The sequence below is a fragment of the Oncorhynchus masou genome, chromosome 2 (genome assembly GCF_036934945.1).
Source record: "Oncorhynchus masou masou isolate Uvic2021 chromosome 2, UVic_Omas_1.1, whole genome shotgun sequence".
NCBI lineage: Eukaryota > Metazoa > Chordata > Actinopteri > Salmoniformes > Salmonidae > Oncorhynchus > Oncorhynchus masou.
Genome location: NC_088213.1, coordinates 33,957,359 through 34,190,705, shown reverse-complemented (window position 1 = coordinate 34,190,705; position 233,347 = coordinate 33,957,359). Strand labels below are relative to the sequence as shown.

Genomic DNA, 233,347 nt, shown 5'->3' with positions numbered 1-233,347 from the left:
GTCTGCAAGTTCCTGCCACTGAAAAACAGCCCCACAGAATGATACTGCCACCACCATGCTTCACCGTAGGGATGTTGTCAGGTTTCCTCCAGACGTGACACTTGGCATTCAGATCAAATAGTTCAATATTGGTTTCATCAGACCAGAGATGCTTGTTTCTCATGGTCTGAGAGTCCTAACGTGCCTTTTGGCAAACTCCAAGCGGGCTGTCATGTGCCTCTTACTGAGGAGTGGCTTCTGTCTGGCCTCTCTACCATACAGGCCTGATTGGTGAAGTGCTGCAGAGAATGTTGTCCTTCTGGAAGATTCTCCCAACTCCACAGAGGAACTCTGGAGCTTTGTCAGAGTGAACATCGGGTTCTTGGTCACTGCCAAGTCCAAGGCCCTTCTCCCCTGATTGCTCAGTTTGGCCGGGCAGCCAGCTCCAAATTTATTCCATTTAAGAATCACGACGACCACTGTGTTCTTGGGGACATTCAATGCTGCAGACATTTTTTGTTACCCTTTTCCAGATCTGTGCCTCGACACAATCCTGTCTCAGAGCTCCTTCGGCCTCATTGCTTGGTTTTTGCTCTGACGTTGTAACGGCTTTCTTCCTGGGAAGTTGAGGCGGACCAAAACAGAGCGTGGTTAGGGTTAAACATATTTAATAAAGACGAATACCGAGAAAACAACTACAAATATACAAAACAATAAATGTGAAAAAAGTCCTGTGTGGTGAAACAAACACAGACACGGAAATAACCACCCACAAATCCCAACACAAAACAGGCTACCTAAATATGGTTCCCAATCATAGACAATGACTAACACCTGCCTCTGATTGAGAACCATATCAGGCCAAACATAGAAATAGACAAACCAGACACACAACATAGAATGCCCACCCAGCTCACGTCCTGAACAACACAAAAACAAGGAAAACACAAAAGAACTATGGTCAGAACGTGACAGACGTGCACTGTCAACTGTTAGATAGATCGATAGATGTGTGCCTTTCCAAATCATTTCCAATCAATTCAATTTACCACAGGTGGACTCCAATCAAGTTCAACTTGGACTCCGACCAATCAATGCCGCACGGCAATCGCTCATCCATATATTTATATGTACTGTACATATTCTAATTCATTCCTTTACACTTGTGTGTATAAGGTAGTTGTTTGTGAAATTGTTAGATTACTTGTTAGATATTACTGTATGGTCGGAACTAGAAGCACAAGCATTTCGCTACACTTGCATTAACATCTGATAACCGTGTGTATGTGACCAATAACATTTGATTTGAAGTTGTAGAAACCTCTCAAGGATGATCAGTGGAAACAGGATGCACCTGAGCTCAATTTCAAGCCTCATAGAAAAGGGTAAATAAGTTTTTTTTTTATTGTTTTTTAAAATTATATATACATTTGCAAAATATCAAAAAATCTTTTGTCATTATGGGGTATTGTGTATAGATTGATGAGGAAAGTGTTTTATTGAATCCATTTTAGAATAAGGCTGTAACGTAACAAAATGTAGAAAAAGTGAGGGGTCTGAGTACTTTCCGAATGTACTGTATGTACCAATCCCAGATTGCCCCTTTAAGACCTTTTTACCTTTCATAATAAATTGGTCCCCTCTCAAACCTCCTCTTCGCCTCCCCAACAGAGATGTTGTCTCTGGCTGACATGGCCTGGATAGTGGCCTGGGACAGTATTAAAAACAAATAATTAACCATTGTAACTTCATGAATGGATAAAGGGAAGTTTAAAGGAGTAAACAAGCATACATATGTTAAAATCCATGAAAGTGTCAGTAGATGGTAAGAGTTCACTGCCCATTATTTTGGCTACCATGGCTGGATGAAGAGATGTCAGTGACTTTGAAAGAGGGGCCTCAAAGGAGCTTAGGGGGTTAACGGTGTGTGTTTGTCTCAGTCACCAGATCACATCCCAATTGCAGACTTATTGGAGATTCTGGAGTGGCGCCTGAGACAGCGTTTTCCACCACCATCAACAAAACATTAAATTATGGAATTTCTAGAGGAAGATTGGTGTCACCTCCCTCCAATAGAGATCCAGTGTCACTGTAAATGATTTGCAATCAGTGTATCAATAAATCAATCAATTAATTTTCTTGCACTGGTAATTGCGTCCTTCTGAGCCGAGGAGTAGACATGAAAATAGAAGGAAATTACGTAGGAGTGGCCCAGTTTTACTGAGGGGCCAATTTAGCCAGAAGTTCTTTTAATGAGAGGCCAGACTCTCAGTCTCCAGCAGGACTCTACGACGGTGGCTACATTATGGAATTAGTCTATGAGCCAGACCCCCAAATTTGGTCTATCAGGCTCACTGGAGGCGACAATGTAGCCAGACCCCAAATTTGGTCTATCAGGCTCACTGGAGGCGACAATGTGTCCTAGTGAATTTAGAAAATGTGTGATAACTCCAATTGCTGCACTGCTTTCTCCAGTAATAACTATTTCTTTCATTCCTCAATCCCGTACAATTTTCCCATAGGGGTTTTACCCTATGACAGATAATGCTAATATACAAGTTATTGCTCACGTATAAGCTTTAATTATATATCATTGGAAAGATTCACAGCTATCCATCAGACACATTTTTGGAATGTTCAGGTCAACAGAAGTTTAACCTTTGACCTAGAGGGTACATATCAGAATTACCTGTATAAATTGCTTTTAAAAGGAAACCCTGACACATTTGAAATTTTGTTTGACAAGTGGTTCTGAAAGGTCCATTACCTTTCAAATGATATATAATATAACTAACTTTGAAAGCACTCGCTACAACTATTGTTTAATAATCACCCATATTATGCTATTGACATTAGAATTTTGGAAGCTTAGCCATATACTTTCATGTAGTGGGGCAACTATGTTTTTGAATTGTAACTTTCACACACATAGCTAGAACAGGGTTTTAATCAGATGTGTAGATGCAGGGCCATCAGAGGATTCAGGCATTAACCCCACAGGTTTTTTCTCTCTCAATATGACCGCCACATAACTCATTGGGGATCAATTTCACAAATCTACAAGATCTACAAATCTTTTCTAGCTGTGTACAGTATGTGCAATTTGGTGCCTCTATCACCAAAGTTACAATCCAAAAACATAGTTGGTCGAACATACCGAAAATCTGTCTGATGGATAACTGTAAATTGGAGCTTTCCAATGATATATGATTAAATGGTATACGTGACCAATAACTTGTTCTATACTGCCATGGTTTGTCAAAGGGTAAAATCCCTATGGGAAAATGTATGGAATGGAGGGATGAAGGAAAGCGTGATAACCGGAGAAAGCTCAAATTGCTGCACTGCTATCACACATTTTCCAACTCTAGGGACATAGACCTTTAAAGAAATCACTATGAGACATCACCCCCAGTGAGCCCGACCGATCCCCCGCCCTGGCTCATGGACTAGTATGCACAATCCACACAAAAGTGCATGCACGCACACACATGCCTTTTCAACTAATTGATGTGAAACTTATTGTTATCTAACTGCCAATTCTGTGCAAAATGATTACGCAATTCTTTCAAACACAGATCATGTCCCTTATCTTTAAACACACGATAAGGCCACACACATTCAGGCATCTGGGAATAACACATTTAATATGTTCTGTTATTATCTCAGTGCAATTATTGTAGCCTATCATGTTGACATGATGTAAGGCAACATGAGTTTAATCCCACAAACTCCTTGAAGTTTTTAAAATGTATCCAAATGGAAAATGCATTAATTCTCCATGGCCTGGATTCTCTTTAGTCAATTGGAAAATGTAGAGCAGGCCTATACTTTGGACCTAAGTTTATTTGCCTTTATCTGTGCACATAATTAGCTATATGTGTTTACGGTTTTACAGAGGTCAATTCTACTGTCACTAATTACCACATAGTACAGCTGGTCTAGAGCAATGCTTCCCAAACTCGGTCCTGGGGCCACCATGGGGGCACGTTTTGGTTTTTGCCCTACCACTACACAGCTGAATCAAATAACCAACTCATCATCAAGCTTTGATTATTTGAATCAGCTGAGTATTGTTAGGGAAAAATCCAAAACTTACACCCAGGGGGGCCCCAGAACTGAGTTTGGGAAGCGCTGGTCTAGAGTCCCATATACGCCAACATTCTTTCATTCGATTACATTTTCATACACAGTAGAAACAAGGGAGCTAAAACTGAATAAACACCAAATGACATGATACCGACTCACATGCAACTCCTAAAAAGAGACATGTTCTTATTAGTCAAAACAGACAGAAGACTTGTCGAGTTCACCACATGAACAAATGCATTTTCCTTTATAACTAAGGATGTCAAAAGTCCAGAAGAGTTGGACATGACTGTCAGGAGACAAGGCCACTGTCTGGGTCAGTGGTTGATTTAAAAGTCCTCTGACAGTTCACAGCAGTACCAATGTTAATCAACAAAATTATTGGCCCTGTAAAGTTTAATATGTGGTATAAATACAAAGAGTCTCTGTATTTTTGGACTTTTATAACTCTGATGGTCTTTATCTGGGTCTTTGGTTTGTTGCTGCCAAACCTGTATAAAGTTGATCTACACCTGCAAGCTGCAGTGTGTTACATCAATGGTAGCCTTCAGAGGCACCCATTATTACTGTTGACAAAGGGTCCTTCCCTGAGGACCTTATTGCAGACCATTCACTATATCCCTGTGGTCTGTTGGTTTGTACACAAGGATTATGTCCATTAGAACTTCACAAAGAAAGTGCAGTCAACCATAACAGGTCATTCTGTAATGTCAGGCCCCTTTAAAAGACAGCATGTCATCAGGCTGCCTGTAATAGTGCACAGGTGAAGGGGTGAAGATGGACAGCACTAATCTCTCTGTATTGCTCTTGATGGCTCTCATATTAAGGCTGTCTTGTGCGGAGGATGAGATGGCACCTCTATCCTGCCCAGAGTACCAAGAGGGTTTTGACGGCTCCTGTTATGAGTTTGTGGCTCTACCGCGTTCCTTCCTCAGTGGACGGGGCTTGTGTGAGCGGGGTGGTGGACACCTGGCCTTCATTCTAAATACTGATACACAGCAGTTCCTACAGAAGCACCTGCAGCCAGAGCAGGACTGGTGGCTGGGTTTAGCACCTGCCTCCCCAAACCTAACACTGGACTCTGCTGTTGCTGAAGGTAAGAGAGCAGCCCAGGCAACTAAAGTGGGCATTATTTGATGACACTAATGCATTAGATCCTTTGATCGTGCAAAGGATATCAAAGGGTGGGAGTAGAGTGTATTCATTTGAGCAGATATTGTACAGATAACCATTAAATTTCCACTGCTGTCTTCCAACCTAAGACTAAGATGCTGGGCTTGTTCACTCCCACATCAGCTGGCCTCTTGCTGGGAGATTTATAATGAATTAATCTCGCACGATTGCTAGGAGACCATGCCACATTTACATATATCCTTTTAGCAGCCAATGAGGTGCACCTGTCATTCAATAGGTTTTGCTGTCCAGTCCGTTGATTAAAGCAGTCTTTTTAATTATCCACACAAAGGACCAAACTTTATCACCTAATAGCGCTGTTTCCTTTCCTTCCTGCTTCTTTGCATATTTTTTTGCATAGTATTTATTAAATTAACTAGATAGTACACAGTAAGCATGTCAAGTTGAACAGATTGGACATCTAATATTGTGGGAAAATAATACTTTATTTCCTCTCCTTTGAAGAGCAGGTGTTCCTAATGTTTTGTACCCTTAGTGTATATAGATATGATACTTTCATTGGTGTTTGTGCTGTAAATCCTCAGGTCCTCTCTCCTGGCTTGATGGCTCTGATGTCAGCTACTCTAACTGGGTGAACGACCCTGATCCAGGGGCTGGCTGTGGTCACATACTGCGGAGCTCAGGGTTTCAGTGGGAGGCAACAAGCAACTGTAGCCAGGAGCTGCACTTCATCTGCCAATTTGGTTTGTATTTGATGCGTGTGTGTGTTTGTGAGGCAGAGAGCGAGGAGTGCAGCTGGATAGAACTGTTAATATTGTAAAACAAACACAGCTGCAGCAAAGGAGGGAAATGCACGAGAACAAAATTCCACTTGAGGAAGGAGCTATTGTATAATCAACATAAAAGATGTCTTTATCGCACAGTAGCCGAATAAAAGCAAAGCCACTGAATATAGCCAGAATATAGTGAAATCACATGCTTTGGTTGTAAAAACAATAGGAATAAATAGAAATACAAGGTAGTAAATATTGACCTTTGCATTTAACGTATTGCACTGTTTGTCCCCCTGAGCTAGTGTTTCATGCATGAATGGCAGACATTCAGAGTAGGCATTGTAATAAGGATCCTCTATCTAAACCATGTATACTGATACCCCTCCCATAAATGTAATGGCTTTTGTACAACTCAATTCTAAAAAGGAAGACAGCCTAATGAGGAAAACGATAATGACAATTTCATATAATTTACGTTGTTAGTAGCACTTTCTGTAGTGACAAAAACAGGCCTATAGTATATGCCCCTTATTATCTACACAGCTTATCCCACTCTGTTACAGTATGTACTATGTAAAGTGATTTTCCTCTCCCTCAGTATATAGGAAGCAGTGGTTGCTTTGTGGCCTTCAGACAGTACCTGTACTACATGCTTCTCTGCTTGATTCTAATCTCTCTCCCTCTTATCAGTTGGATTACACAACAACCAATCTTTAGTCGACCACTATGTGAAAAATGGCACAGCATCATCAGCCAATCAACTGTAGTTGTCCCTCAGGCATATTCTAATAATACAGCAACACACATGATAATATATTCAATTCAAATGCAGAATGCAATGTGATGCATTTCAAATTAAACTAAATAAAAATACCCAAGTAGGCCATTAACTTTGTTCTAGTTTGGTACATTTCAGTTCTTATATTTGAACACATTGGAAAGCTTGAGCAGAGACTAGCACCTAGCACACTCAGTCATATTCATCACCCAGCTGTGTCTCTGGTCCACAGTCCAGAAAAACATCACCATTCAGAAGCCCATCGGGGAGTTTGGCGTCATTAAGTGCTATAGCATGAACCAATCAACAGATGGTGCAAACTGCAAGGCCCTGTACGGAAGCCCCCTTCAAATCCAGGTAGAAGTAGAAGCTGGTAAGTAAAACCAACATGAGCCGAAATAAAAGTATCTGCTCTTACATTTCAGAGTACAAATCTTAGTAGAATGAAACAACTTTGCTATCTATAGGTACGAATGTGACCTACAAACTCCACAGTGGTGAGATGTTGGTGGCCAATTCATCAGCAGTCAGAGGAATCATCCCCCACAACATCACAGTGGGACCAGAGGTGGAGCAACATCTGGGCTCTGGCTGCCACCAGCTGACCCTGCATGCCTCTAACGGGGTCTCGGTCTGGGGCGTGTCCACTGAGCTGCAGGTGTGTCTGCTGGAGCCTGTGGAGGGCCTGCTGGGATCAGTGATGGCTGAGGAGGGGGAGTGTCCAGACTCAGACCTCTATGTTAGTGTTTCCCTAGACCGGGGAGTCCCGGTGCAGCTTCTCTTCCAGGTGTCTGGAGCCAACAACAGCATCTCTGAGACCAGAGACATGCAAAACAGCAGCATGCAGGTTTACAATATCTCAACCACTATCCAAGGTACCTAACCTATCTACTCAAACCGTCATCCAACAAACTTTACTCAGAGATTAAAACAGAGACTGATGAAGAGACATTTTTAAAAATGCTTTATAATACTTTTGTTTATATTATTCATATCAGCTGTTTTGTTACAGGATTTTTGCAAGTGAAAGTCAGGGCCTGGAATGTCTTCTCACACATGGATGTGGATGTGGGGAACACAACAGTTGTTTGTCACAACAGTTCAGACCTCAGGCAGAATGGCTATGCAAACACAGTATGTCAAAAAGCTAAGAATTACAAAAAAATTATATATTCCTCTTTAACCTTAAACAGGTAGCACCTTTTTCACTAATGTGAAGGTAATTATTTTCCTACAGTTTTTCTTCACATTTTTGTTTTCATCCCCAGACAGAAAAGCATATGAGAGTTCGCCGAGCTAATAACTTGAGAATCACTGCCATTCCAGAAACTGCCAGTCAAGACACTGAAAGCGTCAAACTTGAGGTAACTGGCTTAGGAGGACTATCTAAGGGAAAGCAGAGCCAATTTGAATGGGAATGCAGTAAGTACCAGTTAAGGCCTTGAAGCCACAGGGCTGTTGAAGAGAACCTCTCACCTCACCCTATTACAGTATAAAATGAAAAACAATGACTGTAAACTTTGTTTTATAACTTCCATTTTCCGTAACAATCTCAATCGTTTTCCCCCCCTCTGTTTACTCAGTGTTGTGTCTGTCATCTTTTTACAGCATGGCCTTATGGTGATGTTTTCTAACCATTTTCCCTTTCCAACTCCAATAGAAGAAGACTGTAAAGGGAAGTGCAATGATAAAACAGCAGACACGACTCGTTTGATTGAAAAAGACTGTCTTCCAAACCCATTTGAGTTTTTTGAATACACTTTTTCTGTGAAGAAATTGAGTGGCGATGGGAAATGGGTCGACTTGATGTCAACATCCCGATGCATCACGGTTACGCCAACAAACTTCGCCAACTTTAGAATTTGGTAATATGGGGAAACGCTTCAAATAGTGAAGTTAATATAATTAAACAAAGTCATGCTATTTTATTTCATGACATGATAACTTCCATCAGTGTCATTATAAAAACAGGCAATGACAATATTATAAAAATTGCTATTTAAATATCCTAGAAGCCTATTAATAATTCTAGTATCATCGTCATAATCATCCTCAGAGAAGTACAGGTAACTGCCAAAATAAAGGAAACACCAACATAAAGTGTCTTAATAGGGTGTTGGGCCACCAGAACGGTTTCAGTGCACCTTGCATAGATTCTACAAGTGCCTGGATCTCTGTTGGAGGGAGGTGACACTAAGCTTCCTCTAGAAATTCCATAATTTAGTGTTTTGTTGATGCTGGTGGAAAACGCTGTCTCATGCACCACTCCAGAATCTCCAATAAGTCTGCAATTGTGTTGCAATCTGGTGACTGAGACAAACACACACACACACACACACACACACACACACACACACACACACACACACACACACACACACACACACACACACACACACACACACACACACACACACACACACCTTAAACCCCCTATGCTCCTTTGAGAGCCCTCACCGACATCTCTTCATCCAGCCATGGAAGCCAAAATAATAATAATAATAGCTGGACATTTTTATACATGACCCTAAGTATGAGGGAATAATAATAATTGCGTAATTAACTCAGGAACAACACCTGTGTGGAAGGACCGGCTTTCAATATACTTTGTATCCCTCATTTAATCAAGTGTTTCCTTTCTTTTGGCAGTTACATGTATGTTGGACATCATAAAGGCTTTTGGACTGGCCTCCAGTGCAGGAGCTCCAATACAGAATGATACTAAATATCTGGAATGAATTGGGTTAGAAATTATTTAGCTTAAACTATAGACATATTTGTAATCCTTAAGTGTACAACAGGGTTATGACATTAGCATGTTAATAGACTGATTTAATTAAAATTCAGAAGTAAATTGGTCACATTTAACATGAGTTGCTCTCATGCCTATGGAGCATGCTGTAATTACACTAATAATAATGTTGCATTAAATGCCCAATAATTACATAATAATGTATGAATTGCTTTGTTATTACAAAGGTAAACTGTTTCTGGTACAACACTGTTTCTATTTCCATTTGTATGAAAACAATAACTGTTGAACTCCATTGCTATGTATTTACTATGTTACAAAATGTGAATTCAATGTTTTTAAGATCTATTTTATGCTAAAAACGTTCCCATATTCTTTCAGTTGCCAGGATAATTGTAATATAGTGGATGTAAAAAAAGATGTCAAATTCAAATTGGACTGTAACTCCAGTTGCCCAAAGGTAATTTGGCAAATTGAGGACCCAAAACCTTCAACAGTAAGTTTGAGATTCCTTTATTGTTGCATGCTGAATGCAATCATATGTTTTCTTGGTTTCAAATCAAATTTTATTTGTCACATACACGTGTTTAGAAGATGTTATTGTGGATGTAGTGAAATGCTTGTTTTCATGTGTGAATGAGTTTCGTTGGAGTGCATGAATCAATTTATTAACTAACCCGTGCTGTCTAATTTGGAGTTGACATATTCTAGATAAATAAAACAAGTTGATGCATAAACACATTATTTGTGGACTGCATGTGATGGACTATACAATAGCCAGAGTTCAGCGTACATGAGGACAACATTTTGAATTCTGTGGTTTTCTAGGGTGCCCTGCAAAACTGTTACAACAACGCAGGGAAAAAGCCACTTACGGAAAGAAAAGAACAAGATGGTCAGAAAGAGTACAAAGTGAGCCAAAACTACCTGAAAGAAGCTTCAGATAGGCTTCAGAATCTCCATGTGATAGTTTATGGTGAGTATCTATTCCTTGTATTCAATTCCAAAAACACTATAAGTACAGGCTAAAAGTTTGGTTAACTCAGTTGATAACAGGATGTCCTTCAGATAAGTTGAACTTGCATCAAACTGTTCTTTAGCATATCGACAGAAAAAAGTCAACAAATTGTCATATTTAGACATTTCCCGACTGATCAATTAGACATCCCCATTTTTGTTTGAGATATTTTTAGGAGCATAGTTGGGATTGATTCATCCTCAGAAAGTATGGACCTAATGTAACATGTTCACAAGTGGAAATAAGATAAATATCCCTTTATATCACCGTTCTTTAGATAAGGAAACTTTTGAATATGCCAGGTACACCATTCAGATACCTGGTGTTACGACTCCTGCACCTGCTGATACTACGCCACCTGTAACCTCTGCTCCGACTATCACCTTAAGTCCCCCTTCATGTCGTATTTACCCTCCGAATGGCACCGTTCTGGATCCTTTCAATATCACCTGTACAACACCTACATCCTGCACAAACGGCTGCCAATATTGTTTTAAAACTGACCACGGTGAGTATCCCTCTTTGCCAGTGTTGTATATTTCAGGAAACCTTCTCCCATCAAAGAAGTTTAGCACCAGACCCAGATTAAGATAAAAATGCCATATTGATTTCGTAAAAAAAAAAATCTATGTAATTAGATAGTTTTTCTTCTTTATCTTTCAGGTAAACATCTGCGCTGCAGTTCTGTAAATAAAGTAACATTACTCTTCCTACCTGTTGGGGAGATAAGCAGCAACTACATGCTGTCGGTAGAGGTGACTGTTACAGACTTGAACACAAAGACACGTGGAAGTACCACAATCAACACTGAGGTTTGTTATTACCAAACAAAATAAATAATAAATTATATAATTTCATGTATGGGCTCTGTCTTGCCTTTCATCTCCATAGTTCACATCCATTTAGTAATTGGAACACTCATTTAGTTGTTATCCCCAAGGTGCGGCCAGCCAAGTCCGGTACTCCAGTGCAGGAGCTCCAATCTGCAGTGGCGTGCACAGTGGCTAATCTAGGGCAGCAGGGGATGCTCTCTGGAGAGACCCTTGGACAGATGTTCAAGTCTGTGTCGGACATACTGAATAAAGGCTCCAGTGAGGAAAAGAATGACAGGATGAAGGTATAAGGAGTGTGTGTGTGGGGGGGATACTAAATTAATATGAACTTTAAGACAAAGATAGTGGTATGTTTTCGTTGAGTTTTGTGAGGTATCCTGATTGAATAATCCAGATGGAGATTGTGCAATTGGCGTACATGTAAAAGGTCCAGGTTAAGGGCTTTAAACATCATTCTTCAATGTTGGTGTGTCTCCTTAAGCTGCGAGAAGAGATGCTGATGAATATAACTGAAGCACTGGAGAACAGCTCCAGCAGCACTCCTCAGAAAGTGCAGCTGACGGCCAGAGCTGTGGCAGGACTCACCAAGAGGGGTGATGAGCTTAGTCCCGATGCTCAGGTACACTTGGATAGACCTAGCCCCCCATGGAAGCAGGGTAGCATGGAGTAATTCACACAAACACATAGGCCTATTGGTCAAAATGTGCCCAGAATAAAGACTTCATTTCAGATGGTCTATTTTTTCCAGCTTGAAGCTAGCTTCCTGGTGGCAAACCTCAGCTCTTCCCTCCTCTCCATGAACGTCAGTGAGCATGGTGGAGAAGAGGAGATGGTGCAGGCAGCTACACCAATTGTAGAGGCAGCCAGCAATATCCTGGATGTTTCCTCAAACGTGAGCACATATGTACCTTCACTTAGTCTAATGACAGTAATGAAGCATCCTTACTAAACAGTTTGTCTTTCACAGAGAGAAGTCTCTGATTTACTTCTCAAGGGCATGGACAATGTGCAGAGTGCACTGTTGAATTGGAAGAAGGTTGATGAAGCTCCTGTGATTGTCAACAGCTCTCAGATCACTGTGTTTGTGAACAGGTAAGAAGAATGTGGGCAGAGGACATAAGAAAAGGAACTGTAGTTTTAAAAAGCAAACGATTGTACCACATCAGACATATTTTAATTGCTGTTACTTTGCAATGTCTGCAAGACATTGCAACTGTTATATAGCCTCAATATTGAGTGACAGCATATCATGCCCTCTCAGAGTGTCAACAGAAACTATTCAGATGCAGTCTATAAGCAACCCAATAAGCTCCTCTGCAAGCTTTTCCTTCCCTCCCCTGGGTGCTGATGTCCTTTCTCCAGATGAACCAGTGGACGTGCGAGTAAGTGTGCATGTGGGGCTATCTACTGTATGTATGTATTATCATGAGTCAGTATGCATGAAAGGTATTTTCATTGTGAAGAGAGATATTTGTATTTTTGTACCTGTGAGTTTTGTTGATGAATAATTAGGTATGGTTTTTAAACCCTCTCTCTTTATTCACTATTTCCTATTTGTTACAGATGCTAAGTTTCAAGCAGAACCCATTTTCATGGAGCGAGGAGAACAACATTACCGGCACTGTGGGGTCTGTCTCCCTGACAAGAGGAAATGGTTCTGTCATCCCCATAGAGAACCTATCTGAGGAGATTGAGGTCAGAGTGCTGCAAACCCCTTCATATTCTATGTCATTTGAGAGTGTAACAACTCTACTGTTACCTTAATAATACCCTATTAAATTAAAGATATAAGATTGCAGATCCTGGATCAGATATCAGTGGCGAATGACATCCTGCTGTATATAATAAATGACATACCCATTATCTCTTCTTTGAAAAACATCATCTCTTCTTTGATGCTCAGATCTTCTTGCCAAGGCCTGAAGGAGGGCAAGCAAACAGCACAATACTGTACTTGGGAAACTACAGCACACTGATGGTCGACGTCCCTTCACCTGATGTAACACTGGTGCTGAAGATAAAGCCATCGAAGGACATAACCTTTCAACTGTTCCTGGGGTATAAAGACTACCCAAACGATAAACAATACATAGCCAAGACTCAGATGCCTCACCAGAGCAACACGCAAGGTGATGTACCTCCTGAACGTACATGAGTCACGTAGACATAACAATTGTGAAGCATGGTGAACGGATAACATTTCATGTTTAGAAACTGTGTGTGTGTGTTTTGGGTACAGAGGAGAAATACACCTGGGTCCTGAGTCCCAAAGATTTGACAGGAAAAGTTGGAGTGCATTACCTTGTTGTGAGGCCCATTGTGGAAGCAGGGGTTAAATCCGTCAATGCCACTGTGACTGTCACCTCCATTGCTGCTCAGTGCAAATATTGGAATGAAACCTTATCCACCTGGAGTGAAGATGGCTGCAGGGTGAGTTAAACAAGTACTACACAACACAACACCTTATAATAAAACAAAGGCACATTGCAGCATCCCTGCAATCCTTGACCAGGCCATAATGAAATACATAAACCAACTGTGATCTCCTTAGGTTGGTCCTTTAACCACGCTATTGGCCACCCAGTGCTTATGTACGCACTTGACCTTCTTCGGGAACTCTTTCTTCGTCATGCCCAACCTCGTAGACGTGTCACGTACGGCTGAGCTCTTTGGCACCTTCGCCCAAAATCCTGTGGTGGTGTGCTTCATTGGTTCCATCTTTGTTGCTTACGTGTTGGTGGTCATATGGGCGCGCAGGAAGGACATCCAGGACACAGCCAAGGTCTGACTTGAAAAACGACTGCTACCATTTTATCATCTTTGCTGTTGATGCAGAGTTTTACCTTCAAGTGTTACTTCTTATAGGTGAAGGTGACATTGTTAGAAGATAATGACCCATTAGCTGAATACCGTTACATGCTGAATATCAGCACTGGGCATCGGCGTGGTGCTTCCACCTCCTCTCAGGTCAGTACCAACATTTCCCACTGCTGCAGGACATCATATTCTGTTCTCTGATAAAACCACACTCAGTCACCCTGACCCTGTGTTGCTGCTGCAGGTTACTGTGACTCTTCTGGGCACAGAGGGAGAGAGTGAGCCACACCACCTCACTGACCCTGACAAGCCTGTGTTTGAGAGGGGTGCAGTGGATATGTTCCTGTTGACCACACCCTTCTCTCTGGGGGAGCTGCAGAGCATCAGGCTGTGGCACGACAACTCAGGGGGGCACCCAGCCTGGTAGGAAAGGGGGAGGAGGGGAAAAATCCATGACCAAAGTTGAACTTTGAAGTGAAGATGTAGGTCTAGTTGACAATAAGAGTTTTCTTGCAGGTACATAAACAAAGTTATGGTGCAAGATGTAGAGACAGGACAGAAGTGGCACTTCCTGTGTAACTCATGGCTGACCATAGATATGAGTGAGTGCACTCTGGATAAAGTTTTCCCTGTAGCCACGGAGATGGATTTGAAGAAATTCAGGTGAGAAGGAACTTGAATGCACCTTGGAATGGTAAAATATTAATAAAAATCTAATTGTCCATTATGGTACAAGCTTCCTATACCGTATATTTGGCAGCAATATGTTCTTCATGAGGACGGCAAAGGATTTCCGTGATGGCCACATCTGGTTTTCTGTGATCAGCCGGCCTCCAACAAGCACCTTCACATGTGTCCAGCGAGTCTCCTGCTGTTTCTCTCTGCTGCTGTGCACCATGCTGACCAGCATCATGTTCTGGGGCATCCCCACCGACCCCTCTGAGCAGACCATGGACCTCGGTATGGACGCCTGCACAGTATTGGTGGCATTTGGAAATGGTAGGTTTTCAGAACAATAACTCGTTCTTCTTTTTCTTTCTACTCCTGTAGGTCATATCGAGTTCACCTGGCAGCAGCTGATGATTGGTGTTCAGAGTTCAATCATAATGTTTCCAATTAATCTCCTCATTGTGAGTATCTTCAGAAACACCCGCCCCCGAGAGACGAAGCCTGGAAAGACCAAGGCAGAGGTGTCCAAGCAGAGGAAGACTGGCAGAGTGACTCCCTCACAGCCCTCCTCCCCACAGAGGGACAGAGAACTCACACCAGACACAGTCATCAAGGTAAACTATGTCAATATATTAATATTCCAATTGAAGCCAACAGTCCCTACCATAAAATCTAATTTTAGATACTGTATGTCAGCCATAATTTGTAAGTAGACAGTTGTAAGTTTGATCTCATCCTGGCTGTCTGTATTCTGTATTTTCTCCACATTAGCAAGGCTGTTAATGTACTGTATTCTCGCAGGACATAAAGAAGATTGCTCAGTCACTCTCCAAGGCTATGAAGAGCCCCATTCCACGCCTGGAGTTAGAGATGAAGTCTGGACCACAGACTGATATCAACACTCTGCTCTCTCTGGTGGAGGACATCATCCGGCAGCAGAACCGACCCAGTGGGGAGTTCTACACTGATGCCTCCAAGAAAGAGGGATCGCTCATTCTCTCACTAGGGGTAACCAATCTGCAAGGTACCTCCAGATCCTACAATGATCCTACAATGATGATCATCAGTATTGGTTGAAAATGTTCAACTCTGTCTGACCCATATATTTCCTATATCCCTCTGCTTTCAGAGACCAGCATGTGTGGGAGCCCTGAGAAGACTGGGGATGGGAGACAGAAAAGGAGCACCAACAGCCAGTATCTGTACAGGCAGCTACGCCATGTAGAGAAGGAGCTGAGCCTACTGGGACCTTCTCGCTTCCCCAACCCAGACAGCTACTGCCAGGCAGTGCAGCAGGTCCAGGGCATGAAGGGACTGCTAGAGTCTTCCAGCCTGGCAGGGGATGAGCTGGCTCAAAGTCCGGGCCAAGCTGAGAGTAGTGATGGGGACAGTGGCAGTAAAAAGTGCTGTCAAGACGGGCTGCCCTGGTGGTTTGTGTTCATTGGCTGGATTCTGGTGGTAGCCACCAGCGGAGTATCAGGATACTTCACCATGATGTATGGGTTGACCTATGGGAAGGACCGCTCTATAAGCTGGCTCATCTCCATGGTCGTGTCTTTCTTTCAGAGCCTCCTAATCATTCAGCCGCTGAAAGTGAGAAACATTAGATTAGAACTTTCTCATTTCATTTAAAATGCCCTGCAGCATGTATCTGTAATCTGGGTATAACTTTGTGGATTTCCTAACACAGGTGCTAGGTTTTGCAGCCTTCTTTGCTCTCGTTCTGAAGAAAGTTGATCAGGAGGAGTATGGGGATCCAAAAATTGAGGGGGCACTCAGAAACCCAGGTTCTTTGTTTTCCTTATTTACAGTTTTGGGGAAATTCTGTTTACTTGTACATTAGCTACACTTTTACAACATTAAGCCGTGTAAGATGACACAATCTGGTCCACAGATGACCCTGATGTAGTCTGGGCTGTCAGGAGGGATAGCACACGTAGCTTCTACCAGCCCCCGCCACCCACAGACGTCGAGAGGATGAGGAACAACATGATCAAGGAGCAGAAGGTTTTCGCCCTCATCAAAGAGATTCTCAGTAAGAGGAACCACTTTTTCGTTCACTGCACTGTCATTCACTGCACCTATTGGTTAACATACATGTCTAAGCCCTATGATTCTGTTGCAGCCTACATGGGGTTCATGTGGATGTTGCTCCTTGTGGCGTATGGTCAGCGGGACCCTAACGCTTACTTCCTGATTCAGCACATTCGGCAGAGCTTCAGCCAAGGGATCTCAGACAGCATGAGCCACGGAAATGTGTTCACCTGGGCAAATACCTCTCTTCTCAGCAACCTCTTCGGAGAGTACCCAGGTAGGATTCTCTAAAGAGGATGTTTATTTCTTTGAAAAACACGACGCTCCAAAATTTCCTAAATAAAGGTATTGATTAAATCCTGTGTCAACAAAAGCAAATGGTGTGTTAAAGGTTTCATCACAGATGGGAACTCCAAACTGGTTGGTAATGCCCGTCTTCGCCAGGTGAGGGTGCAGAAGAATTCCTGCCGAATCGCCCGCTCCATGCGCCAGGCTGTACCTGACTGCCATGCTCCATACTCATGGGAAGTGGAGGACATGGGCTCCTATGGGCCAGGCTGGAACCGCTCTGCGAGTGAAAACACCTCCAAGACCCTCCGCAGCCCCTGGCAGTACCAAACCCAGGCCCGACTCAGAGCTCAACCCATCTGGGGCAGTGTGGTTCTCTACAGGGGAGGGGGGTTTGTGGTGGACCTGGGCCCTGACTCACAGAATGCTAGCAGGTAAGCTCACGATTACCAATGCTTCAAATTGATCACAATTATCATGCCATAGCAAATGTATATAATGTTATATAATGGAGGTTGGTGCCCCGGTCCCCAAAGACTGTAGTCCGGCCCTGTGTATCGAAGGGTGTATTTTAATTATTCCATGTATTCTGTCCCTGCAGTACCCTTCAGTATCTGTTTGACAACACCTGGCTTGATATGTTCACCCGAGCAGTCTTTGTAGAGTTCACAGTGTACAATGCCAATGTCAACCTCTTCTGCATTGTCACACTCATGCTGGAGACCACAGCTGTAGGTGAGACAGTTGTTATATCACTCCATGAATACAGCATAAAGTAAGTATCAGATTGTCAGCACCTGTCTTATTCTCTCAGGAGCGTTCCAGTTTCGCAGTGAGCTGCAGAGTGTCCGACTATACCAGTCCACTGGTGGACTCCACATCTTTGTCATGGCCTCTGAGGTCATCTATTTCCTCTTTATCTTCTACTACATGTATGTTCAGGTAAGCCTTCATTTAAATACCTTTCTTATATGTAAAGCGTATAAAATCTGTGACACAATGGTCTAGTGCCATTGTTCTGGAATTCCTCCTCAGCCTGACTGTTCTCCTCTCCTCACAGGGAAAGCTGATGAAGCAGCAGAAGTGGGCTTACTTCAAGACAAAGTGGAACCTGCTGGAGCTCGCCATCATCCTCCTGAGCTGGAGTGCACTGTCTGTCTTCATTAAGAGGAGCCTGCTAGGGAACCGGGACATGGAGTACTACCACAACCATAAAGACCAGTGAGTTCACACTGGGTTGGTGTATCATGAGTTTCTGTTCTTCTTTCGCTAGTCTTTCATCCCTATTGTTGGTCCGTTGCTCCTGTGTGATGTTCAACTTCTCCGCTCTCTATCCAGGTTTGCCAGTTTCCATGAGACAGCCACAGCAGATGCAGTGCTGGGGTATCTGATTGCATTCCTGGTGCTACTGGCTACAGTCAAACTGTGGCACCTGATGAGGTTCAACCCCAAGCTACACATGATCACAGCCACACTGCAACGTGCCTGGACTGACATATCAGGCTTCATACTGGTCATCACCATTATGTTCCTGGCCTATTCTATGATTGTAAGGGTCTTCCTGGAAAACTTTTCATTCTCCAACTTTACTATTTGGCATTCTCTTGTAGCAATGCATCTGTATTCCAAATAAATTGCTTTTGTGATAAATGTCTCTTCAATTTAACTGAATCTTTCACAGCTGAGTTATGATTCATTGCGCTTTAACTCTAGCATGTGATCATTGTCTGCAGTCTAATCTGATGTATGGCTGGAAGCTATACTCATATAGGACTCTCCTGGATTCTGCTCTGACCATGGTCAGCTTGCAACTGGGCATCTTCAACTATGACGAGGTTAGTAAAGGAAAGCTCTCTAAATTACAGCTCTGGCCATGATGACAGGTCTTTGATTGGCATCTCCTTCCAATGCAGGTTCTTGATTACAACCCAGTGCTTGGAGCGTTCCTCATTGGCTCCTGCATTATATTCATGACCTTTGTGGTTCTGAACCTGTTCATCTCAGTCATCCTGGTGGCGTTCACTCAAGAGCAAATGCATCACAAGGTACTGTGCATCATAATCATATAATATTCCTTGTTTATATAACGGATGGGTCTAATCCTGAATGCTGATTGGTTAAAACCGCATTCCAGCTGATTCCACAAGTTACCACTGGCTAAATCTATGACGTATTTACTCTGTTCCATCTGACTGCACAATCCACTGTCTCATCAGCCCAGCCAAGCAATTTACAAACTTGATCTCCACTATAAAAAGCATCTAGACATTATCTCACATTTCTTTTAGACTGACAGTTCATTTTCAACAGCAGAGATTTGTATAAACCTTGCTGTCTGCATCTCCAACATTTTAAAAATTTTTCAATATTCAAATTATATCTCCAGCTGTTCCATAGTAATGAAGGAGTCGGGACGAGACAGAGAGGCAGGCTGCGTTTCTCATCCAGTCGAAATCATGAATCAGCTGCCGTCATTTTTATGGATAAATGCAAAGAAATGTCAGTTGAAAATAGTTTAAACAAAACTAAGTGCAGCTAGTTTGCAGTCTTTCCAGCTTCAGTTTGAAGTGATTAGCTGAGTTGTTGGCTAGCTCCTCTGAACAACAGTGTCCTGACAAGTGAACACATTTTCTATGCCAAGCGAAATCGTGCCTAATTAGCTCATTATGGGGATTAATCAAAATAAATATCACTAGAAAACAGTTTAAACAAATGCAAATGCAGTTACTTTGCTGTTATTCTGGCTGCACATTTTGTTGTGAATGTAAGTTACCCATTGTTGGCTAGCTAGCAAGCAAGGGATAAGAACGTTGCCAGCCAGTATGGCAATGGAACATTTAGAATGTATGACTGGGTCGCGTCCATAAATACAGAACAAAAAGACTGAACGACTAGCCGGCTGGGGTAGGATGAAATAGTATGAATAAATTAATCCAAATAACGTTTTTAATTAAAATAAGTCAATCATTATTTGAATATGTTGGTAACCCAAGTCAGTGTTTGGAGGACTGCCAATATATCCTCCAAACACCGGCTTCGAGGGCATTATCACTTAAATAATACAGTATCAACACCACCATTTAACAGTGGCCATTGGCTACTGTAGGTGGATCAATGTCAGACCAATCAGATTTGACTGATCTTTTTTTTACAGCCCTCAGAGGAGGAGGAGATAGTGGATCTGATGCTGATGAAGTTCTGCAGCTTGTTCGGGATCAAATATAACAAAGAAGAAAGTAACAGTCCCAAGGTGATTGCCAACCATGCCTCTGTTACTAAGAAAGAACCTTCCACTAAATCCTCAGAGATGCTTAGTTCTCAGTAAAGATCTGCCACTCTGTATGAATTGATATTGGAACTGCTTTCATTTATGTTGCTCAATAGGAGTATTAAAACATGTTTTATCAAGACTTTTGCACCACTTGTATGGTTGCTTGTAGCTGTTTAATCAAATCTAGCAATGTTCTAACCATATGTACATGAAATAATAATTCCTCTATCTAACAGTTCTGTTTTTTCAATATATTTAGTTCCAAAATAAATAAACAATATAAAGGGTGTTGAACCATAGCAAACTGTATTCTTTCATCATTATAATGGGTTGCATTAAGATCAGATAAAAGTCCTGAGATGACTGTTGTGGGCTGCGCAATTCATTCCGATCACTTTCCCTAGGATAAAGAACTACTACAGAAATGGTTTAGTGCAGTTTCTGTTTTTACTTGTAAGAGTTGGGTGCAGACCTGTTCAAATGCATGTGTATTTGAGTATTTGTTATATAAATACTGTTTTTCTTTGTATTTCAGTAGTTTCAAATACACATCCTGTATTTGAGTATTTTCAAATACACAGCCCAAAACAAGTTCCTTTATTTGAGTATTTGAATGGTTACAACTAAATTGTATTTTTAAGTATTTTTAAAATACTTGGGTTAAATGCATGAGAGTGTATTTTTATTTCAAGCAAAGTTTATCTGGATACTTATTTCAAAATGTATTGTAAAATAATAGAAAAATCTGGAAGTATTTTAACCCCAGTCTGATTGGGTGACAGAGTTATACATGCTTGGTTGACAGGCCATGTCGAAGTTAGGTGAAGTTGCCATCCTATATGCTAAAAATATAAATAAGCCACACAATGAAACAATGAAAACGAACACAGTTGGTTATAGGCTAAGCTAGCCGTAACATGCATAGATTAAGCAGAAATCTAGCTTTGCTTGACTGGCCCATAGTTGCATGGACAAACTGCAAGATTGGCTAGCTACTGTAGATAGCTACAACACAGGTGCTTTTCGCAATGCGGGTATATTTACATACACTAGTGTTGCTCCCTATTATATTGGGTTGCACAAAAACAGTTTGTGGGAAGCCAGAAGTAAATAAAAATTAAATTTCAACTTACTGTTCTGGTGTGCAGGATGGTTGGTCATTAAAGGGATACTTCAGGATTCTGGCAATGAGGCCCTTTATCTACTTTCCCCAGAGTCAGATGAACTCGTGGATACTTTTTTATTACTTACCTCAATTAGCCACCATTTTCCCTACATTTTCCCCCACGTCCCCAAGCATTTTGAGTTTCAGCCAACAAGCTTTAGCCTTTCTCCATTTGAGTGACAGCTAGCAAGATGCACACAAAGCAGAGCGAGAAAGAGCACTGATGAGGTGCACATATCTGCAAATATGCGATGTAGTATGCAATTTTCAGGAAACACTTTTGGCTCATGCGTGCTACTTTCAGAACTACTGGCTACAAAAGTACTGAATAATCTCTTTTGGATGGGAGGAATTTAAAACCAAATATCTAAACGAACATATTATTAAAAATACTTCCCAAAGGTGGGTCTATTTTAGGCCCACTTTCTCTCTACTTACCTCATGTCAAAATTAAATTCCCCTCTATTTTTAATTGTATACAGTGCCTTGCGAAAGTATTCGGCCCCCTTGAACTTTGCGACCTTTTGCCACATTTCAGGCTTCAAACATAAAGATATAAAACTGTATTTTTTTGTGAAGAATCAACAACAAGTGGGACACAATTATGAAGTGGAACGACTTTTATTGCATATTTCAAACTTTTTTAACAAATCAAAAACTGTGTCCCACTTGTTACTTTCGCAAGACACTGTATATATAAACATTTTCTAAAATTGAAAACAATGTCTACACAATTCGAAATGTTTCATGGCCACCAATGATTTAACATTTATATCAAAATTAACAAACCATTTCATGCATTAGTGCTTTGAATTTGTCCTCGGGTGTGGCATCATTATTCATGTAAATATAAATGTTCGCCTCCCCATTACATTTTGAGTAAAATGTACTTTTAATTTTACGCCTGCTGCCTTAATCCTTGGGTATGATAGCCATTGCTCAGGCTCACTCTCCGGAGTCAAACCCTGATTCCTCATTACCCGTGGTCACCATAGTGTGCACAGAAGAACCAATGGAAAGTTGATAGATCAGATATTATCATGAGACATCACTGCAACGACGGGCACTCTATCAGCTCAAGGTTATCTAGAGTCACAAAAAATGCCCTGGGTGCCAGAGAGGACCCCACATGGGTTTTGGGTTTGATAAATGCACAAATCCTCGAAAGTCAACGTTCGTTGGAATGTACAGATGTAGGATCTAATTTGATCACCCTGTTGCAGAACTTTCCTGCAATGCAGAACATTCAAAACATGTAGTGTAGGTTTGATAAGGCTTCTTAAGTTTGTAGTTTCCACACGATTCTCACTTACGAGAAATGTATCAACGTCTATCAAGAACGTCTATTAATTATAATCCACAAAGTAATTCACATTTCCTGTTGCAGTAGGATTATTTTCCTGCTGAAGCAAACTGGCTCAAATTAAGATCCTACATCTGTATTAGCTCTAGAATTGTCACAAATATCCAAGTAACTTTGGAGTGATCAAGAATCCATAACTGATGAGCTATTAGCAGTTTCATTGTACCTGACCTCCCTGGGGCCCGAAGCAAAATTCTGCTAAGGGGCCCTCCTACCTGACCCGTGAGCCATGTAAACCATTTACCATTGCCACACAGTCACACCTGACATCCCAGTGCTCCAACGACAATCCTCCCTCCTTTAAAACAGTTTGCTCCATCGGTCTAAGAATAACTAGACCTATACAGAACAGAATGAGGTATAAACAAACAATATTTATTGAATAGAGTATTTTCTATAGAATCTTAAGATAAGTGGATATTAACATTAACATAAATAAGAAATTGTAGAAAATATAAAATGTAGAAAATAATAAAATATAACACTGCAGCTATGGCTGCAGCTATATGTCTTAAAATAGTAAAATAAAACCTATACAGCTGTGTGATTAACTTTGGTTCCCTCTACAGCCTGGGCAATTTCAGTGTCAGCATGGGCACCAGTCAATCTGGACTGTCTGGAGGAAATTGAGAAATGTCACATAGTTAGTTAAGCAGTTAAGCAGTCATTTACACAAATGCACTTCTGTCACACAATGTGTGTAAACATTTGAATGTTTGAATTAAAATCTTACCATTAAAATATTCCTCTTCTGCACATTCTCGAGGCAAAATCATCAATGATGCCATCATAGGACATGTGTTTCCCCACGTCATGATTTATGCTCATGATGGCCAGACCACTCAAACATTCCTGTGACATGGAAGACCTCAGGTGGCTTTTGATTAGCTTACATTTTCAAAGTCTCCTCTCTTGCTGATGCTACTGTTACTGGTAGGGTGACTGCAATTCTTAGGGCTGTCCAAAGGTTAGGATAGAATTCATCCAGGTTCTCACAGAGAAAGGAAAGCAGCTCAAAGGCAGTCATCTTATCTGATAGCAGATCAGGTAAATTCTGAATCTCGTGTCCCAGATCCATTCCACTGATGTCACAGTCATCTCTGAAGGAGTGCTTTCAACTTCCATGCAGTGAGCCTTTAAAGATTCACTGGACAACTGAGAGGCAGTGCTGAAGGTCAGCAGCACTCCATATTTGGTTTTCACCTGGTTGATTGTTTCAAATCTCTCATCCATGGATGTCACAGCAGAGTCGACCACAATGTTGAAGAAGTTGACTTCAAGGTTTTTCAGTGCATCAGTCACTGGTTCATCAGGAGCCTCATAACTGAAATGCCTCCTGCTGTTTCTCAGTCTCTTCTCTTTCAGAACAGCCTCCACATTCATTTCTTCACAAATGCTTTTGGCTGTTGTCTGGGCCTCAGAGAATCCAGTTTCCCGGTATGTAATGAGGGAGGCCTTTGCATTTGAGATTAAATTCACTACGATATCCAACTGCATTGAGGAGGATTGGAGGAGCTTGTTCACCTTGTTTGTCATTGTCAGTATCTCACACCATACGACACAGCAAATCAAGAAACGGTAGGACCCAACTTCCTCTGCAAGTGCTTGTGCCTCCACTTTGGCCACAGGATCGTTGATCGTCTGTCTGGCTTCCAGTAATGCCTCCCGAACCTCAGAAGCCTGATACCTGATTGCATGAACACTTTGGAGCCTCCTCTCCCATCTTGTGTCACTCCATGACTTCACGGTTATGTTCACGTGTTTCTTCAAAACACTCCATCTTTGTGTGCCAACTGAAAAGAAGGTGAAGAGCTTTTGCACATGCCCAAAAAAAAACAACTGCATTCTTTGAAGATTTGGCAGCATCTGCAATGACAAGGTTTAGAGTAGGTGCTCCACATGGGATGAACACGGCTCTGGGATTTTCTTTTGAGCAGTGTGGCTTGTACTCCTTGGTGCTTGCGCTTCATGGCCCCATTTTCATAAGCTTGTCTTCTTCAATCTTCAAATGGAATCTTCAGCTCGTTCAGCTTATTTAAGATCACAGTGGACAGATTCGAGCCTGTTGTAACCTCAACATTCACAAAGCCGAGTAAGTGCTTCTTGATCTCTGGCTTTCCCTTTAAAGCCACGCTTCTCAGATTAATGGACATTTACTCCTGGTGACTCATGTCAGGTGTACAGTCCAAGATAATGGAGAAGTACTTTGAGTCTCTTACTTGAGTCACTATTGCTTCCAGAATCTTGTCACTCACAATCTGTATCAGCTCATTCTGTGTGCGCTTCCCAAGGTAATGTGCATGTGTCTCTCCATCTTTAATTTTGCTGAGATGATTTTCCATAACGGGGTCAAATTTTGCCAGTAATTCAACCCTTTTTAGGAAGTTTCCATTATCTGGTTGGAAGAGTTTGTCTGATGAACCCCTGAATGCTAGGTTTCTTTCAGCCGGAGACTGGGTGATGATACTTATTAAACATGTAAGAACATCCCACCATCTCTTTCTTTCAGCCTCCAAAATTGTCATTTGTATCTGGAAAAGAGTCAGACTTAGGAGCAGATCAAGTTCTCTCCACCTAATCATATTGTCTGTGTGTTCATGACTACCCTCATGGTGTTTCAGAATGGTGTTGATATTTAGACTTGCATGGCTTAATCTTTGAGCCAAAAATATGCTACTGGCAGGAAAAACCAGGTAGCCCCTAGAAACATTAAAGTTAACCTTGGTACACAGTGAGCAGGAGACCCGCTCGCACCCAGTGGGAGGCCTTGACCTACCCAGAGCAGCCAGCAGCAGCAGGCCATGTGACACAGTCCCCCTCAAAAACTAACCACATTTGGTTAGTAGAGAGCCTACTAAATATTTTCTACCCAACTTAAGCTGAGACCGAAGAATTGCTGGTATTAAATTCTAGATGCCATTGCCCGCCGCTGTGCCCTTGAGCAAGTCACTTAACCCCCCACAAATCAGCTCCTGGGCGACCTGTGTGGCATCCCCCCGCACCTTTCCCAAAAACCTGTATATGTACTGTACATACAGTGACTTCGGAAAGTATTCAGACCCTTTGACTTTTTCCACATTTTGTTACGTTACAGCCTTATTCTAAAATGTATTAAATGAATAAAAATACTAAAATAAAAATACCTACATAAGTATTTAAACCCTTTGCTATGAGACTTGAAATTGACCTCAGGTGCATCCTGTTTCCATTGATCAGCCTTAAGATGTTTCTACAACTTCATTGGAGTCCTCCTGTGGTAAATTCAATTGATTGGACATGATTTGGAAAGGCACAAACCTGTCTATATGAGTTCCCACAGTTGACAGTGCATGTCAGAGCAAAAACAAAGCCATGAGGTTGAAGGAATTGTCTGTAGACCAGGTAGCAAAAAATGTCTGCAGGAATTGAAGGTCCCCAAGAACACAGAGGCCTCCTTCATTCTGAAATGGAAGACGTTTGGAACCACCAAGACTTTTCCCTAGAGCTGGCCGCCCGGCCAAACTGAGCAGAGCTTGAGAGGATCTGGAGAGAAGAATGGGAGAAACTCCCCAAATACAGGTGTGCCAAGCTTGTAGCGTCTTACCCAAGAAGACTCGAGGCTGTAATTGCTGCCAAAGGTACTTTAACAAAGTACTGAGTAAAAAAAACAGTTTTTCCTATGTCATTATGGGGTATTGCGTGTAGATTAATGAGGGGAAAAAAACTATTTAATCAGGCTGTAACGTAACAAAATGTGGAAAAAGTCAAGGGGTTTGAATACTTTCCGAAGACAATGTATACAGGTTTTGGAGAGGTGCGGTGGGCTGCCACACTGTATATGTATGTGTATGTATGTGTGTCTTTAAGAGGGGTTGGGTTAAAAGGCGGAAGTAAAATTTCAGTTGGACCTTGTGTGCAATTGACCAATAAACTGATCTTAATAATAATCTATTGTTTTGGGGGCTATGGAGGGGGTGGAGAACGAAGTGCTCCTGATATGTACGCCACAGTCCCCCTCCAAAACTACACATATTTGGTTAGTAAAGACCCTACTGAGTGTTTTCCATCCCACTTTAGACAGGTAGTACAAGTGTCAGCACTTTATGATTTCGTTATTGAAAAAAACATATATTTTTTTTTAAACCATGTTATTTATTTGATTTCAAAAATACTTATTGCCTTTTCTTATTGCCACAATACAAGTGGTCATTTACTACATTGCAATATATTTTTTATCAGCTATTAAAAGTCTATATTATTACAATCTGTTGAAATGCAGGCTTTTATTTGATTAAGTTTTCCTCATTCCCCTACGAAAGGGACGTCAAAGTGACTGGAAGTATAGTACTGGGTTGAGAGTCGGGAACTCTAGAGAGTCTCCCGAGTGGCGCAGCGGTCCAAGGCACAGCATCTCAGGGCTAGAGGCATCACTACAGACACCCTGGTTTGAATCCAGGCTTTATCTCAACCGGCAATGATTAGGAGTCCCATAGCACAATTGGCCAGCATCGTCCAGGATTGGCCAGTAAAGGCCATAATTGTAAATAAGAATTTGTTCTTAACTGACTTGCATAATAAAATAGTTAATTGTGGCTCTAAAAAATAACAACGATTTTGATATATGATTTTAAGTCCTTGATATACTTTGAAAATGAAATTCTGTCTGTAAAAATGTTTTGATTTCTTATCATTTGAATAAGACAGGTTAGGGATTCTGCTAGGGTTGGAATAGTAGTTGGATATACAGTATAAAGGTCTCTCTCTAACCAGAGTAGCCTACTGGAGTCTATAGCACTACCGACTGGACACAATCATCATATACTGCGTGCAAGCTGCAATGGCTGCTCCATCATTGGCAGCCTTAAAGGAACAATAATACTCAGAGGCTGTTGACAGAGGGGCCAGAGGACCTTCTTACAGCCCATTCACCGTAGGCCTTTGCTCTGTTTGTTTGTGGGTGAAGGATAAATCGTCCAATGGGAACTCAGAAAGCCAGACTGCAAGGCGGACAGACCTTTGTTGGATGCAGAACAGATCATTCTGTGATGTTGAAGTTGTGGCAGGGAATTGTTGATGTCAGTCCCCTTTAAAGACAGCATGTCACCAGGCTGCCTGTATCAGTGCACATGTGAAGGGGTGAACATGGCCAGCACTAATCTCTCTGTATTGCTCTTGATGACTCTCCTCTTAAGCCTGTCTTTTGCTGAGGATGAGATAGCACCTCTAACCTGCCCAGAATACCAAGAGAGCATTGAAGTCTCCTGTTATGAGTTTCTGGGTCTACCATGTTCAAGTTCCTTCCTCAGTGCACAGGGCTGGTGTGAGCGGGGTGGTGGACACCTGGCCATTTTAAACGACGGAACCCAGCAGTTCCTACAGATGCACCTGCAGCCGGAGCAGGACTGGTGGCTGGGTCTGACACCCGCCTCCCCAAACCTAACACTGGACTTTGCTGCTGCTGAGGCGGTGATACAGCCTGACAGGATGCTCTCGATTGTGTATCTGTAAAAGTTTGTGAGTGCTTTTGGTGACAAGCCGAATTTCTTCAGCCTCCTGAGGTTGAAGAGGCGCTGCTGCGCCTTCTTCACCACGCTGTCTGTGTGGGTGGACCAATTCAGTTTGTCCTTGATGTGTACGCCGAGGATCTTAAAACTTACTACCCTCTCCACTACTGTCCCGTCGATGCGGATAGGGGTGTGCTCCCTCTGCTGTTTCTTGAAGTCCACGATCATCTCCTTTGTTTCGTTGATGTTGAGTGTGAGGTTATTTTCCTGACACCACACTCCGAAGACCCTCACCTCCTCCCTGTAGGCCGTCTCGTCGTTGTTGGTAATCAAGCCTACCACTGCAAACTTGATGATTGAGTTGGAGGTGTGCATGGCCATGCAGTCGTGGGTGGACAGGGAGTACAGGAGAGGTCTCAGAACGCACCCTTGTGGGGCCCCAGTGTTGAGGATCAGCGGGGTGGAGATGTTGTTACGTACCCTCACCACCTGGGTGCGGCCCGTCAGGAACGAAGTGCTCCTGATATACCCAGTTGCACAGGGTGGGGTCGAGAACCAGGGTCTCGAGCTTGATGATGAGTTTGGAGGCTACTATGGCGTTAAATGCTGAGCTGTAGTCGATGAACAGCATTCTCACATAGGTATTCCTCTAGTCCAGATGGGTTAGGGCAGTGTACAGTGTGGTTGCGATTGCGTCGTCTGTGGACCTATTGGGGTGGTAAGCAAATTGGAGTGGGTCTAGGGTGTCAGGTAGGGTGGAGGTGATAGGGTCCTTGACTAGTCTCTCAAATCACTTCATGATGACGGAAGTGAGTGCTACGGGGCGGTAGTTGTTTAGCTCAGTTACCTTAGCTTTCTTGGGAACAGGAACAATGGTGGCCCTCTTGAAGCATGTGGGAACAGCAGACTGGGATAGGGATTGATTGAATATGTCCGTAAACACACCAGGCAGCTGGTCTGTGCATGCTCTGAGGATGCGGCTGGGAATGCTGTCTGGGCCTGCAGCCCTGCGAGGGTTAACACGTTTAAATGTTTTACTCACGTCGGCTGCAGGGAAGAAGAGTCCACAGGTTTTGGTAGCGGGCCGTGTCAGTGGCACTGTATTGTCCTCAAAGCGAGCAAAGAAGTTGTTTAGTCTGTCTGGGAGCAAGACATCCTGGTCTGCGACAGGGCTGGTTTTCTTTTTGTAATCCGTGATTGACTGTAGACCCTGTCACATACCTCTTGTGTCTGAGCTGTTGAATTGCGACTCTACTTTGTCTCTATACTGACGCTTAGCTTGTTTGATTGCCTTGCGGAGGGAGTAGCTACACTGTTTCTTTTCGGTCATGTTTCCGGTCACCTTTCCCTGATTAAAATCAGTGGTTCGGCTTTCAGTTTCATGCAAATGCTGCCATCAATCCACGGTTTCTGGTTTGGGAATGTTCTAATAGTTGCTGTGGGTACGACATTGCCGATGCACTTGCTAATAAACTCGCTCACCGAATCAGCGTATTCATCAATGTTGTTATTTGACGCAATGCGGAACATATCCCAGTCCACGTGATCGGAGCAATCTTGAAGCGTGGAATCAGACTGGTCGGACCAGCGTTGAACAGACCTGAGCGCGGGAGCTTCCTGTTTAAGTGTCTGTCTATAGGCTGGAAGCAACAAAATGGAGTCGTGGTTAGTTTTTCCGAAAGGAGGGCGGGGGAGAGCTTTGTATGCGAGGTTCTAATATGCATCGCGGAATTTAGAATAACAATGATCCAGGGTTTTACCAGCCCTGGTTGCACAATCGATATGCTGATAGAATTTAAGGAGTCTTGTTTTCAGATTAGCCTTGTTAAAATCCCCAGCTACAATGAATGTAGCCTCAGGATATGTGGTTTCCAGCTTACATAGAGTCAATTGAAGTTCGTTCAGGGCCATCAATGTTTCTGCTTGGGGGGGAATATATGCAGCTGTGATTATAATCAGTGAGAGTAATAAAGCCTCTCTTGAAAAATCCAAACCTTGACCCAGAAAATATAGAAAACTATCTGCCTATATCGAATCGCCCATTCCTCTCAAAAAATGTTGAAAAAGCAACTCACTGCCTTCCTGAAGACAATCAATGTATACGAAACGCTTCAGTCTGGTTTTAGACAACATCATAGCACTGAGACTGCACTTGTGAAGGTGGTAAATGACCTTTTAATGGCGTCAGACCGAGGCTCTGCATCTCTCCTCATGCCCCTAGACCTTAGTACTGCTTTTGATACCATCGATCACCACATTCTTTTGGAGAGATTGGAAACCCAAATTGGTCTACACTGACAAGTTCTGGCCTGGTTTAGATCTTATCTGTCGGAAAGATATCAGTTTGTCTCTGTGGATGGTTTGTCTTCTGACAAATCAACTGTAAATTTCGGTGTTCCTCAAGGTTCAGTTTTAGGACCACTATTGTTTTCACTATATATTTTACCTCTTGGTGATGTCATTCGGAAACAAAATGTTAACTTTCACTGCTATGCGGATGACACACAGCTGTACATTTCGATGAAACATGGTGAAGCCCCAAAATTGCCTTCGCTGGAAGCCTGTTTCAGACATAAGGAAGTGGATGGCTGCAAATGTTCTACTTTTAAACTCAGACAAAACAGAGATGCTTGTTCTAGGTCCCAAGAAACAAAGAGATCTTTTGTTGAATCTGACAATTAATCTTGATGGTTGTACAGTCGTCTCAAATAAAACTGTGAAGGACCTTGGCGTTACTCTGGACCCTGATCTCTCTTTTGACAAACATATCAAGACTGTTTCAAGGACAGCTTTTTTCCATCTATGTAACATTGCAAAAATCAGAAACTTTGATGATGATGCAGAAAAATTAATCCATGCTTTCGTCACTTCTAGGTTAGACTACTGAAAGGCTCTACTTTCCGGCTTCCTGGATAAAGCACTAAATAAACTTCAGTTAGTGCTAGCCACCGCTGCTAGAATCTTGACTAGAACCAAACAATTGGATCATATTACTCCAGTGCTAGCCTCTCTAGACTGGCTTCCTGTTAGGGCAAGGGCTGATTTCAAGGTTTTACTGCTAACCTACAAAGCATTACATGGGCTTGCTCCTACCTATCTTTCCGATTTGGTCCTGCCGTACATACCTACACTTACGCTACGGTCACAAGACGCAGGCCTCCTAATGTCCCTAGAATTTCTAAGAAAACAGCTGGAGGCAGGGCTTTCTCCTATAGAGCTCCATTTTTATGCAATGGTCTGCCTACCCATGTGAGAGACGCAGACTCGGTCTCAACCTTAAAGTCTTTATTGAAGACACATCTCTTCAGTAGGTCCTGTGATTGAGTGTAGTCTGGCCCAGGAGTGTGAAGGTGAACGGAAAGGCACTGAAGCAGCTAACCGAAATTGCTGTCTCTGCCTGGCCGGTTCCCCTCTCTCCATTGGGATTTTCTGCCTTTAACCCTATTACAGGGGCTGAGTCATTGGCTTACTGGTGCTCTTCCATGCCGTCCCTAGGAGGGGTGCGTCACTTGAGTGGGTTGAGTCACTGATGTGATCTTCCTGTCTGGGTTGGCTCCCCCATTGGGTTGTGCCGTGGCAGAGATCTTTGTGGGCCTTTGTCTCAGGATGGTAAGTTGGTGGTTGAAGATATCCCTCTAGTGGTGAGGGGGCTGTGCTTTGGTAATGTGGGTGGGGTTATATCCTGCCTGTTTGGCCCTGTCCGGGTGTATCGTCGGATGGGGCCACAGTGTCTCCCGACTTCTCCTGTCTCAGCCTCTAGCATTTATGCTGCAGTAGTTTATGTGTTGTGGGGCTAGGGTCAGTCTGTTATATCTGGAGTATTTCTCCTGTCTTATCCAGTGCCATGTGTGAATTTAAGTATGCTCTCTCTAATTATTTTTATTTCTTTCTCTCTCTCGGAGGACCTGAGCCCTAGGACCATGCCTCAGGACTACCTGGCCTGATGACTCCTTGCTGTCCGCAGTCTACCTGGCCGTGCTGCTGCTCCAGTTTCAACTGTTCTGCTTGCGGCTATGGACCCCTGACCTGTTCACCGGACGTGCTACCTGTCCCAGACCTGCTGTTTTCAACTCTCTAGAGACAGCAGGAGCGGTAGAGATACTCTCAATGATCGGCTATGAAAAGCCAACTGACATTTACTCCTGAGGTGCTGACCTGTTGCACACTTAACAACCACTGTGATTATTATTTTTTGACCCTGCTGGTCATCTATTCACATTTGAGCATCTTGGCCATGTTCTGTTATAATCTCCACCCGGCACAGCCAGAAGAGGACTGGCCACCCCTCATAGCCTGGTTCCTCTCTAGGTTTCTTCCTAGGTTCTGGCCTTTCTAGGGAGTTTTTCCTAGCCACCGTGCTTCTACACCTGCATTGCTTGCTGTTTGGGGTTTTATGCTGGGTTTCTGTAAAGCACATTGAGATATCAGCTGATGTAAGAAGGGCTTTATAAATACATTTAATTTGATATATTTTCAGAGCACTTGGATTAGTGTATTATAATGATAATGTGGATGATGATCGTATTGATGATTTTGATGACAATTATGATGGAAAACTCTCCTCTTCTATTTCTTCACCTCTCATATCTCTATTTAATGTACATTATTTCCAGGAGACTGCCATGGGCTGCAGGCGTGCCAGGCCACAGCAGATATGGCCTCCTTTGGTGAACCATGCTCAGGGCTTGGAAGCTACCTGTCTGTGGAATACAACTGCAGAGATGGTCAGAACATTCTACCCCTGTCACTGTCTCTCCTTCCCTCCCTTCTACATTCCATTTAAATATCCAAATATGTTTTCAGCTAGTGAAGGACTCGATTTACAGTTTTTTCTAATGTTGTATTTCAACACATTATGAGTGGTGGCTAGCACACACAGTCACAATCTAACCGAGCCATGTCTGTGGTCCACAGGTCTCCACTTATTAATGAGCAAGTTGGCTGCTGTTTTTTGACAATGTCTCCATAACATTGAAGTGGCTTCTCCATCCATTCCAGGGCAACCTGACCTGCACTCTAAGTGCTGGAGATGGGCACAACATTGATCCTTATAGTCCAGAAGAGTAAGTAACTGAGTAATGTAAATCGCCCAACATCAAAGGCAAAAAGTCCCTAATTCACTAACAATTAATGGAATTTCCACTCTCACAGGTTGGAGAGCAGAGTGGTTCATAAATACACCTATCCTGGTATCTTCATGGGTCGGGTGGAGTGTACCACCAGTGAGTGGCATGTGACAGCTCAGAAAGCCATCACCATTCAGGAGCCCATCGGGGAGTTTGGCGTCATTAAGTGCTGTAGCATGAACCAATCAACAGATGGTGCAAACTGCAAGGCCCTGTACGGAAGCCCCCTTCAAATCCAGGTAGAAGTAGAAGCTGGTAAGTAAAACCAACATGAGTCGAAATAAAAGTATCTGGTCTTACATTTCAGAGTACAAATCTTAGTAGAATGAAACAACTTTGCTATCTATAGGTACGAATGTGACCAACAAACTCCACAGTGGTGAGATGTTGGTGGCCAATTCATCAGCAGTCAGAGGAATCATCCCCCACAACATCACAGTGGGACCAGAGGTGGAGCAACATCTGGGCTCTGGCTGCCACCAGCTGACCCTGCATGCCTCTAATGGGGTCTCGGTCTTGGGCGTGTCCACTGAGCTGCAGGTGTGTCTGCTGGAGCCTGTGGATGGCCTGCTGGGATCAGTGATGGCTGAGGAGGGGGAGTGTCCAGACTCAGACCTCTATGTTAGTGTCTCCCTAGACCGGGGAGTCCCGGTGCAGCTTCTCTTCCAGGTGTCTGGAGCCAACGACAGCATCTCTGAGACCAGAGACATGCAAAACAGCAGCATGCAGGTTTACAATATCTCAACCACTATCCAAGGTACCTACCCAAATACAATCAGAAACAATGACAGAAGATAGGAAAATATTAAACATTTCCTTGTTTATTTATATCAGCTGTTTTGTTACAGGAGCTTTGAAAGTGAAAGTCAGGGCCTGTAATGTCTTCTCACACATGGATGTGGCAGCAGTTTGTCACAATAAATCAGACTTTCAGACAGAGGAGCATAAAAGGCTTCCCTGTGGAAATCACTTCTGATCCAAAAAGTCCATCTGACTTCACTCAGTGTCACACTTGGGGTTACTGGTTTGAGTGGAGTACCCGGAATCAGTGAACCTGGGATACAACTTGAATGGGAATGCAGTAAGTACCAGGGCTGAGAACACTCACCTCTCATTTCAACTCATTAATAAGCTACAGTAACAAAGTCTGTCAAGACTATTTACATGGCTCACTTGTTCAAGTCTTATCTTCAAGGCTTGTGCCTGTTATAAATCCGAAATCCGTAGATTTTAGTTTTCAGTTCAGGCACAATCTTTCTATGAATAGAATTGTTCTTCTAAACTCACAAACTAAAAATGACAGTATTTCTCTGGTTTCTGGGTGACAGTATCGATTGTGTAGGACCTTTAATGTCCTTTCAGCACAGATGTTATACTCAAACCATGTTCCCCATTTATTCCAACAGATGAACAATGTAAATGCAGAGACACAACAAACCAGGAGACTCATGTGATTACAGCAGCCTGTCTTCCAGACCCATTTCTTTTTTATATATACAGTTTTACTGTGCAGAAGAAAAATGGGACCGGGGCTCGTGGCTAAAGCAGAGAAATGCATCACTGTTACTCCGCCAGAATTCACCGATGTTACCATAAGGTAAAACGAGGGAGGGAATAGCTCAATAGACAGATGTATAATCCTGAGTGACATTTTGTTTGTTAGGAGAAGTTTTATATTATCAAACTAAGAAGCTAATTGGCTGAATTGAATCAAATTCTAAGTTACAGTAATCTATGTCCCAGAAGATCTGTTGTATGATAAAAGCTAACCTTTATTCTTCTAGTTGTTCTAATTGTAACCCAGTGAACATAAACAACGGTGTAAGGCTAAAATTGGAGTGTACCACCACAATGAGTTGCCCAACAGTAGTTTGGCAGGTTGAGGACACAAGACCTTTGCAGTAAGTCTGAGACTCCTCTATTGAGCACACAGGCATATTTATGAATAGTGGTTTCAGTGCATGAATAGATAGAACTTCTGTTGTCTAATTTAAGATGAGATATACTTTATTAGTCCAGACGGAACTGTCTTCTGCTGTTAACCAACCCCTCCGACATGCACACAAACACACAGGTGTTTGAACACACACACACAAACACACATTCCTTTGTAATTTGTCACACGAGCATAATAAGTAACCGTAATCTATACATGTGAAGTTTGATTGTATAAAAGCTGTAGTCATTCTGTACGACGACAGTGTCAATGAAGGAAACAGATTTAATTTTGAGCTAATTTCTTCTCGGGAGACCTCAAACACTGCAACAAAAAAAGCAAAGACCACTGCTACACAGAATAGATGGTGGCAATGAATACATGGTGACAAGTGACAATCTGAAAAATGCACAGTCCAGATCTCTGAATCTCAATGTGATAGCGTATGGTAGGTATTCAATGATTTTAGAGTATGTGTTGTTATATGTACTTTAGTAACAGATAATAGTAGGATGAGCATCACTTATGTTGAACCTGACATCAGAATGTCAAATTAGCCAACTGTAATGTGGGCCAATGTGTTATAGATTAGGTAGTGTATCACTTGATCATCAATATTTTGAGTAAATACTGTATATCCAGACCAACATTTACAGAATTAATGAATTTATATTAATGTAACCTGTTCAACGTTTTTTGTAGCTAAGACGACATTTGGCGCTGTCAAGTACACCATTCAGATACCAGATGTTGCAACACCTGCACCTGTTGCCACTAACATATCGCCTGCTACTACCTTACCGGCTGCTACCACCATCCTACCGGCTGTTACTACTCGTCCAGCTGCTACTACCATACCAGTTCCTACAACCCCACTGGTAGCTACTACCCTACCGGCTGCTACCACCATATCGGCAACTACTACTGTAACTGTACCTGAAAGAACAGCCCCAACTACCATCACCAGCCTCCCTTCCTGTGTAATTTCCCCTCCGTCAGGCACAGTTCTAGATGCTTTCAATATCACCAGTGCAACAACCTCCTGCTCCACAGGCAAATGCCAACATTGTTTCAAAACTGACAAAGGGGAGTTGTCTGAAATCTGTCCACAATGTAGTCTATTTCAAGACACTTTCCCCGATCAAAGATGTTGAATAGTAGGAACGTAAATCAAAAAATGCAGTGCCCTTTATTCAGATGAAGCTTCATCCACTGTATGAAAATACTTGATATAATATTGATTTAAATTTCAGATAAATATTTGCGCTGCATTTTTGGAAATGAAGTCAAGTCAATCTTCTTACCTCTCGGGAACAACAGTTACAACTACAGTCTGTCTGTGGTGGTTACTCTAATAAATGGGCATAGAAAAACAAATGCCACAATCACCACTGAGGTTTGTCATCAAGTAAAAATCCTATCATCTGATTGTTGTCCACCAAGGTGTGGCCATCCAACTCCAGTTCCTCAGTGGAGAATCTGCAGTCTGTGGTTGAGAACACAGTCGCTCAGCTACAGCAGCAGGGGTTGCTCACTGGGGAGACCCTGGGACAGATGTTCAAGTCTGTGTCCGGCATTCTGAATAAGGGCAGTGAGGATCAGAAAGGTGTCAGGGAGGAGGTGAGAACAGGGTAATATGCTAAGGTCATAGGGAGCATGGGCTTTGATGCCAGGAATGTCTACGCCAGGGATGGGCAACCCGAGACCCGTTTTTGAAGTTCCGTGGATCAATTTCCAAAAACAAAGCCCCAATTATTATATTTTCTGTATAGCCTTTAAAGACTAATAATGAGCAGTTTATAAACTACTTATCAGGGTTGGATCCAGGCATGAGTGACATAAGCGGTCACTTAGGGCCCCTGGCTGTTAAGTCAGGGACCAGTCAAGACCGGGACCAGTAAAAACAATTGTACCACCAGGTGCAGGATCAAGTCTCGCTTAAGGCCCCCAAAAGACTAGGGCCGGCCCTCGCTACTGGTGTAATGCATTTAGTTAAGAGCCATAAGTAGTTTAACTTCAAAAATGTATTGAATGCAAAAATCGGTTGACTGCATGTGTGGCTATGGATGAGGGTACGCAGACCCGTGAGCCACTGCAGCTCCTATTGATGAGTTCACATTTTTTGTGCCCCCCACAACATCAAAGTTGCCCATCCCTGGTCTATGGACTCTGTGTATTGATGAAAATAAGACATTACACTAAACTAAAAGTTAAGATAAATTAGTATGAAGTTTAAGACAAAAGGAAGTGTGTCTTTAGATGTTTGTGAGGGATTCTGATTGATGTTGCAGCTGCGATAACAGATGCTGAGCACCATAACTGCAGTGCTGAAGAATGTCCCCAACAACATTCCTCAGGAAGCGTAAGTTTCAGCCAGAGCAGTGGCAGGGATCACCAAGCGGGGGGAAGAAGTCAATTCCGCTGCTCAGGTACACTTGGATATGGGAGCAAGAAAACATAATCTTTCCCAAACATGTATTACTGAAAGAGAGTGGAGATTTAGTTCCCAATGGTCGATGTTGGGCTGTGGATCTTTTCCAGCTAGAAGCTAGCCCCCTGGTGGCAGACCTCCGCTCTTCCCTCCTCTCCATGAACGTCAGTGAGCATGGTGGAGAAGAGATGGTGCAGGCAGCTACACCAATTGTAGAGGCAGCCAGCAATATCCTGGGATTCTCTTCAAATGCAAGCACACAGGTGATATACAGTATATAGCTTCACTGAGTTCCCTGATGACAGTAATGAACTATGGTTACTTTTCAGGACTACTGCATTTTGTTTGTCTTTCACGGAGAAAGGTCTCAAAGATTCTCATTAACAGCATGGACAATATGCAGAGTGCACTGTTAAATGGATTAAAGGTTGGTCAGGAGCCTGCCATTATCAAGAGCCCTGAGATGAGTGTGTAAGAGACAGAGCATTGGAGTGGAAACATTACAATAAAACAAGGCCTGTCACGTAAATGTAATTTGAGATATGTAATTTGTATTTAAAATACAATATCTCAAACACAAAATGCTACTGTTAAGTTGCCTCAATATTGAGTTACAGTATATTATGCACTCTCTGCTCTTAGGATGTCTCCAAATAGCATTCAGATGCAGTCTATAAACATCCCAGATAGCTCCTCTGCAAGCTTTTCCTTCCAACAGGACAACGACCCTAAGAACACAGCCTAGACAACGCAGGAGTGGCTTTGGGACAAGTTTCTGAATGTCCTTGAGTGGCCCAGTCAGAGACCAGACTTGAACCCGATCAAACATCTCTCAAGAGACCTGAAAATAGCTGTGAGGAGACGCTCCCCATCTAACCTATCTGGAGAGAAGGATGGGAGTCTGCATTGCACTGCTGGTTGATCTGATAACATGTTCTGGTAGCATGTCCAGAGATGCAATATTTACAGTATGTAGTTGCTAAAGTGAAATCATTGTTGTCAGTCAGCCAAAGGATAATCATATGATATATGGCTTAAACCAAATCTCTGAATTTATAACCAGATTAAAAACAGCTAGGATCCAGAACCTTATGTCACCTCTCACTTTACAAGAAACCAAAGACACCTGTTTGCCACGTTGAGAACCGGGATACTGCCTCTGGCAATTAAGGTTAGTAGGTTAAATGCAATAATTGAAGAAGAGCAGCGAGGGGAGATTCAGGGGAGGTTGAGAATTAACTGTACTTTACATTTACATTTTGATTTACATGATAATTTAAGAGTAACCGTGTTTGATAAAATGCAAAAACTGAAACCAGAAATTAGATATGAAGAGAAACTGGACTGCTTATCTAGAAAATAAGTGTTCCTGGTTACAAATGCTGTTTCCAAAGCATGGAAGATACATCAAGATAAACTACACTGAGTATACAAAACATTAAGAACCCCTGCTCTTTCCATGATATAGACTGACCAGGGGAATCCAGGTGAAAGCTATGATCCCTTATTGATGTCACTTGTTAAATCCACTTGAATCAGTGTAGATGAAGGGGAGGAGACAGGTTAATTAAATATGTTTTTTTTAAGCCTTGAAACAATTGAGACATTGTGCCATTCAGAGGGTGAATGGGCAAGACAAAATATTGTATTACCTTTGAAGGGGGTATGGTAGCAATGCTGCTGGGTTTTTCATGCTAAACAGTTTTCCGTGTGTTGCGCCTGGTGGTGTATGGTCAGCGGGACCCTAACGCTTGCTTCCTGACTCTGCACATTTGGCAGAGCTTCAGCCAAGGGATCTCAGACAGCATGAGCCACAGAGATGTGTTCACTGGTGCAAATACCTCTCTTCTCAGCAACCTCTTTGGAGACTACCTAGGTAGCATTCTCTAAAAAAATCATGTTTATTTCATAGAGAACATTAATTTATGAAAAGTTAAAGAGAAATTGTATAGGTGAAAGCGTGCTATCGTTTTATCTTTTGTTTATTTTTTGCATGCTGTGTTATAGGTTTCATCACATGTGGGAACTCCAAACTGGTTGGTAATGCCCATCTTTGCCAGGTGAGGGTGCAGAAGATGGGCATTAGGAGCGTTGACCAGGTCTCTCTTGGAAAAGAGATGTTATCTCAATGAGACAAACCTGTATAAATAAAAGGTAAATTTAAAAATATTTTTTTTAAATAAAAAATAACTCCTGCCAAATGGCTGTACCTGACTGCCATGCTCCATACTCATGGGAGGTGGAGGACATGGGCTCCTATGGGCCAGGCTGGAACCGCTCTGCGAGTGAAAACACCTCCAAGACCCTCCGCAGCCCCTGGCAGTACCAAACCCAGACCCGACTCAGAGCTCAACCCATCTGGGGCAGTGTGGTTCTCTACAGGGGAGGGGGGTCTGTGGAGGACCTGGGCCCTGACTCACAGAATGCTAGCAGGTAAATAAACATTTACAGTGCTTAATGTTTAAACCATCTTTGTGGTAGAGAAAGATGTTATTTTATTCATCCATGTATTCTGTCCCTGCAGTACCTTTCAGTTTCTGTTTGACCACACCTGGCTTGATATGTTCACCCGAGCAGTCTTTGTAGAGTTCACAGTGTACAATGCCAATGTCAACCTCTTCTGCATTGTCACACTCATGCTGGAGACCACAGCTGTAGGTGAGACAGTTGTTATATCACTCCATGAATACAGCATAAAGTAAGTATCAGATTGTCAGCACCTGTCTTATTCTCTCAGGAGCGTTCCAGTTTCGCAGTGAGCTGCAGAGTGTCCGACTATACCAGTCCACTGGTGGACTCCACATCTTTGTCATGGCCTCTGAGGTCATCTATTTCCTCTTTATCTTCTACCACATGAATGTTCAAGTAAACCTTTCTTTACACAGCTTTCTTATGCTGTTCTTTATTAGAATATAAAGGCAGTGATACAATGCTTCCGGAATTCCTCCTCAGCCTGACTGTTCTCCTCTCCTCACATGGAAAGCTGATGAAGCAGCAGAAGTGGGCTTACTTCAAGACAAAGTGGAACCTGCTGGAGCTCACCATCATCCTCCTGAGCTGGAGTGCACTGTCTGTCTTCATTAAGAGGAGCCTGCTAGGGAACCGGGACATGGAGTACTACCACAACCATAAAGACCAGTGAGTTCACACTGGGTTGGGGTATCATGGGTTTCTGTTCTTCTTTCGCTTGTCTTTTATCCCTATTGTTGGTCCGTTGCTCCTGTGTGATGTTCAACTTCTCCCCTCTCTATCCAGGTTTGCCAGTTTCCATGAGACAGCCACAGCAGATGCAGTGCTGGGGTATCTGATTGCATTCCTGGTGCTACTGGCTACAGTCAAACTGTGGCACCTGATGAGGTTCAAATCCAAGCTACACATGATCACAGCCACAGTGCAACGTGCCTGGACTGACATATCAGGCTTCATACTGGTCATCACTATTATGTTCCTGGCCTATTCTATCGCTGTAAGGGTCTTTCTGAAACACCTAACCTAGAAGTCATCCTCATTCTCTTCTTATGTGATGTTATGCTCGTGTATGATGGGTGTCCCCTCGTCTTGCAGTGTGAGTGTAAACTGTGATCATTTGTCTGCAGTCTAATCTGATGTATGGCTGGAAGCTATACTCATATAGGACTCTCCTGGATTCTGCTCTGACCATGGTCAGCTTGCAACTGGGCATCTTCAACTATGACGAGGTTAGTAAAGTAGGACAGCTCTACTAGACTCCCGATTATTGCTGTAGTCGTGATGGTAGCTTAGTGATTAAATTCGGTAACATCTCCTTCCAATCCAGGTTCTTGATTACAACCCGGTGCTTGGTATGTTCGTCGTCGGTTCCTTCATTATATTCATGAGCTTTGTGGTTCTGAACCTGTTCATCTCAGTCATCCTGGTGGCGTTCACTCAAGAGCTAATACATCACAAGGTACTGTGCATCAATCTTACACTATGTAAAATTAACATCAATATATCAGAATCAACAGGGACCAATATCTCAATACATTTTGACTGAGGCGGTCACTTGGCTATCCATTCTGAGCTCTGTTCACTGTTCCACAGCCCTCAGAGGAGAAGATAGTGGATTGGAGGCCGATGAAGCTCTGCAGCTTGCTTGGAATCAAAGTTAAGAAGGAAGACAGCGACAGCCCCAAGGAGGATGGCATGACTGCTTCAGCAACTAACAGAGGATTCTCCACTATATCCTCATAGATGATTACTTCTAAGTACTGGTGTACCACTGTATGTATTCACAGGGAGCTGTCATTTTCAGTTCTGTTATTTCATAGGAGCAGTGACGCATTTGTTGACTTGTTGCCTCTAGCTGTTTAGTTATCTAATATATCATGCATAAATGAGTCTATTTGTGCCGTTTTGTGATCTAAACACCTGTTCAACTGCTTCTTCTGTTACCTCACTTTTCTGTCACAAATGCACATATGTATGGTTATTATGGTAACATGTGAGGAGACAACAATGAGGAGGAGAGCAGGATATAAGATAATTACAATGTTGTATTAGTAACATGTTTGTTGTGAAATTAATAAAAATAGTTTTAAACCATAGCAAACTAGTATTTTGTCAACATTAACCAAATGGGCTGCGTAAGAATGAAAAATGATTAGACTTATGTGGAGTAGACAAACAAATGGCTAATTCCCTTCACTCTTTTAATCCATTCTGAAAATGAGAGGGCCTTAACAACAACAAGATAGTGTCTGACAGGTGGGAAGAACGAAAACAAAGTCAGTCTGTAGTCAGAAATGACCATTGCTTCCTCATTTCTTCTCCTTCTTCTTATCTTTCTTAGTGTCTCCCTTCTCTTTCTCCTTCTCTTTTTCCTTGTCCTCTTTTTTCTCTTTCTTGCTGTCATCTTTTTCCTGGCCTTCCTTCTTCTCTGCATCTCGGTTGGCGACCTTGTTGTTGATGAGGTTGTGAAGAGCAACCACAGACCGGATGAGTGAAGCCAGGTAAACCACCAGCATCTGGTCATTGGTCTTGAGGTAAAATGCCTTGATGAACTCTTGAAGGTTGACGTCAGGCAGCAGGTTGAAGACGTCCTGCAGCTGGTAGATGATCTGGTGGTTGATGGGCAGCTTACCTGCGGCAACTTTGTCCAAATACCCTTTGATATCCACTAACTTGCAGTTGAGGCCCTTTAGGCCATGCACCTGGTTGGTGATGCGTTGAGACAGGGTGCCAACTGTTGTGTCCTTGATGTCTCTGGATAGAGACACAAAAACATTTTATTTTAGTGACTTGCATGTTTTAAGTCAACCGGTTTCCCTTTTTGGTGGAAAAACTGGCCTTAAATTTTTATGGTAAGAATCAGACTTGGATTAAAATACTAGTTTTTCAATTACTTTCATATACATTTAAAGTACAGTTCCAGTCAACATTTTGGACACACCTACTCATTCAAAGGGTTTTTCTTTATGTTTTAATTTATTTTTATTTTTTTAATATATCAAAACTATGAAATAACCAAAAACATGTTAATCAAATCAAAATAGAATTGATTCTTCAAAGTAGCCACACTTTGCCCTGATGACAACTTTGCACACTTTTGGCATTCTCTCAACCAGCTTCCCCTGGAATGCTTTTCAAACAGTCTTGAGGGAGTTCCCACATATGCTGAGCACTTGTTGGCTGCTTTTCCTTCACTCTGCGGTCCAACTCATCCCAAACCATCTCAATTGGGTTGAGGTCTGGTGATTGTGGAGGCCAGGTCATCTGATGCAGCACTCCATCACTCTCCTTGGTCAAATACCCCTTACACAGCCTGGAGGTGTGTTTTGGGTCATTGTCACGTTATAAAACAAATGATAGTCCCACTAAGCCAAACCAGATGGGATGGCGTATCGTTGCAGAATGCTGTGGTAGCCATGCTGGTTAAGTGTACCTTGAATTCTAAATAAATCACAGACCATGTAACCAGCAAAGCACACCCACACCATTAAACCTCCTCCTCCATACTTCACGGTGTGAACCACACATGCGGAGATCCTCCGTTCACCTACTCTGTCTCACAAAGACACGCCGGTTGGAACCAAAAATCGTACATTTGGACTCATCAGACCAAAGGACAGGATTCCACCGGTCTAATTGCTTGTGTTTCTTGGCCCAAGCAAGTCTTCATCTTTTTGTTGTCCTTTAGTAGTGGTTCCTTTGCAGCAATTCAACCATGAAGGGCTGATTCACACAGTCTCCTCTGAACAGTTGATGTTGAGATGTGTCTGATACTTGAACTCTGTGAAGCATTTATTTGGGCTGCAATCGGAGGTACAGTTAATTCTAATTAATTTATCCTCTGCAGCAGAGGTAACTCTGGGTATTCCTTTCAGGTGGCGGTCCTCATGAGAGTCAATTTCATCATAGCACTTTTTGCGACTGCACTTGAAGAAACTTTCAAAGTTCTTGAAATTTTCCACATTGACTGACCTTCATGTCTTAAAGTAATGATGGACTGTCATTTCTTTTTGCTTATTTGAGCTGTTTCTTGACTTAATATGGACTTGGTCTTTTACAAATGGGGCTTGGTCTTTTACAAATGGGGCTTGGTCTTTTACAAATGGGGCTTGGTCTTTTACAAATGGGGCTTGGTCTTTTACAAATGGGGCTTGGTCTTTTACAAATGGGGCTTGGTCTTTTACAAATGGGGCTTGGTCTTTTACAAATGGGGCTTGGTCTTTTACAAATGGGGCTATCTTATGTATACCACCCCTACATTGTCACAACACAACTGATTGGCTCAAACGCATTAAGGATATACATTCCACAAATTAACAAGGCACACCTGTCAATTGAAATGCATTCCAGGTGACTACCTCATGAATCTGGTTTAGAGAATGCCAAGAGTGTGCAAAGCTGTCATCAAGGCAAAGGGTAGCTACTTTGAAGAATCTCAAATTGAAAATATATTTTGATATGATTAACACTTTTTTGCTTACTACATGATTCCATGTGTTATTTCATAGTTCTGATGTCTTCACTACTTTCTACAATGTAGAAAATAGTAAAAAAATAAAAAAAATAAAAAAATAAACTTGAATGAGTAGGTGTGTCCAAACTTTTGACTGGTACTGTACATATCCAGAAACATTTTATTTGAAAAGAATGTTGAATGTTTTAGTGCAGACTGAACAAAAATATAACCGCAACATGTAAACATTTTATACTCCCATGTTTCATAAGCTGATGTCAACGTTGTGAACAGAGTCCCCCATGGTGGTGGTTGGGTTATGGAATGTGCAGGCATAAGCTACGGACAACGAACACAATTGCAATTTATCGATTGCAATTTGAATGCAAAGAGATACTGTGTCGAGATCCTTAGGCCCATTCATCCACCACCTCATGTTTCAGCATGATAATGCACAGCCCCATGTCTCAAGGATCTGTACACAATTCCTGGAAGAGGAAAATGTCCCAGTTCTTCCATGACCTGCATACTCACTAGACATGTCACCCATTGAGCAAGATTGGGATGCTCTGGGATGCTCTGGATTGACATGTATAACAACGTGTTCCAGTTCCCACCAATATCCAGCAACTTCGCTGGAGGAATGGGAAGACATTCTACAGGCCACAATCAACAGCCTGATAAACTCTATGCGAAGGAGATGTGTCATGCGGGCAAATGGTGTTCACACCAGATAATGACTCGTTCTGATCCATGCCCATACTTTAAAGTTATCTGTGACCAACAGATACAGATCTGTATTCCCAGTTAGGTGAAATCCATAGATTAGGGCCTAATGAATTTATTTCAATTGACTGATTTATTTATATGAACTGTAACTCAGTAAAATCTTTGAAAGTGTTGCATGTTGTGATTATTTTTTTGTTCAGTATATTTAGAAATACAATTGGAAAGCATTTGAAAATACACTGACTCAAATACACACCCATGCACTTAACCCAGGTATTTGAAAATAGTATTTGAAAATGGTTTCTATTATTATTATTATTATTTTTTTTTTTTTTTTTTTACAAATAACCATTCAAAGTACTTGTTTTGGGCTGTGTATTTGAAAATACTCAAAACAGGGAGAAAAAAAGTATTTTCAGTACCAGATACTTAAATATACGTGTATTTGAACCCAGATCTGGTCTGAAAAAAATATGAGCAATAATACAAGAACGACAGTCATTTACATATTGAACTTCAAGACAAATGACAAGTACAAACACTTACCGGAGTAAATGCTCCACTCCCACTTCCTCTGCTTCTTCAGCACCAATCTCACTGGTGACATGTTCAAAAGTCTTGGACGTTGGAGTGCCATCCTAAAAACAAAAATAATGTTACAACCATTGGACCTTCTTCTCAAGTGAATTTGGCAGTTTTCCTCAACATTAAAGCTCAAAAGGCATCCATTGCTCCACAACATAAACTTTGATTTGTACAGAGACATTATTTCTAATCCTACAATTTTTAGATTTCACTAAGTGGTAGATGTAAAACTGACATGCAGCATAAAACTTTGTTGCAGAGGTAATAGAGAATTGTAGTTCCACTTTTACATTCATTCAATAATTCCCGTGTTAATAACATACATCATGCACTTCCTCCACAGATATGTAGGCCTCCGTTGGTAGACCCAGGTCTTTCGGTTTCACGTCAATGATGACTAAAACCTATAAACAACCAAAAAAATCAAATTAAAATCTTTGTACCATAATATGTTATCTCATATCAGTGACATCAGTAGTAATATGTAATTGCTAAGTAAAAAATTACATCAACATTTTGTATTCAATTCAACTAAAATGTTGTACTTATACTTACAGAATTAGTACAATATTGCTTCACGAGTTCATTGATGGCAATGTCATTCTTGTGTAGTTTGGGGCCCGTGTGATACCAACCAACTATTCTTTCCCTTGCTGAAACAATGGGAATATATGTTCAATCACTAAATCACATTGTAGAATATAATCTAGTGTTATTAAAATGCACACTAAGTTACAAAGAACTCGAGACTTACCATTGACTTTCTTGAACATGTTGTACATGTTCTCCAAATAGTCATGGTCCAGGAACCACACAGAATCATCCTTGTCATCCTCGTCAAATGGCACTGGAAGAAGGGGGGAATCAGCCAGGTCAACAAAAAAAACAGAGTGTAATCAAAGAATTGACCGTGGTTGTAGAAATAGGTTAGGAAACTCACCTGCAAAGCTGTTGGACACATCAAGAACCTTCTTATGCCATGAGCCGAGAAGTACACCCACAACCCTCTTCTGACTTCCAACTTTACCGATTCTGATCAAATACAGAACAAGAGTAGGCTGTTAGCTACAGACAGAATTTCTGAACCGCCTTTGTTGCACACATGTGACAGTGACATCTCTGACTAGAGAGCGCGGATGGAGCTAACGCGTTACAAGCTGGTTAACGTTAGCTAGCTACAATAGCTAGTACAGTGCATAAACGATGCACTATTCGTTGAGAAAACCTGCCATTTGTGTAATATGCGAACCTGTGTATCTAACGTTAGCTAGCTACTAGCTATACTGGATAGCATTAACTTAGGTGAATCGGAGTCTTCCGATGTGAATCAGCTAGTTAGCTATCGTTAGCTTGATTGCTCTAAGTTAATTTACTGTCGCTAGCTTGTCGTTTGCGTTAGTTAGCTAGCTAGCTAAACTTCACTGTTATTTGGGAAACAACAGTGAGTCCACATTTTTGAACAATCATCAACAACTGTCTAGCTCATTCGAATAATTTACCTGTTAAAATGATCCACCACACTCAGGAGCACCAAGGGATGGACAATCACTTTCTCAACAGCCAAATCCGGCATGTTTATGTGTGAATTAAATTAAATAGAAAATCTTTTCGCGATAGAGAACCACAACCACCGTCAGTGCACCACAATCCCACAATCCTTCGCGTAGGGTCATGTGACCAAAGAGCCAAAGGTATGGATTTATCAAAACAGCGCAAAAAAATGCTCCGTTTGGATTCGAACGTGCATTTTGTATAGATTTGAATACCCTTTAAAAAAATTGTTAGGCGAAATATCTTAAATTAATTTGTCAGGCTATTTTTTACTCGAACGAGTCCAGAATATACTTTGTGTAGAATCATTGCGAAGTTACAGTTCAAGCTTTTTAGTATGGATTCCTTCATGGGTTGGGCTGTCCCTGGTTTTAACACTAGAGGGCTGTAAAATGCAGAAATAACTCTTACACACTGTCCCATCCTGTCATAGTTTTATTCTAGCATGTAAGTGCTTTTGAATTTAGACATTTGACCTATTTTCAATGTTACTCGTGATGACCAGACAGACATGGATCTTGGTGGACAAATCAATCAATGAATTGTATCCTAATGTATTTTCCATCGTTATAGCTGTAGCTCTTAGAGTTGGGGCTTCACTTTATAGTGAACTCTCTTCTCGCATTTCTTCAGAGTTAATAATAATCAGCCCTTGGTAATTTCATTACCCTCATGCTCATCCAAGGTTAGTAGTATTTGCCACATGCTGTGTGCATGACATGCCTCACCCTGTGTGTGCTATCTAACTGCACATAATATTTAGAATTTTGGTTGTATGGTGTTTTCTATAAAGATTGATGAGACTTCTTGTGATGGAGGAGTTAGGGTAGTGCCTTATAAACGAATAATGAGCAGTTTATAAACTACTTATAACCCTCTGTATAAATCCTTAGGTTGTTAGGTTGCTACAAGCTGGGCAGGGAGATATTTTATCTCTGGCCTACTGTCTATTTTACTTGACATGTAGCCCACCTGTCAAACATTTTTTTTTTTATGAACTGAACAGAAAGTATTTGGAAGGGTGAGAGAGGCCTTATTATCAGCAAAATCATAGGGCCAATAAAAGCATTAAATCCCAAGGACACGGTCATAAACACTAAGGCCACAGGTCGTTTGAAGTTTGTTTTCTTTTTATAGAAAGAGTAATGAACTTGTGAATGTGAAACAACTGACAAAACATTTGCTGTTGATTAACTCAATGCACTGAGAAAGTAATGATCAATCACAGATGTAGACCATGGCATGTGAATGGCTATTTTAGGATGCATGTGGTGAGTGCAGTGGTGAGATTAGGTCTATGATTAGGTCTGCATTGTTCGGAATGGGCTCCTAAGTAAGCATTTAACTGTAAAGTCTACACGTGTTGTACTCTGCGCATGCGACCAATACAATTTGATTTGATGTTGGGATTTGTTCTGGCAGAAGTCAGAGTGTGCCATCCTCCCATCTTTACTTTAATGTCTATCTTCAAACCTGGAAACTTTCTAAAGGGTACATATGACGTGAATAACGAAAAAGTCTCACATAACTCACAAGATCTACAGTACAGTGCAGTACACCCATTGTTACAGTCATGCCCCAATCAACAAACAGGTTTCTACAATTACCTTGCTGCTGCGTTAACTTTGCTTTTGGCCATTGTTAGGATTTATAAGCATATCATTATTCATTCCACTCAAGAAGCTCATTGTGTTTTATAAGTGATTTAAAAAAAGAGTCTGTATATTTATTTAAACTGATAGTTAACATACTTAAACAGGTGGCATAAGTGAAAAACATGTAACTGTCAAATCCATAGAAACCTTCAAACGTTTATCAAATAGTATCTCACACTGAATCAAAATCTTCTTATTTCTGCTGATAGTTTGGCCTTATGAGATGCATATCATAGAACCATGATCCTTTCATTATACTCTAATATCCAACAACTGGTTCTGTGGAAAAAGGTTGAGGACTTTAATGTGTGATAAACTAGCACAGGTGACAAGCTGCAAATCCTTTTGCAAGTATAATGCATACCTCAACGGCCAACAGCTATGCTGTTACTTTTGAAAGTTGTAGGAGTTGCAGTGCCACAGTATTTGTTTACTCTTATAATATCACATATATGACATAACATGTCAGAAATGGCCAAAGTGATGAGCGGATGCACCTGCATGACTTATAGCCACTGTGCCAGAAAGAAAGAAAAGCTGTGACCAATCTCATCATGACCATTTGCTTGTGCATTATCCTATAACTACATTGACATTTGGGGGAGATCACCAAATGCAAGAATGACAATTATCCGATTGACTTTTCCTTTATTATTTGAGTAGGCCTAGTGCTATTACACTTTCAATTATGCAAATGTCAGACTAGTTGTAGGCCTACAATCATGTGACAGATTATTGTCCAGTGGCAACTGTCTTATCTTAGCTGACGGGTTTGCGTCATGGGGGGGGGGGCGGGGCTGAACAGAAAATAGACGAACTGAACACATTTGACAAACACGAACGTGGGAGGCAGAAAGAAGCGTGTTACACAGGCTAATAACCACTGGTTCAAGATAAACGTAGTCTATATGCCAAATAGCCTTTTGTTTGTTATCAGTATATTTATTTCCCATCAGTCTCAGAGAAATATTTATTTCTAGCTTGCTAGCTCAGCGACGTTCATATCTGAGGGCGTCCGATTTCCCCTCCTCTTCAGAGGCATTACGATGCCCTCTGATTTTATATCCCTACTCAGCGCGGATCTCGACCTGAATTCCCCCAAATCCCTATATTCCAAAGGTAATACATCTATTTTATGTTACACTGAGACTTTCATTTTTTTCTTGTCTGTGTTGTTTTAGTTCTTTTCGTTGATATACGCTGTTACTCTCGTACATGTGTGTTGTGAGAGCGACTGCCCTGGTTTATTTGGCCGCCCCGGTCGAGGTGAACGCCAGCGCTCCGCATCCATCTACGTCGCTTTGGCATTGCATCTAAACAGTAGATCTAAAGCCGATGCCGCGTTCAGAATAACTAGGAAATCTGAAATCGCCGACTTCAGTGCATTCAAGACAACTGGGAACTCGGAAAAAACGAGCTCTGACTGGGAAAAATTGGTTTGAATGGTCATCCATCACAGAATTCCAAATAAGAAACCCAGGCATCTTCCAAGAGCGCCGTCTTTCCGACCTGAAGATCACTGACGTCATGATTTGACCTGTTTTTTTTTCTCTCCAAATTTCCAGTTGTCTTGAAAGCATCATCAGTGTAACGTCACGCGTAAATCTGTTTTTATTTTAATTAGAGTATTTGCTCTAACACTAAAGCTAGTTTAATCCTGTTTGTTTCCTATATGTATGTGACTATTATGCAATATAAAAAAGGAAATACTTTGCCTTAAATCCTGTCAATGTCATGCACAATGCCACATGATACATTTACCCTTTTGACCCAGTGTATTATTTATCCTCCTTACAAAGGTGAGGACCTCTTTGGCAGGCATAGCAGATCTAAGCCTAATGTTTTGCATTCCTGCTGTCTAGAAAATATTAGTAGGAATTGGCCAAGTGATCTGTTGTGTATTAGATCCATGTGTAGATTATATAAGAAAATAAAATAGAAAGTTGCCTCTTAATAATAGGCTAGTCTTATGAATGTAAGAAAGTATTACATTTTTATACCATTCAATGTAGCTTTAAAAGTTGCTTACCTTGATGCAATGTCAACATGCTACTGTTGTTCGTCACAAGTCAACTAGGCTATTTATTCAGCTGGTAAATGACTCCACAAATTATTTATTTTATTTATTTAACATGTAATGATGTTATTAAAGTAATTTGTGTTTATGGTCCCATACCCTACACATATTTTTAGTGCTATCATGACTGTGAGAGGATAAAGGCTGCCTCATTGAGATCACAACACAAAAAGGGTTGATACCCTATGTTGAAAGCCATTAATACATTCTGTGGAAGTGTTTACCAACACTGCCAGCAGTAATTTAAATATTTAATGTTTAAACATAGTCATCAGTCAGATGATGACTTTAAAAAAGAGGCAGATACTAGAGTACAATATAGGCCTAGGCCCTATTTTGATGGTGTAGTTGTAGGTCCAAATAGATTATATTCACCATGGCCTAGTCCCACTGAACAACAACCAAGGGTGCACTGGTTGGCTGAACAGTTAGGGGTGTCTCCGCAGCAGCATGTCAGTCCTCTTGACTGATGCAACAGCCGAGCTGAACTGGGGTTGCTCGAGATCTGCAGCAAAGAGTAGAGTCACTGAGAGGAGTGGGTCGCTGCACAGTCAAATGTGAAAGTGTAGAATTTGAGATGTCTTTAAGTATCTCAGATGTATCTCACACTGTACTTGCTTAAAGGTCATGTGCTATTTGTGTGGCAAATTGACAACTGTTTCAGAGCGGCTTTTGTTTTTCCAAGGGTATGATGTTATGTTGGCAATACTCAGTGCCAGGTACACTGATTCATCCTCCAAATCTCTTTTCATATGGTTTCGCAATATGTCTCAATACAGCACTTCAACAACATATCTATAAGCCCTTTGACAAACAACGGTATTAAACATGTCCAATTTCACAGTGAAAGTCCATTGTACATCTCAATACATCTCAAATAGCCAGTGGACTTAGGCTAGCCTGTCTCTTTTTTTACTCCCTCAAATCCCCTACAAAGTAGAAAGTGTCGTCTTTATTAAAATCAGAACTTTTTTGTAACCCATTCCTGAAAACATGTTTTTAATTTCCTGAGTACTGCAGAGATATATAAAGTTGAAGTCAAAAGTTTACATACACCTTAGCGAATTTCAATTCAGGTTTTTCACAATTCCTGACATTTACTCCGAGTAAGAATTCCCTGTCTTTGGTCAGTTAGGATCACCACATTATTTTAAGAATGTGAAAAGTCAGAATAATAGTAGAGAGAATGATTTATTTCAGCTTTTATTTCTTTCATCACATTCCCAGCGGTTCAGAAGTTTACATACACTCAATTAGTATTGGTAGCATTGCCTTTAAATTGTTTAACTAGGGTCAAACATTTCGGGTAGCCTTCCATAAGCTTCCCACAATAAGTTGGGTGAATTTTGGCCCATTCCTCCTGACAGAGTTGGTATAACTGAGTCAGGTTTGTAAGCCTCCTTGCTCACACACGCTTTTTCAGTTCTGCCCACAAATCTTCAATAGGATTGAGGTCAGGGCTTTGTGATGGCCACTCCAATATCTTGACTTTGTTATCCTTAAGCCATTTTGCCACAACTTTGGAAGCAAGCTTAAGGTCATTGTCCATTTGGAAGACCCATTTGTAACCAAGCTTTAACTTCCTGACTGATGTCTTGAGATGTTGCTTCAATATATCCACATGATTTTCCTCCCACTTGATGCCATTTATTTTATGAAGTGCACCTGTCCCTCCTGCAGCAAAGCACCCACACAACATGATGCTGCCACCCCGTGCTTCACGGTTGGGATGGTGTTCTTCGGCTTGCAAGCATCCTCCTTTTTCCTGCAAACATAATGATGGTCATTATTAGAGGTCGACCGACTAATCGGAATGGTTGATTAATTAGGGCCGATTTCAAGTTTTCATAACAATCGGAAATCTATATAGAGATATATATATATATATATATATATATTTTTTACAACTTTATTTAACGAGGCAAGTCAGTTAAGAACATATTCTTATTTTCAATGACGGCCTAGGAACGGTGGGTTAACTGCCTTGTTCAGTGGCAGAACGACAGATTTCTACCTTGTCAGCTCAGGGATTCAATCTTGCAACCTTACAACCTTACGGTTAACTAGTCCAACGCTCTAACCACCTGCCTCATGATGAGCTTGCCTGTTAAGCGAATGCAGTAAGAAGCCAAGGTAAGTTGCTAGCTAGCATTAAACTTATAAAAAAAACAATTAATCAATCATAATCACTAGTTATAACTACACATGGTTGATGATATTACTAGTTTATCAAGCGTGTCCTGCGTTGCATATAATCGATGTGGTGCGCATTTGCGAAAAAGGACTGTTGTTGCTCCAATGTGTACCTACCCATAAATATCAGTGCCTTTCTTGAAATCAATACACAGAAGTATATATTTTTAAACCTGCATATTTAGCTAAAAGAAAGGTTAGCAAGCAATATTAATCAGGTGAAATTGTGTCACTTCTCTTGCGTTCATTGCACGCAGAGTCAGGGTATATGCAACAATTTGGGCCGCCTGGCTCATTGGGAACTAATTTTCCAGATTAAAAAAAAAAGTAAATTATTATGTTATTAAGTCTATGATTTGTTAGAGCAGTCTGACTGAGCGATGGTAGGCACCAGCTGGCTCATAAGCATTCATTCAAACAGCACTTTCGTGCATTTTGCCAGCAGCTCTTCACAATGCTTCAAGCATTGCGCAGTTTATGACTTCTAGCCTATCAACTCCCGAGATTAGGCTGGTGTAACCGATGTGAAATGGCTAGCTAGTTAGCGGGGTGCACGCTAATAGCGTTTCAAACGTCACTCGCTCTGAGACTTGGAGTAGTTGTTCCCCTTGCTCTGCATGGATAACGTTGCTTCGAGTGTGGCTGTTGTCGATGTGTTCCTGGTTTGAGCCCAGGTAGCGGCGAGGAGAGGGACGGAAGCTATACTGTTACACTGGCAATACTAAAGTGCCTAAAAGAACATCCAATAGTCAAAATCGTATAGAGAGAAATAGTCCTATAATTCCTATAATAACTACAACCTAAAACATCTTACCTGGGAATATTGAAGACTCATGTTAAAAGGAACCACCAGCTTTCATATGTTCTCATGTTCTGAGCAAGGAACTTAAACGTTAGCTTTCTTACATGGCACATATTGCACTTTTACTTTCTTCTCCAACACTTTGTTTTTGCATTATTTAAACAAAATTGAACATGTTTCATTATTTATTTGAGGCTAAATTTATTTTATTGATGTATTATATTAAGTTAAAATAAGTGTTCATTCAGTATTGTTGTAATTGCCATTATTACAAATACATTTAAAAAAACGGCCGATTAATCAGTATCGGCTTTTTTTTGGTCCTGCAATAATCGGTATCGGCGTTGAAAAATCATAAAAATCATAATCGCTCGACCTCTAGTCATTATGGCCAAACAGTTCTATTTTTGTTTCATCAGACCAGAGGACATTTCTCCAGAAAGTACAATCATTGTCCCCATGTGCAGTTACAAATCGTAGTCTGGCTTTTTATGGCGGTTTTGGAGCTGTGGCTTCTTCCTTGCTGAGCGGCCTTTCAGGTTCTGTCGATATAGGACTCGTTTTACTGTGGATATAGACACTTTTGTACCTGTTTCGTCCAGCATCTTCACAAGGTCCTTTGCTGTTGTTCTGGGATTGATTTGCACTTTTCTCACCAAAGTACGTTCATCTCTAGGAGACAGAACGCGTCTCCTTCCTGAGTGGTTTGACGGCTGCGTGGTCCCATGGTGTTTATACTTGCGTAGTATTGTTTGTACAGATGAACGTTGTACCATCAGGTGTTTGGAAATTGCTCCCAAGGATGAACCAGACTTGTGGAGGTCTACAATTTTGTTTCTGAGGTCTTGGCGGGTTTCTTTAGATTTTCCCATGATGTCAAGCAAAAAGGGACTGAGTTTGAAGGTAGGCCTTGAAATACATCTACAGGTACACCTGCAATTGACTCAAATAATGTAAATTAGCCTATCAGAAGCTTCTAAAGCTATGACATAATTTTCTGGATTTTATTTTCTGACTTCAGCTGTATATTCTGTTTGTAAATATACACACTTCTTTGGTTCCAAGTACAGGACCCCAGTAATCTCTGTGCAATTTAGTCTGAGAGAAATTCAACTTTTTACCTGCTATCTTCATCAACTGTATGGTAATTTCGGGTTTACCATGATTTTTCATCCAGTCAGTCCCGAGGGTGCATGTGAGTGTTCAACTTCAATCACAATGTTGGGCAAGTAGGGACTCTGCTGGTGTAGTGTTGCACCTGAGCCCTGAGTTCCTTAGCATTTTAGATGACTCTTCAGTCTTCATTGCCTACTTTCCAAGACAGATACTGTAGAATTTAAACGGCATGTTCCCTCAACTGAAAAGGGAGAAAAACAGTGGGTATATTTTTCTTGTGTCTTTGGTATGTTTGTGGTTTGCTGAAGGTATCCATAAGACTTTGACTCTGTTTTTCAACTGAATTCACAATAATCTGGCTAACCTAAAGTATAAAGGTCTGTGTTGACTTTCTGTCTGACCGTGCTGTTAATCCTCTACCTGGCTGGCTGCTGGCAGTGACCACACAGAGGCTGCATGCCCAGAGTAATCTCTGCACAAACGATCAGATTGTTTCTGTGGCTCAAATTTGCTGAGGGTAGCCTAAATGTCATAGGCCTAGCAGTGTTGGAGAGGTGGCAGAGTGAAGCCCAGAGGGTGTCAAAGAGCCACCCTTAATTAGTGTGGCATTAAATCCAGCAGAGTGAAGAAATGACTCAATCATCCTCTTGACTGATGTCAGGGACTTGTTCATAAATGTGTTAACTTGAGTTGGCCTGACTTGCGGTTGTAATGGACTGCCCCATGTCAGAATATGAAAATGATTCGGCTAGGCCTAGTTTCTTCACTGGAAGTCTGCTTCTTGAGGAGCTACAGATGGATATCATTACAGTGGGCTCACAGGGCTATCTATTTTTCTGTGTCACTACTTTTAAGGGTGGAATGAGTGACCGGGCATGTATGATTCTCTAGACAGGCAGGCTCCTTACATAATCATAATCCAAAAGATTTTGTGTGGGCTTAGAGGACGTTTATCCACTTTTGTAATAAGAAGGGAAAGTAGAGAATTTGAGGGAGAGAGAGATTCCTCAATTGCTGCCCTGTAAACGTTTTGAGAGGTTGAAAACACTCAAATTTAAATGAGACACTATGTTTCCAGTTTCTGTTTTTACTCAATGCTCATTGTTTACTGAGTTCTACAAGCATTGACATAACATAATGTCATGTGTCATTTTGCTGGACTAGAACAGGTATTCTGGGGTACGCTCAATGCCGTTGGGGGTACGCCAAATAAAAATGTGAATCGCATTTAAAATGTATTTATATAAAAAACAGTCCATTTATATTTTCCAACGGGGCTATACATTTGGGTGAGGTTTTTTTCTCGTCTGAGTAGCCTCGTTTCACTGCCAAAAATAAAATTAAACCATCTAGTGTTTAGAAAAATAACAACACACTGTCAAATACAGGTAACCTAGTCAAATAATTAACATCCAATCACATTAACCGTTACTCTCTCGTGGGAATTCCACTAACGGTCTGTATGTAGCTAAAAGTAGCTGCTGTTCATGTTGGTATCAGTACTGAACAAGAGAGCCTCATCGAAATTGCAACACAAGCCACTGCCAGATTACTGGTTTTGCAAATCACACTGTTAAGACACTGATGCCCTTTGCAATGACGTACCTATGTGAGAGTGGATTCTCGGCCCTCACTAGCATGAAAACTAAATACAGGCACAGACTGTGTGTGGAAAAGGATTTAAGACTGAGACTCTCTCCAATACAACCCAACATGGCAGAGTTGTGTGCATCGTTTCAAGGACAGCCTTCTCATTAACCTGTGGTGAGTTATTCACAATTTTCGATGAACAAATAAGGTTTTATATGTAAGATGGTTAAATAAAAAAGCAAAATTATTGATTATTATTATTTGTGCCCTGGTCCTATAAGAGCTCTGGTCCTATAAAAACTCACACTCATTCTTATGTTTAATAAATGTATCGTATAGTATGTGTGGCAGGCTTACAATGGTGTCAAAAAAAAACATTTGAGAGTGCGCTGACCCTGGTGCTAGAGGGGGTATGCAGCTGGAGGTTGAATGTTTGAAGGGGTACGGGACTATAAAAAGTTTGGGAACCACTGGACTAGAGCATGATATGACCCCATTGACACTGAAACCACTTGTATGACAACTAATCTCTTCATCTCCAATCCTCAACTATGATTTCTGAACCATCAATCAAGATAAGAGGCAGAGGATGATCGTTGTTTTCTTTAGGATTGTTTTCAGCAGTGGTGGCAAGGGTAAGGTGGGGGTGGGTACATTGTTACTATTCGTGCAATGACATGCTACCTGTTCCCATAGACTTTCAGTCATTGAGCCAACGACTATCCTTTTAAAAGCATGTCTTGGCAGAAATATCTATATATGTATCTACAGTGGGGAGATCAAGTATTTGATACACTGCCGATTTTGCAGATTTTCCTACTTACAAAGCATGTGGAGGTCTGTAATTTGTATGATTTTTTTAAAAGTAATTAATTAGCTTTTTATTGCATGACATAAGTATTTGATCACCTACCAACCAGTAAGAATTTCGTCTCTCAAAGACCTGTTAGTTTTTCTTTAAGAAGCCCTCCTGTTCTCCACTCATTACCTGTATTAACTGCACCTGTTTGAACTCGTTACCTGTTTAAAATAATCCTGTCCACACACTCAATCAAACAGACTCCAACCTCTCCACAATGGCCAAGACCAGACAGCTGTGTAAGGACATCAGGGAAAGAATTGTAGACCTGCACAAGGCTGGGATGGGCTACAGGACAATAGGCAAGCAGCTTGGTGAGAAGGCAACAACTGTTGGTGCAATTATTAGAAAATGGATGAAGTTCAAGATGACGGTCAATCACCCTCGGTCTGGGGTTCCATGCAAGATCTCACCTTGTGGGGCATCAATGATCATGAGGAAGGTGAGGGATCAACCCAGAACTACACGGCAGGACCTGGTCAATGACCTGAAGAGAGCTGGGACCACAGTCTCAAAGAAAACCATTAGTAACACACTACGCGTCATGGATTAAAATACTGCAGCGCACGCAAGGTTCCCCAGCTCAAGCCAGCGCATGTCCAGGCCCGTCTGAAGTTTGCCAATGACCATCTGGATGATCCAGAGGAGGAATGGGAGAAGATCATGCGGTCTGATGATACCAAAATAGAGCTTTTTGGTCTAAACTCCACTCGCTGTGTTTGGAGGAAGAAGAAGGATGAGTACAACCCCAAGAACATCATCCCAAACGTGAAGCATGGAGGTGGAAACATCATTCTTTGGGCATGCTTTTCTGCAAAGGGGACAGGACGACTGCACCGTATTGAGGGGAGGATGGATGGTTTGGCAATGTATTGTGAGATCTTGGCCAACAACCTCCTTCCCTCAGTAAGAGCATTGAAGATGGGTCTTAGCTGGGTCTTCCAGCATGACAACAACCCAAAACAACACACAGCCAGGGAAACTAAGTGGCTCCGTAAGAAGCCAGTCTCCAGACCTGAACCCAATATAAAATCTTTTGAGGGAGCTGAAAGTCCGTATTGCCCAGCGACAGCCCCAAAACCTGAAGGATCTGGAGAAGGTCTGTATGGAGGAGTGGGCCAAAATCCCTGCTGCAGTGTGTGCAAACCTGGTCAAGAACTACAAGAGACGTATGATCTCTGTAATTGCAAACAAAGGTTCCTGTATCAAATAATAAGTTCTGCTTTTATGATGTATCAAATACTTATGTCATGCAATAAAATGCAAATTACTTACTTAAAAATCATGCAATGTGATTTTCTGGATTTTTGTTTTAGATTCTGTCTCTCACAGTTGAAGTGTACCTATGATACAAATTGGAACACTTCAACTGTGAGGTTGGAATGTTGTTATATAAAATCAACAAAATACAATTTGTTAATTTGACAATCTGTTGAAATCACACAATGTATTACACTTCAGAATTGCTTTGGGGGCATACTTATTTCACTGTACAGCATTACCCATGTCATTGATCCACAATCCATCGGTATCAGTCTACTCTGTGACACGCAGAGAACATTAGCATCGTAGCTCTTATTGCAGGACTCTGAAACAACTGAATTGAGCTATTTCTGGTCAACCTACTATGTGTATTAAACATTATTCCAGAAGAAAAACAATACTGTGTGGATGTTTTGGAGTCAGATAACTCAGAGGAGGGTGTTGGGAAAATAATATATTGGGTATTGAGTAGACGGATACCTAATTTCATTGATCCCCAATCCTTAGGTAAAGCTGTACAGTGCAATATGAATGTCAATACACACAATAGGCTGACTGGGGAGGTGATTTCACAGTCCCGCGATAAGATCTACAACGCTAATATTTGTGTAAACTCTTAACAGTTGTTTTCTGTGGGTGTCACCGAGTAGACTGATACCCCATTTCATTGCTTCACATTCCAACCTTGTTTAACATTATCTAGTTTAAATATGGCATGATTCCAACAATTGTAAACTTCTGCATCACTTTCAAAGAGGTACTTTTATTTTGAAGGCAAACTGCAATTCTACTATTGTACCTAATTTTTTATTATGGCTAGCTTCACAACACAGCCCGTTCAGGTCGAGCCTCACTAGCCAGATGAAGCGAGCAGGCTGCTTATAACGTTAGCTGGCTAGCTATTTATTTTCATGAACTGAAGTTCAGTTTCAATAGGTGAACAACAAGTGGCTACCTATCTAATGCTTACTCACAAGGATTCCTAAATCATTGCTAAGAATAGTGAAAATTACTGCAGTTTCTACTGGTCATTGTTTTCAGGTTGGTTGTATTGGTGCTAACTCGTAGCGGTCGAGCATTTATTATTTTTTGTACTGCTTTGACAGTGCTATTTATAATCGCGGTGGCGCTTGGCTTGCACGTGCAAATTCAGCACTCACAACATTCTGTAATAGAACTGTGTTATTTGACGTGTCAAATGAAATGCTTATTTAATCGTCAAATAGTTTTATTGTCAAATCGTGTTGTTTGACGTGTATATTTTTTGACACGCTAAGACCCAAACGGCGTTCCATAGTCTGCAGCTGAAGTTGTATCAAAACATGAAACATTCACAGCTTACATGGAAGTTGGAGCAGGCTGCTGTTTATCTCATAGCTGCGTGAGGTTGTCGTCATACTGTACTTTTCTTTTCTGTCATTTACGGATCATATTGTGGTGTTTCCCGCGGCTCAGAGAGAGTTCCAGGGCCTCTGGGAGCAGCTCTCTGATGATGCAGTGAATCACATTACACTGCAAACACGGCTGTGGAGATGGAGCCAAGCATATGGCTGTGTCTCTGCTGTCTGAAAACATGGCAGAATGCCCTAGAGGTGAAACACTTCTATTTCTAGTACAGCTCTCCTATTACATCTGTTTTTAGTCAGAATTCACATAGTCTATATGTAGATGTAGGGGCAGTGAGGGCTGAGGTTGCATTTAATACATCTCAGTTGGGTTTTGTAATGTGATCCAGGTACAGTACCATAGACCTAAGAATATTTGAAACTATAGGATAAGAGCATACTTCGCTTGTCTTCGGGCTGTCAATTGCCACGGACCTCACAATATGCTATCACGATACTTAGTGCCAATGCGATTTCTATTGAGATTATCAAGATTTGCCTTGTCAAGTTGTAGAATTGTGATAACTTTGCAATGTGACAAGCATTTTAGGAGAAGGTATAACAACCATTAGAAGTGAAATGGAATTGGGAGATTACAAGGCAAGATATTTGAAATGGCCAGCCACACAATGAAACCTTTACTCCTGAACACTTACTTCATTGTTAAGTTAATTCGTTGGCCCAATTTACAAGCCCTGTGGTTTTGGTAAGCTTAAGAGCTCAGGCCTCGAGAGACTGGTCCCTGTCTTAATGAGTGTATTACACAGTGATGCTTTCCATCAGTATTGGTATCTTTGTCCTACTCTGGACAGATCTCCCTTTGGCAGAGGCCCTCTAGGTCTCTAAGCTGGCCCACCAGAGCCCATAGGATCAATCATTAACCATCACAAGGGGAGCGGGCTGCTTTGTGTGTAAACCTGTGCTTGCCCTCAATTAATATTGACTCTGCTATGTTAAACAAACTTGGTGGCATGCGCATAAAAATATTTGATTTCCTTGAATGCTAATATATTTATGATGATGAAAGATCAAAGACCTCAGAGGGACAACAAATTAATCCAGTTTTTGATTAGATTCTTGATAATAATTTGAAATGTTTGACTTTCTGATTGGAACAATGAGACAACAATACCAATCTCATCTCTCTTTTAAAACTGATGAACAAACATTCAGTCCCACACCTGTGCTTGCACTTCTACCACAAATCTGCAGGCATGGCATACACAGAGAAAGGATGGATTAGTGATCTCTCTTTTTAACCTTATGGATTATCATGGGTTTAGAGAGAAGCCGAAATCTAAAATAAATCAGCTATCCCACTCTTTTTCTGCTCCACACAATTGAATTTAGTCTAATCACAGCAGTTGATGGTGTCAGTTTCACACTACTACCCAGGCACACTTTGAAACATGCCCAGTATCCTTCTGATGATGATGTGCAGAATAATGGCCTAGGTTCTATTTTCTCAGACATGTCCTTAAGAAATAATCTCCTTGTTCACTGGATGGTTGCTTGTGTTTTTAGTCACGGTATTGAGAGGCTCGAAAGTTAATTTGTTTCTCTGGTTTTGTTACAAGACATACAGAAGGTGTTTTCCTCTCAAACATCATTTTGCCAGAGACCAGGTTATAATAAGCCATGCTGGGTATTATATGTCATGCCGGGTATAATACCAGTGTGCCAGCTGGGGGCCATACATTAGGTACAAGGGCCACAGAGGACCGTTACAGGGCCATCCGTGTCAGTGAGTTAGGCTATAAGGATCTACAGTGGGTTAGTTGGGGGCAAGTGTAAGGTAACAGTATATTTCTGCCAAAGTGGATGCTTGTCTCAATGTCTAGTAACACGCAGATAAATCCATTGGATTTGGTTTCCAAGAACCATCGAATGATTTTGTGTCTATAGGTGTAGGCTACTGCTTTAGGAACATTGTCATAACCTCGGCTAAATGTTTTAGTACTGTATATCAACTATGCCGATGTGAATCAGACTATCAATGAATGGATTGTTTTGTATCCAAAAACATTGGTATTTTTTCATTTGTCATAGGCAGAGGGAGGCCTACTTTAGGACTCTGACTGTAGGAGAGTTAAATTACCGTGTGGTCTGGACATTTCGAAATATGGCCGGTATTTTTCAGTCCATTTTCTTCTCCAGGATTAGCTTAATCCATAACTATTTTTAAAGAGTCGTGGTCATGTAAATTGCTGTGTACTTAAGGTAAAATGTATGTTCAATGACAAACTATAGCTTAGTCTCCAGTCTTTGTTATGGGTCTGGGTCGCTCTTTGTGGTGAATCCATCCAGTGGTTACCAAAATGCTTGGTTATTTCTGAGTAGCTCATTGTTTTTGTGCTTGTCTGGATATTAAAAGCTGTATGTCACCACCAACATGGAAGGAAATGGGTCGGCTTCACATCCACTGTGTTGACATGGCTGAGAGTGGTGATTCTTTCACTTGGTTCAAAGAGCCAATACAGATGACAGTTACGGGTGTAGGATCTTACTTTGATCTGTATTGACGCAGCAAACTAGTACTGCAGCAACAGGATTTGAGCGTTTAGTCTATGTTGCTTGCTTGGTGGTTAGGTTATTAGTTGGTCAAAATAAGGTTACATGAATCGTGGAATACTGTTAATATAACTGTGTGTAATTGCAGGTTTTCAGTGAATTTCTGTAAATCACAATCTGCATTTCCTGCTAGGCAGGAAAATTCTAAGCAACAAAAGAGTGATCAAATTAAAATCCTTCATCTGTATGTGAAAACAGCACGATTTCTGATAGATGATCAGTTGACCAAAAGCCTACTTTTTTTCACCCAATGTTATTGTTCAAAATATGTCTTGGGCCAACATGTTTAACAGGTTCCTAAATGCTTCTTATGCTCTCAGAGTATAATGTTGTAAATTAACAAGAGCTGTCAACACTAGCTGGGTTATTACAGCGGTGTATGCAAAAAAGTGAGCAGACTTGTTTTGAGAAATGACATTTGATCACACAGCCCACTCCCCCTCAACGCTAGCCTACGTCAAACCAGGCTGCACACTAAGGCTTCACTGATGGATCTTAAATCCATTTAATGACGCAAACTGGACAGCAGGGCTGTTTCTAGCTTTTTGGGGGCCCTAAGCGATATTTGTTTGGGGGGCTCCGCCACCTTGAAGGGCAAAACATATTTTAGCCCCACCCCCCCTCTTGGAGGTGGAGAGAGAGAAACTACAAGGTTTAGATTAGCTGGCTAGACTAATTTACCTAGCAATCTAAACTGTTAGTTGACATGGGCTTATTGACTGGCTGTCAATAACTGACATGACGAGGAATACATCCTTCCTTTTTGTTTGGGGGCCCCCTAAGCGGCCACTTGTGCCTAGTAACGACACTGCTTTCCCCATAACTTCATTTTAGAAACTCTCAGGGGTTAATGGTTAACACTAACCAAACCTCAGTAAAGAGGAGTAATAGGCCTCAGGTCAAAACATTACGTCTTCCAGTATTTACTGTGACCTTGTTTAGGCTCTAACCATCCTATGCATGAGCGGTTTAACCTCCTAGCACCCATAGCAACAGTCACTGGTAGTAACATCAACACTTGTCATTTCACCTTGCAGTGGTTATTATCCCTCTAGTTCTCGTATCAAATTGACGGATTTCTGACGGTATTGAGAGGCTTTCATTAATCAATGTTATTTTTTAATATGTACTTCTTTGGTTTAAAATGACTGCAGAACAATGTAGCCAGTGTCATAGGCACCCTGATCATAATTTGGCAAGGGAATACTAGTTCAGATGAGCGTGAAAAAATACGTAGAGCAAACGCCACAATAGTTGCAGGGCTACAATCTCTATAAAGCATGTCAAGAGGTTGGCAATACAACAAGGCCAGTTGGTTAAGGCCTACCTTTCTCAAAACATCAGTATTCCATAATGATCGACATACCAGACCCTGTTGTTGCATGGTTTGTATTAATACAATCACAGTCACTGCTGTGAATGAAGTGCCTCGCCACATTGAGTTTAAAAACACGACTTTTATCAGTACTGTTAAATGTCATTTGTGATTTAGTTAACATCAAGACTTGTCTCATGTGACTTTAATTGATTACATAGAGCTAGTATTTCAGAAACCCTGTTTTAGGAGCTACTGAAAGGATTCCCAGATCACTTGTCTGTTGGGGACAATTCAAGAATGACACAATTGTGCAGGAAGAATGACACATCGGGCAGTTGGTAGCCTAGCAGTTAGAGAGGCGAGCCAGCTACCGGAGGGTTGCCAGTTTGAGTCCCGGGTCTGAAGGGGGAAAAAATTGTCTGAAAGTGAGCCAGGCAATTGGATGGATGCTGGTATCCTAAGTAGAGGTCGACCAATTATGATTTTTCAACGCCGATACCCATTTATTGGAGGACCAAAAAAGCCGATACTGATTTAATCGGACAATTAAAAAATGTATATATTTTTGTAATAATGACAATTACAACAATACTGAATGAACACTTATTTTAACTTAATATAATACATCAATAAATTCAATTTAGCCTCAAATAAATAATGAAACAAGTTCAATTTGGTTTAAATAATGCAAAAACAAAGTGTTGGAGAAGAAAGTAAAAGTGTAATATGTGCTATGTAAGAAAGCTAACTTTTAAGTTCTTTGCTCAGAACATGAGAACATATGAAAGCTGGTGGTTCCTTTTAACATGAGTCTTCAATATTCCCAGGTAAGAAGTTTTAGGTTGTAGTTATTATTGGAATTATAGGACTATTTCCCTCTATACCATTTGTATTTCATATACCTTTGACTATTGGATGTTCTTATAGGCACTTTAGTATTGCCAGTGTAACAGTATAGCTTCCGTCCCTCTCCACGCTTCTCCCTGGGCTTGAACCAGGAACACATCGACAACAGCAACCCGCGAAGCAGCGTTACCCATGTGGAGCAAGGGAAACAACCACAGGCTCAGAGAGAGTGACGTTTGAAGCGCTATTAGCGCACGCTAACTAGCTAGCCATTTCACTTCGGTTACACCAGCCTCATCTCGGGAGTTGATAGGCTTGAAGTCATAAACAGCGCAATGCTTGACGCACAACGAAGAGCAGATGGCAAAACGCCCGAAAGTGCTGTTTGAATGAATGTTTGATCCTGCTTCTGCCTACCACCCCTCAGTCAGATACTTAGATACTTGTATGCTCAGTCAGATTATATGCAACGCAGGACACGCTAGATAATATCTAGTAATATCATCAACCATGTGTAGTTAACTAGTGATTATGATTGATTGTTTTTCATAAGATAAGTTTAATGCTAGCTAGCAACTTACCTTGGCTTACTGCATTCGCGTAACAGACAGTCTCCTTGTGGAGTGCAACAAGAGAGAGGCAGGTCGTTAATTTACTGGACTAGTTAACTGTAAGATTGTATCCCCGAGTTGACTAGGTGAAAATCTGTCGTTCTGCCCCTGAACGAGGCAGTTAACCCACCGTTCCTAGGCCGTCATTGAAAATAATAATGTGTTCTTAACTGACTTGCCTAGTTACATTTTATTTATTTTTTACCTTTTATTTTACTAGGCAAGTCAGTTAAGAACAAATTCTTATTTTCAATGACGGCCTAGGAACAGTGGGTTAACTGCCTGTTCAGGGGCAGAACGACAGATTTGTACCTTGTCAGCTCGGGATTTGAACTTGCAACCTTTCGGTTACTAGTCCAACGCTCTAACCACTAGGCTACCCTGCCGGCCCAATTGGTGTCTAAAAATACCGATTTACGATTGTTATGAAAACTTGAAATCGGCCCTAATTAATCGCCATTCCGATTAATCGGTCGACCTCTAATCCTAAATGCCATTGCCTGCCGTTGTCCCCTTGAGCAAGGCAGTTAACCTCACACAACAACTGCTCCACAGGCGCCCAGTGTGGCAACCCCTGCTCCAACCTGTGTGTGTGTTTTGGTGGGGTTGGTCTAAAGCAGAAGTCACATTTTGGTTAGACCTTCTGTACAATCGACAAATACAGTGATCATAATCTTGTGCCAAATTATCTGCACGTTCCCCAGTTGTAGCTTATCTTTGAAAATCAGAACTTGGCACTATTTGATTTCTGCTACTGCCAGTAACTATAAGGAAATACATGTAGGCTTTAGGTAGGCCTATGCACTTAACAGCATAGTCTCTGACCAAATAGGGCCTTAAATTGGGTGATACAAATGCCTAGTCTCAACACTGTCCCTTGGCTTTTGTCTCAGAGACAGATCCTGCTGTATTCAGTGATACCCTGTGCCCACAGTTGAACTCCGGTGGTTAGACTAATTCTCATGTTAGTATTTGATAAATCTCTTGTCGACAGATGCACGTAACATAACTGGTAGTAGCAGCTGTCGACAGAATGTATGATGCGACGGCTAAAGCCTGTTGCATGTTTCCAAATCGAAACATTTTGTGAATATTTTATGACAAAATTCTGTCAAGTTTTGGTGTTTGGTAGGGATTTATTAATCTATTTACGCGCACAAACATTTTTCTTGAGGCAAGTCGAAGTTCGGTAGCCGAAGTCTGCTCCCCTTCGTCAGTGATTGGTCAACAGTACTACTCCTAGTAGGAGTGGGAGCTAGGGACAGGGTTTTTCAATAGTGTTTGTTGTCATTGAATGAGAGACTCATTTTCATGCAAATTGTTTTACTTAAATACTCCAGTTAGATGGGAAATTGCACAACTAAGACCTCCTTTGCAAAAACGTCCAAATGAATTACACATTTCTTGATTTATCATAGACTAATTATTTTGAGGAAGTGTTACTGGGTATGTTGTTGCTACAGCATCTCAAGAGGGACAAACAATAATATTGCTGCTTTTTTAAGGGATCATGCGAGGCACAGATGTTCACTTTGCCTAGCCAAGTTCTGCTAGGAGCAAACCGAACCTAGTATGCAGGGGCCTTTACGAGGAGCTTACATGTACACACATGTTTTATCACTGGTCATTTGGGCAAATCACGATATAGCAGGTCCTCACATCTTTCAAATTTCAGAAGGGAAGAGATATCTGGCCTATAGACTTGCCACAAAACTGTCTGAGAGATTATTTTTAGAGAGGTGGAGAATTTTCTTATTGTCATTAGTAATTTTTCGAACACGTCCCCCTCCTATAACCTAATCGAGCATCTGACGCAATAATGCAAGGTTTTAGATCTGGATGTCTCAGGTTAGTGGTTTATTCAATTCTCTCTGGCCACAGGTGCTGTACCAGTGAGAGACGGGATAGGCTGGGAGTTTGGCTGTGGCGCCCTCTGCTCTCGCTGTGCCTCTCCCTCGTAGGAGACTGATTTGTGACATCTTTCTGTGAAAACCTGAAAGCGTCTCCGAGCTCTGATCCCTCTGATGTTTCTACCCAGAGCGAAATGCACACTTTTTTTTATTTCAACAAAGATGTTAAATATTTAGAAGGCTAAATCATAGCTGCCAGGAGCTTTTCCATTGGCAGATGAGAAGAGAAGGTCCGGTTTCAGTGTAGGCTTACAGCTCTGCTAGTCCCGCCTCAAAGAGCATGGCTCCTTATGTGGACTTTATGGCATGTCTGCCCCATTTGGATCCACCGCTAATGAGCATTGTTCATCAATCTTAACCAAAGGCAATAAAGCTTTTTCTGGTAGTTTTCAGATAACCCCTTGCTCTTTAGTGCTATTTAAAGTCCTGTTCCTGATTTGTGATTCTTGTTAATGCTTTCACTCCCTCCCTCTCTCCTCTTCTACCTCTCTCTCTGCTCCTGCAATTGCCACACCCAAACGTGCTCTGTGTCAGAGAGCTTGCCCAACGATAAATTATTATTTACAAGAGGTATGTCAAGGGCTTCGGCAACACTGTGACTTCAAGGGGGGTATAAATTGACAAACATTCCAGTGCACCATAACGGTTGTGTAATGTCAATTTCCTGTGTATTCATTCCCTTTTCCTGTCACCTGTTAGTTCCCAGGGAGGTATGGGCAGAAAGAATGGCACCTTTGGAGTGACTGTCTTATTTTTCCCTCCTAACATCCTGTCGTAAAAAAAAGAAGTTTTATTCAAGTAGCTTAGCTACCAGTCTTAAGTCTCAATAACTTGTAATTGGAAGCATAATAAGGTTCACTTTCACTGAAGTACAGGTAGTTAGTTATCACTTTACCTCAGCTGAACTGCCTCTTCGTCACAGCCTGATAAATTATGAAATGTTAGAAGGGTTTTGTTGAGTGGGAAAACCAGATGTCATCATCAGGTATGACGTTGCCCCACTGCCAAGCTCTGAACCAGATGGAACCTGTTTCTGGTTAGAGATAGGACTGATTACATTTTATCTCAGGGCCTCTGTCAGGATCTGCTTGATAGCATTGTATTCTGTTGAATAAATCTGTTGCAAAAAATACTACCTTTCTCTAAACTTATCTGGAACAGCATTCATTGTCCCTCCTAGTTTTGAATCCCCTCCAATACAGCCTTGGCAACAGAACAATTCTGCTGAACTAAATTATGTAGCTTAAAGTGAAGAGATGGTGCCGGAAGAAATGGCAGACGTTTTACAGGTGCCTAATCAATTGTGCTATTATGTGTTTTTTTTGCATGATATGTAACTTATTTTGTACATAATGTTTCTGCCACCGTATCTTACGGCAAAAAATAGTTTCTGGATATCAGGACAGCGATCACTCACCTCGGATTAGACAGATGTTTTCTTCAACAAGCAGGACGCACAGGATGTACTACAGACACCCAACAAGGCCAATATCCCCGTCATTGGCAGGAGAAACAGACCCAGGCATAGGGGACACAGGACGGGGTGCCTTGTCAGGATCCGCTGACGGTGAGTGGGAAGTCTGCCTTTACCATCAATATTACTTCCCAGCGTATAATCATTGGACAATAAATTAGACAAGATACGATCACGAATATCCTACCAACAGGACATCAAAAACTGTAATGTCTTATGTTTCACCGAATCGTGGCTGAATGACGACATTGATAACATTCAGCTGGTGGGGTATACGCTGCACCGGCTAGATAGAACAGCAAACTCCCGGTAAGACTAGGGGCTGCTTTCTGTGAATATTTGTAAACAACAGCTAGTTCACGAAATCTAAGGAAGTCTCTAGATTTTGCTCACCTGAAGTATAGTATCTCCTGATAAGATGTAGCCCATACTATTTGCCAAGAGAGTTTTCATATATTTTTTGTGGCTGTTTATTTACGACCACAGACTGATGCTGGCACTAAGACCGCGCTCAGTCAGTTGTATAAGGAAATAAGCTAACAGGAAAACGCCCACCCAGAGGCGACACTCCTAGTGGCTAGGGAATTTAATACAGGAAAACTGAAATCAGTCTTACCTAATTTCTATCAGCATGTTAAATGTGCAATCAGAGGGGAAAAAAACTCTAGACCACCTTTACACCACACAGAGACGCATACAAAGCTCTCCCTTGCCCCACATTTGGCAAATCTGACCATAATTCCATCCTCCTGATTCCTGCTTACAAGCAAAAACTAAAGCAGGAAGCACTAGTGACACCGTCAATAAAGAAGTGGTCAGATGACGAAGGTGCTAAGCTCCAGGACTGTTTTGCTAGCACAGACTGGAATATGTTCTGGGATTCCTCCGATGGCATTGAGGAGTACACATTAGTCACTGGCTTCATCAATAAGTGCATTGAATGTGTAGAATGTGGCAAAGCACCAATACAGGACTAAGATTGAATCATACTGCACTGGCTCTGACGCTCGTCGAATGTGGCAGGGCCTGCAAACTATTACAGACTACAAAGGGAAGCACAGCCGCGAGCTGCCCAGTGTCACGAGCTTAACAGATGAGCTAAATCACATCTATGCTCGTTTCGAGGCAAGCAACACTGAGGCATGCATGAGAGCATCTGCTGTTCTGGATGACTGTGTGATCACGCTCTCCGTAGCCGATATGAGTAAGACCTTTTTCAACAGGCGGAGCCAGACGAATTACCAGGACGGTTGCTCCGGGCATGTGCTGACCAACTGGGTCAGCACACCAATTGAGTCTGTAATGCCAACATGTTTCAAGCAGACCACCATAGTCCCTGTGCCCAAGAACACTTAAGGTAACTTGCCTAAATGACTACAGACCCGTAGCACTCACGTCCGTAGCCATGAAGTGCTTTGAAAGGCTGGTCATGGCTCACATTAACACAATTATCCCAGAAACCCTAGACCCACTCTAATTTGCATATCGCTCAAACAGATCCACAGATGATGCAAACTCTATTGCACTCAACACTGCCTTTTCTCACCTGGACAAAAGGATCACCTACGTGAGAATGCTATTCATTGACTACAGATCAGCGTTCAAAACCATAGTGCCCTTAAAGCTCATCACTAAGCTAAGGATCCTGGGACTAAACATCTCCCTCTGCAACTGGATCCTGGAATCCTGACAGGCTGCCCCCAGGTGGAAAGAGTAGATAACAACACATCTGCCACGTTGATCCTCAACACGGGGGCCCGTCATGGGTGCGTGCTCAGCCCCCTCCTGTACTCCTTGTTCACCCACGACTGCATGGCCAGGCACGACTCCAACACCACCATTTAAGTTTGCAGATGACACAACAGTGGTATCAGTGATCACTGACACCGACGAGACAGCCTATAGGGAGGAGGTCAGAGACCTGGCCGAGTGGTGCCAAAATAACAACCTATTGATAGTGGACTACAGGACAAGGAGGACGGAGCACGCCTCCATTCTCATCGACAGGGCTGTAGTGGAGCAGGTTGAGAGCTACAAGTTCCTTGGTGTCCACATCACCAGCAAACTATCATGGTCCAAACACACCAAGACTCTCGTGAAGAGGGCATGACAACACCTATTCTCCATCAGGAGACTGAAAAGATTTGTCATGGGTCCTCAGATCCTCAAAAGGCTCTACCGCTGCTCCATCGAGAGCATCCTGACTGGTTGCATCACTGCCTGGTACGGCAACTGCTCAGTCTCCGACCGCAAGTCACTACAGAGGGTTCAATACATCACTGGGGCTAAGCCGCCTGCCATCCAGGACCTCTATACTAGGCGGTGTCAGAGGAAGGCGCTAAAAATTGTCAGACTCCAGTCATAGACTGTTCTCTCAGCTTCCGCATGGCAAGCGGTAGCGGAGCGCCAAGTCTAGGACCAAAAGTCTTCTCAACAGCTTTTACCCCCAAGCCATAAGACCTGGACTATGCATTGTGTCCAGCCGTTGTTGGTTAAGGGCTTGTAAGTAAGCATTTCACTGTAAGGTACACCTGTTGTATTCGGTGCACGTGACAAATAAACTTTGATTTGATTTTAATTAAATGTTGTTCTTCTCGGGATAACACCCTTGCCTACAAACATTGTGAACTGAGTTGCCATCAATTATTTATTTGTGGTGGTGTTGGCTTGTACCATTGCTCTGATAATAATAGCCTCATTCTCCCATGGTTATTTCTAATTAATCAGCAGACATTCTAAAGCCTTAATTAGATTTTGTGCCAAATCCTCTTAGGTGATTAATATACTGTAGGTGTGGTCTTAGTATGGCTGGGAAAGGTGAGATTGAAGGACAAATTAGCACTGCAGCCAAGGCAAAGACCGCTCCAACCACACACAGTCCTCCATGCGGCACCATCATGGTCCAACTGAAGAGTTCAATCAGGATTGTGGTCAATGTGTACAGCAAGCCTATCTCATCATGGGTTAAATTATACAAATGGATAAATACACAGTTGGTTCTATTTTGGTTGTTCTGACTGCTGTTGCTGCAGTCCTTCATAGTGCTCTGCTCAGTAATAAGTAATAATGTTATTTTCTGGTTTGGCAATTTATTTTGTACTTTTTTCTAAATGCATCTATTACCTCCCTCCCCAACCCCCATGATGGGGGAGCCTCAAGGCCAAAACAACCCTTCCTAACATAAATTGCTAATGCCAAATATTTTATCAGCTTATTCTAACAGTCTTATCAGCAGAGTCAACATGCGCTCGTAGCAAAATCAAGAGCAAATCCACAAAGGTTCCAAATTTGGAGGCTTGTGACGCCGCAGGCTATTTTTAAGCATCTCACTAATAACTCTCCTGGGATTTATAGATGGATGGTAGGAGAGGGGTCTCTGTTTCTCAATGCTCTACAGAGCTGACTTTTGACGGTGAATTTCATGGGCTGCTGGGTAAATAGTTTGGAGTCTTTCATAGGTCTCATATGTCAACATGGCTGGTACTGATAGAGCCTCAACCACTAACCATTGTTCATCAATCATTCACTTGGGAAGAGATGCATTTTTCTCCTTCATATGATCCTGGGTAAATAGCAGGGTCGGGGCTATACCAGTATTGCGATACTTTTTCAATTACAAAAATGAAACCATGAAGCAGACTCTTTGGTCCTTTAAAAACCTGCTGTGTGTAAAATATTGTGTGCTATAGCTTGGAAAATAAATAATTGTGACTCTGGATGACAACATAATGGATATTTGTTTCCAACATTAGGGCTGTTTTTCTAAAGAAGTTAAATCCATTTTGTTTTGTTTCCTTGCCACGATACTAACGAGTATCGCGATAATGGTATCATCCTGGCCCTAGTAAATAGCATTGACCTTTTTTGTCTTTTAACCAAATCAAAATCAAATCAATTTGTATTTGTCACAGCAGGTATAGAAGGCCAGCATCCCGGAGTCGCCTCTTCACTGTTGATGTTGGGACTGGTGTTTTGCGGGTACTATTTAGTGAAGATGCCAGTTGAGGACTTGTGAGGCGTATGTTTCTCAAACTAGACACACTAATGTACTTGCCCTCTTGCTCAGTTGTGCACCGGGGCCTCCCACTCCTCTTTCTATTCTGGTTAGAGCCAGTTCGGCATTGTACGAGATCTTCAGTTTCTTGGCAATTTCTCGCATGGAATAGCCTTCATTTCTGAGAACAAGAAAGTTCTTTGTTTCTGGCCATTTTGAGCCTGTAATCGAACCCACAAATGCTGATGCTCCAGATACTCAACTATTCTAAAAAAAACTGTTTTATTGCTTCTTCATCAGAACAACAGTTTTGCAACAGAATTGCAAAAGGGTTTTCTAATGATCAATTAGCCTTTTGAAATTATAAACTTAGATTAGCTAACACAACGTGCCATTGGAACACAGGAGTGATGGTTGCTGATAATGGGCCTATGTAGATACAGTGCCTTGCGAAAGTATTCGGCCCCTTTGAACTTTGCGACCTTTTGCCACATTTCAGGCTTCAAACATAAAGATATAAAACTGTATTTTTTGTGAAGAATCAACAACAAGTGGGACACAATCATGAAGTGGAACTACATTTATTGGATATTTCAAACTTTTTTAACAAATCAAAAACTGAAAAATTGGGCGTGCAAAATTATTCAGCTCCCTTAAGTTAATACTTTGTAGCGCCACCTTTTGCTGCGATTACAGCTGTAAGTCGCTTGGGGTATGTCTCTATCAGTTTTGCACATCGAGAGACTGAAATTTTTTCCCATTCCTCCTTGCAAAACAGCTTGAGCTCAGTGAGGTTGGATGGAGAGCATTTGTGAACAGCAGTTTTCAGTTCTTTCCACAGATACTCGATTGGATTCAGGTCTGGACTTTGACTTGGCCATTCTAACACCTGGATATGTTTATTTTTGAACCATTCCATTGTAGATTTTCATCTGACTAGAGCACCTTCTTCCACATGTTTGGTGTGTCTCCCAGGTGGCTTGTGGCAAACTTTAAACGACACTTTTTATGGATATCTTTAAGAAATGGCTTTCTTCTTGCCACTCTTCCATAAAGGCCAGATTTGTGCAATATACGACTGATTGTTGTCCTATGGACAGAGTCTCCCACCTCAGCTGTCGATCTCTGCAGTTCATCCAGAGTGATCATGGGCTTCTTGGATGCATCTCTGATCAGTCTTCTCCTTGTATGAGCTGAAAGTTTAGAGGGACGGCCAGGTCTTGGTAGATTTGCAGTGGTCTGATACTCCTTCCATTTCGATATTATCACTTGCACAGTGCTCCTTGGGATGTTTAAAGCTTGGGAAATCTTTTTGTATCCAAATCCGGCTTTAAACTTCTTCACAACAGTATCTCGGACCTGCCTAATGTGTTCCTTGTTCTTCATGATGCTCTCTGCGCTTTTAACGGACCTCTGAGACTATCACAGTGCAGGTGCATTTATTACACACAGGTGGATTGTATTTATCATCATTAGTCATTTAGGTCAACATTGGATCATTCAGAGATCCTCACTGAACTTCTGGAGAGAGTTTGCTGCACTGAAAGTAAAGGGGCTGAATAATTTTGCACGCCCAATTTTTCAGTTTTTGATTTGTTAAAAAAGTTTGAAATATCCAATAAATGTCGTTCCACTTCATGATTGTGTCCCACTTGTTGTTGATTCTTCACAAAAAAATACAGTTTTATATCTTTATGTTTGAAGCCTGAAATGTGGCAAAAGGTCGCAAAGTTCAAGGGGGCCGAATACTTTCGCAAGGCACTGTATTCCATAAAAAAATCAGCCGTTTCCAGCTACAATAATCATTTACAACATTAACAATGTCTACACTGTAATTCTGATCAATTTGATGTTATTTTAATGGACAAGAAAAAGGTCTTCTTTCAAAAACAAGAACATTTCTAAGTGACCCAAAACTTTTGTGTGTGTGTGTTTGTGTTTACTTTTTATTGCTGTTTCATGTTAAAAATGTATTGCTCACCATGTGTCTTCTGCAGAGGGACAAGAGAGCCACGAGAAAACTAGTTTTGATCAGTCATGGAAATAAAAGTGCTGAAAACAAATTGGGTCCCTATTTAAAAAGAAGATGGAGAACACGCCGTGAGGGAAAAATACGAACTTTGGTGCAACTAGCACAAAAATAATATTGCGATATTGTCAAAACGAAACTATATATTGTCCAAAATCATATCCTGATATGTAACTGTATGGATTATTTATTTATTTTCGTCACTAGTCAGTGCAATTAATCTCTAAAGTGCAGATAGTCTCTGAGGCAAATGAACTCTAATTTCAGTGTTATATGGCTGGTTGTTTTTCTGATTGTCCTGTTTGGGAGGCTGAGAAGCTAAAAGCTCTGAGTGTACCCCTGGCTTGGTGATGTCATGCAGTGAGTGTACTTGTGCGTGCTGAGTGACCACAGGCCTCCTTGTTGCCTAAGCATGGTTTTCCCGCTGGCTGGAGACATGCCTATGTGGGCACACTAAGCTCATTGTGAAGCAGCGTCCTTGTGATAATGGGGGAGTGGGGGAATGGCAGTCCAGTGATTTGTGTCCTATGAATGAGACAGGCAGTAACAAGATAGATATTAGCAGATGGACCCTATTGTGACTGACAGACCACACCTGATGGTATGCAAGGCCTGGTTCAGTAAACCATCCCGTGTGTCTTTGTGGGTGTGTGCAGAGGGTTGGCTTGTGTAAATAGCTTGAATTCCACAGATTTCTGAAGTCTTTCTTTCATATTGTCTGTTCCTCCTCTCTGAAGCCACTGGTAAACACAGCACACACAGACCAGGATTACCATTAGCAAAAAGTGGCGCAGGACATTTGAACGGCAGCATGTTAATTTACTGGACATTTGAGAAATGTACCTGGTCCATATGCATTAGTTGCGTAACCTGATTATGGCGTCCACCCACGGTGCTCAGAGTAACCTGATTTATGGCATCCACCCATGGTGCTCAATCACCTGATTATGGCATCCACCCATGGTACGCAGAATGACAGAAATCACGTTTACATTATGGTAATTAATCTTAACAAAACTAGAGAACGACCGATAATCGGCCGAGCCGATATATTGGCCTTTTCTATTCTTTTCTATTCTATCGGCTATAGGTCCTTCTCTATCGTCTTTGCCAGCCACCACTCACCGCCTGAGCCACGAGCACTGCACAATTTAGAGGAATGTCTAGCTGGGGAAATCATCAACATCAAGCTAGCATATTCTCAAAGAGAAATGTGCAGTATTGAGAAATCGATTAATTGACAAAGTGACAAATCAAATTCCTGTTGTAAATATTAGTTTAGTTAGCAATTCGCTAATAATTACGCTTTTGTCGACATGTCCGGACATGCATGCAATAAGCAAGCTAGCTAAGCAGATAGCTATGTGATCTGTTAGCAAAGATGACGATAACTAACCCTTTTGTCTGTGGTGTTGGCTAGCTAGCTATTATTAGCTACTAATATCAGATAACATTAGCAGTTAATAGCCAACATAGCTAGCTATCTGGTTATCATATTGAACATGCACCAAGTTCGGGAACGAGCCAACTGATTTGCAGTGTAAGGTTAGCTATTTACTGGTGTGCCGATCTGACCATCCACAATCGTTCCCGTAAATTGACAATTTGATATTCGGGTAAGAGGACTGTCGTAATAGGGAAAGAAGGAAGTGTTTTAAAATGGCTAAATAGAGGTTGGCAATAGGTTTAGCTAGCTAAGAATCTTACTGCATGTTTATTGACCAAGAAATCTGTAGATCAGTGCGTGTATGTAGGTTCTCACTTCTCAAACTATGGGCAGATTCCAGCCTTTCAGACAGAATGTGCATTGTCGTTTAATAATTTTTTCCTTCCCTCGCTCTCCATGTTAGATATATTATGCACTTATATGGCTTTGTAGCAAATGTAATCACCATTAGCTAGTGCTCATAGTAGCAGAAAACGTCAACAAGTGATATGAGCGATGGAGAGAGATGTGAGGAGAAAGAGAAAGTGAAGTTACAGCCTTACTCTATCCAATCATAGCAGTAGGATCAAGTTACAATCCGCCCATTGAGTTATTTCAAATTTTGTCATAGCAGCTGAGTTGTTTAGAGTTGCTTCCTGACGGCAACAAAAAAATACAAATAAATTCCAGATCACAGAAAATGACTAAAAATACTAGTTTCATAAGAATCCATGATCGCAAATCATGACGTTATGTTGGACCCATTTGCATTGAATAGATTTTCTCTTATATTCTCAAACTAACAGCAGTGCCTATATGATGTCCTTTCATACAGGCGTGACATGCTGGAGTGATGCTGCTGTGCAAATATCGTTGATTAGTAGGCTAATATAAGTCCCAAATAGAAGGGAAACAGATTGTCATCTGTAGCACCATAGACTCCACTGATCAACCAAAACAAGCTCAATAACTCAATGCATGCACACATTCTTTTTGAATATGCATTCACATGTATTGTGAGTATTTTATTTATTTACTTCACCTTTATTTAACCAGGTAGGCAAGTTGAGAACAAATTCTCATTTACAATTGCGACCTGGCCAAGATAAAGCAAAGCAGTTCGACACATACAACGACCCAGAGTTACACATGGAGTAAAACAAACATACAGGCAATAATACAGTAGAAAAATAAGTCTATATACAATGTGAGCAAATGAGGTGAGATAAGGGAGGTAAAGGAAAACAAAGGCCATGGTGGCGAAGTAAATACAATATAGCAAGTAAAACACTGGAATGGTAGATTTGCAGTGGAAGAATGTGCAAAGTAGAGATATAAATAATGGGGTGCAAAGGAACAAAATAAATAAATACAGTAGGGGAAGAGGTAGTTGTTTGGGCTAAATTATAGATGGGCTATGTACAGGTGCAGTAATCTGTGAGCTGTTCTGACAGTTGGTGCTTAAAGCTAGTGAGGGAGATAAGTGTTTCCACTTTCAGAGATTTTTGTAGTTCGCTCCAGTCATTGGCAGTAGAGAACTGGAAGGAGAGGCGGCCAAAGGAATAATTGGTTTTGGGGGTGACCAGAGAGATATACCTGCTGGAGCGCGTGCTACAGGTGGGTGCTGCTATGGTGACCAGCAAGCTGAGATAAGGGGGGACTTTACCTAGCAGGGTCTTGTAGATGACCTGGAGCCAGTGGGTTTGGCGTTGAGTATGAAGTGAGGGCCAGCCAACGAGAGCGTACAGGTCGCAGTGGTGGGTAGTATATGGAGCTTTGGTGACAAAACGGATGGCACTGTGATAGACTGCATCCAATTTATTGAGTAGGGTATTGGAGGCTATTTTGTAAATGCCATCGCTGAAGTCGAGGATTGGTAGGATGGTCAGTTTTACAAGGGTATGTTTGGCAGCATGAGTGAAGGATGCTTTGTTGCGAAATAGGAAGCCAATTCTAGATCTAACTTTGGATTGGAGATGTTTGATGTGAGTCTGGAAGGAGAGTTTACAGTCTAACCAGACACCTAGGTATTTGTAGTTGTCCACATATTCTAAGTCAGCCGTCCAGAGTAGTGATGTTGGACAGGCGGGCAGGTGCAGGTAGCGATCGGTTGAAGAGCATGCATTTAGTTGTGTTTAAGAGCAATTGGAGGCCACAGAAGGAGAGTTGTATGGCATTGAAGCTCGCCCGGAGGGTTGTTAACACAGTGTCCAAATAAGGGCCAGAAATATACAGAATGGTGTTGTCTGTGTAGAGGTGGATCGGAGACTCTCACCAGCAGCAAGAGTGACATCATTGATGTATACAGAGAAGAGAGTCGGTCCAAGAATTGAACCCTGTGGCACCCCATAGAGACTGCCAGAGGCCCGGACAACAGACCCACCGATTTGACACACTGAACTCTATCAGAGAAGTAGTTGGTGAACCAGGCGAGGCAATCATTTGAGAAACCAAGGCTGTCGAGTCTGCCGGTGAGGATGTGGTGATTGACAGAGTCGAATGCCTTGGCCAGGTCAATGAATACGGCTGCACAGTATTGTTTCATATCGATGGTGGTTAAGATATCGTTTAGGACCTTGAGCGTGGCTGAGGTACACCCACGAAGAGCTCAGAAACCAGATTGCATAACAGAGAAGTTATGGTGGGTTTCGAAATGGTCGGTAATCTGTTTGTTGACTTGGCTTTCGAAGACCTTAGAAAGGCAGGATAGGATAGATATAGGTCTGTAGCAGTTTGGGTCTAGAGTGTCCCCCCCTTTGAAGAGGGGGGTGACCGCAGTTTCTTTCCAATCTTTGGGAATCTCAGACGACACGAGGTTGAACAGGCTGGTAATAGGGGTGTCAAAAAATTGGCAAATCATTTAGAAAGAAAGGGACCAGACTGTCTAGCACGGCTGATTTGTAGGGGTCCAGATTTTGCAGCTCTTTCAGAAGATCAGCTGACTGGATTTGGGAGAAGGAGAAATGGGGAAGACTTGGGCGAGTTGCTGTGGGGGGTACAGTGCTGTCGACCGGGGTAGGGGTAGCCAGGTGGACAGCATAGCCAGCCGTAGAAAAATGGTTATTGAAATTCTCAATTATAGTGGATTTATCGGTGGTGACAGTGTTTCCTATCTTCAGTGCAGTGGGCAGCTGGGAGGAGGTGTTCTTATTCTCCATGGACAATACAGTGTCCCAGAACTTTTTTGAGTTTGTGTTGCAGGAAGCAAATTTCTGCTTGAAAAAGCTAGCCTTGGCTTTTCTAACTGCCTGTGTATATTGGTTTCTAGCTTCCCTGAAAAGTTGCATATCATGGGGGCTGTTCGATGCTAATGCAGAACGCCATATGATGTTTTTGTGTTGGTTAAGGGCAGTCAGGTCTGAAGAAAACCAAGGGCTATATCTGTTCCTGGTTCTAAATTTCTTGAATGGGGCATACTTATTTAAGCATCCTCTACTGACGAGATGAGATCAATATCCTTCCAGGATACCCCGGCCAGGTCGATTAGAAAGGCCTGCTCGCTGAAGTGTTTCAGGAAGCTTTTGACAGTGATGAGTGGAGGTCGTTTGACCGCTGACCCATTACGGATGCAGGCAATGAGGCAGTGTAGGCCTATACCATCTTAATTTACCCAGTTTATTAAGAGATTTATCATTCAAATAAAATGTTAGTTTTTTAAAATTTGAATTAAGGCGTATGTGTACAATTTTTTTTCAATTGATGAATTATTGCATACATGGCTGTCTCTTGGAAATGTAATGATATTGAATATCGGCCTAAAATATCGGCCATAGTCCTCTAAAATTGGTATGGGCATTAGCCCTAAAAAATCCATGTTGGTCGTTCTCTAAACAGAACATGCAACTCAAAGATGCAACGGCATGCGTCCTTACCGAATTCAGTTTGAAGATGTTAGAATAACTGTCCACATTTACTGTTCCTCTGCCAACAAGACGAGTAATGAACAGCAAAATCACTAGCCTATGTCAATCTACTATCCTCCATAGTAGAAAGTTGACCTATTCTGTTGGTCAGCTCGTTGTTCTGTGTGAAAAAGAAATTCGAAACAGACTCTGGGACAGTTGTGGGAAAATAGATTCCATATTCATACAACCAGTACATTGAGGCTGATGCAACAGATCAGAACTTTTGGCTTAAAATTATGATTCGCAATTGAATTCCACAGTCGGCTCACTGTGACTGGCTAGTTTGTCCTGATGATGGTGGGTGTTGTTGCGTTGCGAGCCAGTCGGAAGTAGGCCTAATCTGATTCCAAGAGGTGGTCTCTAGTCAAAATGAGATTAGCTGGACAGAAACAGGCTGCAGGTCACGATCTCTGAGCCTTGCGTGACACCAACGGCTGCCCTTAATCCAGGACCTGGCTGCCTTTCACTTTTACAACAAACACAGCTGGAGAAAGAATAAAGAGTGAGAAGACCAAAGATGCATAGATGACACAGATCACATTCTGAGATGTGATATGGGACCTGATAAAGATAATGCACAGTCTATAAAACCAGACCTCTCAACCTTACCTTGTGATGCGTTTCACTCAATGGTTAACAAACCTCGGCTAGTTAGTTTCTTCCCCTGTCATACTGAATGGAATAAATGACAAACTAGGAAGCACATGGAAGGGAAATGATAAACATCCACTCTGTTAACCCCTCTGTCCATGCACTGCTCACTGCGTTGGTCTAAAATGGTCTTCTTTCATCTGTGCTAAGATATTGTTTGAGTGAGACGTTATGGCGCTGTAGTAATGATCAACCACACAGATATACACACACACACACGACCCAAACAATTTGACCAATGGCTCTTTGACTGGTTGTGTGGAAAGAAGCCTGCAGTAAAAGTTAATCTGCTCTAAACTAACCTCTACACTCCTTGTGACTCCTCCTAAACATTGTACTGCAACTGGGCTACAACTCAAATATTGCCACTCATTAAGTAATTTATTTGAGCTATTTTCCCCAACAACATTGTTCCAAGTGGAACATTGATTTGATTAATAGAGAACATTGAGAATCCTCAGTTTGTTATTTTTGATCAAATTCACCTTAGCTATTCCTACGAAACATCCGGCCAACCTCGGAGGAAGTTGACTGGAGGCTGAGGCTATGAGCCCCTGTGTTGTAAGTCACACATTGTGGTTGTTTTTTCTTTCAGGTGGTTGATTCATCTCTGTCTCTGTGTGAAGAGTAGATCTGCTCTGGGATTCAATTCCATGGAGAGCATTGTCATAAAACATTCATCAGTGGATGGCTTAGGTGACAGGACATGGCACTTGCCATGCATTAGGAAGTAGCTGAGAAGACCAGACCTGCTCAATTGGATTAATGAAGCCATTATGTTTTTTTTCTCAGGTAGTGAGAGATTGTGACTGGGCTGAGGATGGTTTAATTTGCATTTGGTTTCTAGTGTTCAGGTACCCTAGATGGAGATATGAATGTTCCTTTGGTTATGCACAGATAGAGACCTCAGTTCAGCTGTGTGGTGGGTCAGTGCATTGGGAACCTGTTCTTTTTTTTTGCAATGTCCTTGTTGGAGGTGTGCTGGTGACCACGTCTATAATGATATCAGTAGTCCATGTGGTCCTTACACTTGTATTTGGGCAGCAGGCACAACAGCAAGAGATGAGGGTTGATGACGGTACGGTGGCACTGGTAATTTGTAAGCCAACTGTGCTCTGATTGGGCTTGCCCCCTAGATGTCAACACATGGAGAACGTGAACATTTACATTAATCCCTGACACCAGAGCTGGTGACCCCTCATTTTGTTCTCCACCACCCCTCCAGCTTTCCTGGAGAGAGTGAGAGGGGACAGATTTGCTGTTGGGTGATACCGTGGAAGCATTTTATTACTCCATCCCTTAGTTGTCAGGCGCATTTGAATCATGCCGCTGTTAGGTTGGCCAAATTGAGACTGAAGGACATTGCAACGGTTGTGATTGTCATAGTTGTCTTTGGGAAAACCTTTTTTGTTGTAGATTGAGTGGACTCTTGCTGATATATAGGTTACTGTTGGGTGTGAGGATCACAGTGGACAGGTTAGGCTAGGTCTACTTATCAAAAGTTTTGTTTCGTTTTACTGATTTTGGTTGACATTTATGTGGTGAATACTTTTAGCACCTCTTTGTCGCAACAATTTCAACATGTTTCAGCCACACATCAGATGGCAACATCTTCCTTCCGGTTGAACAAATCTGAGACGACACTTTTGACGTCATCAGTCAACATTCACTCAAGATCGTGTCTCAGTATCAATGTTTTACAAAGTAGGTGGGCCGTATGTGACTTGTGCTTCAATGGTTTGTATTGGTTTGCCTTTAGGAGTGTATTTTGCGAAGATGTTGACTTCTCCCTCTGGGCTCATACCAGAGTAGCACCTGATTTGAATAGAAAATTGATGGCTGCCCAGACAGCTTTAGATGTCAAGGGAGGCCGTGGGTGGTGTTTAAAGATTTAACAGATTTTTTAAACACATGGGTTACCGTTGCTTACTGAGATGATCCTGCAGTATTTACAGTAACTCTGGCAGTTGTAGAATTGGCCACCTGTAAATGGTAGGCTAACTTCTTTATCTGGGCGTTTTGTATGTCTGTTTTTCTCCTCATTTTCTCATGAGAAGAGACAACTCTCTTATGGAAAGTGCCCCCATGTTCCCTGTTGCTATGGTGTCAGTGGCAGCCCTCGTAGGCTTGGTTGTAAACATATCAGGACTGTTGTAAATAGCTCACTGTCTCTTCATTTAGTGTTGTCCCACCATAATGCCAGCCCTCTTTATCCTTCCTTGTCTCTTCAAGTGTTGTTTCTCCCCCTGCCCTGTCTCTTCATTTAGGTTGTCACATCCTAGATGTGCTGTGTTGTCCCACCATGTGAAGGTAAGTCTATTCTTTTATCCTTCCTTGTCTCTTCATTTAGTGTTGTCCCACCATAATGTAGCCTAGCCACCCTGCACCTTTATCCTTCCTTGTCTCTTCATTTAGTGTTGTCCCACCATAATGTATCCTAGCCACCCTGCACCTTTATCCTTCCTTGTCTCTTCATTTAGTGTTGTCCCACCATAATGTAGCCTAGCCACCCTGCACCTTTATCCTTCCTTGTCTCTTCATTTAGTGTTGTCCCACCATAATGTATCCTAGCCACCCTGCACCTTTATCCTTCCTTGTCTCTTCATTTAGTGTTGTCCCACCATAATGTATCCTTCCTTGTCTCTTCAGCCACCCTGCACCTTTATCCTTCCTTGTCTCTTCATTTAGTGTTGTCCCACCATAATGTTGTCCCAGCCTAGCCACCCTGCACCTTTATCCTTCCTTGTCTCTTCATTTAGTGTTGTCCCACCATAATGTAGCCTAGCCACCCTGCACCTTTATCCTTCCTTGTCTCTTCATTTAGTGTTGTCCCACCATAATGTATCCTAGCCACCCTGCACCTTTATCCTTCCTTGTCTCTTCATTTAGTGTTGTCCCACCATAATGTAGCCTAGCCACCCTGCACCTTTATCCTTCCTTGTCTCTTCATTTAGTGTTGTCCCACCATAATGTAGCCTAGCCACCCTGCACCTTTATCCTACTTTGGCTGTTTGTGTTTTTCTCAATGGCCTCCATTTCTATTTGACAAGCTTCCAATGACAATGCAACCAACCTGTTGAACAAGCTGATAGAAAAAGGTCGGTGAACACCGTAACAAGACAAGTGGTGGGAGGGGAGGGGGACAGAAGGGGTGTTAACAGTCATTCAGCCAAAAACACAGTGCCACGCCCCAGGTGCTAGGGCTAGTGAGAGCAAGCAGCAGGAATGTGAGGGAAATGAATGGGAGTGTAAGTCCTGCCTTTCCCATGGTGAGTGGTCTCTCTTTACACTTTTACTTCGACATAGAGTTGTGCAGTCAAAACTGAACACAAGCGTGGCACATGCTATGGGAACGATGTTTAACTGTGTGGACGTTTTGAGATCAACTTTGCCTGGATTTGCCTCGAAAGAAGGTGAATCTTTGAACAGTAGGCTGCATGTGGCCGATCATAGGCTTGGCAGAGTTAGGCTAAATAAAGTGTACCTGTATCTTAATTATAATTTAAACCCTATCATCAATGCATGTATAGTAACCGCATTCTTTCTTTGAGAAATGGGATGGTAGCATCTTCCCTTCATTCATTTTCGTTTCGAAGCAGATCAAATAAAATAATTGGCATCTTAAATCCAGTTTTGGAACTGAACTGGTTCACTTTCTGAACTCTGTCAGAATAGGAGAGGAAATGAAGTTATCCTCATTTTCAGTCTGACTTGATCAAGTTCACAGAACAGCAAAACAGGGTGTAAGAATATAGAGCGTGTTAGAATGGAGGCAACACATGGTGTCAAGTCGATATGTTTATTTAGCCAGTTAATGATATTGACCCTTGTTTTTCTTTTCCCCATGCGAAAGGAAAATCGTGTTTAGCGATGTGAAAAGAAAGCACTGTGCTCTGTTTGCGAGGGAGGAAACTATGCAGCAGAATAGGAATTTTCACTCTTTATAAAGTCCTGGGACTGTGGAAACACTAAAACAGGCCAGCCACTGATTCGAGAGCAGAGTACATATTTTCTGTCTGTGCGGTCTGCATTCTGTTTACTGGAAGGGCCCCGTGCAGAGTGCACATGTTCCCGACTGGTAGAGGGACTGGTAAACGGAGCGGCAGACTCAGAGGATTGGAGAGAAAGTGTGTGTGTTTCTTCATGCCTTTTCTGAAGGGGTTACCTAACGTAGAAGCATTAATCCACACCAGATCTGCTTGTGCTGCTCCAACGTGAAGCTTGGGCGAGGAGGCGGCAGAGATTGTCATTTTCAGGCCCCTCTGTGTGGGAAACTGTGTGTTCATCCAGAATGAGCAGTGCTGTGGGACTCCCGAGGCCTGTTGGCTGGTTTTCACTGCTTGCTTCCCAGGTTCGTCTGTAGTAGACAGCCAGCGGTAACAATGGGAGGGTTAAGTATCTGACACACACACCAAACCCCGGGACTCAGCTGCAAGTAATTAAAGCTGGCAGTTGGCAGAGAGTCAGGCGACTGTAATGGCCGCTGTTAGTTCATACCATAATATTTGGAAGATGAATAGGGTCTGGTAGTAAACGTGTTGTCATGTTGTTGACCTAAGGCTTTCTAGCTCCCCTCCCTCTGTCCCGTTCGCCCTGAGGGGGGAGTCCGAGGGAGAAAGGCCCTCTGTCAGTCCTGCTCTCTCTACTGTAATAAGTTCTGAAACGCTACTTATTGACATGCCAGGGCATTTGCTGTGACCTGCATAGTCTTGTTTTATCCCTGAGGTGTTACCATCTCAGGTTTGGAAGTAAAAGATGGTTTCCTTCTCAGAGAACCCTCAGCAGGCCATTCATTTGATTCTACTTTGATATGATTGCATGGATTTATTCAGATCTGGTGTTGCAATCTCAATCAAAGTGAAAAGTAGCTTATTGAGCTTTTTGTCTTGTAAAATATAAAAAGGATCCGCAGGGGCTTTACTAGGACACAAAATGCAATCGATTCAAATGATAATTGGGATAGGGAATTTGATGCTAAGTAGGACTTGTTTGTTTAGGCTGACATTGGCCCTATAGTCCCACTACGAGATATGAAGGTCTGAGGACTGGGGTGGTGAAAGAAAATTCAACTTTTCAATTCACATTACATCCTTGCTTTACCTTTTGTTGTGGCTGGCAACACCACATTCTTTGTCCACAGCTCAAATTTAACATAAATATCACAGTAGCCACTAGCCAGTAGGCACAAACTATTCAACATTGACATACTTTTCTTCTAAAACATATTACATTGTTGAATAATGCAACCAAACCATATTACACTCTTGAATAATACAACAATTCACAAACACGTATGTGCAGAAAATGAAAGGGTTTATTTCTCGTCTATAGGCTACACTCGTTACATTTTAGCTTCAAGACAAAAGCACAGAGTTGCTATAACGGCATGTTTTCATCAAGTAAATTTAGGCTATCAAAGCTGTTTTATATGGAAGCCCATAACTGCCACAAAAAAAAGAATGCTTCATGATTTGTCAAAGTGCACAATTAGTCTGATCTGCAGTCTGATCAACTGGGGTCTACTGATAACAACTACAGCTGCAGGTAGCCTAGAGAAGCCTATGCGATCTGATCCCATCTGCGCCTGGCCAGGGGAAATGTAACATGTTTTTATAGCCTACGCTATGTATTTATAGGAGGGATGTAACGATTCACTCGATTTTCAGATGTTTAACGTCGGTCCGCAAACCTCAAAAAGATCCAAATGTAGCATGCATCCGTCAGAAAATCGATTCTAACATTGCGAATCGCCGGTTCAAATGTGTTTTTATGACAACTGATGTGTCCTCATTCACTGTCGAACTAGCCATATAACTGTGTTGACAGTCATTGATCTACAAGTCATTTTGCCAAACAAGCCCAGGGATTATCAGGAACCTAGTCAAACTGCACACTGTGCCCAGCTTTGCGTTCTGACCAACGCCAGTTATGCTCCCTGTCCCTGCAGGATCATGTACATCTGTGCGGCACCTTCAGCATTCAAATGCTAAAAGGCCTTGCACGATATTGGGCTTTATTATTTGAGTGACAACACGTGTAATTTGCTCAATTGTTATCAATGTGCTTCCAATAGATGTTTCAATTGTTCAGGTTCACTATCAGCAGTAGTTTTGCTTTAATTGATCAGTGCACGCTGAGTGTACAAAACATTAAGAACACCTGCTCTTTCCGTCACATAGACTGACCCAGGTGAAAGCTATGATCCCTTATTGATGTCACCTGTTAAATCCACTTCAATCAGTATAGAGAAGGGGAGGAGACAGGTTAAAGAAAGACTTAAACAGGGTATGGTAGTAGATGCCAGGCATGCCGGTTTGAGTGTGTCAAGAACTGTGTGTCAAGAACTGAAGCGCTGCTGGGTTTTCACACTCAACAGATTCCTGTGTGTATCAATGTTCTACCAACCGAAGGACGTCCAGCCAACTTGACCCAACTTTGGGACGCATTGGAGTCAACATGGGCCAGCATCCCTGTGGAACGCTTTCGACACTGTAGAGTCCATGCCCTGACAAATTGAGTCTGTTCTGACGGCAAAAGGGGTGCAACTCAATATTAGGAAGGTGTTCCTAATGTTTTGTACACTCAGTGTATGTGGTAATTAGATATACAGGGTAAAGGGTAAATTTCATAACAAGGAATCACTTTTGGGAGGTGCTCGGCATTACTAACACAGGAAGAGAATAGAAGCTCGCTAAACAGTTGTGCTATATATTCATTAGGTATGTCATAGCTAATTTGTTAATGATAAATATTGATACATTACTTGCTCAAACTTAATCTGCAAAAATGACAAGTTAATTAATAGGTGATGGGGATTTCAAAGTGGGGAGACAAGAAACATAAAGCTACATTGCCCCCCTAATCTGGTGGTAGATGCCTAGTCACCCTTATGGCTCAGATCAGGTGCCTACACAGTACACACCATAGACATACATCACTTACAGACAGACTGGCAGATCCTGGCTCAGCGAGGCCCAACTCATGAGCTTCATCAGCAACAGGTTTTTAATTTAGAATGGAAAATGTGTCACGTCTTGGTCATTGTATTTTGTGTTTTCGTTATATATTTGTTCAGGCCAGGGTGTGACATGGGTTTATTGTGTTGTCGTATTGTTTTTTTTGTAGGCATTGGGATTGTGGTTGATTAGGGGTGTGTCTAGTTTAGACTTGGCTGCCTGAGGCGGTTCTCAATCAGAGTCAGGTGATTCTTGTTGTCTCTGATGGGGAACCGTATTTAGGTAGCCTGGGTTTCACTTTGTATTTCGTGGGTGATTGTTCCTGTCTCTGTGTAGTGTTCACCAGATAGGCTGTAATTAGTTTTCACGTTCCGTTTGTTGTTTTGTATTTATTTAAGTTATTTCATGTATCGCTATCTTCTATATTAAAGACATGAGTAACCACCACGCTGCATTTCGGTCCGACTCTCTTTCAACAAACAAAGAACACCTTTACAGAATCACCCACCACACACGGACCGAGCGGCGTGGTAACAGGCAGCGACAGCAGGAGCAGCGAAGGGAGGACGTTATGGACAGCAGAAGTATGGCGTATACGACGTGGGAGGAAATAGACAGGTGTGCGGTCGACCCAGAGAGAGTGCCGAAGCCCGCCTGGGATTCGCTGGAGCAGTGCGAAGAGGGCTATAGGAGAATGGAGTTGGAGAGGCAATCACGACGGCGCAGAGGAAAGCCCGTGAGTCAGCCCCAAAATATTATTGGGGGGGGGGGGCTCAGAGGGAGAGTGGCTGAGTCAGGAGACAGACCTGAGCCAACTCTCCTTGTTAATCGTGAGGAGCAGCGATCGAAGGACTTCTGGACTTGGGAGGAGATATTAGACGGAAAAGGACCCTGGGCTCAGCCTGGAGAATATCGCCGTCCCAAGGAAGAACTGGAGGCGGAAAAGCGGAGAGGCGCTGGTATGAGGAGGCAGCACGGCGACGCGGATGGAAGCCTGAGAGTCAGCCCCAAAAATTTATTGGGGGGGGCTTACAGGGAGTATGGCTATGCCAGGTAGGAGACCTGCGCAAACTCCCTGTGCTTACCGGGGGGCTAGAGAGACCGGGCAGGCACCGTGTTATGCTATGGAGCGCACGGTGTTTCCAGTGCGGGTGCATAGCCCGGTGCGGTTCATACCAGCCCTTCGTATTGGCCGGGCTAGAGTGGGCATCGAGCCAGGTAAGGTTGGGCAGGCTCGGTGCTCAAGAGCTCCAGTGCGCCTGCACGGTCCGGTCTATCCAGAGCCACCTCCACACACCAGTCCTCCGGTAGCAGCTCCCCGCACCAGGCTTCCTGTGCGTGTCCTCGATCCAGTACCACCAGTTCCAGTACCACGCACCAGGCCTTCAGTGCGCCTTGCCTGTTCAGCGCATCCAGCGCTTTCCCCCTCTCCTGCGCTGTCGGAGTCTCCCGCCTGTTCAGCGCTTCTAGAGCCTTCCTCCTCTACAGCGCTGCCGGAGCCTCCTGCCTGTTCGGAGCAGCCTGAGCTGCCAGTCTGCATGGAGCAGCCTGAGCTGCCAGTCTGCATGGAGCAGCCAGAGCTGCCAGTCTGCATGGAGCAGCCAGAGCTGCCAGTCTGCATGGAGCAGCCAGAGCTGCCAGTCTGTATGGAGCAGCCAGAGCTGCCAGTCTGCATGGAGCTGCCAGTCTGCAAGGAGCTGCCAGTCTGCATGGAGCAGCCAGAGCTGTCAGTCTGCAAGAAGCCGCCAGAGCTGTCAATCTGCATGGAGCAGCCAGTGCCGCCAGTCAGCATGGAGCAGCCAGAGCCGTCAGTCAGCATGAAGCAGCCAGAACCGTCAGTCTGCCAGGATCCGCCAGACTCTTCCAGATCTGCCAGTCAGCCAGACCCTTCCAGATCTGCCAGTCAGCCAGACTCTTCCAGATCTGCCAGTCAGCCAGACTCTTCCAGATCTGCCAGTCAGCCAGACTCTTCCAGATCTGCCAGACTCTTCCAGATCTGCCAGACTCTTCCAGATCTGCCAGACTCTTCCAGATCTGCCAGACTCTTCCAGATCTGCCAGACTCTTCCAGATCTGCCCGACTCTTCCAGATCCGCCAGACTCTTCCAGATCTGCCCGACTCTTCCAGATCTGCCCGACTCTTCCAGATCCGCCAGTCGGCCAGACTCTTCCAGATCCGCCAGTCGGCCAGACTCTTCCAGATCCGCCAGTCGGCCAGACTCTTCCAGATCCGCCAGTCGGCCAGACTCTTCCAGATCCGCCAGTCGGCCAGGATCTGCCGGATTCAACTGCCTGGCTGGGCTTCCTCTCAGTGCTGGGCTTCCTCTGTCCCGAGCTGCCCCTCTGTCCCAAGCTGCCCCTCTGTCCCGAGCTGCCCCTCTGTCCCGAGCTGCCCTTCTGTCTCGAGCTGCCCCTCAGTCCAGTGGGGTTCTGGGTGAGGACTACTAGGCCATGGTCGGCGGCGAGGGTGGATTATCCCAGGACGCGTAGGGGAGGAACTATGACATTAATGGAGTGGGGTCCACGTCCCGAGCCGGAACCGCCACCATGGACGGACGCCCACCCGGACCCTCCCTATGGTTTTGAGGTGCGTCCGGGAGTCCGCACCTTAGGGGGGGGTTCTGTCACGCCTTGGTCATTGTATTTTGTGTTTTCGTTATATATTTGTTCAGGCCAGGGTGTGACATGGGTTTATTGTGTTGTCGTATTGGGGTTTTTGTAGGCATTGGGATTGTGGTTGATTAGGGGTGTGTCTAGTTTAGGCTTGGCTGCCTGAGGCGGTTCTCAATCAGAGTCAGGTGATTCTTGTTGTCTCTGATGGGGAACCGTATTTAGGTAGCCTGGGTTTCACTTTGTATTTCGTGGGTGATTGTTCCTGTCTCTGTGTAGTGTTCACCAGATAGGCTGTAATTAGTTTTCACGTTCCGTTTGTTGTTTTGTATTTATTTAAGTTATTTCATGTATCGCTATCTTCTATATTAAAGACATGAGTAACCACCACGCTGCATTTCGGTCCGACTCTCTTTCAACAAACGAAGAACGCCGTTACAAAATGAATGTGTTTATGCAACAAATGTTACTGCATCTCAAACCGTCAATTTGTTCTCTACTCAAACTAAAACGTATCGTTCATGTATTGTATCGGAGCCCATGTATCTAAATACACATTAAATCGTTGTGAAAGGGAAAGATGCACATTCCCAATTTATAGCCTAAAATGGGCCCATTTATTTGTGTTCTAAGAAAATATGAATGTGATTTATAGTCAATGTGGTTTATAGTCACACTTCGGGTAGCGAGGCTACCTAGTCCTTTTTAATCCAAAGTTGGAATGAATCCATCAACACAATAGTAATGACTTGCTGTATGAGCAACCCTGCATACAGTGAGCTCAGCCTTGTTTGTTTTTATCCAATCGCAGTTGTCTCTGAATCTGTGTGAAGGGTTGTAATGTTGTTTAGTTTTTACATATGACTAGATTTTTTACAGTGATTTATTACTATGTCATATGCTTCAAATAGGGTCCGGATTTGGTTAGGTTAGCCTACTACCAGATCAGGAAAAGCTCTAGGCCCCAGGAAAACCATTGCCCCCCACCCCACCACCACTCTGGGACCTGTGGTCTCTGAAATCACCACACAATGTTACAAATAACACATTTGTATGATCAACATTTGACATGTTTTAGGTGGTGGGGATGGGCTTCCATAGTTTTACATGGCTCAGGTAAAAACTGCTCTTGTATTGCCATTAATACTGTAGGAGTGTTGGCTCAATGAGACAATTCTGTTCGCACTGCCCTGCTTCAAGGGGAGGCAACTGTCGTGTCATGCGCTTCCTCCGAAGGTAACAGTTGAGACATAGAAAGTAAGCAAGTTTACATTTGAGTAATATGTGTAGCCAATGGTATGTTAGGAAAAGTCTAGTAAGTGTGAAGAGGCTCCATCTGCAGAACCATTATAGTCCTATTGAATGGAGGGAGTTGGAAGGTGTGAATGTGCTGGTCGTCATCACAAGTAGTGTAGCGCTTGAAGTCACCTCCCTCCACACCCGCCTTCCTCCAGTCCTCCTCAGCCCCTTTGGTTTTCAGTGTGGTGCTCATCAGCATACTAAACATGGCTCGGGGGGCATTGTGCTCTTGTTCCTCTAAATAGCTCCCTGCCATTTTTCAGGGAGGGTGCCGAGCGAGACGTCCAAGGCCCCTGGCACAGACACGTGGGGATGGGGGTTGGTTGGTGGTGGGGGCACCAGGCAGCAGCTCATAGGCCAGGCTGTGGAGACATGGCAGGAATCTGGACTGGGGCTGTATTTATCACTATGCTCTTGTTGTTATAGTACATTTATAAACTGCTAGGTCATTTTCCAGAGTGATGGCCAGGCAGGACAATGCTCTGGGCCTGGTACAGGGTCAGTGTCAACCGCCAAAGGCATGCTGTACCATGTTTACGAAGGTTATTGTCTTTCCCTGTTGAAATGTTTTCTTGATGTCTATAAGGAGAGCCTATGAGTATAGCCTATAAGTGAAAGGCATTTTACAATTTTGAGAATTGACCATCTTCCTCACATTTTGAAAAGGAGGAGCTGTAACTTTGCTGTATTTAAACTTGTCTTTTAGAATTCTGAAAGAGCTTCATGTACAGTAAATCTGCTGACTTCTTTGCAAGCTCTCTCATACTGTGAGATTACGAACAGCCTTTCAAGTGGGACTCGACTCCCCTCCCGAATCCTCCCTCTCTCATTTCTCTTCTCTCTCTACACAGAATCAGTGTATGACCTTCTCCCCAAAGAGCTGCAGCTGCCATCCTCCACTCAGCAAAACCCAGCAGCAGCCATGAGCCAGAAGAGTGGTGGAGAGGCGGTTCCTTCTCCCTCAGCTCCCCTTGACTCAGGTAAGCCCCTCCTCCTCTACCCCCTCTTCTCTTCTGCCTCCATGGTAACAGTGAGCAGTGCTGGTAATGGTTCCATCCTGTTTCCTGGAGTCAACCCTTCTTTAGGCTACCTGCAAGATCACTTCCAACTACATTAGGGTTAGGCAGCACACAGTCTGTAACTGTAGGCTTACACCTGCATGTAGAGAGTACAGCCAATAGGCAAGGAGCAGCTGCTGAAGACCGGAGTTATGAGGCCTTATTGCCCTCTCCCTTGGGCGTCCTGTGGCCCTCAGCAAACATACTGCACGCAATGCCAGCCAGCCATCCCTGGGCCCTGGGGGCTTGCTCACGTCTCTGAAGACTGTGAACAGTTCTAACTGTGAGTGATGGGAACGACCTGTTCCTGTTTTTTTGTTTTGGTGTGCATTATCCCCTGGGTTTTACACAGAGATAATTATTGCAGACATGCGGAACTATGAGTACCTTTTATATCATGATCTGTTGCTGGTTGCTATAAACCTCACAGCTCAGATGTAATCAGCTCCAGCTGCAGCCCCTTTTTAGAATCCCTATCAGAGGGCTAGACTGAAAATGAGCTGTCGTAAAGCATTGCCTTGTTTTGTGCTGAAACAATGATTCTATACAGGGACTGTAGGATCCAAACATCTCTTTATGACATAGGCCTACAGGTTGCAAGCAGATCAGAAAGGCCTCTATTAATCTGCTTTAGAGTAGACATTTTTAAAGGTTTTCCCATCAGGGCGTAGGGACTGTAACACACAATCAGAGAGGGCATTCTTGCTCTCCATAGAAATCCAACTTCATGATCCTAGCTCAACAATTGGCTATAAAGATTGCACTGTTTTCAGTGGTTGGGTTATGCCAAAACAAAGTCATGCCTATAGTCCTTGCTGGGAACACTGTGCCTTGCAGTTGGAGTCTAAGGAAACTCTTCATTCCATGCCGTTGGAGGACACCCCTGATCCTTTCGGGGCACACAAGACCTACAGTCCCCATCTTCTTGGGCTGTCTGAATGATCTTCAATACGGCAGTCTGTCTTTTTGGGGTCCACTAAATCATGAAAAGCTAAATGTACCCCATTAATTGACAATTGCAATTGGCTCTCAGTCTGTTATTGTACATTTGTGAAGATAAATGTTATAAAAATGCAAACCATCTCTCTTTGGGACAAGTCAGAAGCTGGGTACAAAACCATTTCGGTACTGCTCACAAAATCATTGTTTGAGATCCAAAAATGTGAAGTAATTCAGTGATCTCTCTTTGCAAAATTCCAGAAATATCACTAACTGTTTACTTATGTGTTTTGCAGCTTTTTTGCTTAACCAGTTACTGCCACACCATTAGTTCAAGTAGTATCTTCTGACACCATGCATCAGTCTGTGTAAGGCTAAATAGTACATCTAGTACACTACAGTACTTCCACATAAGGAATCCAGAAAATCACTGAAACTAGTGGTTGCAACTGTAGGCCTAAATGTTAATTAACCCAATATCATATTCAAAGCAGGAGGAAAAAATATAAAACAAAACACCTTTTTCTGGTTAAATTTGTCACAACCTGAACGTTCAAAATGCAATTCACTTTAGCTCTTTTTACTCTGCCCTTACCAAAGTGCCCCGGTTTAGAGTGAGTTTCAGTAGAACCAGAAGTCTGTTGCCTTCGGACATCAGTGCTTCAATGCAGCCAATGCAGCCCTCAGACAAGGCGGGACAAACTGGCTGTAGCTGGAGGAAGGTGAAGTATTTTTCAGTTTACATGAAATTTAATTTGGGACTGTAGATTTTACTGCAAATTGGCCTTACTTCTTCTGGCTATCTCTTCTTTTCACTTTTTTTGTGAACTTTATTTTGTACCCCAAATCTTTGGAATCAAGTATTGAAAAAATACTTTGACATTTAAAATGTAGGTTTCTATTGGTTCTCTGTCAAATGAGGACAACTCTTTAATTTTAGGCTGTCCAGCAGTTCAGGTTATTATTTTTTTGGTCACACCAGACAATTTTGCCCATCGCTTTGGCTCTTTGTTCAAGTAGTTTCTCCCTCCCCATATCCCTGCACAGCCTTCCTCCACTTGCCACCATATAGCTCTCTGCTGAAGCATCTCTGCCCTGGCCTTTTTACATCTTTACTGTTCTGTGCTGTTACTGTACTTTACAAGGCGGGTGGGTGCATGCTGGCTGTGATATTACCCTACTCCCATCACCCATCCGTGGCCTGCCCTGCTACTTTCTATAGCTTGGCCTGGCTGTCACCACATCCCTGATGCCAGTGTGCTTACTGTTTAGCTCTATGTGGCTGCACACTTCCATGTTCCTGTTCCTATCCCTGTTCTTATCCCTGTCCTGCCACCCCTGCCTGTAACCTTAAGGCTTCATTGCGTTTGTCCTGTTTGTCCCCTCCCCTGACCACTCTTCTTTGAGATATGGCTGAATGGAGATGCAGCATCACTACAGGTTGACTTCAGCTGTTGTGTAGGAATGTTGGCTGTTTCTAGTCAACTCTGGCCATACAAAATTCATATTGCTTTTACTTTGCTGATTAGCTCTCCCTTCTTTTCAACTTGATGTAACATTTTATTGATTTCCATCTAGAAGTCGGAAATGGGCATGAATTATTTGTTGTCCGAGGTCAACTTTCTTCCTTGCCTTTCAGTCAGTCTATATAGTACTAATGCCAGTCCATTTAAGGGAGGTCATTTCAAGTAGTGCCCTTCACAAGAGAGTCTGTTTTTCCGTTTTAAGAGTCTTTTTATAGGTGAACACCCATTAGAGAGGGATGTTATTATGTGACTTTTTCCCATAATTTCATTCAGTTCATCTTTAGGAATGCTTGTTCTGTTCAGACCTTACCATCCCAGCCACTCCGTCTCCTGCTTCCTCCCACCCATGCTAAAGGGTCCGAGTTTGCTTGTGCCAACTTAGCTTCTGCATGAGTTTAAAGTGGAAATGCATTTTATTTTACAAGCTCCAAAATGACACTCAGCCTGTACATTGAACAGCACCTGATCAATATCAGAATCCACACACCTCAGCAATATATTGACAAGTGAACATACTCCACAAAGCCTTTGAAATGTTGTTCTTTTCTTTGTTTCAATAATATTCAGCAAATGCACAAAGTTAATAGCTTTTTTGTTGATTGGATATAAGTTGTTTTGCTATTAATGAACTTAACTTGCATTTTAGCCCCAGAGGCATCGTGGTGGGTTGTGTGGCTGTCTTTCTATCAGTAGTGAAGACATTTAGTTCCAAGGGCTCTTAACCCATCAAAATTCACCCAGGGTGTTGAGTAGGTCCGTCTAAACTTTTAGACTTCTTATTATTTTCATTTACTGCATTTACAGTTTTTTTGTATTGTGTTGCAACTGAGTTTTTGATGTCAGTTTTGTTTCTTTAATTCTGCATTTAAATGGTAGTGGAACACAGTGTGGAGTTAAAGGGACATTTAACAAAATATATATCTACTTCATATTCATCATCTCCAGCACCACACCAACATCGACATATGCAAAGATTTTGCATTTCTGTGTTTTGTAGTAAAACATATCAAGATATGGTTTTCCAATGACATCAACCAATTGGTAGATGATGTCTACAAATGTGTCAATTGTACAATGCACAGCGATGATGTCATTGGAAACACTTATCTTTTTTTTTTTTTTTACTACAAAACATAGAAACTCACCATTTTCGCATTTGTTGATGTTGGGGTGGTGCTGGAGATGATGAATATCACGTTGGGGTAAAAAAGGTTTCCTTTAAGGGTAACAAAAAGCAGAACTTTGGCTTGAAGGAACATGCAATGGTCCCATAGATGGAGGCATGGGTCTTCGGTAATGCGTTTACAATAAGAGCAAATGTTCTATGTTTATTTGAAAATGTATTAAGTCTATGCTGTAATACACCTTGAATCCTATTGCCTCCATCTGCTGGTGCTGTGCAATAATCACATTGGTTATAAGAGCATGGTGATTTGCAGCCACTTTCAGCATTTTTTGTGAAGTGGAAATTGGTAGGGTTTGTGGAAAGAATAGCCTACATATATTGAATGATACTACTGGTACTACTATTTTATGGCCAAACCAAATAGTTTCAGTGCCTTCAGAAAGTATTCATACCCCTTGACTTATTACACATTTTGTTGTGTTAAAGCCTGAGTTCAAAATGTATAAAATCATTTTTTTCTCTCAACCATCTACACACAATACCACATATTGACAAAATGAAAACATGTATTTAAACATTTTAGCAAATTTATTGAAAATGAAATACAGAAATATTACATTTACATAAGTATTCACACCTCTGAGTCAACTTTCTAGAAACACCTTTGGCAGCGATTAAAGCTGTGAGTCTTTCTGGGTAAGTCTCTAAGAACTTTCAACACCTGAATTGTGCAACATTTGACAAATGTTTTATTATTATCAATTATTTTATATCTTCTTTTTTTAAAGCACTGTCAAATTGGTTGTTGATCATTGCAAGACAACTATTTTCAGGTCTTGCCATAGATTTTCAAGTAGATTTAAGTAAAAACTCTGCCACTTGGGAACATTCACTGTCTTCTTGTTAAGCAACTCCAGTGTAGATTTGGCTTTGTGTTTTCGACTATTGTCTTGCTGGAATGTGAATGAATCTCCCAGTGTCTGATGGAAAGCAGACTGAACCAGGTTTCCCTTTAGGATTTTGCCTATGCTTAGCTCCATTCCATTCTATTTTTTTATCCTGAACCCCCCAGTCCTTAATGATTACAAGCATACCCATAACATGATGTCACCACTATGCTAAAATATGGAGAGTGGTACTCAGTAATACTCAGTATGATTTCACTCAGTATTTGCACATTTGCACAGCTTTTCCTCCTACATTAGCTGCAGTGAAATGTCTCCACACATCAGATAGTGCCCGTGGCATTTTCCTGTTAAGATTAGAAAAAAATGAGTAAAAAAAACAAATACAATTCTATGTACAGATAAATAGTTAAGCAGTTAGATTAAACAACTCCTTTGTAAGATAAATGTTTTTAAATTAAACATGTATGGAAACAGGTGAATTAACAATCCTCAGTTAGCAGGCACAAGCAAGCTAAAACCCACATGGTAGCAAAAACTAACTAGCAGAAATTAACAAGTTAAAAATGATTTAAACACACTTTTCTGTAGGCTACTATTTACTAGTTCACAAAAAAATAATGTATGTCACATAAAATCAATTCACCTGACCCTTTGCAACCCTAATTGTGGCGTAACTACAATGTTGTTGATCATCCTCAGGTTTTGCCTATCACAGCCATTAAACTCTTTAACTGTTTAAATGTCACCATTGGCCTCATGGTGAAATCCCTTAGCAGTTTCCTTACTTTCCGACAACTGAGTTAGGAAGGGCACCTGTAACTCTGTGGTGACTGGGTGTATTGAAACACCATCCAAAGTGTAATTAATAACTTCACCATGCTCAAAGGGATATTCAATGTCTGCTTTTTTAAATACTTTTTTCCCTTCTTTGCGAGCATTGGAAAACCTCCCTGGTCTTTATGGTTGAATCTGTGTTTGAAATTCACTGCTCGACTGAGTGACCTTATGTAATTGTACATATTCAAAAATCATGTTTAACACTATTATTGCACACAGAGTGAGTCCATGCAACTTATTATGTGACTTGTTAAGCACATTTTTCCCTCTGAAGTTATTTAGGCTTGCCATAACAAAGAGGTTGAATAATTATCGACTCAAGGGATTTTTTTTTTTTGTAAAAATATGAAAAAAATAATTCCACTTTGACCTTATGGGGTATCGTGTGTAGGTCAGTGACAAATCTCAGGTAAGCGATTTTAAATTCAGGCTGTAACACAACAAAATGTAGAAAATATCTACCATGTGAATACTTTCTGAAGGCACTATATAAAATGTGTTCATAATATACACCATTTTATGTATGAAGTTTTCTAGCTTCAACCTATCTGTACTTTGTTCCTCTGTGTGTCTCTGTACCAAACCTCCTCAGAGTAATTATGCATGAAGCCTTCAACCTTTTGTCCTCAATCTCCCTTTGACTATTGAATTGCAATGCATTTCGTTAACCATAGTATTATGCACAAACGGAGCAGGTGATGACTCAAAATTCAAACAAGAAACTAATCCTGAGTCAGCCATTTTGGTGGTTATAGCTGTTCTATTGGCCAGCTGTCTTTTTCTTTTAGAATGGATGGGCTCCTATTGAACAGGATGTCTTCATTAGCACCTGTGGCTCAGCATTTCAAGGTTATCAGATGTACTGTGCTGTTTGCAGGTATAATAGTTTGTCAAGATCAAAAGGTTTAAAACCAGGCAATGCTTAACGAGGGCCAGTTTCCTGGACCGAGATTAAGCCTACTCCTGGATTAAAAAGAATCTCCAATGAAAGTGCTTTTTAGTCCAGAAATAGACTTAACTTGACGTGATGATGACCAAAGACACATTAGGCTTTAAAGAGGCTAAACAACAACGGGTTAAAAGGTGTCTGTGATAACTGCCTCTTCCTGTGGCCAGGTGCCTTTCTCCTTTGATAAATCAGACTTCCTGATTTGAAATGATTTATACCCTGAATAAAGAGATGCAGCAGTGCTCTCCTCCGTCTTCCCCATAGGTGTCTCTGGGTTTTCTCTTCTTTAAGACCTGGCTACATTTTAAACAAACAATCAGCCAGCCTTGCTTGTTTAAACTAGAAGGCTAATGGGGGTGTGGTAGAGGGAGAGACGGAGAGGGAGATTCTATCCAACAGTTCAACTGCTCCACAGCACAGGCCAAAAACAGAGGGATTTCATTCTCTCCCGCAGCGTTTGCTGTCCTGCTGTTTATTACACGGTTGTCTTTATTTTCATTACACTCAAAGCAGGGCAACTCATTTTTAGATGAGACAAAAATAAATTTCCTCCCTCCTCTGGACAGACAGCAGGACATAAAAGGGCAGTTGTTTGAAATGTGTACACAACTCACGGATGGGACCATTTACTCAGGCATATTTGCCAATGTACAGTAGTCTACAGAAAGCTTTTAGGCCATATAAATAAGTCAGGAGGGAGCAGAGTAAGAGCTGTGAACCTTTACCAAGCTGGAGGGGTTTACTGGACTGGGTTTCTTTGAGGCCTTTGTTTCTCCAGTTTCTGTGAGTGTTTTTAAGAGTGTGGTGAGAGGGCGCTCAAAGTGGCTGCAAATCATTCACTGTGGTTCCAATCTTAGGAGGGCCTGTATGTTTCTCATGTTTGTTACGCTTCCTAAAATCTGCATGAACAGCACATCATGAAATGTGTTTCAAAGGAAAGCTTCATATTTAGATTTTCTACTTGACATCATTTTGTAATGAACTAATCCATCAGCATTTCAAAACCACTGTTCTGTTAATTATTGTTTTTAAACTGATTTTCATTTAAAATGACATGATTGTGAAAATGGAACTAGTTATTTTGCAACCTAGGATCTGCATGTGGGGTCTGTGGGAGGAAGATTACAGCTGCCATGGGGAACAAATTGCTGTCTTGCTGGATCCCAATCTAACTAAAATGATTCCTGTCTCTTGAATAAAAAAATATAATCTATTGGATAAAATAGCTGCTCCCAACCATCTGCAATCAGGTGGAAATTGTTTGTCTGTTTGCTAGATTGTATGGATTTCTGCAAACAGAAGCAATGTGTTGTATGTTTTGAAAGCATTCTTGTTCATCAGAGCATAAATGGATGTATGGCTTTATACATTTCTTCTGTTTATCATGGCAACTCTACAATAAGTTCAATCAGTTTAGCCACTAAAATTAATTAGAGAAAAATAAAAACCTATTAAAGCTAAATTGTGCTCCATATTGTGGCATGGTTCCTACATATGAGTCCATTTGGAATGGGCAAAGTGAGCGAGTTTGTGGGTGGAATGTAAAGTGACTGGAATTTCTTCATAGACAATGCACCACATTGGCTTGTACTGAGTCATAGATATCTGGAATTCTTCCAATTACCAACAAAAAGCTATCTTATTTTTCAGTCATAAGCACTGTAGTTACCTTTTTTGAATGAAGTGTAACCTAGTTGCACCGCTTTTTATTTTGTATTTGTTTTTATTAACATGTTGAATTCACAGTATCGATTAAGGTTTTACAAATTAGGATAGCTTGTCTGCCTGTCCTCTCACTCCTCTCCTTTCTCCTGCAGCAGTCTTCAGGATTTCACCTCCATGCTCAGACCTTATCCCAGGGCTAGCCTCTCCTCTCCCTTTCTCCTGCAGCAGTCTTCAGGATTTCACCTCCATGCTCAGACCTTATCCCAGGGCTAGCCTCTCCTCTCCCTTTCTCCTGCAGCAGTCTTCAGCATTTCACCTCCATGCTCAGACCTTATCCCAGGGCTTATCCTCTCCTTTCTCCTGCAGCAGTCTTCAGGATTTCACCTCCATGCTCAGACCTTAGCCCAGGGCTAGCCTCTCCTCTCCTTTCTCCTGCAGCAGTCTTCAGCATTTCACCTCCATGCTCAGACCTTATCCCAGGGCTAGCCTCTCCTCTCCTTTCTCCTGCAGCAGTCTTCAGGATTTCACCTCCATGCTCAGACCTTATCCCAGGGCTAGCCTCTCCTCTCCCTTTCTCCTGCAGCAGTCTTCAGGATTTCACCTCCATGCTCAGACCTTAGCCCAGGGCTAGCCTCTCCTCTCCCTTTCTCCTGCAGCAGACTTCAGGATTTCACCTCCATGCTCAGACCTTATCCCAGGGCTAGCCTCTCCTCTCCCTTTCTCCTGCAGCAGTCTTCAGGATTTCACCTCCATGCTCAGACCTTAGCCCAGGGCTAAGCCCTTAGGCCACCAAGGCTTCCATTTCGTCCATCATATCATCTCTAGTATACTGTCAAGTATTGCGTGTTTGTAATGCTTTGGATTTCTTACCATGGGGGTGTCATGAGCTTTCTCCAACTCCATGTTTTTGTTGCCCTTTTATGCCAGGGACAAGCCCTACACTAACCAAACAATCCAGTTTGTTTTCACAAAAGTGGAAGATGACAATCTACCATGCAGCATCTGCCATTTCACTTGCTTGAAGCTGCACTCTACTGTACCCTGCATTGAGGACCTGATAACTAGGAATGCTTTTGAAATGTATTTAACATTTGCTGCCATTTTTCAACCCTCGCTAAGGTTTCCTAAGGTGTTTTTAGGAGGACTTTCAGAAAAACATATTGATCAGGAATAGAATGAGACCCTTGAATGACTGTTCCATTTTCACAAATACGTTTTGTTCAACGTAGTTTTTGTTTATTTTTAAATTACATTTGAATGTTCAGCTCTTATTGCTCATTCGCTGTCTCGTTTTTATTCCAGGAAGTTCCCTCTGAAGCAGGGAGTGTCTGCATATAAAATGGTCTGCAGTTCTCTGCTTCATAGGTCAGAAGCTTGTTTATCTTGTCTCTGTGGCTACGCTCAGTCCCAACTAAATTGTTTGAACCTGTATGAGAAAAAGCTCCATTTGGCACGCATCATCTTACACACCAGATAATCTTCATTTTCATTTGAACATCCCTCTACATGTAGATTTCCCAGTTAATTTCTGTTTATGGCAAATGCTATTCAAAATCAAGTCCCAGTGTCACTGAAAGATGGCGAGAGAATTGGATTACTGCACGTACTGGGGAACTATTTTTTTGCAGATTGAATTAGAAACTCTCAAAGTATCCATTTCAGATAATTAGAAATACATGTCAGTAGATTCATGACTTTTTAATTTACATCATGTCCTGTAATCGGACTCTTTCTCACTTTTTTTTTTTTTTTTGTCAGAACACGTGTACACACATACTCACCTACACACACTCACTCATCATGATGCAATAAAAGAAAAGTGAAAATTATAATTGGATGATCAAAGAAAGCAAAAAAAAAAACGAGAAAACAATCATGCACAAATTTCGCTGCTTGAATGGGACTGCTAGCCAATGCTGGTTGGGATGCCTTTATTTACTGTCCAATTGTATACACTGTAGATGCCACCAACGTCTCCTCTTCTATGACCATGGGAGGCCCTCGCAGTGCTTTTCCCACCTCTTCCAGCTCCACCATGCACTCCACTACTTCAGCCATCGACCAGACCTCTGCTCACACCAGCATCGCCGCTCCAGACGAAGGTGTAAGTAGCAGAGCGGTGGCCGAGATGCTTGGAGCCGAGGGCGGGACTGGCAACAGTGGGAGTGCTGGTGGCGGCAGGGCTGGCGGCGAGAAAGGAGGAGGGGCAGGATCCCTAGGTGGAGGAGGAAGAGGGGGGGCATCCCAGGAGGCCCAGCAGCATCAGCAGATGACCCCCTCCAAGAGGCGGACGGTGCTGAACATCTCGCCTCCGCCCGAGGACCTGTTTGACGACAGCCGCATGTCCTGCCAGGAGGATCAGCTCCAGGACTCCGAGCAGAGCAACAGCATCTGGATGGATGACTCCGCCTCCAACTTCAGCATCGTCAGCTCCAGCTCCTACAACGACAACACAGAGGTGCCCCGGAAGTCCCGCAAGCGCACCCCCCGCCAGCGACCCGGGCCCAAGCCTGCCTCGGCCGAGGAGGCCAGCATGGACGTGTTTGATGCAGACAGTGCCAAAGGGCCTCACTTTGTGCTCTCACAGCTGGGCTCAGACAGCAAGGCCTGTACCAAAGGAAGGTGGGTGCCCCTGGATCTCTTTTACAGTGAAATTAGCCCATGTGGAAATCTATCTAGCCTACCATTTACTTCCTTTTAGTCTGCAGAGGTAACTTTCCTGTTATTTTACATCTTTGAGATGGCTCTATGGACTTGGTTAAGTTTCAGTTCTCAGTTTGAATCTTGTCTGGAGCACAGAATGGAAATACATTAAGAAAAGTTAAATATCAGAAAAAGTGATTAATTAATTGAAAAACACTGATAGGCTTGTAAATGGCCACTGCTAATTTCAACTACTATTGAATGGACATCTCAACAGAACTGTTCATTCTTTATCTTACCTGATTTTGAAGAGGCTTATCTAAATTTGCTCCATACTTATTCCCATTGTTAAGAGGTGTAAAACCACTATACCACAAGCGGAAATCATACCAAACCACTGGCTGAACATTTGTCTGTGCTTGAAGAAGAGCTGGCAGATCAGAGGCTAGGGAGGGGCAGGATACCACCGCACCAACAATGGTCAGCCATGGTGAATCACACTGAGCCTCTTTAAAAAGCGCTGAGAAAGCAGAGCAGATTAAATATACCGATAAATCTGAATTCCCTAAGAGGTTCTGATGGACCCTGCTTAGTAGTGGGCCTCCAAACTCTGCATTGCTCACTAGTGTCACTGGGAAACCATGGCAGCTATTTGGGGATCCCTCACTCGTCCCCTGCTGCTCTCTAGTTCCAAATACCCACCATTGCTCCACCATAGACACATACTGACACTCTCTCTCACTCTCACACACACAGAGATATTTGCTGGTGGGGTCACAGCTTGGCTGGAACTTTGATAGTAAGTGGATGGTCTCCAAGTCCTGTCAAGTTATCTTTCACTGAGAGGAAGCTTGGTGCCAACAGTGGAGCTGATCTTCCCTCCCCTTACATAAACGAACACAAGGTGGAGCGGAGAGGAGGCGTGGGGGGTGATGGTTGCTGCCACTGTCACCCAACGCCAGGTTGTGTGGCCCTCAGTCCCCATTGATTACAAGGACACAGGCAGGGTTAGGGTTAGCAGGGGACAGTGCTGTGAATGAGTAAAAGGAAACAATCCCCTGCATTAAATATAAGCAAGCGTATTGTAGTCAATGTTAGTGTTGCATGTTTCAATGTAGGTTGTTTAGGACTTGTTGGGCTTACACAGTACCTAACCAGTCTGTCTTGCAGTTCGGCAGATGGCTCCCAAACAACCCATCAGAAAGGTGGGACCCTAGCGAGCCAGTTCCCTCAGAAGAGTGAGGGCAAGGAGCTGAAGATCCTGGTCCAGCCTGAGACCCAGCACAGAGCCCGCTACCTGACTGAGGGCAGCAGGGGGTCAGTGAAGGACCGCACTCAGCAGGGCTTCCCCACCTTAAAGGTACGCCTTAAACCAGCATCAGGACCAGGCTGTGGCCTCTAGGGCTTTTTGTGGACGGTCAGTGCCCCATACACGGGTCACTGTTTTGACTCTGCCCCTTTATCTGTTCATCAAACGCCACCATCAACCTGCTCCATACTCATTGTTACAGAACACCTCTACATTGGGTTAACATGCTTAAATCAGCCTGTGACAGTCACGGAATCACTATGGAGAAACTTGTGTAAGAAGTGATGCAATGTATCAACCCCAAGGTATTTTCTTTTTATGAAATAAGGTTTTCTAGCTAGATGTTCCACCTTGGAAGGCAGCACTCGGGTGGTAGAGCATGGCGCTTGCGACGCCAGGATAGTGGGTTGCATTCCCAGAAATGAATGACTAAATTGCTTTGGATAAATGTGCCTGCTAAATACAATGTATTATATAACCTACATAAAAACAACAGATTTTCCTGTCCCCCGAGAAAAGAGGTAACTAATCACTATTCTCTTGGAAGTGATTACAACGGCAAATCGTGACTTCATTTGCATTTCTTTGTCATATCTCTGTATCAACAATGCTATTCACAATGTATTGCATATTTCAGATGTTTTACTCTCAAAGTAGACAGCAAAACAGGCAGTTGTGCAGGGACAGTTGTGTTGTCATGGAATTATCATCTTGCTAAGCAGAATGCTGACACTGTCTTTCACTTGTTCACTTTTGTACGTTATTTCACCTGCACCCTTTTGGCTCTTGTGAAAACTATCACTTGTACAATACATTGAACGCTCAATTCTCTAGTGACTTATGAAAATAGGTAGAGTTGACTTTGGCGCAGCTGTGTTATTTTATGATCTGAGTGTTCTTTGTTTCCTTCTTGTCCTCAGCTGGAGGGTGTGAATGAGGCAGTGGTGCTGCAGGTGTTTGTGGGTAATGACGCTGGGCGTGTAAAGCCACATGGGTTCTACCAGGCCTGCAGGGTGACGGGGCGCAACACCACAGCCTGCAAGGAGGTGGACATCGAGGGCACCACTGTCATTGAAGTGTCCCTGGACCCCAGCAATAATATGACCCTGGCGTATGTATCTGCTTATTGCCATGGCTGTTGCAATTCTGTAAAATCACACATACTGGAGACTGTTCCTCTTAGTAGACCTCCAATGGGAGTGTGTTGGGGGCTGTTGCAGCCGCTGGGGCCTTGGTCAGCAGGCCTGCCTTCCAGTCTAATAGCTGTGATGTGTGTGTGTGTGTGTCTCTGCAGGGTGGACTGCGTGGGGATCCTGAAGCTGCGTAACGCTGATGTGGAAGCTCGTATCGGGGTGGCCGGCTCCAAAAAGAAGAGCACGCGTGCCAGGCTGGTGTTTCGGGTCAACATCCCCAGGTCGGACGGCTCGGTGCTCACGTTACAGACACCGTCGTCCCCCATCCTGTGCAGTGAGTGGTTTTAGGTTATTTGTAGCATTTGCTCACCGGAGTTCTCTCGGGAACTCTGTTGAGCCGAGAGGTGACGCACGTCACCAGGGGATTAGGGGGAGGGATAATAAGTTCATTCAGGGGGTTGGTGGACAGGAGGAAACTGAAGAGGAGCTTGGGGCAGGACAAGGACAAGGATGTCAAAAATGAAGTCTCCATTGGGAGCCGTTACTGTCAAAATTCGACTGGATAGCCTTATGAGCATTTGTAATATAGGTTTGTTTTATTGTTTTCATCTCGTTTTTAAGTTTCAAGCTGAAGACTTGGACACTTTGAAGAGTGGATTCAGTCTAGAAGTTCCATTTCTAATGTGTTATGTATGCTTAGCAGATAATTTTCTAATTCAAGTACATTTTCAGAGACCATGTATATAGACTCTCTTCAACTTCACGTGTTCCTCCCGTTGTGGGCATAGGGTGTGGCTGTGAGTGGCAAAAACAGGAAAGACTGCTCTGGGGTATAAGAAATTCTATTTGTCGGTGGTTTTAGAAGCAGAACTCCAAAAAAAACGAGGGAGAGAAAGAAAGGGGGAAGAAAGAGGTGTGGACTTCTATTGTTTACAATGCCAGAGTGCAATCCGTCCAAGCGAAAATCTGGCCAGAAAATATCAAATCTAAATCTCCAGTGGCGTCTGTCTGTCTGTGTGTGTTGTGCTGTGGAGTGGAGTGGGGTGGGGTGGAGTGGAGTGGAGTGGAGTGGTGAGGAAGGCCTGGGGAGGGAGGAGGAGTGGGAGGAGTCAGCTTGTTGTTTATAGAAACTTGGGCATTTCTATTTGCCTGTGAGAAAGGGGGACTGCAAAGACAGAGTCAAGTTTACCTATATTCCAGTTATTTTACAGTCTGGTTAAGGATCATATACTGTAAAATAACAATCACATGCACCCCATTTTTTTTAAACGCTAGCTCAGCTCACATTTTTCCTGGCAAAGCAATTAAGCACAATTACTATTTCACAAGATTACACGTGTACCTTCCAAGAAATCACAAGGCACTCTTGAGCAATTGGTTTAAGCTTTTCTGTCTGCTTCCCCTGGTTCCTCTGAGAAGGCCAGCAGTTCTGTACTTGTGACAGAATATTAGTTAAAGAAGCTAGGTCAAGCAGAACTCAGAGCCTGACGGTCTGTTGGTGTCCTGTCTACAGCCCAGCCTGCAGGGGTGCCTGAGATTCTGAAGAAGTCCCTCCATAGTTGCTCGGCGAGGGGGGATGAGGAGGTCTTCATCATTGGGAAGAACTTCCTCAAGGACACCAAGGTCATATTCCAGGAAAATGTGTCAGGTAGGCAGGCCTACACAACCTGTTATTGTCTGAAATCCATGTCCTTACAGTATATGAATAATGAATAACATTTATATTTATTCTTTGACCTGCCATACTAATGAAACCGTTCATTGTTTTCCCCCTAAGATGAGAAGTCTTGGAAGGCAGAGGCTGAAATTGACATGGAGCTGTTTCACCAGGTAAATAAGATTGTTCTCTGCTTATTGTGGTCCTAGAATGATTCATGCTAATGATTTAACGGGGTGATTAGATAACGACGGCCATTTGGGATTTGTAGGTTCAGATGTAATCATCTTAAATTGCTAATCACGCAGGGAGGTGAATGGCCTCATTGTTTTGTCACCTAATTACTGTGAGCCACGGTGGTAAGTGTGTCTCAACAGTCCTGCATAAACCTTTGCCCTTGGGAGCCAGAGGGTCAGAGCTTCGTTAGCTAAGCCTCAATCAGTTGTCTGAGCCCTGAGGTGTTAAATGTCTTTCACATGTTATTCACAATTTGTAACCAGGCAAACTATGTAAATTACCGCCACACCTTTTACTAGTCAGCAACATTAGAACGGTGATGCGTGTTTGAACTAGTTAGTGACGTACGGAGTCTCCAGTTCATCGTCTGTGCCAGGATGATGTCTGTTGTGGCTCTGTCTCTCTTTCAACTCTACATTGTGCTGACATCGCTTGATAATTTAATCAAAGTCATTTTGCGTTTACACATGTTTTAGACGGGATGTTGACACGTTTATCACAAGACTTGATGTATGTAATTATAAGACTGGGGCTACTGTACATTACTGTACATTTTTGTTTGCTTATGTCTTATGCGTTTCCCCTCAGAATCACTTGATTGTGAAGGTTCCTCCATACCAGAACCCAGCCATCGTGTCTGCGGTGTGTGTGGGGATCTACGTGGTGACCAATGCTGGCCGATCCCACGACGTGCAGCCTTTTACATACACTCCCGAACCAGGTCTGTGATAAGTCCATGAACAAATCTTATTTTTTACACCTCCTGTGCCACATTAGGACCAAAACAACATTTCCTCAGAGCATGTCTTCAGCCAGTGTAAATTACAACCATTACTCTACCACCACTACTGGATTAGGTGGATATATCCTCTAGCCTGCTCTAAATTTACCATTTCAGTCCTTGGTACAGGAAGTCATGTCCACTAGAGAACAGGGGTATTTGTCTCCTCCTTTTTCTCTCACTTCACTTCCAGTCGTTAAAACGTCCTTTGGGCACTGTGGCACGAACTATCAATGAGCGAGCAGGAAGTGACAGAGAAAGGAACTAAAACAATGAAACAAAACATGGAAGTGTAGATGATCCATCTAAAAAAATACCCTTCTAAATACAGTATGTACTAAACATGATACCGCCCCATACTGCCCAATAGGGCAGCGCCCCATACCAAACAGTCAAGTCATACAGATCTATTCCTTATTGCTTTTCACTCTATACAGTAACATTTCATATACAAAAATTGAATATGAAAACCTGACATGCAGACGATGGAGAATGAGACTGGGTATGAAGAATAAGTTCATCTGATTTGCATGTCCATAACTCAACCTACTTATCTGTGTACGTCTCAGTGGACATATCTGTGAAGAAAGAAGTTCCATCTCCAGGCAAGCCCTGCTCTTTTGATCAACGGATGAAAGGTATAGTATATCTCTACCATGCTGTATTGTGTGTTCTTGTTTGTAATGCATAAGTGTGTGTGTGTGTGGGGGGGGTCAATATACTCCTGTATCTTGGCTTTCAGTATGACAAAATTTTAACATTGTCATTCACGCACCTACAGTAATTGATGGTGCCTTGATGCCCCCAATGTTGCCTCTTGTGAAGAGAGAAGAGGTCACTCCAATGGAGGTCTCCAGCAACCTCCCTTCTGCTGGCATTTTCAAGGTAAAAGCTCTATAAATGCATTACCAGCCTTGGCTGTGATAACGCCTCATTAAATGGTAGAATCATATCCATATGAACCATATCGATCTTTCTCCCAATATATATAAAAAACTAGCAGGTGTCATCTGTTTTTTGTATTCTCAGCGAACCCCCGATGTCATGTGTTCGGTCCAGCAGACGCTGGACATGAGTTCCAACCTTCCCCCCAACAACAGCCCGTTCTCCAACTCCTTGCCGCGGTCTGCCAGTGACCCTGATGAATCCCAAACAGCAGTCTTCAACAGTGCAGAGGCCCTGAGCACCATACAGAAGCAGGACATCGCTCCCACCAACTCCTTCCCCGTGCCTGCAGACTCTCTACTCCAACCTGGGCCTCAGCAGTTCCTCCTGGAGCCCAGAGAGGGGCTGGGGCAGGACAGGGCCGGCAACAACGCTGGGGCGGTAGGGAGGCTCAGTCAACAAGTGGAGGCCCCTCAACCTGCCCCCCAGCAGCACCAGCTGCCCATATTCCCCCCAGACGAGGTGGCCCAACTGGAACAAGCAGTGAGACAACTGCAGGCCAAAGGGTACTGCAGCCAGCAGCAACAGCGACAACAGCAACAGATTCAGCAGCAACAAATTCAGCAACAACAGCAGCAACAAATTCAGCAACAACAGCAGCAACAAATTCAGCAACAACAGCAGCAACAAATTCAGCAACAGCAACTACAGCAACAACAGATTCAACATCAACAAATTCAGCAACAACAGCAAATTCAACAGCAACAAATTCAACAGCAACAAATTCAACACCAGCAGCAGCAACAGCAAGTGTTGGAGAACCTGCAGCAGCAGCTGTTTCAGTCACAGATGCCCATGCAATGTGGCATATTCCAAGGCGGTTCTCGAGGTGAGAACACTGAACAGCAGGGTTCCCAGCAGGGCATGGTGCAGAACCATGGTTCCCTCTTTCAGCAGGCCCAACAGCAGCAGCAGCAACAACAACAGAAACAGCAGCAGCAAGCAGCACTCTTTCAGCAAGCCAATGAGATCCTCTCCATTCAGACCAACTTCCTCCATCAGACCCCTTCTCATCCCTCTCCACCCCTCTTTCATAACCCCAGCCCCCTGACTGAGGCACAGGACCCACAGGGGGCGCTGTTCCACACTCAGAAGGCCTCTCCCACCCAGGAGCAGGTCCAGGCAACCCTCTTCCAGAACACCCTGACAGTGTTGAGTAGGACCAGCCTCTCCCCAGAGCAGCCCCCCTCTCCCGCCAACCTGTTCCTCCCCCAGAGTACCCTGCCCGGGCAGCTCTCCGCTAGCGGTAGCCAGCAGCAGCAGCTGGCCTTCCTCAGTGCCCTGCAGACCTCTGCCACTGAGCCTCAGTCAGTGTTCCAGGCTCAGACCCAGCTTTCCCCCATCCAGCAGGGAACCCCCATGGAGCAGCAGCAGCCATCCCAGCCTCAGCCCCAGCCTCAGCCACCTCAGCAGAACTCCATGTTTCAGAACATCTCCCCTCATCCACCTGCAAACACTCTCTCTCAGACCCAGCAGCAGCAGGCCAGTCTACTGTTTTGCAGCAACCCCCTCTCCACTCCAGAGCAGGCCCCCAGTCTGCTGTTCAGTGGCCAGGGCCAGATGCCCCCCATGAGCAGCAGCAGCCTGAACTCTCAGGAGCCCCAAAACCCCTCCATGCTGTTCTCTCAGGCCAGCATGGTGACAGTTAGCCAGCAGGAATCCTCTGAGCCCATGGCCTTCCAGGACCAGAGCCAGGTGGTGGGGAACCCCTCAGAGCCTCGCCAGCAGGGCCTGTTCCAAGAGCAGCAGCCCATGCAACTGATCACCAGCTCCAACAACGGCCCAGAGCAGCCCGTCTCCCTCTTCATGCCCCAATCCAACATGGCTGCCCTGCAGGGTTGCATGGCTGCCCAGGAGCTCCCGCAGACGGGCATCTTCAGCAGCCAGAATGGGGTGGCAGGCCTGCAGACCACCACCTCCTCCCCTGTGCAGCAGCCAGGGTCTCTGTTCCAGACAGCAGTCAGTGGGACCCTCAACCAGCCCAGCGAGGTCCAGCAGCCAGGCCTCTTCCTCTTTGGGATTCAGAATGGTAAGGATTCATGATTAAGATTTCTGTTCTTTTATCAAATGTCAGCTTTTTTAATATGCTCCAGAAAACAGTATGCCATTGTTTGGTTTTCGATAACATTTAACATTTCATGTGGCATGTAGTCAGTGACTACCCCTTTCTTCCCCATACAGAGTGTGGCCAGCTGATAACCTCTCCTGGAACCACTCTGTCTGATCAGATCATTGCCATCAGTCAGTCTGGTCAGAACCAGAGAGAGAGCGAGGCCCAGATCCAGTCACTGCTCAACCAGTCCATGTCTGAGTCAGGGAGCATGCAGAGCAGCATGACCGCCTCCCAGAACATGGAGAAGATAGATGACCTGCTTGTTAGCCTGCAGGAGCAGGGCAACAACCTCACTCGCTCCTACTAGGCCTACTATAGGTTTTAGGTGCTCATCTCTATATAAACATTTTAAAAGTTTGGTTTGCCAATGTGTTTAAAACGGTTGTACTTTTGTTGTTCAGTTTAAACGTTTTGATGGTATCTCAGAAAGCAGGATGAACCATTTTGAAATTTGAATCACTGACTACTGTTTACATGCTCCTATGTCTTTAAACATGTAATTGCCCCTCCCTTTAGGAGCCCCGAAGGCCCCCAGTGTGGACCCCCATTACAGACTGCAGAAGACCCCAGTGTGGACCCCCATTACAGACTGCAGAAGACCCCAGTGTGGACCCCCATTACAGACTGCAGAAGACCCCAGTGTGGACCCCCATTACAGACTGCAGAAGACCCCAGTGTGGACCCCCATTACAGATGGCAGAAGAATGGAAACAAATTCAACAGTGGGCTCCTGTCCAAACTCCAAGTTACATGTAAGCCTCAGCGGCCTTCTTCTCCAAGGACAGTCTTCATGTGTAGATGCTCCACAGTGGCGCCGAGCGGGGTACCAGTCCGCCACTGCGTCTAAACCTGGACCTCAAAATAGGACATAGGTTGTAGTCACCCCATAACTGCAGTGTGGTCAATGTATCTCACAGCTAGTCGCCTCCAGCTGTTATTGAAACATGACACTTTGAAATGTTTGGCTAACTCATCAGTTCTCAGAGCAGCACTTTGTGGTGTGGTTTTATAAGGATGGTGGTGGAAGCTCGCGCAGCATTCTGTCTTCTCCAGGACCAGAATGTGGGCTCACAATTGTTTATAACGCATTGTTGTCCTTTTTATACGATATTAAAAGTATTTTAGGAAATAGCAAAAGAAGATATACAATTTGTGAAAAACAAACCTTTGTAAGATATTTTGACATGAATTCGTTCAGCACTTTACGATGCTTTCCTTTAGTGACCATTTACTCATTAAGTTGGCCCATGCATTCACTCGTCAGCTATTTATCTCTCCTGCTGTTTACTGGATGTACAGCTCGACTACTTTATTACTCCTGCATGTGTGTTGAGTTATGGCTTTAGTTTTTATTGCTCCTTTCATGAAACACCCGTTTATCTTATTGGCAGCCATCTTCCTATCCTGAGAATAACTCCAACTATTTTAGTATTACACCATGGATTTCTTTCCCTGATTAGACTCTGGAGTACGAGAGATGCTCTAGATTAGGGTCAATGTGGATCAAGAAAAAATACAATAATTCAGCCTTTAAATCATTCATTTCCAGTCTACATAATTCAATAATAGGCCTACAGTTTGAATAAATCATAACCATATATGCGTACCATATACCAGTGCGCACGGTTGTCTGATTGATGTAATTAAAGAGTATATTGTTATTTGTATCATTCTATGGCAAGTGTAGATAATGTGTTGTTTTGTAGTGATGTCTCCATGGCAGATGTTTGTATTAGCTCACGTCTGGCACGCACGAACTAGACTTATCTATAGATCAGAGAGGAGTTTTCCGTATGTTTGTCTTACTGTAAAACAGCAACTCTCTTGCCTACAGTGGGCCACCCCAGGACCTGAGTCAAGGCCTCAAGTCACAGCCTCCTTTTTCGTCTTCATGAATGGCCAGTTTCATGGCTCTTATTGATTGGTGTGTTCATATTTGTCGTTTGAGACTAGCCATGTTTTGACATGGAGAAAATGGTGAAAGTGACTGGAGCAGTTATTTGTTTTGCCTTGACCATGAATGGTGGTTTGTAGTTGGATTGTTCGTGTCAGGTGTGATATACAGATGTAGGATCTTAATTTGATCACTCTTTTGTTGCTGAGAATTTTCCTGCACCGCAAGAAATACAAACTTGTAGTTTTTCTTATATATATATATTGTACTTTTTACCCCCAATTGGATATCACGAAATTGGTAGTTGGTCTTGTACCATCGCTGCAACTCCTGTACGAACTCGGGAGAGGTGAAGGTCGAGAGCCATGCGTCCTCTGAAACTTGACCCTGCCAAGCCGCACTGCTTCTTGACACACTGCTCGCTTGACCCGGAAGCCAGCCGCACCAATGTGTCGGAGGACACACTGTACAGCTGGCGACCAAAGTGAGCGTGCATGCGCCCGGCCCGCCACAAGGAGTCGCTAGAGCGCGATGGGACAAGGACATTGTGCGCCACATCATGGTTATTCCCAGTCATGGCCAGCTGTGACACAGCCTGGGATCGAACCCGGGTCTGTAGTGACACCTCAAGTGCTGCAGTGCTTCACCTCTCGGAAGGCATGTGTATTTAAGTTTTGAAAAGGTTTCTAAAGTTTGTATTTTCGACTTTGAAATTTCAGACTTGATTTACCCTAATGAAAAATGCATCAACCCCTACAAAAATGTCCATTAATTATAATCCACAGAATAATTCACATTTCCTTTTGCTGCAGGATTATTTTTCTGCTGTAGCAAACTGGTTCAATATAAGATCCCACACCTGTACTGCTGCCAAACTGGTTTGTGCTTTTATTCTCTACATGTGAGTATTGGGCTGAAGTGGAGCCAACAGTAAGATTGTGTCTTGTTTTTAGTCTGAATCTGAGTATACGCATGAACAAGGGGCTGGTCTCTGATAACAACAAGAACAGCTTAGTTGAGTGTCTCCATCTTTCTCTCTTATTGTTGTTGTCTGTTAGTGTGTGTTCTTAACATCATTACCTTTTATTCACTTTAAAAACAAGAAGATTTTTAAAATGTAGAGTATTTAAACTATTTTTAGTAATGTGATTGGTGGGGCCCCATATTCCCCATCCCAGAGCTTGAGCTGTGTTCTTTTAGATATTTAAAGGGACCCTACTCATGAAGAATGAACCGTTAAGTTGCTTTAGAGAAAAGAGCTGTCTGTGATTGGCTTTCTTCAACTCTTGTGAAAAACTAGTACTTTTGTTTCCAATAGTCATGAGTATTTATGTGAATTTTTTATAAGATTTACAAATATTTTATCATATCTTTTTTACTGGTGTAGTTCTAATACATCTTTTCAGAAATCATATCTAATTTATTTGTTGTTTTTTTTGTCTTAGATATTGTGTCCCACAATCATCTTTGTCCTACAAATGACTTGATGTACAAGTTTGGTTCTGATTTAACTCCGTAATTGTATTAATATTAGTTATGTGGTTTTGGCCCTTCCCCACCTGTTGAAACTGTAACTGGCAGTGTTCTTGTGTGACATATCTGTCAGTGAAGCTTATCTTCTCCTTCTGAGGACAGGGATACAACTTTATGGTTGAGGGAGTTCAAATGTACCATGTACACTACGAGTCACATGTACTTTCCTGTGCATTGTTTTCCTCCTTAGATAGATTTCTGTTCATATGCCAGGTTGAGATCAATTGTACAGTATGTTTGTCCAAAGCTGATAGTTTAAGTCAAACCCTTGTGATATAATTTGTGAAACATTGAACATGTACTGTCACATCTACAGCTTATTTCACCTCTTGAATAAGGAAAGAGCAGGAAGTTATTGGACAACTATGCCAGTTATAAAGCCATACAGACAGGTAAAACAGCATCTATTAAATATTTGTTAATAGGGTTTACAAAAAACTCCAAACGCAGAATGTGTTTGTTACCTCAACCCGAGCAGGTTGCTAATCAGGCCACCTTACTCAACATTGGACCAATTACAATGATAAAGTACATTCTTTATATATAGTATACATACAATATTTTGGCAGCAGCGTGTTAATGTTTTGTTATGAATACACAATAAGCATATTGAGGGGGAAAAAATACCTATTTTCAAATGTAACCAATGAATATCCCAAATAGTTTGAGCTTTGACAAAAGAGGCTATTTGGTTCTGAGGCTACATGTTTTACATTGATGACGACATGAGTCTTTGTAATTGAGTGGCGCTATACGTTATTGTGCCGGTTAAGGTTCCATTTACTGAAGACCTAAAAATGAACTACTTTTCCTACTCAACCAATGACTACAGAAATGCAGAGGTCACCTTGAGTTATATTTTTACCATATTTGCACCCAGACTAACCAATGATTTATGACATCACAGTGTACAGCAAATATATTTTAGAAGTATTGCTCAGTACATTGGATGATATACTTGTGCCTTGACAAACTTTTATAGTAGAGACCAGATTTATCTTGTACCAGTGTTGCCTGATTTATTCACCGCTGAGACAATATTGTCAGTGGTTATTAGCCCATGATAACTAGTATCTTGCAAGCCATACGACTTGTGTGCTTCAAATGCCGTACAGAGATGAGTGACCAGATAAATGTATAGTGTTGTGCATCTGATTTTATTTTCACGAAAATGTTAATTGCATTTGTTGTTTAACGTCGTTGCAATTGAAGTTTTGTCTCAAACTGCTATGCAGCTTGATTCAATATAAATGTATATCTGTTACTTTTTTAATATAGATTTGATCTATCTAGCCACTCTTGATTGTTCATTGCAAAGGGGAAACTATAACGAAATATTGTAATTCTGTTAATTATTTATGTAGCTTTTTGAAATAGTATTGATACTGTGTGCCACCGGGGTTTATTGTTATGATTGGGCTTATGTCAGTCAAGACCAACACAAATTTCACCTAATTCAAACAAACTTTTCATTCAGAATTTTTATCACGGGTGTTTTGTTTATATTGTAATTGTCATCAGTTAGTCTGTTCACACACTTCTGTTTGTGTCCCCTTAACCTGTCAGGCTTTGGTTTGATGTGAAAGTCTGCTTTACTTCCATGAGGATTTTTTCTGCTGGGGATAGTAGTGAACCTGTTGATAGCATTGACGGGTTATAGGTTTGGGGAGTGCATATCACCTATGTGTTTTTACCTACCATGTGAACAACAGTGAAATATTACCTTTGAAAAAATGAAACGATATAAACGTATTTTTGCTTTTGTTGGGGCATTTGTATACTCTTGCAATTATATTTATGTAAACCTGCTGGTATCTATATTAATAAAGATAGATGATATGTTTTCCTTTGTCGAGTTAATTTCCACATCCTCTGATGTTTGGTTTTGGTAAGATTTTTGTATTGATCAACTTTTGTTTTTGCTCAGGAGAGACACAACGACGTCATGAATTAACCATACCGTGAAAGATTGGAAATGACAAAATCACAAGCACGTGAATTTAATTACGTTTGAAGAGTAACATCATCAACTAATCATCAATCAAATGCATCATGGCCTTACCCTAGTTGTCCATCTGAAACATGTTTTAACATAAGAAAAGGAGCAGAGCGAGGGAAGTCAAAAGGGAAAACATGCTCAGAAACCAGATGAATATGGTCACATATTCACATGTATTTTAATATTGTGATTAGAGGTTAATAATGTGTAAATTTACCTGTGTTCTTCAATGATCAAAGATCTGGGGTAGGTAGTCATTTTAAATAAGAATTTGTTCTTAACTGACTTGCCTAGTTAAGTTAAAGGTTAACTAAATAAAAAAATATATAAAATGAAGACCACCCACACCAAAATAAACCCCTATGATCCCCCTGGTGGTCTGAGTGCAGTACTACTTTTGGGCAGTGTCTTCTGTGACTGATCCTCTCGAATACGCTGAGATGTCATTGCGTACAATTCAACGTCAATATTTGTGTACGTGCGTTGATCTCGCTTGGAGTTGGAGAGTGTTGAGGGCCACGATAGAAGTAATGTGGTGTGGGGAATTGGATGGATGGAAATGGCCAAGTAATGGGAAATCTGATAGAGATGAAAGTTAGGTATGCCTGAATGATGGCCGAGGGACCAGGATTGATGTAGCCACAGGTATCTAGTGCGATGGCAGGAATCTTGTGAGTGGGAGGTATGGGAGGAGTTGACAGTAGAGAGTGATCATTACCCCATACTATGTACAGTAGGTCGGAGGGGGGAGGAGGTATCAGTGGAAGGAGTAGACTGGTGGGTGTTAGGAAGGGCAAAGTGGGATCAGGTGTCAGTGAATGGAGAAGAAAGGTGGGTGTTAGGAAGGGCAAAGTGGGATCAGTTTCAGGAGCTGAGTGAGCAGGTGATTGCTCGGGTGGATATGAGCCGGTATGTGGATAGTATGAATAATTGAGTGGGGGCAAATACTGAGGCTATACTTAAGAGTTCAGGGAGGAGGAAATCAGTCCCATGGTGTACGGAGGAGTGTGGGGCAATGGTGAGGAGTAGAAACCGGGCATTTAGAGTACTGAAAAGGACGCATGACTTCCAACATCTGATTTAGTATAAGCAGGCCCTGGTGAGGAGAACTATCCGTTAGGCAAAGAGGTCAGGTTGGCATCGGTTCTGCGACACCATTGGAAGGGCGACACCTGTGGGAGAAGTGAGGTTAGAAGGGAGTGAAACTATCCAGTGTTGACAAGTGGGGAGGATACAGATGAGAAGGCAGAGATGATGGTCAAAATGTTTGTCCAAGTGCATAGCTCGGCAAATTTTGTCAGAGGAGGGGGTGAGAGAGAACGAGAGAGGAGCACCAGATAGGAGGGACGATGTAAATGATGCATTGAATGCACCATGGCAGAGGTGAAAAGGGCAATAGGCAAGGCTGGGTTATCTTCACCTGGGAAAGATAAGGTGTGCTATGTTATGTTTGCCCATCTTAGTGATGTACAACATCCTGATTGGTGTTGTACAACAGAGTGTGGGAGGAGGGGAACATCCAAGCAGCTGGAAGGAGGCAGTAGTGATACCAATCCAGAAGCCCGGGAAAGACCCATTGAAGGCCAACAAGCTATCGGCCAATAGCTTTAACATCACGTGTGAAAGATTATGGAACGTATGATTACGGTGAGGCTAACTTACTTCCTGGAGAGCAAGGGGCTAGTATCGCCACATCACAGCGGATTCAGGAAGGGTAGGGGAACTATGGACCCAGTGCTCTGCTTAGAAGCAGAGGTCAGGAAGGATCAGGTGAACAAGGAGACTGTTGTAGCTCTCTCTGTTGATGTGGAGAAGACCTATGATATGATGTGGAAGGAGGGATTGTTAATCAAGCTTGATATTATGGGGGTAGGAGGAAGAACGTACAACTGGATAAAGGATTTCCTGTTTGGAAGGTCTATACAGGTGAGGGTGGGGAAATCCAATTTTAATTGGTCACATACACATATTTAGCAGATGTTATTGCGGGTGTAGCGAAATGCTTGTGTTCTTAGCTCCAACAGTTCTGTAGTATCTAACAATTCACAACAATACATCTAAAAACAAAAGGATGGAATCAAGAAATATATCATTATTAGGATGAGCAATGTCATTGACTAAAATACAGTAGAATACAGTATATACATATGAAATGAGTAAAGCAGTATGTAAGCATAATTAAACTGACTAGTGTTCCATTATAAAAGTGACCAATGATTCCATGTCTATGTACATAGGGCAGTAGCCTCTAAAGTGTGGGGTTGAGTAACCGAGTGGTAGCCGGCTAGTAATGGCTATTTAACAGTCCGATGGCCTTGAGATAGAAGCAGTTTTTCAGTCTCTCCTTCCCAGCTTTGATCCACCTGTACTGACCTCGTCTTCTGGATGATAGCGGGGTGAACATGCTGTGGCTCGTGTGTTTGATGTCCTTGATGATCTTTTTGGCCTTCCTGTGACATCAGGTGCTGTAGGTGTCCTGGAAGGCAGGCAGTGTAGCCCCAGTAATGGATTGGGCAGACAGCACCACCCTCTGGAGAGCCCTGCGGTTGCGGGCAGTGCAGTTGCCGTACCAGGCGGTGATACAGTCCGACAGGATGCTTTCAATTGTGAATCGGTAAAAGTTTATGAGGGTCTTAGGGGCCAAGCCGAATTTATTCAGCCTCCTGAGGTTCGAGAGGCGCTGTTGCTCTTTCTTCACCACTTTGTCTGTGTGGGTGGACCATTTCAGGTTGCCAGTGATGTGTACTCCAAGGACCTTCTCCACTGCGGTCCCATCGATGTGGATAGGGGCGTGCACCCTCTGCTGTCTACTGAAGTCCATGATCAGCTTAATTTTGTTGACATTGAGTGAGGTTATTTTCCTGGCACCCCTCCGCCAGGGTCCTCAACTCCTCCCTGTAGCCTGTCTCGTCACTGTTGGTAATCAGGCCTACTACTGTTGTGTCGTCTGCAAACTTTATGATTGAGTTGGAGGTGTGAGTGGTCACGCAGTCAAGGGTGAACAGGGAGTACAGGAGGGGACTGAGCATGCACCCTTGTTGGGGCCCTGTGTTGAAGATCGGGCGGGGGTCAGACCCAGGGCCGAGCTTGATGGGTACTATGTTGTTGAAGGCTGAGCTATGAACAGCATTCTTACATAGGTATTCCTCTTGTCCAGATGGGAAGGACAAGGCAGCTAGCTACCTGGTGGATAATGGTACACCGCAGGGGAGCGTAATTAGGCCTTTGTTGTTTTCATTCATGATCAATGATGTACTCTCAGGTAGGGCCGGATATTGGGAGGTCGTTATTTGCAGATGATGGCGCCTTATGGAAGAGGGGAAGAAATGTGCCATACATAGTCGGGAAGGTACAGGAGGCAATTGATGAGGTAGAGCAGTGGGCATTAATGTGGGGAGTCAGGTGTTATTTACCAGGAGGAAGGTGGGTGATGAGGTATGCTTGAGGTTACAGTATATTCGAGAAACTTGGTGAGGGTGGGGGCCTTCAGGTTCCTTGGGGTTTACTTTGACGCTAGACTGACCTGGGCAGAACACAGAGAGAGAGTGGTGGGAAAGTGTAAGAAGGTGCTAAATGTGATGTGGGGGGCATTCCTCATTCCTCATTGAGGACCATGTATTGCATGTTGCATTGATCTGATCTGTAATAGACTATGGCAGTATAGCATATGGTTCGGCAGTCCGGACCTCATTGGAAAGTCTAGATGTCATAGAGGGGCAAGGAATATGGAGTGGGGCATTTCGGACCTCCCCAGTGGCTGCACTACAGGTGGAGATGGAGGACATGCCATTGCAGATTAGGAGACAGCAGCTGAATTATTGGGTCAACCTACAGGGACATGGGCTGTCTTATCTTGTGAATGGGATTTTACAGGTATGCTGGGAACATGAGCGAGCACAGAAGCTTTGGGTGGGTGGGTAATATTCGGGCGAGGGAGATGTTTGGAAGGGAGTTTAGTACAACGGTAGCTATTCCTGTAAACCCTGCATGGCTACTCCCGCCTCCAGTAGTTGACCTAGAAGTATTGGAGAGACTAGGGAAAGATAGGGAGGGTGTTGATCCATCTGATTTGGTAAAGAGACGTCTGGATACTGTGTATCAAGATTTTGTGGCCATTTACCCTGATGGTTCAAAAGATCCAAGGACAGACACACTGGGTCAGCATTTGTAGTGCAGGAATGTGGGGTGGCACTCAGGAAACGCATTACAGATCATCTGGCTGTATATACGGTAGAGCTGATGGCCATGCTGCTGGCCTTGCAGTGGGTTGAAGAAGTCAAGCCAGACAGAGTAGCTATTTGCTCCGATTCATGTGCAATGTTGATGAGTCTTTAATCCTTTAGATCACGTAGCAGACAATACCTGCTTTATGATGTACTACAAGCCCATTGCAGGATTAGATAAATGGGTATACAAATAATATTTATTTGGGTTCCAGTCCATGTTGGGGTGGAGGGGAAAGAGACAGTTGATGTACTGGCTAAAGAAGCACTTTGTTCAGGGATGTTGATGTTGGAGTTTCAATGAGCAAGGCAGAGGCAAATCCCCTGATATGGACAGTGATGGTGCAGAGATGTCAGGAGCAGTGGAATAGAGATACTAAGAGCAGGCATTTATTGCAAGTACAGAAGAAAGTCGGGGAAGGGAGGACGGCAGGAATGGACAAAAGAGAGGAGGCTAATTTTAGATTAAGGCTGGGACACAGCCAGTTGAATAAGACTTTACATTTGGTTGGAAAACCTCCAACAGGAAAGTGTGATTATTGCCAGGAGATAATCGTGAACTACAAGAAAAGGAGGGCCGAGCACACCCCCATTTTCATTGACGGGGCTGTAGTGGAGCAGGCTGAGAGTTCCTTGGTGTGTACATCTTCAACAAACTATCATGGCCCAAACACACCAGGACAGTCGTGAAGAGGGCATGACAACACCTATTCCCCATCAGGAGACTGAAAAAATTTGGCATGGGTCCTCAGATCCTCAAAATGTTCTACAGCTGCACCATCGAGAACATCCTGACTGGTTGCCTGGTATGGTAACTGCTCGGCCTCCGACTGCAAGGCGCCACAGAGGGTAGTGTGTACGACCCAGTACATCACTGGGGCCAAGCTTCCTGCCATCCAGGCAGAGGAAGGCCCTAAAAATTTCCAAAGACTCCAGCCATGGAAAGCGGAAACGGAGCGCCAAGTCTAGGTCCAAGAGGCTTCTTTACAGCTTCTACTTCCAAGCCATAAGACTGCTGAATGGCTAATCAAATGGCTACCAAGACATTTTGCATTGATCTTGCCCCCTTCTTTTACTCTGCTGCTACTTGCTGTTTATTATCTATGCATAGTCACTTTACCTACATGTACCTGCATGTACATATTACCTCAATTACTTCACTAACCTGTATCCCGCACATTGACTCAGTATCGGTACCCCCTGTATATAGCGTAGTTATTATTTTATTGTTACTTTTATTTATTTTACTTTAGTTAATTTAGTAAATATTTTTCTTAAAACTGCAGTCTTTTAATTAAAACTGCATTGTTGGTTCAGGGCATTTTAATGGTAAGGTCTACCTACACCTGTTGTATTCAGCTCATGTGACAAATACATTTGTATTTGATTTGATTTTGAAACAGAGATAGTGGAGCATGTATTGATACAGTGTGGGAAGTATGAGAGGGAAAGAGAGAGGCTGATATCTAGTATGAGGGAGAAGGGAATACAGGAAATTAGTTTAAAGAGTATACTGAGTAGAACGTCATTAAATACAGTCTCAAATATTTTGTAATATTTTTTAATGAGAATCGTGGCTGGAAGGTAGAATTTAGTTTCTCCCTGGCCCACTGTCCAATACTGTAGGTGGCGGTAATGCACCATAACGTTGGATGCCAACGCCCGACAAAGCCTAGCGAAGGAGAAAAATAAGATGGCAGACGTTACCGAGGTGGATGCAGAGAAACTCAGCAAAAAGTAAGCCATTGTCGATTCACTCTTTTTTTAGACAGCATTTATGAAGACGTTTGCAACACTTTGATGGTGTATGTGGATCACATCCTTGTTATTAAACGATAAAAGTAGTAGGATATTGTTGCACCAGTTCGGATAAAGCACGATGGAAAAACAAGTTTACCATAGCGAATGTGCATACAAATTCCAATGGTCCATTCGGTTCAAGTTGCATATCGCGCGTGCTGCTTGTAGTCCTTTAATGTGCACGCATGCTTGCTTATCATCATATTCTGTGCGTAGATGACTACAAAACCCATATTGCATCGTACAAATTACCCATGGTTATTTGCTGATTTGAAGTTTCTTGTTTTCATGTAGGTTTATGAACAAAACCACGTTTTAGCGAAAGTAGTGTTAGCCTTTTTAGCTTTACCGTAATGCCAAATTCAGCAAACTTTCAAGTGATACTGGTGTGCTATTTATGTGGGGAAACATTGAACTCATCAGCTTTATGCATCCAAGCGAATTATCCTATAATCCCACTTCTGCAATGGGATTGATTGCTAGCTAGTGGATTTAGCTAGCTAAATTACTTCTAGGCTACATGGTCTGACTGATCAGCGCAGAATGATAGTGAAAATGTTCTTCCTACTCAGTGGAAAAATTACCCAATTGTCATACTTGAGTAAAAGTAAAGTTACCTTAATATAAAAATGAGTCAAGTGAAAGTTAAAGTAAAATATTCCTTGTGTAAAAGTCTAAGTATTTGGTTTTTATTATACTTAATTCTTATTACTTATATTAGGCAAAAACTACGATTTTTCTTTTAACACTGACTAGACAGGGCATATCTGAAATGGTGAGAACGGGTTTTATCAACAAAAAATCACAGTACGTTTTTGGACTCATTCAGCAGTTTTAACCTGATTCAATTGGAAATTAATGTTAAGTTATTCCTAAAACAAATTGAAAATGATGCTGTTGCTGCTTCCTGACTTCACCAACCGTTCAGGTCATACTGATATGCTATTTATGTGTTGACAAGAACTTTTGATAAATGGCTCAATGTCAAAACAGAGTTTGTGTCCAAATCAATATGCAGACACATTTTGTGATATATTAAACACTCATAGCGATTTAAGGGGGAAATCAGATTGTATGCGCTGTTGAAACCAACACAAAAAAAAAACAGAAACTGGAAATATTGTTTACATCACTATCACTGGCTTAAAGGACAACCTGTTGAAGACAGCCAGCTACATTTTGAAGTGATGCATTTTTGACCCACCACTTCAATCCGGTCTTATGTAGCAACATTTGAAATAGTGTTTTTTACATTGGATGAAAATACAGACTACAAAATAGTATATCATACACAACACTGGTTAACTTGTAACCCCACTTTTGGGGTTACAAGTTAATGTCCCTTGAATGTTTTGGTACACCTACTGGAGAGCTCTTCTTTCTCTATATCCATTCAGCGTAGTTCCCACCCTCTTAAGCCCTAGCCACATCAATCTCTTTAAGGATACACATGTGAGTCCATGTACAGTTGAAGTCAGAAGTTTACATACACTTAGGTTGGAGTCATTAAAACTAGTTTTCAACCACTCCACAAATGTCTTGTTAACAAACTATAGTTTTGGTAAGTTGGTTAGGACATCTACTTTGTGCATGACACATGTAATTATTCTAAGAATTGTTTACAAGTTATTTCACTTATAATTCATTGTATCACAATTCCAGTTCGTCAGAAGTTTACACACTAAGTTGATTGTGCCTTTAAACAGCTTGGAAAATTCCAGAAAATGTCATGGCTTTAGAAGCTTCTGATAGGCTAATTGACATAATTTGAGTCAATTGGAGGTGTACCTGTGGATGTATTTCAAGGCCTACCTTCAAACACAGTGCCTCTTTGCTTGACATCATGGGAAAATTAAAAGAAATCAGCCAAGACCTCAAAAAATAAATGATAGACCTCCATAAGTCTGGTTCATCTTTGGGAGCAATTTCCAAATGCCACGTTCATCTGTACAAACAATAGTACGCAAGTATAAACACCATGGGACCATGCAGCCATCATACCTCTCAGGAAGGAGATGCGTTCTGTCTCCTAGAGATGAACGTACTTTGGTGCGAAAAGTGCAAATCAATCTCAGAACAACAGCAAAGGACCTTGTGAAGATGCTGGAGGAAACAGGTACAAAAGTATATATATCCACAGTAAAAACAAGTCCTATATCGACATAACCTGAAAGGCCGCTCAGCAAGGAAGAAGCCACTGCTCCAGAACCACCATAAAAAAGCCAGACTACGGTTTGCAACTGCACATGGGGACGAAGATCGTACTTTTTGGAGAAATGTCCTCTGGTCTGATGAAACAAAAATAGAACTGCTTGGCCATAATGACCATCATTATGTTTGGAGGGAAAAGGGGGGTGCTTGCAAGCTGAAGAACACCATCCTAACCGTGAAGCACGGGGGTGCTTTGCTGCAGGAGGGACTGGTGCACTTCACAAAATAGATGGCACCATGAGGTAGGAAAATTATGTGGATATATTGAAGCAACATCTCAAGACATCAGTCAGGAAGTTAAAGTTTGGTCGCAAACTTCCAAAGTTGTGGCAAAATGGCTTAAGGGCAACAAAGTCAAGGTATTGGAATGGCCATCACAAAGCCCTGACCTCAATCCTATAGAAAATGTGTGGGCGGAACTGAAAAAGCGTGTGCGAGCAAGGAGACCTACAAACCTGACTCCGCTACACCAGCTCTGTCAGGAGGAATGGGCCAAAATTTATTTTGGCCCATTTTGGGAATCTTGTGGAAGGCAACCCAAAACGTTTGACCCAAGTTAAACAATTTAAATGTAAAGCTTCCAAATACTAATTGAGTGTATGTAAACTTCTGACCCACTGGGAATATGATGAAAGAAAGAAAAGCTGAAATATATCACTCTCTACTATTATTCTGACATTTCACATTCTTAAAATAAAGTGGTGATCCTAACTGACCTAAGACAAGGACTTTTTACTAGGATTAAATGTCAGGATTTGTGAAACTGAGTTTAAATGTATTTGGCTAAGGTGTATGTAAACTTCTGACTTCAACTGTACTTCATTATCAAAAGTCAATGAAAATGCTTAACTTTTTTTGACACTCAAACGTGATTAGACAGGACAAAGCTGTTTTCACGATGTCAGGTATATCATCAAAATAAATCAATCACAGCACTGACTCAGTCAGCAGTTTTTACCTGATTTAATTAGAATACTATTGGAAATTAATGTTGAGTTCCATTGTTATTCCTAAAACATAAGTTGAAAATAGTTATCGACTTCAAAATCGTGTATCATACAATGCAGTTGAGGAACAATGGGTAAGTAATTCTGCTTTGAAAGTAAAACTTGTATCACTACTTTTGAGAAAATGGCCATTGAATGTTTAGGTACTCCTACTGGAGAGCTCTTTGTCTACACCCATTCAGCATAGTTCACACCCTCCTTGAGCCTATCCCCACCAATCTCTTTAAGGATTCACATGTGAGGCCATGTGCTAAACAGAGTGAGTAGTGTAGTAAACAAACAAAGATTTCAAGACTAAAAGTAGTGAAAGTAGTAGCAAAAATAATTAAATACAATAGATGGTTGTAATCATCCCCAGACACACCTGGCTAACTTGATGGGTCGTGTTATCATCTGGCGAAGTAGTATTTTGTTTAGATGTAAAGGGTAGCTAGCTAAATAATGAACCATAATCCCAACCCATACAGTACAAACAGATTGACGTACTGAGCAGCTCATGTTATAGACAGAAGCATGCTACATTACAGACCAATCCAAACTCATCTCTCGGTATGACCAGCCCCATCCATTATTTCAGCCAATCATGGCCAGCGGGAAGATTCCTGTCTTTTTCCTTGGCTAAACCAACTGGGCTCGGAATTTAACAATTTGATTCATATTTACAGATGGCATTCAAGTTTGTTATTAAGGCACATGAAAGTTCACGTTCCAGAATGCATTTCTATTTTTATCCCCCAAAAATGTTTTACATTTAAGTGCCTCACCTGTGAATTAGTGACGTGCGACATTCGCCTAGCTTCCTGAAACGATTCACGTTTTGATTTGGGGTTCGCCAAAACAAAGGGAAATGCAACACTTATTTGTCAATCACTCATATCGATATCAAGTTGTAATCAATAGAACAGGGGGGGGGTCAGATTGCAAATCCTGTTCAAAGGGACCCTACTGAAAAAGCACATGGAATCTGGGAATAATGTGGATATCACTGGTTAGAGGACAACTTGTAGAAAGCAGACAGCTACATGTTGGATTGTTGGATTTTTTTTAAAAAGTGGGTTGCCAATGTAGAACGTTTTTTTTAAAGCAACACTATTTTGTTAGTCACTCATCACATTAACATTAATAGAACGGGAAAATGATTAGGTTGTATGCTCTGTTTAAAGTTGAACTGACAACACTTTAACTACTCAACAAATATGAAGAAATTGAACTAATCCTGGGAATTCCAATACAATATAACTAGCAAGGCAATGATCACAAGTCAGTCATAACATGGCTAATAAGCTAGCAAATCTATTTATTTAGCAAGCTCAAAGCATGGCGCCTAACGTTAGGTCGCTAGCCAGCCAGCTAAGGAGGATGTCATTGGATGAGTGACTGACCTTTTTCCCCATATTGTTTTTGGTGGTTACAACTAGAGATACAGGTGTCATTTGTTCAGCTAGCAATAAATGTGAATCGCGTTGCTGGCTATCTAGTTAACTATGCTGAACTTGAACAACTATTATCCAGTTAGCATATCTCTTGCATTTGTAAATTCACTCTGGCTATCTACTCCAATTTTAGAGCACTCTCGTCTGAATGTGCCAGAGCGCAGAATAACTGATGAATTGTTGCCACTAGTGCAGTTAGTCACTAATGCTCTAAATAACATGTAAACAGCCTAACCAGCTCTGCTAGAGCGAGTAAAATGGTCGAGTGAGGTGGCCATTTGACTTGATGCTTGACTGCCATTGTGAGGAACGCTCGGATCAACCCTACTCCTCAACCACAGCGTCCAGTGTAGTGTGTGTGTGTGTGTGTGTGGCTCTGAATACTTGGAGAGCAAAACACTCTGAATTTACGAACAGACAATCTGACAATGCGCTGAATTTACGAATGACCCAGAGCACACTGACACACTGAAGGTAATTAGTTGTCAATCAAATGTATTTGGCATTGATCAACTGTGCGTGCCGGAAAGTTCCCATTCAGTTGTCAAACGTGGGTTGGGGACAAGCATGCATTGCCAGGCAATGGTTTAAGAGTGTTCATCTAATCTCGCTCTGGATAGCATTAGTTGTTGATCTTGCTGTTGTTGATGTGCATAACTAAGGGAGAGGGAGCCTACCTTTTCATGGTTGATTGATCAATAGGACTCCCATGATATTTAAATATTTGTAGAAATCCATTCAGGTGTATTTTGTGGCTTTTGGCGAATGCTTTCTAATGATCTAAAATCGCGTCGTTGCTACTGCCAGTAAACACAGTCCAGTTCAAATCGAATGATAGGAGGCATGTGTGGCATAAAGGCCTACTGTTGGCTTTGATTGGTTATTCTGCACCAGTCTGCGTAGACTCTGGTCCTGGGTGAGACAGATGTTTTTTTTGTGGTAAATTATTTACTGCAGTATCTATTATTTTTCTCCAAACGCATGGCCACTTTCCCACTCTACATTGTGATAGTTTTCAAATGTTGTTCCCAATCATTCTATGAATTTATTAAGATGTGGAAATGACCATATCTAACTGGTCACATTGTCAGAAAATGTTTTTTTTTTAAGTAATGTTGCTAAAACGCTGTCAGTTCCCTATTCAAATGACACACGGAATATGAGAATTTTTATATCACTGGTTAGAAGAGAATTTACAGTCATTCTGTAAATTCTGGAATTTCGCTGGGAAATCAGTTGCTTTGTTATTTAACTTAACCAAATCACGACCCGAAATAGGACATCAACATTGACAAGGGTTGGTTGTTCATTTTGAACGATAGTTTGACTCTTAAATCTGTGTTTTGATGTGAGGCCAGGGACTTTTATAGAGAGACACCCCCGGTATATATCAGGGCCATATGAAAATGAGAGTTTTCGAACTGCAAAGTCCTGCGACTTTTACTCCATTGTAGTGGAGTAAAAGTAGTCAAAAAATATTTAAACTACTTATGTAGTACTTCAAAGTGTTTCTACTTACTTTACACCAGTGTTACTAAACCCATATACACTGAACAAAAATATAAACGCAACATGTGAAGTGTTGTTCCCATGTTTCAAATTCACAGAAATAAGTCAGCTGTGTGTGTGTCTCTCTCCAGGTCTGGTCATTGACTGGTGTAGCACAGTAGGTCAGCCTGCATCACCATGCTGACTCTGGTGGTCAGGACTGCCAGGCACCAGGTGTGTCAAGCCTTTGGGGTCAGGGCTCAGGGGGTAAAGTTCGCTCTCCCCAGCACAGTGTCAGTCCCAGCTCTAATTCAGGGGAATCGCTGGCGAGGTGACAAAAGGTTGGTGGCTTTTCCGTTCAGTGAGAAAAACAACTAACCTTTTGTCATGAATGATTCCCTTTTTAGGAATTACTTGTATGGCTTTATAAAGTAGTCTCCCGAGTAGTCCTCAACCTCGATCCTGAGTCCACTAGATACCCTGATGTTACCCTCTGTGTCTGTGTTGTTGTTGTTGTCAGTGAGCTGAAGAGGCGAATGAAAGCTGAGAAGAAGGCATCTGAGAAGGAAGCCAAAGTCAAAGAGCAGGTTGAGCAGAAGCAGACCAATGATCAGGCTGTTCAGAATGCATACGGGGCAGATGAGGAGACCCTGGACCCTAACGTGAGCTATATGGATGTTTATGATCGTCCTTCCCTCCCTCTTGTGATTTTCTTCAGAACATTTGACTGCTGATCTTAGTAGAAGATTAAAAATATATATTTCTCAAAAATAGGGCTGCAGTAATTGAGCTCTTGTACATTTGCAGTAACCTCACTTTATATTGTTTATTCCAATAGCAATACTTTAAGATCCGCACTCAAGCCATCCAGGCTCTGAAGGGCACAGCAGAGGACCCATACCCTCACAAGTACAATGTCGATCTGTCGCTCACAGGGTTCATTGAGAAATACAACCACCTACAGCCTGGAGACCAGCTAACAGACATTGTCCTCAATGTATCAGGTACTGACAACATATTATTTCAAATCACAATATTTGAAAACAGTTGATGTTGTCATTTGATGGTCAATCTGTATTTTTTGACATGTGAAACTCTGTGGTTGGCAGGTCGTGTTCATGCCAAGAGAGAGTCCGGGGCCAAGTTAATCTTCTATGACTTGCGAGGGGAAGGCGTCAAGCTGCAAGTTATGGCAACCAACAGGTACAGAACATGGTCCTTCCCAGAACTACACTACTCATGTGAGCTCATAACTCCCACATGTATCTTTTCTAACCCCGACTGTCAATCTTTCCTGTCAGGAGCTACAAGTCTGAGGAGGAGTTTGTGCGCATCAACAACAAGCTGCGGCGTGGTGACATCATCGGTGTTCGTGGTAATCCAGGGAAGACCAAAAAGGGCGAGTTGAGCATCATTCCCATAGAGATGACCCTGCTTTCACCTTGCTTGCACATGCTGCCCCACCTCCACTTTGGTCTCAAGGACAAGGTGAGCACCTTCACAATCCTGTAGTGGACATACAGAAAGCATGTCAGGCCTTCATATAAATGGGGCAGTGGTTAGTGGTTAGAGTGTTAGTCTAGTAACCGAAAGGTTGCAAGTTCAAACCCCCGAGCTGACAAGGTACAAATCTGTCGCTCTGCCCCTGAACAGGCAGTTAACCCACTGTTCCTAGGCCGTCATTGAAAATAAGAATTTGTTCTTAACTGACTTGCCTAGTAAAATAAAGGTTAAAAAAATAAAAATAAATGAGAGATGATACAGGACACCTTTAATTCATGTAACCTGCAGAAGAAATTACAATTTTTTGGGATCTTCACACTTTCTCTAACCCGTTGCCTCCAGGAAACACGATTTCGCCAGCGATACCTGGATCTGATTCTCAATGACTATGTGAGGCAGAAGTTTGTAACACGTGCCAAGATCATCACTTACCTCCGCAGCTTCCTGGACGGGCTGGGATTCCTGGAGGTGAGGGAAATGGCCACTAGGGGGCACTTAAAAAAAAATATATATGGTTTGTCAGGAAAATTACATTGGAGTGTGGAGGAGTTCGGGTTAAGAGTTCAAGTGGGGTAAAGCTCTCTTCTCTTTGATGTGGAAAGTTATTTTAAAGGTTTATTTTTCACAAACAGGGTTTTGGTGATAGATGGAGATAGGTAACTGAGACTTTAAAACCACAACACACGTTTCTTACAGATTGAGACGCCCATGATGAACCTGATTCCTGGTGGGGCTGTGGCCAAACCCTTTGTGACCTACCATAACGACCTAGACATGAACCTTTACATGAGGATCGCTCCTGAGCTCTACCACAAGGTAACATGTCCCCCGAGGAAGGACCAATAACACATGAAAAAACACTTTCAACTCCATGCTCATATTTACGTGTCTTCTTTCCCCAGATGCTTGTGGTTGGGGGGATTGACAGAGTGTATGAGATTGGACGGCAGTTCAGAAACGAAGGCATTGACCTCACCCACAATCCAGAGTTCACCACCTGCGAATTCTATATGGCCTATGCAGATTACCATGACTTGATGGATATCACAGAGAAGCTTCTCTCGGGTGAATGAAGGGGGTGTTTCTGCTTCATCATTCTGGAATGTGAATATATAGTGTTACTCACAGTGACATGTAGGTATGTAGCTGCTAGGTTCCATAACTAACTGGTCTACTCTCTCTCTTCCCATCAGGAATGGTCAAGCACATCACTGGAGAGTACAAAGTGAAGTATCATCCAGAGGGTCCAGAGGGCCCGTCCTATGAGATCGACTTCACTCCTCCCTTCAGGAGGGTCAGCATGACGCACGACCTGGAGAAGGAGATGGGCGTCAAGTTCCCAGCTGCTGACACCTACGACAGTGACGGTAAGATAATGAATGCCGGTCAGTACAGTGCCACAGCTATATCTCTATATAATTATAGAATTTCCTAGGTTGTCTTACTGACCTGTCCCTCTCCATCCACCCCAGAGACACGTACATTCTTTGATGAACTGTGTGCCCAGAAAGGAGTGGAGTGCCCTCCTCCTAGAACCACTGCCCGCCTCCTTGACAAGGTGCCTTTTCTAATTTACATCAGGAAACCCTCCTCCTATAGCCCTTCCGTGTTGTTGACATCACGACTAAACTGAAGTTGATGTTTATCCCTGCAGTTGGTGGGAGATTTCCTAGAAGTCACGTGTATCAACCCCACGTTCATCTGTGACCACCCACAGATCATGAGCCCCCTGGCCAAATGGTGAGCTCTTCCGATCCATATTAAACTCGTTTAAAAACAAGCAACAATGCTCTTATTCACATTCCAATGGACTGCAGGTTACCATTTCAAATAAGAGTCAACATAGGTCTTGCAGTGCCCCCTGCTTGTCAATGCTGATGTCTCTAGCTATGTTCTCCTTGATCTTTGCCCATACAGGCACCGGTCAGAGAAAGGCCTGACGGAGCGTTTTGAGCTGTTTGTATTGAAGAAGGAGATTTGTAATGCCTACACTGAGTTGAACGACCCTATCAGGCAGAGGGAGCTCTTTGAGCAACAGGCTAAGGTCAGTGTGCCTGGGCGAGTCGGCTGAGTAATGCTAGAAACAATGTAGTAGTTGGAGCCACTGAACTGACACATTTCCCAAAGATTCTTGCCTTACGTCAACTTAGTTACCATTGGTGCTTCATTTTCTTTGTGATATTTTCCTGTTTGAGCCACCACCCTGTAAATCTTGATGAGCTACTTTGTTTTTCATCTAGCTTCTGTGTGAATTTTTGTGTTTTATTAGGCCAAGGCAGAGGGTGATGACGAGAGCATGTCCATTGATGAGACTTTCTGCACGGCACTAGAGTATGGCCTGCCACCAACTGCTGGCTGGGGCATGGGCCTTGACCGTCTTACCATGTTCCTCACAGACTCCAACAACATCAAGGTACAGTCAATACATACAGACAGAGGTCCATATAGATCCTGTGCAATCTCTAAAGCACTGTAGGCCTTAATGCTCAAATCAATGTAGTTTTTCAAGTCTGTTTTGGAATACTGAGTGTTCAAACAGGAATTTACAAGTGACCAAATGGGGGGGGGGGGTCAGATGGCAGTCATTTGCGGACATGGCTATGCTAGTTGTCATATTAATGACTGGTGTGTGCTCAGTGGTGTAGTCTGATTGGTGGTGGTGCTTGTGCTTCCTATCACTCAGAAGTTATGTAGCAGCTAAGATGACGACAATGTCTGCCATGGATGTTTCCCAGTTGCTTTAAATGTTCAAAGTCATAGTGTAAGAACACTTATAAAGACTCAAAGGATAAGATGATCCACGTTTCAAAAGGAGTCCTTTTTGGCTAGCCACAGCAGTCCGCTAGCTAGGTAGCTGTTCAGCCAGTCATTTGTTTGTAAACCATTAACAAGCTCGTTAGCTACCACGTGTTCTTATCACACTGTCAACCGAGTAGCTAGCAAGCAACAAGATATGCCAAATATGTCTAAAAAACAATAAATCAGATTTGACTGTTCAGACACAAGTTGAATGGCCAGGAATCAGATTTGTATCTGACTTCCATTGTACTGTAGCACATGGAACCAGATATTTCAAGCCTTGATTCCAAGTGCTTTTTGGATGTTCAGACTGCAGGAAAAGTAATAGATTTGAACCGGAATTGCAAAATAATTTACATGTGAGTCGCTTCAAACTGCCAATGGAACAAGGCTTTAGGCATGCATGTTTATTATTATGCAGTAGGGGACACTGTTTTGATGCTTGTTTACACATGCAATACACTACAAACTTGAATGCACTTCAGCAGGACTCTGTCTGTGAAACCACCTGATGTTAATTCTGTTTCACAGGAGGTGCTGTTCTTCCCTGCCATGAAGCCTGATGACAACAAGACAGCCCCTCTCACAGAGGGCACCTCTGTGTAGTATTGTGACCTCGCCTGCTGGCAGATCTCTGCAGAGGTTGGCATGGTGATGAAGCCTGGGGAAATAATCAGATTGGTCTGGTCTCACTGTGTCCCGGTGGAATTGACTGTTTTCCATTTTATCATATGGTTTGAATCTTGCAATCTGCATTATTAAGGGAAATAAGTTACTTAAATAATTGTTCCACCATTACATTAAACATTAAATTGTATGCTCTTATTACCTTGTGCTTTGTCTCTATTCCTTCTTCCCTCATTAGTGTGGTGGACATCCAAGCCCAATGTAATGTCAGTGAATGAGGGTTTCTGGACATGTTTGTTGTGTTATTGTATGCTATACAGTCCAACTACTAAAAAAAATATGTTCACTCACAACTGCCATTGGCACAAAAATAAAATTTGACAAATATGTGATTCTGTATTCCCATGTTTGAGTTACATGTCAAAGTATGTGTCTGCAGCTGATATACTGTAGTAGTAGGCTTAGGTTACTGGTCTGTTCTTTAGCCATGGTCTTTATTACGTACTTTTTCATACATTTTTGGATAAACCAGGGGTGTAGTCATTCAGCCGCATCTGTTGCAAAACATTTCTTAAACGGAAACAAACAAAACGGAGGAACGTACCAGAATTTGTCCAATAGAAACTGTTTGGCAGAATGACCACCTATTCTGTTATAAAATGTTTTGTCTTTTTTCCAAACAGAAAACATTTAGAAACAAACTAGAGTTTCTATTGGACAAATTCAGGTAGCACAATCCCTGTTTCCTTCTGTTTGTTAAATGGTAAACGGTTTCTGTTGCAAGACTTAATGAATACACCTCTAGTGACTGAATATTTGACGACCAATGTGCACCCCACCCCTAAAAGGATTGTGTGGGAGGACCTGTGTACAATACCTTTGATTAGAGGAGGAAGAGCACAAGGTGAGTAGATGTGTTCTGCAAGTTCATTTCTAGTGAATGCAGTCAGTCACTTTCTAGTCATGATGCAAAGTACTGTTGGACCCTAGTGTGAAATCTATCAAAAAAACAGAATTTGTTTAACCCTCCTGTTCTGGTCAAATTGGACTGATTTACAAGTTCTCTCTGAGAAATTGAGTTAATTTCATCTGATTGTCATAAGGTTCCATGACTGTCCACACAGGGCATCTGAACACAAAATACATTTAGTTGATTTTCATAAAACTTTGGGTGTTTGATTTAACTTTTGTACATCTGTGGTGCTCCCGGTCAAAAATTACAGGTCATTAGAAATGGGGAGACTACAATTAGTGTATAAAATGGAGTTCAGGCACATGCCCATTCATCAGATGGACACACTTCCTCTCCCAGACCCCCACATGCATGTGTGTTTGAGCACACACACACACCTCACTCCCCTTCTTGGGTTCCATGACAAGGAATCTTTCCCAAATAGAATCTTTCCCCCATGAGAACCACACCTGTTGGCATTCTCACAAACAATCGCAACATTGTTTCAATAACATATAGAACTTTTCTCGCAGCTCTGGTATATAAAGCTTTTTTGAGGCCTTGCTCACAATTCATTCTGTGGCTGCACAATGATCAAAAGATAGGTAGTCCAAACGATGTCGTCATTCATGTACGTGAGGCTATTAACCTTATCTTTAATCATGACAATGGTGAGGAGGAGAGTCCTTGTTAAACTTTGACAAAGTAGTCTGATAAATAGCACAATATGTTTCATCTGAGTATTTGTTATAGTCAAAATAGTCCATACATTATGCATTTTTTAACTCAAAAACGAGTTGTATGAGCTCAGGTCAATGAGGCCTACAGGCCATAAATAGCAAGTAGAAGTTCAAAACGTGTAATTTTCGCAAGAACTTAAGTTGATAAAAAAGATCTAACAACATAATATATGGGTTGTTATGGATTATGATCAACTATAACGGGGCGGTCATTTTGGACCGGGAACACAATAAATTAACATGAAACGAACACAACAGGATTGTTAATGAAAGCAACACTATGTTCTAGGAACTGTTGCCCAATCTCAACAGTTGTGTACTACAGTACAATGGAAAACGGACACAAAAGAAACAGTGACGGGGTTGGGGCTGTAATATTCATGGAGGGAAAACTATTTAGAGTCATAACCTACCAAGCATAATGAGATTGATCGCGTTCCCCTGTTCAGATGTTGCATGAATCAACCAATGGTTGAGTGCCATGGCATAGATTGACAGATTGTTATAACGTATGTGATTAGCTGACAGTTAAAATACATATCCAGGCAGTGTAAAATATGAAATTCTTCAGCAACGCCTGGGCAGAGGAACGTGCCCAAAACCTTATGGTTAGTTCCACAATACCATAAAGATGCAGAGTAGACAGACCAATAGACAGACGAAAATCTAACACTGCCAACTATGCGGAAAACAACTATTATATTCCGAAATATTCTGTTGCGCATTTATTACGCCTTGAGAGTATCCATATAAGGAAAAGCCTTATCGGCAAATACGGTCCAACTTCCAGAAACTCCTGAAGAAAATCCGCTTCTATTTAATATCGAGAGCGCGCAAATGGTGATTGTGCGCGTTCCACTCAGTCAATTGCATGTGTAATCATTTCGGCCGACACTGAAGATGGCGATGAGACTAGCGTTCCGGTGCCTTTCTGCAAACTTTTCCACAGTACTGGTTCAGCTTTCTCGACCTGTACAGATATCCGCAAATCCGCCCTTATGGAAGGCAAACACCGCACGGACACTGAGCACGGCCTCGCGACTGTTCACAGGTAACAATTTGTTACAATGTTGCCCAAATTGGCACTCTCAGTGTTGCATGCTAGATTTATCAACATCACAATTGATGTACGGGTCTGTGGCTACACATTCCAGTCGCGGAGGGGGAATAATCTCACGCTGTTTTGGTGACTTTCCCACGGTACATTTCAACACGTCAGAGAGAGCATGAACGGTTTTTATTTTATTTGGTGATCAGCATATCCAGTTTTATAAACTGTTTAGAACGAATGCACTGCTAAGAAAGTTTGGTCGATGGCACAAATTTAAAAAAAGTAGCCTAATGCTGGCCGTTACGTGGTCTAAAAGTAAACTATTCTCTCGTTATTTCCAGACAGAAATCAAGTGATTTGTTTTTATGAAATTCCAATGGAATTTTGGGATTCCTTGACCAGCCTGTCGAACAACGCTCCCGCGATAGGTTGGTTTAACCGTAACATTTTGAATTATATGGTCGCTTTCCATAAACTGCTATCTGGGATGTCCCCAAAGGTAGCCAGGTTGATTAAAGCTTTCATTTTTTTAAATAAGGCTACACTGTAAAACATATCAGAGGTTTAACTTGACCTTGCAACGATTTGCTGGGTCTGCTATCCACGGTCTTAAAAAACATTAGGCTTGTTAGGCACTCACACCCACTGTATCGTGCCCCAATGTAAAGGATAATTACTAACAGCAAGTCACGCACGAGTTTGGACATGGGCTGGTCAGGAGTAAAACATTTGATCATACATCTATATTTAGCATATTTACTACATGTGTAATCTGCAAATGGCAAATACATGTGTGGTGTTTTAGTCTAAATGATATTGAAGATCTCCATTAAGGTAAGGCTCTCCCCTGAGTCTTTCAGACAAACCAGCCGTGCCCCAGCATCATGCACAGTTCAATCTGGTTCAAACCTGTATTTTTTTCCTGCATGATCTGATGCTAGCATTGGACACTGAGGCATTTCATTCCTCCCCAGCATATCGGCAAAGATTGACAGCGTTTTACATAAACCATATTTTAATGTTTCTTGCTCAAAATCTGGATTACATATCTGTCCAAAATAATATAAAATATTACTAGTTAATTTAATAGAAGGAACAGCCTACATAGCAGATTAGAGGAAGGATGTTTGTTTTTACTTCAACCAATAGAGAACTGTTAAATATGTGTGCTCCCTCCCACCACTCATACTGTGTGCAGTAATAGCTGGAAAATGCTGGTACATTGTATGAGCAATTGACATCACAATAGTGATAGTAATACAATTCGCATTTAGTTTGACATTACAGGGCTGAATGTGGGGCAGTACATTAACAAAAAATACTGCATGATGGCAAAATATAAAGTTAGGTTTGTAGTTTTGCACAATACTTTTTGGCTCTGGTCCATAGTACACTAGTGTCCTTTGGACGGTCAGTATCAAGGGAAATGTTTGGGATGGGTACTTAGTGAAGTTACCCCCCCTCCCCAGAGTTTGGAAACCCTAAATTGATTGTGTACTCATAGAACACAGAAAAACTAAAATTATGGCCGTGTCAACTTGTCAGTGTAGTGTACTAATACTTTATTAGTCTGCTGTTTTTCAATGCACATGCATCCCATTATCTGACATGAATGTCTATTCTTACAGCCCTCAAATTCACAGACAAGCATGAGTGGGTACGAGTAGAGGGTGGAGTTGGTACAGTTGGCATCAGCAATTTTGCTCAGGTAGGTAGTTTGGTTGATACTTTAATCAATGATTTAGTGTGCTGCTGTTCCTAAATTACTGATAATCTGACATTTATTGGTCTACATAATGCCTGTATTGTCTTGAGAGATTTATTTTGGGACTTTGCACCTTGTCCTGCAATACAAAGACATATACAATTTTACATATGTATGACTATTGATTACTTGTATTATGCCTGACTTAAAATTTGAGGGCCAATCTGATATTTGTGCAATAACTTTAAGTTTACCACAACTTTCATTGGCCTTATTTTATGCTTCATGAAATCAGTTACACGTTAGAATTCTTCCCAGACTTTCCTCAAGGTATAATTCAAATATGAATATCTGCTAAAATGTTAGAATTTGTGTCCCTCCATTGTAGGAAGCATTAGGTGATGTGGTGTATTGTGGACTCCCTGAGGTGGGGCAAAAACTTGAACAAATGGGTGAGATTTTTATTCAGGTTTAAGTTTCCTCCCACAAGTAAATGAGCTTTGTTGCCAGTAAGGAGGGTTTTGCATGTCTTTTGTTTGTGTTTCAGAGGAGTTCGGTGCTTTGGAAAGCGTGAAGGCTGCTAGTGAGTTGTACTCTCCTCTGACTGGAGAGGTAACTGAAATCAACACAGAGCTGGCAGACAACCCTGCACTAGTGAATAAATCCTGCTACGAAGGGGGTGAGTATCAAGACAGTGACATGACAAATCGGTTGATATGTATGTTTGACATTTTAGTCATTTAGCAGACGCTCTTATCCAGAGCAACTTAGATGAGCAAATTAGGGTTGTCTTGCTCAAGGACACATCGACAGATTTTTCACCTATTCAGATTGGGGTTTCAAACCAGCATCGGTCTGTGGTGGTAAATAGATGGCTACGAATAATACAGATGAGAACTCTCTAGGTAGATAGTGTGGTCTACAGCTTATCATAAGGTACTCTACCTCAGGCGAGCAATACCTCGAGACTTCTTTAATATTAGACATTGCACACTAGCTGTTGTTGACAAAAAGACACACACCCACACCCCCACACCCCATCCCTACCAGACGTAGCTTCTCTGTTCTGCTGGACAGCGGAGTCAATCACCACCTTCCGGAGACACCTGAAACCCCACCTCTTTAAGAAATACCTAGGATAGGACAAAGTAATCCTTCTCACCCCCCCCCCCCTTAAATGATTTAGATGCACTATTGTAAAGTGGCTGTTCCACTGGATGTCATAAGGTGAATTCACCAATTTGTAAGTCGCTCTGGATAAGAGCGTCTGCCAAATGACTAAAATGTAAACCAGCAACCTTTCGGTTACTGGCACAACGCTCTTAACCGCAAGGGTACCTGCCTCCTCCTTATGTGATTTTTGTTGGTGAATAATCATTCAACACTATTAATCCCCATCCTGACAATGTTACTGATGGTTGCCCTGCTCTTTGACTTCCAGGCTGGCTAATTAAGATGACTATTGACAACCCTGCAGAACTTGATGGCCTCATGGACGGTGGCTCCTACGAGAAATTGATCAAATCCCTTGATGAGTAGACTGCTCGACTCTCCATGTTCTTTTTTTAAATATTCTTTTTAATGATGACTACAGGTCTTTCACACTAATCCTATCTGGACGGGCTGTAAAATCTCAGCTCAAATGGTATTATGTAAAGTAGCCCTATTTATTTTGCCTGTAATTGTTTCATCACCAGGATAACCAAAATGTTAATTAACAATGCTCATCTATGTGCTTATTGCTGATGAAACCACAAGACAACCTGAAGGGTTTGTTCCCATGTCCTGTTGGCACAACGATAAATCCTGTTGGCACAATAATCAAGGATTTATTATTTCAGGTGCTTAGTTTGGACTGAAAGAAAATCCAGACAAGTGGCAACAGGTTGGAAATGAAGTCAGATAAATTTAAATACAGCGTACAATCCATTGGGTTTTTTTCATTAAGACTTTTATATTCCATCTGGTGGGAAGGATGGAATACAGTACTATTCACTTCCATAAACCACCTTAAGTCATTAGCTAATAGTCAAAACTTAATTTGGTGTCTGGCAATGCAAGACTAGTCAACTTTGGCTGGCATCCTGGCACTTCCAAAGACTCCCACACTTGTAGATTCACATTCTTCAGCAAGATAACCTTTTAGAACAAAAGACTACAGCACAAATGAAGCAAGAATCAATTATATTTGGGATATTTTCGTAATTTGAGGTAACATCTGGAATATGTGGGATATATTGCATTTTTTTTGTTACACTGTTTATACACACCGCCTGTATTTATATACTGGATGGTGGCATAGCCCACTAATGTCTACTGCTATACATATTTTTGGTGTAGCCCTATATATGTGTAGATTTCATTTGAATTACTGATTTGTCCTGACATTCATGATATCTTGTTTTTGATTATTTGTGTACTTGTTTGACACTTTTACTGCATTAGGAGCTAGGAAGCCAAGCATTTTGCTGCACCTGCTATAACCTCTGCTAAACTGTATGTGACCAATAAAATTTGATTTGATATACTGCTGTATTTTCCAACCCAAGTGATTCAAGCTAATGGTAACTGAACATTACACTCCAGTGATATTAACACATTTAATATATCCACACAGTAGCACTGATTTATTAACATATAATCAGCACAGTCAGTTAATGGAACAGTAGTATATATTGTATACCTATTCCTAGAAATTACCCTGCTTTGAACTAGACCTTTTTGTTCTGATGCCTAGCATGTGAAAAACCAGGGGATAGAGAAGCACTGCTGAAACAAACATGCTGATGATACTGGCCGCTTCTCGTTGCTAACATTGACTCTCGGCACACCTTGACTTTTGCCCTTAGATCAAGATAGAGATGAGGTGCAGGGGAGGGTTTGGTCAATGATTAATGGCAAAAGTGGGCACAGAATCAGTATAACAGAGAAACAGCAAATCTTTGACTATATTATTTTTAACCTTTAACTATGAATGGGAATGGGGCTTAAATACAGAAGAATACCATTTGGCTGTCGGACAGAGAAGATCCTCTCAGGATGGTCCTGTCTTGACGCAATGAGCAGAGTGACGGTGTTGCTGTTAATGTGCACTTTAAAAAGTGTGTGCTGCATATCTTTACTGTGATTTCAAGATAGTATTAGGGTTTAATATTTCGATGCACAATGCTCCTACATTGAAAACATGTAATTCATTATCATTACAATGAGAAGGGAAAATTGGGGGATACTCTGAAAAATAGGCTGTGTGAAACAGGTCCATAAGTGAACCGTGTAACTTTGTGGGGCTGCAGTGACCCATTGCGGTGTACCTACAAAAATACATCAGAAATAAATCAGATTTGAGTGTACGACCATTAGTTATTGAACAAAGCATCTTTCATGCATGCATACTGGTTGTTTCAATATGTGTTGTATTGGGGCTTGATTATGGTATGAAAAGCACGTTAGCATTATGCCAAAACCAAGAAGATTTGATATACTAACAAAAAGCGTACAAAAAGCTAATTCGATCTGAATGGATTCTGAACAAGATATATATTTTAAATCGAAGATTATGATTGAATCTGTTTTAATACAACTCTTCACACGTGCATTTTAGTACATCCGTTTGACGAACCATTGCGTCTACCATTGGGTGCCATATCCCACAATGCACAGTTTTAGAACTTCCTTTTTCCTTTCAGCCATTTTCCGCCTCAGACGGTATGTGAAAATAAGCTCACTGTCTTTCAAACGAAATCGCTCTTAATCCTCCAATATATCAAAATGTATGTTACTTTTATGCATTTATTGCCAACGTGTATGATGTTCTCGTTCAGAATATATGACTATTGATGAGTTAGTTGAGATAAAGACAAGCCAGATAGGTTTAGCAGTCAACCTTTCTGGGTTGCAGACGCATGTATGTCTGTGTTGTCAGTGACGTTACAACTGTTTCATTGTCACCAACCTGTCGGTAATGATCTAGATTATCGACAATTAACTCCAATGATTACGGAGCTATTAACACAGTAAAATATACGTATGTTTGTGTTGAAATCAATTGCTGCATCCCCAGTTAGCCTGGACGTGGTGGCTAGCTAACTGGCTAGCATTTAGCATTCTTTTTTTCCCCTCCACTGGATGGGCTGATCTTATTGCTAAATGTGATTAGCTTCTACATGTGTTAATTTCCTGTTTCAGGGAAGTAGGCAACCATGGCACCCAGCCGGAATGGCATGCTTTTGAACCCACACTTTCACAAAGACTGGCAGACGAGGGTGCGCACCTGGTTCAACCAGCCCGCAAGGAAGACTCGCAGGTAGGCCTTGATTGGTTACATTGGTTTTAAGTAAAGTATAATGGTTGGATAAATGTTAACTTTTGGTTGAACTGTCTTGCGTTTCAAACGTCTGCTGTATGCAAACCTACCAGCTATTAACTCGCATGTTTATGTGATGTACCTCGTTGGTTAACTAGCTGTATGGAATTATGACTATGGTGTAGTTTTGTTGTGTGCATGACATGTATGTATGTATGTATGTGACGGAGGTCTATGTGATGAACAGACTCCTCATTTTTCAGACGAAAGGCCCGTCAGATCAAGGCTCGTCGTATTGCCCCGCGTCCTGTGGCCGGACCCCTCCGGCCTCAAGTCAGGTGTCCCACCATCAGGTATCACACGAAGGTGCGCGCCGGACGTGGCTTCACCCTGGAGGAGCTCAAGGTAAGAGGAATATTAACAGTACATTTACTTTGTGAATAATAACCTCCAGGTTTAGGAAGTGTTAGTACGTTATGTAAGACTGAACAGCCTGAAAGAAAGGTGTGAGTTTATTGAATATATTTTGGCTTGCAGACTACTATAACCTTTTACAGCAGTCAAGTGATGACAAATCTCCGGAATCTCTGTACCTCCTTGATGATTCAAGTTGAACCTATTTGCTGATGTCTGCTTGTTTTAATGTGTGCTGTGCATATGAAAACTTAAAACTGGTAAATTGTTTCATAACATGGGGCTCAAGCCAGTTATTAACCCATTTTTGTTTGACAGGCTTTTTTGTCTGAATGTAGCAATCTACTTGTATTGAGTTATGTGCAAGCCTTCACACTCCTAAAAGTCTGGGCATGGCTAGCAATTAAATGCCCAACAGTCCTCAAATATTTGGTTCACTGCTTTGCATGTGCTTTGTACTCTAGGCTGCCGGTATCCACAAGAAGACAGCCCGCACCATTGGCATCTCTGTTGACTCCCGCCGTCGCAACAGGTCATCGGAGTCCCTGCAGGCCAATGTACAGCGCCTGAAAGAGTACCGCTCCAAGCTCATCCTCTTCCCCAGGAAGGCCTCCGCACCCAAGAAGGGAGACAGCACTGTAAGTGTCAGTCATAGAACGTTGGGTTGAGTGTTTATTAATATATGGGACACTCATAACCATATTGTCAAAGTGATTGCTTCATTTGAGGCTCAGATTATAAATATTTGCGTTGGAAGATTTCATCAGTCATGCGTAACATTGCTGTTAAACGTGATTTCAGAAAATTATCTTGTGATTGAAATAAAGAAACCTGGGTTGTGAGCATCTCTTGGGCAGCAGTCAAGTGATGACAAAATCTCCGGAATCTCTGTACTACCTTGATGATTAGATTTGAACCTATTATCTGATGACTGCCGGTTTCATGTGTCCAGTGCCCATTCTGTAGTTTCTGAAACGGCCTGTTAGCAAGGAAGTTTTGGAGTTAAGCTGTAGAAATTGGGCTTCAAACTGGTCTGTGGGGGTTTTGAAATGTTTTACTGCATTTTGTGCAGAGTAACATTGATCTGCATGGTTATCTGGACTTTGTTTACGTGCTCTGTTGTAGATTTAGTTTCAGTTGGTGTGCAATTAAATGTTTGAAATCTCTTCTCTTCACCCCAGTAGCAATTTAGGTTGATTGCACTGTCTTGAATGTGCACATGGTAGATGTTACTTTTCCTGTGAGCATTAAAACCTTTCCCTTTCTCCAGGAGGAGGAACTGAAGATGGCCACGCAGCTCTCTGGCGCTGTCATGCCCATCAAGAATGTACGTATCACATTCATATCACTTGATTCACCCAAAAGAAAGGAATTTCATGTTATTTAAAACAAACTGATTTGGGTTATTGAATATAAGTGGGATGACCAGGTCATAATTTAAATATTTGGAGGATGTATCTAGAGTCTGTATTGAACATATGTTCGAGCTCTTTCAGCAGTCAAGTGATGACAAATTCTCCGGAATCTCTGTATTACCTTGATGATTCTCTTTGAACCTATTATCTGATGACTGCCAGATTGTGCTAGGCCTTAACTTACAGAAGTGGACGTACAAATAATTAAATCATTGAGTAATAACTTCGTACCTAATCCATTCATTGTATTTGACTTTCTCTGACTGAAATGCCCTACTCTTAATGAGTATATATTTACATCAACATTGTTGTAATTGGGCTCTTCTCCCTCTGCTGCAGGTACACAAGAAGGAGAAGGCCAGGGTGATTTCTGAGGATGAAAAGAACTTCAAGGCTTTCGCCAGCCTGCGTATGGCCCGTGCCAATGCTCGTCTCTTCGGCATCCGTGCCAAGAGGGCAAAGGAGGCGGAAGCTGAGAGTATTGACAAGAAGAAATAACCGTTAGTTTCTATGGAACTTTCAAAAATAAAAACGTGTATAACTTCACCTGTCATTTTTCAATTTGAAGGGTCATGTTTGTTACCATCTCATCTTGTAATGTTAATTTTTTATTGCAGTTGTGGATACATTTCTGTTCAATGGTGTTAAACACTCAACTTTGGTACATTTAAAAAAGAAAAATTCATGCGTTAGCATTTCAATTCACATTTGATGGGTTATAGAAATACAGGCATCAATGCTAATGTTAAATAGTCTTTACTGTGTTGCCCAAGAGACAAATGGATGGAATACATCTTGCCCAGTCACTACCAGCAAGTGGCAGCTGTACTACATTGAAGATCCCTCACCCTGGCATTTTCAAATTGTATGTGGAAACCAGTCTGAGTGTGAAGTACACACTATGGAAGTTACATTTTCAAGGAAGTGGCTTTTTGAGTCTTCAGCGTGTCAAATGTAGCACAATGGTCCTCAAGCCCAAAAATGTATAAGTAAATTCATCCACAAACTCTAATTGATCTTAAATTTACTGCTCTTCATTAATTTCATAACCCCATTCAAACGGTTAAGGGATGTAAAGCAGAAGTGTTTGCTTTCAAATGGTTTTTGTTTATCATACTTGGAATTCCTAAATATTTAATGGCTTCTTTCACAAAGCTGGAAATCTATAAAATCTCAATAGAATGTGGCACCCAGGGCGTGTCAATTCCGTCTCCGAAACATATACGGCTCACGTTAGTTTCACTGCTAGTTCAACCAGAACCTTGTGTGCTTGTATGTTTTAAGGACTTATGAGCAATGCTCCAGTCCTCTAGTAGTTAATGAAAATGTGGTTTTGAGTTGTGTAGTCAAAATAATCAATGGAAAGGTTGATTGTGGAATTCCTAGATTCCCATCCTAGCCTTAAGATTTCCAGTTTGGTATTTATAGGGGTGTAAAATGCAACAATTTAAGATTTTACTGAGTTACAGTTCATATGAGGAAATCAGTCCATTTAAATCAATTCATTAGGCCTGTATCTATTTATTCCACATTACTGGGAATAGAGATGGTTCTGTTGTTCAGATACCTAAAAAAAAAAAAAAAAAAGTCAGATCTCGTGCGACCATTTGCCTCGTGCTGCATGACACATCTCCTTTGCGTAGATTTGATTGTGGAATGTTGTACCACTCTTCAATGGCTGTGAAATTGGTGGGAATGGGAACACGCTGTCATACATGTTGATCCAGAGCATCCCAAACATGCTCAATGGGTGACATGTCTGGTGAGTATGCAGGCCATGGAAGAACTGGGAGATTTTCAGCTTCCAGGAATTGTGTACAGATACTTGTGCATTATGCTGAAACATGAGGTGATGGTGGCGGATGAATGGCTCGACAATGAGCCTCGGGATCTCATCATGGTATCTCTGCATTCAAATTGCCATCAATAAAATCCATTGTGTTTGTTGTCCATAGCTTATGCTTGCCCATACCATAACCCCACCTCCATCGTGGGACACTATTCATAACATTGACATCAGCAAACCGCTCGCCCACATGACACCATACATGCAGTTTGCCATCTGCCCGGTACAGTTGAAACCAGGATTCATCCATGAAGAGCAGACTTCTCCAGCATGCCAGTGGCCATTGAAAGTGAGCATTTGCCTACCAAAGTTGGCTATGATGCCGAACTCCGGAGAGGACAACGAGCACACAGATGAACTTCCCTGAGACGGATTCTGACAAGTTGTGCAGAAATTCTTCGGTTGTGCAAACCCACAGCTTCATGAGCTGTCAAGGTGGCTGGTGGAGAAGCCGGATGTGGTGGTCCTGAGCTGGCATGGTTACAAGTGGTCTGCGGTTGTGAAGCCAGTTAGACGTGCCTCCATATTCACTAAAATGACTTTGTAGACGGCTTATGGTAGAGAAAATAACATTCTCCGGTAACTGCTCTGGTGGACATTCCTGTAATTAGCATACCAATTGCATGCTCCCTCAAAACCTGAGACATCTGTGACATTGTGTTGTGTGACAAAACTGCACATTTTAGAGTGGCCTTTTATTGTCCCCAGTACAAGGTGCACCTGTGTAATGATGATGCTGTTTAATCAGCTTGTTGATATGCCACACCTGTCAAGTGGATGGTTTATCTTGGAAGAGGAGAAATGCTCACTAATAGGGATGTAAACAAATTTGTGTGCAAAATTTGAGAGAAACTTTTTGTGTGTGGAACATTTCTGGGATCTTTTATTTCCGTTCATGAAACATGGGATCAACACTTTAAAGGGGAAATGGGGAAACCTAGTCAGTTGTACAACTGAGTGCATTTAACCCAACCCCTCTGAATCAGAGGGGTGTGGGGGGGGGGGCTGCCTAAATCGACATCCACATGTTGCTTTTATATTTTTGTTCAGTATACAAGTGCCTTCGGAAAGTTTTCAGACCCATGAACTTTTTCCATATTTTGTTACGTTACAGCATTATTCTAAAAATGATTCAACAAAAATAATGAATAGGCAATCTACACATAATACCCCATAATGACAAAGCAAAAACAGTTTGCAAATTTATTAAAAATGAGAACAGAAAAACCTTATTTACATAAGTATTCAGACCCTTTGCTATGAGACTCAAAATTGAGCTCAGGTGCATCCTGTTGCCATTGATCATCCTTGAGCCGTTCGACAACTTGATTGGAGTCCACCTGTTGTAAATTCTATTGATTGGAGATGATTTGGAAAGGCACACACCTGTCTATATAAGGTCCCACATTTGACATTGCATGTCAGAGCAAAATCCATGCCATGAGGTCGAAGGAATATTATGTAGAGCGCCGAGACAGGATTGTGTTGAGGCACAGATCTGGGGAAAGGTACCAAAAAATGTCTGCAGCATTGAATGTCCCCAAGTGGCCTCAATCATTCTTAAATGGAAGAAGTTTGGAACCAGCAAGACTCTTCCGAGAGCTGGCTGCCCGGTCAAACTGAGCAATGAGGGGAGAAGGTCCTTGGTCAAGTGAGGTGACCAAGAACCCGATGGTCACTGACACAGCTCTAGAGTTCCTCTGTGGAGATGGGAGAACCTTTCAAAAAGACAACCATCTCTGCAGCACTCCACCAACCAGGCCTTTATGATAGAATGGCCAGACGGAAGCCACTCCACAGTAAAAGGCACATGACAGCCCACTTGGAGTTTACCAGAAGGCTCCTAAACTCTCAGACGATGAGAAACAAGATTCGTTGTCTGAGGAAACCAAGATTGAACTCTTTGGCCTGAATGCCTTGCATCACGTCTGGAGGAAACCTGGCACCATCTCTACAGATGCAGAATCATGCAGTGGGGATGTTTTTCAGCGGCAGGGACTGGAAGACTAGTCGGGCTCGAGGGGAAATATCAAAGGAGCAAAATACAGAGATCCTTTATGAAAACCTGCTCCAGAGTGCTCAGGACCTGAGATGGGGCGAAGGTTCACCTTCCAACAGGATAACAACCCTAAGCACACAGCCTAGACAATGCAGGAGTGGCTTCAGGACAAGTCTCTGAATGTCCGTGAGTGGCCCAGCTAGAGCCCGACTTGAACCCCATCGAACATCTCTGGAGAGACTTGAAAATATCTGTGCAGCGACGCTCCCCATCCAACCTGACAAAGCTCGAGGGTCTGCAGAGAAGAATGGGAGAAACTCTCCAAATACAGGTGTGCCAATCTTGCAGCTTCATACCCAAGACTCAATGCTGTAATCGCTGCCAAAGGTGCTTCAACCATGTACCGAATAAAGGGTCTGAATGCTTATGTAAGTGGTTTATTTTTAATAAATTAACAATAATGTCTAAACCTGTTTTTGCTTTGTCATTAGTGGGTACTGTGTGTAGGGGAAAAATACTGAGTCAATTTTAGAATAAGGCTGTAACTTAACAAATGTGGATAAAGTCAAGGGGTCTGAATACTTTCCGAAGGCACTGTACCTTGACATTCTACCACCATGGTATTCTCATGCACCTGACACTTCTGCACTGTGAGTAATATCCTGGGGATGAGATTATCACCACAGTAACGGCAGAATCTATGGTAACAAGGTCTGACAGCATTGTTCCTATGCTCCTCTTATAGCATGACTGCTTTTAAAGTTACTTGAATGTCAACTGTAGCAATGTATGCTATATCACCTACACTTAACAAATACACTGTAGCTTTGACAATGTAAATGAAGGCAGCCTTGAGGTGTGTGTGTGGGCTATACCTTAAATTAAATTGAGTGTATGCAGGCTTTGTATAATGTCATGTCTCTTGATTTGCTGGGCAGTGGGAGTATTATGCAAACATCACATTTCCTCTGCTCCTGCATACTGTCAGCCAAGACAACCTCTGATCGGCGCAGAATAAAACATAGGCTTCGTTTCCAATTCACTGAGCCATATTTAGATCATGTTAAAACAAAAGCACACCAACTAGATTTAAGTGGAAATTGGAGCAACCATAGCCAGTATGGGAGCCTCGAGAATCAATGAAGTATTGGGAGTTTGCCCAATATGTCTAAGAATATCTTAACACAGGGGAACTACTGGGTTGAGGATTACATATGAAGTTACACAAACTCCTCACTAGTGCCTGCACAAATTCAATGTTCTTGTTTTCCATTTTTGTTACCTGAATGGCAGGAATTGTTCAAGTTGGTTGGTATATGGCTCTCGTTATCAAAATTGTTTTCTGTTGAACGCAAGCAATCCTGAACCATTTTTACGGGAAAACATTTGAACTCCACAACAGTAATGTCTGCCTGGGAGCTAGAGTGGTATAAACAGCAAGATAGCAAGAAGCCTCTTGATAACTATATGCATAAATACACAGGAAGAGTCAAGAGAGGGTGTAGTGTTGGCACAGCGGCAACAGATGGTTCTGGTTAAGAGCTACAGCATAATTGAGCTCAGGTGTATGGCCCAGGGCACTGCTGGTTCCTACTTGCAATGAATTCCCATCGAGTTCGATACACAGGAAGTGAGAATCTAAGAAGATAGGGTGACCATTATTTAGGCTACAACTGCAATAAACCATCTTGCTACCGTGGCATCAAATCCTTGTTACCATGCATCCCAGAATAGGCCTTGACCATATTAAGCAGTGGGAGCAGGCATATAGTGTACTTGAATTCTTTTACCCAGCCTATTGTCATCCAAGTGGGAAGGCAGAAAGGATATGTGCTGTAGGTGGGACCCCCACCACTTATAATTGCTACAGTTAAGTGCTTTGAAAGGAAAACGTACAACTCTGAATACACTTCATTGTCAGCTGGAAAGCTATCATGTTATATAATCTTTAGCCAGTTTTAGTGAGTTCACAAAAATTGCATAGGCCTTGTGGGTGGGCTGAAAAAGGCTTCATATGAAGAGAACGGGTAGTGTGTAAGTGTGGGTGTCAAATTATTTTAAAACCTTCCCAACACTTGTTGATATTCAGATCATTATAACATTAGCTATAGCCCTTTCATTGTTATTAAATAGTCTTAAACGTGTGTGTGCGTGAGAGGGTGGCAGAGGTAGCGGAAGGGTGAGAGAGTATGAGACATTGCCTGTTATTTATAAGAGTAGCACCGACTGCGATTCATCTCAATTGTTTCTCCATTTGAGCTCAGTGTCACTTAGGGTCCTTAGCTCTCTGGCCAGCCACATCAGGGCGCTCACACACATAACTTGTTGTGCCATCACCTGAGGATCTGTCTAATTCAATCTCTGTTGTCTGGCTGTCAAGTGTCTCCTGTGTTTCCTGGGGTTGTAATTATTGAGCTCCGTGAAAGACAGCAGTCGTTTCAGTGATACTAAAAGTCATATCTAGCCACTGGGAGTAATGTAGTTACATTGTGTCACACTAATAGACCTATTACTGGAGGGAGAGACTATGTATCTCTTAATTGATGTAATCGAGTGAATATTTTTGGTTGGATTGCAGACAGTTATTTTGCCTTTAAACTGAGCAGATATAATCTGGCAACAAGGTGCAGTGTTTGATACGCAGATATAAGCCAGCAATACAAATGGGGGGGGGGGGGGGGTGTCACATTGTATGTGGACTGTATAATATGTATAATAATATGTAATATGTATAATATGTAGCCCATTAGTGTTAAGGAAAACATTTGTGGTTGTATATGTGTAATCTGTATGCTTTTAATTGTCTGTTGGTCACTGTGGCTGTGTTTTTTATTTGATCTATAGCAGATTAAATCAAAAGGATAATCAACAAATGCATAAATGCTCTGGTGGTCAACTTTAGCTAAGGCTCACGGGAAAATGAGCAGAAAGGTGAGATGATTAGTGTGGAACAGCCGCCAAAATAGTGTTCGTGTATCACTATTGTGAACCGCTGTCGCACCTCTACGTCTCCCTCCAGCGGATTCTGGGGACATTGCGAGTTTTATCGGTGTGGTTTGGAAGATCCACTCCCTCGCTCCGCTATCACACACCCCTTGCCTCTCCCCCCTTCCCTCCACTGTTCCTGAGTTTCGGAAAATCAAGTAGTGTGTTGAAGGAAAGGTAACAACAAGTGTAAATCCAGGGGACCACGACAGGTAGGAACAAGCAGCAAGAGTTTGGATGTATTATTTTGAAGCATATGATGCAAGTGTCTAAATGATTGAGGTAATCGAACATAATAATGTTATTGCAGAGTATTTTTATTTTATTTTTTACGTGTATGTTGTATTGTTATATCATTCACTGTGAAATGCTTGGATTCATTCAGAGGCTGTGGAGGTGCATCGATAAACGACCAGTTTAGCCAGTAATGTAGATCAGTTTATATATTTTTTGTGATGATAATTGAATGAATAAGCCAGCCGCGCTTCTCTCTGTCACCCTCAACAAATCATGCTATAGTTATCGTACGAAATTATTTAGGTTGAGACCAAAGTTGAGAACAAAATCTTTATGAGTCGCTTAGTTGGATAGAAGTCATGTCAATTACAATTGTACAAGTCTTGAGTAGTCATTTATCAAGCTTAGCTGTCTATAACTGACTGTCTACCAGGTAAAGCAATGAGATATATATATATATACTAGATAGACACATTATATTTGAAATGCACATGCTACGCACGGTTTAACATGACCATGGAGGGGTGTGTGCCCATGTAGTTGTTGGTTCATTGGTCAGACAACAGGTTGTAGACATATTGCTGATCAATAAGAGGTTATGAGAATCTCTTTTCCACATTTTCGTTTTTTTTTTCGAACTAATTACAACTCTCGGTTATTGGTTGTTTTATAGTAGCCAATAATCTCAATATGTGTTCTATTTTATGAGTCATATGGAGTCCTTATCATTTGTTCTTATTGTTTCTAACTACCTCGTCAAACATTTATGATTGCTGCCAAGGGCGCCTGATCTAATGTGACATAATTGCTTCAACCGAGCCTCACCCCACTGGAGAGCAGCAGTCGAGTGACTGAAGGTCGCTATCCATTGTCGGTGGTGCTGAAATAGGGCAATGTGGATTCTTGCGCCTGGGCAGGCTTTGTCACTATTATATATTTTTTTACTGAGTAGCAATTCACCTGTTATTATTCAATCACCTTCATAGCATACCTCATATGCAAACTTCTTCCTGTCTGAACTTGGATTCTGATAATATTTATTTGGGTACCTATAATTCGCTCCTTTTAAGATTAGGATCAATAGCATTTTGTTTGTGGATAAATGGTATTTTGCAAATACTTAAATACAATGCAGTCGTCAAAGTTATTTTTTTCTATGTTTTATATATGTATTCACCCTATGAGGTTGGAATAATACTGTTGACATTTTGAAAATTATTATGCCTTTTAATTCAAAAGCTGTTTGAAAAGACCACCTGAAATGTCAACCTGTTTTGGTGAGATTTAATGTTTTGGTCTGCCTGGTGACATCACCAGGCAGTAAATAAGCACAATAAGAAAGACAGTTCCAAATCTCTTTGCCAATAACATCTAGTTTTCCCCATTCAGACCACTCCCAGACAGTCGTAGAAAAATTATTGCTTTAGAAATTGCTCTTGGCTAAGAAGCTATTTTTAACCATTTGAATTGAATACAATCACAGTAAGGTACTTTATTGTTACTCAGAAATGATTTGATATTGAGATAAAAACAGCTGCATTGGACCTTTAATTAGTGTTTTCTTTACATAGACACAGTACCTGCGTGGACTTTGAAGAGAAGGATGATCGGGACCATACCCTTTTTTAACCCAGTTGTGATGCTCATGGACAACTTTTTCATGAAGAACATATGAAAACACATTTTGGCTGATCCTGAATCGTGACTCTCCACAGCTTTCTGGTCATCTAATCAAGACTCCCCAGCCTCCATCCAGCTCAGCCCACGTTGTCTGTTATCGCTGCAGAAATTAAATTACACCTGCCTTCATCTCAAATACAGACCTCTGCGAGAACTCTTTTCCCTTTTGTAACTTTCACTACCAAGTCTAAGGATCCATTCTTCTATGTATCTAACTCTGTGAGATTTCAGTGCCTCATTCGGCTTGAATCCCTTAGCCATCCCTAGTAGTTCCCATTACTCTGAGCTCTCAGTAGCACCCACCATCTCTTGCTCCTTACTGGTTGACACCTCGGGTCCTGAGCCAGGATGAATGACATCCAGGATGCTACCTCCCCAGGGGCCGCCCTTGGTGGCCCTGTCGCCTGCGTCTCCAAAGTGGAGCTGCGCGTCGCCTGCAAGGCCCTGCTGGACCGTGACACACTGAACAAGTCTGACCCATGTGTCATACTCATGGTGCAGAACCAGGGACAGTGGACAGAGGTGAGTACCCCCCCCCCCCCCCCATCCCCTGAATGTCCCCAACCTACTGGCCTGGTAAAGTCTTAACTAACATGGTTCACTACATAATGTACTGATGGTATGAACAATAAGTAATGGATGTTGATGCTAAAACAACGAAGCCCGTGAAGCTCAAACCCCAGTAATGAGCTGCATAAGTATCTCTATGATGTTGACATGTTACATTGGGTAGTATAAGCCCAGTTTATTAAAATAACAATGATTCCGTGTCTGACAGAGTTGGATAGCATGAGGTGAACCAGAGTGAGTGCTTGTTTCTACTGAATGGAAGGCATTGTCACCTAGCATGATATGGACGGCACAGTGGGAGGATGGAGGATTTGAAAAAAGTGTTATCTGGAAGGCAGTGGTGTCTTGAAAACAGGACTGAGATTTTTAGGAGTGAGCTGTTTGTGTGAACGTGTCAGACTGAAGGATGAAATCTTAATCCTGCTCCCATTATCCCAACAGCTGGGCAGTGCACCAGATCACAGAGAACAAAGTAGAGCCAGGGAGAAGTGGCATGTCTGGTGCTGGCTTGGTAGTATTGCTGCCGTCTTTTCTTTTGAAATGGATTCTGATTTATAGAGTAGCTACCTGAAACTGAATTGGAATTCTCAAACAGATCACCAAGAACATTGTTCATAGGAAGAGGGAGGGGGACAAGAAATCTTATTTTCCTTTTCACGCTCCTTCCTCTACTCTCCCTATCTCTTTCTCACAATCTCTTTCTACGTTGCAGATCATAGATTCTTGTCTGTCTTGGAATTACACTGGTACACTATCTGTAATCTGAGCTGGGGGTGTGTGAGTTATGAATAGCATATTTCCCATGATGCAGTAGTCCACTATAGTGGTCCACTATAGAGTCCAGACTGATATTATGTGTATCTATAAGGCTGTTTGAATTATAGGTGGTTGTTAAAGAAATCCATATTTGTTCCTTCATTCCACTGCATTCCCATTTGAGATGGGATGATTTGAGATGGGATTCCAGCCTGGCACTGCTGATGTATGTTGATATGAATCCGTGGTAGTAAGCACAGAGGCCTACACTTCCCATTCCCTTGTTAATTAAGCCATGCATTAGGGGCAAAATATGTTAACAAAGTGGAGGACCATAAGAGTGTCTGTAATGGTATGTAGCGATGCTTGTTGTAAGTGTATATACTGAGTGTACAAAAGTCGTAAAATGTTTAATTCCATGTATTACAAACATAGCACAAACATGGCACTCATTCCAAACCTGCCAGTGGTGCTATAGATCATAGGAAAAAAACTAAAAGCAAGACAGAAAGGGAGGGTCTTCTAATTACTATATTGTAACGAAACAGATATCACCAATCTAAAAAAGTGTTGGCAATATATCATATACACTGAATGTAGGAAACATTAACCTGTACGGGATCGGTCCCCCCCACGGGACGGTTGAGCTAACGTGTGCTAATGTGATTAGCATGATGTTTTAAGTAACAAGAAAATTTCCCAGGACATAGACATATCTGATATAGGCAGGAATCTTAAATTCTTGCTAATCTAACTGCACTGTCCAATTTACAGTAGCTATTATCGTGAAAGAATATCAAGCTATTGTTTGAGGAGAGTGCAGAGTTATGAATTTGAAAATGTATTAATAAACGAATTAGGCACATTTTGGCAGTCTTGATACAACATTTTGAACAGAAATACAATGGTTCATTGGATCAGTCTAAAGCTTTGCACATACACTGCTGCCATCTGTTGGCCAAAATCGAAATAGCACCTAGATTCCTATGTCATATTTTGGCCTTTCTCTTGCATTTCAAAGATGAAAAAAAAAATCTGGTATTATCTTTTACCAGATCTAATGTGTTATATTCTCCTATATTCATTTCCCATTATATTCCACAAACTTCAGTGGTTCCATTTCAAATGGTATCAAGAATATGCATTTCCTTGCTTCTGGTCCTGAGCTACAGGCAGTTTAGATTTGGGTATGTCATTTTAGGCAAAACATTTTTTTTAAAGGGTCCGATCCTTAATAGGGAACCCCTGCTCTTCCATAACATAGAAGAACCAGGTGAATCCAGGTGAAAGCAATGATCCCTTATTGATGTCACTCGTTAAATCCACTTCAATCAGTGTAGATGAAGGGGAGGAGACAGGTTAAAGACAATTGAGACATGGATTGTGTATGTGTGCCATTCAGGGGGTGAATGGGCAAGACAAAATATTTTAAGTGCCTTTGAACGGGGTACGGTACTGCAATGATGCTGGGTTTTTTACACTCAACAGTTTCCTGTGTGTATCAAGAAAGGTCCACCACCCAAAGGATATCCAGCCAACTTTACACAACTTTGGGAAGCATTGGAGTCAACATGGGCCATCGTCCCTGTGAATTGTATTTATTTATCCTTATTTAACCAAGGTCTCTTTTACAGATGAGCCCTGAATGACATGAATTACAGAAAATACACATCGATATAAATACAAAATGCAAGCAGAAAGAAAAACACAGACATAAAAGCAAACACATTCATCAGTAGTAAGGTCCTCAATCAGCTTTCTGCATTGCTCTAGAGGCACCAAAACATCACATTTAAGAACATAAAGATTGTTCCACAAATAAGGTGCAAAGAATTTCAAGAGTAAACCATGCCTGAGACACCCTGTAGAGTCCAGGCCCTGAAGAATTGAGGCTGTTCTGAAGGCAAAAGGGGGTGCAACTCAATATTAGCAAGTTGTTCCTAATGTTCCTAATTTCTTGTACATGTTGAAATTATGCCCCAATGTATTGGCCTCTCCTCCAGGCATTGCCAGATAATGATTAACAAGTGACAATGCCAAATAGCAGTGTGTTGAGATGGGAAGCATTTATTCAGGCCCAGTTAATGGTTATGAATGAGAAATGTGTTCCGAGGCATTGGCAATAATGAGGCTTGGCTGTGAGCACACACTAGTGTTGAGCACACACTAATCAATTTGTCGCTGTGGTAATGCAATAAAACAACATTTCATGAGGAAATTATCCTGGGTTCTCTGCAAGCGGAGCATTTGTGTAGTTTACATAACTCCCCTAAACTCCCCTAAATTCAGCTCGAGCATTAGGAGGTGATATAATTGATACAACCTAATGCTCCGAATAACCATATCATCCATGTCAGTGGAGAATGAAATTTGTTACAGCAAAACAAATCCCACGAAACAAGAATTCTGAAATCTGAGTCTGTCAAGCCCAGTCATTACTGAATGTCAGTGTGCAAGAAGAATTGAGAAATAGGGGAGGAGAAAGAGAGAGAGAGAGAGAGAGAGGGTGAGAGAAAAATACTGCATCCCTGCTATCTACTGTTTGCATTTGTCTGTTTACTCTTTGACCTAAAAACATATATTTAACTCTCACAACAGCTTTGGCTCGCTGTTCTTTGAGGGCTGCCTTTAGTTCTTTGAGTTACACACTGTTACAGTAACTACATTCAAATGACTTTAATCCCCTGTGTGCTAGCTATTCATTAGCTGTGTGTCACAGACATACAAATACACACACACACACACACACACACACACACACACACACACACACACACACACACACACACACACACACACACACACACACACACACACACACACACCACTCAGAACTGTGTGGTATCTGTCCATCAGCTTTAGGAGATTGGGAAGATGCTTAATTTGCGAATTAAGCAAGAGGAACAAGACAATATTGTGTTTTATTGTCACGGATGTAAGTGGTAGTTCATCAATGTCGTCCATGCAGTGCGTTGAATTGGATTATTTTTTGGCCTGAATTTTCCAGGCAGCATTACTCACTGCTACACTATATATACAAAAGTATGTGGACACCCCTTCAAATTAGTGAATTTGGCTATTTCAGGGGTATGTAATCCATAGACTAACATTGGCAGTACAATGGCCTTCTGAAGAGCTTAGTGACATTCAACGTGGCACTGCCATAGGATGCCACCTTTCCAACAAGTCAGTTTTTCAAATTCCTGCCCTGCTAGAGTTGCCCCGGTCAACTGTAAGTGCTGCTATTGTGAAGTGGAAACGTCTAGGACCAACAACGGACCTCCGAGTGCTGAAGCGCGTAATGATCGTCTGTCCTCGGTTGACACACTCACGACCAAGTTTCAAACTTCCTCTGGAAGTAACTTCAGCACAAGAACTGTTCATTGGGAGCTTCACGAAATGGGTTTCCATGGCTGAGCAGCCTATGATCACTATGAGCAATGCCAAGTGGTGTAAAGCTCGCCGCCATTGGACTCTGGAGCAGTGGAAACGTGTTCTCTGGGGTGATGAATCACGCTTCACCATCTGGCAGTCTGATAGACAAATCTGGATTTGGCGGATGCCAGGAGAAAGCTACCTGACCGAATGCATAGTGCCAACTGTAAAGTTGGGTGGAGGAGGAATAATGGTATGTTTTCCATGGTTCAGGCTAGGCCCTTTAGTTCTAATGGTGGGAAATCTTAATGCTATAGCATACAATGACATTCTAGATGATTCTATTCTTCCAACTTTGTGGAAACAGTTTGGGGAAGGCCCGTTCCTGTTTCAGCATAACAAGGCCCCCATGCACAAAGTGAGGGCCATACAGAAATGGTTTGTCAAAATCAGTGGGGAAGAACTTGACTAGCCTGCACAGAGCCCTGACCTCAACCCTATCAAACACCTTTGGGATGAATTGGAACGCAGACTGCGAGCCAGGCCTGATCACCTAACATCAGTGCCTGACCTCACTAACGCTTTTGTGGCTGAATGGCAGCAAGTCCCTGCAACAATGTTCCAACATCTATAACAGCCTTCCCAGAAGAGTGGAGGCTGTTATAGCAGCAGAGGGGGGACCAACTCCATATTAATGCCCATGATTTTGGAATGAGATGTTTGACAAGCAGGTGTCCACATACTTTTGGTCATGTTGTGTATCTTATCCAAAAGTGGTGCGTGGTTAAAATCACTGGGGAAGCCAAGCCGGGGAAAAAAAAGCCATATTACAACCTATGTATCATATGCCTTGCGACTGTGATATATGGGCCAAAGGCTGAGACAATAAGAAGACACAGTGGCAGGACAAATTCAACCACACCTTTGTTTCATCACAAAACCTGAGAGCAACATCTGTCCGGTGAAGTCCACAAAGCATATTGCATGTAACAAACAGTTACATGACCTACAGCATGGTCAAGAAAGTTCATGTTTCTCACATTTTCAGACTACTAAACAACTACAATTTTGAACCACAGAGATACTGCAAGTCGCAAAGAATGTAGGAGCTGCCGCCACTATTCCAGCACCATTTTCAATTTCAACATCATCAAATCACCTATGCATAGTCTAATACAGCGACAACTAAAAGATACCAAAAACTATTTTGTCCAATCAATATGAGTTACAAATTATGTGACTGTCCATGGTTCTGATTTATTTGTGTGTGTGTGTGTGTGTGTGTGTGTGTGGTGAAAGTATAAAATAACATGTTGACTCACCCTACTTGTAGAGAAACACCAATGCCACCCTCCCTTTCATGCTGACAAAATGGTCTATGACTATCATACAGTACAGTTTTATTTTGTTGTTGTCCTAGGCTACCTGGCTAAAATAATTGCTCACTAGCCCAACTTCCTTTCATGGGCAATGTTAGCCTTCTACATGTAGCTACATGTTGAACTTCCATCCTCTGAGTCCAGGGTCACAATGTAGTTTATGGTTGGATCAGAATTGCATTTATAATCATTGGCCAGGACGGAGAACTAAGTAAAACCACAAGTCCAAATCCCTATCTCCATCCATGGCTAATTTAGGAAAGGGACAATTTTAGCTAGCTAGCCACCAGAGGACAACAACAAAATGAGATGCAACAATTCAAGTTGTTTCAATAGTATTTCTCTATGATAGGACTGAAGTCAAATCCAAACTGGCTTCCCTTGACACTTTATTTTGGTACGCCAGGACCATTCACAGTTGAGCTCAATGCTGATTGGCTATTATTTTATACTTTTTTAATCAAGGGAGGCCAAATGGTTGCTAGCTTCCCTTGCATTCAATGCTACGGGCAGCAGCAGTATTGTACTCTTTATGACCAGACCCCACCAGATAGATGGCCTACACATAGAGACAGAGGGGCGTTGTTTCTCTCGCTCGGATGTCTTCTCAGGTAAGATAAATTCAGCCTCTTGCGAATTGAAGGATCATTATGAAAACACAGACACGTAAGATACATTATTTTATGTTTTTTCCTGATAAATGATTTGGGAAAGCCTGGCTTCCCTTGCATCCATCAATACATGCCACTGATCTTAACCATCTTAACCAGTGCTGTTCATATACAGTGGCTGAAGCATGTTTGTCGATGTAGAAGCCACTTCATGGTTTTACTAAAGATTGTTTTGCTGAATTCTGAGAGCTGTGTCAAGATAGTTGGGCTGTGGAAGAGGCTCTTGAATGAACACTCCCTTGTGATATGTGTTGCGCTGCTCTGTATTTCAGTCGTTGGTGGCCCACTCCTTTGCTCTCAAATCCATCTGAACAGGTATGCAACATTGTCATGCAAATCATTTGCTCGTCATGCCAAAGGCTGAGAAAGAGCGAGTAGCTAAATCGACACACTTGCTTCTCTCTCTCTCCTGCTGAATGAATGCAGCGCATTTATATTTATTAATTTTATACAATATACTGCCCATATTAACACATTTATATACAATATTCTGCCACCAGCCAGCCGTCGTTCCCCAGCCAATCGAGCACACGTGTCGGGTGTGCAGAGGAAAGAATCGCTGACAAAGGTAGGCTTCTGCAGACTTCACTGTAAAATATAACGTGGTGCTTCAATGGACACAAGGACAAACCCTCAGAACTTTTGACGATGTGATTATACCTATTTTATCAAAGTTAGGTATCACGAAATCGACTCACATTCTTCCTCTCTGAATCCCCCCCACCTGTAGCGGTTTTGTATTCTAATGTTTGTCACTGATACAACTTTCCCTGTACGAAAATTACTTAATTAATTAGATTCCTCTTTTCTCTGTTGTGTAAAAAAAAACGTCAAATCATGACATCAGTCATCTTAAGGTCGGAAAGTTGTAGCTCTAGAAAGATACCTGAGTGTCCGACTTGGAATTCCGTGTTCAAAAATATTTTTCCCAGTTGGAGCTAGTTATTTTTTTCAGAGTTCCTAGTTGTTTTGAACGTGGCATTACACCCCTACTCTTACGATAAGTGCCATGGATTTTTTTTATGCCCACAGAGAGTCAGGACACCCGTTTAAAATCCAATCTGAAAGATCCTACGCAGGGCAATGTCTCCTTCACTGCTCTGGGGCATAGAGCACTACAGTGAGGGTGACAAACAGTTGGATATAAGAGCAACGTCAACTCACCAACATTACAACCAGGAATACGACTTTCCCGAAGCGGATCCTCTGTTTGGTCCACCACCCAGGACAATGGATCGGATCCCAGACCCAAATTAACGGCGAGCATACTACTCGTCAATGTCCAGTCTCTTGACAACAAGGTAGACGAATTCCGAGCAAGGGTTGCCTTTTAGAGAAACATCAGAGATTGTAACGTTCTTCGTTTCACGGAAACATGGCTCACTCGGGATACATTATCAGAGTCGGACCAGCCACCTGGTTTCTTCACGCATCTCGCCGACAGAAACAAATGTCTCTCTGGTAAGAAGAGGATCGGGGGTGTATGCCTTATGCGGTGTGATCATAACATACAGGAACTCAAGTCTTTTTGTTCACCTGACCTAGAATTCGTTACAATCAAATGCCGACCACATTATCTACCAAGAGAATTCTCTTCGATCATAATCACAGTCGTGTATATCCTTGACGGCCCTGAAAGAACTTCATTGGACTTTATGTAAACTGGAAACCACATATCCTGAGGCTACATTTATTGTAGCTGGGGATTTTAACAAGGCTAATCTGAAAACAAGGCTCCCTAAATTTTATCAGCATATCGAATGCGCGACCCGGGCTGGCAAAACCCTGGATCATTGTTATTCTAACTTCCGCGACACATACAATGCCCTCCGCTGCCCTCCTTTCGGAAAATCTGACCACGACTCCATTTTGTTGCTCCCAGCCTATAGACCGAAACTTAAAAAGAAAACGCCCGTGCTCAGGTCTGTTCAACGCTGGTCCGACCAATCGGATTCCATGCTTCAAGATTGCTTCGATCACGTGGACTGGGATATGTTCCGCATAGCGTCAAACAACAACATTGATGAATACGCTGATTCTGTGAGCGAGTTTATTAGTAAGTGCATCGGTGATGTTGTACCCACAGCGTCTATTAAAACCTTCCCCAACCAGAAACAGTGGATTGATGGTAGCATTCGTGCAAAACTGAAAGAGCGAACCACCGCTTTTAATCAGGGCAAGGCGACCGGAAACATGACCGAATACAAACAGTGTAGCTATTCCCTCCGCAAGGCAATCAAACAAGCTAAGCGGCAGTATAGAGACAAAGTAGAGTCGCAATTCAACGGCTCAGACACGAGAGGTATGTGGCAGGGTCTACAGTCAATCACGGACTACAAAAAGAAAACCAGCCCCATCGCGGACCTTGATGTCTTGCTCCCAGACAGACTAAACAACTTATTTTGCTCACTTTGAGGACAATACAGTGCCACCGACACGGCCCGCTAGCAAAACCTGCAGGCTATCCTTCACTGCAGCCAATGTGAGTAAAACATTTAAACGTGCTAACCCTCGCAAGGCTGCCGGCCCAGATGGCATCCCTAGCCGCGTCCTCAGAGCATGCGCAGACCAGCTGGCTGGTGTGTTTACGGACATAATCAATCCTTATCCCAGTGTGCTGTTCCAAAATGCTTCAAGAAGGCCACCATTGTTCCTGTTCCCAAGAAAGCTAAGGTAACTGAGCTAAATAACTATCACCCAGTAGCACTCACTCCCATCATCATGAAGTGCTTTGAGAAACTAGTCAAGGACCATATCACCTCCACCCTACCTGACACCCTAGACCCACTCCAATTTGCTTACTGCCCCAATAGGTCCACAGACGACGCAATCACAATCACACTGCACACTGCCCTAACCCATCTGGACTTGAGGAATACCTATGTGAGAATGCAGTTCATCGACTACAGCTCAGCATTTAACACCATAGTACCCTCCAAACTCATCATGGGTCCTGGACTTCCTGAAGGGCCGACCCCAGGTGGTGAGGGTAGGAAACAACATCTCCACCCCGCTGATCCTCAACACTGGGTCCCCACAAGGGTGCGTTCTCAGCCCTCTCCTGTATTCCCTGTTCACCCATGACTGTGTGGCCATGCACGCCTCCAACTCAATCATCAAGTTTGCAGACGACACTACAGTGGTAGGCTTGATTACCAACAACAACGAGACGGCCTACAGGGAGGAGGTGAGGGCCCTCGGAGTGTGGTGTCAGGAAAATAACCTCACACTCAATGTCAACAAAACAAAGGATATGATCATGGACTTCAGGAAACAGCAGAGGGAGCAGCCCCCTATCCACATCGACGGGACAGTAGTGGAGAAGGTGGAAAGTTTCAACCTCAGGAGGCTGAAGAAATTTGGCTTGTCACCAAAAACACTCTCACACTTTTACAGATGCACAATCGAGAGAAGCCTGTCGGGTTGTATCACCGCCTGGTACGGCAATTGCTCCGCCCACAACTGTAAGGCTCTCCAGAGGGTAGTGAGGTCTGCACAACACATCTCCGGGGGCAAACTACCTGCCCTCCAGGACACCAACAACACCCGATGTCACAGGACAATAAATGTATCACTAGCCACTTTAAACAAAGTTACTTTATATAATGTTTACATACTCTACATTACTCATCTCATATGTTTATACTGTACTCTATACCATCTACTGCATCTTGCCTATGCCGTTCGGCCATCGCTCATCCATATATTTTTTATGTACATATTCTTATTCATTTCTTTACACTTGTGTGTGTGTATAAGGTAGTTGTCGTGAAATTGTTAGATTTCTTGTTAGATATTACTGCATGGTCAGAACTAGAAGCACAAGCATTTCGCTACAATCGCATTAACATCTGCTAACGATGTATATGTGACAAATAAAATTTGGATTTGATTTGAAGTCACCTTGTCCTAGAGAGATTTACACGGTTATCAAAACGTCTCGCCAAGGTAAGCCTACACCAAACACAGCCCTTATTTTAAGTGTTTCTAAAATCCCCTATGGGAAAAAACAAACAAGTGGAACCATTTCCTTGTTTGACCACTAGATTTTATGACTCATACTGTGGTACTCTATTGGGAGCTCCTTTGGCCAGAGTGCCCCTACTGGCCCTCCAACCTCACTTCCAGCAGCATCTGTTCTCCCATTCAAGACCAACCCTACTTAGCTTCAGCGGCAAGCCAGCAGTGGGATGCAGGGTGGTGTGCTGCTGGCAAGCAGGAGAGAGGGAGCTGACTCCCTGGGACCTCAGAGATCCCGCCATACGTCAGACAGTCACCTCTCTGTAGACTCTCCCTGCCACCCCAGATGAATGGGCATCACAGGGGTAGGCATTACAAAGGCACAGCCCTTCCTCTGTGGCTCTGGGTAGCTTTCATCACACAGCCCTTCCTCTGTGGCTCTGGGTAGCTTTCATCACACACGGAAACAAACTTGTGTTCACAAGTATGTCCAACCAGATAGCACAGAAAGAGAGAGAGAGAGAAAAAAAGACAGAGAATGAGAGAAACAGCGAGAGGAGGGCCAGAGTCTAATTAAAACATGTCTTAGCTGTTATCTCCTGAGAAATGAATCACTCTTTCTACTGTTTGCAAGGTCAATAATGAATAACAAGACAATCCCCCATTCCTCAGGTCATTTATATCAGAATACGTAATAACATGGTCTTCAACACTCTGGAGGTGTCTCTAATTAGGACTGGCAGACTAGACTCTTCCACAGTGATTGTCAGTGAAAAAAGGTGCATGCTTTCTCTGTTGCTTCTCATCAACCATTCTGTGTGTGGGTGTCTGTGTTCTCGTCAGCTCAAGGCCAACAGCATGAGGTAAAGCAGTAGGATTAACTCATGAATATCTGAATGTTAACGTGGACGTGCATGTGTGTACTATAGTGTGCCATGTATGTTCATGGCGTTTGGTGTGTGGGGCCCATGTTGACTCTGACTTTAGAGAGCTTTGACAGAACTGCTGATCAGGGAGCTTCATTCTTGATTTGTGCTCTATGGACGGGTGGGATTTGGCTGTGCTACAATAAGGTTGTTAGTGAGATTGATGGCTAGGCCTGGTTTGAGACTGATGGCAATCTCTCTAGTATTTTCTGTTTTAGGTTAAACTACGGAGATGATGTAACATTTCCTTTCATATTTAACTATCTGTGTTTGATGACTTTCTGACTATCTTCTGTTTTACCATCACAACTTTCTTCTCAAATTAAAAGAAATGGAAAACGAGAGTAAAATATTTATGGCATTTTAAGTTTCCTTACCAGATTTAGATTGATAGTTGCCTTAGGCTTGAATCATTTTTAATATGCTTTTTTAATAGCTCCAGTTTGAAATCCATTGATTCACTTAAACCATGAAACACTTAAACCATGATTCAAACACTGCTTTTTAGGTGACTTTAATTTACTGATAGCATCTTTAGGGGAAACATGCTTTTGATGAGGAGTTGGCTCCCCTCAGAATACCTAGCTTGGAGTTAAATTATTAGTAATAATTCATCTGGTACTGGACATAATTGGATACTGGGTGCTAGATGGGTACACTCTGGCTGGGTTTACATAGGCAGCCAAATTCTGATATTTTGCCCAATTATTGACAAAGATCAGAATTGGGCTGCCTGTGTAAGCACAGCCTCTGTGCTCCACTGAAAGCAGGTGGCAATGTGGAGAGTTCAGGCATGAACCAGGTGTATTAGATTAACAGCTGTATGAATGTTCAAGCATGGCAATGGATGAGCTGTGTGTCTGCTGAGCTATCAGCCCTCAGTCCACTAAAATCCTCTCTGCTGTCACTGTCTGAACAAGAGCTTCACAAGATTTACATTTCGGTCTAATCAACAGGAAAACAAACACGAACGCCAAAAGTGGCTGTAGCAGTGATCCGGGTGCAGATGGGTATTTGGCTGTTGTTCCTACATTCCCATGTGCCCATGAATGCATCACCATGTCCCATACATTAATTAGCATTGCAAATGAACTGATACAATGTATATTGCATATAAAACTGCACTCTTTATGTTTAATTGGTAGGAAGCTCTCATTAGAGAGTTGAGTTGGAGGTCCGAGTTTCTCCAGTAATATCCAACAACGTGTCCACATTCTAACGCTGTGCCTTTTTCCCCCTCTTGTCTCTTCAGCTTGACAGGACAGAGGTGATCAAGAGCAACCTGCACCCGGTCTTTGCCAAGGTCTTCACCCTGGACTACTACTTTGAGGAAGCGCAGAAGCTGCGGTTCGAGGTCTACGACATCCATGGCACTCACAGTATTGGCACCCGCGATGACGACTTCCTGGGTGGGGTGGAGTGTACGCTCGGCCAGGTCCTGTACTGAATGTCTGACCCTTCCACTCAGTTATCCAATGTACCATTTCTTATGTCAAATCACTCACCACACATAAACTGAATGGAACACTGTGCTGAGTTGCTGCTCACCAACAACAGAGGTCAGAGGGTAAAGGTTAGAGGTCACCAGTCCTCGTCATACTGCTCTCAAACTGCTTTCGTACTAATTGTCCGGTTATACTTCTCACTGCTTCACTAGTCACCAGTCATTCATAGTTTTCCTGTGTTCCACAGATTGTAGCCCAGAAGAAGATGGTGAAGCCTTTATTCCTGAAGTATGCAAAGTACGCTGGGAAATCCACCATCACGGTAGGTTCCCCCTATTCATCATCCTATTGATCTCGCTCACCATTGGCTCACTGTTGCAGTAGCAGTGGCATTGCATTTGATTTTGCTTCACTTGTTAAATCAATTCAAGCAAGTAGATGATGTGAATCCTGTGATGTAAGGATGCTTCTCTGTACAAAGTTTCATGACTCATACACAATATCTGTCATGACAAAGAGAGGGGGACGTTAAAGCACAGTGTTGTTTCAGTTGGATGGTCTCAACACCATCTGCCAGGCCAACATTACATTGCCATACAAAAGGGAACAACACAGAGAAATTGTGTTTAACAAGCCTGCAAATCTGACCTTTAGTGGAGTGGGAGGAAGAGTCAGCGTTCCTCACTGCTCCTCTTAAGTCAGAGGTGCAGAGTCTGTGATCTCTGTGCCTTCTTATACTGCAGAGATGAGAGGAGAAAAGAGAAGGGGTTTTGCCCAAGGAGTGAATTCGATAATGTCAACAACAGACCTTTTGCCTTATTGATACCTATCTTTATTGATTTTACCCTAACAAACTACGCATAAATTGCCCTTGGAGAGAAGGGCTGAGAATGACTTGCTTGTGATGGAAATGGCCAAAGTAAATATGGCATTTGAGGATTTTTCCCTTCGGCTAGTGTTGCCATTATGACCATTGATTGGATGCGATCAGATGGCGGCAGCTTGCTGTGAGGTGGTTATGGGGGATATAATGGGTTTGTTTAAGCACAGTTCTGTAGCAGTGTGGGCTTAATGCATTCTAGTGAATTAGTGCTAACCTGTGTCATGGTGTTTCTGAAAATGGCTTTTCCTGATATGATAATGGGCCTGGGCTTTGTTAGGTCTGTCTGTGAGATGGATCCCAATGACATGGTGTCTGCCTGTAATGTGCCTGCAGGCTATTCTGGAAGGTGGCAGAACAACAGACAACTGTTGTGTTTTGTGTGAAAAATCCCTTCCCAGTGTTTGTAACACATCTCTCAGATGCCCATTGTGCATATGGGGACATGGGATGTGGAGAAAAGTTGGTCAAATGGTAGGGATTAAGGTTGTATGCAGTTACTGTGGCTCCCACTGGCAAGCATCACATTACAATAGACTTCTAACTAGAACGTTAATTGCTGGGCCATAATCCAATACACAATACACATTATGCCTACACAACACTCACCAGGACAATGGCACCATGATATGAGATACAATAAATCATATTAATCCAAGATACTGTACGTACAGAAAGCTTGACAAGCTGTTGATACGACACATGCACCAAGTGTTATAGCTTTGCTGTGCTGTATTATTGAGAAGCTGAGAGACCTATAGAGTTTGTTTCTGGACCATTGCCACACTTTTGTTTGAATGACAGAAACCATATACTTTACTGTAATCTTGCTGCTGTGATTGCACACGGCACTATTTTGCCTAAACAGATATGGGAGTTTATCTTTGTGGGTCTGTGTGATATGTGGGAAATATGTATCTCTAATTTGGTCTTATGTTTGGCAGAATGCTAGGAAGTGCAGCTCAGTTTCCACTTCATTTTGTGGGTAATGTGAACATAGCCTGTCTTCTTTCGAGAGACAGGTCTGTCTATGGCTGCCTTTCTCAATAGCAAGGCTATGCTCACTGAGTCTGTACATAGTCAAGGATGTTCTTAATTTTGGGTCAGTCAAAGTGGTCAGGTATTCTGCCACTGTGTACTCTCTGTTTAGGGACAGATAGCATTCCAATTTGCTCTGTTTTTTGGTTGATAAATTTCAGTGTGTCAAGTTGTTCTCTTTTTGTTTTCTCATGATTTGGTTGGATCTGATTGTGTTGCTGTCCTAGGGCTCTGTGGGTTCTGGTTGTGTTTGTGGACAGAATCCCAGAACCAGTTGGATGAGGGGACTCTTCTCTAGGTTCATCTCTCTGTAGGTGAGGGCTTTGTGGTGGAATGTGTGGGAATCGCTTCCTTTAAGGTGGTTATAGAATTTAATAGCTCTGTATGCATTGTTTGGAGTTTTGCATTGTACAGTTAGTATATTGTTTTGCAGAATTCTGTATGTAGAGTCTCAATTGGGTGTTTGTCCCGTTTTATGAATTCTTGTTTGGTGAGTCGACCCCAGACCTCACAACCATAGAGAGTAATGGCTTCTATAACTGATTGAAGTATTTTGTGCCAGATCGTAATTGGGATGTCTAGTTGTATGTTTCTTTTGATGGTGTAGAAGGCCATTCTTGCCTTATCTGTTAGATCATTCACTGCCTTGTGCACCTGTCATGTTGATGTTTAGGCCGAGGTAGGTATAGTTCTTGTGTGCTCTAGGGCAACGGTGTCTAGATATAATTTATATTTGTTGTCCTGGTAACAGGAGCTTTTTTGGAACACCATTATTTTCTATTTACTGAGATTCATTGGGCCCAAGTCTCACATAATCTGTACAGTAGACATTTGATTGCTGAGTCCAGAAGGGTGAGGCCGGATGCTGTAGACTGTTCCACTGCCCTCGCCAATTCATTGATATACTGTACACAGATTGTACAAAACATTTCCATGACAGACTGACCAGGTGAATCCAGGTGAAGCTACGATCGCTCATTGATGTCCCTTCTTAAATCCTCTCCAATCAGTGTAGATGAAGGGCAGGAGAGAGGCTAAAGAAGGATTTTTAAGCCTGAGACAATTAAGACATCGACTGTGTGTGCCATACATAGGTTAAATGGGAAGACAAAATATTTAAGTGCCTTTGAAAGGGATATGGTAGTAAGTTTCAGGCGCACGAAGTTTGAGTGTGTCAAGAACTGCAATGCTGCAGGGATTTTCACACTCAACAGTTTCCTGTGTGAATCAAGAATGGTTCAGCCAACTTGACACAACTGTGGAAGCATTGGAGTCAACATGGGCCAGCATCCCTATGGAATGCTTTTGACACCTTGTAGAGTGCATGTCTCGAGGAATTGAGGCTGTTCTGAAGGTAAAATGGGGTGCAACTCAATATTAGGAATGCGTTCCTAATGTTTTGTTCACTGAGTATATACAGTGCCTTGCGAAAGTATTTGGCCCCCTTGAACTTTGCGACCTTTTGCCACATTTCAGGCTTCAAATATAGAGATATAAAACTGTATTTTTTGTGAAGAATCAACAACAAGTGCGACACAATCATGAAGTGGAACGACATTTATTGGATATTTCAAACTTTTTTAACAAATCAAAAACTGAAAAATTGGGCGTGCAAAATTATTCAGCCCCTTTACTTTCAGTGCAGCAAACTCTCTCCAGAAGTTCAGTGAGGATCTCTGAATGATCCAATGTTGACCTAAATGACTAATGATGATAAAAAGTTTGAAATATCCAATAAATGTCATTCCACTTCATGATTGTGTCCCACTTGTTGTTGATTCCTCACAAAAAATACAGTTTTATATCTTTATGTTTGAAGCCTGAAATGTGGCAAAAGGTCGTAAAGTTCAAGGGGGCCGAATACTTTCGCAAGGCACTGTATATGTTGAATAGGGTGGGGCTCAAGCTGCATCCCTGTCTCACCCCACGGCCCTGAGGAATTAAACCTGTCTTTACTGCCAATTTTAACTCTCTCACTCTCTCACTCACTCTCTCTCACACACACACACACACACACATTTGTGTTTTTCAGCAAAACTTATTAGCCTGTCTGTAATAATCCTTTAAATATGCAGAATAATGAACGTATTTGCTATTAGTGTGTTCCTTTTGGAGGCCAACTAAACGGTCTTGTGGACTAAATTTGGACCCAGCTCCGTTTGGCCAGCTCTGCATTACTGTAATGGAACCATATCTGTTTCTCGGCTTGAAGGAGCTTTCTGTTGAAGTTTAAAAGTAATAACACTCCTCAACATTTTATGTGACATATTTTGATTGGCTTCAAGGTCCTGTCTACATGTCATACGACAGGCTGTCTGCTGCTGAAAATAAAATATTCTCATTGGGCAAAAATGTGACTTACTAAAACCCTTTTTTCAGGTACACGCTGAAGAAATTTCTGGCAACAATGGATATGTTGAACTGTTCTTCTGTGCCAAGAAACTGGATGATAAGGTAAGGGATTAGCGTCCTTCTCTTGGTGTAAATGTCAATATAGTTCATGGGTGAATGTGTGCTTATTGCTGGCTGTTGAACCACTCTCCTGTGAATGTGATTTCAAGATCTCTTTTTGGCATTATCAGTCATTAGCCAGACAAAGATTTATACAACGAAGAGGATATGGATTTTCTACACTTATAAACGCAACATTTATTAAGATCCATATGATTTACACTGTATTTACTGGATGACATGACATAAAGGCATTTCAGCATTTGTTCTATTAAGTCTGAATTGAACTTGGCTTTCTGTAAATGCTGGTTCCCCGTTGAGACAAGCCTTGTGAGAATGGTGTGGCATGGACCCTTGACAGATAGCCAAACGAAGATGAGGGTGAGATCAGTGTGAGGTTTGCTTAGTTCAGTGTGTGTGTTTTTGTGTTGGTGTGTGTCAGTGTGTGTGTAAAGGGTGTTACCGTGTGGTTCTCTGTTTGCAAATAGCCCCTCCACACAAAGCATCCCACAATGGACCACAGGCCCTGAAGCTCTGCAGGTGTCTGTTCTTCCTACAGTAGCAACAAGCCGTACCCGCCTCTGCACTTATCCTCTCTCTCCTCGTCTCTCAACTAATATCTCTGCCTTTCTCTTTCTCTTCCTCCTTTACTCAGCATATCTCTCAGGGTCTTCCTCCTTTTCTCTGCATATCTCTCAGGGTCTTCCGCCCTCTCACTTTCTGTGCCTCAAGCAAAAACATACTCTTAGTGATTATCTGCAAAATACATTTTTTCTCTCTCTTTTAGTACCATTCCATTTTTGTCTGCCATTCATGAATTTATGCATTTCAAGTATCCTGGCTCTGAAAGGCTGCCTTGCAATATCCAAAGGACATGATCGACCTGTCCTTTTCAACTCTAAATTCCTGCGCCCTAACACAAGATGAAGAAATCAATCCAACATGGGGCTCTCTGTGCAAAGACAGCACAGACAGCAGTAGTTATTCAATAAATGGCTTGACAGAGAAAAGCTATGTAAAATGCATGGTGAGCTCAGAACGAGGGAGTTTGTTGTCGGTAGAGCATTTAGGAGGGTTACGAAAGATATTTGGCAACAGATTTTGGGAGCTGGAGCACTGAGGCACCTACAGTAGAGCTGGCACACCCACACAAGGCTCAAGGCAGAAGGTTCATATCTCAGTCAACAAGACTGGAGTAACTCTCTGACATCAATGATTATAGCAGAAATATAGAAATCTTCTTCCTGCCTCTCTATGCTCTCAGAATGCTACCAAGCAAAGGGTGCAATTGGCCTCTGACTCCAGCAGTGTTGGAGAAAGTTAACAGGGAGTGGATGTAAAGTTCTGCTTAGTGTGTATTCATCAGAGCAGAGCCCAGGCTCCTTTAATGCATTTATTAGAGTTAGCAATCCAATAGAAAAAGGGTCACAATGAGCAATTCCATGTGGAAATAAAAACAGATTTAAAATTGCACTGTTTGTGATTTAGACGCAAGCAATATTGCTAATGGAATCTTCAGTGTACATTGGAGGCAGGGGAACTCGTCAATGGTGGTATGGTGTGCTTTAAAATGGTCGTTCTTTTGCTTATTGACATTATTACATTTCAGTTGCCCAACCCTGTCAGCCAACCCTGTACGCTCTTAGAAAAAGGGCTCCAAAAGTTTCTTTTTGGTTTCATGTAGAACCCTCTGTGTAAAAGGTTCTACATGGAACCCGAAACAGTTCTACTTGGAACCAAAAAGAGAGGAGGAGATGGAAAGTGGGAGAGAGGGGGGTGGGAACAGAGAGAGAGAGAGACATGGGGGGGGATGGTCACATCCTCAGGCAGATTAATTGCCAGGCTCCTATCTTTGTATGGAATCTCTCCGTTCAAATGACTTTGAGGATCCTATTACACTGAGAAATATTACTCTAATAGACTATGCACATGATCTATACCACACAGGCTATAAATACTGCCTCTTTCACAATGGTGATCAGCTGTGATGAGGCACTTTAATATTGTAGTTGATTTACCAGCACAATGGGTGACGGCTCTGACAAAGTACCTTTTCAAAGGTTTACATTTAAATGTCTTGAATGTTGAACCTTTTGTTTTTAAAAGTACTTGAAAATATATACACTGCTCAAAAAAATAAAGGGAACACTTAAACAACACAATGTATTTCCAAGTCAATCACACTTCTGTGAAATCAAACTGTCCACTTAGGAAGCAACACTGATTGACAATACATTTCACATGCTGTTGTGCAAATGGAATAGACAACAGGTGGAAATTCTAGGCAATTAGCAAGACACCCCCAATAAAGGAGTGGTTCTGAAGGTGGTGACTACAGACCACTTCTCAGTTCCTATGCTTCCTGGCTGATGTTTTGGTCACTTTTGAATGCTGGCGGTGCTTTCATTCTAGTGGTAGCATGAGACAGAGTCTACAACCCACACAAGTGGCTCAGGTAGTGCAGCTCATCCAGGATGGCACATTGCGAGCTGTGGCAAGAAGGTTTGCTGTGTCTGTCAACGTAGTGTCCAGAGCATGGAGGCACTACCAGGAGACAGGCCAGTTCATCAGGAGACGGAGGAGGCCGTAGGAGGGCAACAACCCAGCAGCAGGACTGCTACCTCCGCCTTTGTGCAAGGAGGAGCAGGAGGAGCACTGCCAGAGCCCTGCAAATTGACCTCCAGCAGGCCAAAAATGTGCATGTGTCTGCTCAAACGGTTAGAAACAGACTCCATGAGGGTGGTATGAGGGCCCGATGTCCACAGGTGGGGGTTGTGCTTACAGCCCAACACCGTGCAGGACGTTTGGCCAGAGAAGATTAGCAAATTTGTCACTGGCGCCCTGTGCTCTTCACAGATGAAAGCAGGTTCACACTGAGCACATGTGACAGACGTGACAGAGTCTGGAGACGCCGTGGAGAACGTTCTGCTGCCTGCAACATCCTCCAGCATGACCGGTTTGGTGGTGGGCCAGTCATGGTGTGGGGTGGAATTTCTTTGGGGGGCCGCACAGCCCTCCATGTGCTCGCCAGAGGTAGCCTGACTGCCATTAGGTACTGAGATGAGATCCTCAGACCCTTTATGTGACTATATGGTGGTGCGGTTGGCCCTGGGTTCCTCCTAATGCAAGACAATGTTAGACCTCATGTGGCTGGAGTGTGTCAGCAGTTCCTACAAGAGGAAGGCATTGATGCTATGGACTGGCCCGCCCGTTCCCCAGACCTGAATCCAATTGAGCACATCTGGGACATCATGTCTCGCTCCATCCACCAACGCCACGTTGCACCACAGACTGTCCAGGAGTTGGCGGATGCTTTAGTCCAGGTCTGGGAGGAGATCCCTCAGGTAACCATCCGCCACCTCATCAGGAGCATGCCCAGGCGTTGTAGGGAGGTCATACAGGTAAGTCGCTCTGGATAAGAGCGTCTGCCAAATGACTTAAATGTAAATGTAAATACAGGCACGTGGAGGCCACACACACTACTGAGCCTCATTTTGGCTTGTTTTAAGGACATTACATCAAAGTTGGATAAGCCTGTAGTGTGGTTTTCCACTTTAATTTTGAGTGTGACTCCAAATCCAGACCTCCATGGGTTGATAAATTTGATTTCCATTGATCATTTTTGTGTGATGTTGTTGTCAGCACATTCAACTATGTAAAGAAAATAGTATTTAATAAAAATATTTAATTCATTCAGATCTAAGATGTGTTATTTTAGTGTTCCCTTTATTTTTTTGAGCAGTGTATATATAATTGTAGATGACTTGCTGTGACAACCACAGTATGAGCAACATGGATCAGGCAATGAAATATCCCCCATTTATTGCTAATACTGTAATGCTGCCTGAAACGCTATCCAAGGTACTGAACAAACTGCTGGAGGGCATTATGGAACTTGTAACATTATGGAACTCAGTAGACTGTGCTGGTCAAAGGTAACTTAATTAATGGTGCTGATTATATAATTGGTGAGAGCTGTTATTGCCGGACAGGGATTAAATGTTGACAGACAAATGCACTTGTAATGCACGTCAGTCCACAGTGACGCCACTGGCAAGGGGTTGCCGTGACAACGAGATGGGGGGGCTACCTCCTTCTTTCCTCCCTGGCTGTCCCTGTGGAGCTGTATCAGGCTAATGCAGCGAGAAATGGGGACATTAAATATCTTGTTTTGTGCCCCCCGCTCACTCTCACACACTTTCTTTCTCCCTCCATTCCTTTCTCTAACACTCTCATACACTACACAATGTACAGAAATACTGTCTGTTGAGCCCTGAACAATCAATTGACCCAAACAAGCTGTAGTTGCTCTCAGCCTTACCTTGAGACTCTATGTCAAATGACTCTTTCAAGCCCTTTTCCTGATTTGATTTGTCACAGCAGTGAACAAAACACCACATGCACAGGCAGGGGATAAGCTGTGTCAAATTTAGCACCAGGAGGACCAAGCTAGCATCTGTGTGCGTGTGATTTCACTTGTTTGTTATTTGATTGTTTGAGATAAATGACTGTACATTAATGGCTCAACTAGAATTAGTGTATTATGTTTGATTGGTTTGTATATTTGGCAGGATCTCTTCAGTAAGTCAGACCCCTTTTTGGAAATATATCGAATCAACGATGATGGGACGGAACAGCTCGTTCACAGGACTGAGGTAATAGACACATTCATTCCTTCTCTCTGTATCAACCTCTCCTTCTCCATGTGTGGTGAAAGTTACTCATGTCTAATGTGCTCTTGCAGGTAATCAAAAACAACCTGAACCCCGTGTGGGAGCCCTTTAAAGTGTCTCTCATCTCTCTGTGTAGCTGTGATGAGGACAGGAAGCTCAAGGTAAGAAACACAGGAAGTCATGGTGTGATGGTTTAACATTGCTGCTGTGGTATTTATTGATGAATGAATGAATGAATGGAACTGGTGAATGAAGTAACTTACTGGTGAATGAACAGTCAATATCAGAGGGTTCTGTCTGCCACTGTCTGGTTGTGTCACAGTGTCTAGTCTGGGATTACGACTCCAGGGGAAAACACGACTTCATCGGAGAGTTTTATGCCACCTTCAGAGAAATGCAGAAAATTGGCGGTGGAAGCAAGGTCAGTCGAACGGAGAGAAAGTGCTGTCAGTCACTGTTGAAAGTTTGATGTGTGTCACTGATGTCCCACTTGTGACAGACAGAAATGGATGAAAGAAATGTCACGCTGGGGTTCTATGTTCTGCAAGTCATACCGCAGAAGTCATAACTCATTACTATGTTTCTATATGTATTGTCTACCTCTTGTGTTAAAGGTCACATGGGATTGCATGAATCCAAAGTACAAACTGAAGAAAAAGAACTACAAGAACTCTGGGGTGGTCATCCTCAGTGATCTCAAGGTTAGAGCCAACCGTTACAGCTCCTGCTCAGCAACTCTCCACTATCGAATACATCGAGAATCATCCCCGTCTCTGTGCTATTCGGTTGTACTCTCTCACAACATGTACACATAGTGCTAATTAATGAATATTGCTCATTTTAGAAATGCGATCATCCTCAGTTTACTGTCCACCCCCGCTACCCATTTCTGTAAATGACTACATCTGTGGGTGGCTGTCACCGTGCTTTCCCCCTATGTTTTTAGTTCGCAGGTCTTTTAAAAATGTTTTTTTTAAATTGGTATAGCTGTTGGTGTGTCTCAGGCCTATCATTTTGATTATTTAATTTTGGATTCATTAGTGTACTGCGCCCCAGCTCATGTGATTGCTGCTGTGTCTCAGTTTGAATCCTCTGCCGCCCCCACTGGGTGTGTGATCTCTAACTGGCATGAAGAGAACACACTGCACATCCCAGAGCTGCTGCCCTCAGACTAAATGAAATCATCACCATTCTCCATGTTCATATGCTTACTACATAATACTTGTTTTCTAAACAGTGCATAGCTACTGAGATGTGGTTGAATAATAGTTTTAAAATACATACTTGTTCTTTTGTAAATGGACCAGCCATTGGTTAAAACTGGAATCCATCTAAAAACATTGAGTACTCCACCAAGTCCGAACTCCCCACCCTCTGGGGTTTAGTTTAAAAGCTTCTTCTCTGTTCTGCAGCTTCACAGAGTGTATTCCTTCCTGGACTACATCATGGGAGGATGCCAAATCCACTTTACAGTAAGTTGAGTAGCCAATGCGTGCACTAGCATATTATCATCACTTAGCAGCATGGTACAATGCTATGCTAACCTTCAAAGTTGTACAATCCACTGACTGCCTATACATTCTACACATATTAATGGTTGCTTGCCTTTGTTAAGGTATTGGAATAGACAATAAGCCTAGTATTCTAACCTGCCTGTGAAATTTAAACCAGTGTTCCATTTCCAGGCTAAGTGTTCCATCATGCTACCACTAAGTGTTCCACCATCAAGGCCAGTGTTTTGATTAAATGCTACATTCTCTAAAGTGTGAAACATTACATTCTGCTTTTTTAACTAATGGAACATTACCTTGCTGACTGACATTTTCCGGTGTGTCCAGATGCTTTTCTAACTGAAGACTAGCTCCTTAGAAGGATAACTGAGGCAATAATGAATATTCATTTAGGGGGAACTGCTATGTTAGGAGCAGTGCTTCATTGTTGCATAGACAGCCTTAGGTATCACTTTCCACAGATGAAGAACACTGTAGAAGTCCTTTGATAAAATGCACTAATGATTCAAACTAAAATACCTGCAGAATATTAGTATGATCATTTCCCTTGTTGAGAAGCTCTGCAGTTCTCCCTGTGCTCATATCTTTAGCACTGCTGACGTCAAAGAAGTGAAATATCTCTGTCCTTGGCTGCTCCTTCTTACATGCCCTCAACGCATCCTGCACATATGTTGGTCGTATAAATTGCGCTGAGAACATCTGCGCAATGACTGGACATAAAAAATTGAAATTTAACAGACGGCTTCAGCAATGTTCATTTACATAATTTAGATATTTTTTCACCATATATTATACAGATTCATTAGCGTAAGCAGTTATGCTTGAGGACATGATTGCGATGATATTACAGTATTTAAGGCTATGAGGCTGCTCCCGGGTTGAAAGGTCAAGTCACTCAAAGAAGCAGGCTCCAGACACTTACACAATGGAAGTCAGTTGATTCGTCATAATCGTTCTCTATAGGAGCACCAGTTTAACAGAGCACTGTACAGAATAGCCTGCTTCAACACAACCTTCATTGACAGGTAGACTCTAGGTCTAGTGTTTTATGGTGTTTGGTTTGTTTACAGTCTTCTATGAATCTGTCATTGCTCTAGGTGGCCATTGACTTCACAGCCTCCAACGGAGACCCACGGAACAGCTGCTCCCTACACTACATCAACCCGTACCAGCCCAACGAGTATCTGAAGGCTTTGATAGCAGTGGGGGAGATCTGTCAGGATTATGACAGGTTAGTCAGCACCACGCCTCTCTGCCCAGCCTCTAATCCTGATCTCTATCTGTGGGGCTGCTCTCAGTACGTCTATCAATGGGAAATTTAACTTTTTACATTCCATTCGGTAGATGTCTCATAATAAACCGAGCCAGTGGTTCTACTTCATCTAATTCCCAGCTATGAGGAGATAATGGAAATCGTGGAATGCTGAAATAGAATAGAATTCTGAGGATTCTTTCAACTACTCACTGAAGCATGAGTTGGAAAATGAGTGACAGAGTGAAACAATGATAAGGCCTCGATTCAATCAGATCCAGTGATAACTCACGTTGTTTGGGCAGTGTTGAAGGTGTGACTGCGTTATGAGTCTGCAAATCGGTGAGTGGCTGTTCTTGTGTGTTTAAAAATCACTCCCTTCCTATTATGCCTACCGCGTTAGTGCAAAACTGCGATAGAAAGTGTGCATGTTTTCATGTTAATTTGGATGGGGATAGGCTATCAGTCTAATCGAGGTGTAGACAACATAACATCACACGTTCGAGTGTCTGAAATTGTAATGCGACTGCATGAACTTCTTACACGGCTGCATGGGATTTGTCGGATATAAAGTCGGGTTTTGCTGCATCCAATGGCAGTGTCTGAAATAAGGTAAAGCAAGGAACCGCTTGTGGATTTGACACCACCAAAGCAACCGCTACGCAGATAGAATCTAACACAGTCAGCCACTTGATGTCATACATTTCCTCCATGTAATCTAAGACTTCTGCCAGATAATACGAAACTGCAACAACAAAAAACAATTTAATTAATGCGCTGAAATTACTAAGGTCCACCAGCAATTCTCATGCCCACTGCCATCACTTTCATTAAGTCCTTATATTTCCACCTTACTAGGAGGAAATTAGAGCAAACAAATTGCTTTACACAGACATTGGCAATGCATGAGGAGGCCCTGGGGAAATCTCAGAGGAAGTTGCTTGGAGGCAGAATGAGCGTTTGAGTTGAGGCTGGTTAGTTACTGCTGCCGCTGCCTTTTCTGCTGCCGTTGTTGGAATGTGCACAAAGTGAGATGGTTCCAAGTGCAGGAGACAGCAGGTCTTGTTCCATCCGTGGCGGCGGGTGCAGAGGATAGGACACCCATCCTGGTGTAGTGGCACAGCAGGATTAGCAGAGTCAGGGAGGGACAGCAGCAGGATGGGCAGAGGAGAGGCAGCAGCAGAGACACGGAGAGATGGCAGAAGGATGCACAGGGCTCTCAAGGGTTTGGGGAGGTAATGGTTTCAATGGCTGGGGATATTATAATTTGTGTGTGTGGTCACATTACTCTCTGTATACAGTCTTTGTTAAGGATATGTAATTGACTGGGATTATTGTTACATTTCTATTTTCTAAATGACTAATTCAATATTTATTCCATATACACCAGAGTTATCGGGGGCAGTCTTGTCAGACACGGGTTAATTAGTAACAAATGATAGAAGAGAACTCTAGAACAGCAGAAGACCTGTTGGAGAGACACCGACTCTAGCTACCTGGAAAATAGATGTGTAGGTAGCTAACTCAGTTTGGTGTTGGGTGTCACAAACATGCCTTTAAGTGTTGCGCCTACGTTACATATTGTGGGTTATCTCCTCCCACGTCAGGCTGTTATTCAGGTGCACAACGTGGGCATGCAGGCCTCTTGTGGGGAACATCAGGTGATGTGTGATCACATTTACAGAGTAGGAGCTGGATTAGGAGCCGGGCACCTTTTGCTCTGTGTGGGAAGTGGCTGGTTCTCCTACTGAGAGGGGAACGGGGCTCAGTGAAGACACCCGCCTGCAAGATCCGCTCTCACACCATGTCACGTGGAAGTGAGAAAGAGGTGCCACCACGGAGCCCACATGTTTGTGCCGTCCTCATTAACAGGCCTGGGAACAACATCACATCTGGCTCTCCCACTCTCCTTACTGGTGTCATGTTGAAATATAGCTGTCTCCCGGGGTGGTAATCCTCCAGAGCATAGCAGTCTCTACTTGGAACGTATCACTTAATGCAGACACGTGTTGCTTAAGAAAACATTTGAGGAAAGACACCTAGCACAGGCACGTGCTGCTTAAGAAAACACTTGAGGAAAGACACCTAGTACAGACATGTGCTGCTTAAGAAAACACTTGAGGCAGACCATTACTCCACACACACTGAACCAACCTGTAGGTTGTAATGTTTAATCCAGGCTCAATTGGAAAAAGGCATAAGGATCCTAAAACGTTGAGCACAATCAAAGAGAATATGTATAAAGAGAATTTGTATACCACTACACAGAAAGGCCACTTCCCAGAGAATGTCTACTTTATCTGAGAAAACCATAGTCAGACTTGAAAGCCAGTTTCTTTCACTCTCTGTCTGTGCTCGGTACTTGTGGCACCTCTACATTTTCTCAAACACCAGGTTCTATTCCCACAAAGTATTACACTGACGGATAGAATAGAGAAGTGCCAAGCACCATAACTAAGTAGCAGTAGCTCCAGTGGAAGTATTTGTACAGCCTCTTCTCTTGATACTTCAGGAGCTATGGAACATGTGTCAGAGGAGAAAAGTAAGATAAAATTGCTGAGGCAACTTTTGAGAAGCTGTTTCAGGTCCATCTCGCCGTCATTGTAATGAGTTTCTGTTTGGACAAAACACAGCGGACTAGATGGAATAGAAAGAAGAACAGCAGTATGTCAAAGATGGCTATTCAAGGCAGAGATATCAGACATGAGTGGTTTGAATTGTATTATAGAACTTGAAACGGGCTTTGCCACTGCCGAGCAGAGAATGTTGTAGGCTCATTTCTCATTCGACCATTGTGATGGATCTCCCTTGCATTACATACAATAATTAACAAAACTTCCCGCCCAACCTGACCCTGCATGCAGTTTAGTCACTCATTTGTCATGATTTGCTGTCAGAGAAAATGTGTTTTTGGCGCGTTGTGTTGCAACCAATTTCGTACACCTCCATAGCTCCTGCAGGTTATTCCTGTCCTTTCTCCTGGATAGCGCTGTCCTGTGGGATTCATTTAAAGCAGGATTAGCCATTTACAGAATCTGCTTAAATCTCCCGATGGAGGGTGGTGGGAGAGAGAAGGTCCACTTTCCCCTCTTTCTTCATCTGAGGATTAAGGAGTTGAGGATTAAGGAGATTAAGGACCAAAGTGTTGATGGAGGGAACAAAGAGAGCATTTCAATAACTCAACTGGGGGCAGAGAGAGAAATCACGTCTGCTGCTTTCCTTAATTGATCCTAGCTGTTTTACCAGCTCTCTTTTCCCTGGGTTGATAGAGAGATGGGGCCTTGAGATTCTGTGCTTAGAGGGATGTCTGAGCATCTTCCTCTCGTGGACAGAACGGAGTCTGTGTCAAAATCAAATTGTATTTGTCACATACACATTGTTAGCAGATATTAATGCGAGTGTAGTGAAATGCTTGTCCTTTTAGATCCGATAGTGCAGCAATATCTAACAGTTTCCCAACAATGACCTAATACACACAAATCTAAAGGGGTGAATGAGAATATGTAAATGTATAGATGAGCGATAGCCGAGCAGCATAGGCCAGGTGCAATAGGTGGTATAAAATACAGTATATACATATGATATGAGTAATGTAAGATATGTTAACATTATTAATGTGGCATTGTTTAATGTGACTAGTGATCCATTTATTAAAGTGGCCAGTGATTGGGTCTCAATGTTGGCAGCAGCCTCTCTGAGTTAGTGATTGCTGTTTAGTGTTCTGATTGTCTTGAGATAGAAGCTGTTTTTCATTCTCTCGGTCTCAGCTTTGATGCACCTGTACTGACCTCACCTTCTGGATGGTAGTGGTGGGAACAGGAAGTGGCTCGGGTGGTTGATATCCTTGATGATCTTTTTGGCTTTTCTGTGACATCGGGTCATGGAGGGCAGGTAGTTTGCCCCCGGTGATGCGTTGTGCAGACCGCACCACCCTCTGGAGAGCCTTGTGGTTGAGGGCAGAGCAGTTTGCCGTACCAGGCTGTGATACAGCCCGACAGGATGCTCTCGATTGTGCATCTGTAAAAGTTTGTCAGGGTTTTGGGTGACAAGCCACATCTCTTCAGCCTCCTGAGGTTGAAGAGGCGTTGTTGCGTCTTCTTCGCCACACTGTCTGTGTGGGTGGACCACTTCAGTTTGTCTGTGATGTGCACGCCGAGGAACTTTAAAAACTTTACACCTTCTCCACTGCTGTCCCTACAATGTGGATAGGGGGTGCTCCCTCTGCTGTTTCCTGTAGTCCATGATCATCTCCTTTGTTTTGATGATGTTGTTTTCCTGACACCACGCCGAGGGCCCTTACCTCCTCCCTGTATACTCACCCACAACTCAAAATGGGAAAACAGGCTGCCTAAGTATGGTTCTCAATCAGAGACAACGATTACCAGCTGCCTCTGATTGGGAACCATACCACGCCATACACATAGAGATAGAAAACATAGAATGCCCACCCCAACTCACGCCCTGACCAAACTAAAATAGAGACATAAGAAAGGAACTAAGGTCAGGACGTGACAATTACTATGTTTAGCACAGAGATGATCATTCTTAATTCCCAAGGGTAGATGATGAGACCAGAAGGGTTTTATCATCTGTTTTTCCATTACTTTGCCTTTAATGTGCTGGAGAACGTATCAATCAGCCAGCGAATTAAAGTTCAGAGTAAAGGGAAAGCGTTAGTTGTCTCTAATGTGGGCTTACAGGCAAATCTTCAATTGAATGCTTATTACTTCCTGCTTTAGTGTTCCCAGCCCATGTCATCACTCTCGCCCCTTCCTGCTCCAGTAAATAAATTAAAACAGCTCCATTCAAATGCTGATGGATGAAACCAAGATGTTATTACAGAGATGTTCATTCAGATTGCCACGGTGCTCGAGAATCCACTTTTTTTCTGCATGAAAAATGTCCTGATAGCAGAGACAAAATCATGCATTTAGGCAGTATTACTAATGTGATGGAAAAGAAGCTAACACAGCCCAGCACACATGTTCACAGTGCCATGGATTGGAGAGTGGTAGATACAGCCCTCGTTCTGAGGGAATGTGTGTGTCTCACTAATCATTCCATCTCACATTTGAATCATTTCTTAAACCCTCTCTCTTTTTGCCGTTGCATTATGAGGACTCCTGTTTTGTCTCTTGTCTCGGCTCGCATACTGCTCAGTGAGCCCCACAGCATACCATGTGATCAGATCTACTGTATGTCTAGTGGTATTTCCCAGCAGGCATTGCTTCTGTCCTACTGTGTCTTACACTCTCATTCTCCCTCACAGTTAATGCCTTCATTCCTCTAGTGCAGTGCTCTCCTGCCCTCCTGACAAAGAGTAATGCATTCAATATGGCAGAGCATCAGCTACATCAGCTCATCATATTAGAATGATACCGATAATGATGTGGGGAATACAGCAATTGCGACGGCACAATTACCACTTGGTGGCGGAGAGTAACATAATCTCACCCCATAGGTGCAAACTGACAGCTGGAACACAGACGCAATTCTTAAATTGTCATTTGAGTGTCCTAACTGATTGAATTGTAAACAAGACTTAAAAGGAGGGATTTGCAGTGTATTTTGTCCTGTGTGGAAGAGATAAATTACAGTAATGTAATAATCTTCCATTTTATCAGTGACAGTGTGTTCTCTGTTGTAACAGTGATTTTATCAGTGACAGTGTGTTCTCTATTGTAACAGTGACAACAGTATTATTGTATGATTGATTTACTCTACTTTACATTTTAGTGACAAAAGATTTTCCGCCTTGGGATTTGGTGCCAGAATTCCGCCCAATTACGAGGTGAGTATTATCTTGTTTAGTTGTTATAATCTTTCCCCCACTGCTTATTTTCCATCTCTCCTCTTGGTATTTTCCCATGCTGTAAGTCTATATTGAATGGCTGATTGCCCTATTTCCTGACACCATTCGTCAATGTCTCACATTTCAAATTCATAATTGAGTTTATTTTTATTCACAAGCCCCTTCTCTGGAAATACCTGTCCCTGAGAAAATAACATGCTCTGAGGAAATTAAAAGAATGGCAAGCAGGCAGTGTGGCGCAAGGCTCCTTGGTGTTGATGGCCACTTGTCAGAAGGTTTCAGGAGTGAGAGAGGGGCGTTGTTTTAGCAGATTTGCCATGGAGAACAGCAACTCCGCTGCTGTTTTAACCAGCACCCTGGGGAGAGGGTTTGAAGCACACACACACCGCTCGCTTTCAGACACAGACTGCTTCCAGAGATAGAGAGTCACATTACAGGCACACTGAATTACTGGCAGGTCAACAGACAGAGAAAAGAAGGCTATCAGGATCTGCTTCTGTTCTGTGCATTGGCTTTTAAATAGACTTGACTACTGTAAGTTCTGTAATTATGGCTTAATGGCATCTGTCTTGTCAAAGGTACATACACTGGACCTAAAAGACTGTTGTTTTGATTGGATAGAAAAATGCCACATCTGAACTCTTTCTGTACCCCAGGCTACTAAAATGCTACAAAACCAAATCGGTAAATTCAGCAATAGTTCAAGAGCCCAAAGCTGTTGTATTTACCCAAAATAGTAAACGCTTTCAAAAGGCTGTGAGGCCGTGGCTTTGTTCAATAAGATACCTGGACCACTTAATATAAGGAACATGATCATTCTCATACTCAAAGTAAGCTTTATGTGGACTTATGGTTCTATATTTTCATTTATTCCAAAGCTACTTCAGACATTCAAAAGATTGTACAATGTGGACTGAAATAAATGAGTGTCCTTGAAGACCTCATTTGTATTTAAATTGAGGCATAGGGATTTTGTGTCTACGCTAATTTCCAGTACAACCGTGTCTGACTTTTTTTAATTTCCCAACAAACAGGTGTCCCATGACTTTGCCATCAATTTCAACCCAGAGGACGATGAATGTGAAGGTAAGAGAGATGAAGCCTCCTCTGGGTACCTTATACTTCTGAACATCTCAGCAGCTCTGCCCAACCCTCCATCAATCTCTACCGCTGACATTTTACAATGAAAAATTGGCATAGAAGATAACATGTGGAGCTTGAGTGCTTTTCCCGCTCTCAGAACCCATCTTTAATGGACACAGAGCCCTACAAATTCACATTTCCAGTAATACTTTGATCCTTAGTTATTTTACTCCAGCCCACCTGTCTCTCTCCCTTCCTCCCTCCGTCCCTCAATGTGCTACTTCAAGGCGTGTACCCACAGTAGAACGTGTGTGTGTGTGTGTGTGTGTTCAGAGATTCAGGGAGTGGTGGAGGCCTACCAGAACTGCCTTGCCTAAGATCCAGCTGTATGGCCCCACCAATGTCTCTCCCATCATCAGCAGGATAGCCAAGCTGTCAGCAGGAGAGGAGACCATCAAAGATGCCTCAGTAAGTGTCCCTTTACTGCTGTAATGGAGTGATGTACAGTACAGGCCTGCATGATATGGAGAAAAATACAAATATCCATAACTGATATCCCACCCATTGAGCCTCCATGGATGAGCTGTCTCAGGCTCAGCTTTTACCCAATTAATACCAGTCAGCCAAGACAGACCATGTAGGTGTATGATTGAGTGTTGAAATGAAAAACATAATATTGATGTCATTCACTATTAAATGTTTTTGTCTAATTAAGTGATTATGTCTCTAGAAGCTGGTGTTTGGAGGAAATTGGCACAGTTGTTGTTAGTTTCAGGCCGGCAAACCATGCCAATATATCCTCCAAACACCGTATTTGAGGGAATTATCACTTTTATACAACGGGATACCAACTAAATAAAATAATGATTGACATATTTCCATTAAAAACGTTATTTAGATACATTTATTCATACTATTTCCACAAGATATTGTCCAAATCGTCAAATCTAGGATTGCTGCCCAAGCCGGCTGGCTGGTTTGCTGGAGACACGACCCAGTTAAGTCTTTTTATTCTATATCTATGGACCTTTGTTCTAAATGTTCCGTTGTCATGCTGGCTGGCAACGTTCCTATACCCTTATCTTTAGCTAGCCAACTTGGGCTAACACAGTCGCATCAAACAGTGCAGCCAGAATAACAGAAAAGTAGCCGCATTTGTGTTTGTTTAAACTGTTTTCTAATGACAGTTATTTGGATACATCCATAACAATGAGCTAATGATGAGCTATTTCGCCTGGTTTAGAATATTTGCTCTCTCACCAGTAAACTGTTTGGAGGAGCTAGCCAATGACACAGCTAAAACAATTACTTCAAACTGAAGCTGGAAAGACCGCAAACTAGCTGCACTTTGTTTAGTTTGACCTGTTTTTCTATGGACATTTGTTTGTATATATCCATAAAAACTATGCTGATGTATGATTTCAACTGGCTGAGAAAAGCTGCCTGTCTCTCTCATCCTGACTCCCAAGTCCCGACACGTTGATTACAATCGAACAGCTGGAGATCGAATTTCAATATTGAAACAATGTTACAAATATCAAAGAGACTGACAGCAAGGTTTATACAAATCTCTGCTGTTGAAAACCAAATACTAGTCTAAAAGAAATGGGAGATCAAGTCTATAAATTGTCTGGTTGGGCTGATGAGACAGTGGGTTGCGCAGTGAGATGGAACAGTAAATAGGCATTTCATAGCCTTAGCCGGTGCTAAATTGTGGAATAGACACTGTCTGGAACACGGTTTTAACCAATCAGCTTCCAGGATTAGACCAACCCATTATATAAATCTGTTATAATTTATTGAGGTTCTGCATAAGAACCTTTTAAAACCTCTCAATGAAACGCGGCACGGATTGAGATAACAAGAATGCCCAAGGCCTTTAATATCAATGTGTTCCTACATTAGTTTGCCCTCAGGCTATTCCCATTACATTTGAAACACTTTTCCATCATTTGGGCTATTTCTTCTGCTTTGTCCTTGTACTGATCTTCATTTATTATTCAATCATCCCTTCTTCTGATCAGTAAATGAGACCAAAGGATCAATGCAAAGAGAATTCAGGACATGAGTTAAAACTGCAGCCGATGCACTTGAATCCCTAGGGACTCATGGGACATCTGAGAGGAGAATACAAGGGGATACACTCATCGACCTCATATGTAAGATCCATTGGCAAATGTAGGATACACGTAGATGTTGAGGATTTTCTCATTCATATTGATATCCTGCAGGGAAAGAGAGAGGTGTTGATGGGACTAGAGATTAATACATTATTACTTTTCTCAGTGTTTCTCAGTGGGAGCAGTCAGATTTCAGAGGATGACGTGTTACACACAGACAAGCCAAGGGCACTGAAGAGTGTGGTGACAAAAGGTCAACACGCAACCGCAACCCTCTCCTCTTTCCTCTCTCCTCCAGTGTTACCACATCCTGCTGATCCTCACGGACGGCGTGGTGACAGACATGGCAGACACACGCGAGGCCATCGTGCGTGCCTCCTACCAGCCCCTGTCCATCATCATCGTTGGCGTGGGCAATGCAGACTTCACAGACATGCAGATCCTGGACGGGGATGACGGGGTGCTGCGCTCACCCAAAGGAGAGCCCGTCCTCCGAGACATTGTGCAGTTTGTGCCCTTCAGAGACTTCAAAACGGTCAGTATTGCCCTCCTTCCCTTCCGTTGTCTATACCTCCATCCCTCCAACTTCCCTACCTCCCTCTACTCTGCTAGGCCACAGTCATATTCTAACCAAGCCAAAAGAACAGAGGTGTGGGTCTCAAAAGGTCTCAGAAACTGCACTACTTTTTATAATAGCGATGCTGGTGGCCATTAAGTCTCCCAGTGTGACCTCCAAAGGGGGAGGGGGTAATAGCATTACCCTCCAATGGGGCTTTGAAGACATGCTAACAGCCAGGCAGCCTCTCATTTGCTGGCCATGCCAGTGCTACAGATGGAGGAGCTTCAGAAAACCCTCCTAAGAAAAATAAATGTTCTCACCAGGAAAGAAAATCCATTAATTTCGAAAAGTAATGATGAAAAATGCAAAAATGCCTCCAAAAGCTTGATGCGATTTGTCTGTATGCTCCCCAAAGCTCTCTTTCATTTTGACCTCTGCCCAAACAACGGAAAACACAAATCACTCTTTCCATTCTTCCTTTTGTTAGGTTAAAACACAATTTGCCCAGAGTTTCATTGGATTTAGGTGCCACTGAAAATTATTGCTTTAACCGTTTGGGGTCTTGTGCCAGAACTGTCCAGACTACAGCTGTGTTCTATTTTTCACAGGCCTCGCCCGCTGCCTTAGCCAAATGTGTCCTGGCGGAAGTGCCCAACCAAGTGGTGGAGTACTACAGTCACAAGGCCATCTGCCCCATGCCGCCCGTCCCATCATGTGACTCTCCCACCTCCCTTGCCAACACCCCTTCAGAATCACTGCCAGCAGTGGGGACCACGGCCTGACCACATCTGTCCAGCAGAGAGAGCGAGAGAGAGGGTGCATATCACTGCTCTGGACCAAGAACCATGGTCATTAATATTAGTGTTGTTATCATTCCTTTTTCATTCGTACAGTGTTCACACACAGACCAGAAACTGAAACCTTTGGATTGTTTTCTCTCTCCGTTCGGATCATGTCCCTCTGCCTGGCTGTGCATCCATCTGCCTGTTCAGCATGATGCTGGAGCCTTCGTCCTCTTCCTCCTGTTTTGGGGATGCATGCAGGTGAATCCCTCCCAGAGTTGATCAACTATGGTCACATGCTCTCTGCCCCCTTCTACCCTGATACTGGCACCTCGGCCCTCAGTTGATTTTTCTATGACTTCTAAGGCTCTCCAAGGCGTCAGTCTGCTTCTCCTCTGTATCCATTTTGCTCTGCTGTGTCTCTCTAAGTCTTACTGCCCATCACTGGTATTGTCGGAGCCTGTCAACTGAAGGGAGGGGGGGGGGGGGTCTAAACATATCAAACCACATGAGTCTTTCAATTATGTGGAAAGAAATTTAGGTAAAACTTTATTTTACTATTCCAACACGATGCCTGCACAGAAAAGGTAGTCATATACAGTACCAGTCAAAAGACACATCTACTCATTCAAGGGTTTTTCTTTATTTTTACTGTTTTCTACATTGTAGAATGATAGTGAACACATCGAAACTATAAAATAACACATATGGAATCATGTAGTAATCAAAAAAGTGTTAAACAAATCAAAATATATTTTATATTCTTCAAAGTGGCCACCCTTTGCCTCGGAACACACTTGGCATTCTCTCAACCAGCTTCATGAGGTAGTCACCTGGAATGTATTTCAATTAACAGGTGTGCCTTGTTAATTTGTGGAATTTCTTTCCTTAATGAGCCAAAAAGTTGTTTTGAAAAGGTAGGGGTGGTATACAGGAGATTTACTATTTGGTAAAAATTAATATTATTGCAAGAGGTGTAGCAAGGATCGGACCAAAATGCGGCGTGGTAATTTTCATACATACTTAATGAACGAATAAACACAAACCATACAAAACAATAAACGTAACAAAAACCGAAACAGCCTATACTTGTGTAAACTAACACAGAACAAGGAACAAAAGGACACTAAGGACAATCACCCACGAAACACTCAAAGAATATGGCTGCCTAAATATGGTTCCCAATCAGAGACAACGATAAACACCTGCCTCTGATTGAGAACCACTTCAGACAGCCATAGACTTATCTAGAACACCCCACTAAGCTACAATCCCAATACAAAACACACCACACACAAAAACCCATGCCACACCCTGGCCTGACCAAATAAATCAAGACAAACACAAAATACTTCGACCAGGGCGTGATAGAACCCCCCCCCAGGGGGCAGCTCGGGACTGAGGGGCAGCTCGGGACTGAGGGGCAGCTCGGGACTGAGGGGCAGCTCGGGACTGAGGGGCAGCTCGGGACTGAGGGGCAGCTCGGGACTGAGGGGCAGCTCGGGACTGAGGGGCAGCTCGGGACTGAGGGGCAGCTCGGGACTGAGGGGCAGCTCGGGACTGAGGGGCAGCTCGGGACTGAGGGAAGCTCGGGACTGAGGGGAAGCTCGGGACTGAGGGGAAGCTCGGGACTGAGGGGAAGCTCGGCACTGGGGGAAGCTCGGCACTGAGAGGGCTGACTGGCATCTGAGAGGAACTGCTCTGTAGGCTGGTGACTTGGATCTGGAAGAGTCTGGCTGACTGGCGGATCTGGAAGAGTCTGTCTGACTGGCGGATCTGTAAGAGTCTGTCTGACTGGCGGATCTGTAAGAGTCTGTCTGACTGGCGGATCTGTAAGAGTCTGTCTGACTGGCGGATCTGTAAGAGTCTGTCTGACTGGCGGATCTGTAAGAGTCTGGCTGACTGGCGGATCTGTAAGAGTCTGGCTGACTGGCGGATCTGTAAGAGTCTGGCTGACTGGCGGATCTGTAAGAGTCTGGCTGACTGGCGGATCTGTAAGAGTCTGGCTGACTGGCGGATCTGTAAGAGTCTGGCTGACTGGCGGATCCTGGCTGACTGGCGGATCTGGAAGAGTCTGGCTGACTGGCGGATCTGGAAGAGTCTGGCTGACTGGCGGATCTGGAAGAGTCTGGCTGACTGGCGGAGTCTGGCTGACTGGCGGATCCTGGCAGACTGACGGATCTGGCTGCTCCATGCTGACTGGCAGCTCTGGCTGCTCCATGCTGACTGGCGGCTCTGGCTGCTCCATACTGACTGACGGCTCTGGCTGCTCCATGCAGACTGGCAGCTCTGGCGGCTTCTTGCAGACTAACAGCTCTGGCAGCTCCTTGCAGACTTGCAGCTCCTTGCAGACTGGCAGCTCCTTGCAGACTGGCAGCTCTGGCTGCTCCATGCATACTGGCGGCTCTGGCTGCTCCATGCAGACCGACGGCTCTGGCTGCTCCATGCAGACCGACGGCTCTGGCTGCTCCATGCAGACCGGCGGCTCTGGCTGCTCCATGCAGACCGGCGGCTCTGGCTGCTCCATGCTGACCGGCGGCTCTGGCTGCTCCATGCTGACCGGCGGCTCTGGCTGCTCCATGCTGACCGGCGGCTCTGGCTGCTCCATGCTGACCGGCGGCTCTGGCTGCTCCATGCTGACCGGCGGCTCTGGCGGCTTCTTGCAGACTGGCGGCTCTGGCAGCTCCATGCAGACTGGCAGCTCTGGCAGCTCCTTGCAGACTGGCAGCTCCTTGCATGATTCCATATGTGTTATTTCATAGTTTAGATGTATTCACTATTATTCTACTATGTAGAAAATAGTAAGAATATAGAGAAACCCTTGAATGAGTAGATGTGTCCAAACTTTTGACTGGTACTGTACAAGCAAACCTGACATTTTATAACATTACTCACACTATTACGTTACGTACAGCGTTTTAAAGCTTAGTGATTTATTACAGATTTAGCGATGTGACATAACATGTATTTATGTCAATCTCGGGTATATAATAACCTTAAGCTGTCATTATGGCAGAGCATTCAAATAAAATTATACAGAAGTGTATACATGATAATTAATGATGAAGATCTACATCAGATAAATCAGATCTTTTTCAACTGTTACGCCCATTACCTCCATATAAATCATACCTTCGGTCAGGTTGAGAAAAAGATCAATCCCTATCTGGAGCCTTAGCCAGTGACAACTCTTAACTGAATTAATGAGAAACATTTTAAATGGTGCTCTTCATGGTGTTTGTATCACAAGGCTGTATGATATTTTAGGTCTTTAAAAAAAATCTTATTCAAGGGAGGTCTTTCAAGGGTGAAAGACCACACTGCGCTGTCTGCTGAAGAAACGAAATACGGTGGAATGTATATGATTTATATTGTTTGAAGAGTGCAAATGTCACAGGAGTACACTGACATTAATGAGAGAAGACCAGAGAGTGGGATCATGGCCTTGTATTCACATTGACTTGTTTGGATGAGATGCTGCTGACTTATGGTAAGCAGCTTTACATGCACATCCCTCCATGATTAATATGTACTGTAACAATTTTTTCCCTCTAGGAACTATTTTGTTCTCTCTGTTGACACTTCGACTTGTTGATTGTATAAATCATGGGTAAGAAGTCTTGCACATAGTTCCATGAACTTCTTCTGATAAAAAAATTCTGCTGACGTAGTTTAGGTGCATCAGATATGATGCAAACAGGTAACCTGAATCACTGAAATCCTATTATTTTGTCTGCCCATATTTTTACATACACTAAGAATAACACTTAAAAACAGGTTGCATTCAGTATAAAGATTGCAAATGTTTTCTCATAATGGAGAAATACCATGAAAATCACTAGGAAAACTAGCCCTAATCCTCATCAGTACATTTCTCTGGACAGTAACAACCACATGCAGGCTGGAATTCATTTGAACCCACCATAGATGGTCATTGCCCAATTAGCATAATATAGATCTCTAGATGTTGATGCCAGTCCGTGCCATTGCCTCTGTCCCCTTTGTTGATGCAACTTTGTAATTATCAAGTTCACTTTGGCTTCTCTCTCAATACTTGCATCTCTCCCAGATGGCCCATGTGCTCTTGTGTACATAACTGTGGCTAAACTCCATGGTACTCCTGTGTGCTGTGGTCTGAGCTCCTCTGAAGAACAGTGAGTGTGTATCTGTCACTAAGGACCATAAGCCTACTGCCTATTGATTCAGGAAGCCCAGATCTGGAGTCCTACTTGATCAGCTGAATGTAAATAACCCTGGATTGACTTTCATCTCCACACTGGGGCTCTGCAGTGGGACGTGTAGGATGGGGAAATGGATGTAGAACATTTGCCAATGTTCTGTTGGACTGAGTTCTGACGTCAATGGTAATATATTGAAGTACTTTAGATTTATTAATTCTTTGTTTGTTTTTGTTTGGATATCTACTATGTGTTTGTTTGAATATGATGACAACATTTCTCAAGGTGGCATACTGCCATGGATTTATTCATCACATGAATGGATAACTCATTTTTAGGATTACTGTTGTGCAATGGCAAGAGACCTTATCTATCAGATCTATATTGAGAAATGTATGAATCATTGGCAAGACGATGGGGTACACTGTTACCGTTCCAGCCCCTTGGTCCTTATCTTTATTGCACAAACTAAAACAGTGTGCATTTTCATAGAATTGGCTTGTGTGCAGCTCAACATATGCACACACTAAGACCATACATACATTACACACGCTGAGCAACAGCAAGGGATATCATGCTGACATGAATCAGTATTCCTGTTCCCGAGGGGGAACATATGCAGAAGGCACAACTATCAGCATCTTTCTGGTGTTTCTTTGCTGTGCTATACTTTTGTTCCCACCCTGGACAACATGGCCCTGGACAACATGGCCCTGGACAACATGGCCCTGGACAACATGGCTCATGATTTAATGTTGCCCTCAGGCACAAGCCAAAGCACTCTCCATCAACTCAAATCATCCTTTGCTTAGTTCATTTTAAGAATAAACCCTTTAGACCAAATGCAGTTAGTGCAGGTATTGCTAACCCTGATGCATACTGTGTCTAGCAGTATTGATTTCAATGGTGGATGTCTCCTTTAAAATATTTATGCAGGGAGAATGACTGGTTTTAAATGAGCACTGCGAAGAGTACATAATCTGAGATATTTATTTTGCATTCACCACTGACAAACATGGGCTCTGAACACTACGGTACAATGGGTGGAAGGTAATACAGGCTAGTCTATTGCCCTGCTGTGTATTCCCTAAACCACTGGATGATTTTTAGGTCATAGATATTTTAATTCTAAAAAGAGAATTCATTGCATGCTTACTTTTGTTGTTAAGATGTGTTGTGCATTCCTTTGGAGTACGATATGCTGATAGGCAATCCTGCATTTGCACAAACCTCTGTTCATGTTGTGGATGCTCTATTTATCTTGCATTTAGGCCAATAAATCCAGTCAACTGCATGATAGTGTCTGTAATGTCTCATCCTTGTAAAAAAAGTGGAAATATTTGTCTATATTCTTCCATGGTTTTTAAGTGGAAAACTAAATAAAGATTTAGTATTTATTGCCATTGATTTGATCATTCTTCTCCTCATTTGATTCAGGTTATTAGGTTGTGGGAATTTATGACGTACCTTTTGGAGGTAAGACAATATTGGATAATATGTTGCTACAATAGGAATTTATCACAGATTTCCATTACAGTGGCCCCTGTGAGCCCCACATCTGACTCAAAGCACTTACTGATGCCTTTAAACCACCAGAGAGATGGAGTGACATCTCCTGTTCATTTCCTGGGACCTATAACATGTTTTTAGCCTTGTGGTTCAATTTAAATGGGAAAGAGGAATACAATTGAGAGAGGAATGCAGCAGTCTTTTGAGAGACGCAATCTCTGCTCTCGTATGATTTCCCCGGTGTGGCGTAAGCTTTGGACGGGATACTCCATGCACACGCTCACCGTGGCCGGGTCAGCGATGATGAGGCTGTATAGCGTCAGTACATGTAATGGGGGTGAAGACTGCTCCTTCAGACAGTTCCTTTCATTTAACGGCTATTGTGCGAGAGCGCTGCATAGCGGCTGTTTCCATGGTGACGGGGACTTGTGAGAATACCTATGTTCGGAGAAAACCAGGGACAGAGGCGGGGGGGAGGGGGAGTGGTAGAAGGCTCGGTAAGGAATAGAGTGAAGTTTTTCTTTAAATACTTATTTTTTAACAGAAGCCTTGACTGTGTTGTTCAGTGCCCTCACAAGGCCAGAAGCCACCCCAGCTGAGATCTATGCTCGAGGCTAAAGCTTTGCTGGATAAAGATGCTTCTTCAAGTCTTACAGTAAAAACCCTGCTCCTTCCATCACATGGTTGTAAAGAAGTTTATTTTTAAACCTCACAACGGCAGGTCAAAGTGGTGGTAAAAGTGTTGATAAAAACATAATGTTGGGGTTGAAGTGACATCCTGGAAAACTGATATCCCACAATCCTGATGCTGCTCTGCCGACCATTCGAGAGGTATTGGATTCCTCCAGCAAGCCTGGCTGTGGGGAGGAGGGGTGTAAGTTGAGCAATTTTTTACATTCTGCATCACTCCTATAATATTCTTTCTAACAAATATCTAAATATATTTCAGGATCTTGTGTTCTTATACAGAAAGTAATACAGTGCATTTGGAAAGTATTCAGACCCCTTGATATATTCCACATTTGTTTTGTTACAGCCTTATTCTAAAATGGATGAAATTGTTGACTTGTTGGAAAGGTGGCATCCTATGACGGTGCCCTGTTGAAAGAGTGTATGGGGTAAGTTGAGCCGCCTACCTAACAAACACTTTGTTCTTTTTTCTTTTACACTTTTAACATTACCTCATATCTCAGCGATAAGGCCTTGCATTACACCTAGGAAGAAAACACTTAAATTTGCTCAACTTGCCATTGGCTCAACCATTGGCTCAACTTACACCAAGGTATACAATTTGACTATATTAGCCCAGACAGCTACAAGGATGCACTTTCATGCTAGGTTTAGGACCTCATATTGAAGCTTATAGAGACCCCACCTTATGTATAGAACAATCTTAAGATGATATATTTGGTTTAGATACAACCATCATGAAACCTCTAAATAAATTAATTTGACTTGGTTAAAATCTTCTATTTTTTCCCGACTTTACCACTTTTCCATGTGATTCCTACCATCACAGACTCCATGAAATGGTGACCTCTTCCTAAATATCTGGTCAAATTATACATTTTTTGTTTCCTAGAAACAACGGTGGCTCAACTTACCCCACTCTCCCTTACTGTTTTCCTGTCTATATTAGCAAGGATAATGAAGCTGAGTGGACCCATTCCTCTGTAAAGGGGAAACACTCTCTTCTCTCTGCAGACCCTTTGTGCCCTGATTTACAGCCACAATTAAAGAGCGCTCAGCACAGCCAAACATTCATCGGCATTAGAATCGACAACAGAGTCGCGCCCTGAGACAGGGAAAACAGCTCATCAACTCAGAGTTATAGAGAGACTTTAATGCAGGGAGGCCTAGCTGGGTTCCCACTCGCCGGCAGGGCGGGATGTAGATTGGTGTGCGTTACAGTGCTGGGCAGCCCAGCTCTAATGAGGAAATTAATGATTGAAGGTGGAGGTAAGGAGCTGCTCAGGAGTAATTAGCCATCTCTTCTGATGTTCTCTGACATTCAGTGAGCTCCAAAAGTATTGGAAAAGTGAAACAATCTTTGTTGTTTTGGCTCTGCATTCCAGCACTTTATATTTTAAATGATACAATGACTATGAGTTAAAGTGCAGATTGTCAACTTTAATTTGAGGGTATTTTCATCCATATGTGGTGACTTGTTAAGAAATTACAGTTGTTGGATTTAGTCCCCCTATTTTAAGGGACCAAAAGTAAGACAAATGTGCTAAATAAACAAAAGGAAAAATAGTAACACAATAAAATTGCAATAACGAGGCCATATAAAAGGGGTACCGGTACCGAATCAATGTGCTGGGGTACGGAGTAGTCGAGGTAATTGAGGTAATATGTACATGTAGGTAAGGGTAAAGTGAATATGCATAGATAATAAACAGCGAGTACCAGCAGCGAATGTGAAGAGTCTGAAGGAATGTGAATGTACAGTACCAGTCAAAGGTTTGGACACACCTACTCATTCAAGGGTTTTTCTTTATTTTTATGTTTGTCTACATTGTATAATAATAATGAAGACATCAAAACAGCACATGAAATCATGCAGTAACCAAGAAAGTGTTAAACAAATAAAAATGCATGTAAAACCTTAGATTCTTCAAGGTATGGTGGTTTTGCCTTGATGACAGCTTTCCACACTCTTGGCATTCTCTCAACCAGCTTCATGAAGCATGGAATGCATGGGAATGCATTCATGGAATGCATTTCAATTAACAGGTGTGCCTTGTTAAAGATTCATTTGTGGAATTTCTTTCCTTCTTAATACGTTTGAGCCAATCAGTTGTGTTGTGACAAGGTAGGGGGTGGTATACAGAAGATAGCCCTATTTGGTAAAAGACCAAGTCCATATTATGTTAAGAACAGCTCAAATAAGCAAAAAGAAACGACTGTCCATCATTACTTTAAGACATGAAGGTCAGTCAATCCGGAACATTTCAGTGCAATTGAAGAAACTGGCTCTCATAAGGACCACCACAGGAAAGGAAGACCCATAGTTAACTCTGCTGCAGAGGATAAGTTCATTAGAGTTATCAACCTCAGAAAATGCAGCACAAATAAATGCCTCATAGAGTTCAAGTAACAGACACATCTCAACATCAACTGTTCAGAGGAGACTGCGTGAATCAGGCCTTCCTGGTCAAATTGCTGCAAAGAAACCTCTACTGAAGGACATCAATAAGTAGAAGAGACTTTCTTGGGCCATGAAACATGAGCAATGAACATTAGACTGGTGGATATCTGTCCTTTGGTCTGATGACCCCAAATATGAGATTTTTGGTTCCAACCGCAGTGTCTCTGTGAGACGCAGAGTAGGTGAATGGATGATCTCCGCATGTGTAGTTCCCACCGGTAAGCATGGAGGAGGAGGTGTGATGGTGTGGGCATGCTTTGCTGGTGACACTGTTGGTGAATTATTTAGAATTTAAGGCACACTTAACCAGCATGGCGACCACAGCATTCTGCAGCGATACGCCATCCCATTTGTACTGCGGTAATTGGGACTATCATTTGTTTTTCAACAGGACAATGATGAGTGATGGAGTGCTGCATCAGATCACCCGACCTCAACCCAATTGAGATGGTTTGGGATGAGTTGGACCGCAGAGTGAAGGAAAAGCAGCCAACAAGTGCTCAGCATATGTGGGAACTCCTTCAAGACTGTTGTAAAAGCATTCCAGGTGAAGCTGGTTGAGAGAATGACAAGTGTGCAAAGCTGTCATCAAGGCAAAGGGTGGCTTTTTGAAGAATCTCAAATATAAAATATGTTTTGATTTTTTTAATACTTTTTTTGGTTACTACATGATTCCATATGTGTTATTTCATAGAATTGATGTCTTCTGGGCAGCCTGCGGCTGGGCTTCCCTTTGTAGTCCTTGGCAGTTTACAAGCACTGCGACATCCGACGAGCATCAGAGCCGGTGTAGTAGGATTCGATCTTAGTCCTGAATTGATGCTTTGCCTGTTTGATGGTTCGTTGGAAGGCATAGCGGGATTTCTTATAAGCATCCGGATTAGTGTTCTGCTCCTTGAAAGCGGCAGCTCTTCAGCGGATGTTAGTATGTATGTTGCCTGTAATCCATGTTTTCTGGTTGATATATGGTCATTGTGGGGATCGTCAATGCACTTATTAATGAAACCGGTGACTGATTTGGTACACTCCTCAATGCCATCAGATGAATCCCAGAACACATGTGAGTCTGTGCTAGCGAAACAGTCCTGTAGCTTAGCATCCGCTTCATCGGACCACTTCCGTATTAAGCTCGTCACTGTTACTTCCTGTTTTAGTTTTTGCTTGTAAGCAGGAATCAGGAGGATAGCGTTAAGGTCAGATTTGCCAAATGGAGGGCTTTGTACGCGCCTCTGTGAGTGGAGTAAAGGTAATATAGAGTTTTTTCCCTTTAGTTGCATGTGACATGCTGGTAGAAATTAGGAAAAACAGATTTCAGTTTTCCTGCATTAAAGTCCCCAGCCACTAGGAGCGCTGCCTCTGGATGAGTATTTTCTTGTTTGCTTATGGCCTTATTGTCACGATCGTTGGAAGCAGACATCTTTTATTTTAAGTAAGTGAACCACACAGCAAACAATAAAGACTAAACGAAACGTGACGACAATGGAGTGCTAACATGCAACTACACATAAACAATATCCCACAAAACACAGGTGGAAAAAATGCTACTTAAATACACTGCTCAAAAAAATAAAGGGAACATTTAAACAACACAATGTAACTCCAAGTCAATCACACTTCTGTGAAATCAAACTGTCCACTTAGGAAGCAACACTGATTGACAATAAATATCACATGCTGTTGTGCAAATGGAATAGACAACAGGTGGAAATTATAGGCAATTAGCAAGACACCCCTAATAAAGGAGTGGTTCTGGAGGTGGTTACCACAGACCACTTCTCAGTTCCTATGCTTCCTGGCTGATGTTTTGGTCACTTTTGAATGCTGGAGGTGCTTTCACTCTACTGGCAGCATGAGACCGAGTCTACAACCCACACAAGTGGCTCAGGTAGTGCAGCTCATCCAGGATGGGACATCAATGCGAGCTGTGGCAAGAAGGTTTGCTGTGTCTGTCAACGTAGTGTCCAGAGAATGGAGGCGCTACCAGGAGACAGGCCAGTACATCAGGAGACGTGGAGGAGGCCGTAGGAGGGCAACAACCCAGCAGCAGGACCGCTACCTCCGCCTTTGTGCAAGGAGGAGCACTGCCAGAGCCCTGCAAAATGACCTCCAGCAGGCCACAAATGTGCATATGTCTGCTCAAACGGTCAAAAATAGACTCCATGAGGGTGGTATGAGGGCACGACGTCCACAGGTGGGGGTTGTGCTTACAGCCCAACACCGTGCAGAATGTTTGGCATTTGCCAGAGAACACCGTGGAGAACGTTCTGCTGCCTGCAACATCCTCCAGCATGACCGGTTTGGCGGTGGGTCAGTCATGGTGTGGGGTGGCATTTCTTTGGGGGGGCCGCACAGCCCTCCATGTGCTCGCCAGAGGTAGCCTGACTGCCATTAGGTACCGAGATGAGATCCTCAGACCCCTTGTGAGACCATATGCTGGTGCGGTTGGCTCTGGGTTCCTCCTAATGCAAGACAATGCTAGACTGGCTGGGGTGTGTCAGCAGTTCCTACAAGAGGAAGGCATTGATGCTATGGACCAGACCTGAATCCAATTGAGCACATCTGGGACATCATGTCTCGCTCCATCCACCAACACCACATTGCACCACAGACTGTCCAGGAGTTGGCGGATGCTTTAGTCCAAGTCTAGGAGGAGATCCCTCAGGAGACCATCCGCCACCTCATCAGGAGCCTGCTCAGGCATTGTAGGGAGGTCATACAGGCACGTGGAGGCCACACACACTACTGAGCCTCATTTTGACTTGATTTAAGGACATAAATTAAAGTGGTTTTCCACTTTAATTTTGAGTGTGACTCCAAATCCAGACCTCCATGGGTTGATAAATTTGATTTCCATTGATAATTTGTGTGATTTTGTTGTCAGCACATTCTATGTAAAACACTATGACTACATCAGCAATGACTACATCAAGCTTGTGACTACACATTTGTTGAATGCATTTGCTGTTTGTTTTGGTTGTGTTTCAGATAATTTTATGCTCAATAGAAATTAACGGTAAATAATGTATTGTAAGAATATAATATGTTTCTAAACACTTCTACATTAATGTGGATGCTGCCATGATTACGGATAATCCTGAATGAATTGTAAGTAATGATGAGTGAGAAAGTTACAGAGGCATCAATATCATACCCCCCCCCACCCCCCATTCAGGACTATCCGTAATCATGGTAGCATCTACATTAATGTATAAACATATTGTATTATTATTTACAATGAAAGTGACTCCAAAAATGACACAATACATTATTTAGCGGGAACAAATTGATCTGAAACACAACCGAAACAAACTGCAAATGCATCCAACAAGTTTCTGGAGTCACAAGCTTGATGTAATCATACTAAACTTTTGATTACTTTAATATACATATAAATCAATTTGTCCCAATACTTTTAGTTTCCATAAAATGGGGGGACTATGAACAAAAAGTGCTGTAATTTCTAAACGGTTCAGCGGATATGGATTAAAGCTGACAAGCTGAGAGTCTGCACTTTAACCTCATACTCATTGTATCATTTCAAATGTAAAGGGCCGGAGTACAGAGCCAAAATAATAACAACATTTTCACTGTCCCAATACTTTTGGAGCTCACTGTATGTACAGAGAACTAATATCATCACTCTCTCCCTATCTCTTCACGCACGCATACACACACACACACACACACCTCTCCACTAGCGTCCCTTGGCTATCAAGACTTGCTGAGATTGCATCTCAAAGGTATAGTAGTTTGGATATGTTGCGAGTGAAGATATACAGCATCTCTATAATGTGTTTTATTTTCTCTTTCCAATGCACACTGTTGTCATTTTATATTCTAGTGACAAATGCTACTGGCAGTATTCCAAAACGTTATCCGTCATCTGAAAGGAGCAGCAATTGCATGCCATATAACTTTGACTGCCACCAGTCTTTGGCAGACAATTTCTATTAGAGTCAGTTGGCAGTCATCAAAGCAGAGTGATGAGAGAAAATAGTTTACAGAGCGAAGACAGCTCCACGGGAACAGAGATACATCAGTTTGTCTCCTATCTAACAGATGGCTATATGGTACATAGACTTTTAGTTGAGGCAAATAGACCCAAAGGAATATAAAGCATTGTCAAAATATACTGTCTGAATTCTCTCTTTATCTCCCTCCCTCTCACCCTCTCTCTTTTCAAGCAGACCACCATAGTCCACGACCCGTGCCCAAGATTGCCAAGGTAATCTGCCTAAATGACTATGGCCCCGATGCACTCACATCTATAGCTATGAAAAGCTTTGAAAGGCTGGTCATGGCTCATATCCTTTGAAGCTCAGTTGATAGAGTGTGGCGCTTGTCACGCAAGGATAGTGTGTTCGATTCCTGGGAACACCATAAGTAAAATGTATGCATGCATGACTGTAAGTCGCTTTGTATAAAAGTGTAAGCTGAACGGCATGTATTATATCATATCAGACACACTGGACCCACTCCAATTAGCATACCGCCCCAACAGATCTACAGATGATGCAATCTCTATTGCACTTTACACCTCTCTCAACCACCTGGACAAAAGGAATACCTACAGTGCCTTCGGAAAGTATTCAGACTCCTTGACTATTTCCCCATTTTGTTACATTACTGCCTTATTCTAAAATTGATGAAATAAAACATTTTCCTCATCAATCTACACAATACCCCATAATGACAAAGTTTTAACAGGTTTTTAGAAATGTTTGCTAATTAAAAAAAATTAAAAAACAGAAATACCTTATTTGCATAAGTATTCAGGCCCTTTGCTTTGAGACTCGAAATTGAGCTCAGGTGCATTCTGTTTCCATTGATTATCCTTGAGATGTTTCTACAACTTGATTGGAGTCGACCTTTGGTAAATTTAATTGACTCAATTAAAAAACATGAGCTGGTGCACACCCAGATTTTTTTTTACGTAGAGGTGCTACCCTAAAGAAGGCAGAATGAAGGCAGCAAATTTTACCCAATAAATTTGATATAGTTTATATATGGAGTGTGCAACTTTCTTTATTTGCACGCTAACCAAGGTTGCCAGGTGCACGGTCTTTCCTCCGACACATTGGTGCGGCTGGCTTCCGGGTTGGATGCGCGCTGTGTTAAGAAGCGGTGTGGCTTGGTTGGGTTGTGTATCGGAGGACGCATGACTTTCAACCTTCGTCTCTACCGAGCCCGTAACGGGAGTTGTAGCGATGAGACAAGATAGTAGTAACAATTGGATACCACGAAATTGGGGAGAAAAAGGGCTAAACATTTTTTATTTTATTCAATTGATTAGACATGATTTGGAAAGGCACACACCTGTCTATATAAGGTCCCGCAGTTGACAGTGCATGTCAGAGCAAAAAGGTTGAAGGAATTGTGTGTAGAGCTCCAAGACAGGATTTTATTGAGGCTCAGATCTCGGGAAGGGTAACAAAACATTTTTGCAGCATTGAAGGTCCCCAAGAACACAGTGGTCTCCATCATTCTGAAATGGAAGAAGTTTGGAACCACCAAGACTCTTCCTAGAGCTGGCCGCCCAGCCAAACTGAGCAATCGGGGGAGAAAGGCCTTTGTCAAGGAGGTGACCAAGAATCAGACCATGAGAAAGACTCTCAGACCATGAGAAACAAGATTCTTTGGTCTGATGAAACTAAGATGAATCTCTTTGGCCTGAATGCCATGCATCACGTCTGGAGGAAACTTGGCTCCATCCCCACGGTGAAGCATGGTGGTGGCAGCATCATGCAGTGGGGATATTTTTCAGCGGCAGGGACTGAGAGATTAGTCAGGATAGAGGGACAGATGAACGAAGCAAAGTACAGAGAGATCCTTGATGAAAACCTCAGGACCTCAGACTGGGACGAAGGTTTACCTTCCAACAGGACAACAACCCTAAGCACACAACCAAGACAATGCAGGAGTGGCTTCGGGACAAGTCTTTGAATGTCCTTGAGTGGCCCAGCCAGAGCCTAGACTTGAACCCGATTGAACATCTCTGAAGAGACCTGAAAATAGCTGTGCAGCAACGCTCCTTATCCAACCTGACAGAGCTTGAGAGGATCTGCAGAGAAGAATGGGAGAGGTTGTAATCGCTGCCAGAGGTGCTTCAACAAAGTACTGAGTAAAGGGTCTGAATGCTTATGTACATGCACTATTTCCAATATTTTTTTATATACACTGCTCAAAAAAATAAAGGGAACCCATACTAGATCTGAATGAATGAAATATTCTTATTAAATACTTTTTTCTTTACATAGTTGAATGTGCTGACAACAAAATCACAAAAATTATCAATGGAAATCAAATTTATCAACCCATGGAGGTCTGGATTTGAAGTCACACTCAAAATTAAAGTGGAAAACCACTTTAATTTATGTCCTTAAATCAAGTCAAAATGAGGCTCAGTAGTGTGTGTGGCCTCCACGTGCCTGTATGACCTCCCTACAATGCCTGGGCATGCTCCTGATGAGGTGGCAGATGGTCTCCTGAGGGATCTCCTCCCAGACCTGGACTAAAGCATCCGCCAACTCCTGGACAGTCTGTGGTGCAACGTGGCGTTGGTGGATGGAGCGAGACATGATGTCCCAGATGTGCTCAATTGGATTCAGGTCTGGGGAACAGGCGGGACAGTCCATAGCATCAATGCCTTCCTCCTGCAGGAACTGCTGACACCCTCCAGCCACATGAGGTCTAGCATTGTCTTGCATTAGGAGGAACCCAGGGCCAACCGCACCAGCATATGGTCTCACAAGTGGTCTGAGGATCTCATCTCGGTACCTAATGGCAGTCAGGCTACCTGTGGCGAGCACATGGAGGGCTGTGCGGCCCCCCAAAGAAATGCCACCCCACACCATGACTGACCCACCGCCAAACCGGTCATGCTGGAGGATGTTGCAGGCAGCAGAACGTTCTCCACGGCGTCTCCAGACTCTGTCACGTCTGTCACATGTGCTCAGTGTGAACCTTCTTTCAACTGTGAAGAGCACAGGGCGCCAGTGGCGAATTTGCCAATCTTGGTGTTCTCTGGCAAATGCCAAACGTCCTGCACGGTGTTGGGCTGTACGCACAACCCCCACCTGTGGATGTCGGGCCCTCATACCACCCTCATGGAGTCTGTTTCTGACCGTTTGAGCAGACACATGCACATTTGTGGCCTGCTGGAGGTCATTTTGCAGGGGTCTGGCAGTGCTCCTCCTGCTCCTCCTTGCACAAAGGCGGAGGTAGCGGTCCTGCTGCTGGGTTGTTGCCCTCCAACGGCCTCCTCCACATCTCCTGATGTACTGGCCAGTCTCCTGGTAGCGCCTCCATGCTCTGGACACTACGCTGACAGACACAGCAAACCTTCTTGCCACAGCTCGCATTGATGTGCCATCCTGGATGAGCTGCACTAACTGAGCCACTTGTGTGGGTTGTAGACTCCGTCTCATGTTACCACTAGAGTGAAAGCACCACCAGCATTCAAAAGTGACCAAAACATCAGCCAGGAAGCATAGGAACTGAGAAGTGGTCTGGTCACCACCTGCAGAACCACTCCTTTATTGTCGGTGTCTTGCTAATTGCCTATAATTTCCACTTGTTGTCTATTCCATTTGCACAACAGCATGTGAAATTTATTGTCAATCAGTGTTGCTTCCTAAGTGGACAGTTTGATTTCACAGAAATGTGATTGACTTGGAGTTACATTGTGTTGTTTAAGTGTTCCCTTTATTTTTTTGAGCGGTGTATATTAGTACAAATTTCTAAAAACCTGTTTTTGCTTTGTCATTATGGGGTATTGTGTGTAAATTGATGAGGGGAAAAACTATTCAATACACTTTAGAATGTCTAACGTAACAAAATGTGGAAAAAGTTAAGGAGTCTGAATACACTGTACAGTATGTAAGAATGCTGTTCATTGACAACAGCTCAGCATTCAACACCATAGTCCCCACCAAGGGCAGGACCCTAGGACTGAACACCTCCCTCAGGATCCTGGACTTCCTGACAGGTAACCCCAGGCTTTGAGTGCAGGCAACAACACATCCGCCACGCTAACCATTAACATGGGGGCCCCTCAGGAGTGTGTACTTATTCCCCTTCTGTAATCCCTGATGTGTTGGGGAATTATTCAGATATGGATCATGTTTCAGTATTGTGGGTTGTGTATTTTCTTATCAGAAAATGGTATTCTGTTGACTTTTGGGTCATTGTGGATGTTTTACAAAAAGTGTATAGGTCTGATAAACTCCCAATATTAAAACTAATTGAAATTCATATTTGAAAGACCAGCCTCATTTGACATTTCAGGAGCAGGCATATTTTCCAATAAAAAAATCAAATGGTTGCGCATCTTTGTTGCTTTATCTGACTTAACCTTCCCTTTCAAAATGCCAGAGCAGCAATAAACCATGGAAAAGATAAAAGACATATTAGTGTGAGTTTTTAGATAAGCACTTTGAAAAGTCCATCTTAAAAGTTCAGGGTATTCATTTCTTAGTCAGGGAGCTGAATCCCGGGACATATAATTAGCACTATTAACCAAGCCAACCAGCTAGGGCTTCAATAGAAATGACTATAGGGCTGTGGAGGTTGGTTATCAGACCATCACTAGACAGTGTTCAAAGAGAGAAATAGCAATGCATAGAGTTATGTGAGCATAAACTGTTCTATCATTGTTTCTATAACTGAGCAAACTGGTGCCATAGACTGGTTCTATTCCAATCAGTAAAGCACCCGCTGAATTCCTAATGTTGTAAATACAATACACTTGTCTGACCTCTCTCCATCAATCTCATTCCTGCAGGCAGCTCAATACTGGCAATTATTATGTACGGAACAAAAATATAAACGCAACATGTAAAGTGTTGGTCCCATGTTTCGTGAGCTGAAATGAAAGATCTCTGAAATGTTTCATTTTGTGCACAAATGTGTTACATCCCTGTTAGTGAGCATTTGTCCAAGAAAATCCATCTACCTGACAGGTGTGGCATATCAAGAAGATGATTAAACAGAATGATCATTACACATGTGGACCTTGTGCTGGAGACAATATAAGGCCACACACAACACAATGCCACAGATGTCTCAAGTTTTGATGGCGTGTGCAATTGACATGCTGACTGCAAGAATGTCCACCAGAACTGTTGCCAGAGAATTGAATGTTAATTTCTCTACCATTCTCTAACAACATCGTTTTAGAGAATTTGGAAGTACATCCAACTGGCCTCACAACTGCAGACCAGGTGTAACCATGCCAGCCCAGGACCTCCACATCCAGCTTCTTCCCCTATGGGATCATCTGAGACCAGCCACCCGGACAGCTGATGAAACTGAGGAGTATTTATGTCTGTAATAAAGCCCTTTGTGGGGAAAAACTAATTCTGATTAGCTGGGCTTGGCTCCCAAATGGTTGGGCCTATGCCCTTCCAGGCCCACTTACGGCTGCGCCTCTGCCCAGTCATGTGAAATCCATAGATTAGGGCCTAATGAATTTATTTCATTTACTGATTTCCTTATATGAACTGTAAATCAGTAAAAGTGTTGAAATTGTTGCATGTTGCATTTATATTGTTGTTCAGTATATTTGTTCAGTAGCAAATATAGATATTTATGTGGTCTGCAGAGTTAAGTGGGATTGAGGGCTGGTCGTGGGTTAGACAGAGATTTTTTTATTTTTTGGGCTAGTCATTACAGCTATTGCATTCGTGTGGCTGTAAATAGTGTATATTGAGAAGAAAAATGGAGGGTATACTTTTCCCACAGCACACAGTGCATACGGGAGAGAGATGAACCGGTCACAAGAAAGTACTAATGTGTTGTAACGCGGCCATTCTGTCTTTTTGTGAATAAATAATCTAATTGAAGTACCAATTGAGATTCCCCTCCAATGGCTTTCTGTCTCTGTGGGTGATAAATGGGCTTCATTTTTTCCAGTCTTGGTCCTATTCCCGCAATTAGATGGCTAACACTACTGGATGCATAACAAGGGCAGGCATTGGAAAAATAATTTGTTGTAATCAATAATGAACATAGGTAACTTGAGACACAACGTTCTAGACTTGTTGGTCCCTCAGCACAGATAGTTGTCCTAGTGTAGTAAATAGTAGAAGAAAAGCTCACCTTTCAATCAAATTAATGAATATAATTCAAGGTTGCTGTTGCTGTTGGTTTGTTACATGGTTAGCAATTTACAAGCAGAAAAAGAAAGCCCCTTTAAGGTGGATTTATAGTCTACAGTAACTGTATGCATAGTATGCATGTGGACTTGTTGTATGATTGGACTGATCTGATTTTTAGAACTGTAGTAATTGGGCCTTGGCTTGTGTGATGGACATATAGGATACATCTTTCACTTAAGTGATTCACAACATGCCTCTTAGGATATTTACCTTGTCACATCACTATTTAACAATGATTAAGCAACATACAGCGTATGGTTATAGGCCTGCTGGAATTGGTTAACTTACAGTATACTGTAGAAGGCTACATGTGATGTGTAGACCAGTATCGTCAGTGTGCATCTCCCTTGGATTGCAGAAAAGCCCTGACCAGTAGCAGAACCCTCCCTGAAGAGACAACATGAATCAATGGCCATATAACCTGAGCCAATTGCACAGTCTCACCTCTGCCCTTAGACTAGCCTCATCCCCCTCCATCAGCTCTTACTGAGAACTAAATGAAGGCCAAGCCTGACCTGTGACAGAATTTTAAATGATGGTGCTGCACTCACATTAAATGAGCATTTCTGGTTGGTTACAATATGCTGCAGTAGGTGTAGTAATGCATCCCAGAATAAGCCACGGTTTCCCTATGGTTAATTGAGGAGATGTATTACAGATCCTATCATGATCAACTGATAAGAGTATTGAACAAATGTTCTGGAGGTTGTCCCAGCAGGTAATCCATTGTGTCCACATGACAGCATTCAATGTGATCTTTTTCTCTGAGTCAAATGTGTTTTGTGCCAAAGGGAAGGAATGGGAAATAGTCATCGTTTTTCTTTTTTACAGCAAACAGATCCTGTGATAGTGATAAAGCGTCAGGCGAATATCCCAAAATGTCAGGCACATCACGAGACGCGTGGGTGGAGGTCTGTTGGAACCAGAGGGAGGCAGCCTTGCTGCGATAAGCCTGAGGGGCTGCCATTCTCACTACTGTGAGGGACATCAAACTGCCTTTTAACACTCAGGCTTGGCCTGGCTTCTTATAAAAGGAGACAGAATGGTCTAAAGAGAAGTATAAATAGAATTTAGTAAACAGCAAGAACGTTACTCAGAAGCTCGGGGGTTATTATTCCTTAGCATTTAGGAGGCATATGCTGTAGGAGTTACAATTCCTGTATTGTTTGATATTGAGACCATTTTCAAGTGTTATAGTCATTCCCCACAAATCTCATTACCGTCTGTACTGTTGATGATGGTTTACATTCAAATGATGTACGGTATCATTCTGCATGTCCTTTATTGTTTTTTATGAGTAGTAGAGCGATTCAAATAAATAGCAACATGCAGTAGGCAAGGACACCTATTGTGTGCCTACTGTACACTTGACATGTTCATTCTGTCTTTCAATTGTCACCTGACAGGAGTTATGAATAATATTGCATCAAGTAATCCTTTGGTCCGTTCTCTCTCTATTTACTTTGTTATGTCACACCCTGATCTGGTTCACCTGTCCTCGTGATTATCTCCACCCCCTCCAGGTGTCACTTATTATCCCTGGTGTGTATATCCCTGTGTTTGCTGTCTCTCTGTGCCAGTTCATCTTGTTTGTCAAGTCAACCAGTGGTTTTCCTGGCTCCTACTTTTCCCCAGTCTCTGTTTGTTTCTGGTCCTCCTGGTTTCGACCCTTGCCTGTCCTGACTCCGAACCCACCTGCCTCACCACTCTGATTGTTCTGACTACCAGCCTGCCTATCCCCTTGTACTGTTTTGGACTCGGATCTGGTTTCTGACCCCTGCCTGACCACGAGACTGCCTATTGTCTGGTACTGTTTGGACTCTGACCTGGTTTATGAACTCTCGCCTGTCCCCGACCTGCCTTTGCATCCTCCCTTTGTTATAATAAATATAGGAGCTCTACCATCTGCCTCCTGTGTTTGCACTTGGGTCTCACCTTGTGCCCTTATATGTTATATTATTTAAAACAGTGCTAAAGATCTTCCAATGGTAAATCTCTTTGTCTAAAAAGAAAGTCTTTGAGAAACTTCCCAAAGTGAAAAGCCTTATTATTCACAGAGGGAGGTAGCAACAGTGTGAGCGTTCTGTGATATTTTTGACAATCGCCCAACAGTCCCCAGCTGGCTGCTTCCATGTCACTCCTGACCCCTTCCTTGACCGCCGCACAGGCTACCTGTCAGAAACAAACTGCACAGAGGTATACAATTGAGCACACAAGAGAACAGTCCTGCTGGCTTCACATCCCAAAGAATACTTATTTTCTTGTTATGACACTGTCTTCTCCTGTTACCCCTGAACCACTCCTCTTTTTTCTGTCTTGTTTTAACCACTTTACCTACTAAACAGAACTACGTTCTAATGCTTGGTACAGGTTTGTTTATTTTTGGGATGTTATTAAGCAGATGCTCTTATCCACAGTTACTTACAGTACTGAGTGCATAAATGTTTTATTTCTGCAGTTGTCTATTCACATGCTGTATTTCTGCCACTGTTCTCGTGTTCAGTATTCATGACATACCCCAGACACTTATACACACAGATCAGATTCATGATTCACGCATCATTGCATTGTCCTCAAGTGGCTGCTGTCAAACGGCAGACAGACCCTCAGGTCTGCAGTTTGACAGCGCCGGAGGGGAGGGCTGCCGAAAAAAATGGAAAATGGCACCGGAGGAGATGGCCTCCGTTTTACCGTCTCCTAACCAATTATGCTATTATGTGGGGTTTTTTGCGATATTTGTAAATTATTTTGTACATAATGTTTCTGCAACCGTATCTTACGGAAGAAAAGACCTTCTGGATATCAGGACAGCGATCACTCACCTCGGATTAGACAAAGATTTCTTCAACAACAACAACAACAAGCAGGACTCACATGATATTCTCCAAACACCCCACAGGGCAGACATCCCAATCATTCGCAAAAGGAAGCGACACAGAGGACGAAGAGCCGGATGCCGGGTCGGACCCGCAGAAGACAACTAGGAAAGCTGCCATTACAGTCAACATTACTCGCCAATGTGCAATCATTGGACAATAAACTAGACGAGATACGATCACGAATATCCTGCCAACGGGACATCAAAACTGTAATATCCTATGTTTCACGGAATCGTGGCTGAATGACGACATGGATATTCAGCTAGCGGGATACATGCTGCACCGGCAGGATAGAACAGCACACTCCAGGAAGAGCAGGGGGGGGGGCGGCCTGTGCATATTTGTAAACAACAGCTGGTGCACGAAATCTAAGGAAGTCTCTAGATTTTGCTCGCCTGAAGAAGAGTATATTGTGATAAACTTCAGACCACACTACATGCCTAGAGAGTTCTCAGCTATACTTTTCGTGGCTGTTTATTTACCACCACAGACAGATGCGGGCATTAAGACCGCACTCAGTCAGCTGTATAAGGAAATAAGCAAACAGGAAACCCCTCACCCAGAGGCTGCACTCCTAGTGGCTGGAGACTTTAATGCAGGGAAACTTAAATCAGTTCTACCAAATGTCTATGAACATGTTAAATGTGCAACCAGAGGGAAAACAATTCTAGATCACCTGTACTCCACACACAGAGACGCGTACAAAGCTCTCCCTCGCCCTCCATTTGGTAAATCCGACCACAACTCTATCCTCCTGATTCCTGCTTACAAGCAAAAATTAAAGCAGGAAGCACCAGTGACTCGGTCTATAAAACAAATGGTCAGATGAAGCAGATGCTAAACTTACAGGACTGCTTTGCTATCAGACTGGAACATGTTCCGGGATTCTTCCGATGACATTGAGGAATACACCACGTCAGTCCCTGGCTTTATCAATAAGTGCATTGAGGACGTTGTCCCCACAGTGACTGTACGTACATACCCCAACCAGAAGCCATGGATAACAGGCAACATTTGCACTGAGGTAAAGGGTAGAGCTGCCGCTTTAAAGGTGCGGGACTCTAACCCGGAAGCTTACAAGAAATCCCGCTATGCCCTGCGACAAACCATCAAACAGGCAAAGTGTAAATACAGGGCTAAGATTGAATCCTACTACACCGGCTCCAACGCTCACCAGATGTGGCAGGTGTTGTGTCTTTGGCTATGCCGGATTAAGTGATATGACATGCTATTCTATAAAATCCTTTCTCCGTAATTAATATTACCTGATTGAGCTAATCATGTAAATGTAATTAACTAGAGAGTCGGGGCACCACAAAATAATATTTATAGAGCTGTTATCTTCCGAATAAACTCTTAAAGACCTAGTAATATTTTACATCAATAGCAGTCAATATTAATCGTCAACTTAATTCAGTCTCATCTGAAAGTTGTAAATTCTTGGTTATCTTCACGAACCCTGGCTAACAAGTTGAATCAGCAATACAAAATTCGGTATAATTATTTATTTACTAAATACCTAACTAATCACACAGAATTGCATATACACAGAATGAATTATACCTTGTTTACAAATGACGTCATAAAGGAAAACGTCCATAGAGTACGGAACAAATATGACAGCTTGTTACACAAAAGAAAAGGTATGGGTTTGAGTGAAAGAGCGGGAAGACTGAGGGACAAAGGGAGAAGCTGTGCTATCGTTAATACAGTATCTTTTGCATTCTAAATTACCGCCCATTTGGAAAATGAAAATGCAATAAATATTTACTCTGAGCTGCACTTCGGTAGGTTGGTGGTAGATGGAAGGCCGTGTTGCCAAACCAAGTCCTTTGGAAAATGTCTCTGGTGGTCAATTGGATACGTTGTAGTAACGTTGTTGGTAGACGGGATACTCTGTCTGTTCTTTCCTAGCCTGCGTTTGCAGCTGCTGTTGCTAACTCAACGGCTAGGAGGTATTACTTCTGTAGTGAATACGAGTTCAAAGTTCATACCATTCGCAACCAAAGCTCACGCTGAGGTTGGCTTAGTTCTGTAGTTGACATGTTAGTCCTTTTAACGCAGAGGCTGCAGACCTCACGTACTTGGAACAGGAGGTTATATTGTCATCAAGGCTTTATATAAGAAGGGAGAGGAGGGCGTGTTTGAAAAGTTCTATAACCCATGTCCCTTCACAGGGGCGGGCCACTGATTGAGCAGAGCCCTAACCTTATGAAAATGCAAATCTCTCATTTGGATGCTAAAATTACATTTCAGCTCTTCACCAATAATTTCATATTCAAACATTTAAATTGAACAACAATTCCATGTGAATCCGAGAACTACAATGTGCAGACTTTCCACTGTAGAGTTTATGTCATCTTATCATTGATGAGAATGTCTCAGATGACAACCGAACTGACATCATATTCAAAAAGTACCACCGCATATGTTCAATTGGTCGGATTACCAGAATATAGTTAATTTCCCCCCACCTTCTGATGTTCCCAGAATCTCTATGTTAACCAAAGGGTTTTCAAATTTCACATTAGTAGGGTAGAGAGAGGAAAAGGGGGGGAGAGGTATTTATGACTGTCATAAACCTTCCCCCAGGCCAACGTCATGACACAGGGCTTGCAAACTATTACAGACTACAAAGGAAGCACAGCCGCGAGCTGCCCAGTGACACGAGCCTACCAGACGAGCTAAATCACTTCTATGCTCGCTTTGAGGCAAGCAACACTGAGGCATGCATGAGAGCATTAGCTGTTCCGAACAACTGTGTGATCAAGCTCTCCGTAGCTGACGTGAGTAAGACCTTTAAACAGGTCAACATACACAAGACCGCAGGGCCAGACTGATTGCCAGGACATGTGCTCCGATCATGCGCCCGACCAACTGGCAAATGTCTTCACTGACAATTTTAACCTCTCCCTGTCTGAGTCTGTAATACCAACATGTTTCAAGCAGACCACAATAGTCCCTGTGCCCAAGAACACTAAGGTAACCGGCCTAAATGACTACCGACCCGTAGCACTCACATCTGTAGCCATGAAATACTTTGAAAGGCTGGTCATGGCTCACATCAACACCATTATCCCAGAAACCCTAGACCCACTCCAATTTACATACCGCTCCAACAGATCCACAGGTGATGCAATCTCTATTGCACTCCACACTGCCCTTTCAGAACTGGACAAAAGGAACACCTATGTGAGAATGCTGTTCATTGACTACAGCTCAGCGTTTAACACCATAGTGCCCTCAAAGCTCATCACTAAGCTAAGGACCCTGGGACTAAACACCTCCCTCTGCAACTGGATCCTGGACTTCCTGACGGGCCGGCCCCAGGTGGTAAGGGTAGGTAGCAACACATCCGCCACGCTTATCCTCAACACGGGGGCCACTCAGGGGTGCGTGCTCAGTCCCCTCCTGTACTCCCTGTTCACTCATGACTGCACGGCCAAGCACAACTCCAACACCATCATTACATCACCAGTACATCACCAGGGCCACCCAGGACCTGTATACCAGGCGAAGAAGGCCTTAAAAACGACTCCAGCCACCCTAGTCATAAACTGTTCTCTCTGGTACCACACGGCAAGTGGTACCGGAGTGCCAAGTTTAGGTCCAAGAGGCTCCTAAATAGCTTCTACCCCCTGAACAGCTAATCAAATGGCTACCCAGACTATTTGCATTGTCCCCCCAGAACACTGCTGCTACTCTTTGTTATTATCTATGCATAGTCACTTTAATAACTCTACCTATATGTACATATTACCTCAATTACCTTGACACCGGTGCCCCCGCACATTGACATTAACTCTGTACTGGTACCCCTGTATATAGCCCCGCTATTGTTATTTACTGCTGCTCCTTAATTATTTGTTAATCTTATCTCTTACTTTTTTTGTATTTTCTTAAAACTGCATTGTTGGTTAAGGGCTTGTAAGTAAGAATTTCCCTGTAAGGTCTACATCTGTGATATTTGGCGCATGTGACAAATACCATATGATTTGATTTGAAGTACTGAGACACAAGCAAACTTTTCAGGAGTCAATTTGACCCTGCAAAACAATTAGCACTGTTATTATGTTGTGTTCTGTGTGACGAAGTGACTTCAAGCCCAAGCAATCTGTAGAACGTACTCCCAAGCTGGCCCTTGTTTTCAAGATTGACGCCCAGGCAGTGAGTTGTGGAGGGAGGCAATTGACTCACTAAGACCGTGGAGGTAACTGGGCTGCATAGGCACTGGCATAGAAACCATGTTCTCCTGCCAGAGCAATCACAATGCTCCTGCTCCAAATCACTTGTTTTGTCTTGTTACTATGAAGCTGTATGACCTGCAGGCCAACTTTCGCCGGTCCACTGGAGTCGCAATCGTTCACTTTACCCCTGTGTGGTATATTCCCCCAGCAGCCCAGAAGGTACTTAGAGACTGACAGTGTAGAAAAGCCATCCAACGGCCAATGACGTGTGGGTATGTGCGCAGGAACGTGTTTGTGTGTGTCTAAAATAAAGGTAAATACTTTGCTTCTCAAGTGTTGCTCACTGCCCCCCTCCCCATTCTGTGATTTTGTGTTTCAGAATATTGTTGACATGTTTACAAATATCTGAACAATGTTACAAAGCTAACTGTGTGTATGGTAGAATATCCTACAGACAATTTCATTTGGCTGTGGATCTGCTTCACTGTCACAGGAGCCAGAAATTTCAAGGCTGTTTGTCCACTAAAGTTGAAACAATCTGCAGACCTATGGTCAATGTAGCAGGCCGATAGGGACACCAGTGATGACGCAGACAGGCAGGAAGAAGCGTTAGAGCCGGGTCCACATCTGATCTCCTCCACACCACAGTGGACCTATAGAGGATCAATGGTCATTAATTACAGCCTATATTGTAGTATAGACAAGAGATTCTGGGTGGGCGTCAACAATGGAGCATCATCCAATTAATGGAATGATAAAAAACTAAGGTATTTTACTCTCTGACAGTTTTTGTTTGTTTTTTCCAAGGACATCAGAAAACATCATCGGCATGCCACTTAGCCTCAACATGGCTCTACATTTCCTGTAGTGGGCTGTCCTTAGTGTTCACTGAAATGGGTGATACCTTTCCAGGGTTATGGTTCATCGATGTTGATTCCATAACAGAAAATGTCTTGAGATTCTGTATCAGACTAGTCACACAAACATATGTATCTCTATGGTGTAGACTGCCTGTCGTGACATCTTTCTCTGTAGTTCAGCCAAAATCAGAAAATAATGATTACACCTAACTGAGACCTCAGATTACTACAGTCTGAAGATCTGCATCCGAGTCAACCTCCGTCCCACTGCAGTTCCACCAGAAGATCTATAAAACGACAGGAACACTTGTTCTCATTTATGTTTGTTTGCTACTTCAGCTCCCCTGGAGTAAGACTCTTCCATATAGTTTATGTGAAAGTTTCCCTCCCATGACAACGTAAGGCCCTGGTCCATAAGATGAGGTTGCATTACGCCAGAGCTGCAGTATCAGCGATAATAATCCCTCATCTGATATTCATAGACAGCAATTGGCATATCTATTAGTAGATGTGAGTAATGTGCTGCAGATGCAACAGTCCGCAACGGTTTCAGCAACACCACATTGACAAGTAATAATTCAAACCATCCTGTATTTAATTCAGTGTGCAGCTAATTAAAACGTGTGAGAGTGTGAAAATGTGTGAGGGTGTGAAAGATTAAGAAACATTTGGAACAGACTATGAGGGAAGTAGGCTTAAGTTAGAGGAGCTGGAAGACTGCTGGCTATAATGTGCTCATTGGATTTGGATTAAAACAGTTTGAATGACAGGACCACTATCAACTTCTGCCAGGTGTTTGCACACAGATTAGACTAGTTTTAATTTCCCTGCCAACATCCTCGTCTGGTCAAATCTATCTCCCCTGGTTCTCCAGTCTCTTACCTCTCCCTATGGACTACCTCCCTGGCCCATTCAGTACTCTCTCTGAGTAGGCCTATGTGGTCTAAAAAACAAATGCTCATGCCGGGCTTAATTTCAGCTCAGACAATGTATGTGTGTGCGCGTTTGTGTGTGTGTGTGCAAGTTCCCTCCTAACCAGACTATCTGACACACCCCTTTTTATTTATTCATTTTATTTTATTTTATTTCACCTTTATTTAACCAGGTAGGCTAGTTGAGAACAAGTTCTCATTTGCAACTGCGACCTGGCCAAGATAAAGCATAGCAGTGTGAACAGACAACACAGAGTTACACATGGAGTAAACAATTAACAAGTCAATAACACAGTAGAAAAAAAGAGTCTATATACATTGTGTGCAAAAGGCATGAGGAGGTAGGCGAATAATTACAATTTTGCAGATTAACACTGGAGTGATAAATGATCAGATGGTCATGTACAGGTAGAGATATTGGTGTGCAAAAGAGCAGAAAAGTAAATAAATAAAAACAGTATGGGGATGAGGGAGGTAAAAATGGGTGGGCTATTTACCGATAGACTATTACAGCTGCAGCGATTGGTTAGCTGCTCAGATAGCAGATGTTTGAAGTTGGTGAGGGAGATAAAAGTCTTGAACTTCAGCGATTTTTGCAATTCGTTCCAGTCACAGGCAGCAGAGAACTGGAACGATAGGCGGCCAAATGAAGTGTTGGCTTTAGGGATGATCAGTGAGATACACCTGCTGGAGCGCATGCTACGGGTGGGTGTTGCCATCGTGACCAGTGAACTGAGATAAGGCGGAGCTTTACCTAGCATGGACTTGTAGATGACCTGGAGCCAGTGGGTCTGGCGACGAATATGTAGCGAGGGCCAGCTGACTAGAGCATACAGGTCGCAGTGGTGGGTGGTATAAGGTGCTTTAGTGACAAAACGGATGGCACTGTGATAAACTGCATCCAGTTTGCTGAGTAGAGTGTTGGAAGCTATTTTGTAGATGACGTCGCCGAAGTCGAGGATCGGTAGGATAGTCAGTTTTACTAGGTTAAGTTTGGCGGCGTGAGTGAAGGAGGCTTTGTTGCGGAATAGAAAGCCGACTCTAGATTTGATTTTGGATTGGAGATGTTTGATATGAGTCTGGAAGGAGAGTTTACAGTCCAGCCAGACACCTAGGTACTTATAGATGTCTACATATTCAAGGTCGGAACCATCCAGGGTGGTGATGCTAGTCAGGCGTGCGGGTGCAGGCAGCGAACGGTTGAAAAGCATGCATTTGGTTTTACTAGCGTTTAAGAGCAGTTGGAGGCCGTGGAAGGAGTGTTGTATGGCATTGAAGCTCGTTTGGAAGTTAGATAGCACAGTGTCCAAGGACGGGCCGGAAGTATATAGAATGGTGTCGTCTGCGTAGAGGTGGATAAGGGAATCGCCCGCAGCAAGAGCAACATCATTGATATATACAGAGAAAAGAGTCGGCCCGAGAATTGAACCCTGTGGCACCCCCATAGAGACTGCCAGAGGACCGGACAGCATGCCCTCCGATTTGACACACTGAACTCTGTCTGCAAAGTAGTTGGTGAACCAGGCACGGCAGTCATCAGAAAAACCGAGGCTACTGAGTCTGCCGATAAGAATATGGTGATTGACAGAGTCGAAAGCCTTGGCAAGGTCGATGAAGACGACTGCACAGTACTGTCTTTTATCGATGGCGGTTATGATATTGTTTAGTACCTTGAGCGTGGCTGAGGTGCACCCGTGACCGGCTCGGAAACCAGATTGCACAGCGGAGAAGGTATGGTGGGATTCGAGATGGTCAGTGACCTGTTTGTTGACTTGGCTTTCGAAGACCTTAGATAGGCAGGGCAGGATGGATATAGGTCTGTAACAGTTTGGGTCCAGGGTGTCTCCCCCTTTGAAGAGGGGGATGACTGCGGCAGCTTTCCAATCCTTGGGGATCTCAGACGATATGAAAGAGAGGTTGAACAGGCTGGTAATAGGGGTTGCGACAATGGCAGTGGATAGTTTCAGAAATAGAGGGTCCAGATTGTCAAGCCCAGCTGATTTGTACGGGTCCAGGTTTTGCAGCTCTTTCAGAACATCTGCTATCTGGATTTGGGTAAAGGAGAAACTGGAGAGGCTTGGGCGAGTAGCTGCGGGGGGGCGGAGCTGTTGGCCGAGGTTGGAGTAGCCAGGCAGAAGGCATGGCCAGCCGTTGAGAAATGCTTGTTGAAGTTTTCGATAATCATGGATTTATCGGTGGTGACCGTGTTACCTAGCCTCAGTGCAGTGGGCAGCTGGGAGGAGGTGCTCTTGTACTCCATGGACTTCACAGTGTCCCAGAACTTTTTGGGGTTGGAGCTACAGGATGCAAATTTCTGCCTGAAGAAGCTGGCCTTAGCTTTCCTGACTGACTGCGTGTATTGGTTCCTGACTTCCCTGAACAGTTGCATATCGCGGGGACTATTCGATGCTATTGCAGTCCGCCACAGGATGTTTTTGTGCTGGTCGAGGGCAGTCAGGTCTGGAGTGAACCAAGGGCTATATCTGTTCTTAGTTCTGCATTTTTTGAACGGAGCATGCTTATCTAAAATGGTGAGGAAGTTACTTTTAAAGAATGACCAGGCATCCTCAATTGACGGGATGAGGTCAATGTCCTTCCAGGATACCCGGGCCAGGTCGATTAGAAAGGCCTGCTCACAGAAGTGTTTTAGGGAGCGTTTGACAGTGATGAGGGGTGGTCGTTTGACTGCGGCTCCGTAGCAGATACAGGCAATGAGGCAGTGATCGCTGAGATCCTGGTTGAAGACAGCGGAGGTGTATTTGGAGGGCCAGTTGGTCAGGATGACATCTATGAGGGTGCCCTTGTTTACAGATTTAGGGTTGTACCTGGTGGGTTCCTTGATGATTTGTGTGATATTGAGGGCATCTAGCTTAGATTGTAGGACTGCCGGCGTGTTAAGCATATCCCAGTTTAGGTCACCTAACAGAACAAACTCTGAAGCTAGATGGGGGGCGATTAATTCACAAATGGTGTCCAGGGCACAGCTGAGAGCTGAGGAGGGTCGGTAGCAGGCGGCAACAGTGAGAGACTTATTTCTGGAGAGAGTAATTTTTAAAATTAGTAGTTCGAACTGTTTGGGTATGGACCTGGAAATTATGACATTACTTTGCAGGCTCTCTCTGCAGTAGACTGCAACTCCTCCCCCTTTGGCAGTTCTATCTTGACGGAAAATGTTATAGTTGGGTATGGAAATCTCAGAATTTTTGGTGGCCTTCCTGAGCCAGGATTCAGACATGGCAAGGACATCAGGGTTAGCAGAGTGTGCTAAAGCAGTGAGTAAAACAAACTTAGGCAGGAGGCTTCTGATGTTGACATAAATGAAACCAAGGCTTTTTCGATCACAGAAGTCAACAAATGAGGGTGCCTGGGGACATACAGGGCTTGGGTTTACCTCCACATCACCCGCGGAACAGAGGAGGAGGAGTATGAGGGTGCGGCTAAAGGCTATCAAAACTGGTCGCCTAGAGCGTTGGGGACAGAGAATAAAAGGAGCAGATTTCTGGGCATGGTAGAATATATTCAGGGCATAATGCGCAGACAGGGGTATGGTGGGGTGCGGGTACAGCGGAGGTAAGCCCAGGCACTGGGTGATGATGAGAGAGGTTGTATCTCTGAACATGCTGGTTGTAATGGGTGAGGTCACTGCATGTGTGGGAGGTGGGACAAAGGAGGTATCAGGGGTATGAAGAGTGGAACTAGGGGCTCCATTGTAAACTAAAACAATGATAACTAACCTGGCTACAGGACAACGATAATAATTATACATCAATATTCATGGCACACTCCACCACAGAGAGGTAATGAGAAAAGTAGTATGTTATCCAGCGCACAGCACATTCTGTTCTCCCTCCAGCAGTGAGGTTAAAACTGTCATTAAAATTATATTTTCCTCATAAAATCAAGTGTATTATTTCCTATTTGTAAAACAAGAATATGTTGAAAACGTTAGAAAAGCAATCAAATGGCCAGGAGGACTTAGCGTTGAGCGGTGTCGACAGGCAGATCCGTAGATGACAGGGTTATCGAATCACAGTCTCAGCAGGCTCAAGTGAAACGGAGACAAACAGTAAAGTAAACACAGAGTGCCCAGGGCTGATGGGGAGATTGGGAATTACAGGCCTGTTAACAGACCAAATGTATTCCACTGCACACAGAACTCAGCAGGAACACCAGTGCTTAATTTGAGCCGGATCCTGCGGGAACATGATCTCGCTCCTCTCAGTTTTGGACTGTTTCATTCTGGAACCTATTTTCCCGGATCTGGTAACTCTCCTGGCATGAAGAATAATGTTCACTGTTTGCAATGTAAAAATGCCAATAAAAGCAATCAGTGTTAATTTGAGTTGCCTCCTCTGTAATTCTCCTGCCCCCTAAAAAACGGAATGTGAAAATGTTCCCCGATATTCTAAGAATTGATTTGTGTTGGGCTGGCCCAGGTTTATGGTTTGTGCAACATTGTAGCCTAGTGTCATGTCCTGACCATAGAAAACCTGTATTTTCTATGGTAGAGTAGGTCAGGGCGTGACTAGGGGTTTTAGTTTATTATTTTAGTTTATTATTTCTGTGGGGTTCTAGGTTTATTTTCTATGTTGGGGTTTGTGTATGATTCCCAATTAGAGGCAGCTGGTAATTGTCGTCTCTAATTGGGGATCATACTAAGTTGCATTTTTCCACCTGTGGGTTATGGGATATTGTTTGTTTTTGTGTAGTGCCTGTGAGCACTGCATTACTTCACGTTTCATTATTGTTCTGTATTGTTTTGGTGAGTTTATTTATTAAACATGTGGAATTCTATGCATTCTGCACCTTGGTCCGATCATAATTATTACGAACAACGTGACACCTAGAGACCATGGCCATTGCGGTGGTGAGAGAGAGAATCCACCTGAATCTCTCACATAACTAGAATGAGATTCACTGAAATTACACTATTTAATTCAGAATGCTACATTAGGTGTAGGCCTATAATTTATCCCTAGTGGATCAATAGCTTATATATTTAAAAAATGGCAAAGTTGTGGATTGTGTAAAGCCCAATCACAAGGTACAGTTGGGGACACGTGGCAAATGTCAGTGAACAGCATGCAGCCAAAACAGGCCTTTCGTAATATTTCTAATACAATCGTTTGGAAAACACAGGCTGGAAAGCAAACGGCTTCTGATGAAAAGAGACGAATAATCTGTCTCTAGGCTACCAAAAGATTTGATCAACTTACAAATAGGCCTACTGTTGAGCAAACAGCATTGTTTAACAAATCAAAACAACAGAGAGATAAGGCTTTTGGCATGAGCGCATCGGCCAAACTTTCATAATTTCCTCCTCACGTTGTACAATATGGACTAGGCTATTGGTGGATTCAATGCAAGGTAGTGTTTCTTGATCTCAGATTCCCTGTTCGTCAGTGTCAAAGTAGCCTGTTGTCATGACGTTGGCCTGGGGGATAGGTTTATGACAGTCATAAATACCTCTTCCCCCCTTTTTCCTCTCTCTACCCTACTGAGGTTACATTTAAAAAAACCTTGGTTAACATAGAGATTCTGGGAACATCAGAAGGTGGGGGACACTATATTCTGGTAATCCGAAGAATTGAACATATGCAGTGGTACTTAATGAGTATGACGTCAGTTCGGTTGTCATCTGAGACATTCTCATCAATGATAAGATGACAAACTCTACAGTGGAAAGTCTACACATCAGAGTTCTCGGATTCACATGGAATTGTTGTTCAATTTAAATGTTTGAATATGAAATTATTTATGATGGGATGAAATGTGATTTTAGCTTCTAAAATGTGTAATGTGGGATTTCATAAGATATTGCTGCTCACTCAGTGGCCCGCCCACGTGAAGAGACAGAGGTTGTAAACTATGAAACACACCCCTTTTCTCCCTTCCTATATAAAGCCTTGACGACAACACAACTTCCTGTTCCGAGGACGTGAGGACGACGGTCCTATGTCAGAATGGTTCAGATAATAACTACAGAATGAAGCCAACATCAGCGTGAGCTTTAGTTGCAAATGGTATGAACTTTGAACGCTTATTCACTACAGAAGTGATACCTCCTAGCCGTTAAGTTAGCAACAGCAGCTGCAAACGCAGGTTAGGAAGGAACAGACTGAGTCTACCACACAACGACGTTACTACAACGTATCCAATTGACCACCAGAGACATTCTTCAAAGGACAAAGGACTCGGTTTGGCAAAACGGCCTTCCATCTACCACCAACTTACTAAAGCGCAGCTCAGAGTAAATATTTATTGCATTTTCCTTTTCCAAATGGGCGGTAATTTAGATTGCATAAGATACTGTATTTACGATAGCACAGCTTCGCCTTTGTTCCTGTCTTCCCGCTCTTTCACTCAACCCAGCCCCTTTTCCTTTGTGTAACAAGCTGTCATATCTGTTCCGCCCGCTAGGGACGTTTTCCTTTATGACCTAATTTGTAATCAACTTGTGATTAATTGTGTGTATGTGTAATTAGTTAGGTATTTAGTAAATACATTATTAAACCCAATTTTGTATTGCTGATTCAACTTGTTAGCCAAGGTCATTGGCCTCAGATAAAATGACGTCAAATGACGTTATATGTACAGTAGCTATGATTGGACGGATCATCATGAATCAAGTTGACAATCTACTGGCAAATCCTTTTTAACCCTTGTCATATGAAGATAAATAATGAAGATATATTATAGATAAAATGTATCGGTGATCATTGGGCATTGGACATAAACATTACACAACAAGTTGGCAATCGCATATTAAATAATGAATGGTTTGGAAGGAATCGGTGACAGTGGCTAACCGCAAGCATTGCAACTGGGAAGTCAGGAATAAACAAGCTCATACTGGGAAAATACATTGTGAACGGTAATCCAACTCGGAATTGTAAATCTTTCTCTTTCTCTGATGACAAAATATTCCCACGAAGGACCGCCGCGACACCTTCCTGTTCAAGTGAGCACATCCCAACAAGATGAGTCCAAAAATGTCTTATATATTGCTGCATAAATGATGTAATATCCCAGTGAGATATGTATACTGTAGCTAATAAAGTAATACTAAGTGTATGTTGTGTAGTAAGCTGTTAGTAGCCCATGTGCCTCACCCTAATAATTTGGTCTATTTCCACCTCTTAATTTTGCCTTACGTTACTGTTCTGACTAGGTGGCGCACAAGTAGTCTATAAACTGTTTTTGAGAAATGTCATCATCTAATATTGTAAGAGCTTTCATTGTCTGCTTATATGCCCCATTTAGTTATCCTACGGTTCTGACTTGTTGTACAGGGAAAATATTTTAAGAGCAGCCCATGTTCTGCATTCTGTCGCTGTACATTTCAAAAGTGCTGAGCATATAGTTATATTGACTACGTCCGTCTTAGCTCGCTCATTAATGTCTTAATCAAAATTACAGAATGCCTCTTATCCACTCATCTTTCCCTTATGCCATAGTTTGTACATCTCAATTGTCAGTAGAAACCGTTTAAGCAAGTCAGCCATATATGTTATGTTTTTAAAAAGGAAGTAGACGAGGCAGAATTAATTGTTTCTCTGCCAGACAAGGCTCTACTGATAGGTGTAGCGTGGTAAGGATTCACTCCATTGTGCTGGAAAGAAAGCTTTGCTGTTGGTACAGCTTTATGTAGGCTCTTACAGTTTGTGGGCACCGCTTATCACCGTTAAAGTGCAATTTGTCACGCCCTGGTCTTAGTATTGTGTTCTCTTTATTATTTTGGTTAGGCTAGGGTGTGACATGGGTGATTTATGTGGTTTGTTTTGTCTAGGGGTTTTGTAGTTTATGGGATTGTGTTTAGTTAAGTATTCTAGGTAAGTCTATGGTTGCCTGGAGTGGTTCTCAATCAGAGGCAGGTGTTTATCGTTGTCTCTGATTGGGAACCATATTTAGGCAGCCATATTCTTTGGGTATTTTGTGGGTGATTGTTCCTGTCTCTGTGTTTTGCACCAGTTAGGACTGTGTTCGGTTTTCCATGGTTTTCTTGTTTTGTATAAGTATTTTGTTCACGTTATCATCTTTATTAAAGATGTTCAACTATAACCACGCTGCGTTTTGGTCCTCCTCTCTTTCACCAGAAAAAAAACGTAACACAATTAATGTATTGTTCAGTGCTGTGCTGTGTAGTGGCTTTGCTGGCATGTATCTAAAAATATTTTTTGAGTTTGCTCAACCAAGATTTACATGCTAAAATCGCCACTGGTCACAATAGAAACTCATTAATACCTAGAATCTATTTAGTTGCTGAGAATCTACACTGAACAAAAATATAAGCGCAACATGCAACTATTTCTAAGATTTTACTGAGATACACTTCATATATGGAAATCAGGCCCTAATCTATGGATTTCCCATGACTGGGAATAAAGATATGCATCTGTTGGTCACAGACACCTTAAAACAAATAGCTAGGGGCAGAGGTGTGGACTCACAAATATGACTGCAAATCGACTTTGATTTTAATACCAATGACTCGTGACTTGACTTGGACTTGAGCTTTATGACTCGACCTGACTTGATACCCTCCCAAAGCCCAAATATTAAAAATTATGCTATTAAAGAAAGTGTGCAGCTCGTCAACTTTTAACAGATTACAGTTTGAATCAGACAGCAGCCAATCAACTTGTGCCAGCTGAGAAAAAGTTGTGAGTGGCAGTACAGAGGAACTTCGGGGGATGAATTCAGACGGAGCCCTTGGAAAGATGATACCCCAAAATATTATTTTCAGATATAAAGACTACACTGTATCAACAAAAAACAGATTGCAACTTGCAAAACATGTGGGAAGAAAATTACAGACGGAGACGCAACATTTTCTAAGTAGTGGCTAATATAGCCGAAAGTTATATATTTTATTACTTTACTGGTGTATCATGTAGGCTAACGTAACGTTAAATCAATGAACCTCCACACAGTCAGTCAGTGCGGGAACGTGATCATTGCACCCAAGATTGAGCTACAACTGGCTAGGCTGTTGGTAGCCTAAATAATGCCTGATGTTACTGCTGTTCCTAAAACCATTGACCTACTGTAACCACACAGAGAGAGTGTGTGTTTGTGTGTTAAGGTTGGGCGATTGTGTACAGGCCTACATCGCCCGATTGCGCCCCATATCGATCCTCGATAGTAATTCACTATTGGGGAGGGTGTTTCTTTCTCATGGCTACTCATGTATTTCCATGGAAATATAACATTTATTTGGAAAGTAATAAATATAGATATTTTTAAAAGCATTCATGATTTGTTTAAATGTAATATACTATTACTCTTGTTAAAGATATGAAATGGTATTACATTTGGTGAAGAGCACATTATGACTTGTTTAGGACTCGAAAGTCAAAGTTTAGGACTTGAGACTTGACTTGATACTTGATGGTCTTAACTTGAGATTTGACTCAGACTTGCCTGTCTTGACTTGGGACTTGAGTGCTAAGACTTGAGACTTACTTACGACTTTTAAAACAATGACTTGGTCCCACCTCTGGCTAGGGGTGTGGATCAGAAAAACAGTCAGTGTCTGGTGTGACCTCCATTTGCCTCATGCAGTGCAAAACATCAGTTGATGAGGCTGTTGATTGTGGCCTGTGGAATGTTGTCTCACTCCTCGTAATTGGCTGTCCGAAGTTGCTGGATATGGTCAGGAACACGCTGTTGATCCTGAGCATCCCTAACATACTCAGTGGGTGACATGTCTGGTGAGTATGCAGGCCATGGAACTTGGACAATTTCAGCTTCCAGGAATTGTGCCCAGATCCTTGCGACATGGGGCCGTGCGTTATCATGCTGAAACATGAGGTGATGGCGGCAGATGAATGGCACGACAATGGGCTCAGGATCTCATCATGGTTTCTCTGTGCATTCAAAATTGCCATCAATAAAATGCAATTGTTTTCACTTTCCATAGCTTATGCCTGTTCATACCACAACCCTACCTCCACCATGGGGCACTCTGTTCACAACGTTGACAACAACAAATCGCTCACCCACACGACGCCATACATGCGGTCTGCCATCCGTGAAGAGCACACTTCTCCAGCGTGCCAGTGGCCATGGAAGGTGAGCATTTGCCCACAATGATGTCGGTTACAAGGTTGAACTGCTGTCATGTCAAGACCCTGGTGAGGACGATGAACACGCAGATGAGCTTCCCTGAGACAGTTTCTTCGGTTGTGCATATCCACTGTTTCATCAGCTGTCCAGGTGGCTGGTCTCAGACGATCCTACAGGTAAAGAAGCCAAATGTGGAGGTCTTGGGCTGATGTGGTAACTTGAGACATCTGCGACATTGTGTTGTGTGACAAAAGTACACATTTTAGAATGGACTTTCATTGTCCCCAGCACAAGGTGCACCTGTGTAATGATCATGCTTCTTGATATGCCAAAACAAATTTGTGCAGAGAAATAAGGTTTTTGTGCATATGGAACATTTCTGGGATCTTTTATTTCAGCTCATGAAACATGGAACCAATGACATGTTGCGTTTATTTTTTTCAAAATATATATATATATTTATATCAATTTTGTTGACTACGCTTTTTCCGTTGTCTTGTTTGGGGTTTAGATAACATATTTAATCTCATGTTCAAACCTTCTCTTTTGTGAATGATATGTGGCCACAATAACTTTATGTGAAATGTGGATGTGAAATCTGTAAGCAGGAAATTGTATTTTTCAGAGGCAATCACGGTGCCAGAGACTGACGCTATGATGTAGTTTAAATGTCATGGAACCCCGGCTTGTGACAGACACCAAATGAGCAGCCATTATCCTAAAATGTATTTTGTTGCAAACTGCCATCAAGCATTGCAGGGAGAAGCAGTGATGAATATGTTTGGTATACAAAATCCCATCTATAGTGAAGGAGCTATGCAATGACAGTGCTTCCTGTCTTGCTGAGCAAGAGCTGAGTAATTACCCTCACAGTTCTAGTAGGGACATTTTGTCTGCTGAACATTACAACAGCTTCCATTAGACACGTTGTTCAGAGCAGTTTGTAAGGCAGAGGGAGAGTGTTCACAGTGCCAAATGTCATTCAGAGATTCATCAATGGTCCTTGTTTCCTCTCTCTGTCTCTCTCTCGTTCTCTTGCTCTCTCAGATTCAGATAAGCTTTATAAGCATAAATGACAAGGCCACTGTTTCTAAAGCAAAGTGAGATAATGACAACAATAACAGGAAAATAAATAGTAATGGTGATTAGAGAAAGGGGAATATATTTATATATTACTAGATTCTTTAAAAAAATATCCCTCTCTTTCCTCTCTCTCTCTCTTTTTCACTCCCCTCTCTCTTTCTGGGTGTCTGAGTAATATGGAGACCCTAAAGCACTTACCATTAATGTTGCTTTAATGGCACCGGAAATGGTTAGTCAAAGGTTTGGTTTATTTTAAACTGAACTGTTTGTCTGTTGACAACTCAATAAAATATCACATACAATGGGATGTTGATCTGACATCTTTGCCCAGTGGGGTCCTGTTATTGAGCCCCATGATCTCTGCTTCAGACAATAGATAGGATGAACAAACAAATAAAATCTCCATGGAAAACAGTTTACTGTGTGGATGGACGGAATACCTATAATTCACCTGAGAGCAGGTCTGTGTCTGTCCCTTCATATGGCACTAATTGAAAGGCAGAACCTATGGAGAGGCATAATGGACAGAGAAGGGCTATCCAAAGAAGGGCTATCCAAGGACGTATTGACAGAGAGAGCAAAGCATTGAATATTTTGCTTAAATACAGGGGCCATGCCCCAAACGGATTGCTTTATCTCTTACTGATGGCCAGAAGTGCTATGGTGTAGTTTGATTTTAATGATAAAAGAAGAGCACCAATCAAAGTGCACTGGTGAGTCTTGGTTGTATTTTGGGGTAACACTTTATTTGGATAGTTCACGTGTCAAAGTCATTCCACAGAGGGTCAAATGTCTGCAGGTTTTTGTTCCTCCCTTGTACTTGATTGATGAATTAAGGTCACTAATTAGTAAAGAACTCCCCTTAACTGGTTGTCGAAGTCTTAATTGAAAGGAAAAAACAAAGACCTGCAGACACGAGGCCCACCATGGAATGAGTTTGACACCCCTCTGATCATTTATCTGTAGATGCTCTACAGCAGGTCTCTCCAACCCTGTTCCTGGAGAGCTACAGTCCTAGCTTTTCGCTCCAACCCCAGTTGTAACGAACCTGACTCAGCCCATCAACCAGCTAGTTATTGGAACCAGGTGTCCTATATATTAAGGTTGGAGTAAAAACCTACAGGACTGTAGCTCTCCAGGAACAGGGTTGGAGAGCCCTATCAGACTATCAAAATAAAGTGTGACCTATTTTTGATATTCCTGATGGTCATTGGCAGTATGGTATTATACTATTCTATTACAAACTGTTCATGATTTCATATAACTCAGGTGCAATTTGAGCCCCAGAGGGACACATACAGTGGATTCGGAAAATATCTACTCCGATTTCAGAGCACAGGTGTGTGCCTTTTCAAATCATGTCCAATAATTTTACTTTACTACATGTGGACTCCAATCAAGTTGTAGAAACATCTCAAGGATAATCAATGGAAACAGGATGCACCTGAGCTCAATTTCAAGTCTCATAGCAAAGGGTCTGAATACTTATGTAAATAAGGTATTTCAGTTTTGTATTTGTAATATATTTGCTAAGATTTAAAAATTAAAATTAAAATAAAAAAATAATAAATGGTTTTAGCTTTGTTATTATGGGGTATTGTGTGTAGATTGATGAGGGAAATACATTGTTTAATCCATTTTAGAATAAGGCTGTAACGTAACAAAATGTGGAAGAAGTCAAGGAGTCTGAATACTTTCTGAATGCACTGTACATCCCATACATTCCTAAAGACGTCTGTGCCTATACAACCGTCTCAGAACCAGCCTGCTGTGCCCATTAAATGTACCATTTTCCAACAGTACAGACAAACTGACTGCAACACAAAAGGCTAATGATTTGCGAGTTAAAGCTGCCAATGGAAGCCTATTGAACTGCACTTTTCACTGCACAGGTCAGCAGTATAATGAAGTTCCCCAACCTAAGCTTATAATAGAAATGTTAAATGGCGACTGATTCACCACCATCTCCAGGAGCTCTGCCTGGCATGGTGGGATGGAGATTGGCCTCAGACATAGAGATATACTGCTGAATCCACTACTACCTTACCCCCTCGGCTCAAAGATACTGTCCACACCTTTCTTTAAATATGCCCAGATGAGGCCAGCATACGTTTACCTATAGAGAGAGAGAAATTATATTTGCCATCATATTTTCAATTTATTTCTCTGGAGTGTGATGTGATGTGGCATTTCAGATGATTGACAATGTGCACTGGAGTTTGAAGTTGAGTGGAGGGAGTTTAAAGATATTGCAGCAAGAACACATTCAGAGGGGCGTGAAAATGAAATCCCGCACACCGATTTGCATAAGAGGTGCAGACAAAAATCCACATGCATCCACATGCACGAATGCATACTCAAAACTATTATTTTAACCAAACTGAAAATATCAGAGCAGGAAAAACTGTCAGGCTTGCAGCATGGATGCACCCAACCTAACATGTTTGTTTCTACATTTGAAAATAGTTGAGTGCCTCTATGTAATAATTTGGAGTATCATCACATTAGATTAACTAAAATATCTACATCAAATTCCCAAAATATATTCCCAATAATCCGTGATACAGAAATGACCAAATATTCTCCAGTTCAGACGGGCATGGGTAAATAAATTGCACAGAACAGAAGCCCTGCATGGCAGGAAATGGGCTCTGGCAAGGTGACGGAAGGCTGCTGTCTGATGACTAATATGCTCTGGTTTGGTGATTTACCAGACTGAATAGAGATGATTGGCTCTGGGACTGACGATACTGTGCTTGACTAACCATTACTGAATAGCTGAATGGGAGTGTTTCTCTGCTGCTGAAAGGAAATGAGCTAAATCCACTGAGCCCCACCTCTTGGCATGGGCAGCCAAGCTAGAACTGATGGTGTTGACTGTCCCAGTGCTGATAGGCTGGACACCTCAGCTTTAATGCAATCCAACATAGTAAAAGACTGTGTGTTATCTTAGCCTAATGAGGGTGTAAATTCATCATCATTCCCATCAGTCCTTGCTCAGCGCCCGCCAGACAAATCTATTTCTCCCATCCATTCATTATGTACCCTAGTTTCTGCCAGCTCCTCCCTAGTTTACACTCCCAGCTGATCACTATCAGGAAACAAATGAGAGAGAAATTAAAGTGAAGCAGATCATCAAAGGTCTGTGTGTGTAATGTCTACTTTCTTCTGGCGAGTGAAAGCTCTATAAAACAAATCAATTTAGGCCCAATCTGGGATCGTTTACCTGGGAAGCAAGACGAGAATAACTTTAATTTCTGTGTTCAGGTGTTTGGATTAGAAACTGGCACACTCCAATCTAATGAAAGGGAAGTAACTAAATCCCATTACATTAAATGGATCCTTCATTTCTAACTGCCTATTTAAGACATTGGAATTACTGCAGAGGGACTTGTGAATGGCGGCATTGGATAACATCCTACACTGGAGGATAACATTGGATAACATCCTACACTTTGAGGCCAGCTCAAAGTTCAGACTTCTAGAAGTGGTGTTAGGGTTTGACCTGTTCGGTTGTTATTAGTTCTTACTCTGTCACAAGCTCCCATTATGCTTCCATGATGCTCCCTATCCATCATCCCACCCGGAGCTTCTGTGCTCCAGACTGGACCTGAAGTCTCCCCTTGCTCTCTGAGCCCTAACAGAACCATCACTACCCAAGGTAGAATGTTAGCCAGTAGGGGTCCATGGAGGACTTCTCTCTCTCAACCTTCAGATAACAGCCTCTTGGACTAATTATGTTCTCTTTTAGATCAGTAGCCAGTCACGAGGTCCACAAAGAGCAGCAGAGACACATCTCTCCAGACGGCCCTGACTCATACTTGTGTCTGAGAGGAATGATACAAAGCAAATGGAAATCTCTAGTGGGGGAAATGGATCAATCTGAACATTGATATAAGACACAAGCACTTATTTAGATTTCCTTATAGGAACTTTATTAACAAGGAAAGTTATCAGGTGCATTGTTATGAAACCAATAACTAGCCTACTAATATTGATACGCTCGCTAAGTCTAGGGGTCCTAGGCCTAGTTAACTGGTCTGAAACCTGATTTAAGGTGTGCATCTATGTGAGAAATCAGGGGATGAGGACCATGTTGTATATACATGTACCCAGGAGGCAGCAACCTTACCTTAGATCTAGGGCCAGCTCAGTCTTGAGTTGACTCTTACTGGGTCTGCTAGCTCAAGCGGATTAGTGTTTGTTCAAAATGATGACCGAAATATATATATATAAAAATAAACTTAAAAGGACATTTCCAAAACTAAGGATTTCAACCCACATTGCCTCTAGTCTAGAACACCCGACCCTAGGAAATAGTGACTAGGGTCTGGTTTCAATGACTGATTGACTCTTTTGGACTTCGATAAGGAAATAAAACATTTCCGGGTGGGTCATCTTCAGACAGACAGTCCTCCTAACAAATCATGCGGCAGAGATGCCAGAAGGTTGTGATTTGAAAAGTATCAGGTATGAACCAGATGTTTGAACACCAATTTCTCCAGAATTTTGCGTAAGAATGTAGATTGGCAAGAAATCACTAAGAGCTGAAGAATCTACATAACTTTTCTTCAGAAGGGATTTCACCATAGCAGTTTTTAGTGCAGTGGGGAAAGTGCCTGTGAACAGGGAATGATTAACAATATCTTGCACTTCTTCAGATATGCAATTAAAAACTGTTTTGAAGAAGGTGGTGGGGATAGGATCGAGAAGCCAGGCAGAAGGCATAAGTTGTGATACCACTTTCCTGAGCATGTCTGTGTCAACCAGGGAACATAAATCCATATTGCCTTTGTGTGGTGGGCTAGGGCACATAATCAAACTTCTCATCAAATCAAATCAAATTTTATTTGTCACATACACATGGTTAGCAGATGTTAATGCGAGTGTAGCGAAATGCTTGTGCTTCTAGTTCCGACAATGCAGTAATAACCAACAAGTAATCTAACTAACAATTCCTAAACTACTGTCTTATACACAGTGTAAGGGGATAAAGAATATGTACATAAGGATATATGAATGAGTGATGGTACAGAGCAGCATAGGCAAGATACAGTAGATGGTATCGAGTACAGTATATACATATGAGATGAGTATGTAAACAAAGTGGCATAGTTAAAGTGGCTAGTGATACTTGTATTATATAAGGATGCAGTCGATGATAT

At 42.6% G+C, this 233,347-nt stretch overlaps 8 protein-coding genes and 3 non-coding genes across 12 annotated transcripts; 10 read left to right on the top strand and 1 right to left on the bottom strand.

Moving 5' to 3' along the window:
• Positions 1-4,878: 4,878 nt before the first annotated feature.
• On the top strand, positions 4,879-20,541 carry LOC135552999 (polycystin-1-like protein 2). Its single transcript, XM_064985019.1, has 32 exons — positions 4,879-5,164; positions 5,787-5,945; positions 6,986-7,126; positions 7,221-7,628; positions 11,187-11,335; positions 11,464-11,640; positions 11,838-11,975; positions 12,105-12,248; positions 12,324-12,448; positions 12,618-12,738; positions 12,920-13,051; positions 13,260-13,485; positions 13,596-13,786; positions 13,908-14,138; positions 14,222-14,323; positions 14,418-14,596; positions 14,690-14,836; positions 14,934-15,133; positions 15,224-15,456; positions 15,644-15,866; positions 15,972-16,435; positions 16,533-16,629; positions 16,737-16,877; positions 16,968-17,153; positions 17,268-17,598; positions 17,766-17,899; positions 17,979-18,106; positions 18,225-18,385; positions 18,503-18,713; positions 18,898-18,999; positions 19,078-19,209; positions 20,319-20,541. Exons 1-32 carry the CDS (start codon positions 4,879-4,881, stop codon positions 20,487-20,489), a joined length of 5,970 nt encoding a protein of 1,989 aa, XP_064841091.1. The 3' UTR covers positions 20,490-20,541.
• Positions 20,542-28,117: 7,576 nt separating this feature from the next.
• On the top strand, positions 28,118-42,151 carry LOC135552997 (polycystin-1-like protein 2). The gene is given in 18 exon segments (XM_064985004.1): positions 28,118-28,355; positions 33,060-33,170; positions 33,361-33,395; positions 33,397-33,509; positions 33,598-33,827; positions 33,922-34,301; positions 36,952-37,128; positions 38,050-38,107; positions 39,642-39,815; positions 39,947-40,014; positions 40,128-40,372; positions 40,464-40,597; positions 40,677-40,804; positions 40,917-41,077; positions 41,195-41,405; positions 41,536-41,637; positions 41,736-41,867; positions 42,002-42,151. Coding segments are annotated over 18 exon segments (2,847 nt in total).
• Positions 42,152-42,435: 284 nt separating this feature from the next.
• On the bottom strand, positions 42,436-47,855 carry LOC135503634 (26S proteasome non-ATPase regulatory subunit 7). The gene is made up of 7 exons (XM_064921792.1): positions 47,675-47,855; positions 47,116-47,207; positions 46,930-47,022; positions 46,731-46,828; positions 46,499-46,579; positions 46,137-46,228; positions 42,436-43,162 (listed from the first exon to the last, which is right to left on the bottom strand). Exons 1-7 carry the CDS (start codon positions 47,746-47,748, stop codon positions 42,718-42,720), a joined length of 975 nt encoding a protein of 324 aa, XP_064777864.1. The 5' UTR covers positions 47,749-47,855; the 3' UTR covers positions 42,436-42,717.
• A 2,336-nt stretch (positions 47,856-50,191) lies between these two features.
• Positions 50,192-117,361, top strand: LOC135559444 (nuclear factor of activated T-cells 5-like). The gene is made up of 14 exons (XM_064993601.1): positions 50,192-50,500; positions 93,117-93,245; positions 103,235-103,895; positions 105,087-105,276; positions 106,146-106,336; positions 106,520-106,692; positions 107,872-108,006; positions 108,136-108,188; positions 108,841-108,973; positions 109,603-109,671; positions 109,815-109,918; positions 110,063-112,007; positions 112,160-112,416; positions 112,608-117,361. The coding sequence occupies exons 1-13, from the start codon at positions 50,428-50,430 to the stop codon at positions 112,396-112,398; spliced, it is 4,095 nt and encodes a 1,364-aa protein (XP_064849673.1). The 5' UTR covers positions 50,192-50,427; the 3' UTR covers positions 112,399-112,416; positions 112,608-117,361.
• A 6,006-nt stretch (positions 117,362-123,367) lies between these two features.
• On the top strand, positions 123,368-135,000 carry LOC135559430 (lysine--tRNA ligase-like). 2 transcript variants are annotated; one of them, XM_064993583.1, is made up of 15 exons: positions 123,377-123,477; positions 129,832-130,020; positions 130,200-130,341; positions 130,518-130,683; positions 130,789-130,882; positions 130,981-131,167; positions 131,525-131,650; positions 131,879-131,998; positions 132,085-132,247; positions 132,376-132,549; positions 132,655-132,740; positions 132,837-132,922; positions 133,100-133,226; positions 133,452-133,595; positions 134,513-135,000. In XM_064993583.1, the coding sequence occupies exons 2-15, from the start codon at positions 129,878-129,880 to the stop codon at positions 134,585-134,587; spliced, it is 1,833 nt and encodes a 610-aa protein (XP_064849655.1). In that variant the 5' UTR covers positions 123,377-123,477; positions 129,832-129,877; the 3' UTR covers positions 134,588-135,000. The 2 variants fall into 2 exon arrangements, with proteins under 2 accessions (XP_064849662.1, XP_064849655.1); XM_064993590.1 differs by lacking the exon at positions 129,832-130,020 and having other exon boundaries at positions 123,368-123,477.
• A 1,928-nt stretch (positions 135,001-136,928) lies between these two features.
• Positions 136,929-141,583, top strand: LOC135559419 (glycine cleavage system H protein, mitochondrial-like). Its single transcript, XM_064993574.1, has 5 exons — positions 136,929-137,351; positions 138,980-139,059; positions 139,445-139,508; positions 139,604-139,735; positions 140,498-141,583. Exons 1-5 carry the CDS (start codon positions 137,201-137,203, stop codon positions 140,593-140,595), a joined length of 525 nt encoding a protein of 174 aa, XP_064849646.1. The 5' UTR covers positions 136,929-137,200; the 3' UTR covers positions 140,596-141,583.
• A 1,074-nt stretch (positions 141,584-142,657) lies between these two features.
• On the top strand, positions 142,658-145,734 carry LOC135559408 (large ribosomal subunit protein eL13-like). Its single transcript, XM_064993566.1, has 6 exons — positions 142,658-142,761; positions 143,242-143,359; positions 143,623-143,764; positions 144,238-144,411; positions 145,044-145,100; positions 145,528-145,734. Exons 2-6 carry the CDS (start codon positions 143,256-143,258, stop codon positions 145,684-145,686), a joined length of 636 nt encoding a protein of 211 aa, XP_064849638.1. The 5' UTR covers positions 142,658-142,761; positions 143,242-143,255; the 3' UTR covers positions 145,687-145,734.
• LOC135506490 (small nucleolar RNA MBII-202) lies at positions 143,925-144,003 on the top strand. Its single transcript, XR_010450520.1, has one exon. It is a non-coding gene; the product is annotated as a small nucleolar RNA MBII-202 (small nucleolar RNA).
• Positions 144,639-144,718, top strand: LOC135506475 (small nucleolar RNA MBII-202). The gene has a single exon (XR_010450506.1). It is a non-coding gene; the product is annotated as a small nucleolar RNA MBII-202 (small nucleolar RNA).
• Positions 145,280-145,359, top strand: LOC135506480 (small nucleolar RNA MBII-202). The gene has a single exon (XR_010450511.1). It is a non-coding gene; the product is annotated as a small nucleolar RNA MBII-202 (small nucleolar RNA).
• A 6,406-nt stretch (positions 145,735-152,140) lies between the features above and the next one.
• Positions 152,141-189,632, top strand: LOC135554060 (copine-7-like). Its single transcript, XM_064986082.1, is given in 17 exon segments — positions 152,141-152,230; positions 153,827-154,457; positions 166,825-167,007; positions 167,265-167,339; positions 171,315-171,389; positions 175,958-176,041; positions 176,131-176,220; positions 176,382-176,480; positions 176,674-176,760; positions 177,472-177,531; positions 178,668-178,801; positions 184,559-184,613; positions 185,669-185,720; positions 186,051-186,085; positions 186,087-186,185; positions 188,136-188,372; positions 189,005-189,632. Coding segments are annotated over 16 exon segments (1,713 nt in total). The 5' UTR covers positions 152,141-152,230; positions 153,827-154,283; the 3' UTR covers positions 189,179-189,632.
• The last annotated feature ends 43,715 nt before the right edge of the window (positions 189,633-233,347 follow it).

Bases quoted from the DNA above. Each gene is read 5' to 3' on its own strand.
- LOC135552999 (XM_064985019.1), top strand. From the start codon at position 4,879: ATGGCTCTCATATTAAGGCTGTCTTGTGCGGAGGATGAGATGGCACCT. The intron at 13,052-13,259 runs GTCAGAGTGCTG...TTTGATGCTCAG, and splicing joins ACCTATCTGAGGAGATTGAG to ATCTTCTTGCCAAGGCCTGA. The intron at 16,436-16,532 runs GTGAGAAACATT...TTCCTAACACAG, and splicing joins TAATCATTCAGCCGCTGAAA to GTGCTAGGTTTTGCAGCCTT.
- LOC135503634 (XM_064921792.1), bottom strand. From the start codon at position 47,748: ATGCCGGATTTGGCTGTTGAGAAAGTGATTGTCCATCCCTTGGTGCTC. The intron at 46,829-46,929 runs GTAAGTCTCGAG...CCATTGTTTCAG, and splicing joins CATGTTCAAGAAAGTCAATG to CAAGGGAAAGAATAGTTGGT. The intron at 43,163-46,136 runs GTAAGTGTTTGT...GTCTCTATCCAG, and splicing joins GGAGTGGAGCATTTACTCCG to AGACATCAAGGACACAACAG.
- LOC135559444 (XM_064993601.1), top strand. From the start codon at position 50,428: ATGCCCTCTGATTTTATATCCCTACTCAGCGCGGATCTCGACCTGAAT. The intron at 109,672-109,814 runs GTATAGTATATC...ACGCACCTACAG, and splicing joins TTTTGATCAACGGATGAAAG to TAATTGATGGTGCCTTGATG. The intron at 109,919-110,062 runs GTAAAAGCTCTA...TTGTATTCTCAG, and splicing joins CTTCTGCTGGCATTTTCAAG to CGAACCCCCGATGTCATGTG.
- LOC135559430 (XM_064993583.1), top strand. From the start codon at position 129,878: ATGCTGACTCTGGTGGTCAGGACTGCCAGGCACCAGGTGTGTCAAGCC. The intron at 131,651-131,878 runs GTGAGGGAAATG...CGTTTCTTACAG, and splicing joins ACGGGCTGGGATTCCTGGAG to ATTGAGACGCCCATGATGAA. The intron at 133,596-134,512 runs GTACAGTCAATA...TCTGTTTCACAG, and splicing joins CAGACTCCAACAACATCAAG to GAGGTGCTGTTCTTCCCTGC.
- LOC135559419 (XM_064993574.1), top strand. From the start codon at position 137,201: ATGGCGATGAGACTAGCGTTCCGGTGCCTTTCTGCAAACTTTTCCACA. The intron at 137,352-138,979 runs GTAACAATTTGT...CTATTCTTACAG, and splicing joins GGCCTCGCGACTGTTCACAG to CCCTCAAATTCACAGACAAG. The intron at 139,736-140,497 runs GTGAGTATCAAG...TTTGACTTCCAG, and splicing joins TAAATCCTGCTACGAAGGGG to GCTGGCTAATTAAGATGACT.
- LOC135559408 (XM_064993566.1), top strand. From the start codon at position 143,256: ATGGCACCCAGCCGGAATGGCATGCTTTTGAACCCACACTTTCACAAA. The intron at 143,360-143,622 runs GTAGGCCTTGAT...CTCATTTTTCAG, and splicing joins CCCGCAAGGAAGACTCGCAG to ACGAAAGGCCCGTCAGATCA. The intron at 143,765-144,237 runs GTAAGAGGAATA...TTTGTACTCTAG, and splicing joins TCACCCTGGAGGAGCTCAAG to GCTGCCGGTATCCACAAGAA.